At 39.8% G+C, this 204,097-nt stretch overlaps 19 protein-coding genes, 3 long non-coding RNA genes and 2 pseudogenes across 42 annotated transcripts; 9 read left to right on the plus strand and 15 right to left on the minus strand.

The window, feature by feature from the left end:
• The first annotated feature begins 3,065 nt into the window (after nt 1–3,065).
• On the plus strand, nt 3,066–5,915 carry LOC135613102 (histone-lysine N-methyltransferase, H3 lysine-9 specific SUVH1-like). Of its 3 annotated transcripts, none has more exons than XM_065110102.1 (2): nt 3,066–3,203; nt 3,615–5,915. In XM_065110102.1, exon 2 carries the CDS (start codon nt 3,690–3,692, stop codon nt 5,781–5,783), a length of 2,094 nt encoding a protein of 697 aa, XP_064966174.1. In that variant the 5' UTR covers nt 3,066–3,203; nt 3,615–3,689; the 3' UTR covers nt 5,784–5,915. The 3 variants fall into 3 exon arrangements, with proteins under 3 accessions (XP_064966174.1, XP_064966173.1, XP_064966175.1); XM_065110101.1 differs by having other exon boundaries at nt 3,068–3,203; nt 3,532–5,915; XM_065110103.1 differs by having other exon boundaries at nt 3,069–3,203; nt 3,680–5,915.
• Nucleotides 5,916–13,097: 7,182 nt separating this feature from the next.
• On the minus strand, nt 13,098–45,575 carry LOC103986231 (uncharacterized). 6 transcript variants are annotated; one of them, XM_065110100.1, is made up of 30 exons: nt 45,418–45,575; nt 42,700–42,918; nt 42,277–42,614; nt 41,665–41,825; nt 41,021–41,086; nt 37,382–37,511; nt 37,180–37,286; nt 36,985–37,080; nt 35,419–35,542; nt 28,672–28,739; nt 26,721–26,807; nt 26,470–26,622; nt 26,303–26,398; nt 25,639–25,698; nt 25,397–25,518; nt 25,223–25,310; nt 22,460–22,564; nt 22,284–22,388; nt 22,154–22,206; nt 22,007–22,070; nt 21,769–21,903; nt 21,565–21,677; nt 21,397–21,490; nt 20,218–20,437; nt 17,744–17,874; nt 17,182–17,328; nt 16,864–16,992; nt 15,691–15,789; nt 14,235–14,273; nt 13,098–13,775 (listed from the first exon to the last, which is right to left on the minus strand). In XM_065110100.1, the coding sequence occupies exons 3-30, from the start codon at nt 42,515–42,517 to the stop codon at nt 13,638–13,640; spliced, it is 3,171 nt and encodes a 1,056-aa protein (XP_064966172.1). In that variant the 5' UTR covers nt 42,518–42,614; nt 42,700–42,918; nt 45,418–45,575; the 3' UTR covers nt 13,098–13,637. The 6 variants fall into 6 exon arrangements, 4 of the variants coding, with proteins under 4 accessions (XP_064966172.1, XP_064966171.1, XP_009402446.2 ...); XM_065110099.1 differs by having other exon boundaries at nt 22,284–22,385; nt 37,180–37,289; XM_009404171.3 differs by having other exon boundaries at nt 37,180–37,289.
• Nucleotides 45,576–47,346: 1,771 nt separating this feature from the next.
• On the minus strand, nt 47,347–48,237 carry LOC103986230 (calmodulin-binding protein 25-like). The gene has a single exon (XM_009404170.3). The coding sequence runs from the start codon at nt 48,145–48,147 to the stop codon at nt 47,575–47,577; it is 573 nt and encodes a 190-aa protein (XP_009402445.3). The 5' UTR covers nt 48,148–48,237; the 3' UTR covers nt 47,347–47,574.
• A 2,460-nt stretch (nt 48,238–50,697) lies between these two features.
• On the minus strand, nt 50,698–53,208 carry LOC108952916 (uncharacterized). The gene is made up of 3 exons (XR_001978116.2): nt 52,546–53,208; nt 52,027–52,161; nt 50,698–51,189 (listed from the first exon to the last, which is right to left on the minus strand). It is a non-coding gene; the product is annotated as an uncharacterized LOC108952916 (long non-coding RNA).
• Nucleotides 53,209–59,893, plus strand: LOC135613104 (uncharacterized). The gene is made up of 10 exons (XM_065110106.1): nt 53,209–53,987; nt 54,693–54,826; nt 54,963–55,025; nt 55,151–55,240; nt 55,579–55,744; nt 56,065–56,254; nt 56,811–57,649; nt 58,451–59,014; nt 59,107–59,172; nt 59,613–59,893. Exons 1-10 carry the CDS (start codon nt 53,427–53,429, stop codon nt 59,721–59,723), a joined length of 2,784 nt encoding a protein of 927 aa, XP_064966178.1. The 5' UTR covers nt 53,209–53,426; the 3' UTR covers nt 59,724–59,893.
• A 126-nt stretch (nt 59,894–60,019) lies between these two features.
• Nucleotides 60,020–70,833, minus strand: LOC135580941 (la-related protein 1A-like). 2 transcript variants are annotated; one of them, XM_009404166.3, is made up of 14 exons: nt 70,236–70,833; nt 68,807–69,344; nt 68,570–68,681; nt 68,172–68,262; nt 67,894–67,965; nt 67,096–67,745; nt 65,379–65,448; nt 62,991–63,095; nt 62,420–62,745; nt 62,188–62,328; nt 62,020–62,083; nt 61,447–61,592; nt 61,222–61,326; nt 60,020–60,499 (listed from the first exon to the last, which is right to left on the minus strand). In XM_009404166.3, exons 1-14 carry the CDS (start codon nt 70,626–70,628, stop codon nt 60,352–60,354), a joined length of 2,961 nt encoding a protein of 986 aa, XP_009402441.2. In that variant the 5' UTR covers nt 70,629–70,833; the 3' UTR covers nt 60,020–60,351. The 2 variants fall into 2 exon arrangements, with proteins under 2 accessions (XP_009402441.2, XP_064966176.1); XM_065110104.1 differs by having other exon boundaries at nt 68,570–68,735; nt 70,236–70,832.
• Nucleotides 70,834–75,916: 5,083 nt separating this feature from the next.
• On the plus strand, nt 75,917–79,921 carry LOC135613105 (protein ETHYLENE-INSENSITIVE 3-like 1a). Its single transcript, XM_065110107.1, has 2 exons — nt 75,917–76,224; nt 77,626–79,921. Exon 2 carries the CDS (start codon nt 77,682–77,684, stop codon nt 79,563–79,565), a length of 1,884 nt encoding a protein of 627 aa, XP_064966179.1. The 5' UTR covers nt 75,917–76,224; nt 77,626–77,681; the 3' UTR covers nt 79,566–79,921.
• Nucleotides 79,922–82,702: 2,781 nt separating this feature from the next.
• LOC103986225 (pyruvate kinase, cytosolic isozyme) lies at nt 82,703–94,932 on the minus strand. The gene is made up of 5 exons (XM_065110111.1): nt 94,801–94,932; nt 93,606–94,689; nt 91,617–92,078; nt 91,354–91,540; nt 82,703–83,626 (listed from the first exon to the last, which is right to left on the minus strand). Exons 2-5 carry the CDS (start codon nt 93,834–93,836, stop codon nt 82,983–82,985), a joined length of 1,524 nt encoding a protein of 507 aa, XP_064966183.1. The 5' UTR covers nt 93,837–94,689; nt 94,801–94,932; the 3' UTR covers nt 82,703–82,982.
• LOC135613106 (glucosidase 2 subunit beta-like) lies at nt 94,813–105,605 on the minus strand. 5 transcript variants are annotated; one of them, XR_010487216.1, is made up of 17 exons: nt 105,335–105,602; nt 105,106–105,219; nt 104,787–104,882; nt 103,326–103,565; nt 102,149–102,324; nt 99,703–99,795; nt 99,516–99,611; nt 98,427–98,745; nt 98,199–98,288; nt 98,024–98,125; nt 97,666–97,723; nt 97,474–97,542; nt 96,641–96,728; nt 96,502–96,563; nt 95,721–95,772; nt 95,493–95,612; nt 94,813–94,945 (listed from the first exon to the last, which is right to left on the minus strand). XR_010487216.1 is itself a non-coding variant. In XM_065110109.1 (16 exons), the coding sequence occupies exons 1-16, from the start codon at nt 105,444–105,446 to the stop codon at nt 95,550–95,552; spliced, it is 1,824 nt and encodes a 607-aa protein (XP_064966181.1). In that variant the 5' UTR covers nt 105,447–105,605; the 3' UTR covers nt 95,240–95,549. The 5 variants fall into 5 exon arrangements, 2 of the variants coding, with proteins under 2 accessions (XP_064966181.1, XP_064966180.1); XR_010487217.1 differs by lacking the exon at nt 94,813–94,945 and adding an exon at nt 95,240–95,383; XR_010487215.1 differs by lacking the exon at nt 94,813–94,945 and adding an exon at nt 95,240–95,390.
• Nucleotides 105,606–106,124: 519 nt separating this feature from the next.
• LOC135613107 (uncharacterized) lies at nt 106,125–111,296 on the minus strand. The gene is made up of 6 exons (XM_065110110.1): nt 111,097–111,296; nt 110,921–110,971; nt 110,669–110,720; nt 109,596–109,654; nt 108,864–108,909; nt 106,125–106,440 (listed from the first exon to the last, which is right to left on the minus strand). Exons 1-6 carry the CDS (start codon nt 111,160–111,162, stop codon nt 106,310–106,312), a joined length of 405 nt encoding a protein of 134 aa, XP_064966182.1. The 5' UTR covers nt 111,163–111,296; the 3' UTR covers nt 106,125–106,309.
• Nucleotides 111,297–114,929: 3,633 nt separating this feature from the next.
• LOC135611625 (myb-related protein 2-like) lies at nt 114,930–116,966 on the plus strand (annotated as a pseudogene). Its single transcript, XR_010486617.1, has 6 exons — nt 114,930–115,140; nt 115,272–115,348; nt 115,435–115,492; nt 115,593–115,671; nt 115,750–115,816; nt 116,224–116,966. The product of XR_010486617.1 is annotated as a myb-related protein 2-like (transcript).
• Nucleotides 116,967–119,082: 2,116 nt separating this feature from the next.
• LOC103986222 (uncharacterized) lies at nt 119,083–119,945 on the minus strand. The gene is made up of 3 exons (XM_009404159.3): nt 119,677–119,945; nt 119,542–119,594; nt 119,083–119,407 (listed from the first exon to the last, which is right to left on the minus strand). The coding sequence occupies exons 1-3, from the start codon at nt 119,759–119,761 to the stop codon at nt 119,279–119,281; spliced, it is 267 nt and encodes an 88-aa protein (XP_009402434.2). The 5' UTR covers nt 119,762–119,945; the 3' UTR covers nt 119,083–119,278.
• A 2,861-nt stretch (nt 119,946–122,806) lies between these two features.
• On the minus strand, nt 122,807–124,863 carry LOC135611908 (WUSCHEL-related homeobox 11-like). The gene is made up of 3 exons (XM_065107554.1): nt 124,271–124,863; nt 123,318–123,493; nt 122,807–123,217 (listed from the first exon to the last, which is right to left on the minus strand). The coding sequence occupies exons 1-3, from the start codon at nt 124,800–124,802 to the stop codon at nt 123,200–123,202; spliced, it is 726 nt and encodes a 241-aa protein (XP_064963626.1). The 5' UTR covers nt 124,803–124,863; the 3' UTR covers nt 122,807–123,199.
• Nucleotides 124,864–129,677: 4,814 nt separating this feature from the next.
• On the minus strand, nt 129,678–136,734 carry LOC135613109 (phospholipid-transporting ATPase 1-like). Its single transcript, XM_065110112.1, has 7 exons — nt 135,032–136,734; nt 134,632–134,938; nt 132,970–133,678; nt 132,747–132,870; nt 132,403–132,622; nt 130,356–130,814; nt 129,678–130,096 (listed from the first exon to the last, which is right to left on the minus strand). The coding sequence occupies exons 1-7, from the start codon at nt 136,524–136,526 to the stop codon at nt 129,868–129,870; spliced, it is 3,543 nt and encodes a 1,180-aa protein (XP_064966184.1). The 5' UTR covers nt 136,527–136,734; the 3' UTR covers nt 129,678–129,867.
• Nucleotides 136,735–144,563: 7,829 nt separating this feature from the next.
• LOC103986219 (transcription factor CSA) lies at nt 144,564–146,532 on the plus strand. Of its 2 annotated transcripts, none has more exons than XM_009404154.3 (3): nt 144,564–145,466; nt 145,572–145,967; nt 146,048–146,532. In XM_009404154.3, the coding sequence occupies exons 1-3, from the start codon at nt 145,199–145,201 to the stop codon at nt 146,248–146,250; spliced, it is 867 nt and encodes a 288-aa protein (XP_009402429.2). In that variant the 5' UTR covers nt 144,564–145,198; the 3' UTR covers nt 146,251–146,532. The 2 variants fall into 2 exon arrangements, with proteins under 2 accessions (XP_009402429.2, XP_009402430.2); XM_009404155.3 differs by having other exon boundaries at nt 144,567–145,466; nt 146,057–146,532.
• On the minus strand, nt 145,975–147,445 carry LOC135613110 (uncharacterized). Its single transcript, XR_010487218.1, has 3 exons — nt 146,594–147,445; nt 146,219–146,316; nt 145,975–146,108 (listed from the first exon to the last, which is right to left on the minus strand). It is a non-coding gene; the product is annotated as an uncharacterized LOC135613110 (long non-coding RNA).
• A 3,379-nt stretch (nt 147,446–150,824) lies between these two features.
• On the minus strand, nt 150,825–155,624 carry LOC103986217 (uncharacterized). 5 transcript variants are annotated; one of them, XM_009404151.3, is made up of 6 exons: nt 155,468–155,624; nt 154,721–154,837; nt 154,503–154,615; nt 153,815–154,278; nt 152,200–152,240; nt 150,825–152,062 (listed from the first exon to the last, which is right to left on the minus strand). In XM_009404151.3, exons 4-6 carry the CDS (start codon nt 154,191–154,193, stop codon nt 151,127–151,129), a joined length of 1,356 nt encoding a protein of 451 aa, XP_009402426.1. In that variant the 5' UTR covers nt 154,194–154,278; nt 154,503–154,615; nt 154,721–154,837; nt 155,468–155,624; the 3' UTR covers nt 150,825–151,126. The 5 variants fall into 5 exon arrangements, with proteins under 5 accessions (XP_009402426.1, XP_009402425.1, XP_064966185.1 ...); XM_009404150.3 differs by having other exon boundaries at nt 153,815–154,428; XM_065110113.1 differs by lacking the exon at nt 155,468–155,624 and adding an exon at nt 154,958–155,441.
• Nucleotides 155,625–156,533: 909 nt separating this feature from the next.
• LOC103986216 (large ribosomal subunit protein eL24-like) lies at nt 156,534–160,899 on the plus strand (annotated as a pseudogene).
• A 381-nt stretch (nt 160,900–161,280) lies between these two features.
• On the plus strand, nt 161,281–165,625 carry LOC135613111 (uncharacterized). The gene is made up of 3 exons (XR_010487219.1): nt 161,281–164,301; nt 164,385–164,486; nt 164,803–165,625. It is a non-coding gene; the product is annotated as an uncharacterized LOC135613111 (long non-coding RNA).
• Nucleotides 165,626–166,414: 789 nt separating this feature from the next.
• Nucleotides 166,415–169,404, minus strand: LOC135613112 (ricin B-like lectin R40G3). The gene is made up of 4 exons (XM_065110117.1): nt 168,772–169,404; nt 168,289–168,411; nt 167,674–167,902; nt 166,415–166,823 (listed from the first exon to the last, which is right to left on the minus strand). Coding segments are annotated over exons 1-4 (921 nt in total). The 5' UTR covers nt 169,339–169,404; the 3' UTR covers nt 166,415–166,821.
• Nucleotides 169,405–169,898: 494 nt separating this feature from the next.
• LOC135613114 (rhamnogalacturonan I rhamnosyltransferase 4-like) lies at nt 169,899–175,398 on the minus strand. Its single transcript, XM_065110118.1, has 9 exons — nt 175,191–175,398; nt 174,654–175,081; nt 172,256–172,323; nt 172,050–172,138; nt 171,812–171,974; nt 171,438–171,727; nt 171,153–171,357; nt 170,923–171,080; nt 169,899–170,555 (listed from the first exon to the last, which is right to left on the minus strand). Exons 2-9 carry the CDS (start codon nt 175,003–175,005, stop codon nt 170,294–170,296), a joined length of 1,587 nt encoding a protein of 528 aa, XP_064966190.1. The 5' UTR covers nt 175,006–175,081; nt 175,191–175,398; the 3' UTR covers nt 169,899–170,293.
• A 13,591-nt stretch (nt 175,399–188,989) lies between these two features.
• Nucleotides 188,990–193,834, plus strand: LOC103986212 (zinc finger CCCH domain-containing protein 53). 3 transcript variants are annotated; one of them, XM_065110120.1, is made up of 10 exons: nt 188,990–189,804; nt 189,957–191,107; nt 191,196–191,375; nt 191,473–191,658; nt 191,777–191,880; nt 191,974–192,261; nt 192,357–192,489; nt 192,600–192,824; nt 192,911–192,990; nt 193,094–193,834. In XM_065110120.1, exons 2-9 carry the CDS (start codon nt 190,056–190,058, stop codon nt 192,942–192,944), a joined length of 2,202 nt encoding a protein of 733 aa, XP_064966192.1. In that variant the 5' UTR covers nt 188,990–189,804; nt 189,957–190,055; the 3' UTR covers nt 192,945–192,990; nt 193,094–193,834. The 3 variants fall into 3 exon arrangements, with proteins under 3 accessions (XP_064966192.1, XP_009402418.3, XP_064966191.1); XM_009404143.3 differs by having other exon boundaries at nt 188,991–189,804; nt 193,097–193,834; XM_065110119.1 differs by having other exon boundaries at nt 188,991–189,804; nt 189,960–191,107; nt 193,097–193,834.
• Nucleotides 193,835–197,638: 3,804 nt separating this feature from the next.
• LOC103986213 (L-ascorbate oxidase homolog) lies at nt 197,639–199,900 on the plus strand. The gene is made up of 3 exons (XM_009404147.3): nt 197,639–198,078; nt 198,154–199,266; nt 199,346–199,900. The coding sequence occupies exons 1-3, from the start codon at nt 197,837–197,839 to the stop codon at nt 199,641–199,643; spliced, it is 1,653 nt and encodes a 550-aa protein (XP_009402422.2). The 5' UTR covers nt 197,639–197,836; the 3' UTR covers nt 199,644–199,900.
• A 1,077-nt stretch (nt 199,901–200,977) lies between these two features.
• Nucleotides 200,978–203,873, minus strand: LOC135611909 (cation/H(+) antiporter 15-like). The gene is made up of 3 exons (XM_065107555.1): nt 203,508–203,873; nt 202,441–203,430; nt 200,978–202,362 (listed from the first exon to the last, which is right to left on the minus strand). Exons 1-3 carry the CDS (start codon nt 203,745–203,747, stop codon nt 201,115–201,117), a joined length of 2,478 nt encoding a protein of 825 aa, XP_064963627.1. The 5' UTR covers nt 203,748–203,873; the 3' UTR covers nt 200,978–201,114.
• Between the last annotated feature and the right edge of the window lie 224 nt (nt 203,874–204,097).

A 204,097-nucleotide genomic window follows, 5' to 3' on the forward strand; every position in this document is an offset into this window, starting at 1 on the left:
TTCATTATTGAGTTGATTGATTATTTCATGGTGATGTCACCTGTTGCCCGTAGCAACATCAGCATGAGATGCGTTGGAGCCCACGGGATGGGCGATTCATGGTACGATGACATCAGAAGCTTATCCGTTGTTGAGTTGGGAAAGAATAAAGTGCTGGGGGAGAAGACCCCGATGACAAAATAAAAATTTAGAAATAAAAATAAAAAAATATTTTTACTTGATACTCTTATCATTTTTATTAAGAAAATTATTATTATATAAAAGATAACAATAATAATTAATCATGCCAATATCATCATTAGATGGGCCCAATGACTATATATATATATATATATATATATATATATATATATATATATATATATATATATATATGTTCTAGAATGATTTAACTTATTTATCAAGTTTTAGGAGAAAATATCATTGACATCTTCGTCAGTCCAACGTGGTCCGGATCCATGTGCATAGGATTATTCGAAGTGTCTCCGAGATGGATCCAAGATAGCTTCGAGGTGGTTCGGAGATGCAGATGTCGAATTCTTGATGTGGAAGTATTATGCTCTCAATGTGAAAGAATTATGCTCCCAAAGTGGCACATGCATGAAGACTAGGGATGCAGATGTCGAACTCTTGATGTGGAAGTATTATGCTCTCAAGGTGAAAGAATTATGCTCCCAAAGTGGCACATGCATGAAGATTAGGGTCCGAGGAGATTTTTTGACATGGTCTCTTCGATGCTCAAGTTAATAATATGTTATCTCTAAACGTGGGTTTGAGTAGTTTGAGAAAAAAAAAAGAGTCATTCCTCTATTTTTTTTATTTTAGATATGTTTTTATACCTTGAAGGAGGGGAAGAAAGTTTGTGATATCCTTCTCCTTATCATTAAGGAAGAGAATGAAGCTTAGAAATGCCTTTCTTATCATAAAGGAAGAGAATGACGTTTGTGATTACTTTCTTTACCATTATTGAATGAGAAGAAAGCTTGTATTTCTCTATTTGGAATATTTGTACACTTAGGTGGATGGAAAATGACTTGATGAATGTGATCCGGCATTGGAGCATTTGAAATCTCATCTTGCAGGTTAAGTTCTCCTGAATTAGATGTCTCAAGTACATTAGATCTTGTATCCCCGTCGTGGCGAAATTATTTATAGCGCGGGTTGAGTTTTCGTGACTCATGCATCTTAGGCGCATTTGGCTTTGCACATTCGTCATAACGAATATATTTTAGCACGAGTCAAATTTTTCTGACTCAAGCATCTTGGGTGCATTTGACCTTATACCTCCATCATAACAGATTTATCTTGGCATGGGTCGAACTTTCTCGACTCATGCATCTTATGCACATTTGGCCTTATGCCTCCGTCGTATCTAATTTATCTTAATGTAAGTCAGGTTTCTGAACTCATACATTTTGGGCCCATTTGACCTTGCGCCTCCATCGTAGTAGATTTATCTTAGTATGGGTCGTATTCCCGACTCAATATCTTGGGCGCATTTGGTCTTGTTTATTTTAGCATAGGTTAGGTTTTCTCGACTTACGTGTTTTTAATATGCATTTAGCTTTGCGCCTCTATTATAATAGATTTATCTTAGTGTGTTAGATTTTCTCGACTCACACGTTTTAAGCGTAGTTGAGGGTGATGGGACCTTGTAAGCTCTCCCACATAATGTAGTTCGCGAGGGCGTCAATTAGGGTGGGCTTGCTAGAGCCATTTATCCCAACACCGTGAATATCTCCCCTTCTTCCGCCTCGCCAAAGATGGAATTCAACAGTATCTCGATCCTAGATATCACCTATGGCGGCCTAAGGCCGATGGCGGGGTTGAAGGCGAGGCCATTCTTTCATAAGAGTGATAGCTTCCGATGGTTCTTCACGTCGTACGAATGATTAATGGAGACGAGGACAAAGGGGACGGAGGTAGAAGACCAAGTAGTTGCCAACATCACCTATGGGGCTGAAGTCATTAATCTCGAGGACATGGTGCTCCGAGAAGGCATAGTTATCGCTATGAGCATCGTTGAGGTACTTGAAGAGCTAGCCAAGGGTAATGGACTTACTGTCGTTGTCACTTATAGAGTCCTAGTTTGGTGTTAGCTCGGGGGTTGTGTGATGAAGAGTTGCCCTCTTGGCATTCAATTGGGGGCTATGGTGGCCAAGTAGGTCATCACAATCGATGTCCTCGGCCAACCATCAGGGAGGATCATCGATCGAACAAGAATAACTTATCCATAAATCGAGGCATGGTATCGCTTCGATATCCCTTTTTATCTTGTTAGAGTCTCCTGTTGGGCTAATTGTAGCAAGAGCAAAATAACAGCTTACATCATGCCCATAAAAAATGATCAGGTAGCTCGAGTTTGTCCCTGGGGTTGAGGGCCTTGGGTCATTGAACAAACGTCGATGCTTTGTCAACATTTGTGCCGAGGTAGACATATCCACACATGGGAAGAATAACAATTACTCCTTAAGTAAAAGTACTATGGGTAGGAGGTGACGCCTTCTCACTAGTGTTCATTGAGAGGGTTGGTAGGCGAATGTTCTTGCAACATCAGGCCCTCATTCTAGTGCCAAACTGTTAGGAAAAAAATATCATTGATGTTTTGCTCAACCCGACGTGGTCCAGGCTCGTGTGAGTAGGATTGTCCGAAATATCTTCGAGGTTGTTCGGAGGTAGCTAGTGAAGGTGTCGAACTCCCGAGGTGGAAATATTGTGCTCCTGAGATAGTACATGCATGAAGACCAAGGTCGATGGAGGTTTCTTGACATAGTCTCACTGATGCTCAAGTTAGTAATCCGATATCCCTAATTGTGAGACCCAGTAGTTTGAGAAACGAGAGAGTCATTCTTCGATTTTTCTATTTAGGATGTATTTTTATACCTTGAAGAAGGGGAAAAAAGTTTATGATGTTCTTCCTTGTCATAAAGGAAGAAAATAAAGCTTAAAATTATTTCGTGTCTTTCTCAACACGATCGAATGATGGGTCTGATGCGGACGGCCTGCTTGCTTTACTCCACAGAACAAACCGACATATCGGCCGAAAGCCGAGACGCACGTTATGGCGGAGAAATGGGGGAAAAAGATCACGGCAGGCGGGCATCGAAAAGCGAGCGGGAGAAGAAAAGCGTGCCCAGTGCCTGAAATATTCGCTACCGACGGTTGCTTTCTCCAGGAATCGGAACCCTAAAACTTCGATTCAGGTATCCATCCTCATTTTTCATCCTCAAACTCGCCGTCTTTGTGTTTGTTCCTGAGAGTACTGAATCGTTCTTGGAATCGCCGAATCTGTGAAACCCTCTCCGGAAGCTTGATCTTTTTCTTGTCGCTTTTGTGGAAGTCTGAGTTTTGGCGATCTTTATGATGCATTTGTGCAGTGTTCCTCGTGTTTTTGACACGATAAAGCTTTTCTTTGCCCTCCGGTAGTCCGTTAGGGTTTGTTTTAGTCCAATCTAAACCTCATTCCATTGACACTGTTCGTTCTCCACTGTCAAAATCGTTGCTTTCCCCACATTCAAGTTTGAATTTTAGGTTTGTTCGCGAAGTTGCGCGCCAGCCGTCCATTTTCTTTGACTTTTTCGGTGAAGGGTTTGTTCTAATAACGCGGACATTAGGTTCTCTCGGCGTGGGAGATCAAGGGACTAGGGTTTTCTTATCTTCAGAACTGATACTTTCGTAGTGTTCTGCAAATGGAAGAGCGATCAAACTGTGCACCTCATTCTTGGAGCGAATCGGTCGTCTTGGATGTGAAGCCTTTGCGATCTTTGGCTCCCATGTATCCTGCCCCGCTTGGGCAGAAGAACACATTCTCCCCTCCCAATGCCCCTCCCTTTGTTTGTGTCACAACACCTTTTGGTTCCTTCACAACGGAGTCTGCGTTTCCTCCGGGCTTTTGTCCGCTTTTCCCATCTTTTGCTGCTTCTCATGACGTTAACCAGAAACCAGTGGATGTTAATTTTGTCAACGATGCAAATGGGTTTGCCCGTGCCTCGGAAGGTCCGGACATTAATGGTTCTCTGCACAACGCTTCACCATCTCCTTCCTTTCAGACGCCCCCTGCAGCCATCGTATCTTTTAACAAGGAGGAGCCGCTGGCTAGTGGTGCCTCCCCACCATCTGGCAGGACAATAAAGCGGTCCTCTTGCTCTAACAGCATTCACATTGGCAATTCAGAGACAGAGGGTAGTAACAAGAAAAAGATCAAAACTCGACGACCTAAAGCTACTGGCGGTGATTTATCACTGCTACCCTCTTCTTCACATGATCCCAGGGAGCTGGTGGAGGTTGTCCTTATGACATTTGATGCACTTCGCCGGAGGCTTATGCAATTAGATGAGTCGAAAAGGCTACGCCCAGACCTGAAAGCCGGGACCATAATGATGTCCAGTGATCTCCGAGCCAACATGGTAAAGCGGATAGGGCAGGTACCCGGTGTTGCGGTTGGAGATATTTTCTACTTTAGGATCGAGATGTGTTTGGTAGGATTGCATAGTCAGAGTGTTGCTGGAATTGATTACATGACAGCCAGGTTTGGCAATGAAGAAGACCCTGTGGCTCTTGGTGTTGTCTCCGCTGGTGTTTATGATAATGAGGAGGATAATGTGGATGTTCTGATTTACAGTGGTCAGGGAAGTTCTAGCAAGGATGACCAGAAGCTTGAAAGGGGTAATCTTGCTTTAGAAAAAAGCTTGCATAGGGCTAATGAGATTAGGGTCATTCGTAGTGCAAAGGATCCTTTTGTACTTAATGGTAAAATTTACGTCTATGATGGCCTGTATAAGATTCATGAGTCATGGGTGGAAAAAGGAAAGTCAGGCTTTAACACTTTCAAGTACAAGTTTCTGCGAGAGCCAGGGCAGCCTGATGGGATTGCAGTATGGAAAATGATTGAGAAATGGAAACAGAATCCATCGTCTAGAGCGCATGTAATTTTGCCCGACATATCTTCAGGTATTGAAAATATGCCTGTTTGTCTTGTCAATGACGTGGATGATGAGAAGGGACCTAGGTATTTTGCCTATTCCACTACTGTTAGTTATTCAAAACCTATTACTTCATCGAGACCTTTGCATTCTTGCATGTGCAATAGTGTCTGTATGCCAGGTGATTCTAATTGCTCTTGTCTCCACCAGAATGGTGGCTTTCTTCCTTACAGTTCAAATGGGATCCTTATCAGCTGTAAGCCTCTTATATATGAATGCTCTGTTTCCTGCCAGTGCCCTACAAACTGCCGAAACCGAGTTACGCAGAGAGGTGTTCAAGTCCACTTTGAGGTTTTTAGGACAAGGGACCGTGGATGGGGCCTCCGTTGTTGGGATGCTATTCGTGCTGGGACTTTCATCTGTGAATATGTAGGTGAAGTCACTGAGAGCATCCAAGGAGTTGAATATGAAGAAAATGACCATATCTTTCAGCCAAGACATGCTGACCAGGGTTTTAAGTGGAATTATGTGCCTGAGTTGTTGGGAGAACCTAGTAGTGTTGACCTGAGTGAGACTCCAAAACCCTTATCTTTCATCATTAACTCAAAAAACATGGGCAACATTTCTCGATTTATGAACCACAGTTGCTCACCTAATGTCTTTTGGCAGCCAGTTGTTCATGACCATGGTGATGATGGATTTCCACATATCATGTTTTTTGCAACAAAACATATTCCTCCTATGACAGAGTTAACATATGATTATGGTCCGAGTTCAGCTGAGATGGGGGATTATGTTCAATCCCGGAGAACAAAAGAATGCTTTTGTGGCTCAGTCAAGTGTAGAGGCTTTTTTGGCTGAAATTTTAGCCATATGAATGTACTATGTAAGGAGTAGAAAGTCAAAGATGATCAGAAATAGCTATCGTTTCAGTTGTTTGTTAATTAGCTATGTTTTTACCATCATATAATTTTCCTCAAATTCTATGTTTCATTTATCAGCTCCTTTGCTAGCAAATATCGTTTTGATTAATCATTTTCCTTTTTTTTCCATTTTGAGATTAGCATTATGAAATGCATCCTAGTCAAAAAGACTCCTTTGCTAGCAAATATCATTTTGATTAATCATTTTTCCTTTTTTTTTTCTCTTTCCATTTTGAGATTAGCATTATGAAATGCATCCTTAGTCAAAAAGACTCTTTTAAGATGTTTTTACTTTTGGTATGAGTGATTACCATGCCCCATTTATTGTTCATGTGATGCTTTTCGTTTCTGTGAGAGTGTGTACTGTATGATACTGTATTAAAAAAGAACCGCATTCCTTTTAGACATCATCTCGTTCAGTGGGATAGACAGGTATTCCTTTTCCGTTCAGGTTACCTTAATGATGATTTAGCAATGATTCGAAGTGTGTATGTTGAAATACTATTCTCTTTTCTTCCTGATAATTCATCTCATCATCATGCTTAGAATAAAATTATAAGCCTGCTGAATTGTGCTGTATGCTTTTTAGCCGCCTCTGTTGGGAAGGATCTCTATACTATTTTTTACCTTTGCGTAGTGCAAGTCATCTCCTGTGTTTATTTTTAATATTCATTCTATATAGATGACAGCATGATCTTTGTCATCTGTATAGATTTTTTTATCAAGACAACTTGAAAACCATGAAGATTTTCTTAAAGTTCTCTGAAGGAGGAGACATTTATAGATGATAGTTGTGATAATGAAAAGTAGCACTTTAATTATTGAAAGAATTTATAAAGATTTGATGAATGTACTTTTATTAAATTAAATGTTATTGATATTTTGGTTTCTTTCTTTTGACTCACAAGAACTTACGACCAATGATAAATGTTTTGCTTGAATTAACATATTTGTCTTAGGAATCTTATTATACCTTGGTAGCATAAGTTATTGCTGTGACTTCTAGTTGCGCGTCCTCGTTCTCTATCCAATTAGCTTATCGGATCAGGTGCAAATCCTAAATCTAGACCCGATGTATATATGTATATCTTTCACTCGTCAGTCGTCCAATAATTTCGGGTGACGATCCTCATTTGGATCCAGATGCTTAACGGACTTCAATGGGACCCGGAACCCGCCTGAACCATTCATTGCCGGTGTCTTCCTCCGTGCTGCTGCGAGTTGTGTGCTTGTTCGACTTGGTACGCTCGCCGCTCCACGACGCCAGCTGCCACATCACTGGTGAGGTGGTGTGGAGAAAGGCGTGACGCAACGGATCAGCACGTGCCGCTTCTCTATATTAAGCAGTCTCCTCGCACTCTCCACTCCCCGCGCGGCGTCTCGTCGTCGCGAAGCCCGGTAAAGAGTAGAACGAGTGAAGCGGGAACAAGAATAGAAAGCGCTCCGAATTCTTCCCTCCTCCCTTCGCTTCCTTGGGCGACTCTGATCAGATCGAGTCTTGCTCTCGATCTATCGGTTCCGAATCGGAGGCGCCGACCCGCGATTCTCGCTAGCTAGGTCTTGATCTTCCTTGGCCGGACCCGGTGAGTTGGATCTATCGCGATTCCCGATCCGCTTTTCTTCTATCGACCTAGAGATCCGTGTTTCGATCAGTTACATCTGTACCATAGTCTTGATCCTTTCGTTTCTCGATCTTGTAATTTTGTTCCATTCCGATACGATCTTGGGACGGGGTTCGGTTTGCGAGAAGAATTTTACGTGGTTTTAGTCGTTTTGATCTGAAATGGTGTCTAGACTTGTATTGACGAGCAATTGATGACGGCTCTGCGATTCAAGATTCAAGAAAGAGAGGGTTTCGTGGAGGGCTAAATGTAGAAGAGGGTGAAAGACAGGAAAGCGGTTCGAGATTTCAGACCATGCAACCCAGTGATATTTTAGCCTTCGAACTGGCCTCATCGGCATTTGTTACAATGTTCTTTTCATCGGTGGGTGTTAGGCTCCTTATTTCATCGACTTGTGTATATCAATTAGTTAGTTAGGTGACTTATCCTTATGATAAACACATTCTTGAAGATCTTTGAACGTGCTCGAACAGAATTCAATGTGGTCTTAGACAATTTGATCTGAAATGACTTTTAGACTTCTATTGACACGCAATTAATGACAAATCTGCGATTCAAGATTCAAGTGAAAGAGGGTTCCGTGGAGGGTGGGTTAAATGCAAGAGAGGGGGAAAGAGGGGAACGCGGTTCAAGATACGAATTTATGGTCTATATACCCTGCTTATCCGGACCATGCAACCCAGTGAATTGTGTCATTGAACCGTCGTGATTGGTGCATGTTATCATTTCTTTTGTGGGTGAGGCATTAGGTTTCTTATTTCATCATCGTGTGTATATCAATGCGTTTGTCTGGTGACCTTTCGTTCTAGTAAACACATTCTTGCATGATCTTTATCGGTATTTTATAATAATAGTTCCCTTAAGAGTTTTGCAAGGCATTTTAAGGCTTGCTTTTAAGTTGATTTTACATTAAGTTTATGTAAAACTTGTTGGTCAAGATTGAGTTGTCCGTTATGTCCGAGGGATGTGCACTAAAATCCATTCTGTGATAGTGTGTTGTATCTTGTTAATTTCTATTATTAAGTAAAATTACTTTGTCCACACATATAAACTAATTCTCTCTTGTCTGCTGGATATGATATGACACTCGAGTCTAACACAGAGGAAACTAAAGGCCTTTTGTCAATAGACTAGTGATGCCTGCATCAGTATTTAGATTACTTTCTGTACTTTAGCTCCTTTAAGGAACTTTCATGTGGGTATACGAGTAGAGAGTGTTCGGTGTACATACATCAAGAATAATGGATATTCAAGGAATCATAGATGATGACTCAGTAGCAGACAATAACAATTGATGGATTAAACTCTAATTGGTAATCTTAGAGATTCAAACTTTTTTGACAATTTAATAATGCTACTAGCGTGGTTGGATCATGCTATTCACTAAATTCAATGCTAAAATTTTTCTTTCTTATGCATTCACATGCATAATGCCTGCACTACTTTTTGCCATGTTCTTTTACATTTTATACACCTGACATTGTTTAAGCTGATGGTTTCTGATGTAGAGGCATGCATTTTGCAATGCACACTGTGGATCTTCTGAGAATAAATGCAATAAGGATTCCAAACAAGCAGAAAATATTGAACCTGCAAGCAATGCCAATAGGAAAGAAGCATTAGATGCAGCTGCTTGGATGTTTAATGCTGTGACATCTGTTGGAATTATTATGGTTAATAAGGCCCTAATGTCCACTCACAGATTCAACTTTGGTAAGCCCATAAGATATTTCTTTTTATATTTTTTTCACTTAATATTTAGGTCATCATATCTAACCATAATTTTGCAGCTTGCCAGACAGCAAGCAAATATCAATAGAATTCCAAGTACAACTTTTGCTGAGGGAATGCTCCTTGGTGAGAAGTATGTCAGATATTATGTTCTCTCTTTGATATTTCTGTTAATGGTTATAACCTTAGATATTAGCAGATTAATAGTTATTGACATTTTGTATCTTTTAATATGTATGCAAATTTGCATTAGGATACCTATTTTGACATGATGTCCTATCGCCTAATTTTCGATTGGCAGGTGATCTGTTCATTGTTAGTTTAAGAATTCTTCTCATTGTTTATTGTGTTTCTGAGGTTATGGTTTTTATAATGTTATTTTTTGCTCATTTCTGTGGGTGCCTTTTGTTCATACAAGGTTAATATATGTTTCAGCAAAGTGTTTCTTTCTCTAATATTTGTTTAATAATGTTAAATAATAAATTCCTTCAGCAATTTATCTTCACGGTAAGTTTTTAGTTTTTACGCAAATGATATTCCAGCATTTTTTTCAGTTAGTCCAATAAATGTGCACATTTTCAGTTTTTGTTTCATGTAGACCCACTGATTCAAGGTGCTTTTGTCTTCCAACTGCAACAAAATGGCTTTAACACCTTCCAAAAGGGTTATATCCGTCGATGAGTTGTGAAGAGTTTAACCATAGAGAATCTCTTAATGATCCCATCAAATAAGTGGGAGATTCGCTAAATCGTGAAAATTTACTCTGCCATAATGTGATGTGTTTCCAATGACAATAAAAAGTAACCCATCTAATAGTACTTAACGTCCAGAAAACTGCTAAATAAAATGTCCCAAGCAGAAATATCACAAGTATCACCATGTCCTGGGCTGTAGCAAGGAAAACTATAACTAAAATCCATTTATCTGGCATTAACTTGAAACCACGTGTATCTACAGCACCTTGTACATACACAATCATATGTACACACGGACATACATCACAGACATGGTAACTAGCTGTTTAAGTGTACTATTATTCTGAGCTATTGTTAACGATGGCCCTGATGAATGATATCTCAAATTTTTGCGTAAGCATGTTCTTGGAAGTGAGGGTGATGTCTAGAGAATGTCATCTAGGCCAAAGTCCACTTTCAGATTTAAAACTCTTCCTACTGTTTGGCCCCTGTTCCCTTATAGAAATTTGTTTCTTCAAGTAGAATAGTCTAAAGCCACTTCTAAGTTCTAACCAAATCAAGAATTGCCTCATCATAACCAATAATTGTAAATTCACAAACAAAATTGGTTCCATGTTGTAGGAATGATGTAATGATACATAAGGATCTGGCATCATAGGTGTTGCATGGACACAAACATGGAAATGGGATACGGATGTCTATTTGGATGTTTAACCTGGCAAGAGCAATAGGATTCATGGATACATATACTGTATTTGATTATAAAACTTAAAATATGTAATATTGAACAATATAATTTCATCTTTATCTAAGATTCAACAACTCAACATATAATTTGAAAATAACACAAAATTAAGATTATGTTAATGTTTCATTAGTTATGTCTTTCAGGTTTATCTATGACATTCAAAAATTAAAATTTATTTATCACCATGGGCATATCTAAAAAACTAAAATTCATTTGTGACTATCTTAGTATGTTTTGCTGATTTAGAGCAACAGCAAAATTGAGTGACTATCTTGATATGATGCTCAGGTCTCACTTACCTTTGATACTAGAAGAAACAGTTAGGGCAATTGTCGTGCTTGTTTTGAGTGGATATAAAAGAAAAGAGAACTGAAATCAAGAAAGGGAGAGGGAGAGCAATACCTTCTGCTATTTTGACTTCTAAATCTTTTTTTGATTGTGCTGTCTGTAACTGAAATCAAGAAAGGCAGAGGGAGAGCATTACCTTCTGCTGTATCGACTGCTAAATCTTTTTTTGATTGTGCTGTCTATTATAATTTTCTCTGTTAGTTGGCATCTTTTATGCTTCAACCCATTCTTGATAAGGGCCAAAAGTTACTTCTATTGTAGATGATTATCACAGTCATGCGAGTATTTGTGTCTTGAATATCAAGTATAAAACAGCTTTTAGCATTGGTGTGGTTGTTGCTCTAATTTAGGACGTGAAGAAATAACCTAAAAGGATCCAAACGTTTAATATGAATATGTGGACATGGTTCCAAATTAAAATATTTAAAGAATATTTTTAGAACATTTAAAGATATTCTTACAACAATCATATACACAAGGATCTTCAGTTTTTTAGATCAAAAGTTGCTCTATATTGTTTTAGGAAAATATTTTCCATTTTTAAATTATTAAAGCTAATTAATTTATTTTAAACTAACATCAATTATTTGAAATAATTAATTTATTTACATTTTTTGAATTTCGGCTTCGATATTCCTCGATCACAGACGAGTGGGGCATAGATCTCATGGTATGTCAGTGTGATCTATGCATGTTGAATTGGCATGAATTGATGCAAGCAAATGACAAGTTTTAGCATCACAGATATCATGTGCACTTTTGGTCTTTATCGTTGATTCATTGTGATTTTAAAAAGATTGTAATTGTTTTTCCCAAGTCATCAGGATCACCTTCTGCATTGCACGGTGTGTTTCGTGCCTAAATGATAACAAATATTGCCTCTTGTCATGGAATAAAAATTCTTGACATAATGGGGTATAAATTTTGTTGATACTTTCTCGTGTTACCATATATTCCTAAGATCCTATCTTTACTTTCAGGACAACTAATACTTAGCTTTGCATCAGAAGTTATAGGATGAGCTGTCTGCATTTGATTTTGATAGAGATTTCGTACTTGACACCATCCTTGAATGATATTTCGCTTTATTACTAGAAAAAATTTGTTTGTCCAAATGATTAGCATTGGATAAGTCATCTTGTATCTCTCAAGTCTGGCAGAACATCAGTTCAGATGACCACTCAAAATCTTCTGCTTGCTTAAATTTCCTGATGAAGCTTACTATGTGACCTGTTGTTGAAGCTTGCAGTCATTTATTTACTGCTGAAGACGTGGACCTTGTTCGATTGCATATAGTAAAAGACAATTTGAAGATAATGCAATGCATTTTGGTTTAAAATCCATTACTCTAGGGGCACAAACAAAGCTCAGCATAATGGTGGTGGTACTTGTAGGGATTGCTATCTGAACTGTTACTGATGTGAGTGTGAATGCCAGAGGACTGATAGCTGGAGTAATCAGATACGTATCTGAACTTTGTCATTCTTGTAATATAAAACTTGTAAAGCTTTCTCATTTACACTTGCAGTTATTGTTTTCTGATTATGTCTTGAATGGATTTTCAAGGATTCAGCAGTTTGTTGTATGAATGAATTTGACTTTCATTATGTCTCAATTATCCCTATGTCATTGTTGTTGCTGATGAATTAGATGCCTGCAACGAAGATGACAATATGGCCAGTCACTTCATTCCTTTACTTTATAAATCTTTGAAGTTTCTTTTGGTCTTTCGCTGTGACAGTTTTTCAAGTGCCATCGGAACCAACTTTTGTCAGTTCATCTGTATCGGAAGGTTTACGGCAGTGTCCTTTCAAGTGCTTGGGCACGTGAAGACTATCCTTCAAAGGCAGTTGTAGGCATGATGTGGTACGGTAGTGCCTCATCAAAACCATCGACAAACCTCAGAAGCATGGCCTGATCTCAGAACCAGCATTGACGACAAGGTATAAGCTTCACTTCTCCTTTCTCAATATTCCACATGTTGAATTGTGCTCGCATATTTCTCAATATTCCACATGTCAATAGCAAATTAGAGACGGGATATTAAAGACAAAATTACAGATTATTCAGTCGAATGACAACCTTTCTCTCATAATGACAAGAAAAAGTTGAAAACAGTTGAAACAGTTGAAAAATTCTAAGCGTAATAACAACATAGAAACAGTTGATGAAACCATTCACAGACAAAGAATCATCCACGTTGGCAAAAAAAAAAAAAGTATTATACATGGTAAATCCATCCAATATGAAACCATTCACCCCTTCACTATTCTATCTAAACAAAAGAATTATGATATTGGGACACAGATAATCACCTAAAACCACGATTACAACCTGCCATCCCATTCGTAGCAACATTGCTGTACAAACTTGTTACCCACTTCTCATCATCCCCATGTGGATCACAACGTAGAAGCTCAGTGAGTGCTATTTCACAGACAAGCTTTCAAAACCAGTAAAAAAGAGTTTTCCTCCCTGGTGACATATCCGTGTATCTGGGCCCTGCAAAGAATTCTATGACTGCTAGCCACATCAACGCTATATTCTCATGGGCTTTCTGTCCTGCGGCAGAGAAGGGACACTAAATTTAACCTTGGAGCACCATCACGGCTAGAATTTCTTGAAATAACACTTCCGTGCAAAACCATCTACTTGACTCGGAACTCATGCCTAAATAATGTCAGATTTTGGGTGAATTTATCTCTATTCTTCGACTCCAAACTTCTTGTGACATCAGCCATCAGCTTATCAAAACATAGTGAGAGGCGTTCTACTTGATCTGTAGGCTGCAAGTAAACAAGAAACGCTTTATCTAAATGCTGAATGATGAGACAACCACAGGTACTTAAACAATACATATAAATAAGAGACAAATTATCATCTGAACTGGCAGAAACTTCAGATGATGCAAATTATCTTAACATGACATATGCAAAATCCGAAAATCATATTTGAAAATCAAAAGAAGAGCCCCAAAATCATAGTTGAAAATCAAAAGAAGAGTCAAGTACCAAAAGACATCAAGACGATACTAGCGGTGATATCTTAAGGACCAATTAATGTCCGATTGATACATGAGGGCAATTGAGGGTGAAGCCTAGGAACAACAGTAAGAGGTTGCTCCTTTCGGACATAGGCAATAAAGGTTTAAGTTACAGACACCACTTTATCTTCAAGGGCAAAGCTGTGCACATCCGTAATACATAAGACCAACAAATATAGATGAAGGTCAAGCAAATTCTCACCTGAGAAGCCAAAATCTGGACTTTCAAATCATTGAACACCTGCAGAGAAACAGAGAATCAGACAATGGCAATATTGGCTAAAGAAAACAACAGCTGAAGAAACAAAAGACAATACTTGAATCATGTACTCCCGAATTACAAAAATAAAATACAAAAAACTAGCATGGAAAGGATGATGTCCTAAATGAGATATCTTTCAATATGAGAGAAAACGTGACATAGAGTGCATGTTCTGAATGAGTTGCACGTATTTTAGTTGCTTAAACAAAATTATTACATATTCCAACGAATATCTAAGTTGACCTATCCAGATGACCCAAAACCAGACCACTCCTGCGTTGAATAGTGCAAACTAAATGTCTCCTGTTTTTCCTTTTCATATTCTATCAGCACGTCAGTGTAGCAGCAGTCTGATGTGGGACCAGTACAAGGTCCAATACCATAATTATAAACAATGGTCATTACCATTCTTTCAATCTAAAACTCCAAAGGTCAATCCCTCTTCTGTTAATATCATTACTAGACTGAATGGGAATTTTGAAAAAGACAAATGGGCATTTTTGCATGCAAATACACATAAGTGTGAATATTTTACACACACACACATATATGGAACTACCATTAGAGGGACATGTATTAAACACAGACAATCATCAAATAGTAAAAATAATAAGGTGATTTGCCAAAATGATGGGAATATATTAAAGTTCCCTTACTAATCCTTGCGACTACTTAATCTGTATAAATAAAAGAGGATAAAGTGCTAGCAGGTGCACATAACATATTTGTCGCAGAGTTGTCCACAATGATCATATCATGGCAATGACATCATTATATAAAAGAGATTATCACCTTACCATGGATAATTGTCTTTGCCACGCAGAAATCATCATTATTATTACCCTAACCCATTGCACACCATCCACTTATCTTGCCTATCACCATCACCCTTTCCCATTATCTAAAATTGCTTTTCCCTATAACTACCAAAACCTTCCCAGACTGTCTACACACAGTCTAACATGCCTCCTAATGTGACTGGTTCAAACCCAGCGTGGGCCTAAGCAAACAATCCAAGGCCTAACAGGACCTATCATCTCGAGGCAAGGACAAGTCTAGGATTTCCCTAAGCATAGAAAGGTGAGGCCTTCACATTACAAAGGATGGCATATTTATAGCCCTAGATTTGTCGACACATCCATACAATAGGTACTTTGCCAAGTACTACACTATATAAGCACAATCCCGAGCCAGTATTGTATCATTGCATCGGTACCATACTGGTGAAGCACACAACAATCACAACCATGATTGACAATGACATTTATCATTTGTGCAATAGTTCACATGTCGATGGTTGACTTAAACATTTCTTCATTGTTGCTGCATGAACAAAATCTGTACAACGAAGTGTATTAAAAGAACATTAAGTACATTGGATAAATTAACAGGTTACCTGCTCACTTATCAAAATTAAGCTCAGCATTGGTCTGCTAAGACTCCATTGATTGCCACAGTCTTCAAAAAGGACTATCTCAAACAGGGTCTTAAGTATCTGCAAAAAAAATATATCATTGTACTAAAACATTTATGAAACTCGATAAAATGAACCAATAATATTTACTAAGAAAAATCAGAATTAGCTTGTTCATTATTCTATTTCTAACTACCAATAACAATGAGATTAACTGTACAAAATAGACACAATTGTTAGAAGAGTTTGAAAGGGAAAATTATTAACATGTGACAACAGGAAGATGATTAATGCGATATAAAGGACAATATGAAAAAAAAGAACAGGTGTAATGCGATGTGTGATTATTTAATATCATAAAAAACATGGTATTGATGTATTAGAATCTTATATCTTCCAAATTCAAGAAAACATGACTACTTAATTTATTTAAGCAAAAAAAAAATCACATGTTCATATTATTCAACTGTAGTCATGCAGAAAAAGTTTGACAACAGATCCACGTTGGTGGTATACTATTACAGAAATAATTTTATTCTCCAGAAAAGATAATGGATGCATATCCAGTTTGAAAGAGGAATAACTTAGTTGGTGGAGATTTCCTTGGGATAAGTTATTTGCATTCACCCATTAGGGAATTTGGAAGCAAACTAGGTAATCTGCACAAAAGCAGAGGAAGTTCTAATTCCTAATCCATCAGGATTAATGGAATTAAATCATATATCGAACAGAAAGATGATTAACATGTGACAACTGCACATGAATGAAACTGTGTTCTCTTATGTAACCAATTGTGTTCTTAGTACTTTCTAATTTGTTCTTCTCTCCCTAACATCTATTTATCCTTGCCTGTTTCTTTTTCTCTTATCCAATGTATTACATTTTCATGATCTTAATGAAATATGATATATTAACCTATCTTAACAGGTTCATCACCAAATTGCTTGATGTTCTAAAATCTTTGTCATCCTTCTTTAGGTGCTATTATAACTGCTTTATAGAACCTTTAGGCTACTGCTTGATTTAAATATTGAAAAAATAAATAAATTTCTCTTGTATTGATTACATAAGGTATTAAGATTGTCTGTCATATATCAAAAGCAAAACAGATTATAATAGCATATGGATAAGCATCAAGGAAGATAAATAACTCACCTCAGCAAATAGATTGGGACACTCAACTACATGCCGGGCAAGACTCATTGTAGCTGGCGATGGAGGCATTTCACCCACTGTTATATTGTTGAAATAAAAGGAGGCCAGATTATCAATAGCTGACGCACACTAGAAGAAAAGAATTAATTAAACAAATGTCAGCCAAAACCTTCAAAAGAGAAGAATTTTCTAACATAACATAATGCTGTAAGTAATTGCAAAAAGATGCACAAAATAAGCACAATTTGAAGGTTTCTTTTGCAATCTAAATAAGCAAAAATCAAATAAGAGAATGCAAAGCAGATTCACATAATTTACCTGAGATGAGATACCAGCATCCAAACCTTTCAATCCAGATTCAAGCGATGCAATAATATGCATAAACGTGTTTGTATCAAGAGTCAAAATAAAAGAAATATGGTTGCCAAACAAAACCTCCATATATGCAAAATAAGCCTTTGTAAGCTGAAAAGAGAAACACAATAGTTAGGAACTCATACCACCATGTCCTCGACCTCAAAGAAAGCATGCCAATCAAGCCTTACTGGTATAAGACCATGACAACTTTAGCTTGTGCCCACTGGCACAGGCCAAATAGCATGGCACTAATGTACTATGCCCAAAGGTTATCTGTGTCCTCTAAATTGAAAAGGTAACAGGAGAAGTAACAATTGTGTACGCTATGAAAGAATGCCTAGACGCAACTGCAGAGCAAAATATCATGGTGTTTTTTAACAGGATGTCATTTTTATATCAAAATCATGTAAATTTCAAGTATATAATATTTATTAATGAAAAAAATAATTTATAAACTAGAAAATACTCCAGGATAACTTCATAAAATCTGGTCCTAAAGTAAAGTCAAAATCATACACCTTACCTTCTGATATGCCAATATATCGGACAAAGAAATTGACAGAATCATCTTTAAAGAGATATCAAGAACATCTGCAAGTGCCCGATCACCATATAATTCAAACACCCCAAAATTGACATAATTGCCAGTCATTGCTGCCAAATAGCATTGGTGTAAGCAATACACATGCAACAAGCTCTCAAGAGAATATGCGACAACACAACTGAAATCTATGGTTATGTCAAAAAGAGACAACCCCATGCAGACAATAGCAGAATAACATATGCACAGTGTTTATTGGTTGATTCCTGAGTCAGCTCTAAGTACACTAGTGGCAAATGTAAAGGATCAGAAGAATACCTACTGCAAACCCACACCAACAACCAAATAAAACAAATGAGAAGAATGGTGTGCACTCACACACCAGTTCCCTGATTGCACGACATGAAAATTTAGATGAGGTGTACAAATTTTACACTAATGAATTATCCCATGCCTCCTAGATTATCCCATGATGGGACTACTAAAGCCACAATTGCATATCAAGGAGCAACCATAAGCCTCTCAGAGTATTTTATCAACTATATACTACTTGTGAACCTCGTCCGTCTTGCCCACTTCACTAAATAATAGTTCTTAATCTTTTAATTCTGGTAAAATCATGTGAGAAAATAAGTTGCAAAACATCCTGAGCTAAAAACCTTCTTTTACATTTTGAATACATCACCAAACTCGAATACCGTATCACAAAAGTCCAAGGAAAAACAGGTATGTAAAAAAGCAGATATGAGGTTAAAATGCCAAAATTCTTTTTTTATGCATTATGGCAATATCCAGAAATTCCAAGATTTTTTCCTAAAATGGGAACCCTAACAAGAGACTCGGTACTTTTCACAACATAATTGGGCCATATTTTATGTTGCTCTATATTGGTATTATATTTTATAAAGCCTGTCTATTAAAAAAAATGTAACATTAACATTGGACAATAAAAGTAAAAATTCTTTAGTCTGATTCTTGAATTTTTTATGTTGCTAAATGTAATATTTGCTCAATAAATAGTCAAACAATACGTTTACTTGTAACTTCTGCCAGCCTTACTCATATTTGCCTTTGTTATCTTCGGTCTTCCCAATAATTTTCATCCTACTGCAATTAGGCACCACACACTTGCATGAATAGAGTTCTGTGCCAATTTGATAGCCTCTAATCACAAAGGTCGTTGTGGCACTTGAAACTGATGGGCATTTAAAACCACAGGTTCAATTGATTTATAATTCTTGATTTGTTATAATAAAGGTAATCAACTACAAGATTTTGTATGCTTGAATACTAGTTCCAACGACCAGTCAGATTCGTATGGTATATCATTCGATATCCTGACTTGTACCCATGTCATTGGAATTAAGAAGCATTAAATATAAACTGGTATCGAGTATCAACCTATATACTGATCGTTGCTCTGACAATTAAATACCAGCAGGTATGTGAAGGTCTGTTCAATGTTTAAGACCTAGATCAACTACTATTCAAAAGTTCAGCTCAAGATACTGTTAGTGGCAGGCTCAACTTTGTGTGTTGAATACCATCCTTCTCAAATTCTTCAATGAAGAATATTAGGGTCTTATAAACTCTCAATAAAATTCCAAAAATCTTCATCAATGTAAACATATATTGTCCAGGATATTCCTCTGGAGTTTTAGGTAGAGCTGAATACACATGGTCTTCTACCTCCATTATATCCACATACTCGGTTCAACTACTACTTTCGCAGGATGGAAGGTAACCAAATTTTGAATGTCACCTCACAATGCATAAACCCTCATGCAAGACTGATTTAGTTTAATACCATTGTCACAATCTGGATATCCTCCAAGCCAAATAAATCGCATCGAGTAAACTCTGCTGACGTTGTACTAAGTGCCAGAGTCAAGTCATTAACAGTAGGTAGGCAATCAATCCATATATCCAAAGGCCATTCCAAATTTCCTAATATGAGATAATAAATCACATGACTAATAATGATTTAATAAGGAATATCAATAGTCATCATACTGCTCTTACATATTGTTAATTATTTTCTTATAAATATAATATTACCTGACAAGAAATCGATTTAATATTTACAGGAGGCAAAATGTGAATATGCAGCAATTATTTCCATGATCGGGATTTCAGTATGTCCATAAAATCTTGTTAGAGCATGTTGTTGCACTGAGGTGCCCCTTTTTGAATAGTATATTGCAAAAAAGAAGGTTTTATCATTAGTGTCCTAATTATAATCACAAACTTGACACCTGATTGCACAACCTTCCCAAGTAAATTTGTTGAGGTTAAAAAACTATTATGCATAATTATAAATGTAGATGATGTAGTCAAGATGAACATTAGTAAACAACATCAAAAAATTAATCAATGTGACACCGTGAAACATCTTGTAATGACGCATATAAAGTTGACACCATTTTTATCTATGAAGATATATATCATTGACTCACCCCTTGTGAGAATGGTTAGAGAGATCCAAATTCCTTTGTACTTGTTGGCATAGACGTCTGTGTTGATGGGATGGGATAAAATTCTTGACCCATAAGCAACAACTAACTTGCTGACTTCCCGGAACAAAAGAATCCCATTAGCTGATGATGAATCAAAAGTTAAACGTTGAGCTTTGTTTAAAACAAATTCCGCCATAAACTTTAGCAATGGTGTAGTGACCTGCAATAGTTTACTGTTATAATACGTACAATTATGAAGTGAAACATGTAAAAAACATTTCATAGCAATGTCTCATGATATTGCTATATTGGTCCAACTCATTACTTTGGTTTCTCAACTTTATTGCCTAAGTCAAATTTCAAATTTCATAAGTCAACTCTATGTATAAACAATTTCATAGTTCTTATGCAAAATGTCCTAGTTGCATGAGCTTGAACAATGTCTGTAAAAGTTCATCAGAATTTCACACAAAAGTACTTGCACAGAACCTTCTTTCATTTAGACTTCTGCTAAAGCAAATTCTACAAATAAGGCTTCAAAACATTATGATCACAAGTCAACATACCTATTTGTGTACATGTCTGCCAAAAGCAAACAGATATTTGCATGCAAATAATCAGTGAGTATTCTATAAACCCATAATACTCGAACAAAGATTGCAATTATCGGTATTTGATTGCATATGCCTATAAAGTATCCCACATCTCAAACTCAGTATATAAATTTTAGTTATTGGCCTGCAACATGGTTAAAAACCTAATTAAAATACTACTGAGAACCTATGCAAAGTTAACCAGAATTGAAGTCTCTCTTTTGACATCACTGACATTGTTACTTGTGTGTTTAGTAAGTCACAAGAAGACCTTAGAGCAAAAAGCAAACTGCTATGAAGACATAACAGTTCCACAGGAAAAGAACCTGATCATTATCTTCAAAAGATAATCCACAACAAAGTTAGCTACAGATGAATTAGTATAGTATTAGTAACTAAACAACCTATCTATATCTGAAATCAAGATTCAATTGATCTCATTCAGAAAGTAAACGCATCTGAGTGCATCAAGACACAGCATGACCAATTCTGAAGAGTCCAATAAAACTAGATCAATACCTACAGTTTGCATCACTTGAGATAAAAAGGATTAGTAATTGTTTATTATCTAGTAAAATAAACATACCTGTGGTACATCTGCCCAATGTGAGATGGCTTTTAAGAGAAGTGGCATGTGTGCTGGATATAACCAATCAAAAAGAAGCCCATATGTTCTACGACTGAAAAAATATAAAATAAAAAGATGAACAATTGTATCCATGCAAGCCACATCTCCGGAACAAAATATAAGTACCTATTTGTAGCCATGGCAATTCCTCTTAAATCCCTCATTAAACCAATAAATGCATATTTTACAGCATCAGAGCGGAATGCAGCATCAGGGGTTGTTTTCAATCCAATCATAACCTGCGATAACATATATATAGACTAACTTTAAGCACTAAAGACAACAGGCAGAACCAAATAACAGGAGTTTCTGCCAAGATGCCATTTACACCTGTAAAAGTGGCTCCATAGAAGACTTGAACTTCACAGGACTGTCTTCCATAAAGATCAAGTAACCAAGAGTATAATAGAAGGTTGTTCGACTGTGAGAACATCTATTATCCTCCAGAAACGGAAAGTTCTCTCTCTGCAACAAAAAAGTACAGTGATATCTTCAGTACAAACACCTCAGAGTCAAACAGACCCATATAATAGAACAGGAAAAGAGTATACTAAGGGATAGAGGTTACTGTGTGATGTGAAATGATGAACTTTATAGAATCCAATTTAAGCAGTAGCTTTCCAGTCATATAACTGACAAAAACTTCAGACAATAAGAAACTTGGAAGACCTATAATGAAGATAATTACGAAGCAAAACCAAGAAATACAACATACCCAGATGCAAGCTCCAAAAAAAGAGATAAGGTGTGTTCAATAACCTCCTCGCACTGCATACATAGGAAGATTGAGATTTAATAATGGGTTCCTAAGAAAAGATCAGTTAAAATTACAGTTCAAAGTTTACCTCTGTGTAGCATTTAAGATTGGTTGCGATTTTTCCAACAATAATATTGAGCAAAACTAGATGATCATGGATCCCAAGGAGCTCTGACAGCCTTGTGTATAACTGCTGCAGCAGAAAATAAGCATCAAAGGATGTAAGGAAATGTGAAGTAAGGATGGGTACAAAAGTCCACTTGCCTTAGATGAATGCATGGCTAAATCACCAACATATGATTTCCGGAAATTCTGGAAAAAGGTTAAAATCGCACGGTCAAGTCTTTGCTTGCTTATTTCCCCATATCTCTGCAAAGAAATTCAATTAACATTGTTAAATAATTATAAAAAACCTAGAAGATAGGCTGGAAAAGTGAACAGAAGTTACAGTGTTACAATTTGTGACGGTATGCAGATACTTGTCAAAGAGAGATGTTCCGAACAACAATTTTGATGCATGTGGAAGAGACAGTTAAGTGCTCAATATGCTTCATCTACTGATAGCACACAACGATTACAATTCAAGAATTCTCTGGTCAGATATGAGGATAATACAAGGAACTGAGTATGCAACTCCTCACTCTCTCCTAACATTGGCAATTAGTGTGGCCCAATTCCTTACAAAAGAAAAGACCATAAAAGTCCCTACTATTTAGGGTCGGCTACATGGATATTTTGTCACCACTATAAAGAATCATATCTTTAGTTAAGAATATTTAAATCTTTATGTATGGTAGAGGTCTCCTAAACACATATCCATACAATCTTACAAAAGAAACATGCACATGGTTGATTCCACTCTAGGCATTAAAAGAACTTCCTAAGGAGGTTAGGCACAACAATTTAATAGCAGCCAGTACCATTTCGGGAACATATTGAACTGATATTGTACCAATATACCTTGCAGCACATTGACTAATATCATTAAGTAAAATAATAAAAAAATAAAATGAATGGTTTTATACCAGTATCGAGTTATACAATTTAATACAAGTACTTGGTTGGGCTGATGGTTACAGTAGACACGTATCGATTCGATCAACATTTAAATCCTTGAGCCCCTTGGTAAGGATAGCTCCACGTTTTCCATGTTTGAGTAATATTTTTAATATTTTTATGGACATTTTATCAAGGTTTTTAATTTCGTACCGTACCAGTATACCGAGCTTTGCTCGATATGGTACGATACAATGTACCGAGCGATATACCCTAGCGTACTGCTCAATATATGTATTTTTATATACGTATGTATTTTTATATACATATGTTTATACATATATATATGTTTATATACATTTGTTTATAAAAATATCCCCTTTCCATTTCGAGAGACGGAATGTGGGGTGATGGCGGAGCAGGAGAGGATGCGATGCGTTGCCTCCGTCCCCAGCTTGAACTCATCCCCCACGAGGCACTGTGCAATGCTCCTACGGCAGCCGGATCCAACGGGGATCCAGCCCATGGCGAGCTCATCTCCCGCTCCCCCGTCGTTGCTGCTCTCAGCGACAGTGAGGAAGAAGACCAAGATGACGGCGAGAGCGAGAAGAGGAAGCAGCAGTCCTACCTGGGCCAAGATCCATTCCTTCACCATCGACCGCGACCTCCCTGACAACAATGGCCACGATCCCTCCGCACCTTATTGCGTTTCACCCGACGAAGCGAGGACCCGCCCCCTACCACGTTCTGCTCGACGGAGCACTTCTTCGTGTCCCGCCACATCCAACTCTCTTCTCCGTCATGCCTTCTCCGTCCAATGAGCGCCACAGCCTCATCTTCCTCACCATCATGCTCCTCGTTCTGTTCGCCAGCTGATACCACCCAGTAGCGGGCGGTCTGCATATTGGTTAATTGGCAGACTGGTACGTACTGCCCGATACGGGCGGTACAATACGAAATTTAAAACCTAGCATTTTATATTTCCACCATGTTTATGTGATCTTATGTCTTGGATTAACTCCATTAGCATATGTTTTCTTGAAATTTTCTAACAATGTTGGGCTTCCCCATATCACCAATAAGATGCTTTAGGTCAACTTTCCATTCTAGTGACAGGACTGGGAGGGCTCAAATTGACTCTGAAAGACAGAAACCGACTTTGAATCTATAAATAGATAGAAGACAGCACAAATTCCAGAAGATAGGTCTTCTCACCTGAGATCTACCTTGATGAGGTGTAACTTAAATTTTATAGTGATTTATCTTCTAGAATCCATACTGTTAACAGTGATGATCTTTGTCCTCCCATTCTTTTTCACAGCCTCAAACCACTAGTTGTTTTTCTGCTTGTGGAGCTCTGGGATTTGCAAACAATTCTTAATCTTGAAAAGATCTGGCAGGTCTCGAAGTTGCTCTTGACATTTGAACATCAATCCTGATTCCTTCTCTTGGGCTTATTGAAGATGATGATTTTTCTCCTTAACATTTCTAGATGTCCTTAAGACCAGTATTACTCCAGCTCTTCCTTGGGATATTATTACAGTTCGATCACCGTTCAAAATTCAAATCACCGAGTCAGCCACCTTGTTGCCAGAGCACCATTCTAGATAGTCGCAACTCTTTTTTTTGTGCAACAAGTTATGAAGACCAAAGGTTCAATCTTAAATGCTCAGAGCAACAGGTGCTTTGACCTCCACAAGATGGGAGGAAAAGAGTGTACATATTGATTTGTTTGGTCTTTGCTCTTCCTCCCTTTCTCTTTCTTTTAAGGTATGTACATACTAATTTGTTCAGTATTCTCCCTTTTTTTTTCTTCTTCTTATATTTCGCTTTCTGTAACCACCTATGTCTGCAGACTTAATTGTCTATTTGTGCCAACATACAATACCGGCCAGCCAGAACTTAGTTCAGCTAAAAATTGCAATCTTTGGTTTGACTCAACTGCAATCAAGGAACAAAATTTGATGGAAATAGTATTATTATAAGCGTAGATAATTCATAGATGAAAAGGTTGTCTTTCTTCCTCTTTACCTGAGAGTGCAATCCACTGTCTGTAATATTTATTAACTGCAAAACACGTGCAGCAAGTTCTGCATCAATTAACTCCTGAGACTCCGTGCTGTAGGAGAAAAAACAAGGAGCATATCATATTGATGAATTTACTTCTTATATAAACGCTAAAAAAGAGACAAGATCTTCACATACCTACAACAAGTAGTCTGTCTGACCTTCAGAATAGCAGCAATGATATGAACTATCCATGCAATTTGCCCTTCAATCACAGAGAGTTCATCCACATCTCCATGAGTAGGTAGTCTTGCTCGCTCCTACATTCATCACACATTATTGCATTATGTTATTCCTGATATGAAATGTGAACTTATATATAGGTTTAAACTTCAAAGACTGAAGATGCTATAGTTATTCAAGTACTGCAATTATTATACCGTATAAGCCTGCAGAATAGGTTCCATAATCTTGATAATGTACACGCTGCTACTTCCATACTGCAACACATAAAGGATGATATTATGCAGAAAATGCAAACTCAATCATAATTGAAAATTGAAGCACCATTAATGCAGATGAGAAACTCAAAAGTCAACTTTCCAACCACAAGGTTTTGATATAACCAAATAATGAATAAGCTTCAAGCCAGGTAGTGCATGGACTGTTGATGGCAGTCTATGCCATCGTTAAAAACTCCGGTATGGTGCCTATACCTGTAGGCAACAGCACAGGGATGATCTGGTACTGACTGATGTTCCGACAATCGGTATGGATCGGCCACCAGAACAAGAAAAAGGAGAAAAGAGAGGAAGAGGATGAGAAGGGAGAAGGAAGAAGGAAGAGGACTGGCAGAGGAGGAGGATAAGGCAAAGGAAGAGGAGGAATAGGATGTGGGGGACAAGCAAAAGAGGAGGAGAAGAGAAGGAAGATGTGAAGGAGGACCAGGGAAGAGAGACAGAGAGATAAAGAGAGAAAGAAAGGGAGAGAGAGAATGAGAGAGAATCACAGAAGGAAAGCTAAGAAAAACACAAAACAAGGCCAGCTGTCAAAACAAATGATAGAGGTACCAGGTGAACAGCAAGAGCATTGGAAAATGCCAACCTGGAATCTGCAGAGATATGGGAAGCACTCAAGCTGATCTTGAAGAAGTTCAATATTGTCCAATGGATTGTCTGAAAGGTCATCCGAAAAACCACCCTGAAATGAATAGCATTAGCAGAGCAGCAATGTAACTCTTCGAAAATAAAATTTCATTAAAAATAGCATACCTGAACAGAACTGAATCTAGAGGTGATAAAACCTTCAGTGATTTTCGGCACAGTTTCATCCAGCAAACTTGGTGTATCACCCTTCAAGTAAGGTACAGAAGTCACCAGCCTCGACCAAAGCCCTAGAAGATAGTATACACTGTTGCTTGCCCACTTGAAAATTGAAAAGAAAAACAATGTTAACCACTGCAATCTGAGAAATAAATTCTTCAATCTACCAAAACACAAACAGATTGCCAAATTAAACAAACCTGCCATGACTGCAGTGATTTTGTTGTGAATTCTGCTACCAAATGTATCCAGTCAGTATAAATTTCCACGCTTAAAAGCTCCGACAACTGGGAAAATGAATTCAACATGTTAACCATCAATGGCCAATATTACTATCAAATTAAGTCATTCATAATGACTTGTCCCAACAAAGTCATATCACATCAAGTTAAGGCTAATCTATATGTTCTAATAACCTAAGGTGTGCAAACAAGAAAACCTAAATAGCATACATAATAACATCCAAAAACCTACTTTGAACCACTTTACTGCACTTTCAGATAATGAAAATACTTAACACAGTAAATCATTCAGATGAATTCATTCAAGTCTGCCCTAAACTGCACAGTTTATAATATGGCAGATATTCATTCTTAATGTAAGTGTTCACTGCACAAGATTACCAACTAGTTCAAAAGAGCAGGCCAAATTTAAAAGCAATATAAGAAAACTCCTTAGAAAAATTCACGGGTTAATCCAATCCAGGGAAAAGTCCAGGTTACCATCTGATGGAAAGGGCATTGAACTGCTCAAATTTTCTTCTAAGAGAAATGTTATCTCATTCTACTCTAAAATAAATTTTATAATAATTAAACATAGTTCTCAGAACATTTTGGAAACAGTTTTCACATAGTTTGACGACAAGATGTAGTTGTAGTTGAAAGAAGTTGTAGTTCCTAAGCATATTTCTTGGAACTTTTCCTGGTCACCGTTGAAAGTGTAGTTGTTGCAAATCAAAGGGCATTACGCAGCTTAGTTCGAACCAGTGTGGGTTAACAGTTGTTTCCATGCCATGGTATATAGACTCGAGCCCAAGTTAGCTTGACGAATACCATTGTAGCCCATGCATGGTGCTCCCTCGAAGATTACTTTCTTGTTTTTTTCAAAGATTACTAATTAAAAATTGAATTGGACCAAGAATGACAATATAGCTTTTAGATATGCGAGCAGTGGAGAAAGCAACACATATGCACAATGGAAACTCTACTTGTAATCTTATAAAGGATCAGTTGTGACTGTTTCAATAATAAAAGTACACCTACACATGAGACATAAAAAGTTCATTACAACCAAAACTAAGCAAAAAGGAAAAAGGACAAGCTGATATAGCATACTCTAGAAAGAAGCCAATTCTAAATAGGACACTCCCTTTCCAATCACAAGCTCATTCCAAAACCCCAAGGTACTCCATCTTCAGAATACTAATAAAGATTATGACCCTTGATGGAATTGTCTAAACTTTTACAAGGAATAAACCAATGAGGAGACTGACCATCATTATGCTATCAGAATAAATTAGTTACATAACATAATTAGGTATTAGAGAGACATCATTGAACCAAACAAACTTAGCCATTAAATGAAATAAAGAATATGACAAACTCTTTGGGATTACATCTACAGAACAGAATAATAAAGCATGAAAAAGAGAAATAAAAGGATATAGTAACTTCTTCCATGAATTGATCTAGTAACCCCAGGTTCTCAATTCTTGTATCAAGGTATTATTACTTCAATATACTAAACTTGAATACTTTAAATAGCAACTGAGAGTGTTTTCCACCAAAGTGATGACAAAAAAGAAAGAAACTACATGTAAACTATGCAAGTGCAGGAGATGGAGGAACTTATATGAAACAAATTCAAGACAAAAGTTAAAAAACCAGTGACTAAAAGAACAAAACTATAGCCAGGTTAAGCTAAAGTTCTCATTCACTCACACATTTAGTACATAACTACATATGTCCTTCCCCTTCATCGGGTTTAATTAATAAGAAAATGGAAAAACACAAGGTTCTATTTGAAGGACAGCAAATATTAGATATTCTCCTATCAACCACAAATCACAATATTAAAGATGGAAAAATATACTACTAATGAACTGCAACTATATTAGGAGCTTCAATCAAGCCAAATGAATGAACAGGCTACCTGAAAGTTGACTTTGAAACGCCCTAGGAGACGGCAAAACTCATGATAGTTGTCATGATCAGCCAGGCCTTGGAAAATAGTAGGCATGAGGAAAGTTAGTAACGTAACCATCAGTAAATAACAAAAGTCTAACCAAAGGTATAACTTAAATTTGGTTGGATAAGAAATGAGAATAACATATATTGTAATAGTAGGTTGATTATAAGAAAAGCAAATTTCTCGTGTCAACTATTGTGATTAGGTATCTTCCGTTTGATCCTTCTTTTTCATTTTTCAGATGGTATGAATTGTGAACAAGTGAAAGAAAGAATGTTGTGAAAGAGAGTAACCATTAACCTTTCTTCCTTTCACAAGTAATACAAAACACCTACAAAAGAATTTTCACCCCCTACTATTAGAGAACCATCTGTTTTCTTTTTATCCTTTTCTCATGGCTCATGAATCCATCACATTTATTTTTCTTGATCTAGTGCATGCACATTAAACCTAAGAGACTCTCTAGTTGCTGTGCTGCTGATGAAATTTTGAACAAAATTTGAGTTCTAAGTTGAATATTTTTTTTTAACTAGGCAGAAATTTCTATTACATTAATGAGCATACAAGACGTTCAAATATGACTCAAACCAGAGACCCATTACTTGTGCAATAATATAGTTGAATGAATTTTAAAGCTGTATACTTTATACATGCTGGGAGAACTTTGGCACTGATCTTATGGAACCACGAATGAAATTTTTGATTGAAGCCCTTTATAAATCCAATTAAAATAAATTTAAAAATGGGTCCCAACAAATGATGCATTGTTGATGTGTATCTGATGGACTTAAAGAACATTTAATATAACTGGTGGCCAACAGGGCCCATGCAGCAAGGGCGCACTGGAAGGTCCACAACTCACTGTATCCTAGAGACTGATTTCCTCAGAACCATGCAATGTGGGGGAGTGAATTACATCTTTTAAAAAGTGCTGTTGGATGTTATGCCTCAAGCACGTGCAACATTTTATTGCATCTTTTTGCAGGAATTTATTATGCATCATAAAAGTTCTATTTTCACGTCCCTAATCCAGAGTAAAATGCATCTGCACAAGAAATTACCCCTAATTCAACTCAAGATAACCTCAAAAGAAAAGAAAAGGAAATACTACACAATCAATTTATATCATCTAGTTTATAGCTTTCAGGTTTGTAACATCATAGTCTATGGCATAGCCAACCTAATGTAATGACTAAAGTGGAACAATACATTGCATAATCCTAAATAACAAAACCTTTATGCAGTACGAACCAAGTTAACCCCATCAGCACCAATAGTATGATCCAGACTGTCAAAAGGCCTTGGTTAACAGACAAAGGATGAGACAATCCAAAGAGTTCATGTTTGTTGCAAAGTAAACATGGTTTGAATGAGAAATATAGAGGAAACATTGCCTAACTTCTGTTGTTTGCACAGAAACGGATCGTATCAGGACCTGAACTTCCATCTTGAAATCATGAGCAGTTAGAATGACTAGAACAATGGAGGTCACAGTGATATTGGCACAGCTATAATGAGCATTTATTTACAAAAGCTCTGCCTGTTTCCTAATATTACATGCAAATCATACAATCATTATCTCTAGACAGAAGACTCGCAGGATCACACTAGTTAACAAGTAGATGTGTTATTTGAATGTGTAGTGCTGATACATTTGTCAAAAAATTCTTATGGATACCTTTCTTAGTGACATTCTCGAAATCAATTGCAAAGACTATGAATTAGTGTCTTTACTGGCATGCAAAATGACTAGAGAGATTTTGGCAAAACTATTTGTAACCAAGGTTCGCAATACCATACCGTACCGGTATTTTGACCTGGGCTCAGTACCGGTACGGTACGGTATACCGAGCTGTCACGGACAAACTTTGAAACAGGATGTTTGATGTAATGCTTATAACTGTCCGTGTCTGTTGGCATGTTCATGCCTTGTAAAACATGTAGAGGGGCAGCCGAAGGCTTATAAGCCCCATCTTAGTTGGGTTGGTGGCCTCTTTAGGCTTGTAAATAAAGGTTGTGTCATGTGGACACGTGCGAGAGCTTTTCGGTCTGTAATGGACCATTTTACCCTTTGTTGTGCCACTGTTCAGAGCTTGTAAAGTCTGTTTGTAATTTGCATTGTCTATGAAGTGTTTTTCGGACATGTTTGCTTGTGGATCCCGATTGAGGCGTTCTCTTTTGCCTGTTCTCTCTTTTGTTGGTCCTAAGGGACAATGGGAGTCTTTGGGGAGGCTGACCTTTGCGGACGGACACGCAAGGGTGCCGCACGACTTAGGCAAAACCAGCTAAGTCCGTGTCATATGGTATCAGAGCCGGGCAAGCACACATAGAAACACTTGACATGCAAACGTGGGGGACCTAGCAGGGCTGCGTTGAGGGCAGTCAGCACACGCGCGACCGTTTGAGGGAAAACGGGCATGGAGATGTAGGGAAAAGAGTCGCTCAGAGGAGCGGGCATCTGAGATTGGCATTCAGAGGAATGGCCAACCCTTCGCGCAAGAGGCACCACGAGAACAGGCAAGCTTGGAAGAATTTGGAGCGCACAAAGGTTGGGATGACTGAGTTTGAGCTACGGCTCAACGTTGACAACTATACTTGATGGTGCTCTAGGCAAGCGAGGCGCTTGGCAAGAATGAGACCATGCAAGGTGGAATGAGTTGCTCAACGACCAAAAGAGTTATGCAAAGCTCACAGAGGTGAGGGGAATTGCTAACTCGAAGAATTTGGTACTCATGCATGGGCTTGTATGCGGACGATGGAATGTTCGTGGCCATCCCAAGGCGATCGAGACTTGGCACCATGGAGCATTGAAACTTTCTCTTCGGCATGCGAAGGATACGTCCGGAGGAGGCTGAAGCGTGCAACGAGTTCAGCATGTTACTAGGCCTTGAGGGGTGCAGCGGTGGCTGTATTGACGTGGAGGCGCAATCTAGCAAGTGCGTTTGCAAGAGGCATAACAATGCACAGTTTGTTCAGCAGATCGGAGTAGTCCAAGGGGATGGTGGTCTCCGAAACGAAGAGAGATGTTGCTCCAATGGGACAGTTATCCAGGAGGGATAAGTCTCGGTACTCCAGAGGGAGAATCATGTGAGACGGACTTCACATGTTGAGGAGGAGTACCTCAACAAACAACAACTCCACGAAGCTCGATGGACTGAGCAAGCGGCGAGGAGTCGTCGCATGATCTCGCTCGAGAGAATGCATTGGTGGATGCATTGCGAGATCAAGTGGGGGAGCGACCTGAAGCAACTTAAATGAAGGCACACTTGGAGTCGATGTGGAGATCGGACTCAAGGGAGGGCTGACCCGTGGAATGGTGGGCGCGAGGGCCACCATCGACTCAATGCAAAAACGAGGAGCGGAGCAACTTGGGTGTAACTTGGCGAAGTACCCAAGCCGCATGAAGGGAGCCAGTAGAGAAGTTGGAACATGGAGCAGAGGCACAGTGCTTTTCTTAGACAGAGGTCAAGGACATGAGCTCTTGCAGAGGCAAGAGCAGGATCATGTTGTTCCATGGGTCCTTCATTCTGACGGAGTGGACTCATCTTGCATGGTGCCAAAGACGAAGGGAGCTTCGGGGCACATGCACCTTATCTCGGAGAAGCATTTAAGGGAGGAACTAAGGCGACTCAATTTGCGGAGGCGAAGTTGGGTTCATAAGGCCTTAGCACGGGGCAAGAGGACGCAGAGGCGGGTACTCTTGAAGAATATGCCACAGTGTTGCCATTCAAGTTGCCGTGAAGGAAGCGGTGCGCAGCGGAGATTGTGCTGGTAGGGGCAGAGGCCCAGGATCCAGGCAATGGTGTACCAATTGCAGCGAAGTCGAGGGACTTCGGGAGCTACTAGGCGACGGACTGTCCTAGAGCGGTGCTTCATCTAGGTGTGACCCAAGAGTGGGTGGATGAAGGTCGATTGCCAAAGGAGCGAACAAACTCGAATGTGGAAGAGACCTGGCGATGTATTGGCAGAGGCCACACATGGAGGATTCACAATTCGAGTTTATTCCACAAGGATCAGAATGCAATGGAGATGTCACCAGGAGGCGACATGGTGCAGCGGATCGTGGTGGAACAGTTCGTGGCAAGGCGATACACACAATCTGGTCCCGTGAGGGATGAGATCATATGGAGGTATGATCGGGAGCTACTGGGAGCTCCGCTTCGGTGAACAACACGACGGCAAGAAGGGCTATGGATTCAAGGAGTGAAGGCCATGGTACCGCAAAGGCGGGTCTTCCGGGCGTGCACCGAATTTTGCATCGGATGAAAACCTTGGTCATCAGCATATGGGGGCTGGGTTCCACCAAGGGAAAAGTTCGAATGCAAGTACCAGTGAGTTCCATGGGAGGGACTTGATCATGCAGAGGTATGATCGAAGCAGCTGGAGAGTTGGACTGCTCCAGAGCTCATATTCGCTTAAGGGAGCCCGGCAAGTCAGAGGACAAGGCCGAGTAAGCGAACGTTGCTACCAAGGAAGCTATGGAGAACAGAATCGGTGCAAACCCTACAATGCGATGGCAGAGGCCATGCATGGGAGTGCAGTCTGTCTTTCCATCGACCAGAAGGAGCTGCTTGGAGAACACAGAGGTGTTGAAGCAGGGGGTCGAAAGGGGCGAGGAAGCGACGACGAGTCCAGAGGGACTTAGCTACCCAAAATCAAGCATCAGTTAGAATGGAGGTGGACTCAGAGGAGTGCCACGGAGACATGTCTACTGATCGTGAAGAAAAGGGATGCAGATGCGAGGCGACGGATAGTAGGGCCATGGGCATTGCAGCGCCATGGTACCGCAGAGGCGGGACTTCCGTGCAAGTCATTGATCCCTTGCTCTCATGGAAGGAGAGCGCTTGGTCGTGAAAGGGGCCGAGGAGGTGGAGCATGCAGAGGCAATCTCCAAGTACCGAGACAAGGCTGAAGGGCAGAGGCCGAGGAACTTCGTAAGACCGGTGTCAACAAGTTTCTCATCAAGATTGCCGTAAGTGAAGGACTTCGGGTCATGCAAGAGTGCACGACCAAGGAACGAAGCAGGCAGTACGCGGTGCTGTACCTTTGCTACTCAGGGGAGTAGGCGGCAGAGTTGATGGAGAAGACGGTACAATCCCAAAGGCGACCAAACTGATGAGAAAATTACTCCAAGTTGGGGTGAAAACTTCCCGCATTCCAGAAGTTCGATGGCATTGAGAAGGTGAATCACAGTAGCTAACTCAACGCAAGGAGTGTAAACACTTCAAGTGCTTCAGAAGTGTGAGCAAAGAGCAGACGAATACCAGTAACCAGCTCGATGCATGAAGTACAACCTCGAGGAGGCGGGCGAAGTCAAGTAACCTTTGCCTTCTCAACTCTTAAGAGAATGGGTGAAACCGAGTACCCCAATTCTCTTATCTATCCAGCAGAGGAGCTCTGCACAAGTTCAAAGACCCTTCGAAGATAATGGAAGACAATAGTTGTCAAATCCTCACCAACGGTGATCAGTGCTACTGAGAGTAGATTGTCCGCTTCATTTCCCAACGAAATGCCAATCGAAAGCGGAAGTGATGCGAACCTACTTGGATGTGACAACTAACTGAAAGAAGAGTCAATGAGCAGATTTTGTGGAGGAAGGACCCAAAACTTCAGAAGTTTGCGAGGCGATGCTCGTTAAAGCTCCAACAAGCATCCACCCAGTTCAAGCAGCATGTGGAAATTCTGAGAAACTGGCGCAGTAAGGATGGTCTTTTCCTTCATTTGGTGGATCCGCAGGAATCAACGAGGATCAACACAACTCAGCCAACCCCACACTAGAGTCAGAGTCATTGGCGAGTTGAAGCAGCATGGCGGATCAAAGGTTCGACTACTCAAAAACAGCAGCGGAGAGCAGCTGGGAGCCAGGAGGCGCATTGCAGCTGGAGCAGAAGATTGAAGACTCAGCAAAGGCGAAGAGTTGCAGTGTTCACAAAGGCTTCGACGAGGACGTCGAAGGGATAAGTGGGGGAGAATGTCACGGACAAACTTTGAAACAGGATGTTTGATGTAATGCTTATATCTGTCCGTGTCTGTTGGCATGTTCATGCCTTGTAAAACATGTAGAGGGGCAGCCGAAGGCTTATAAGCCCCATCTTAGTTGGGTTGGTGGCCTCTTTAGGCTTGTAAATAAAGGTTGTGTCATGTGGACACGTGCGAGAGCTTTTCGGTCTGTAATGGACTATTTTACCCTTTGTTGTGCCACTGTTCAGAGCTTGTAAAGTCTGTTTGTAATTTGCATTGTCTATGAAGTGTTTTTCGGACATGTTTGCTTGTGGATCCCGATTGAGGCGTTCTCTTTTGCCTGTTCTCTCTTTTGTTGGTCCTAAGAGACAATGGGAGTCTTTGGGGAGGCTGACCTTTGCGGACGGACACGCAAGGGTGCCGCACGACTTAGGCAAAACCAGCTAAGTCCGTGTCAGAGCGGTACACCCAGGTGTACCGAGTACTGTAGCACTGCTACAGTGCTACAGTACTCTCGGACCGGTACGTACCGCCCGTACCAGGTGGTACGGCAGACCCTGCTTGTAACGGCTCAAAGGCAAAACTACCTGTAACAAATCTTTTTTTTTTTTTTTGTGACATTCGATAAATAAATTGCACAGACTATGAATTAGTGGCATTTTAAGGCAAAGAAGAGATTAAACATTAAAAAAAAATATTGCAAGACATAATTAATACCATCTAGTTTTAAAAAACAATATGAACATGAACCTTGGCCTGTTTGCAGTATCTCTTTAGTCCCTCTCATTAGCTGAGCTAGAAACTGGGAGCGTGCAGGATCATCAGTAAATAAAGACCGCCTTACAGAAGCGAGCCTAACTAAACACTCCAGAGCCTGAAAATAAGATATAAGGTATAAATATAATAAGTAACTAAAATCAGAAATAAGCAAAAAAATGAAATAACAGTTATATAAAAATATTTGACATAATCGACTGTGTGACTATCACAAACTTTTATCCAACCAAACCACCTGAATTGAACTAACCTGAAAAGTGGGATTTAAATAATCCCATCTGTCAAAGATTTGAATCCAGATGAATCATTTGGTTTAGTTCAAACTTCAAGGTACAGTATATCTTTGTTTACAATTTTGACCAAAAAGGGTCTGGGTAACAGAGTGGAATTTATGCTAGAAGGAGAACTATGCATAACATTGAAGATAAATAGCATCATGTCAATAGTTTAACAATCAAAAAGGATAATAAAACTTTTGGAAGCATCAACAATCAAATAATTATGAATTGTCAATATGTTAGAAAAAGGTTTTCTCATACATTACATAAATACACTTCTACATCAAACTCACAATATTGATTTCAGGTTTGAGCTACAATAACTTTTAAAAATACCAAACATCTTGAGCAGAACTCAAGAAAAATTCTAGTTATATGAATCAAAGATGATCCAAATTGATAATAAAAACCACAATCTCATTTCGAGCAATAGAAATATAAAAAGCGAACTTTGCATATGAGGCTCCTGCCCCTACCAGATATGGACAGTCTCACCTCTATTTTAATTTTTAAATGGGTTGTTTCACCCTGGTATCCATGTCACAAGCACCCTTACCATTGTACCAAGCTGTAGATATATCTGAAAATCAAATTAAGTACCAAAAAGGCTTCACCTAATTGATGCAGACCCCAATCAGCGTTTAGAGTTTGACATCTTAAAACACCAGCAAAACAATCTAAACAGTTTTGATAATTCTACATCAGAAACCAGGTCACCAAAAGGCAACTTCCTGAGTAGCTTTCCACCTAATAATAGATACATAGGCAACATGATTATAGAACAATTGATTTTTGAGCTCTAAGAATTAATAGGTTCTCCTGAGAAAGACAATATTCACAGAGTGCATTGTAAAATTACAAAAGCATTTGATAGCATTGCTATGTGTAAATTACTTAAAAGATTTGACTGAACAGAATTGGGTATGGTGCAAGATAAATAAGATATGAAAAGGTCATAATTATAGCAGAAAGAATTATTTTGAACAATTAGAAGCTACCATATTGATAACACAGCAAGTGAGAAATATAAATTCAATGTAATTTACAAAGAAGGAAACAAGCATGCAAATGGAAAGCAGAAAACAACTCTAGGCTTACAAACAAAGAAAATGGAACTGTGAAACATGTTGTTGACCATAAAAACTGATTAGGTTGCATTTGATTGAAAAAACAACATTAAGTGGAAAGCAATAAAAAAATATATTAACTTCGATGTATAATAAACCTGCCAAAAAAACTTTATTTCCCTCATATACTATACCTCTTTTGACAGAGGAGGCTCAGTGATACTGTAGTAATCAAAGAAAATCTGCAGGGTGGAAGGATCTTGTATGACTGGTTTCCACGAAGATGGAATCTGCAGGAATTAAAGGATGTCAAAAAAACACGTATCAGGTAGCGAAATAATCAAAAAATTATTCAGATATATGAAATTTGTGCCTTATAAATGCAATACCTGCACAGTACCAAATTCTTCAGAGCTTTCATCTACTGAAGTTCCAACAAAGTCAAAAGACAAGCATTTCAAGGAAAGTGAAAGAGCAAGTTCCCGCAGCACAGAGACTGCTAAAAAAATAATAACAAAAACATCAGATATCACATTACGATAAAAAGTTAATATGGCATGACAATCTCAATCATTGACTCCAATTAAAAACCTTGCATATCTTCGTCACTTTTTAGCTGATGCAAAGAAGTCAGAGAAATTTGAAATATCTGGAAAAGTGATTGATCCCTGAAACTGCAGGCAACCTTTCGATGATTTGTTAGAGACATTCCCTGGTTTGGCTGGAAAAGTTAAAAGGCCAAGATGTTATTGAAAGACTAGGTACCATGAATGGCTGACCAAGAGGAATACTTATAATAGAAAGATATCTCATCTGAAAGCCACAGAAAGGGTAAACAAGTTGATGAGGTTGCAAGAATAGCTGATATAAGATTGTCAATATAACTTCCAGAAGAAGTTTATAACAATATCCATGAAAATTCCATAATTACCTTTGCTACTATTTTCTTTCAAGATCATAATTGGTACTTGCCAACCTCATACAACTCACGTATATTTGTCATCAAAAATAAATATGAACAATGGTTACACATGTTTGGACAACCTGAGACATAAAATTAAGAATCTTAAAATCTAATCTGATTAAAACATTACTGTCTAACTTCAGTTTGATTTTACTGTTGTTCAGCAGCAGTTTTGTTCTGACGAGAACCATTTGAGAGGTTGTTTACTGCTGAGCAGTAGGCACATATTGGGTTGGTTACAGTTCACCTAAAAATTTGTCCAGCAAGGGCAGACCAACACATGAGGCTCCCACCAATATGAAGTAAAGAGTAGAGAGGTTGTTTCCATGAATGCCTTGGTTATCCAGGTTGCAAAGAGCAACCTCACCATGGTGCCAAGGCTTGCTCTCTGAACTTCCAAACTTACCCAGAAACTGTAGTAATTTATGGAATAAATTTTGTAGACCCTTAATAATTGAAGCTATTTCATTAGTCAATCTTAAAATCTTTACAAGTGTCATGTAGGGTCTTAGAGTTTTGAACTCATTATCAGCATTTGTCAAATGAAGAATTGTCTTGCTCAAGAAAACATATAGGTTTGCAATACCATACCGTACATACAGAAAGAGGGTTTGCAATACCATACCGTACCACTCGGTATGGGTTGTACATACCAGTCCACCAACAGACCGGCACGCGGACCATCTGCTACTGGGCAGTATCAGGCATTTAGCCCTGTATCAAGCGATATAGAGTTATACCGGGTGATAACGGTCGAAACCGATCGTTACCAAATGGTAACAGTGCTCCAACGGTCAATTTGATCGTTGGAGGCCTCCTCAAGGGTTTTTAAACCATTTCTTCCCCCCTATTTCAATTCATTTCACTCTCACATTCCCTTAAACTCTCTCAAACTCATTTTTGCTCACATTCTCTCTCTTATTCTCATATTTTCACTCTCCTAAACTAAACAAAGCAAGGATTTGTGAATTGAATCAAATTTAGAAGGCTAATTTGGAATGATTAAGAGGAAGAACTTTTTAGTCAAGAGGTATATATTCTCTTTCTAGATTTTTATTGATTTATGAGATGATTAAGCCTATTATGATAGTTGGTCATAGTTTTCCGAGCAACAGTAGAATATGGAGCAACAAATCAGTAGCAAAAGTAGAAGTTTTGACATTCACTAATACATGCATTAGGAGCTGCCTTGGACACATGTGATTTATGACGATAAACCTACGACCATCACCACATTGATGCACCAATAGTATACGGTGGATCAATACACTATGTTGTAGGATCAATTTCAGGATTGGGTCCGACAAACATATCATATTGATATACAGATACATAGGATCGAGGACCCCGATCCACCACACGTGGATGTCCGTCATTCGTTTTGGTGATAGAATTAGGTATACCTATACATATGATTACTTAATTCATTTGAATCTTAAAGTTTAAGTTATAAATAAAATAATCTAACAATTCAAATATTTTTTCTGTAAATAATTCAATATTAACGGAAGGACGATCAGAAATGGATCGAAATTGCGAACCTTGTACAAGGCTACTCCTCAAATCCCGTAAAAGATATATGACACTATTCTTACCTAATTTACATTAGTTTTGCTAAAACTATACTAAATGTACATTTATTTCTAACTTAAAAACCCTATGCGAACTTTTTTATCTATTTTTTAAGTATTTTCGGAGGGTTTTATGCCTATTTTAGGCATATCGCTCGGTATGCCCTAGCATACCACTTGGTACGACGTACCTACCGTACCGAGCAAATCTCGATACACCGGTACGAAACAAGATTAAGAACCTGTACTCTTGTTAAAAGATACCGGCACATTATCTAATGGTATGCATTTTATCCTATATTCACATGAATGACATGCAATACATAGGTCATCTAATTTTTTTTTTATAATCAGCAAATTGCTGAACAATCATAAGTACTTTATTAACAGCTTCGGGTATTGGGCAAGTAGGCACTATTATTGAGAATTAGGCATCAGAAATCAAAGTAGCAAACCCACTGGTTTGATGCTTAAGTTCATAAGTTAGAAAAATGCTATATTACAGTCCTAACAAAGTACAAGACATTGTTCTCCAAAAGATATAGGTTTATCTCAAGGAGCTCAACCTCAGTGCCACTTTAGAACATGAATAGATGTAATCTAATAAGATTGCACTAGTCTGAACAATCCGGGCGTTAATTAATGCTAAAACAAAAGCCATGTATCACAAGTTCTGTATGACTACTCCAAAAATTACTAGCTTGCTCTGGATTATTTGAAACCCCTGTAATCACTTCATGCAATATCAATTAATGAACATAGGCCTCATTCAATTTCTTTTAAAGAGACGAAAAATCTCGTTAGATTTAAAAATGGCAGGGCTCACAAGCTACGATGACCGCATGCATGATAGCATTGCAGCATTCATGAAATTAATCATCAACACTAAACAGACAAGATCCTAACTCACCAAGCTGCCATGTCAAGAGATGAGAAAGGCATTACACAGGTTTATGTACAAAGAGTCTAGATCAAACAAGGGTCAGGGGCAATTAGAGTAGTTGAACATCTATCTTGATCATCCCATTGTCAGTATGCTAACATGGTGTTCAAACCAGCACACAGAGAAAACTTAAAAAAATATTGCTTCTTTGAGATAACATCATATGTCACATTGTGTTTCTTTAACCTTGGTAATACTATATGCTAGAAAAACCATTTTGCATGAAAAAAAAACTTGCAATTGTAATAACTAAAGCAATCGTCCATCACATACAGAACTAATGTAAGCTGAGGCTCAAACAATTATCAATTTATTTCTCAAGTGTCATCTTTTAATTCCCATGCACACAGAAATCCACTCATGTACTTTGTTTACAAGAACATTTATGAATATGGTAGAGTAACTTTGAGTCCAACAGAGGTAACAGAACATTTATAATCTTGTTTATAAAACAAGATAAATGCAGAGATCAGACATGGTAAAACAAATTATGTAGCAACCGAGAGCAAGAAACTAAAAAATATATACTTCCAGATATGTGAATTTAATTTTCAGCATCATGCACCCACAATGAACAGTGAAGAGATTCTAACGAAGGAGTAGTATCACCTAAATATCTATCTATCCAAACAAGAAATTAAAAGACGCCATGTCCATGCAACACATTTGAGAGTCATCAAGTTATGAAACATATTGCGCTGTCATCAAATCATGCTAAAACACAGAGTGGCTATGAACTGATAAGTACTAACCTGACTCATCTCAGATACAAGCTGGTTTAACATCTTCAAGCCAATTGAATAGTGGCCTGACGAAGCCTAACAAACAAAAACCAAGAATCAAACTGATAGTTAGCAGCAAATGATGTTCAGCCTACTAGATACAAACTAGCTTAAAGAAGTTGAATTATTATTTCTTCCTAACAACATTTACCAAGTTCTATTTATCTGTCCCCCAGTGAGAAAAAACTGATGTAGTCTAAAATTCTAAATTTAATCTAATGACTTCATATGAAGCAACGACCACAGTTTCACACGGACTGGTATAAAACAGGCACTGACCATTTTAATGTCGCATAACTTCCTGTCATAACATCCCAGTTCAGTCTTACATTGAAAACGGTCAAAGACTTGCATTGGCTTGTAAGGGCATGATGGGTCTACTCTCTTTAAGCATGTGTTTAGAATAATGAGATGGAAATTAGTCATGGAGTCAGAAATATAACTAAATAAATATAAGTGGAACCAATAGAGATAAGAAGATTATTATATCATAATGTGTCTACTAGGATACATCAAGTATATCAATCACCCCCCTATCATCCATGTGAGCTTAATCTAGCATAAACCAAGTTCTTATCAACAAAAGTAATAGATATCTAGAAGATAGAATTTACCTGACTCAAGAAGTTTGTTGCCTCGTTAACAACCTCTCTGAATCTGTCATCATCGAACCATCCAAATTTTGTAATCCGGCATAACAGTTGTATCAATGATCCAACTACAAAGTTCTGCAATTCAGGTCCTCTGCTAGCTAGATAGTTTATCACATAATTCCCTTCAAATACACAAACAATATGTCAATTTAGAATATTGCAGAGAAGTTGAAAAGATAACTTGAAAGACTAGTCAATATAAATATAATAAAACAAACAAACATGTAAAGTGGGTGAAAATACAAAATCGAACTTCTATTCTCCTTCATTAGCTAATTATTCAATCAAAACTGACAATGCAAGACATTTCATCTGTGTACATAGGTTAATCAATGCAAGTGATAAAGTGAATCTTCCATGTCTTTACAAAAACAGCTAAAGCAGCTAATGATATTGTCATCATAAGGATAAAACAAGATCCATTAGACTAGTAAATAGATGAAAAAAATTAATCATGAAGACAAACAAAGTGTAAACCCTAAACCTAAGCTTGAAATATTACTTGACCCCAAGCTTGATATACAACAAAGTATATTGTGGAAAAATTAACATATATGACTAAAGGAACATTACGGATATCAAGCCGCAACTTCAAAGAAAGACTGTGCTCCATTACTTGCTTCAACAAGCTTGAACTGGCCAACATCAAAGCATAAGGGGTCAAAGCATTGTCCAAAATGTATTGGCACTGAGAGATATAATCAGGGTTCACAGAAAAGCATTTCAAAGTGCTCTCTGCATGTGCTCGTTCAACTGAGTCCTGAGAAGTGTAAAGCCTCTCACACAAGGCTTCCAAGTGGGCCAAGCTCTCCATTGATATGAATAACCAGAATATCCAAATTTTCAGATGGTCAAGAATCCAAGATTAATGGCGTATGTTTGTCTCCATCCCACATAACATCGAAGCACATCTACAAATTCCCATATAATGCTGTTACAGATTTAGGGAGAACTATGCAGTTCTGAAACTATACGTGATTATATATGATCACATACAAGTATTATATCGCCAACAAAGTTGAGAAGCTGCAATAAATGATAGTACCACTGGAATGTCGCATCACATACAAATGTACAACATGGTATATTTCAAATCAAATTTGTCCATGATATACAATGGTCAACAGAAGTTCAAAATAAACAGGAAGCAGGAGAAAAGGCCCAAGAGGTAGATCCTCAGCAAATGCACCACAGATCAGAGCCCAAGGCAAGCATCTAACCTCGCAAATATAAAAGAGGATATAGTTAGAAAGAGGATAAAGACAAAGCAACAGACATCCCAAATCATAACTAAGCAAAAAATTTCTCATGATATTACTGGCATTACAGATTTAAGTACGAGAACCATTTACGACAGTTGATTAAGTTGTGTTACAATAAAACAACAAAAAACACACAGATAATTACCTACCAAAAAAAACTAACAATTCAATGGAATGCAAAATAAAAATGTAGGAAAAAAGCAGACCCCTAAAAGAACAAACAAGAACATGTTGCAGGTTACAGACATATTACAGAATTAAATATATATATATATATATGGCTTATTAAAGCTGGTATAACTTTACACACTTTTTTTTTTAATATCTCCAGCAAGACTGCAAGATTGTGCATGACCTACTAATTTACTAAACCAAAGATATAAAATAAGAGCCGCCACACATACACATGACAACGAATTGGGGCATAGGTGAGCTGGTAATGACTCATGCCACATGCCAAGAAACTGGGGCACAAAAGGCATGTGGAAAGGCAGAAACTAGGTCCCATGTGGATCACATCAAATCACTTGGTCGGCACCAACACATTCATTAACCAATACGCATTTTGTGCATAAACTACCAGCAAAAAATATCTAAGTTCATGATACAAGCATTTTAGCTTATCTCCATATATAACGAAGGTGCAGTTGACAGGTTTGGAGTCTACTATATGATCCAGAAATAAGTGATAGTTCTTTTCCAAATAACGTGAATCTATAACGGCCTATTTTGACACCCATCCTTCATTCATTGATGGAAGGAAGAGGAAAAGAATGAAGAGTTAAGAAACACTGTAGGAGTTCCTATAACCCCATTCCTGACTTCAGCAAGAGAACAAACTCATCCACAAAGTGATTCCATCTATCAGGATAAGGGAGTCCTTTATTTTTCCCTCTCTTTTTCACCCTCCTAAAAGTATTATAAAGGCTTCAACATTTTTGCTTACCAACGAGAAGCATAGAGACATAAGAGAATACAAGTTCTCTTACTAATAATTGGATCCTCATATTCACTGTTGCTTGTTGTATATATTTCTATCTCCTCTCAAAAATGTCTAAAACGATTAAAAGATCATGATACAAATTTTAATGCATCAACGTCCCAGCATAAGAGAATACAAGTTCTCTTACTAATAATTGGATCCTCATATTCACTGTTGCTTGTTGTATATATTTCTATCGCCTCTCAAAAAAAGTCTAAAACGATTTAAAGATCATGATACAAATTTTAATGCATCAACGTCCCAGCATACATTTATTGCAAATTTAGTCAGGTAGAGGTTTCACTGTAGTTGCACCATGCAAGATAACTCCACTATCATGCAGTGGCCAATACCACCAAAAGAGATCTACAAACTATCAGGTCAGCATCCCATTTCTGCATAAAACTGAACCAAAATTGCTGATTCTTTTCCACTTCAAAGTATTTCCATGAAGCTTAGGATACCCATGACACTTTTCCATGAGTTTTAAGCTACAGATTCACCTCTACGAAATAAAGCAAACATCCGTCGCCCGTCAACAATTCTAACATTGATCAGAACGTAAAAGTAACTAAGATCACACGCATTTCTAGTTTCATCTTCAAAGAACTGTCCACTCAAGTCACTCGATTCTTCCACATCCATGATCCTAGACAACCAATTATCTACCACAGTTTTGATACCTAAGATACCAAACATTTTCCATAGTCACAGCAGAGTTTCTTGAAGGCATAAGTCTACCATAAACTCTTGTCATGAAACCTATAGCCGGGGCTATCTTCGCTACAGATGTGGCATGAACTTTGAAACTGATGCAAGAACCGGTTCTCCATCATCCAAGTCCAAGAATGCCCATGAGGGTCTCTAGAATTATGGCGGTGAGAGGAAGCAATCGAGGATTCATATCTGGTTAAGAATTCGTGGAAACAATTACGCAACAATCCTCTCAAGGTACCAAGCCTACGAAAATCGCAACAAGGTCTCCAAAGGACCAAATCTACCACAATCTCTCGCCCCATAGACTAACATCAGGGCTATCTTTGCCAAGATTCCACTTGAATTTGCAACTTCCGATTCAAGAACCAGTTCTCGATCATCAAAAATCAAACAAGCGAGCGAGGGTTCAAGAATTACGGGGATCGGGGATCCGCATCCGGCGAAGAAATTTGTGGAAACGAAGGTACTAACAATCCTCTGAAGGAACAGTCTACCATAAACACAACAGATTCTCTCGAAGATCCGAGTCTACCACAACCCTTCGCCGGGAAATCTAACACCAGAGCTGCCGTCGTCACAGACGCGGCGAGAATTTGCAATCTCCGATTCAAGAACCGGTCTCCCGTCGTCCGAATCCAAGCACGAGGGTCGACGAAAGAGAGCGTCGTGAGGAAGCGATCGGGGCCCCAAATCTGGCCAAGAAATTTACGGAGATCGATCCACAAAAGATTAGAGCCGAGGAGGGGCGAATACCTTTGGATTCCGTGAGGCACTTTCTTTCCCGTTCTCTCCGCTTTCTCTGCTCAATGAGGTCTCTCGGGTCTCGGCTTCATCGAGATCGGGACCTTTATAAAGGGCGTGGTCGGGGTAGCTGGGCGAAGCCAGCGAAGAGGAACCGAGTGGGCTTCGCCCGGTTGCGTCGCGATTCCATCCGCTCCATTTAGGGTTTTCTTCGGGCCTGCACCTCTTCGTGGGCCGGTGTAGTGTCTCGACCAATCAGAAACCTCGAAGCGTGAAGGAGACCATGGGAAAAGCCTGACCCGTGTCTCGGTCGACACAAGGGAGCGTCACCGCTCGCGTGCGTGGTCTCACTTCCCGCGGCACAGAGACACCGTCGAAAACAAGGTCGGGTTGCCGTCTGCGTGCCGTCACGGAGTTGGCTTTGGATCGGTTGGTGTCAGCAAAGCGACGTGGCACGAATACAACCCTTGGGACATGAGGTCGAAGCGCCACAGAAAATAATTGCTCGGGCAAATTTTTTCTTATTTTTCTAAACATATTTTCTGGCCAAATTTGCTCAGATAGCGAATAAAGAAAATAATTGCTGGTTTTTCCAATAAGGTATCCCCTAATCGAACATTGATATATAGAGTGGGCCTATTGGATCGACTTTAATGGGCCGGCCTATTTCGGAAGGAAAATAAAATAAAATAAAATATAGAGGACAGGAAGGGGAGGATGGCCATGATTCTCGAATTATCAGTTTTTTTATTAAATTTGAAATCATCGATTAATTCAGACGATTCTGATTCAACTAAAACAGTCGGTTTAATTCCAATTTAGATTTGATCCACTAATTTTAATTAAAAATAAAATATTTCACTAAAATTCAAACCCAAATCAATTACCTTTTAAATTCAAAACCCGTTGCCAACACCTGACGAGGGGCATCGGGAATATCAGCATATCACTAACTTGATCTTTGGATGGGCCTAAGTCGGGACCCCCTCCCCATCTCGACCTAGGCATGTGCGTAGGAATCCGGTGGCGACAAAAGCAAAAATGCTCACTGAGAAGGCGCATCCATACCAAATCCGAGCCCGACCCGATCAGACGAAAACCTTATCCTCGAGACGGTCCTAGACATCGACAGTCGGACCAAGTCGTACCGACATCATGTCGTGACCAGGTCATAAGGTTTGCAAACACCTTCCATATAAATTTTACAAAATTAGAATGAAAAATTTTCCACTTAAGATCAGCTTGAAGAATAATCAAGTTGTATCCGATTCAGCATACGAGTCGGACCTGAATTTTCTTAACAGGAAGTCATCAGTGACGTTAAATGGGCATCAGAATCTAATCTGAAAAGAACTCAACCGACCAAACCTTTACAACTCACACGATAGCATCCGTTTATATCATCATTCCCCATTACAGGATAACATTCTTCCTTCCCATCTCACACACTCCACCGGACTGGTTGGGTTGCAGGACTAATAGGTGGTATTCCCCGGCATAAAGAAGAGCCTTAAGATCATACTAGAAGTGGTGGTTAGATAAAATAACCTCGAAGCTAAAGTTACACTTCATGCGATGCGATGGATGCTCGCGTACGCAGCCTCAATCTGAAGGCTCAAAAAGACGGACTGAGACTTCCATCAAGAAACCAGTGAAAGGCTAATCATATCTCTTCTCTTTTCTTAAAGTATGATGGATGATGATCTGATAACATGCAACTCCTATCATTCTTCTGTCATGGAGGACTTTGGGCCCTCACTTTATCATGCAACGTTCACACTCTCTTATAATACAATACATACGTTGGAATCATCCCATATTTATCCCTTCCTCTATAATTTATTTTTATTTTTATTTTTAAATTAAAAATTATTATTTATTAATCGAGGACGATTAAATAGGAAACATTTTATTTTGTGAATTGAGAATATTAATATACGATTTTTCACTAGAATTAAGTAAGATATATAATTATTTAAATTGTTCGAGAAAATCTCAACAATACTTTCTCTAAAGTGGCATAGCCTCGTAAATAAACACACTCCCAACTGCTACCATTACAGGTCGAAAGAAAAAGGGGGCGATTGTACAGCTATTGTATACTACAGCCCGACGCCGTCCGATGCCCATCGGACGCCTCGTAAAGAGGAGCGACTGCGGTGGGTCCCTTCAGATGACGCCCCACGAGTCGAGCGTTGGAAAACTCGGTGCCGCGAGCAACGAGTCGAACTCAGCAAGAACCGGGCCATCGCCACCCGGCCCGACGGTGCCGACTCGGTCGAGAAAGAACGCCGACGTGTCCAGCGTAGGAAGGAGGCAGCTCCCCTGCACGGCTGCGGCGGGCGGCAGCTCCACCGGGAGCCCCGCCCCGTCGACGGGCCGTGTGCCGGTGACCTGCTGGACCAGCTGGCGGAAGTTGGCGGGGTCGGCGTTGATGTAGGTGGTGAGCGAGCGCTTCGTCGCCCGGGACTTGCGCTTCTTGGTGATCCGCCCGGGGGGCGGGTCCCGGCTGCGGGGCAGATCGGGGGCGAAGGGGAGGAGGAAGGAGGAGGTGGCGAGGGAGATGGAGTCCGGGGAGGGGACGGCAGAGGAGGAGGAGGAGGAGGCGGCGGCGGCGTCCGAGAACAGGGAGATCTGGAGGGCTTTGGTGAGGGCGTCGTTCTCGCGGGCGAAGGCGGCCTCGGAGATGCAAGCGTGGGGTCGGCACGTCCACGGATCGAGGCCCCAGCAGTTCTCCGCCATGCTCCGTATCGATCGAGAGCGTTCCTCCTTCGGGGACGCAGTTCAAAGGGCGTGGGAGCGACTTTGGAATGAAGGGGTGGAGGAAGCGGCGGGGCATTTTAACGACCAAAATGGTGGGGGTGAGTGGCAAAACCGCGGCGCCCTCCGCCATCGGGCCACGTGTATCCACGCATTGCGCGCATTCACTCCGAAATGGTCACTGACAGATATTTATTTATATTTTTTCCTCTTAAATTCCTTTTTAATCTGCTCATAATAATAATCCTTCTCGTTTGGAGGAGTCGTTTTCACACTGCACTGCCGCATAACGGGTAACAGATTATTCCAACTAATAAATCCCATTTGTTCTGTGATATGATGTACTTCTGCCTATGTTATATTAATATTATTATGTTATGCTGTCTATATATATATATATCGGGGACTCACAACGTTATCCACGACTCCTTCGGACCCCGAAACAGCTCACGAAAGTAATAACGCGGAATCTCACTTTTTTTTTCTCTTTATTTCGAGCCTGCTGACGTACATTTAATCGACAATCCACGTCAGCAGAGACTCGTCGTACATAATTACGGCGATGCCATCGACACGCTTAAGATCACAGTCCGAGAAGAGGGGTACTTTGGGTAATTCAGTTCCCACTAACGTCGCTGTCGTTCATCGCCGAGGGGGTTACTCCGGCTGATGCGGTTCCCACTGACGGCGAACCTTGTCGCTGACGTCATCTGACGGGAAACGTGAACCAGGCCACCCTCCGACCATATGGCGGTTCGCTCGTTCATCAACCCTACTCGATAAAATCACCACCGTCGATCAGGAATATCCGATACACGATGCTCGCCCACGGACGGCAGAGATCATCGATGTATATATATACACGCACAAGTTGATGGATCAATGGCATCATCAACATCTAAAAGCTCGTCGGGTCAAAGTACGAACAACAGGCAGAGTCGCTAAGTTTGACTGTCTTCTTCGCCCGAAGCCATCCTGGTCTTAAATTTCCCCGCCGTGGCTTTCGACTCGCACGGCGTCGAGCAGACCATGATTCAGCTGCGTGTTTGCTGCGAGAGAATCGCTCGTCGCTTGTGTCATTGACCCGAGGATATGATTCCCTTTGTCCACATGACCCATGTCGTGAAAGTCAAAGAAGCTACAGTGTCTTTTCATGGTGTGTTCAGCTCGACGGCAAACCCTCGGTCGTCTCCGTCACAGACTCCCCGGCGACAATATCTGAGGGCAGCGGTTGTTGACTTTGGGGCAAGCAATGGGTGTCGGTCGTCCCATTCGATGGGTCATGTGAGGCATGTCCGTTTGCTCGACTCTCAGTTGGATTTCGATGTGGATGAATCATTTGATGTCTGCACACAACACTCGCAAGCAAAAGCAAAGTACTGTATGATCGTTATGTTCTTTCATCTCCAGGAGATGTATCATCGACCAAAGCCAACATTACAGAGAGTTTTATCGGACCAACTACGTCTGATAGTAAACATCGAAACCCACCCTCACCCTCTCTTGACTTGCTCGATAAACCTTATGATCCAATCTTCCTCTTCCGCTGTCAATATAAGAGGTTCGAATCTTCCTCCTTCGTTATATCTTTGGTCGTGCGCATCTCCCTCTACCGCTTGATCTTTTATGTGCAACTCAGGGTGGGTTTGTAGTTTTCTCCATCGCCATTGTCGTTGTCTACAGCTTCCTCTGCCACTGCTATCGTCGTCCGAAGCTTCCTCCGTCACCATTGCCCCCTCTTTCCGCACCTTCCATCATCGATAACATTTGAAGACTTGGCAGCAGCTGTCGAGAGTAGCATTGCCATATCGCGCATCATTTTCGTGGCAACATACTCCTTCACAGTGTGTAAGATCATCGAATCATAGATAGTGATAATTGTTGGCTTGTCAATTCAATCAAATATTTCTGTCGATAAAAGTTCTTCACGAATGATCTTATAGAAAATAAATAATTTTTTTTTCCAAGAACTGATATGATCTTAGTTGATTATCCAATCCAAGTTCACCATCTCAAAATAACTCGATTGCAAGTCGCTTGGTTGAATGATGACTAAATCTATTCTCGTTTATTCCAAACATCATCCAACACCATCAAATTTATCTATTATTTCAATCTTATGATGTGATCAGATCAAGAAATATACTATCCATTGAATGAATGCACATAGGTACCCTTATCTTAGCCTAGAAAGGTATAATTTTGTCATCATAAATAAGGTTAAAAAGAAAAGAAATTTCTTCCCCATACCTTCCATGGCAACAACATGATTACCATCCACTAATGGGTTTTCATGCTTAAGATCACATAACCGATTATAAGTATCTCCGATGACACATTCTAATCAATACGATGATTAAGGCGCCGATCAGGTCGAAGAGTTTGAGTTTCACTGATATTTTAGGTGAAAAATTTATCGGACGAGGTTTGAAACCCTTGATCATTAGTGAGTTATATGTGTTATCATAACCATAAAATTTACTGCATGAATAATTTTTAAGAAAACATATAATATTAGAAAGGGAGAAGTAAAATTATAGGAAATAATTGGTACACTGCCGTTTGATGTACAATTTAGGGGGGGTTGGGAGATCAGCAGTATGGTGGGCCACTGGCCCTGTTCAAGCTTCTCTTGGTAGGCCGGCAGGTAGGTGGCATCACAACTCTCAAGTTGAGCAGTTGAATCTCTCATGGCCTCACACAGTCAATGCTGAGCCATGACACAATAGATTAAGCACCAACCAAAGAAAAGGTTTTTGCCTACTCCATCAAAGAAGACCTTTCCAAGTTGCCGAGACTTCACATTCTACTGAGACAGACACACAGTGACAGAACCTCGAGAGACTTTAATCCTCTTCCACTCCTTTCTGGGCTGCAGTGACTGCCACTTGCAGTCTCAGGCATCACCTGTTCTAAGTGCATGTTGAGCAAGCTTTCCTTCCCTGCTTGCTGCTGAACACTTGCTTTCAGCACAAAAATCACATCTCTGTGAGACCATCAATGGCTAGATTCTGTCAACTTCTTCTGTGATCAAACACACATCAATCTAGTCAGTACTATTTTTTACTGTTCTCAATGCTCAAAGAAATATTAAAAATAATGCAATGCATTTATGATCTGGTTGACCTCAACTTCAGATGCATGTTGCCAGAGAATCTATTGGAGCTTCACACACACACATATATACATATATATATATATATATATATATATATATATATATATATATATATATATATATGTATATATATATATATGTATATATATATATATATATGTATATATATGTATGTATATATATATATATACATACATATATATACACATATATATATATATGTATATATATATATGTATATGTGTATATATATGTATGTATATTTATGTATATGTATATATATATATATATGTATATATATATATATACATACATACATATACATATATATATACATATATATCAAAGTGTTGATTCTAATTAAAAGAAACTTCTTAATTTATAAACTAAGCTTACATAAACAGAAGTGTAAACTTTGGATCGTGGACTTTCTTTGTTCATTTATGATCACTAGGTGATAAGCAAAAGGAATCCTAATGTGTAGAGTGAGAGTCACTTTCAATCAACTAGCTCAATATTTACCCATCCAGAACAAAAAGAAAGAAAAGAGAACATGCAGCTTTTTCTTTTTCACCTAAAACCTGATAAATTGATAGATAAATTTTGATTTATCATAAGTTATGAAATCTTCCATTAGATATGCCGAAAGCCAAGAGATGCATAATATTGGGTAAGATTGAACTTGAAGACCAAAGACGAGCATATTCTTATTGTTTAGACATAAGCCAAGCAGTGATGATCACCTGAGATTCGATCAGATTCAAACTTGGCATTCCTGAAGATTCCTCTGAGGACCCCACCAAAGGTTGAGATTCCAGTGGTGGGTCCCAAATCCATGGTTTTGTTGGGATGTGTCACAAATACGATACAGCCAAACCCTACAACACATGGAGGGACGTCAGTGGCTGCAAGTTGCACAAGAACCATAGGATAAGATGCTTGATTAAACTAAGGACTACAATCAAATTAAATAAATGACCAGGAACTGTAGGTATCAATTCCATGGTCCCTTGAGTTGATAATATGCTTAAATTTATCGTATTTTGCTACATGTATGCTGCCGAAAGATATTACATAAAATGCTATTTTATGTCAAAACAATTGCCATCAACAGTCGCTAACTTAAGCATTGGATCAAGGAACAAAAAAAAAAAAATCCAGCTAAATATTAAAGAAATGTTAACTCGTGATGACAACATGACGATCAGTTTGCATCAACAACACCCTATCAGACCATCATTCACCGCAACTATTCAGCTTACCTCAGATTGAGTGCTACATTCGACAACCCAGATCATGATTTTCCAAAGCAAATTTGGCAGCTTGTGAGCTCCCAATGGGGTTACTTTCATCCTGCAGTCAAGGTGGTGGTTAGAACTTAGAAGCATGTGGCAGGCAGCTAAATTAATCAACACGGCATCATGAACTTCACAAACAAAAATGTAATAGATTATGATTTCAGCGTTCTGATTATGACTGCTATTTAAGAAGGACAACTACCATATTCTGAAGAATAAATAACTGCAGCAAGTAATGCTTCTCAAAATATGTCATCAGTCAGCCAAACTATCACTGTTATCTTAAAAATACCACTGTCATGCAAAATAATGTAATTAAGCCACCAGAAGTTGCTGAAAATTTGGAACGAGTTGATAAGATATAGATCAAGATATCACCTGCCATGAGATCAAACATGTAAAATGGAGAAAAAGCAATCATGCAGCTGAGAAAAATATTGTTGATTATGCTTGTCCTAGTTGGGTGAGAAAGGAGTTGACAAGGAACCCATGAAAAAGAAAGCAAACCACCAAGGCCTCCATCTAGGTGTCTTTATTTCCTTCACCGGATGAAAGTTGATATAGGCTCATCTATTAATACATTAATGATAAGATCCTTTCTCCACTACTAAGACTTTTAACTTTCTGCTTCTGGTTGGGCAAGTACAAGGAGGCCCATCTGATGCTTCCAAGAAAACAGAAGTTCTTTCTCCCTCCAGAGATTTCTGCTCTGAGCTATCGAGCCTTGCCAACGGGGTACAAAAGGCTTATCAGTTGCTCCTCTGCATGACATGGTTGCAGGGATTCACTGTTTCATTCTCTTCTTGCTTCTAAGGCAGACTTTCTGATGCTGGAGTTGTTGCTGGATGATGTCTGGTCTGTCCCTCGGTCTCCTCTTCTCTGCAACATGTATCATGTCCCAGATGGTACTGTGCTTTGTGACTTCTGTTTCTTCATGGTGCCCCACCCCCCCCAGCAGACAATCAGAAACAAAGTTCACGCAGAAAACCAATAAATTTTGGGAGTTTGAGGAGCAAAGCAACACCTGGGTGGAAATCAATCTGCCATTTGATCTGATGTCCTGCATCAATGATAGCTGCAGCAAAGTGGGATCGATAGAGAACATGGATCAGAAAGATGATGAGACTCCGGCTTTAAAACAGCAACAGAATATAACCGATGGGGATGAAACTAAAGAGGATTATGGTCCTGTTCTGCCCCTAAGGAGGAGGATTTCTCTCACTAGAATGTCAGAGGCATCTGTTTGGGTCACAGGGCAAAGTGGATCGATATATGAGAGGTTCTGGAATGGGGTGAAGTGGGTAATTGCTCCTCATGAATTACCAAATCCAACTGGACAAGCTGTTTCAGTTCTTATCATCAATCAGACTATTCTCGCTCTATCGGAAGGAGGACTGCTCTATCAGGTATTCTTGTGACACACAGAACCTAACCTTGATATTCTCAGCATGTTTCTTTTTGTAATATGTAGAACACTGCTTTTGGTTGAACTATTTCACCTACTGTTTTCTGCATGTAATTGCTATGGATATTCTCCAAATTTGACAGAAGAAACATAAGAAAGATAATTGCTCTGCTTTTGTTTCTGCAGCTAATTCCTTTATGTTGTATATCTTATTTATCTAGGCCCCTAGGTCTTCCTGGGGATATTGTCTGACAAAAAAGTACTACTACAACCTAGAAGGAGAAGACTTTCGAGTAAAGAGGAAAACATAGTAACAAGAATTTCATTTTGCTAATAGATTCTTATAAATTTGGTGGGGATAAAACATTTTCTATCACTCTTTCTTAACTCCAAAAGCCACACTGTAGCAATTCAATGATTATATAAGAAAGCATGAAGTACTAAAACCCCTCCTTTTTATCATCAAACAGATAGCTTTTCTATTATAACTATGAACACATAACAACTATAACAGGGACTAATATTTCGTCAAAAAGAAAGAGCAATGATATGCACTGTTAACATGCCCTAAGCCATACATGTAAGTAAACCTTTCATGACAGAGTAGACTCAATTGCTGAACGATTATTTATTTTGTGGATTAGAAAGCTTAGAATGAGTTGCATATTTTGAGCCATCTAATCTACTCATGATCTAAATATTTCAGCTGCAACTGAATGAGGATTCTCAGCCCATTTGGACAGAATTTATGCTTACAACTGAACAGAGTACAAGAACTGAAGAAGCAGAACCAGGCATGCTTATACAGATCAAATCTGGTGTTGTATCTTATGATGGAGAGTGAGTAATCCGGTACAGATTTAAAAGAATAGTCAAACATTTTCTTTCGGAGAAATCATAAGATCCTTTTTCATTTTGAAACACCAACTTGGCAATAATGATAAAGTGACAGACATTTCTTTGCTTTATACTTCAGGAGGCTGTATTTATCCACAGTGACTGGGGAATTGATAGAGATCAGTGAGTTTCAGCCTTTGAGGTAAGGGAAGCCATTGCCTAACTTTTGCTGCTGCTGGTGTTACTACCAAATTACTTCAAGAACTAGATGTGCGGAACCTGTGACATGACTTTAACAAGTGCACATACAACTCTGAACTTGAATAGGTGGGAAAATCATGGTCGACCACCAGGAGGAGACAATTCTGCCATAGCCGACACAGGTGCTATTAGACCAGGCATTGTTTTCACAATAAGGTAAGATGATGTAATCTGATTGTAGATGTTCAGGATCAGGATTAAAACAGTCACAAAAGATGTACTTCAGCAATAGAAAACAACAAGAAGTTTCTACATTTACCACATCACATATGGTTGCCTACCTGAGCTATTTGCAGTACGAGTCATATTTATGATCAAAGAAAATATCAGAAGCACTATGATACATATGAATGTGGTTCTTTTTGTTATAAAACCATGTAATCATGCAATTTCATTCTTAAATTGATCTTTCTGAACGTAGGTACACAGCACTAGTATTCTAGATCCTTTTTATACCCTTCCATGCCATTCTGAAGATTAAGATTGTGCTGCAGCTCTAGTGGAGATCTGTATGAGTTTGACAAGAAGTCAAAGCCATCATGGAAGAAACATATTTGGAGTGATCCATCCATCAAACAATCTTCATTGAGACCATCAAGAGGATGCACTTTACATGGCTTGGCAGGAGCTCACTCATCATCTCTATTCCTCTTAACTAAGGTACAAATTGGCTTTCTTCAAACTTTTAGATTCAATATAAACTTCATGCTGGAAGTGTAACTGATTCCACCAAAGTTAACAAATAGTGACCAAAAGTTATAAAGCTTCAGTAGGCGGCAAAGCAAATATCTAGATATCCAGTTGATCTTACTCTTCTATTAACTAGATATTCATGAAAATCATTATTTATAAGCACACTCGGCGCCTACATCATGATGGTTCAAATTTATGACTGCTAATATACAGATCATTTAGGATATCAGTCCATGTACAGTGAACCTAGGAAGTTTAATTGGTCAAAGGAACTAATAGATCCACAGGATGGCTTTTTGGTAGAGCGGCGCTTGCACAAAAGAAAGTGGAAGTGGGCAGTCCATGGAGCTCCCAAAGGACACCAATTGAGTGCTACTACAGCTGTTCAACAGAGTGAACTAAATGAAAAGATATTTTCGTTGTTCTTTGCCACAACAAAAGGATATGTTTTTGAGTATCAGCTTCCCAAGAATCCAGGTAGTCTCTGATTTCTGCTCTAATTTTGATACTATTCATTTGCCAAGTTATTCTGTGCACTAGCAACAAGAAGTCATCAATGTTTTTCAGATTGAGAATAATCAAGTTTATTCCCTAAATTAGATAATACTTGAGTTAATTTAAAAATATACCCTTCAGAAATATTCTATTAAATTGACATTCTCTTAAAAGATTGAGATAACTATCGGAAACCACAACCGCGGTTAGCATGATGAACACTATATGTTCAAATGCAATACAGTATTTTTGTCATTGGCATCATAGTTCAGTTCAGATATTGATTTATGAAAACCGATGATGGCAACAAGCTAATAGTACCTCTAGTATTTATTTTTGAGGATCACTTAGAAATATACTGTTATTAGTCTAAATATCCTAGTATACTTTCACAACAATAATAGGGTTAAATTGATTAAATTTGCTGGTGTGCTACAGTACATCTTTGCCTAAAATGTTTCTGAGTACCAATCAATGACACAGTAGTTTAGGCTACATCCATCAGTAAGTTGATCGACTTTTTTTTTTCTGGTAAAAGGTGGCACTGATTGGGATAAAGTTCAAGGAATGTGGATAAATCATCTGCAGCCACAAAATGCAAAGGTTGCACGAGGAATACAAGGGATAGAAATTCAAAGTGGGAGACTAATTTTCCCATTAGATGATGGCAGACTAGGGGAGTTGCATTTGCCTGGATTTGGAGGTGAAGGATCTGGTCCAACTCAGCTGAGTAATTTAAGAAGGAAAACTTCAAATAGGTATGAATGGTCAGTCTTAGATGCCCCAGAAACTGAAGGATGGAATGCAGAATACTGCACTGAGGAACGTGGACCATCAAATTGCATGACAGGAACAAAGGATGTAATATCATACTATGAACCAAATGACTTGAGCACAACTGCACCTGCTAGAAGGCGAAAGGCTGAAGAACACCAACATTATATACCTATGAGTAATCATGAAACTGGCACATCAGAGTCCTACAATTTTCTAACAAGCAGCATTAGCAACAACTTCCGGATACGAGTGATGCATGCAGATAGATCATTTTTCCTCATAACAGACAATGGCTTGACTTATGAATATCTATACACTGATAATGTCTGGGTATGGCTACGGCATGAGCATTCAACAGCCATAAGAGGTGCACTAGGAAGCTACAATGGAAGTTTGTTTCTGGTTGATGTAAATGGGAATTTACTAATCAGGGAAAGGATTGGTAATGACCTATTGTGGATCAACTGCACTGCCATGAAAAAGGGAAGACAGGTAGTGACAGGACCCCCGTGGGACGGAGTAATGGGTAAAGCTCGCAGAGTTACAACAGAAGATGCTCTCTTCTTTGTTAACAAGAAAGGAAGGCTGCTACAGTTTACGGTAAAACTAGATATCTCTATAATTGAAAAATCATTGAAATTTTACCATACACTAGTAGATAGGAAATCAACACCAGTAGTCCCACTATAACATGATGCACTAGAGATGAATAATGGAACAGAAATTAGATTTCATTCCAATAGAAATATGATAAACATAATCAGGCAGCCAGTGGTTAACGCAAAAATATTTTTTTGACAAATCTATGAAGTTCATCATAAGATAAAACTACACAAAGCACACACCTATTGATTGATTGCTAGCCACTTTTGCATATGATAAATAGCAATCATATACAATTACCATATAACGGAGCTTTACAAAATTATTAGTTCCTGCTTCAAGAAGTAATATTAATTGTATTGAGAGCTCAATGATTGCGTCCGCCTTTGAGATATGCAGCTTGTTAGATACGCTCTGCTTTTTGAACATATTTGTTGCATTAATATTTGAAAATGATCATTTGCGAGAGAACTTACAGATAAATAATACATAGATTCTTGCCAAAATAGTAATGTTCCATTGTGTACAAATTTTAGCAGAAACCTAGACTTTTGCTTAAAGAAACTGATTTAATCAGGTACAAAGTACAAATCTGTGATAGCTATCATCAGTTGGTATTTGTTATTGTGAAGTAACGAGGATAACAGCTCTGCCACGCCCACAATATTCTTTCCAACGATAATGTCTATTCAATCAAGACATACTGTCATGTTACGACACAAGCCACATCTTGTCGTGTTAATTATTTAATTTTATAGTTTTTGTATGGATATAATCTATTTAAAACTATTTTTTCAGGTAGCACTACGAAAATTTCAGTGGAAAGACTGCCACAGTCCTCCAGATACAAAAATTGCATTTATCGTGGATCAGGAAGTCCACAGAAAGAACATCATCTTCGTTGTTGGGCAAAATGGCCGTTTGTATCAGTATAACAGAATCACTGAATTGTGGCACAAACACTACCAATCCCCTCATTTGGTCCTCTCGAGGTCCCCTGGAACTGCAATTAGACCCTCTGTACTCTCATTAGCTGGCTCAATATTCATGATCTCAGATAATGGAGGCTTGGTGGAGTACCACTGGGACTCACTAGATGGATGGGAATGGGTGGAGCATGGAACACCATACCGAGACGTGTTGCTTGTTGGTGCACCAGGTCCATGCTTCGACGACACTCAATTATTTGTGATCGGATCGGATGGCCAGGTTTACAGAAGGCATTGGGATCAAAGGACTTGGAAATGGACATGCCATGGGTTCCCACATTCTGAGCCTTCATCAATAGAAGATCAAAGCATAAAAGGGAACAAGAATGAGGCCCGTTACCCGGATGGTTACAGCAGAAACTGCAACGAAAAGGTTAAGAGGAAAACAACACCACCACAATCAATACTTACTACGGCATCATTCTCTCTCGCCACTAACCCGACACGGTATTTGACGATTTGCAGGTGGCGGCAGTAAGACCTACGCCGTTTTCAGAAGATTCGGTCATTTTCGAGTTGCAGGATGGGAGGGTAAGCAATTCTAAACCTGTTTCTTTCGATTGATGTCAATATAATCACTAGATTTAAGATACATGATATCCTGAATAGCGAATACAAGTGGGAAAATCAGAGTGAACAATGCATCAAATGCAAAAGGCAAGCAGATATAGGAATTGAAGAACAAAATGTAACGAGAATCGAGGAAAAGTTGGTGTTATCAATTCATATCAATAGTAGCATTCGATGAACATGACAAAAGAAATGCAGAGATGATAAAGGGCAAGCAATTGCAACCCTATTTCTCTTTAAAACTGATGTCAACATAAACACCAAACTCAAAAAGAGAAGCAGAGAGATATCAAGATTGCCAACCAAACTGAAAACAATGAACAATCAGAGTTACGATTACGTATCTGAACACATCAAAACATGGTGTTGCAACTCTGACGATGTCAGCGCTGGATGCGCAGCTAGCAGAACTGCGGAGGTCGGAAGGGGGAGCGGGATGGGAGTGGGCGCGGATCATCGGCACGCCCACCAGCCTTTGCTTCACGAGTTACTGGACTGCGGTGGCCACATGACAGCATCGAATGCACATCGGATAGGCAGGTAACAGTTTAGCACAACTACCAATGTAAATTAAAAGGTAGAATGTGCATATGATACGAGACAGGCCGAAAGAAAGAGAGAGAGAGAGAGAGAGAGAGTATTGAACAGACCATAAAGTATAATAATAATAATTTGTTCTGTATTTGTCCGGTGATTATTTGAATCATTTCTGTTCTTTCTTGATCTCGAATCGGTTGTGTGGTGGGAGTGAGAAACCCGTGTCAGAGTATTATTATAAGAGAGAGCACAACATCAACAAACAAAAAGGTGAAATCCAATAGGCATACATTACAGAACTATAGACCGACATAATGGGTGGGATGTCTTGTAAAGTGGTAGTATCTCTTATTCGTCGGTTTCTCGATACAGTTTTTATTGTATTCCTTATGTACAAATGAGGGATGGAGAGAGAATAATTTTCGACCCAGCCTACTTCTAAAACTGGCAAGGATCTAAAAAATCTCCGTATGTAAGAATGAACAAATCCCCTATCATCTAAACTAAAGACTAGACTCCCAAGGTGTTGTGCACGGTTAAGCAGCAGGCATAAACCACAGCAAGACCATCAATGGTGTGTGTGGCTTCAGAATGCTGCTGTTGCTAATCTTCTTTGGAAGCCTTCTCTGCCTTCTCCTCGGACCTGAAGTCGTCGAGGCTGTGATACTTCTCTCGAAGAAGCCTCTCCAACTCAGGGTGCTTCCTTATGGGCTCGGTCTCGCCCCGCTCTTCTCTAAAGTGGTGAAATGCCCTGGTATATGAACAAATTCAGCAATTAGTAATGTATCAAAAGAAAACTAATGAGCTTCGGATATATTAACTAGTTATTCTTCATAATCATTCTGTGCAAATAATAACCAAAATTCTAATGAATTTGCACCTAAGAAAACCAGGCAATGTACAGATCTCACATTGTGGCTAAACATATTTAGACAAAGTTAAAAGCCTGCAAATACCACATTCATCCGACTACATTTTTTTGCATTTGTACATGTATATTGCATAAACAAAATGGACTGCGCATGACAACCTACCATATTCAATGTAAATAAAAAGAGAGCGAGAGAGAGAGAGTATTTTTTTCTTATATCAGAGCAAGAAGAAAGCTTTTCATACAGCAGAAGAAATATAGAATATAAAATATATGGGGAATTAAGATCAAGCAAATGATCACAAAGTTCTCATGTTGAGATCTATGTTGGCATGGTAGGCTGCTAGTGTCCGAAAATTAGGAGCACATATTTCTCACTAGCTCCTCATTTACAGTCAGAAAACCAATCAAAAGTTTGTAATTTTTTTCGCAAATTTTCCATGCTGCTAGCTTGAAATATCATTAGTTCAAAAGACGAGACAGGGCAAGATACATGTTCACACATCAAATCCTTACACTAACACATCAATAGAAAGAATTAATAACCAAATATTAGCACCTACAAAAAACAAACTAAAGATTAGCAGTATCGGGTATATTACCAGTACTTTTCAAGTCCATAGATATTGCCTTTTTTGTAAAAGTCAATCGTAAGTTGTTCAAAATCAGCATAAAGATCTTCTCTAAAGTGTTTCTCCAATCCATAACTGCAAAAGAATAAAGAATATAATGGGACAAGCAGAACAATGGTTTCTATAAACTAATAGTTAAAATCCAGAGCTCTTCTTGATGTTCCAACATGCACTAAATATAATACTCTGCAATACCTGTAAAATCTGAAAAGGCATTCTAATCCATAATTATATTCAGCAGCCGCATCTTCCATTGCTAGCTTGCAAAATTCATCATACATAGCTTCGTTGAACATATTTCTAAGGAAATATGACCAAAATCGATAAAGAGTCATCATTTCCTGCATATAAATCAACAAATACTCGGAATAAAGAATGAAGACAAAATGTGTGCCTTGATAAAAGACCAAAACAATTTTAGGAAACAGAAGAAATGGTGAAACATAAGTTCGTTTTTCACCATAGATGATGAGAAAAGTCATCCAACAAAAATTTTCCAGAATTCAAACATGCACATGCATTGCACAAGTGACCAGGAACATTAAGATAATCACAGAAAAAAAATCAGGAACATAACAACTTGAATCTATTAATCACTCACATTAACTACCCCTATAAGCCACAATAAGGTCAGTATAGTAATAAAAATTGACATATGCCACCGGCGTATAACGTCACCACCAGTGTTTATCCATCAAAGGTCCATTTTGTGAAACCACTTGTTCATGATGAATGTCTAGGACAAAAATAATAACAATTGGAACCTACCTCACTGCAACCAATTCCTAATCTCCTTCGATTATAAAGGCAACGCTTGTGGAACTTCAGATACCTTCAACAACAAAAAAATATTAATGAGAAAATCACAAGATCGCTAAACTGACACAAATGTTGATCGTAATGATAAAGCATACAGTCCAACAAAAAGTCATATACTTTTGCTGCTTAAATTGATTTTCTTCTAAAAGCCGATGACTTGGATGCTGAAATGGTGGGAAAGATTTTGGCATCGACCCCACAGGCGGGCTCCCAGAAAGAATACCATGTGGAGAACAACTCAACTTTGGCGACATTAGACTGGAAAATGTGAAAATTAAAAGACAAATCAATAAGACAATAGAAAAGGCTAGCTTTATCATATAAAGAGAAACTACCTAGCAATACTAACCTGGTATTTTCTGGTGGCGTTGAACCAAAGAAAAAGCCAACAGAGTTGCTTGGTGGGCTTTCCGACACAATCCCATGATGATTTCGTCCACTGCCATAATTTCTAAAATTACTTGGGAAAAGACGCTGTTTACGCAGGGAATGCGATTTGCTTTGCCGCCTTCTAGAATTGGCTTCTCCAAGCTCTTCAGAGGCATTATTTCCAATATCTATGTTGGCTTTCAAATCCAAAGATGAGGTTGCATTAATTGTAGCTTTAGAATCCCCAGATTTGATCTCTGTCCTGACCCTATTCCTTCGGTTACTGGATTGCTGGGCACACAACTCCTGCTAGTTACACAGCACAAAGGTAATTATGCATTTGTGCCAGAGAACTTAGATGTGGAAACCGTATTCACACTTAAACCAAGAAAGGACAAATATCCATACCAAACTCAGATGGTTTAGGACTAGCACATAAACAAAATAATGAGAGAAGAGAGAGAGAGAGAGAGAGACAACCAACCATTGGCTAAAGCTAAATTACTGCTTCAAGTCTTCAACTATCACACAAAAGAGCAACAAGCCATTACCTGCTCATAGAAAAAAAGCCCATCGTTGATAGCAGATGCAAGTTCAATTGATATTGTCTCCTGTCGCCCTGAACCAGTTCTATCGTCTTTGTCATCCATAATATCCTGAATGGGTTTATCCAAAATGCAAAAGTCCATCAATAGCGAGGAACTTTTATTAGCAGTACAACCTTTTAAGTATGCAATCATTGACAACTGAACTGTGAAACTTCAATGCAAGAAAACCATGCCTATCCAAAGTAGTCATGATGCAATCATTGACAACTGAACTGTGAAACTTCAATGCAAGAAAACCACACTATCCAAAGTAGTCATGGATGCAATAGAAAATCTTCAGTAAGCTTACAAGACACTAAAATAGTGGATTGGTATGAAAACAATTGCCAAAAGAACATATGATATCATAAATCAAAAGGGTAAAAATTTCAAGGATGAAACGTAACATTTAAAAATGGACTTACATCATACTGCAAGTACCATCAAGAAAGTTTAAAAGATTTGGCTTTACCTGCATCATAATTACTTGGTTCCAGTAATATCAGTAAAACCCAAATGATTTAGTTTCAAAGATTCCATCATAATACTACCATTTGGAATTAAAAGAACAAAATATTAACTATAGTCATCACTAGAAGTTTCATAGTGCAATTTGGTTCTGGAAGACCTTAAGTCGGCCTAGAAGGAGAAGAAACAAAAGAAAAAAAAACTATGGAACAGATTAAACAGTCTAATGTACTAGTGGTCACAAACTTTTCTCACTGAGCCAATCACAAGGACATTCTCATACTAACAAAGTATGATTTAGTGCATTATATTATAAAATGATCAGTAGAAACAGAATTTTGAATTTCTTGCATGTTAAATATCATGATGTGTATCAGAAGAAGAAAAAGAATTTATTCTGATACAGTTATTGACAAAATGACACCAACATTTATAAGTAGGTTTCAGCCCCATATAGAAAGACCCAAACTTTCACCATCATGTAATTGATCTTGTTTGAATAGGATCCCATATGATCAGCAAGTAAATATTACCAGATTGGAAAAGTAAAATGATAATTTCCGTAAATGTTTGAGTACAAACCTGTTATCTGACATATATAAATCCAGACACAAATACTTGCCTATTTGGTATATGTCAATATGCCTTAGGTAAGCAAATTTCTTAAACACCAGGTTTCAAGCTAACCTGATCGGACATAATATCACAATACACTACTTGCAAATCTTTTCAAAAGAAAGATTGTAACAAAAAAAGATGTTAAATACAACTTTGTTTATTTTTATAAAATGCCAACATAAAAATGTGAAGGTGTGTCCTCCTTAGTGGGGTATTACTGGAATAAATTCTGCAACCAAAATATTCATCAAAAACAAGAAAATTCATGGACAGAAGGATGTAAGTGTGAGATATAGATAAAAAAGTAACAACACAGGCATCAAAAGAAGCTAAGGAAAAACTTATTTTTATTTTTAAAGAAGGAGAAAACTCCTTTTTCCATGCCTCTACCTGTATTGCTTGCTACAAATTAATTTTATATCTGACCAAATCCTAAATATAAAACAATTGATGCATTTATATGCACATACCAATAGAGAAGTATTATTTGACTGATAAGCGCTTTTAAATTTAAACTGATTGGATGCACAAGCAAACCAATAAAAGAATCAAGTACTACATCAATACAATCAAGCTTTTAAATACTACTAAATACAAACAACTATGCTCTGCCAATCTCACCACTGAGCATGTAAATACTGATCAGACAATTCATAGACTTACCTCCTACAAAGCGTGGATCCCGGTATCCAAGGATACGTACTGTATTTTATTGGTTTGACTGCCTGACTGGTATGTGATAAATATATTATCTTATAAAAGTATACTCATACTTCCAACTAATTTACATTTACTTTTTTAGTGCTACACTGCACTTTACTGTATGAAACCAACAAACCATGCCACTCCAACAGGAGATGTACAGAATTATTATCCAAAATTTATCCTACTTGATACACTGAATTAGCATCTGAAACTTCATGTGTTATGGTTTCCAGTCATCTGTAATTTCAGGAATCTGATCTGATAAAAAAGATTTTAAAGCATACATATCTTAGACATATTTTAAAAAAAATAACTATCAATTGAAGAAAAATAAATATACAGAAATCTCAGCAAGGAGAATATGCAGGTAATTTAAACAAACTGACATAGTCAATCTACTAAGTACTCATAAATATTCAAACATAAATATTTGGTTATTAACTATATGAACTTTTAGCCCACTTCAAGAAGATTTGATGTATCATTAAAAACATATAAGTGGATATGTTAAACAGCCTTGAAAATAGAGGAAATGTGACAAAAAAAAAATTGCGATCTTACTTGTGTGACAATTACGAGTCTGTGCACATCTTGGTCATTAACATTTACTTCATCCTCTTCATCGTCAACGCTGTTGAAGATTGCATAATTTGGAGAGAAAATAAAACATAAATCCAATGTAAAAGTGTTAATAATTGAAGAACAGCATTTACATAAACCATGGCTAACAAATAGATATCATAAATTTTTCATTGATCCTTTGCTGCTATTTAGAAGCTCCAAGATACTAAAGAAAAAAAATTAAAGAATTCTTAAACTCAAAGAATGCCTATAATTTACAAGCTAACAACTTATGGTGTTTCAGTTATAAATCACCCACAAAGATGGATTTGCTCATTTGGATTTCCCTAACAAATCAAGGACTCAGTGTAAGCATGCAACTAGGTATCTTTGCAGGTCAACATTGAAGCACAATCCAAAAAATGAGAGCTAGGATGGAAGATTATATATAATTTACAACCGATCACCATCAATGTTCTAAAGCCAGTGATAGCCTACTAAACTCTTAGTCCAGGCAAGTTTAGACAAAAAAAGGCTTTCACAAGTAAACACTACTATATTTGGTGAGGCTTGAACTAAGGATACTCATTATCCAGTATAACCAGCCAAACTTGAATCTAAGAGAACTATAATAGGCAATTATGGTTTAAATTCAGAAAGACAAGACTTCTTTTAACCAAACCAAAGCAGCAAATGTATATATAACACTAGCTACAATCACAAGTCAAGAACAGTTTTTAATGTTCATCAACTATACTATATTAAGTAGAATACAGTGAAACCCCAGTTTAATCCTATATAGGTTGTGAGAGGAAATTTGAGTTGGTTTATAAGGCTGGATGAATTTGCTAATACTAACTTGAGTTAAAATATCTTGGATCAGTAACCAATCATCCGATCATAACAGGTTGTGAAATTGAGACTAAATCCCAAAGTGAGGACCACTATGTAAGTTTGTGTAGTACCCAAAACGTATTATTTAATAAATAAATCCTTGAAACCCATCCTGTATTATTTCATTTGATGGGCCAAATCTCCTCCAGCACTCATTAGTGAAGCCCAAAAAGATAAAATATTTTCTATCTATAAACAGAGAAGCCGGGCTAGCAATGCCACAGACTGCACAACTCTGTAAAACCACGGGATTAAGTTTCTTTAAACATCCAAAAGTATTGTGCTCATGTTGGTGAGAGTGTGAAGCATGAGGAAGCTATTCATATACCTAGAATTTTTTTACCGTATAATACCACCTGGTACAGGTGGCACATATTGGTCTGAGCTTTTAGACCCTGTTCCAACTGGCATACAGCAAACAAAGTTTAAGAAACTTCCCTAAACTAGTTGTAGGCCAGCTAATCTGGCTTCCAGTTTTAACAGAAAATTGGTTAAACCCATTAATTTGATAAATTAGTCAAGGCAAACAGGTTACCAGTACAAATTTTCTTATTCTCCAACACAATTACCTGAATCTAAGTTTATTAGACATAATATAAGTCGTTGATTATAAAGGCAATTGATGAATTTGTATAATCATGAACACATTAGTTTTAAATGTGTCCCTGGACAAGTCCTCGCCATTTCCATAAAATGATGTGCATTCAGGCCAAATAGACATATAAGATAAAGCAAAAGCAATTTTTTACATACAGGCAAAATTGAAGCATAATTCAGGCACAAAATTAAAGGGAATGCTGACAGGAAAGAAAACCCTTATCACCTATTATTTAATGAAAGATGTTCTGTCTCATTTGTTGTCTGCTCTAGTTCCAGTTCTTCATCAAGCATAAAGGTACTTTGTCCATTTAAGCTTAGAGATTCATCAAGAAAACCATTACCAAAATCTGAAGCTTGTATGCCAGATCTCATGCTTGTTGGATTAGCTATCTTCTCAACTTTAGCATCACTAATGGATAGTTTGGCTTCCTCCACTGACATTTTAGAGATACCAGAATCACCAAAGTTAGTCCTGATATCAACATAGGTGCCAATGGAGTGACTAACAGGTGTACAGTTACAGCCACCACAGGAATCTCTTTGTCCATCCTCTGAGAACTTTCCAGATTCTACCTTCTTGCTGTTGCTCATGTCATCTCCATTGTGTATTATAGTTCCATCACTAATGAGCAAATTATCAAGACTGCATTCTGAACAATTATTAATTTCCGTCTCAGAACAATCATCTGTTGGATTTGAATTTGCTGAACTATTCTCATGAGAAATACAAATAACATTAGTTTCATTGTTGTCACTATTCTCCACCCTGACGGGAGGTTGGTTGCCAATAGACTGAGATTGTGCCGAAACTACAGGCTGACGTGAAGCAGGAACCCACTTAGACCAATCACTACGCGTCCTTATTTGGTTACCCTGCAAATTAAAATAAGAATGAGGACCTAAAAGATACACGAAGGCATAAACTTTTTTACCAACATGTCCCATTCAAATCACATGATAAAAAACAATTGTAAACAAAAAAAAAAAAGATTTCCAGAAAGTATAAAGGAATTAGTGTAACCTGGACTTCTATCAAATGTGAGCTTCGCAATGCATCCAAAATTAAGGATATATCACTTGTCATTTTTTTAACCTGTAGGATCATCTTTTAGTTAGTAGCAAGAAAATGCAGGAAAATGATATTTAGGTGGTATAACTACAAAATGTCAGGGGTGACATGGTCTCTTGTAGGCCTGATGTGGTGGAATGCACTTATATAAAATGCATGTCTATTTTGCCACACAAACTGCATTCCTATAATCTAGTACAGAAGATTTTAACAACAAGAAAAAAGCTTACCCTCCTAAATGTTGCAATTTCAGATATAGACACCCATCCCTGCTCATCCATTAATGATATTAAATATTGGTCAGTTTGCAGGTTTCCGTTACTGCAAAAGGAAATTATGATTAGGGCAATAACACAAGAGAAAAGGGAAATTAAAAAAGATACCTTGCTTAAAATAAACCTATTTGTACCACTTTGATGACTAAAAAAGATCAAACAAATACAAATTCATGAAATTGCCCAACATGAAGATAGAATTAGTTGCACAAATGCAAAGGGCTCATTATAAATATTCCAGACAGATAATCCTTCTAACTTGTAAATTTTGTTTAGAAACTCCGAGAACCATTCATGTGATAGAAGAATTATACTTGACCAAAGAACAACATGAAGTATGCATCCAGACTAACCTGAAATAGTATTCAATTTGCTTGACTAAATTAGCCCTCAAGACCTTCATATCTGCTGTCTGATTGGAATAGCGAGGAGCATGCGGATAAAAACAAGGAACCTGCAGCTTTTCTGGACAGGGAGCAGAAAGAGAATGCATGAGAGGAGGAGGAGGAGGAGGACCACCTGATTTTGAGCAGCATATATTAGTTAAGGAAAGATGATTACGGTAAAAAAAAAATTGCGTGAGTAATTACCGGGAATACTAGGTCCATAGACGAATCCAGAGGGAGGACCATAAAACTGTGGAACTGAACTAATAGTAGTTCTTGGCACAGGAGTTCTTGGTCCATTTTCACAGCCCCTCACAGCCCATTGGTTGCACCAAGTTGGATTAAAGTTGTTGGGAGGTGCAGGAATGTTGTATGCTGTACCACCGTATCCACAATTGGGAGGCCAATTATATGGAACTCCTTGTGGAGGTGGTTGGAAATTTCTGTTTCCATAATTTCCTCCAGCTTGACTGGATGGGACAACAGGCATATTGGATTCAGGCAGCTGGCAATTAGGAAATTGCGCACTGCATGTGTAATAGCCATAATCGTTCATCAGGTTTGAAGGTTGGAGAGAAGGATACAACACTGGTTGCTGATGGCATGCAAAGGGTACAGTAAAAGGTTGTCCACTATTGACTGGTGCATTATGTCTGGGCCCATGTTTTTGAGGATTCAACGAGTGATGCTTGGTAGAATTGTTAGTTCTAAATCCATCAGATTTGTGCATGTCTATTGATCCCTGAAAATATAAGTAGAATAAGCACAGACATAACATCATATACTGACAAAAGAATAATCACAAAATAAGATCACAGACAATAAACATAACAAATAATATAGCAAACTTCGTAAATCCATTGCATACTTCATATATTTTTCAAATATAAGCTAAAAATAAATATATCTTGCCAAAAAACTGAAGAAAACATACAATTGTACCAGCAGAAATGATGATTCTACCAACGGGCTGATGCCAGCCGTAACTTAGACCAAGACATATGTAAATGTAATTACAAGAATCATCACTTTTTAACAAACAAAATAGAACAGTCGTTGCAATCACTATAGTTTTTAATGAGCTAATTTTGTTGGGCAGAATAATAGGTTCTGATTTGACTAACAAAGATGTGTGTATGATTTAATTGGGATATAAGATATTGTAATTCACACGGTCAATTATAGAGTATTCTGATAAGATGACTGTTTTAGATAGATTAGCATCAAACAGGTCTTCATTCCCCCAATCACTTACATAACTTGCAGGGACCATTTAACATAGGGCAACATTTGGTGGTTAGGTGATTCCTTGTATCGTTTTTGTTTGGGTTTAGGACATATTGAAAACAAAGGACATCTATCTTTTGGATTGATATAAGATAGTTCTATTTTGATAGAATATCCTATTCTATTAGGTAAGCCATTGCACTAAACAAATTTATCCCTTTGACTAGTTAAAGATCGTAATTTTAACCCGTGATCTCCAACCAAGTGGATTCCATTCTAAGTAAATATATCGAACCAATAAATGAAGAACGAGAGTTCTCGAGGGGAGCAAAACTAAGACTCATGCACCCGCTGGAAATTCACAAGATCTACCACATTACATCGCGGAGAAGGACAAAAGACTGACCTGAACAAAAGGAGAGGGTGGTGGAGGCAGCACATTCCCTCTAACTTGACCGGCGTTCTGCACTGCCATCGGTGGCGATAGAGCAGGAGAAGAAACATTGGCCGCCGCACGATTGGGCGAACCTTTGGTCCAGACATCCCCGAGCGCGGGCCACGACTCCGCACCCATCACCAGATCACCCTTCTTTCCACCATCCTCCGCCGCCGCCGCTGTCGCCGTTTTACTCCACGGTGTCCGCCCCGTGTCTGGTGGGGGCTGCACCGTACCATGTGCAGTTTCCTTCACGACATCGACACCGGCCTCCGCGTCAGGCTTAGTAGCGTCGTTCGTGGTCGCTGTTTCCTTTCCGGCATCGACACCGGCCTCCTCCGCCGGCGCGGCTGTGCTGTCCATCGTCGTATAAATTCGAGGTAAATCGGACACTACAAGAACGCAGCCAGCGATCGAGGTGCGCCGTCAAAGTCCGATCGGCGTTGATGAGGGGAGAGGATCGTGTAGGGTTTTGATGGGGCGGGCGAGGGAAGGCGGGATTAGGGTTTTTGGAAGCGGAGAGAGATCGACGGTTTTGCGGGTTGAAAGACGAGGGGTAAAAGTGTTTTTATAACCGTTAGATAGACGATTCCTCATGTAATAGGGATTAATAATGCATTTAAATAATCCTATTGCGATTACCAGCAGCAATCCCATCAATGATCAGAGACGTGCATCCGCTTCCTCTTATCATGATATCATGTGAAGACAACATATGATGGGGTTTATCTACTATTAAATATTTGTTCATTATTCTGTTTTTATGAATTATCATGTTTGTATTTTGCATGTATTTGCATTTGCACCGTATTTTTGTACCTTAGAGAGTTCGTTACGCGCACGGGAACAGTAAAACCCACCCAAAACCCTCTCCTCTCTCGTCCCATCCAATTTGCTTCCTTGCCGATGGGATCCTCCGCAAGCCACGCTTCCATCCCGTCCCGCCGATCGGTCCCGAGGAGTCGCTCCCTCCGGAGTAGGACGAGAAGCCGAGGCCCAGAAAGTCGACCGACTGGTTGAATCTTCCCTGCCTCGTTCCCTTCGAGCGGATACAACGAGACGCACTCGTTTTGTGTACGTATCCTCTGCGGTTGCTATGCATCTGCAAGAACGCTGGTTAAATTCCTCGATTATTGGTTCTAAATGTCGAGTAGGACAGGGCAAAGATGCATCTTCCGGTGCCGATCGAAGCCTCTTTCTTGTGTTTGTCTCGCGTGCTCCTTGTAAGTTGCAAAAGGAGCTACAGTCCAATCTCATATAGAAACTTGCAGAAAAGACAATAGGAAGGTTTGTCGTTTCCAATGCGTACATCTCTTCTTGCAAGGGTAGTTCCTAGGCACATTAACCTTCACCAGACCCAAAACAGGTGGAGCCTCATTGGCCGGATCTCCCTTTTCCTAACTGCATTATAGACTTCAAGTGCATCAATTTTCTTTTAGGAAAATAGGAGTTTTTGATCCACCAGGTGCTCAATTGACTGATTTTAATGCCGTAAAGGAAACGCGAAAACTGAAGTGGTTGATTTCTGTTAATTCTAGCTCCATATGTATTCTCACAATGCTTCCTGCATTGTCCATGAATCCAGAGAGTTCAGTTCAGTCATTTTAACTCATCCACAGGTTGTCTAGTTCAAATTTGATGGCTTTGTTGGTTTGACCTTTATAATTGTTGACCTGAAACCCTTCTACAGTGTTTTCATGGAGGTTCCAATGACGTTATCAGTGCTTCTCCGGAGGAGCAATTGAATATGGGCTTTAATTTTATTCTTTTGATAGAGGTGAATAACACATGGATTCGATCATTTCTCACAGCCTTAAAGCTTAACCACTCTAATTATTCTGTTTTCTTATCCATATTCAATATCTAATCATGATAATATGGAAGGGTATGATGATCGGAATCTTCTGGGCCTTAAATCATAATAACTGATAAAATAATTGCTACATTCTGAACCCAGTGCTTAGCCTTTAATTCATCAATTCTGATTTTTTTTCTTATGATTGTGCATTGCAGGTTAATAATCGACTGATGGATTACAAACTTGGATTTGGTATGACCATACGAGAGTAAAGCTTCCTATATAATTTCTCCAGATGATGGAATGGAAATTTATCTGGCTGCTGGGTTTCGTGGTCGCCTCCGCATACCATGTCTGAGACCTCCTCATTTCATAGCTGCCAAGCTCATGCTGAAGGTTAGTTAACAAAGGAAATTACATTTATGTATTCTTATGAGTTGGATTCAAACAAATACTTGTTTCTCGATAGCCATTTGGTACTGTGGTATTTAATCACCAGATTCTTTGTTGAAACAAGATTTATAACAGCTTTCATTGTAGAAAATTTTCTAGGAAGTTTTTTGTGTCAATTTGGATTACTTCTCAAGCATTCCTTTGCTTCGTTAGTGCAGAAGCATGTGGAGGTAATGGGCCTCTAAAAGTTATAGAAATCTATAATTGCTTAATAATAATGAAAAGTTATACCATGATGGCATAATAAAGAATCACCAAGCAAGTCAGATGAAAAGATCATATAACTAATTGTCATCTTGTATTTTTGAACAGCATTGCATAGTGAATGATGCATTTGTCTTCAAAAAAAAAATTGTATCATTTAACTGATTTTTGTATGCTGAAACTTTGACAAGTGATAACCTTAACATACCACAGAATGAAAGACTCGGACAAAGACTTGATACAACTTTTTATTGGGTTCTTTTACCAACTTCACTTTTGATCCGAGGAGAAAAATGTCATCTGGGTAATGTTTCTTAGATATCACTCCAAAAGAATAGCACTAAGCAATGTTTAAAAGCTTTGACTTGGAATTCAACTTTTGAACTGCATTTTGCTTAATTAGGGGACAAAATTGACCTTAAAATAATCATCAACAATTAAGTTAATAACGGTCAACCAATAAAACGCGTGACATCTTTTCAAAGTATTGTTTAAGTAGGAGATTAAGTCAGAAGTCAGAACTTCTATTACCAAATGGGTTGGACATGGACACATTTGGATTTGCTACTCATGCATGTGAGACATGGCTTTGCTTGATTGATTGATCATAGGACAACGTAATGAACAAATTAGGCAGCAGAAACACTACCAGATCTTCAAGAATCGACTGAGAAATCCCTAGATACCCGGTGTTCATCAAATCCAATAAACATTCATCTATGTCCAGTGTAGTTTATTCCCCATCATGTGCATCATCTCTTAACATGCATTCACTTTTTTTCCTTGTTGAGAAACATTGTAGGTATTCACCTATAAGACTATACATATACCTCTTGATAAGAACATATAAATGAAGCATGCTACTTTTCGCTGCTTATAATATGTTTTTTTAGTTTGATGAAAAAGTGAACCTTCGACTATTGCATATTCATATTATAAGACTATAAGACTATACATATTCACCTGTAAGACTGTACATATATACCTCTTGCTAAGAAAGCATGCTACTTTTTCGCTGCTTATAATATATATATTTTTAGTTTGATGAAAAAGCGAACGGTTTGACTGTTGCATATCTCTAGAAATTGGAAGCATGGTTTGCATCGATTCACTATGATAATTATTCTTCCCAAAGCTTGTGTTGCAAAATCTAATGCTCCGATCTTTAAGTTTAGATGTCAATGTCTTGAAATTTCTGTTCCGATCAGAGTGCTGGCGTTTGTTGGCATGTGTTCTTAAGAATCATTACTATTCGGATATGGTTGAGCTAATATTTTAATGTCTGTTATTTTCTCTTCTTCTTGGGGATTTAAATTAGTAGTAGTTGATACGGATGCAACTAATATTATATTTCTTATGAATGCATCAGGATAGCTATCGAATGGGGGCCGTGACTGGATCGAGAAAATATTTTATTTGACTTGACGTATGGCTTTGAGAAAGTGTTGAATGAGTGGCCCAAAGGTACAATTGGGTGTCAACGTCTGTGAAGTGTAAGATCAAGCATCTGTATTTATTATGATAGCATTTTCTCTTATCATTGAGTAAATATAAGTAGGAAAGTTAGGCAAAAGTTTTTGACGTAGATTTAAATAAGGTTGCAAAACAAAAATCAAGACAGCTTGTTATCTGTTTTCCAAGATTAGGTTCTTTGTCAAACTCCGGACATCCAAACTGTAGGTAGAATCTAGGATTTTATGACAGAGCTATTGGTCCAAACATGTGTCCCCTTTTAATTGTATAACTATTTTAGTTAAAGATGCTCTAGTGTTTTTAATTTCACTAATTATGTTGAGCACAATAATATGAAAAGATCCATATACTCAGCCACAAATATATGGAACATTTTGACTACTTGTTATTGCTGTTGTTTCTTGTGCTTAACAATGTATTCAATATGATGCAGCTGAAATCAACAAAGAGGTACATGTTTTCACCAATTATTCTTTTTTTGCCATCTTGGAATTACAAGTATAAAATACACAAAATTAGAGAAAACAAAATCGTGGATTCTTCTAATCCTGTGTGCTTTATGCAGATATGGTGAGCTTTGCTGGTGATGTGGGTCACACAGCACAAGCATCTGGTACTTCCTGAGACCCAGTAAACCCCACGTTTTAAACTTGCATGGCTGGAATCAGCCGACAAAAGTGCCAACCTGTCATCACTTCGTGGGTTACATCAAACAGCAGTTGAATTTAATTATATATTTTTTATAATAAATTTATCATGTATATATTTTTATAAAAAGATAATTCATAAAGATAAAATTCAAACTTAGATTGTGTGATAATCTGTTAAAATCTTTCTGAGATTTAATTCTATGATAAATTATTATTCTTTGATACTTTAACAAAATTATTAGATTGGCTTAAATCGAGTTGAGTTTAATTTGGATTAGCGAAGTAATTAGTCGGATATGGATATTATCATTCTATTCTATCTCATCATTTAAATTAGATTATAATATTTTTAATTTTTGTTTTAAAAAAAATAAGAGCGTTATTTAGTTTTGATTATCTGTATAGCTACTGTCAGATTCAAACAGACTGAAAAATATGGGTGTTTTATTTATTGACATTTCTAAATATAATTGGGTCAATTTACATAAAAATAGGATGAAACTTTGCAGGTTTATGCCCATTATTATTGAGGTAGACCAATTTAAATAAACATATAAGTACAGTGATTATTTTTATTTTATATGCATCGTGTCAATATGAACTGTCTCGAGGGCCTATTTGCGAATTTTAAAGGCCCCCCAGGTCACGACAAACGCGATCGTCACCGTCCGAGGGCCAAAGTTGGACGGCCAAGATTGCTCCTTGAGGAGGCGCACGGCGGGGATCTCCGCGCTGCATATGCCGAACACAGGTCTCGTAGCCACAATAAACATTTTTCTTTTTCGCTTTTATTATTATTGTTTTTTTTATATTTCCGTGAGAAAAGGTTGGAATTTTTGCTTTTAAAAATCCAGGTTTTTTGTGTGGTGATGCGATTCCCAATGGAAGCGAGTGGGACTAATTATTGGGGGGTTTTATCTCTCAGCCAATGCTTAAATTACTTACATACCCTTCACCCCATTATAATTTCGTCGGATGAAATGATTTGGAAGCAGTAAATTTGTTATTTCAGATGTCCGAGCGGGGTATAAGCGTAAGTCAGTGCCCTCGTGACGCAACCGAGTACAGTGGGGAGGGAAAGCGAGAGCAATAATGACCGCGGGGGCGCAACTCGAGATAAGAACCAGAACGGAAGGAGGACCTCCATCTCTTCCCATCTCCTTTACTCCGCTTCGATCCTCGGTTTGATCTTCACTTTCTGTGGTCTTCCGTGTAGAGTCTGTGTCGTCGTCTCTCCCCTCTGCCTTTCTCCCTCTTTCTGGTCCCTGTTCTCGTGAAGGCTGGTCTTCTGAGGGGTAACCCCCGGGTGCCGTCTCAGAGCTGCGTAGAGGCGGCGCTAGTGGAGGTACCAAGTCTGTAGGAGTGGCCGGACAACAAAAAGGTGCGATTTTTCATCCTCCCTTCGCCTAAAGTTGCGTCCTTTACTACTCTGTTCTCTGTTCCCGTTTTGGTGGATCTTAGCGGCTCGTTTCTGCCCGGCTGCTTTCTTACGATCTCAGATTCAAGCAAATTGCAGTTCCTCGTCGAAGTATTCCTTGTTTTGTAGCTCTTGTTGTTTGATGCGAGAAAAGTACTCGATTTCTTGGCTGTTGCGCTCTTCGTTCTGCCATAGCTAGAGAAAGAAAGCGCGTTTCTGTGCTCCGAATCCGGGTTCTATCTTTACACGCCTTGGGACAGCGTACTGTTTACGTTTTGATTAGGCCTTCGGGTTTAGTAATGAGTTGAATTGGACCAACACGAAATTTAGTGCTGGATCTGCTCGTCCGCTTCTTATCTAAATTATTTTCAGTATTCCATCTCTTGATCGCATGATTTCTCATGATTCTGCTAAGATCTGGACGGTATGTCATATCTGAATAATTCTGTTTGTCGAATCGGTGTTGCTTACACTTTCCGTGTGTGTATGGAGAAAAAGGTTCAATTTTTCATCCTTCTAATCTCGTAAATTTCTTCTGTATGCGATCATAATCTCTTTTGGTATCACTATTGTGAAAGATATGATAAGGGTTTGCTTTTATTTCATTTGGCTGAAACTTCACGCAAAGTGGGCGTCTGTGGGTTCATATGGTAGTGTTAGATATTTTTGTTGTTGCTTTTAGCTTCCCCTTTTGCGCCGCATCCGTACAATTTTTTTTTCTTTTTATTCATTTTTATTACGTTGTCTACAGCTTTGCTGCAAATCTTTTATCATGTTTCATGACATAGTTTGAGTGTTGATGCTAATTTACTAGACTATTGTTGTACTGTTAACATTTAGAGCACAAATAAAATGTGAATTTATAGAATATGTAAAGTAATTCATCTGTTCTAGGATTTAATCTAATTTGAACTTTTTTATATCCAGCATGCGGATCAGCTCATAAATTGGTTCTGCTTCTGGAATGTCTTTATTTATGTTGACTCATGTTCTTCTCGAACGCCGTGCCGATTGTTTTTTCTTACACATATATGTACAACTTTACATCTTAGTATCATATACGTCCTTGTGGATCAGATATCTTTCTGTTTGTTGAAGACTTCATGGCATGCACCTCTCATTTATGTTATTTGTGGGATATACTTTTCTTGATTTTTTTACACTAAATTTTGTGCACACATGTTGAATGTAATAATTGAGGTAGAAAAAAAATCTTAATGTATTTCAGGAAACAACTTTGATTGTTCTTGTTGTATGTTTCTTCACACGCACATGCTGCAAATTAATTACTTTCGCAAGGTTTTGAAAATTTTCAGATGCAGCAGCAGCTCATGTTTTCTAATGCTTTTGTCCTCTGAATTGCAGGAGAATACTAAATCTGTTCTATACTCGGGGGAATATTGTGCTGCTTGTAGTTATTTATGGGGATGCTACTAGTTCAAGACATGATGTATCCTGGTGGCCCAAACTATGGTCAAATTTTCCCCTACAATGATGAGAGGAATGTCAGTTATGGTGGCTTCCATCAGCTTTCCACGGGTGAATGCATACTGGGAGAGGGAGATCTGGTTGATCCGCCACCGGATAGATTTGCTGAGGCTGCTGATGAAGACAGTGATGAGGACGTTGACATAGAGGAACTCGAACGACGCATGTGGAGAGACCGGATGCGGCATAAACGCTTGAAGGAGCAGCAACAGAGCAAAAACAAGGAGCAGGGTGATGCAGAAAAGCAATGTCAGTCACAAGAACAGGCTCGTCGGAAGAAGATGTCTCGGGCACAGGATGGAATTCTCAAGTACATGCTGAAAATGATGGAGGTCTGCAAGGCTCAGGGGTTTGTCTATGGCATAATTCCGGAGAAGGGCAAGCCCGTCAGTGGTGCTTCTGATAATCTCAGAGGTTGGTGGAAAGAGAAGGTTAGATTTGATCGGAATGGCCCTGCTGCTGTAGCCAAGTACCAGGCTGATAATGCCATCCCTGGATTTGACAGTGATTTTAACTCTGGATCTGTAAGTCCTCATTCGCTGCAGGAGCTTCAGGACACAACATTGGGTTCTCTCCTGTCAGCTCTTATGCAGCACTGTGATCCACCTCAGCGACGGTTTCCACTTGAGAAAGGAATCCCTCCACCATGGTGGCCTACTGGTAGAGAGGGATGGTGGGCTCAATTGGGCATCCCAAAAGAACAAGGTCCACCTCCATACAAGAAGCCACATGATCTGAAGAAGGCATGGAAGGTTGGCGTCTTGACGGCTGTAATCAAGCATATCTCTCCTGATATTGAGAAAATCCGTCGGCTTGTTAGGCAATCCAAATGCCTCCAAGACAAGATGACTGCCAAGGAGAGCGCGACATGGCTTGCTGTCATCAAGCAGGAGGAGGACATGTATATGAAGATGCACCCTTGTGCCCTCGCACCCCCATCTGCTGGGAGCGGTGTCACTGGAGCAATCTCCTTCAACAGCAGTGAGTATGACGTTGAAGGCATTGATGAAGCCAAGAATGAGGATGTGACAATCTATAATCTGGTTGCTGATGGTAATACTTTGAACTTAGGAGCTAGTTCAGGGAATCGGGTGTTTGGATCAGCTCTGATGAAGGAAGAGAATGATGTCGAATTCATTCAGAAAAGAGCTTCATCCGAGTGTGAATTGATGATGAACCAGCGGACCTATACCTGTGATAATGTGCTATGTCCACACAATGATTTCCATAATGGATTTCTTGATAGGAATGCCAGAAACAGTCACCAGTACGTCTGCAAGTATCAGAACACTTTTCCTCCAGGTTCTGGGATGACGAGTAGCAGTTTCCAGGTGCCTGAGAACAAGCCTTTAGCTTTTCCTCTGCAATTGAATACTGAGTCAAATCATCCTTCAATTGGATCAAGGCTTAATCCAGTGGATATTTCTGAATTGGGTATTCCTTCTGATGGGCAAAAATCAATCGATGAGTTAATGAACTTCTATGATAACAGTATCAGTGGTAGCAAGAACATGACCTTGGAAGGTGTGACCATGTTGGAAGGATCAAATTCTCATCAGCCTAGAATACAAATGGAAAACAACTTCTTGCGGCAGGGGTCAGGAATTGCTTGCAATCTATTTGAAGAAGTTGGTAGCTTGATGGAGCAATCACGCTATGTGCAGGAAAACACGGTACCATTTGAACAAGAACTTGCTAGTGGGGGCTTCATGACGGGGTCTGGCTTCAACATATCTGAAATGAACTACTCTGATACCTTGCATAGGGGTATCGGAGATTCCTCACAAAAGCAAGATGGATTCAACTGGTTCTGCTAAAGGAAATTTGGTGAAGGACCCATTCGGATGATTCATCACTGTGTAAGATCATGTGTTCAAAGTGATGGGAATCATGTCAGCAGCATTGGAATGGATTTTCGAATATAAATAATGCTTGGATTTGGGTTAAGGTGCTCTTCTTGTACCTCGGTATGTACATTTTCTTCCGTTTTCGTTGTGTCTTGGACAAATATTACCATGTGGAGTATGCTCCCAGGGAGTTATCATGAAAATGTTATAGTCTTGAATAGGAAGTGTAGGTGTGGGGGTTTTATTAGTCATGGGTACCGTGAAATGGATACTTTGATCTAATCCCTATATATATATATATATATATAGACTTGTTTTTGCTCCGATATCTGTGGCTTATTTGGCTTGCATTTTGTTACTTTTGGTGTTTGTTTATGTTAACTTGAAGAATATTTCTCCTTTTTTCTAGATGGTGAATGAATTCATGTGTGGTTTTGTTGAAATGAAATCACTGCTGCAAAGTAGTTTGGTATTTTCATTTGGCTTCTAAAACTTGCAACTTCTTGTGAGAATAGATTTCTTGGTCTCATATTTCTCTCCTTGGAGGATCTCTCTCTCTCTCTCTTTCTCTCTCTCTCACACATTATTCAGGCTTTTTGACAGATGAGGAAATAGTGTGTGAAAGTCTGGGATATGCCATGCACTGTAAGTTCCTGAACTGGTAATGCATATAGTCTTCAAGTTCTTCCAAGTTAATGCCATAACACCTTCGAGTCTTGCATCTACAAGTTAGGCAGATGAAGAAGAATGGACTTTTGATAACCTACCAAGTTTCTGTCAAACCTTTGTTCGTTGATTTGTCATTTTCAAGTGCTATCCATCTCATCCTACTTCTCCACCTGTGGCTCTTCACATGAAGGCCAAGAGTCCTGAATCAACAAGACAGACTGAATCCTTTCCTTCTTCACATGCCTACATCACCCTATGGTGTGTAGCTAGGAAAACTTCATGTTTGATGAACTGCAAAAGTCTATTACCCTTTCTTTACACGGGACTCAAAACATCACCATCCACTTATTGAACTTGATCAGCTATTTTTAAATGGTTACCGATCATACAATTTTGTCTGTCTCTTGGCTTTGTCCTTGAGAGCAGACAATTTTGTCTCTTGGCTTTGTCCTCGAGGAAAGAAGAGGAGGAGACAATTTTGTCTCTTGGCTTTGTCCTTGAGGAAAGAAGAGAAAGAAGAGAAGGAAGAGATAAGACTTTTGTAATACCTGGTTTAGTCTCAGTCTCTCTGTAAGAATTCGATGAGTATATTATTATTATTAATCAATTAACATAGTATTAAACATGATGAGGACAGGACCTGCAAGGAGAAAACAATTGAATTAACTTGGGATAATATCAAAACATTAGTGCACTCGAACTATGAGAAAATAAAACCAAATCCTTTTCTGCCACACTGGAACCTGATGATCTATGAAAAGATGTGGATCCAACACAATGTTAGGATTGTGCTTTCTTCTTGGTGCAGCAATTTCCACACACCACGAAACCTGTTCATGGTGCATGGGCAGTGGATTCTATTCCCGCAGCCTATTTTGACTACCGTTCACGCATGTACCTCCACAACTTGTGCGATTGATACCGATCGCCTACCGGCAAAGTTATGACAACAAGATTAAGTGTACTTCTTGTCGGGATTCTTCCTTGTTTTTTTCTCGGAATTCCTTTCCATGGTGACCTCAGTTTCATGGCTACACGAAAGAAATAAGGCGAGGAAGGAAGGGTTCCCCGTCCGTGCATGACCGCTCCTCCGACTCCGACACGAGTGGTAGCACCAGTTTCTCCGATGCAGGGAATCCCAACACTCGACGGCAGGAAGGTCGACAAGGGTGAGGGTCTTCAGACAGGGTGGCTGGCCAAACTGTGGAAGGCATTCGATGAAGGGAGAGCTTATCCAATGCTTGCAGCTTCTCACATCGAACGAAACGATCGAGTGTAAGCTCAACCAGATTTAGAACCGAGACATCATCCGTCATCCACCCGGGCGGCGTCCAGCCTACATAGCTTGGATCTGCAGAAGCTGCAGGTTTTGTGGCGGTAGAAGGCTTCCTCCAAAGACTATTATGTAAATCAGATCTAAAGACTATTATGCATATTTTGAGTAGTGTATCTAATAAATCAGTTCCAACAACTCCATTTGAGTTATAGACCGGTAGAAAACTTAACCTGAAACATTTACATATTTAGGATTATTCTATAAAGATAATAGTCTTCGATAAAAAAAATAAATTTAAAAATTATTTTTGAAATATTTTATTATTTATCTAGAAAAATTCAAAGGATATAGATTTTATTATTTTAATATAAGAATAGTTGAATCTGTAAGATTTCTAAAAATAGCGAATCAATGAAAGTAAAATTTTTAAATTTTAATCTTGATATTAATGAGAGACTGATTGATATTATTTTATCACTTTATATTCGAAAGATTATTACTCCTCAAATCACTAAAATCATTGATGATGATAAATAATAAAATAATATTAATAAACTCCCATATGATGTTGATGTCATTGCTAATAATCTTTTAGAACAACCATAGTTTTGAAAAAATCTAAAAGAAAAAAAAGATATATCATTCTTGATGATTATATAGTATATTTACGAGAATCATATTATGATATAATGATTAAAATGATCTCTCATTATTTTCATAAGTCAGAAAATAATGATTCTGAAAATAATATAATATAATAAAAAAATATGTCTAGAAACTCATTGAATTGTCCAATAATTATAAAAGAATATGTTATAAGTGACTCCTTAAAGACAAAATGTGACTCAAGAGATAATAGAATGATATAATGAGTTATTTTCTTTGATTTCTAAAAAAGTTTCATTGTAAATGGTCATGACATTATGTTTTGGAATGAGAATCTAAATGATAAGATCTAAAGAGCGCTTGTAGGGGCCAAAAGGAAGTGGAAGGATGCTTCCGGCTTTGTTGGATCAAGACTTGTGGCCTTCGTCTTGCATCCAGCTTTGCAGTCAAGTTTCTTAGCACTCGAGCAAGACCAAGCAACACGACTCCTGTTCGGGCAATTGCTCTAAATTCTTGATACGCATATGTAACAAAGCAGCGTTAACCAGTCTTAGGGTGCATTATAAAGATGAATAACAACATACTTATAACAAGACCAAAACAACAAAGTATTCAAGAAGTCCCTCCTGAAGAGAGGTGAGTTCAGAATCAAGACACAAAACTTCAATAAACACATTCCTCAAAAGTAAATAACCTACAGATTCAGTGACTAGGCATTGTTAAAGAGCAGACCTGGAAAGTTCAAATAGGAACTTATAACGACTAGTCGATAAATTTGTCATGGCAAGAAGTAAATTGAATTGTCCCCTGAAGATTTTTCAGCTATCGTCATTTAATCAGTTGACTGTTAAAATCTTGATTATGGAAGCAACTCCAATTCGATGCAGTGCCACGACTGATTCTCCAGACTTGCAGAGTCCTAATGACTTAGCGTGATCAATTGCAGATTCAATAGCTTCGTCTGTGGACTCCGTGTCTGAAGCCTTTGCAGTTGCAGAGCTGAGTACCGGAATCAACCCTCTAAATATAAGGCTGTGCCTCGCAGGAGCCTCATCACTGCAGAACCAGTCAAAAGAGTCTGTCCTCAGCTCAGGAACCACTACTGATAGTATTGGCATTGCTGGCCTGTACTTTGCTACGAGTTTCGCTGTGCTCCCTCCTCTGGTCAGGACCAAGATGAGAGATGCCTTAGCCGAGTTAGCAGTTCGGACAGCTGATGATGCAAGGCTCTCCAATGGGCTCATAGGAACTGGTGCTGCTGCCGTCATTCCCTTAAAAACAGATCCATAATCCAGATATGATTCTGCCTCCAAGCAAATTTTAGCCATTGTCTGAACTGCTAGCTCCGGGTAAGCACCTGCAGCTGTTTCACCGCTGAGCATCACACAGTCTGTGCCATCGAGAACTGCATTGGCAACATCAGTTGCTTCCGCTCGAGTGGGGCGAGGGGCCTTGATCATTGATTCCAACATCTGAGTTGCTGTTGTTAAAATATGTGGCCCTTTTTATAATTGAATAAGATAGAATAGCTAATTGGGTTCCGTTGCGATATTTTAGCCAATAAAGACTAAGTCCACTACGGAACGATTCCTCGGAGATATTCTTGATGGGAGGATATCTTCTGAGATCTCATCTCATCGTAGACCCTCTGCTCTCGCCTATTAAAGGACAGGATCTCTAGGGGTTGTTAAGGGTGGTTAGTGTGTTAGCGCGTCACACGTATAGACGCATCTCTCCGTTGAGGAATTCAGTTATTCTCCTCGACTCTCTCCCCCAAAACCCTCTCCCCAAATCCATCAATTTGTGTGATCCTGTGAAAGGATAGGAAGAGAGGAGAAAGGGTCTACGCTTCGCACTCCCTGCAGATTCCGCAGCGCGATCGGATTAAAGACGGAGCGCAGCAATCTTGGATCACGGTGCTGAGCAGATCAAACAAGATCTCTGAACGGATGGTATCAAAAGGTACGCATCATATATTAGATCTATGTATTGAATTTCAAATCCTGGCATATAGGTTAATTCCGCATTATTGATTTAGCATAATTACAGATTTTTATGCTTACAATTAATAAATGATTAGCATAATTACAGATTTTTATGCTTACAATTGGTATCAGAGCCAGGTTTCGATCCTGGGACCTGTGGGTTATGTCGCACGGACGGAGTTCTGTGATGCCGTCGCACGGACGGAGTTCTGTGATGCCGTCGCAGAACTCCGTCCGTGCGACGGCATCACAGAACTCCGTCCGTGCGACGGCATCACAGAACCCCGGTCGCACACGGCCACAATCCGTCCATGCGACGGTCGGCCGCACGCAGGCAGACAGCCCAGGAGGCGGCCATGCGTGAGTAGGCCGTGCACAGGCGGCGGCCGCGTCCTGGCATCAGCCACCCGCGGGCAGGAACCGCCGCAGCGGCAGTGGCCGCGCATGAGCAGTATGCCCCGCGGCGGCAGCGCCGTGGCGGCAGTGGCCGTGCGCAGACTAGATCTATCGCTGGCAGCCGCACACAGGCGGTCGCTGGCAGCCGCACACAGGCGGTCGCTGGCAGCCGCGCACAGGCGGTAGCCCGCAGCCGCGTACAGGCGGCAGCCGCGCACAGGCGGCAACCCGCAGCCGCGTACAGGCGGCAGCCGCGCACAGGCGGCAACCCGCAGCCGCGTACAGGCGGCAGCCGCGCACAGGCTGCAACCCGCAGTCGCGTACAGGCGGCCAGGCCGCAGGCAGCAGCGGCAGCGCCGCTCGCGCAGGCGGCGGCGGCGGCGATGGCAGATTAGGGTTTTGGCATATTTACGTTTCTGCCCTCGAGGCTAGGGTTTTTTTTTGAAAAATTACAGTTTTACCCTTTGCAAATATCGTAATTACAGTTTATGTTCTGTCAACATATTTACGGTTTTGCCCTCGGGTCTAATTTCTGCCAAATTACAGTTCTGCCATTCGCATATTTTCGATTTTATATCCTATCAAATATTTTCGGTTTTTTTATCATTATGAAATTGAGAAATTTAGGTTATATTCTCAATTATAAAATTGATAAATATCATTTATTATAATTATGATTAATTTTAATCATGATTATAATTTTTGATTATTTGATTGGATTTAATTTTGATTAAAAAAAAAAAAACTATAAATTATGGTTTATTTTATGGTTTTCTCATATGAATTATTCATTATATATGTGGTAAATAAAATTAAAATCCAATTATTGTTTTTGGAATTTTTATTTATTTATTCACATGTATATGCTTGAAATTATCATATGAGTTTTATTAAAGTTCAATAATTATTATTGTTATTTATTATTGAATTGCTTTTTATTAAAGTTCAATAATTGTTATTGTTATTTATTATTGAACTTCTTAGCATTAAATTTCAATAATTATTATTGTTATTTATTATTGAATTGCTTTTTATTAAAGTTCAATAATTATTATGGTTATTTTATTATTGAACTGTTTTACATTATTGTTCAATAATTATTATGGTTATTTATTATTGAATTGTTTTGCATTAGTATTCAATAATTATTATGGTCATTTTATTATTGAATTGCTTAGCAAAAATTAAATAAATTGATGAATATTATTTGTAATTCATTTCCCTAAGTTCTATCTGACTAGTAGCTGCCAAAGTGGCCTAGGATGATAAACTTTTGTGATATGAATTACAATAAAAGTTTTATCATTTATAGGACATTTTTATTTTATATCATGGCATTAGTCTTGTAGCCACCAAAGTGACCTGGACTAATGACTTATAAAATAATATTAAAGAATTAGTCCTAAATGATATTAAAGAAATATTATTCATAATGGCACATATAATTATGAGATTTAGATAATCCCAAAGGAGAATCTAATTCAAATAATTATGTGATGGGGTAGGATGATACTATTTAGATATCCTTGCAGTTTAGGGTTGTATACCCAAAGGTAACAATACCTATTCCTCAAGGATGGTATCAGTCCTCCAAAAATATTCTTGAGTGAACACTAGATATGTCAATATTTCACCCAAAGGTGTAATATAGATGATATCAATAGTTCATCAATTTTTGACAAACTCAAAGCATTAATGTCGTTATATATCTTTTTTTGCAGTGGTACTTCCGCATATACACTCATATGCTTCAAGTGTCCCTGTACTTTCTGGATCAAATTATTCAGAATGGTTAGAGCATGTGCAATTCACACTAGGCGTATTAGATCTTGATCTAGCATTACTTGTTGAAAAGCCTGCAGACTTGACTGATGAAAGTACTGCAGAACAAGTTAATGAAATGAAGGCTTGGGAAAGATCTGATAGACTTAGTTTAATGTTCATAAGAATGACAATTGCAAATAACATAAAGACTTCATTACCGATGGCAACTAGCGCAAAGGAATATTTAAAGGTTATTGAAGACAGATTTAAATCTGCTGATAAGTCATTGGCTGGCACGTTGATGAAAGAACTGACTACGGCTCAGTATGATGGTACTCGAGGAATTCAGGATCATATCCTCAATATGGCTGACAAAGCTGCAAAACTTAAAACATTAGGCATGAATGTTGATGAATCCTTCCTTGTGCAATTTATTCTCAATTCTCTTCCTTCTCAGTTTGGCCCATTCAAGATTCATTACAATACAAATAAGGATAAGTGGGACTTGAATGAGTTGACTAGCATGTGTGTTCAGGAAGAATTGAGATTAAGACAGGAAAATTCATATAATGTCATGACGACTACTCAAGGAGGTGGTAACAAGAAAAGAAAGTTGAAGCATCATCCATCAAAGAGATTTGCTAAGTCTGGAAATGTTAAACAGACTAATGAAAAGAAAGCCTTTACTGTAAAGTGCTTCTTTTGTGGCAAGAAAGGACATGTGAAGAAGGATTGCATTAAACGCAAGACTTGGTTCGAAAAGAAAGGTATTAACTCGACCTTTGTATGTTTCGAATCAAACATTACAGAAGTTCCTTCTAACACTTGGTGGATTGATTCCGGTGCTTCAACTCATGTTACAAATAATATGCAGGGATTCCTTTCAATTCGGAAACCAAAAGAACATGAAAGATTCATCATTATGGGAAATCGTCTTAAAGCGAAAGTGATATCAATGGGAACTTATCGTCTACGCTTAGAGACGGGTCACTTGATGGATCTTGTTGACACATGTTATGTCCCTACAATTTCTAGAAATTTGATTTCTCTTTCTAGAATTGATGAGTTGGGATATTGTATTTCTTTTGGTAGTGGCAAACTCAGCATATTTTACGATTCAATTAAAGTTGGTTCTGGAATTCTGTGTGATGGTTTGTACAGAATTAATTTGGATCTTGAGTTTGCAAAGACACTAATGACCCTGCAATCAAATGTTGGATTGAAACGTAGTTTCAATAATGAAAGATCTTCTATATTGTGGCATAGACGATTGGGGCATATCTCCAAGGAAAGAATTGAAAGATTAGTGAAGGATAATATTTTGGAACATTTAGACTTCACTGATTTTGATATTTGTATAGATTGCATTAAGGGAAAGCAAACTAAACATATAAAGAAAAATGCCACAAGAAGTAAAGAACTCCTTGAGATTATTCATACTGATATCTGCGGACCACTCCATATTCCTTGTTTTAGTGGAGAAAAATATTTCATCACATTTATAGATGATCTGTCCAGATATGGCAAAGTTTATCTAATACATGAAAAGTCTCAAGCCGTTGATACTCTTGAAGTATACATAAATGAGGTTGAGAGACAATTAGATAGAAAAGTTAAAATTGTCAGATCTGACAGAGGTGGTGAATTTTATGGCAGATATGATGGATCTAGTCAGAATATTGGTCCTTTTGCTAGATTCCTGGAACAACGGGGTATTTGTGCTCAATATGCATTACCAGGTGTGCCACAGCAGAACGGTGTTGCTGAAAGGCGAAATCGTACTCTGATGGATATGGTTAGGAGCATGATGAGTTATTCCTCTGTACCTGAGACGATGTGGGGTGAAGCTCTTAGGACAGCTATGTACATCTTGAACAGGGTTCCTAGCAAGTCAGTTTCATCGACTCCATTTGAGTTATGGACTGGTAGGAAGCCCAGTCTAAGACATCTACATATATGGGGGTGTCCTGCAGAGATAAGAGTATTCAATCCACATGAAAAGAAATTGGATCCAAGAACTATTTCAGGATATTTTATTGGTTATCCAGAAAAATCCAAGGGATACAGATTTTATTGCCCTAATCATAGTATGAGAATAGTAGAATCTGGTAATGCAAAATTCCTAGAAAATGGCGAAATCAGTGGGAGTGAAAAATCTCGAAGGATTAATTTTGATATTGAGGAGATTCAGGTTAATTCTCCCATATCATCTCCTGTCCGAGAGATTGTTGTTCCTCAAATCAATGAGAGTATTGATGAGGGTGAACAACAAAATAACATCCAAGAACTCTCACATGATGTTGATGTCGCCGCTGATGATCTTGTAGAACAATCACAATTGGCAGATTTGAGAAGATCTCAAAGGAAAAGGAAACATGCCATTTCTGATGATTATGTTGTATATCTACAAGAATCAGATTATGATATAGGAATAAAAAGAGACCCCTTATCGTTTTCACAAGCCATAGAAAGTAACGATTCTGAAAAATGGTATGATGCAATGAAAGAAGAGTTAAAATCAATGGTACAGAATGATGTCTGGGATCTCGTTGAATTGCCCAATGATTGTAAAAGAGTCGGTTGTAAATGGGTCTTTAAGACAAAACGCGACTCAACGGGCAATATCGAACGATATAAAGCCAGACTTGTGGCCAAAGGTTTTTCTCAGAAGGAAGGCATCGACTATAATGAGACTTTTTCTCCTGTTTCTAAAAAGGACTCATTGAGAATCGTTATGGCATTAGTAGCTCATTATGATCTTGAGTTGCATCAGATGGATGTGAAAACAGCATTTCTGAATGGGGATCTAGATGAGGAAATCTATATGGAACAACCCGAAGGATTCATAGAAAAGGGAAAAGAAAGTTGGGCTTGTAAACTTAAGAAATCCATTTATGGCCTTAAACAAGCTTCCAGACAATGGTATATAAAGTTTCATAATACCATTACTTCCTTCGGATTTAAGGAAAACACTGTTGATCAGTGTATATACCTGAAGGTAAGTGGGAGCAAGTTTATTATATTGGTCTTATATGTGGATGATATTTTACTTGCCAGTAGTGATCTTGGTTTATTGCACGAAACCAAGATGTTTCTCAACAAGAACTTTAAGATGGTTGATATGAATGAGGCATCCTATGTCATTGGCATTGAGATATTCAGGGATAGATCTCAAGGATTATTAGGATTGTCTCAGAAAGGATATATTGATCGTATCTTGGAGAGATTTAATATGCAGCTTTGCTCAACCAATGATGTGCCTATTACTAAAGGTGAAAAATTCAGTCAAAACCAGTGCCCAAGAAATGACTTAGAAAAGAATCAAATGAAGAATATTCCTTATGGATGCGCAGTTGGAAGTCTGTTATATGCTCAAACCTGTACAAGACCAGATATCAGTTTTGCAGTTGCAATGCTGGGAAGATATCAAAGCAACCCAGGAATGGAACATTGGAAAGCTGCAAAGAAAGTAATGAGATATCTACAAGGGACAAAAGATTATATGCTCACATACAGGAGATCTGATCAGCTTGAAGTAACTGGATATTCAGATGCTGATTTTGCAAATTGCCTCGACAGTAGGAAGTCCACTTCAGGATTTGTATTTATGTTAGCTGGTGGGGCAATTTCTTGGAAAAGTGCAAAGCAATCGCTTATTGCATCATCAACAATGGAAGCTGAATTTGTGGCATGCTTTGAGGCCACAAATCAAGCTTTATGGCTGCGAAATTTCATCTCAGGACTTGGTGTGGTCGACTCAATTGCCAAGCCGCTGAAGATATTTTGTGATAACACCGCAGCAGTTTTCTTCTCTAAGAATGGCAAGTACTCTAGTGGTTCCAAGCACATTGAGATAAAGTACTTGGTGGTTAGAGAAAGAGTCCAGAAACAGCAAGTGTCAATTGAGAACTTGAGCACCACTATGATGATTGCTGATCCATTGACAAAAGCCTTACAGTGCAAAATATTCAAAGAACATGTTCTTAGAATGGGGCTTGTGAGCAAGTCATAAAGGATATGGTGATGCATGTTTATGTGGATGCTATTATTGACATTTTACTTAATTAAAGTTATCTGTTTCTACTATCCTGTTTACATTTATGTTTATGCATATTATGGTTGAATGTAATAACAGGATTGTCTTGACAAGACAAATTACAGGGGTCATTATGGACTATGTTAGGAAAGACTAACAATGTTGTGGTACATAGAAGGGAGTATGACATTGATGAAATACAACCGCTATGACTCGCATTGATAGTTGGACTTAATATAGTATTATTGTGATTATTGGACTTATTGGCTTATTTTTAAAACATGGCCATGTATAAAATGCTTTTCAAAATTTTTTTTTTGGAATCCAATTAGGTAAAATTGTTTTCAAACAAATTTTGTTTTGTTTGTTTTGATTTTGTATCTCTTTTATATCTTATCAATTAATGGGCCAAGTGGGAGAATGTTAAAATATGTGGCCCTTTTTATAATTGAATAAGATAGAATAGCTAATTGGGTTCCGTTGCGATATTTTAGCCAATAAAGACTAAGTCCACTACGGAACGATTCCTCGGAGATATTCTTGATGGGAGGATATCTTCTGAGATCTCATCTCATCGTAGACCCTCTGCTCTCGCCTATTAAAGGACAGGATCTCTAGGGGTTGTTAAGGGTGGTTAGTGTGTTAGCGCGTCACACGTATAGACGCATCTCTCCGTTGAGGAATTCAGTTATTCTCCTCGACTCTCTCCCCCAAAACCCTCTCCCCAAATCCATCAATTTGTGTGATCCTGTGAAAGGATAGGAAGAGAGGAGAAAGGGTCTACGCTTCGCACTCCCTGCAGATTCCGCAGCGCGATCGGATTAAAGACGGAGCGCAGCAATCTTGGATCACGGTGCTGAGCAGATCAAACAAGATCTCTGAACGGATGGTATCAAAAGGTACGCATCATATATTAGATCTATGTATTGAATTTCAAATCCTGGCATATAGGTTAATTCCGCATTATTGATTTAGCATAATTACAGATTTTTATGCTTACAATTAATAAATGATTAGCATAATTACAGATTTTTATGCTTACAGCTGTCACAACGGGTTTTCCTTGTATATTGCACTTGAAAATCATCACCTTCTGGGCATAGAATATCTTCTGGATAGGAATTTCCATCCCCAAGTCTCCCCGTGCAACCATGAATGCATCTGAGTTGGCAAGAATATCGTCAAAGTTGGCCACCCCTTCTTGATTCTCCACCTGCAAGTAATTTGGATAACATAAGAACTCTGAACTGTGTACACAAACATAGATGAATTCAGGAAGAGGAACAGACCTTGGACATCAGCATGATTGACTTGGCATGTGCACCAAGAACCTTTCTGACCTCCACAAGGTCAGAACCCTTGCGTACAAAGGACAAAGCGATCATATCAATTTTGTTTGGGACGCCCCATCTTAGGATATCCTCCTTGTCCTTCTCAGTTAGTGTAGGAAGGTCCACGATAACACCAGGAAGATTTACATTTTTTCTCTCTCCGAGCAATGCAGAATTCTCACAGCGACAGCATACCAGCCCCGACTCCTTATTACAGGAAAGAACTGTGAGCGTGATAGTTCCATCGGCACATAGTATCACACTGTCTGGCTTCAAATCCTCAGCCAACTTCTTGTAGCTCATAGATATCATGTTCTCGTTGCCCTTTATTGTGTAATCCGTGGTGACTGTGATTTCTTGACCCTTTTTTAGTTGGATAGGCTTGCCATCTTCCAAAAATCCAGTCCGGATCTCTGGACCCTGTGAGTTACCATACAAATATCAATACAGGAATTCCATTTCACGTTTGCACAATGATTGACATGCACATTCTAAACCAAGCAGATTTCATGCTGTCTAATGTCAACATTCCTGGGTAAGTTTTTTCATGGAACCTGGCCGAATTAACTAACTTTTAACCTCATCACCAAAGAAAATTTATCAGCACAATGATTCTTGGCAAGTATAGATTTGCACTACAAACTGCACTTTCACCTTCTATGTCGGATTGACAAACTGCATGTTTCTAAGATTCCCAAGTTCTCAACTACTGTCACTATCAACTTCTTTATCTATTTCACATTGCGTCCTTCCAATGACTCTGACCTATGAAATTATAGCAGCTACACTCCTGACATGTTAGACTAAGATTAGCCAGACCCAAGACAAATGTAATCTGTAAGTTAATAATGCCTTAGAGTTGTTCAGATGTGTATTTCTCTTATTTAAAGTGATCTAATGAGAATGGTATTCATAAGAAACATGATATGATGTATGCATGATAATAACAATTTTTCTGAGTCAGAATCTTTGCATATGTACATACTACCTGCAGAAAGGTTGTATGAGCACAAACTGAAAATTAGTAGTATATGTACAAATAAATCTGCCCCTTGTATTTATTATCAGTTCCAATACCCATAAAAATCCGCAAAATCTATTGCGATGATATTATACACAACACCCGAGTTTACAATATGGTTGAGCATATCTCCTTTAAAGATAACAGATGGGTCACAGATATACATAGAACATATTTTAATCCTTCCCCTGTACAGAAGGCATACATGCCCTCAACACTTGTCACACACACAATCTGAAAATACCAGCATCCCCATAAAATTAATGCATATCATCTCACAGTGTCTAAAAGTCTTTCCCTATGGTTCATCAAAAGTGCATGCAAACATCCTCTAAAAACCACAACTTTCTGCGGCATTTAGTAACTACTACAAAGTGATGTATAAAATAGCAGTTGCGCTACAGCTAAGCCAACCTCACTAGCTTTATATTATAGCTTTAGACATCACAAAGAATGATCATATCTTCAATGCATATTCATCATCACCCAAAAATAGAAATTAATGATCGATTTTTTTTTTGTGTGCAAAGTATAAATAGCGGGAAGGTGAGATTCGATCCAGAACCTTATGATAAACTATAATAGTCTTTATCAACTAAGATATCTGACGCTTTCGATGATGAGTAGAACTTCGGAGGAGTAGCAAATAGTAGTAAGAGAAAGTATGCTGGAATAATAATGTAATTCAAAGTAAATAAACAAAAAGAATCGAGGGCCTAAATTTATCCAATAAGCGGGCATGGATTATAATGCCAATAAGATGAGATATTGGCATAAACATCTACGACAAAAATGATAAAAGATATCAATAATTTGTATCAGTCTCATAAAAATATGCAACTGACAAAGAGTATCCCAACAGAAGCAAATCTTGGGAGGGGGAAAAGGAAACCTCAGGGATTAAGAGAAGAGGGGAAAGGGGGGACCTTCGTGTCGAGCATGACGGCACAGAGGATCCCGGTGTTCTCCATCGCGGCGCGGAGGTTGTCTAAGGTTTCCTGATGGTAGGCGTGGGATCCGTGGGAGAAGTTGAACCTGGCCACGTTCATCCCCGCCTTCAGAAGCCTTTCGAGCATCTCCACGGACCTCGACGCGGGGCCCAAGGTGCACACTATCTTGGTCTTCGGCCTCATTCCCGTCGAAGCCTGCTGCACCATTCTAAGACGAAGCTCAACCGATCGAACCCTAGGATCGAAGACTAAAAGAAGAGGAGGAGAGGAGAGCAGCGATCGGGCGGGGAGGAATCGAGATCGATTGGGGAATGCGGAGAAGGCGGACGGAGCTCAAAGCAAGCCGGGGCAGTTGTGCCTGCCCGCTTTATATACGCCGGGTCCGCGGTGCACTTCCCCTGCGGAGAAGAATAACCTCGTCCGTGCTTCCCCCTGGTTAGTTGACGCGCCCGAACAAGCTGGGAGAAGGATCAAAGAGTATTCTCTTACCTCATGCTGCCAACCCACCCGGCTACCTGGCTATTGATTGGAGAAGATGCACAGCCGGCCCCACTATAAGATGAGGACACCGTGCTTCTTATTTTCTTGTTCCTAAAAAGCCCCAATTGTTTTCTTGCTTCTCATTTTCATTTTGTAGATGTTCTTATGATGATAAAAGTAGATGTTGTTGTGGAGATCTTAGTGTTGGAGTTACTTTGTGTGCTAGTTTGACTTTGTTGTTATTCAAAGAAATGTGTCTTGAATATGCAATACTGGAGTTGTTAATGCGTCATTTATTTTTATGTAGTTGGATATTTCTTTTTAAACAATATAATATTTAATCAATGGATGGTACCAGGTCGGATCCAAATCTAAATCCAATAAGTTTTCGGATCAATTGTACCCGATGTTGCAGGTCAGATTCAAGTTCTATAAGATCCACACCGGGTTCCAGTAAACATGAGTGGATAAAATATCGGATCGGGTTTCGGATCCTTGAACCCATTACCAGCACTTGAGGCATGTGACTTACCCATAGCAGTCTCTCCCTTCTCAGCCCTATCAATCAAAGTAAAAAAACCTGGTGGGGGGGGGGTGATAAAGTTAGATAAAAAGATGCAAGGAGTTCAACATTTGCAGCAATTGCAAGAAACATATGAACAAATTTGTAAACAAATACATAGCATCCAACCTGGTTGCTTTGCTTTGCGTCAACAATTTTAGAGAAGCTGTGGTCTTTGCAGGCTTGATGAAATGAGTCAAGAGGAGTCGGCCGATCTAAATTAAGATCAGTGCCTCCAGGTTTTGACCCCTTTCAGGCTCCAGTTTCCTGTGTACTTTATTTTTTGGGGGGGGGAGGACAATACAAAATTGTGTTTCATAAAATATTGACAAAAAAGAAAGATCATATACCAAATGACAGATTAATAAACCAAGAATTTGTGTATGCATAAACCAGAAACATGGGATTGTGTGAATGGTAACCTTCTTAAGTCAAAACTTACTAATAATCAAAGGTCCACAATCACAGGTCAAAAAAGTTTTGAAGTATGCTCACAACTCTCAATGAATCTGTTTCCTTCAATAACTAGCATATTCTGCATGTAAATATCTTGCATAAAACAAGACCATACCAAAAATACACCATGCAATAGAGAGATTAATGTCTGACCAATCAACAGTACAAGACTGTCGATAACTCCTAAGTTTTAAAAAGTTCCCTCATGATTGGGTGTGCTTCTAAATCAGAATTACAACAGCATCAGGAAGTGAGCCTGAAAACTTGAGAAAAGTGGGGAGGTTGATTCATGAGATTTACACTTCAGATAGAGCATTGGAAAAACTTCTCTATATTTTCAGAAGTTGGTTTAAGAGCCTCCATACCTAAATTGTGTGAATGGTGTAATCTTCCAATGTGTGTTCTTCTGAAATTTGAAGAGGCTATAGCTCATCGTGAGTTGAGGGTTGTCTTTTGTTCATATCCTCGAGCTTTTGTTGCAGTTCCTATCAGAATTACCAGAATTGTACTGTAAGCTTTACATTGATTTAAATACGTTTAATTTCCACAAAAATAATTATATAGGAAACTTGACCCAAAAAATAATAAGGTACCTTCAATTTCTCTTCTAGGCATATGATAGGAGTTGACAGAATTGCAACATACCTGACATGGAAAATCATCAATATAAGAAAAAAGTTAACGGAATAGTTCAGTCAGAAAAAATGAATAGAAGGAAAAGAAGGGCAATTACTCGAGAACATACCCTCTTTTTGGGTTTTTTCCGGATGGTACCCCTTTCCAAAATTTTCAAACCATCACCTCTTATTTCAAAAATCTCAAAAATACCCCCAAAAGTTGTTTACAGTGTTTTGGCGTTCAAATCCAAAAAGTTCTCACCAATTGTTTATGGTGTTTTGTGGGTTGTTTTTTATCCACAAAACACTATACAGTGTTTTTGTTTCAAAAACACTATGACATCAAAAGCACTGTATAGTGTTTTTTTAAAAAAACTATATAGTGTTTTTGTTTCAAAAAAATTGTAACATCAAAAACACTGTATAGTGTCTTTAAAACAAAGCACTATACAGTGTTTTAAAAATATTATGCAGTATTTTGTGGATAAAAACGAACCCACAAAACACTGTAAACAATTGGTGGGAAAATTTTGGATTTGGGTGGGAAAAAATGGCAACTTGTTTAAGGGGTATTTTTGGAATATTAAAAATAGGGGGTGATGATTTGAGAATTTTGAAAAGGGAGTGTCATCCGGAAAAAACCCAAAAAGAGGGTATTTTACTGGGCAATCGTCCAAAAGAGAACCTCAAAAAAATCAAAATAAGAACACAAGTAATTTGCAAAGAGAGGGTGGATTGAGGTTAGAAAATGTCATACTCGCATCGGCTTGGTTCATCTACATCAGCAAGGTCATCTTTCAAACCACACCTGAGCCTAACCTGTTTCAGGGACACCACTACTGAGAATCAACCTTATGAAAAATCACAAAAGCTTGACAAACCATTAAGCGCTCTACCTTTAAACTTCTATCTGGGCCATTCCAGCATCTGTCTCCATTTGAAAATTGCATGACTCTGTAAGATTCATCAAAATTTTCCCAGCGCCTGTTACAAGAAGCAGACAACCGAATCAACTAGAATTGTCATGTTGGTAATATAATGATGACAATTCTGTGACACAATGATACTCCTGAACTTCAAGTAACAAATTGTCTGCTATGTCTTCCACTCTGACAGGGTGCAACCCTCTCTTTTTTATTTCAGAAGTAAAGGTTCTGTTATTCTAATTTCTAAGAAAGAGATGATGTAGAACAATCATGAATCAACATGATCTTTGCCGCACAGGCAGTCCATAGGATAGGATCTGGCTAGTCAACCTGTAGGTTGACAATCACAAATAGTTTTCATGAAAGATCAATGACATCCATAAAAGAAAAGAAAATCTGTACTTGGATAGATCAGTTCTACTCAACAAATACTTGCAAGTTATTATGCTATTCTCAATTGCTCGATGTGCCCTTTGAGATCACATTAAGGCTTGTATGATATTGCAATAGTACAAATCCTTCTGATTATGGCACATTATTTATGTGTTCAATGATACCAAAATACTTGTATCAACAATTCAGTTTTCAATATTCATTAATCAACCCCTTTCATGATCCTAAATCCAAAATGAAATTTGGAATTTGGCTGTAGACCAAATCAGAATCCAAAACCTAGCTATGTAGCTTAGTTTTGTACTTCGGATATTATATTAAACTTTACAAAAATATGAGACGTCAGAGTCTGTTATTGATAAATGATACGAACTTCATCAGTGAAGGTGTATTAAACAATTTAAACTTACCCCAACTGTGTAGAGCTATGACCTTCAACTTGGGAAGCTTTTTTAAATGGGCAGACCTTATAAATGTACCTAGCAACAACAAAGCCAAAAGCGACAAACACATTACTAAATGAAGCAAGCAAAGTGCATTTGACATAAGCACACACACACACACACACACACACACACACAAAAGAAACTGATAATGCATACTTGTTCTGCTTGTTCTCGAAGCAACGATCATAAAATGAATAAAAATCTTTCTCCTTTCCTGGCAAGAGAAGTTAAATTTAGCCTGTTATTCATTTAACTCAAATGAACATATGCAATAACACATATATCATGAAACGGGACACGAGAGGAGAATGTCGAAGTCTCAAGAGAGGTATATTTTGGCCAAGTGATTAGGACATGTATGTTTAAACAGCTGATTAAGCTAGACTGAAGACAGCTAAACAGGCTAATCATAAATACATTTAATTTTATTTATTTGATAAGCATGTTAATAAGCACAGCTACTAGAAAATGATCTTCATCAGTATACCACCATTATCTCATATGACATGCTTACCAAAATCATGTTTGAGCTTTTCAGACAGACCAGAAATTCTTGATTGTATTTTCGACAATTTTGAGCTTGCATCATCGTATTCCTTTTTTACACGAGAAGCCACTGCAGATGTCAAAATCTGAGTTGCACAACCTCATGCTTTCTTTAAGAGTAGTTGAGGATAAGTATAATATACCAGATAAATCCACAGGACTCTTGAAAAAGCTAAACGCCTGAATGATATTTTGAACAGTCTGTTTTATCTTGTCCAGCCATGATGGACTACCTGAGGAAGTTAAATCCACAAAAAGAAAGTAAACGACTCAATATTCCTGACCATGACAAATTCACAAAGCATTAACAACATGATTTGGCTATAACAAGAAAGCCAAATCAGCATGTAGAAGAATAATGCAACCAAAACCTGGAAACTCAGATTTGTAATCTTTGTCGTGGTCATAGGAGCCATCAGGTTCAACATGATTTCCATATTCCTCAGCTGCAACGTCTTGGATATCATCATCATCAAACTTATGTCTATCTTCATCATTGTCAGAATTATAACTGTCATAATTTTCTTCTTCTGCACTGTCTGAAAAATCCTGATTTTGCTCCTCTTGTTCCCCATTTGCATCATTAGGTTCATTTGTCCTTTCTTCAGCATGTTCCCCTGTCCATCGAGAAGCTACAAGTCGACCCAATTCTTCTCTTGACAAACCCTCAGTGTTCCCAGAGATGTGCTCCTGTACATTCCACTATAAGCATACACTACAACTTTGATCCAAGAATCTTGCAAAATTATTATCAACTTAGTAAGCAAATATTCTCTTCCTCACGCCATGAGCTGGAAAATCATAATAATAGAACATGGACCATGCTACACATTCTTTAATCTTTTAAGTTTTGTCTATAGATAAACAAACTAGACTGTGGAGTCTTTTCTACAAAGGATTTCAGAAAAAACAAAAACAATAATGACTGCAGCAACAGCAGCCAAAGAAAAAACTTCATGTTTCAGATGAAATAGTGGAAATGCATCCTGTCCCTACATTAGTTAATACTATCATAACATTATACAATGGACTATGTTAAGCATAAAGATACAGTGAAAATCCATTTTCTACAGCAGAATGAGTCTCATCAATGCATCTCTGATAATAAAGTTTTTTATTTTAGTTGTCGCTTCCTGAAGAGATTCAGTTTGACTGGTTAGTCAGTCAATTCAACTGGAACCAGTGAGTTTCAGCAATCAGTAATGATTCCAGATCCTAAGAATGTCTTCCAGATGAACCAGATAACTTCAATTTATATTGACTAATATAACTCATGAAGCCATTACTGATTTCACCTCCTTGGCTCCAATTTTCACCGTTAGTACTAGCTTTAAGTGTGGTACTACCTTCACCTTTTAGTACATACGCTGGTTGAAGAGTCCAAGAGAGTAAGATACTGATAAACTTAAACATCAAATTTCCATACACCACTACCTTATGACATGAATTTGCTTTATTACCTGATCTGCAGCATGGCCTGAAGGTATCTCATTATTTACATCATCAGAACCATGACCAGATGTGATGGATTCACCAATATTGTCCGCAACCTGCTTCTATTGAAGAAAGAAAGTATCCGATACTAATCAAATAGAAAATACTGATGCAAAGCCCAAAATAACAGCAACGTGAAAAAGATTCAAGTACCTGACCCACATTGTGAACAGCAGGAATTTCAATCCTAGAATTGTATTCATTTTCTGGTGGAACCACAGGTTCATGACCAATTTCCACTGAGTCCTGCCATAAGCACTAAAGGTGAGAATGTCATGAGGATACTAATTGCCCTGACTTCTAGAAGAACAAGCATAACTATAATTTCTAGAATGATTGCTGGCAAGTGCTCTGGTTACCACATTTATGACAATAAGGAACAAAGTCCAAGAGGTTTCCCAGGAATGAACATGATGAAGACAGATGAAATAGAGGAAAACCATATGGGAACTTCCTTAACCAGACAAATGAAACGACTAATTCCAAGTATTTCACACGTGACATTACCATCCAATATTTTCTGCATATTTTCCTTGTTTTGATGTATCATTTCAAGCTTCCAGGGTTTTGAACAATATGGAAAATAAACTTTATGGCAGCTGAAGCCACTATCAAGCATACCATGTAGGACAATATGAAGAATAGAAAAACAAAACTTCTGATTTCAGCTAACATGGAAGTGATTGCCTCACATAAACACAGGAGCACAAAAACTTTAGTCTCAACAATTTGCGGATGGATTATATAAATCTTTGTTGCATCACTTATTGATCTGAGATTAAAATGTTATTTCTCACCATTCGAAAAATTTCCATCCAAGTCTTTCTGGTGTTTATCGTCCTGCACATGACACCTCTAATTCAAGCCAATGAGGCCTTTCATAATTCTCTATGAACACACCGAAACCACAAAACATGTATCTCAAGGTTCGCAATTTCGTACCGTACCGAAGTTTCGTCGTTCGCTCGGTACGGTACGATACTGTATACCGAGCGGTATACCGAATCGTGTATATATATATATATATATATATATATATATATAATTCAGCGACGTCGCCTCTCTTCTCCCAGGCGAGGCAACGTCGCCTCGTTTATATATATATATATATTTATATATATATATAATATTATATATATTATATATATATATATGTATACATATATTTTTTATAAAAGACGACGTCGCCTTTTCCTTCTCCCATGCGGGGTGACGTCGTCGAGGCAACACGACGTCGCCTCGTTTATATATATATATATATATATATATATATATATATATATATATATATATATATATATATATATATATCGTTCTGTCCGGTAATAGGCGGCCCGTGTACCGGTCAGCTGACGAACCGGTACGTATCGCCCGTACCGAACGGTATTATTCGAAATTGCATACCTTGATGTATCTAGATAGTTCTCCAACTACTTAAAACCTAATTAATATTGTTGCAATTTTCCTGAAACTAGAGAGCTATACTGAAAGTTTTGTATTATGATAAAATCTGAAAAATCCTGCAATTGTTTATGTGATTCACTTGCCAAGGCATGAAAATATTTGGTGTTTGTGGTTGCCCTTTTTGAGCTAATGAACCTTAGCTAGCCACCTCCCTATTGCATCCTCCTGAAAGATCATTAATTTTCAGCTCTAATATTTTTTTTTTCATCTATACAGCCTGGTGGATAGCGAGGGAAGTAACAAGGAACCTCAAAGCCTGTGTAAGAGCTCCAACGAATGGTTTTTATGCTACATTTTCAGGTGGTTGTAAAACCCAGAGAAACTCCAACTCTTCCCAAGCCTGGATTGATGATGACAACTGTGTAAATTGATAAGAAGTCCCATAAGCTCGGTAAGACTTGGTCCCACCACATCAGCACAAACCCACCTCTGCTGCAACAATTAACACCAACTGTACCACCCATACCGCACTACACTTTGATCCTGTCAGACTTCATGGAGATGATACTAGTCTTCATGGGGAACAAAATGGGAATTTTCTTTACAAACCAAGTCCTAGAGGGCCCTAACCGCCCGCGAGTTTCCCAACCTATGGTGGTTCAAAAATAGCATCAACATAGAGGAGGAGAATGAGGAGGAGGTTTGCTGACAATCAACAGCTCTTGAAAGCTATCAACAGTTGCCCAGATTAAAAAAAATTAAAAAATTTTAAAAAAGAAAAGAATCAGTTATCAAATATTCTTGCTAGGAACCATAAAATACTGGTCAGTACATACCAATCCAATGTGTCTTTTGAACATCTAACTTACTTGTCTATCACCATGCCACTTTTTAGGTCGTTATAATTCCATAATAACTGTTGACAGCCCTCAATAGCTGTTGCAAAGAAACAACTTTACTCAGATGTGCCTAGTGCATGAAAGTCCCTGAAAACTCATATTGTAAAGGAACACCTTTACTATTTTACCAAGGCTCATCCTCATTATAATAGAGTAACCTGTTTGATCTTTTTTCTCTTTTGAAAAATGGGTACAGCTGGTTGGAGTGTCAGAAAATCAGAAATAAACACCTGAGGCATGATTACAGCTGGTGCATAGTTGTATAACATAGTAAGAAATTTAAAGACTAAGTTAACCTGACTGTTCATTTCCATCGGTGTGTCCTGAGTGCCCTCGGATTGATATTGTGCTGATTCCTCTGATGGTCTGTTCTGCTCGGTTGATTTTCTTTCAGCTTCTCTCTGTTTCTTTTCTTCCTTTTCCTTTCTCAAACGTTCTTCCTCTTCTGCTTTCTCTATCCTTTCTTTGTGCTCTGCATAGCAAGTAGAGAAAAATCATGTCAAAAGAAATATTACGTCATATTACGGCATCTACATTACTTGATATGATACCAGTTAATCTAATGCAATCACAAATTGGATCATGTTGAGTTGCATGGTAGCTACCACATGAAATAAACTAAACATAATAGCTCAGTTAATTGGTCTTCAACTCAAAGCAACAACCCTCATAGGATGCTCAAGATGCAAATTTTATATATGTTATGGACCTAGCATGCATGAGTCACAATTGTCACTAAAAGCAACGTAAAGGGACTAGTTCTGTCTTTCAATAAATGTAGAACTGCATGCATGTCTACACCTTCAATTTAACTAATCAAGGTATATATGAAAAACTCCTCAATTCTTGTCTAATACAAGCATTAAAGTTGAAACAGACAGCTAGGTGTAGAAAGCAATAAAAAGGGCAAAAAAATGTGTATAAATGCCACAATCACCAGAATGCAGGAAAACCTGGAAATTAAACACTGTAGCGAGAAAAAAAATATTTTCTACATGATTTATGACTAAAAATTAAAGATCTAGAGCGGTGACAGAAAATAGTTAAGATGCCCCACACATAGCTGAAGAAGTGGCAATTCACTGTCATTAAAAAAACTTGATGATACATTGCAATTACTGTATAACTATTTCTTATGCCTTCAAGTTGGGTCATCAGAAACAATAATAGTGAAGTTCCAATAAATCTTCAAAGGATACAGTTGCAGTGACCTATCCAGCATTCAAGTTAAATCTGATAGCTGAGTTTGCAGCATTTAGTAGTCTATTGTTTTCTTGTCAGATGATGTGACAGGTGAGGCACTGAAATTTGAATCCAGCAGTTACAAAGAATCCAGAACTTTTGTAATTTATTAATTAGAACATAACATAACTTCTAAAAAATGTATAAATATTTATAAAAGTCATCTGGACACCAATAACAAAAAAATTGAATTTAAAACTCAATTGGAAATTTGTATGAACAATATTACACCTCTAAGTTTCTCAACAAGTCCTTTAAGTATCTTCTCTTCATTTTTCAGCTTCAAAAGCTCTGCTTCATCCTCGGCAAATGCCTGTTTTGCCTTTTCAAGTTCTTGTTTCCGGATGGCTAACCCATCCTGATGTGTTGCTATCTTCTTCTTCAATTTTTCACGTGCTGATTTCCCAGCCTCCCAACATGTATTTGGGCAGTTTGATTTGCCATTATATTCATCACTCCCATCACAGCAATCTATATGTAACAAAATAAGCAAATGCAGCATGAAGGTTAAAATCTCTGCAGATGAACCTAAAATCATATAGTTCTTGCCTGAAGAAGACAATACAATACAAAAACCCAGTAATAGTATTTGTGGCATTTAATGTACTTATAAGTAGCAGACAACAATTCATTTATTGACTGAACCTACTGGAAGATAATATTTAAGATTCTACTAGTGGGATTAGATGCACTAATAACAATCTCATGTAGCAGGCAACAATGAATTTATTGACAGAAGCTCCTGGTGTAAACAAAGATTAGGATCCATTTTTCATCTGATTCTCTCTCTTTCCTGATTCTAGATGAGTTAAAATTTTACATGAATAAACCAAAAACACATAAGCTCTAAACATAGGAGAACATATAAGCATCCATTTTTTATCTTATTCTCTCTCTTTTCTAATTCTGGGTTGGTCAAAATTTTACATGAGTAACCAAAAACAGAAAAGGTCTAAATATAGGAGAACATATTAGCATCCATTTTTCATCTTATTCTCTCTCTCTCTCTCTCTTTCTTTTCTACTTCTAGGTGACTTCAAAATTTTACATGAGTAAACCAAAAACAGAAAGGTCTAAATCTAGAAGAACATATTAGCATCCATTTTTCATCTTATTCTCTCTCTTTTCTGATTCTGGGTGAGATAATTTCCATGAGTAAACCAAAAACAGAAAAAATCCAAATATAGGAGAATATATAATGTGCTAATGCATGTTATCATTACGATGAAACTTACTCGGATAATATATATTGCATCATGAATTAATACTGTATGCCAAGCATTTTGTGAGTTGCAGGACTAAAATAACTCTGCTAGCAGCTAATATCTGTAATTAGATACTTGAACCTAGTTGTGAAACTGAAGAATTAATGTATAAAAGAAATAACAAAGGAATTTTGCATACTTCAGTATGCGATGTATAGCACGTGATCACAATTCGAATTCCATAATCAAGTGTTCAAAAGTGCCCCTGAATTACAGCAACTGATATCCTCCTAAAAGATGGTCCTTGAAGGACCAAAAAGCAACAACAAATTTACTATTTTTCTTCCTCTACTGATCCATTACAGCGTAGCACGAGTAAATTTTATATTTCCTGTTTGAAAACACATGCATAAGCAGAAAGCTTCAGGTGGAACCAAGCAGTTGTTCAAAGAGAACAAGAAAAAGAAAAAAATGGTGATTTTTATACCGCAAACGCCATCATTCACACGAGAAGAGAAGATGGTCCGCGGAATGTGCCCGGCGTTCCGGCAATAGAATTCCCCTTCTGGGCAGGCTGATGTCCCTGCAAACCCCAAGAAGAAGAACCGAACTCAGAAAATCCAATGAATCGAATAAAACAATAACAAATGGATCGCCAGAAAACCTAATCCTAAGACCTTCTTGGTAGAATCCTACCATTGTCCATGAAACCCACAACACGGGAACAAATTTGCAACATCAACCTCATCAAGAATAAGAGAAGCGGTAAAGAAACTGAAAAAGGTCCCCTCCACGGAGACACTGACCCGGTTCGTCCGTTCCATCGGGGCAGTCGCAGAATTCATCATTGAGCTGTTGCTTGGTGAACTTCTTGGATCCATCCTTGCATTTGATCACATCGGACTTATAGTAACCCTCATCTGCCAACCGGAGCAATCAAAACAGTAAGCCATTTTATTCCCCAAGAAAAAGGGAGATCGAGGGAAAGAAAAAAAGACGAATAGAACCAGGAACAAGCGCGATCGAAGAGAGCACCTTGAGGGGCGATTCCCAACAGCTCGCGGGGAGGAAGGGAGGTGAATCCGCCGACCCACAACAAGCAGAAACATGAGATCGCGATAGAAACTCGGATGCGATGGGTCCTCATCGGTCCCTCGTGAGCGGATACACTTCGTCTCTTCCGCGGTGTTGTTGGCAGAGCACAACAGCAGCAGCAGCAGCAGAGAGGGATCGCCTTGGTTTAATTAACACACCCGACCGAACAATGACTAGGAGAAGATCGAGCGCGCAACACCTGCTTGGCGAGATCCTAGCCGTCGATTTTTTGTATGATCCAACCTGGTGCAGCAACCGTTAGTGGTGTTTATTGTTAATGTCAAACGAGTAGCGTACCCACAAATTTCTTATTTATTTTATTACCGATTAATTTTAAAAAAAAATAAAAAAAATAAGATAGATATGAATTTAAATTTAAACCCTGAGACCTTTCAATAATACAACAACAGAAACTTTGTATTACCAGTATTAATCCCAATAAATCTCATCCTATTTGAACTAGCTAGTCAAGTATTCCAACTCATCACAGGTCCATTACCTTTGATTTGCACAGATTCCAAATCTAATTAATGAGTGTCCCAATTGAAGTTAGATGAATCCAGATCTAAAAAAAGCATCCCTACATTTGTGACACAGAAAGATTGGCATACTAATTTTGATTTAGGCCACAACATTGAGATGGAATACAGCACAATCTGCACTACGAGAGTAGTAGAGTCTGCCATATGACCTGCTAAACACTCAAGGTTGACGGGTTGAGAGATGGAAATGTGCCAAATGTTCAAAAGCAATAATAATTATTAACATACAGTCCATATGTAATTTCTTAATTTCAACTATTATAAAACAGAAGGGAAGAAATTTATGACAGCAAACTTAGTCGAGAAGCATATACGAGATGAACAAATGCACAGCAGCAAATGCTCGAGGGGGAAAAAGGAACGCCTTCAAGGCTTATAAAGGGGACGAACTTTTTCTCTTATGCATGTTATCCTCCTGAGAGGAGGAATGTGCCAGTGCGGATGATGACATAGCAGCATGGTATGATGAGGAGACCAGTTGAGCAAGTGCTGGCATTGCCCCTCCTGCGAACCATGACGAGTATCAGAACCACAGTTAATAGAGAAGACCAAGAAAATATGCTAAACTATCTTTCAAACAAATAAAAATGTCATGTATATACTAAGTTTTGTTCAGAACCATGTGAAAATAAAAGAAGTTAAGAACCATCTTCTCATAACATACTCCATGTAACCGTAATTATCTGAATATTAGCAGATAATGGAAAACATAACCAATATCGAAAATTAACAAAGCTCGGTCATCGCAAGATTTTAAAGGCAAACAAAGGATAACAGAAAAAAATGAAGTTTCTGATGCAGAAGGTGAACCCAATCAGACATTGTTCGATATCAAGGGATTGCCATTACAATGCTAGCGAGTAAGAGTCATCAGCAGTGTGTGTGCGCGCGCATATGCCAATATACTTTTTTTGTGCAGGGAAACCAGGCACGTGCCTGTGCACAAGATTGGAACAAACTAGAATAGTGTGGCATGGCAAGCACATGGGCCATACCAAGTCGATCTATGGCCAATAACATGCTCTGCAAATAACTTGGCACCCGTTGTTGGTAGCTGTAATTTACCGAGTTCGTCAAGAAAAAAAATAAAGCCATAAAATGTTGGATTAGTAAATAATTTATGGGGACCAAATTTCTCGCAAAAAAGGGGCAGATGTCTGACAATCTCTCCTAGGATCACGGAATGAACTTCATGAAGGTCTTCTAAATTTTATGCGAATGACACTGTTAACAATGAAACAGAGAATCCAACCAAGTGGAAATAACAAGACTTGAAGATATTTGGACTGTCAAGTGAACGGAGACCAAAATATCTGAACAATGTTATCGCAAAAGTGGATCAAGATTATCTATTTCCCTAATGCAACAGCAGGAACTAAATCATCAATCATAAACAACAACAAAATTGAAATCAATCGCTGTAACAAATGGGAAAATCTCTTGGAAGTGTGGAGTTGGCAACCAAACAAAAGTGATTACGCTAAGAAACAAAACATTAGAGAAAGCTCAAAAACTGAGAGAGAACTTGTCATATTATAGCAGCTACATTCATAGTAAACATAAACAAATTAACAAAAGAACACTAGATCAGAAAAAACCTTATCTTATGCATCCAGATGGATTTGAGAGAAATAAAAGTTTACAGGAAAGTGGAAGAACAAATGGAACCAAAAACATAGAAAATCCATCTTAAATGCCCAGGTGTTTGTGAAGAATTCTAGTTGAAACTAATTATATTAACAATGAAGGATACTGAAAAAGGTCACTTGACTATGTTGAACAAAACAAGATCTTGTGATTTTAACCTGACAATAGAATAGTATTTACTAGTAGTTTCCTCGAGAACCACATTCATCCATATCAAATCTTTAAAGATGTTATTTCCAACACTTATAAATAGCCACAATCATGAAGTGCGTGTATAATTAAAACAAGAGTGAAAACCAAGAATATTGCAAAATTCAAATATCAAATAAAAAGCTTCTGAACATCAAGGTATAAAAAAAATGTAGTTTAATGTAAACCTTAACAATAAATAATGGAACTTCAAAACACTTGCAATGTCTATTCAAACAGGGAAGGCCATATCATGGTATAGCACCTGTACCAGCTGATATGTTATGATATAATTGTGGAACTCGACATGGACTATCCAAAACAAATTTGAGTAGGACAGTGTTCCACCCTAGACTGTTCTGTTCGGAGCAGTTGGAACATATAATCTACCTGGTCATCTAAATCAATTGAGTCTTCCAAATCCCAATGCTGCAGAGAAGGGAGAAGGAAAAGGGGAAGAAGCCTTGAACTGAGGGCCAAGCACAAGGAGGCAAAGGTATATAACAGTTTGGATTTTCTGTTTTTGGTTTACTTCTTGGTCTCCTTCAATTTAATCTAATTGTTTTTTGTTTTCCTTTTCTGAAATCACAAGATATCAGTACCGGAAGGCAGACTACCCACTTGCATGCCACACAAGTTCATCCGACTAAGGAACAGTATGGGTACCATTAACAAAATGACAATACTTGGTGCCAGATACCAGTCCTTTTTGGATGCTTCTTGACACATGTTTGATAGTTTAAAACATTTGATGTCATAGCAATATCTACATTATTCGTTAAATATGGTGTACAGGAAGGTGATGGTTCATCTACATAAGGTTTCTAGGCATACTGATAGCAATATATACCATCTTTACTATGTGCGCAATCTATTTAATTCTTTGCTACATGAATATGGTTGTTATGCTTAAACATAAGATAGTAACTGAATTCTACAAAAGTCACCATATAAGAATATTAATTATATCCTAAAGTACATGCAATGAGGTTTTTTTTTGGATTATGGTACAATATACCCATGTTTCATAGCATATGACTCTTATACAATGATGACCCACTAGAAAATTCTAAAGAAAAGCACAATCTGACCTGCCAATCCAGCACAAGCTGATGAGAAAACAATTACAGGTGGCACCTGCAAAGATAAAATATTCACTCAGGGCCAGCCATGCAACATTAAGCTCTCACTAGAGCATCACATACATCAAAGAAATGGATAATCACATTAAAAATTAATCGCCCAACTAAATGTCAAATTTCACTCTCTATTATAGCTAGAAATATTGATATCTACAATTGATTAAGAAGCCTCTATTATAGGTACATTCCCTAGACACAAAGAGGATTAACACAAGGTAACTAAATTGGTCCAAAAGCTGACAAACTAAAAATTATGATGATAAAGATTTACAATAGGACTCACAAAAATTATGATGGTAACATAAGTAACTAGGATTGGGTGTAAAACAGTATAGGCTAGTATATATTTCTCTGCAGAATGTTCTTTTTCCTCAGAAGGGAGCAAAAACATGGTTTGTACTAGGTAGTTTTGGCTGGTCCAGATCAGGATCTACACAAGTCAATACTGTAATCCTGAAAATATCAGGGACACACGGGCATTCCCATAACTCAACCACCTGCAAACCTTGAGCAAGAAGACAAGGTTTTCACACTTCACAAGGATCCTGATGCATGAAATCAGAAAACAGAAGGATCTTAATTCATGCAATGTAACCATAAAATAATCATGTCAAAATCAACTGCGAAGCAAGAAAAGAGACTAACGCATCAATACACAAGATATAGAACTAATGTACTTACACCAATAAAAAAATGTAACCACATAGGCCCCTTGACCCACCTCCTCACGATAGGCATAACTGCGAAAATTGACAAAATATACATGGATTACAAGCATGAAGGTCAAAACGTATATGAAGTTATGGGCAATTTTTTTGCAGAATAAAAAAACAAAAAATTGATAAAATGATGCCTATAAAAGTGTTGTGCTGCAAGGAGTCCATGCTGGGCCTGCGTGGTCCACCATGGCATGCTAGCGGTTCATGATGTTGTAGTTAGAGGCAATAATTTACTTATAATCCATGGTCCTGACTTGTGCTAAAGCACTGCAACTATTATTAGACCTCAGCGAAGACTTTGAAGATGATACGTAATAGGCCGCGGCTATCCGCTCATGCAAGCCTGAGACTGAGGTGTGAAGGCTACTTCATTGATGTTATTTTTAAAACCAATAATACTGTCTACATAAAGAGAAAAAACAGTTTTGCCTATAAAATGATGCATCCTTTGCCCCAATTTTGTGGATTAGGATAACATGGATATCTATACTAGTTATGCAATTCATCCTCTGAATCTTCAGATGTCCAAGTCCTGTTCAAAAAATTTTTTGAACAGGACTTGGACGTATGCTGGATTTAAGTGTTGCAGAAAAAAAATCTCATCAAATTGTCAATATTCTTAGATAGACCACCAATCAGGTAGGCCTGTCTAATTATAATTCCACCATTGGTTTGTTGACTTCTCACTTGACAATGCACAGGTCGTTTACCTGCCATAGCTGAATCAAAGATTTGAGGGTATGGTTATTGGCATAACAAATTGCAAAGTCCTCTACGGTCCAACTAATCCAAATTGATGTCAAAAACATTGTAACAATGGCAAGTATTATTTTAGAAGTTTATAGCTCAACTAATTTTATCTCATGAGAGCTTTGATCAGAAAGAGCAAAGAACTATCTGAAGCACATAACCTAAGCTACATGAGGCGTAAAGAATAAGATATTCAAAATGAAGAGATAAATGAATATGATTGTATAATGTAGGGTCAACAATAAATCTAAAATTCAGGGAACTTGTGAAGATCAATAAACATACCATGGTTAAATCCATAAACTGCACTCGCAGTCCCACCAATAGCGGTACCGATCTAATCATAACATAACAACAGATAAGACAGCTGGGTCTTAAAAGAATCAGATAGCCAATTTGCGATTCCATGTGAACAACATACATCAATAGCTTCATCCTTAATTCAATACATACGTACAACACGTTTATTAACTTCAATCATATATTTAGAACAAAGACCAATCTCGGAATCAACAAGATAGGGGTTGGGGAATTCACCATCGAAAAGCCATCTCGAATCAACGGTGCGACGGTCCAGCTGCTCATTTCCTTCCATCAGATGCATGGTGGGATCAGCAAATCGAAGATAAGATGCAATCAAAGAAGAAATACGAAGCAACAGCCAATCACAGTCCGCGAGAAAGAAAGGAAGAAACGACATCGAACAGCGATACCAGGTCCTTGGAGAGAGGCCCCGAGCAGAGATGGCACCTCTCATGGGACGGCTTGGGATCTCCCATTCCCTGAATCACCAACTCCTCCAAATTCTTGGAGCTTTCGGAATTGCCTCTCGATCTCGATCGCGATCGGGATCGGGATCGGGATCGGCTGCCGCCTCTCGAAAGCCGCTACTAGAACCCTCGAGAGTGGGCAGGAAAATTCTGTACATTTGTAAATAAATCCCTCAACAAATTAAAAATACTTACATGCCATTGTCAAGGCAAGTTTTTTTGTTTTAAAGATTATTATTTTTCCCTTCTTTTTTATGATATTGTTTAAAGAACAAAAATTTATATTTATTTCATAAACAAACCAATATTTACCAGTCATATTTTTAAAAAAATATTTTTATTTAATAATATTGGATGAGATGTTATAATATTTAAATCTTTAATGATATTATTTTTAAGAGATGAAATAATTAATGCTAATGATACGAGAAGAGATTAAAAAAATATTATAAATTATAAATAAACATTTAAATAAATAACTTCCTATAAATTTTGAATAAATAACCCCAAATAGTTGAGACTTTATAATTTTATCATTGTTGATGGTGAGAATACTATTCATAAATATTTATTAAATAAGCATATATAATATTGAGTATCAACCAGTGTAGTAGTTCCTCGTGCTACTAATATTAGTTTAGTTTTAAGTCATGTCAACAATCTTTTGATTGTCTTAAAACAATATCGTTGTTTTATTTATTCTGAAAACAAAATAACTACAAAATATATACAATTTTATTTTGATCTATTTTCTCATGGGATTTGTTTTATTGTACAATTTTATTTCTCGTGGAATATTCCAAATTATTTTTTGCCTGGAATATGTTTAATATCAACTGTTAATGCATACATGTCATGTCATAGTTGTAGAATAACCTGTGAGCTTACCATATCAGTAACTTTTAATCGTACAATCTTTCATGTTTTCATTACTATGCTCTTGAACAATGTAAGCTTGATATATGCATGGACCTTTTTTTCTCTCTAAAATAGAAAGCTAAACTTCTTACATGCTACATCAAACATCAAGTACATCCCATAAATAAGGAGATTTTATAGCCCTATTAAAAGATGTTAAACCAAACGATTAGCTACAATATTTTCAATGATTAGCTACAATATTTTTCTTCACGCAATACACTGAGAGATTTTTCTATCTATAAATAGATAAGACATCGACAAGTACATATCATGTATTAAAGTTAAAATTCTCCGAGAAGAAGTTGTGTTTGTTGATGATGTCCACCGTCTACTTCGAATCAGTCTGGATGTGTAACCACCTCATCTCATCCCGAGTACTCTCATGGAAATTTATTGAGCATTGCAGCTGTAGCTCAATCCATGATGTCCGAGGTATTGAGAGATGCAGCCACCATGTCACATAGAAGATTATTGCAGGGGGTGAAGAACATGAAGCATCATAGACAGGTAGCACAGACATTAAGATCAACAAGTGAGAGGACCATGTAAGAACATGTCTCCTGTCAAAATCAACTGATGAAAAATGAGAAAAGACACAGACAGGAGATATATATTCTTGCCTCTTTTTTATTCTCAAGAAAAAAGAGTGATCTGAACTTTATTGATTCCTGCCATTCTTTTGACCAGGGAGGCGGTTGGAGATATTCCCTGTGGAGAATGTCAGAAGAATTAAACAATTTCATGTACCACTCAATGAAACATGCAATATATTCTGGTTATCTGATGGTGAGAACAATTTATGCCCAATCTCATCCTCATTCTAGGGGAATAATATTCGTTCCATGAATAATAAATTCTAGATATGATGAGGACCTTTTAATCTCACTTGAGTTAATGGAGAAGAATGACACTGTATGTAAGATTGCTATCTTGTTATTTGTAAATACTGTCTAGAAGCAGCAGGAGGTAGCTACAACTACAACAAGCAGTCTTTACATACAGACAAAAACAAGAGAAATCAAGAATCTTTGTTTCAATCCATGGAAATATGAACTTGGCCAGATTTTCCTGAAAAGACATGCTTCAGAATGCATTGAGACAGAGAAAAAGTTGAAGCTCTAGGGATGACAGCCACAAAAGAATACCTCACAGTTACGTACAATTCAAGACTCAAGGTTCTACAACTGGATAGAAATTTATATATCTAAATGCCTATGTATGACCTGAGCTGATTTCTCACATTGTACATGGTAGAAAAAGTTTCTACCCCCAATTCAAGTCATGAGCAAATCAAATGTTTCAGCAGACCTCAGGAACAACAAAAAGACCTGAGGTGTAAGTCTCTGATCAACTGCCTCTGCAAAAGATACTACAAAAAATATTTTCTGGTACAAGATAAAATGATGGTCAATTCTTCCCCATAAATGTATTCCAAATCAGGCATTCATAGAACAGTTCTATGTAATGGAGTTCGATACCTAATAGTAGGATATCTAGAGTGTTACACTTTGCATTGTGATCTTGACTTGGTCCTGTAGGCAGACATGAGTTGAGTAATTATGACCATATTTACACTTAACCATGCAACAAATGCCAAGTACGTACACATGAAAATTAACATGAATAGTCGTGCATGGTTATCTAGCTTCTGCTGATGGAAATGAAGCGGTCCAGCCATTCAGCAAGCTATGATGTATGAATGAAATAGAATATATATGTTTACCTTTATGCTCTGTTCTCCTTCCATTAATAAAATCTCAGATCAACAATTGGCTTAGAGTGACGACTTCCAGAATCTATCCCTTTTTTTTTTGTACCTCGGGACAGCCGAATAAGTATCATACTTAGTGGAGGAGACAACAGGGAATTAAATCCTTATTTCATTCCATCACTTGGTGTTCAGAATGTACATAAGAGCATCATGTACAGTAGAGTTTTCCCATCTTTACAGAAAATATGCGAGTAATTCTCCTTCCGGATGCATCCATTCAAACAATATTTTCAACTTTCTAATAAAACTCTTTTTCCAAAAAAAAAAACTTTTTAATATAACTGATAAAAATTCCTCAATCAACTCTATGAATGACAAATTTCTACCACCTGCAAATATATTATCCAACTCTAGACTTCCATGAGATCCCAAAGCATCATAGACCAAACACCTAAGTTGTTCATTCAGGTCCCAGAAAAATAAGGTTTCCAAATGTGAGGGATCTGCTTACTGAGCCACTACAAATAGTTAAGGAATATGGAAATTTCGCAAGCTCTGAAGACATCAGAATATATACCTTTCTGTAAGAAAACTATGCTCAAGAGCATAAGGTTCCTAATTTTTGTTCCACGGTCCATTGTACTATAATAATGAATGTTTATGGATTTATTCCATGGACATGAAGGAAGCTAAAGCTGTACCACTAGTTGAAGCTTTAACCTGTGAACATTAACAACGAAAGTTACAGGCCTGAATCCACAATTACTTAAAGCAGGAAGGACATACTTTTCGAGTTGTGAAGATTAGATCAATAGTTGAGTTTCTGTTCAACTGATTCCAAATTTTCTTTCCATTTGCCATATAAGGAGAGCTTTGGAGGCATCTCTCATCAATGTGGAGAGTTGAGGCAGCTCAAGCTCCTTCCTAAACAAGAAGAGAATACATATAGGACATAACTATGTACATGTCCTAGCTCTCTAGAAATATTACGTTGTCAGCATAGAAACAAACAGATTTGAAGTTCCAATTGGAAACAAGCAGCAGGAGCAAAGTGAGGACAAAAAGGTAAGAAGAACAACGAAATCAAATCTGGTGTGTGATGATCTCCTCTTATTTCACTTGTCTCTATTTTTAACCGAAGCAAATGTACCAGCATCAACCTCATCAAGGCCACAACAACCTCCTTTCCTCTAGGACATCATTCACTCCGGAGAGGGACTTGTTTCTGTTAAGAGGAAGTACCACAGGAGAGTTAGGAGTAGTTCTTTCAAGTGATGCCAAGCCTAGACTTAAATGGATTCCTGAACTCCATGAGAGATTTGTAGCTGCAGTGAATAAACTTGGTGGAGCAGACAGTGAGTATACGAAGTTACACCCATCTGTTATGTGCATTGATGTGCAAGGGTGTCTCCACACGCAAGATTCTGACAAATTGTGATTTAGAACCAAGTTCACTAGTTTAAAGACTAAGGCTATAATCTTGCAGGGGCTACCCCAAAAGCAATTATGAGACTGATGGGCATTCCAGGGCTAACTTTGTACCATCTGAAAAGCCATCTTCAGGTCCTAGCTAAATTCTTCATTCATTTTCTTTCGCCTTCTTGTTATCAATGTATCTTGAAAACTAACTTGCTCTTGTTGATGTATAGAAGTACAGGCTTGGCAAAAGATTCCAGGCTCAGACAAATACTGGAAGTATAAATAACTGTAAGGGTCTTTTTTTTTTCAAGGGCCTTGTGATAAAGTTAACATTTAGGCCCTCAAACTACAAAAAGGCAGTTCAAACAGTGTTTGGTTTTACCTGCAGTTATTGGCTGTACGCTAGCAGCAGAGAGAACACCAGAGGACAATAAATCATCAATAAGCACTGCAGTTCCGACAAACAAGTAGGATAATTGTGTTATGCACTATTGTCATATAAAACTATAAGGATCTTTGACTAATGGTACAAAAGAAAGTTCCAGAAACATGCAGATTAATGAAGCACTTAAATTTCAAACTGTACAGAGAAGCTTACACGAACAACTTGAGGTAACTCCTAAAGCCATAAATATCATACAATGTTTCTTAACTCTCTTCTTTGCCTTTTTGGTTCAGACCTGTGATATCTTACTTGAATTTATTTCTCTAGACAATTTTTAGGAGTCAAAACATCAATGAACTAGATGTCTCGCTTTGCATCAATATAGCATGCGTGGAAGCAAAATAACTCTTATCCAAGTTCCAAACATATTACAGGATGCATTCAAAAAAAAATTCAACAATGGTAAGAGCTAAAAGAAAAGGAAGATTCAGCCTACTAAGATCCTCATGGTATTGTAAAAACAAAGACAAGACTAAAGTTTATTTTTCAAGCAGTTCAAACTTTTTTGTTTTCAGGTCAATTTCCCTAATTTTGTTACATTATACTAACAAACAATACACAATGTGTTGTAAAGGTGCAAAGACACTTACAATTCCAAATGGAGGCACAGGGAAAATATTTGCAGTCAGTGCTGGAGAAGGCCCAAGTGACTCTTAGGAAGCAGTACTTGGGTTCTGCGGGACTGGAAGTTGCCAAAATCCAAATCTCTGAACTGGTCTCCAAAGTCTCAAGTGAATGTTTCATCAATTCATTTGCAAGTCTGGAAGAAATAATAACCAGCCTATGTTACAGGTAACTCCGGCCCAACTCACTGATTGTTCGGCGGATTGTTGTTTGATCTCATCTAAGGGACCGGAGAAGGAGCAAGTTATCAGCCAGGGGTTAACAACTCAACATGAAGAATTTCCCTTATGCATGAAAATACTTGGAGAACATACCAGGCTTGGACAGACTCAACAGGCATGGTGTAATAATCCGAATGAGCAGAAGGCTTCATCCATTTTAAGAGATTCAGAAAGGAATTCTTTCCCAATCCAGAGGGACAAAAACATTATACAAGCAAGCGTTAAGCCTCAAGGAGACAATAGAGACAGTAGAAATGTTCCTGATGTAGGAAGAAAGGAAAGAGATGGTGTAAACAATTTTCTTGAGCATCCAAGAAGCAAGAGCACGGCAGTTCAACAGGAGAATAGACAGCAACCAGATGGATTTGCACTCACATGTCTTACAACAGAACTAGAGCTAAAAATATATGTAGGTGATGAAGCTGCATCAAGTTGTAAACAATTTGACCTGAATGGCTTCAGTTGGAACTGATGTTTGGAGCAGAATGCTTGTCAGAGAGAGAGAGTGAGAGAGAGATGAAACAAGTGCCCGTTGGTAAAAGAAAAAAGCAAAATAAGTGACAAGTTGATTCCAGAGATAAATGATTGAGTATACGCATTGAGAATAATGAAAAGAATGAACAGTGCTAAAAGGTGAATGTGGAGTCATAATGGTATCAGCATGCTGCCAAGATAGCCACCTCGCATAATTTTTCATACATGTGATCCCAATTATACCCAATTTAATAAGCATTCGCATCCTAACAAACACTGTTAAAGATATCTTTTTTTTTTTCTTTTGAAGTAAATGTTGAAGCAGATATCTCTTATACAATATCTTATGCACCTCTTTTCTTCAATGTGAATTTATCATGATCTTACTAACCTCTAATTTCCCCCTATTTTTCTAATCATGTAACATGGTAGATTGATCTGAAAACTACATCAGTCAATATGACCCCTGTACCCACTTATTGTTTATTATTAATACAATAAAAGCAAGTAAATTTCTCGGCTCTACAAAAATGGTCTTTTGATTGCATAAAATAAACTACGATGTCATCATTGGAAAAGTAGGGCGAAAGATTTCCACGCTGGAACAAATTATAAGGGTTAGTCCACGAAAAATTGATTCAGCAGTGAATGAATCTCCAATCAAGAAAGACATGTCACAGAAAGATGTCAAGAAACCCCAAATCTCCAGGTCCCTTAATTCTTGCGGATCGCTTGACCATTTGGTGCCAGAAATTGATCAGGACAAAATAAGAAAGTGCCGAAAAGAACCAGAAAGGGTTCCTTTTGACCTCAAACTGGGTACGGTGATGAAGAGACTCGCAAATCAAGAAACACCGAGAAAAAGAATCCCTTTTTGGGGCGAACTATGATCCACGAAACGAAAAATTAATCTAAACAAGATAAACTAGCAGTTTCTGAAGGGAATATCCAATCGATAAATGCATCTATCGATTAAATCCCAAATCCCAAAGAAACCCAAGGGTTTCTTTTATGAAAACACGGGGGATGATCGACGAATCTAAACAAAATGAAAGGAATCAAACAGGTATCAAACAAGAAAGGGGAAGTGCATCGTAGACCTCGTAGTGATCGAAGAGAATCGCAAATCAAGAAGCACCGAGAAAAAGAATCCCAGCAAAGACGAAACACAGCGCACAATCCACGAATCTAAACAAAAAAGGAACCGTCTTTGAATCAAGAAACGTCGTATCAAGTAAATCCCAACAATCCCAAGAAACCGGAAGATCTGGCATGTCAAAGCGGAAGACAAAGGGAAAGAATTGGATCGAAACAAGAAAGGAGCAGTGCATCGTAGACCCTCTAAGCGATCGATAGCTAAACCGCTGAGCTACTGTCGTTGCATGAAACACCGGAAGGCGATTTATAGTGGCCTTTTTTCCCTCTTTTCTTACCACAATTTAGGAATTAATGTCTGCAATATTCAATAAATAATTTGACTGTTTGGTTAAAAACTTGAGGAGGAAAAAAATAGAGAAAACACAGTGTTTTATATTGAGATTACAGTATTTTTCTGATATTACTGAAAATATTATAACACAGTATATCACTCAAACACTATATTATAAATATAATAATTTTATATTATTTAAAACACAGTGTTTTATTTATATGTATCATAATATTTTTCTGATATTACTGAAAATATTATAACACAAATATTATATTATATTATATTATAAATATAATATTTAAAAAAATTATATTGCTATGTTTTTATATTATTGAAAATATTATAATATAATATCAAAAATTACTGTAATTTATAATATTATAGTAAAAGATTATTAGGGGGGAAAAAAGGTGTTAGAAATTCTAAAAATGAGAGACATTTTTCGAAAAACAATCAAAAAAAAGATTTTTGAGAATTTGCTCTAATATTAATTTTCTTTTATACACTGTTATAGTGCTGATATATCCTTTAATTAATGCTTATAAATGGTATGTAATGAACACCTCATACAACTTCAGCTTGTTTGATAAGATTAACCAGTAGATAGATATAAATGAGTTATGACTTCAGTGAAGATCCAAATCTAGGAACAACTTTAGACTTTGATGAAGAACCTTTTAAGTTGATTACACATCCTCTTTTAACTCACCAAGATAAAAAAGCTTACAACCTATGAGTTATTAGCAGTATCTGTGACATCTTTGCCTCACCACCGAGTGGACATTGATGCAAGATGTGTTGTTTCCAATAGAATCTAGCACTAGATGCTGCTTAATCATATTACATGCCAAAGCTAAGTTGCCATGATCACTTTCAATTCATGGTTTTCCAGGGTTCTTAGGATCATGGCGGCTGTTGGCTCCAGATCCAGGGTAGTCATCGAGTTCAAAGTCCATCCTCTCATTCAGAGAAACTCCTCCCTCTTCTGGCGTTTCTTTGTTGATCACCTGCACCAAGAAATTTGTAATCTTCCTAAAATGTTCCAAGGAAATAATCATTTGGAGTTTGCTTCGTCAGAAGGTTTGTCTAATGGCTCAAGCAAAGACAGATCTGACAACTACGTTGGGGATGAAGAAAGAACCTGATCTGCCACCTTCATTTCTGCTTCATCTTGGTTCTTTAGTGCAAACGTTCCTGCAGGAGAAACCAGAGAAGAGAGATCAACACTCGGATTCAGAGAGGAGAGAAACCTATGAGGGTCCTCTGAGAACCGTACCTGAAAGGGGAGCTGCATCCACGGAGAGAAGGCATGAAAGGAGCAGCAGTGCTAGGAGATGACTCAGAGGATTCTTCTGCTCCATAAGCACAATAAACTTCCTCTTCCTCCAGATTGACAGCCTAAAGACGACCTCTGCTGGTTCTGACAAGACCGATGGCTGGTGGTCATGAGCTTATGTACTGAGAAAAAGGCCAAGTTTCTCCTTTGTTTAGATCATTCCAAGTGTTTGTTGTCATCTTCCTAATAATTTTTGTAGTGCTTCAGTGACAGTAGTACTACATTGACTCTGCTACACACCATGAGACAGACATCCAAAGCATTTAGATCATTTGCTGAACACCATCACTTGTCAGCTTCTGTGTTCAGCTCCGTTGATGATGGCCAAACACTGCACCCACACAGCTAAAAAGCAAGGAAGAGAACATGAACCTTCCTCACATGTGGCCTGTGGAATATGGCATTGGTTCATCATCATTAAGATCATAAAAAAGCTTTTGACATATTTCAGTGCAAAGCATGAGATCAGTATTGTAAGGTAGTGGTTGGGAAGAATCCGATGGGCGATGGTGGTTGGTTCTGCAATTGGCTTCAGGAAGCCATTAAAAATTATGGATGCCAATGAAGAGTTCCAACTCAGATGCCAAGCTTCTGAACACTGCTTACCATTGATGACCTGAACACAGCACTTGTTTCTTCTCTTTCCTGGAGCATTGGGAGGTGGAGATCTTAAAAATTCTTCTTCTATTACAGGACTCTATGATGTGTATGTAACTTGTAATTTACAACACTTTACAAGATTAATTTCCTTATTCTCAATGTCATATTCTTAAAGAACTCCAAGATTAATGTACCTCCATTGCCAAGCACATTTCTCTACCCAATTAGCTTGCCTACCTTTTGGTTCCTTTTCTATGATCCAAGATTCCAAGAACACTGTGTTTTCTTTTGCTTTACAGACAAGGAGGAAGAAACCAAAGGAAAGAAGCCTTCTCCTTTCCTTCCTCCATAAACTGTGTCTCAAAGCCAAAGACTTCAAACCAAAGAACACCTGATGCCCAGAATAGCATACGATTGGGCCGTACCTTCACATTCACACATCCATGCCAACATGAATCTTGGATGGTGATGAACCTTCATGGCTCTCTAACAATGAAGCTTCAGAGCCACAAACGTCGGTTGGCTTCTTCGATCAACTCGAGGGCTCGTCCAAACCATGCAATCACGTAATAAAACTGTCTTGATCACTTCTTGGTTGGCTACTGAAATCAACCAGAGATAGAGAGAGTCTCTTGAGGGGATGTAACGCTGCTTTGAGGCTTGTGACATGAGTTAAGCAGACCAAGATCCACAAATCAGTTCATATCTTCTTCTTGCTCCTCCTTAAGAAGAATCGAATTGAGCTTGGTAGAGTTTATGGAGTAGCAAAGAACATTTGTTCTCGTTAATGTAGGACATGAGTTTCCAGTTGATGGGATCAATATTGGTTCTGCAACGTATGAACCATACGACCGGCTCAGCACATCAAGCAGTTCCAACACCCGATGGATTCGAAGGATTGAAGGGTGTCGGAAAGCCCACGTCGCCACTTGGCTCTCTCCATAGTGGTTCGAGTCCCCTACGTACCCCAAAAGGGAGCAAAGCTCTGTAGAGCCTTCGCAAAAGCAGCCATTGGGGGCATTTCCATGGTGTTGGGAGTGGCGACAAAGGCATTGATACCGGTGAGCGTCACAAGAAACTCCCCTGAGATGCTATCCATGCATGCTACTGAAAGGAGAGGCGTTCTTTAGCTCTAGTTCCTGTTTCCAAGGTACAAAAAGAAAAGACTGGAAGTCTGTGCATTCAAATGCCATTTTGCTGGGTCCAAGAAGAACGAATAAGATCTCAAAAAGACACACAGAAATTGCTCGAGCAAGGTAATAATTAAGATGTCAAAGTTCACTCGGGTAAAACTCGATGATCACGGCTGATGGCTTTCCTTGCTATTCGGATCGAAGAGAACACAGGATGAAAAGGGAAGAGAAGAAGTAGAAAGAGAAGGAACACTGTGCACTTTATCTATCATTGCAGTAAGAACCCATCACTAAAGAGAAACCTATTGTGACCAGAATTCGCTCTTTATGGTTCCTCGTAGGAAACAGATGCATTCATGTATCCTGTCTCTCTAAAACGTACGATCATGAACTGTGACTATATATCTTTTCGTGTAGTTCTTCTGGTGATTGACGATGCCATGAACGCTGGGAAACACACATCCTTTGGCTTAGGAGAGCCTCATGCATTGCACATGCAAACACCTGTTGAGGACAGTGTGGATTAACGCTCTCAGATCTTTGCATGAACAGCTGCAGAGGAGCGAAGCCATCTTAATCTTTTGGAGAAAGCTGCTCACACAAAGCAACCATCTTAATCTTCTCTTCTCTAGAATTGTTTTGTCTACAATTCTTCTTTATTATACATGTTTGTGGTTGACACAACAACATCATATATCTATTCACTATTAACTATCATCAAAACATATATATATATATGTCATAAAGAAAAGAAGCTCTGGAAATCTTGATATGGAGGAAGCTCGAGTTAAAGAAGACCAAACAATATGATTACTCTAAAGTATTTTTTGCGTTTCTTCTAAAAAAAAAAAGTCTTGATTTAGAAGGTTTAGAGTTTCTTTAGGATGATTATATCGAAGCATCGGCATAGTGAATTTGGGAAATTAAAAGCAATAGATGAAGCAAAGAAGAGATAGCCAATCATCAAGGATGAAAGGATTCCGGAAGAGGAGACTTCGAGTTTATTTCGATAAACAATTGCACCAATTAAGTCATTTCTTGATAGTATCTTTGACTTTGTTTCTTGGTCAGAATAATCACTAATCTGTCCATTTAAGTGGTTCCAAGAACTTTAAACTCAGGAAGTCTACAAGCTCATGCAAGAGTCTTTAGGCCTTTTGTCAACTTCCACACAGATTTCATGTGCCAAAACAATTTTGATGTTGTCCTAAGTTGACTTTAATTGTAAGTATGTGTTTCCAAGCCATTGCTCATCAACAAACTATCAATCAAAGATGATGATGATGATGATGATGATGAGGAGGAGGAGGAGGAGGAGGAGGAACTTGATGAATTACTGAATGAAGGTGACATAACAAAAGTCTATTGTATTGAAAGAAAAATGCATGAGATGGAAATGCAAAAACCTAATTGTTCATCATGTTGTTGCTGTGATTCTTGGAGATCTGGACACACAAAGGTTTTGATCATTGATAACAAGCGTAGAACCAGAATTCTACTCCGCGAAAATGATCGAGAAACATTAAGATGCACTCTATCAACTGCTACTTGGAAACAAATCCCTACTTCAAGTTCTTAACAACCATGATCATAACAAGTGCAAGGTTACACCTTCTCTAACCATAGAAGTTTGACATAGAATAACAAGGATGATTCAGTCTGCAGATACTACGGCAGCGAAATAAGCTTCGAGTCTGGACACTGTGCATCTTGTGTTCTCGATCAAACTGCTAAGTAGGCCTTGTAACCTGTCAAGATAATTGCGATATCGATACACGTTTGTTATGTGTGCATGATTGAATGAGAGAGAGAGAAAGAGAGAGAGATGAGTGGATCAGAATTACTCACTGAGAAGTAACTTTCACCCATCTGCAAGCTCTGCATGAGAATTCCATGGTCATTGATAGGTAGAAGCTGCCCGGAGGAATGGACAAGCATCACATTGTGACCAAAGGCAGCTCTCAAGTCTATAGGTCCTTTTGGAACCTCAGAAGCGACTCCATCGATGAACACAGTTATAGTCTCTGCATTTGATGCGTTTGGTGATTGAAACAAGTCGAGGGATTGCAAGAAAACATCACCGCAAAATAACAAAGAAAGTGAAGTTTCATGTGAATTCATGAGGATATATATATATATAGAGAGAGAGAGAGAGAGAGAGAGAGAGATGTCTTCAACCCTCAAAGGGAGAGCGAGTGTGTTCATGCAAAACCTTTGATGGTAGCTAATGAATCACATAAAATCAAATAACAGCTAATGCTTTTTAGATCATTAGAACATGTTCTTTCCTTGTTTCGGCAAAAGTATAACACCAACACTTTGATGCATATGTTCGGTTCACTGAAGCCAAGGCTAGATCTCGATTCCCTTTTTCTTTCCACCCACTGTTTCTAATTTGCTGATGAACGAGGAAAAGAAAATTAAGGTTAATTGATTTGGGGTTAGGCCATCAATGATCTCTCTTCATCCGATGGATCTATCGGAAACTTTGCTGCTAGCGAGATCGGGAACACAAATCGACATTTCGAAGCCGAAAAATTCAAGATTTAGATGGATCTGTGAGGTTGAATGTGCAGATCTAGACATTTAGTAGGGAAGCGAACAGAAGAAAGCAAACAAGTCTAATGACAGTCGATCAATCTATCAACTCTAAAAGGTGTTGAATAAAGAAAGGGTTGCAGCACATCATCTATTGCTGATGAAAAGAAGAGCTCCAAGCAATCTTTGTTTCATATCTTCATGGAGAATCTAAAGAAAAGGCCATATCGTGTCAGAGACACCGAAACCATGCACCGACTGACCTGGCTGGTTGTGCAAGTGCGAGACATCAGAAGAGCACATAAAAGGAGGAGCCTGAGTAGCCTCCATGAAGCCCATCTGGCGAGAGATCGAGAAGAGGTCGTCTGCGTTATCATCGATCACGAAGTTAGAGGAGGAGGCAGCAGCAGAAGTAGAAGAAGAGCAAGCAAAGAATCCTCCTGCGGGAGAATTGCTGGATGACGAGGTTGCTGCACCACTGGCATGCTGCACAACCCCTGCGGCTCTCGGATCAGCCATGAGGCTGGCCTGCAGCTGCCGCTGGCGGCGACGCGACCTCGACCGCCGGTTCTGGAACCAGTAGAAGACATTGGCGTCCCCGACGGAGCCGAACTGCTCCAGCAGCTTGCGGATCCTCACCGTCTCATCCTTGGGAGGGTTCACCATGCCGCTGTTGAAGATGGATTCCAGTATGAGGATCTGCTCGGGCTTCGGCGTCCACCGGGTGCGCAGCGGCTCCATGGCAGATCTCTGCAGGTTTGGGCCGCCATAGTTGTCCTGGTTCTGATCATCCATGGCTTCAGTGGGTGGTGATGGGGGAGAGGAGGAGGGTAAGGGGAAGGAAACAAAGGTGAGAGTAACACCACCAAACTGTTTCAGTACAAAGTGTGATGAGTTATTTATAGGCACTTTGTGGAAGAATGTCCCAACAGATTAATTATCTGATGTGATTAGGGGGAATGAAATGACCAAAATGGTCTCATCTGCAGTGATCTTGTCATGTAGATTATGACTTGTTTGTAGCTTTGCTCTAATACTACAACCAGTAGGTGATCACATATGATGCACGTAATTATGCATGCTTATGGCAATTAGTTGAAGGGTAATCTTCTTGTTTGCTGCTGTTAGATGCTGTGATGAGATAGCACTGTGGAGAAGATGGAATCTGATATCAGTTTCAGTGTGCAAGCAATCGGAAGCGCCATGTATGTACATGAACATGAACATGAACATGTCGCTAGGGTTCCAAAAATGAAACCCTAGCTCCAGTATCTCCAGTATCATAAGTATGTGCATGTCCTCTCTCCTAGGGTTAGGCTCACTTCCACCCACTTCATGTGCCCAAGGGAAGGGAAGGGAAGGGAAGGGGGGACATGTGGGGCCCCCTTCGGCAAGGTCATCCTCATGTGACAGGGTCGGAAGCTAGGGTTTGGCCTTTGTACGCTAGTGGGTGGGAGCGGTGGGGACGAGGTGCGTGGGGAGACGGCGGGCCCCACCAAGATGCGACACCACCCAAGGGGAGTGGTCAAAGAGTGGGACCCCTGATGTTACTAGGGCTGACGTAGCGTGGGCATGCCAGCCGGAGGTAGAAGAAGACATGCAGACGACAGAATATAATATGGTGGTGGGTGGGTGGAGGCGAAGGGTTGGCCGGGAGTTCGGTTGCCTTTGCCCTTTTGTCACAGCGGAAACCGACGCTGCGGAGACTGCGGAGGGAGGCTCGGCTGGGTTTTACCTGCACAGTATTACCTCTGCCTCCATCTTCAGCCACCACAGGGCCATGGTGCACACACTCACACGCACTCTCTCTCTCTCTCTCTTCCTCTTCATCATCAGCAAATGAACTGCTTGAGATGTCTTCTTCCAGACAGAAGAAATCTAAAGGTAAACGGTGAAATGTTTTGACTGCAACGGAGTTCAGATTTCTTTCTAGGGTTCACTAACCACACACGGCACCGTTGTGTACGTGAAAGCTCTACGTGCACACATACACTGGAAACGGATGTCTCTTGCCATGGCCTGTGGCGGAGCATACGTACATAAACAATGGCCATCTGACGCAGAGGATAACGAAAGCCCGGCAAGCTCTTCATATTATAATGGCGATCTCTGGATGTCTCAGAACCTGCTGGTTGAATCTAGCAATACAATTCCTTTCTCTCCTTCATGATAGAAGTCGAAGCTTAAAGTATTCAGGTAACATGGAGGCACAAACCCAGGTAAGATTTAGGTTGTCTTCTACCTCGAAAGGATATAGTTTGGATACATACATTAGGTAAAATTCTTCATCTTCTTCACCACGACTAGATTAATCCTTTATTCTGGGGTTACAGATCACATAGTCCAAATGAAACCTCGGGACTTGTGACAGTCGTGCTGCTACCATCAACTGGCAGAAAGAGTCACGAAGAATGAGATCCATAATCCTTCACCGGCAAGAACAATCGATGCAAAGCAGTACAACTTGCAGGACTGCTGTGTGGAATCCAATCCTTTTGTTCATGAACCAAACTCAACCAAGAAAGGAGGAATTTAAAGTGGCTTTTCTTTGCTCAAAAGAAAAAACATAAAAAAAGAATCTTGTCTTTTAGGCACTTCCTTTGATCAATCCACTAAAAGAATTGTAACATATGTTCTGGAAATATTAGATCATTGCCAAGAGAGTTTGATCATATATGCAACCTTAGAAAGAAAGAAAGAAAGAAAGACGAGTGGTGCAAAGTTGTATGATCCATTAGATTATTGCTATCTGATGGAATGATTCCTGGTTGCTTTTTGGCGTCTCCATGTGCCATACTCTGATTAGTCTAACCTCACTTGCGGTTCTGTATGATGATATAGAACATGGGTGTCCTAAGTTCGCCAACTTCTTTCTTTTCCTCGAGCTTAGATTAGATGCTCGGTTGCTTTCCATGTTCTCTGTCAGCATCAATTAAATAGCCATCTGAACTGCGACAAGACTTCTCTTTATTGCTGAGAAAGTTGGTGGTGAGCGTAAATGTAAAAGCTATCGGCAAACCATATAGAATTATCGGTAGTGATATGTATATGGATGAAGCATCTTCCAATCACCACTTCTTTCCTTTCCCCATGTCGTATAATAAATAGTTGATGAAGCACATCTGACCGAGATCGACGCAAACAAACAACCTTTTGGCTAATTGTCGGAAGCTGCTAAATGGATTGTAGTATCGAATTCTGTTGCTGCACAGCCATATCCAACTTATGATAGGAGGAGAGGATGCTTACATTAACTCGATCATTTCATGTGTTCTTCTTCTTTCCTCCATAGATACCATGTTTTGTGATGGAGATGGAGATGGAGATGGAGTGGGCTGACAAGAACAATTTAAATGAAAGGTTGTCATGTGAAATAGAATAATCTCCGCAATGATAAGGAGTCATGTTTCCTTTAGTCTTTCTTTTTCTCCGGGAATAAGGCAGTCTAAGTGCGAATGGGGCCAACGGAGGCTAAGCTCGGTTGCCATGTTCCACAGTGCACTCTTCTCTAAAACCCAAACCCTTCCTTTCTCAAAGCATGTTTCCCAAAAGCCAAACCGAGGGTTCTCGCTCGGTGTCTCTCGACCACTACTCGATCTCCTCCTTGCAAGATTTCCTGCACAGGGAAATGAATGCCACGCCACAAACATAATAGAGGTGTTGGGTGCAGGAAAGTCGCATCGTGTCAAAGCTACAGACCACATAGACATCATCTCGCAGTCATATCCTGTCAACGAAGAACATGGAATGAGTGTGTGGGTTACGTCTACCCCTCCTTTACAGATCGAATGGATGCATCCGAGAAAGGATGCTGTGTCGATCGAATGCCCGACTCCTTTGACTGGGAGACGATGGATTTGCCACTAGCTTTTGGCTCGTAGGGTTTGGGAAATGGGGGCAGGCGTGTTTCCACCATGCCGACTCAGGTAGCTGCTGAATCCTGGACATGTTTCCGAGGCCAGTGCTGTGTTGCCTCTTTTGCATGACAGACGTGACTCTCGTGGTCTCATGGCATGGCAGTGGGGAACTCACTCCAACACCACACCAACCTGCTACATTCTCTCTCTCTCTCTCTCTCTCTCTCTCTCTCTCTCTGCGTGTGCTTGAGATGCTGCATAGATAATTCTAGTGTTTGAGATGCTGCAAAGATAAACGAAAACCACTCTGTTTTGGCATTCGACCACAACATCCAGAGTTGGCAACACAAAGGAGAAGAAGCTGCAGGTCAAGTACTCCATTAGCAGAAGAAATAAGGGTTTAATGCGGCGTGATGGGGATGGAAGGAAGAACCAAGTCATCATTCGATTCACATGCGAGGCATGCAGTGGAAGGAAAAGACAGGAATTGAAGCTACGTTTACACGTACGTCAACAATCGACCAAACTCGGTGCTTTTAGTCCAACTTTGTTGTAGCGGCGCATAAAGTCTCTTCCATGCAGCTTTGAAGTCTCTTGCACGAGTCAGAAGAAACTTTCAAGTATGTTTGCAGTGTGCATGGTGAATCAGAAAGCACTACTAGCTTTTCATCATGGGAACCAAATGGAAGGTGTGCATCAGATCTCCACAAGAACATTAAATTCTGATTACTTTTCACTACATTCTTCTCTATCTGTCACGTGTTGTAATCAGATGAAGATTCCAATCACGAGAATAATCTCTATGTTCCTTCCAAGTGTAGATCCGACACTGGTAAAAGTCTAACGTAATGTGATATATCTTTATTATGATTATAGATTACTGATGGTGATAACAAATTGGAATGTTTTGGACTAGAAATATTGAAAACACAACAAATCTATCCACATTAAAACAGGATCTATATGCTGATGTTAGATCTTTTTGCTTTCACCAAGACAATGGCCTGATTGTTACATGGCTTTCTTCTCTCTCTCTCTCTTTCTCTCTTTCTCATGCTCATTGCCAGCTGTTGCACATTGATCAAAAGTATTGCACATGACAATCAAATCACAGATCTAGATATATTCTTGAGTTAGGATGTTTTAAGGATTCTAGGCTAGATTGAAGAAATGAACGAGAATGTGGCATGATTAATCACTCATACCACAAGATATGAACATGTTGTTCACTCATCACCATGATGCATAATTCCAACAGTAATCACCTCCTAGAAGTAAATGGAAACACAATGGACTAAAACTGCATGCATAACAAGCCATCAACCACATGTGATCAAACATGCTCAAATGCCCCTTTATTAGCACTAGAGGCCTATTCTCACATCTAACCCTGGAGACCAAATGTTTCTATCTATACAATCACAACTCCACTAGATGATTGCAAATATAATTTGCCAACTGAAGTTGGAGAGGATAGCTTCTTTTACCTTTTCTGAAGATTAACTGGAAGTAGGCTTTCACCCTTTTTCTACTTATGATCCGTAAACATGAGAACAGAAGAATCAGCATTAAGCCGGACAGAGTTACAGGATTCGACCGGCAATTACATGTTATACAGAGCCTCTCCACCCAAATCATCATGAAAAGAAACAGATAAAACAACGCTTGAGCACAAGACTCAGCTCGGTGCAACCGGATTACACAATCAACTCACTGCAGCTAGACAAGCTTGCGACGAGAAGCAACTTCATGAATCAGAATGCACCACAGGTAGTAGAGAAGCAATAGGAATGTTTATATCCAGTTTGTGATATGATCCTAATTCTCATTTCTTTAAAAAAAAAAAAGAAACTGTTAAACAAATACACACATGACAAAGATATATATCACTTTGGGTATGTGACCAGCTTGCAGCCAGCAAGAAACACTGACCAGCAGCAGAAAGAATACACTAATATACAAACAAAAATAAGAAGAAAAAGAAAATTTTGAAGAACAAAACATCACCGTATAAACCCTGGGTGGGTTTCTGAGAATGTGCTCATAGAAATTTCCGTACCAGTGAAATCATTAAAATTACCAAACTTTTCTAGTTCTCTAGAAATTTGAATATCATTAGGCATGAAGTACTCAGTCAAAGCCTTCATTGTGAACCGGGGAATCATTCCTGCTGCAAAGATGCCGAGCAAGCATAACCAAAACAATCCAGTCTTCATTATATGATAGATGGCCCTGACATAAAAAAAATTGTGTCAGCAAATTTGTTCAAGTAATCACAGAAGCAACTTAATCGTCATTAGGTGCACATGGTAGTGCTTGCTATGGATAATCTTCTGGTACGTTGAATCTAATGGTGACATTGAATTTGTTATTGTTAAATTCTGACCTATAACAGCTTAGAAGGCTAATACTGCCACAAAGTGGCAGCCGAACAGGACCCACAAATAAAAGGACAAAAATATGGTCTGGCATGCATGTAAAAGAGGATTACCAGTAACCAGGTAAGGACCATATGGAGTCAATCAAGATGACACACATCACAGCTACAGCTATGGAACCCCAGATAGATAAATGAGTGATCCAGTTCCAGCGGAACACATCCATGGCCAAGTGAATGTTTACTAGAGTGACCACTGCAAGAGTCCACAAATCTCCTAAGCTGGATCCATCAACAGTGGTGTCTCTGTATGCCAGGTAAGGGATGAAGAAAACAACAAGGCTTTGCCAAATTGCATCCATCATTGTAAGGATAAACAACTTCAGGTTGTATCTTTCCTCTCTCTGTCCAGTTCCATACAGCTTTGGGTACTTTAGCAGTGTTCTCCTGCTAAGATCCTTGTCAAGAATTCCAACTACTACTGTAGGTAGAGCAGTATAGAGGACAGAATACAATACACTGCTCCATTCAGTGATTGCAGTTGTCAAGGTATAAGCCGTATACAGTACATACCTGCATAAAGACACAAGATTTAGATTTTCTAAGAACAAGGGATAGAAATACTCATAAAGAAAGTACTTATGAGAAAATGAGAGGTGGACCACAATTTAACATATAGAATTTCAGATCACATTCTATCAGTCAATTTTACATTATTGGCCATCTCAATTGAGATCTTAGACCCCGAATACTTATATATCGTTAATAAGAAGACAAAATTCATGCAGACCTTATAGAGGAACCCTGCTGTGCAAAAGAATCTCAAGAGTATAATACAATCCCAGCTCATCACTGGGACTGAGTAAGGAGCATGCATGGTGAGAACAAATGAAAAGGGAATAAAAAATTTGTAGTAGAAGAGATGACACAAACAATGAAGATAAATACAGCAAAAAAGAATGAAAGTAAAACCTCTTTTTATTTTCATGTCCCAAAGCCATGATACTTTAATTGTCTGCTCTACACAATGACCTAAATATTTAATTAGGTGCATACCACAGACTCAACATTGTACCGACACATAAAACAATATATTTGTGGCAATAGAACATTCTTTAGAAAGGGTAATAATGGTTTACTTGACTAGAGCCAAAATAAGTTAGAGACTCTCTAGTCCAGTTCATCACAACAAGCAGCTGTTCCATATGATTTTCACTAGACAGATCAACTTTCATTTCTCTTGGATAATAAAAAACCTGGTTTCTCTTGGACCAGCGTAAAACCGGTTCTATATGACAAAACTTTCACCAATAATTATTTCCAGCAAACATTTGATGATCAAGCAACAAAGGATGATATCTCAGTACAAATCAAAGTCTCTTCAATTTACCTGGCCAGGTAATCACCAAAACCCAATACTTTATCTCCTGGAAGTTTGTCAATGGATGAACTTGTTTATCTCATTGGTCCTTAATAGTTGTTAAGTTATTTTGCAAACACCTTCCTGATTAAATGTCACATTGATCTAAAAGGTAACCACCAACCTCTTACTATCTCCAACTGCATGTAAATTAATTAGACTAAAAGACCAGAAAATTTAAAATACTTTCATGTTTCCCATAAGCCAAAATTCGAGATTTATCACAAGATTCACTTAAGGCTTCACCAACATGCGACAATTACACCAATTACTATTTAGTTTACATATCATTCATCATACAGATATACAATCAGCTCGCTTTAAGTGAAAAACATCACTTCAAAAAAGGCACTTGATGATACACAAAATTCAAATTATGTTTCCTGTGAATAGTAAGAAATTCTAAACTAGGTTGCATCAAGCAGTAGAAAACTGGTAACAGATACAGATGGACATCATAAAAGAAAATAAATCTTTTTTATTGTTTTTCATGACTTCCAGAGTCCAATCAATGATTTCTCAGTGACCTGCTAGAGGAAGCATGTACTAGGACGACAAAGAAATAATAAATTAAATGCTACATGAAATTCTAAAAGGGAAAATTAATTACCATAGAAACTTTAAGTTTGAGTAAAACCAATCTAAATGCAAGTGTTTCAGGGTCATATGTGGTAAAAAAAAGTGCAAATAAAAACTTCAAAGACACTTCTCTTTTTGTTTAGTGCCAAGGAGAATGCTCACCAGAACATTATGAAGACAAACACAGCATTCCTGTAGAAGTTGTATAAGATCATATAGGCTATTCTTTGGTAATTCCAATGGCCATGAACCAATAAAAGGGGCACTAAGAATCTGAACTGTCCCATGGAAAAATCTGAGGCCATAACTGCTTGCCTTCCCTCTTGACCACTTATGCCAATCCCAACATCAGCCATTTGGATCATTGATACATCATTTGCACCTGAATGCATATTTCTTATACAGTTCAGTTCATGATGAAAAAACTGATACTTATTATGGTCCAGCACATTATCAATAAAATACAGAAAAGGCAGAATCAACAAGTCAAATTTAGAAATGTTTACCATCTCCAATGGCTAAGGTCATATCCTCTGTTCTCTTTTTTATAAGAGCAACTACTCCAGCCTTTTGCAATGGAGCAACACGGCAGCACAATACGACATCACAAACCGTTGCTATTTTGAAAAGCTGCACAGCCAAGCAAGTAAGAGTAGGATAGCATGAGTACTTAAGCAAAAGGAACCAAATATTGCCAACTACACGTTAACCGCATCCATGAAAACATACCTTTTCTTCTAGTTCCGTCTCCAGAATGTGCACAAGGCTCGTACCATCAATGATCAAAGCCAGAGGAACCCTGGCAGATCCAGTAGCTATAATAGTATTTTGAGCCCTAGAAGATATTGCGACAAATTTGCTAGATATGGCAATTGCATCTTCTAAACTTTTTCTACATGATGCTTCAGAATTGCTGTTTATCACAATATGAGTCATTTCACTTGTTAGCAGCTTACAAGAATAGCCAATGGAAATTGCAGTTTCTTGCTTGTCCCCTGTCAAAACCCACACTCTGATGCCTGCTTGCCTCAGGGATTCTATGGCTTCTGGTACGCCTTGCTGTAGCTTATCTTCAATCCCAGAGGCTCCCAATATTTGGAGGTTGTTCTCAACCCTAGATGCAACTGCTCGTAGTAAGTTTCCCCTGCCATACAATGCTGTACTTGCATTCTCATAGTCAGAGTGCCATTCCTCAAAATCATTTCTACTCAACTCCCGCATTCCAACAACCAGTGTCCTCAAACCCACTGATGAATAGGCATGAAGATTAGTCTCCGTTGCACGAATGATATCCAAATCTACAGATTTTTCCAGAACTCCAAACATTGAACTGTCTGCACCTTTCACAAATAGTCTTACTGTCCTATCAGGGCAACCGATAATTACTGACATTCTCTTCCGGTCACTATCAAATTCATGAAGGCCCAAAACATTGAACCTGCAAATTCCATGAGTACAAATGAATATGTTTCTACCACATATATGAGTTACTGGTAATTAAAGGTTTAAAGATAATGAAGTAGCAAGCACTAGGACCAGCAAAGTTGACTATCCTGCTAAACCCAGCAGATTTTCAGCAAGCATGAAACCCACTCTACTAACTGGTATATTGTGATTAACTAAAATCAGCACAAATACCATTAGCAATTATGAGTAACAAAAGGAAACTAGTCATTCCATTGATAAACCAAATACTCAATTGGCATACAACATATGCATTAGGATAAAATCACCTAAAGGCAACTATCACAAACATTATTATTAGAACACCTGATAACAAGTGCTCATGCACCAAGTAATAAACCCTGATGCAGCTAATGGCAATGATAACAATTGCAAGCAATAACATAGACAATAAGAGTGTCATCAAAAAGGCCAAAAATCCTGTGTCTGAAAAGCAAAACCCCTATTAGAATTCAGCACTTGTTGGTGTGATGTCACTTTCTGGCACAAGCTATGTCATGTCTAAGGCCTATGTAAGGTAACATTTCACAATGCCATGTGAGGTGCTGCATTGGCGTGGTATAGCACACCCTAGCATGCATAACACGCAGTCACCTCTGCCAGTGATACGACAAATATATGGATATTTAGCTCTTCTAATCTTTATTTTTATCTGACAGAAGCATTAGCAATCATGATTGCAGTAACTATCTATGGTTGATGGATATGTCCACATCGTTTAGAGATTCTTAATGAATATAAGTGGAAGAAAGATCTGCGGATCATAAGAAAATAAAATAGCCTCTAACTTGACAACATCTACCACCCAAAATTCCCAATCCGATTAATGGGGAATGAATACTGCAACCATTTATATCATTGTGTCATGTACAAACTAAATAACAAGGACTATCATTTTAATCAGGCAAGCAAAGAAGAGAACTCCACCTTTGTCTATCCCCAAGAACGTCAATGACTATGTGCCCAGAGGTCCGTTCTATAAGCACAAACCCATAAGCTGCAGCGGCATAAACCAATGCCTGTTCATCGGGAGACTCACCCTGATAATCAATTAACTTCTGTTTAGGATCTGGAGTCCCAACAATAAGAGGCACAATAGTATTGCAAGCGGCCAGAGCAAGGAAGAAATCACGAGCATGCTTCCCTTCCTGTGTCTCACCTTCACTTCTCAAAAGCCTCACCAGCTTAGGGTCTGTCTTAACTAGCATCTTTGGCCTCCAAAACTGGTCGCCAACTATTATGTAGTTCAATACAAGAACAAATAAAATTCAGCATGTACGTCAACTACCAAACCATTAAAAGAGAAATGCAGTAAACTCAACTCTACCTACGACATAATACACATCGCTGCCATTTGGGGATGGATCTTTCCCTTCACTGTAATCAATTCCACGAATGCTTGCACATTGGAACACCATCTTGTTCTCCGTCAAAGTTCCCGTCTTGTCAGAGAACACATACCTTATTTGCCCAAGATCCTCGTTGATATTCAAAGCCCTACACTGGAACCTCGAGTTTGAGCTCTCATCGTACAAATTCTTGTCCCGAATCATGAAGTATGCCTGACCAAGCCTAACTAGCTCCATCGAGATGTAGAGGGAAATGGGAATCATTATCTGGAACACGATAACCGCCATGAGGAAAATGAAGAACACCTGCATGGCAATCCCATAGTAATTGTAGTACTTCTCGTCACCACCAGAGTAGTCCCGCTTCCTGAAGTACTGTGAGAGCTCCAGCTCGTCCCTGTGAATCGCCAGCCAGATCCCGTTACAGATGGACACCGCCGAGCAAAGGGTGATCAGGATTGCGGACAGCAGCAGCGTCTCCCTGTTCATGTGGGTCTCCAGTCGGCTCCTCTTGGAGGTCGCCCCTGAGCTGTTGAGCATGACCTTGGTCTCGGTCCCGGTGTAGACGGCAACACCAATTGCCCACGCTGTGTTCTTGAGCTCGCAGCCACGGAGGATGATGTTGGACGCCCCAAGGGAGACCCTCTTCCCGTCGACCTCCAGATTGGCGTGGAACCCGTAAATGTTGCGGTTTGGGGTCTCGCAGCGGATGAGTGTGGTGATGCTGCCGGCTGTAATGTTGGGGAGACGAGACATGGTCTCCTGCTTGGCGTAGCGGGTCTTGAGGTTGGACTCGCCGTCGAGGTTGATGGTCTGGACATAGGCAACGCCGGTGGGGTCGCTGGTGGCAAGGAGTACCATGTCGCAGGGGATGGACTCGTCAGCGAGCACCTTGATGACCTCGCCGACGCGGAGGTCCTTCCAGCGGCGTGACCGGAACTGGCCAGAGCCGGCGGGGTCGAGGACGGCGGCGGCGCGGCCGTTCTCGACGCGGTCGGAGCGGTGGCGGCGCCAGTCCTCGTAGGCGTCCTTGACGGCAGTGACAAGGAGGACGAACGCAAGAGGGAGGACGGAGGCGCCGCGGCCGAACACCGCGAGCTGAGGTAGCTGGTTGAGGACAGCGATGGCGAGAAAGTAGACGTAGGCGAGGCGGCGGAACTGCTCGAAGAGGTTACGGGGGATGAAAGTGAGAAAGGAGTACTTGGCGGTGCGGACGGCGTTACCGGGGAGGGCGAGGCGGGGGTCAGTGAGGCCGGTGTCGCCGACAAACACGATGCGGGCGTCGGCGTCGGCGAGCTCCTTCAGGGAGGCACCGAGCCGGTCGGCCTCCGCGCGGGATCCATGCGGAGGGTCTACGGCGGCGGATGCGGCGGCGGTTGCGGAGGCAGAGAGGAAGATCAGGTCGGGGCGGACGGGCGGGTCGGCGATGGGTCTGAGGAGATCGCCAAAGGCAGTCCGCTCCCCATCGGCCATTCCCTCTCTCTGCTCTCTGCTCTGTGTGCCTTGCGTTGTTCGAGAGGGGGGGATTTGGGTGTTAGAGAGGTTGGATTGGGATCATCGCTCAAGGATTTGGGGAAAGCGGCGAGGGAGAAGGGGGAGAGGAAGAAGGGCGAAGAGGTAACAGAGATGGGTTGCTTGTGTTGGTGATCCGATGGGGTCAACAGGTCGCGTATCCTTGGGAGTTGGAGTTTGGGTGGGATTAATCTACAGACGTGACGAGCATTAATTATTGGCTCGAGTTGGGAATAATAATTAATATTCGAAATATATTGTTCGAATTAATCCTCGTTAACAAAGAAAGCACGAATTTTCGGAAAAATATCTCTTTTCTTGGGCTTTTTATAGAGATTTTTTTTTTCATATTTCAAAAAAAATCTAACGTTTATCATAATTTCTAAACTATCATAATTAGTTATCTTTTAACCTCTCTAATTATAAAAGTATAATTTCTAAATCTATTTACTTTAACCATGTCAGTTTCATCTTTGACGGAAACACAATAACAAAAAGCAATAAGGAGCACGCGACATAACTCGTCGTTACTCGTCCTACGTCGCTTTGTATCTGCATCGACACATATGGTGATGATCACTTTACTACTGACCCATTGGGCATATCTCAACCTCGACACGAAGCTCCTGTTGCTTGCCCACGCCACGTTTCACATCAGTTCTGACACCACCTTTTGTCGAGCGACGTCGCTCGGCAACTACATCGATGCTGTCGCAAATGCATTAGATGTTATCTTGGTTAGGCCAAGGAAACCCAACGACCCAATTTGAGAGAGGCGAACCATGATGTCCACGACAAAGATGCAAAACATTATGTCATAGATGCCACGGCGGCCACCATTTTTACCATAGACATCATGACAACCATCATCTTCACTGTAGACGCCACGACAGCCAACACGAGGAGGATAGTGATGAGGTCGATAGCATGCTCCACGTGAGGGCAAGTAGCATCACGATGAGACCGAATCTTATCATCATTTGAAGTAGCTAGGTAACTACATCGACATCGACAACGACGCCAACGACATCGTCGTCCTCAACCAAATATTAAAATTATATTTTTATCCTTTATTTTTATGTTTCCATTGATAAAACTAACGTTGTTAAGATACATGAATATACATGTTTCACTTTCATAATTATAGGAATGTCAATACAACTTTTTAAAGTATAGAGACCAAGACACTAAAAGTATTATATGAGAGAATATATAATTAGTCAATACCTTATATATTGATTATAGAAATTTATAAGTTATAATATTTTGAATAGATGTACAATATTTTCTCCATTGCACTAACATATTGTAAGGCAAATAAAAAATATTAGAATTGATATAAATTGACTTAAACTTCAATTGAAACCAATTTATTAAAAAAATATTTTAAATAAATATTTTTTTTATTTTGTTTATTAAATAGTTAATCATTCTAAAAAACGATATATGTAAGTCATCGTACAAGAGATAACTTAATATAGGGGAAACAAATTTTAATAACGATTGGGTTATTTGTTTAGGAATAATAATAATTAAATAAGAATATATTTTTATTAAGTGGAATTCAGTGACAAATAATACAGTGGCTAAGGAACGTCGCAATATGACTGTTAAATAACTTTTTATCAAAATAACCAAAAGTGACATATTTTAAATCGATGTGATGATGCTTGATAATATACAATCCCTTATGGATGACTATATCTATAAGAGATTTGCTCTAATCTACTTCAAATTTTACTCTTTTTGAACAACATTTCTTGTATTCTAGAAGTTCAATAATAATAAGTGAAAGACCAATAACCAATTTCATATATAAAATATAATTCTCATGTAGACGAGTAAGTTAAGTAAGCTTGGGGTTCTCAACTCGAGAATGGGTGGGATCATAAACCTTATTTCTCTTAATTACCCTATCTATGAGCTTTACATATTTTTGAACACCCTTCAAAGATTACTTAGTGACGGATAATAATTACAAAATCCTCATGAACAATGATAAGTTGATAGTTTTCATTTTATTTTTTTAATAAAATAATAGTTGATAGCATAGATGATGCAAAACCTATTTAAAGAAAATGACTAAATAAAAGAGCAATCGATGAGTGAATTTTACTAAGATAAAGATCTAAAACTTTAAATTATACAATGCTATCATCGTTAAAGCTTCAACAGACATCCTATCGTACAACTTAGTATATCTTTATATTGTACATTACCTATAAGGTATTTATCAAAATGTCTATTTATAGGATATTAGATTAACATTATGGCAAAACAAGGAAGATAATTTATCTATTTATAGGATATTAGATTAACTTTTATAAATCTTTAAGAGACTATATAAGATTATAAGGAAGTTAATCCTTTGGACGGACACTTAAGGATAGTATACAGCTTACATAAAATAAATAAAATCCCTAATAGATAGTATAACATGGGAGAATGAGCCCCTCGATGTGTGAAGACATCAAAGTTTGGACGCCTCCCCTCCCTTTGGATGATGCATATATATGTGTTCCTTTCTTCCTCGTATGGATATACCTGTAGGCATTAGACAGCTAGCATTTCCAACTTCAACTTTTGGTCCAATTCAAGCTTTATATATACATATTACATCATAAATTAATTATATGTTCATATATGCTATGATGGAAAGCCTTATTATGCATGAAAAACTAATTCAAGTCCTTTCTTTTAGATAGTTCATTGATTCTTCTTCTTCTTCTTTTTTCTATTTTTTCCTTTTTGTAATTTTTTTTTTTGAATTTAGATTTCACTCATTCTACATCATCAACAATTTATCAAATTTTGATGTTATTATTTATACTAATTAATATGAATTTTAAGTTACATCTGTTTCACATTGTTATGACCAAATCTATATAGATAATGGCATATTTTAGATAAAAATTTATTGGACTATATAACTATGTTTGGGTTCTTCGTCTATTAAAAGCCCAATAAGGGCCCAAATTGGGGACAGTTGAGGTTTTGATTTCCCGCTGTTGCCCGTACGTGAATCCAAACTCAATCTTGATTTGGTGTCATTAGATCGATGGATGGATGATTTGATTGAATCTAATTTGATGTTGCCATAAATCTAACACGCCGATCACGGCTGTAATCCAACAAAGAAAGATCCATCGAACCTAACCCTACCTATGAGAAAGATTTCACGGTACGCGAATCATGGGATCGTCACTTCTGTCACGATTTTTGGCGCATCTGTTCATCGGCACGTTCTTTGAAGGTAGGGGAAAGGGTGTGGAGATCGGCTGTCTCGACCGCAGCAGGAAACTCGATCTCTCTTCTCATACGGGCTCCATTTGTCCCCGACCACGTCAGTTTCTAGGAGGGTATAGGAGAAAACCCTGGTCGCTGGGTTGACAAAGATACAGAATCGAACCCGATCGACAGGTCTCATCACTAGTATCCGAACGACTCGGTCAGTGCTACGACTAAGTCTTCGCTTTGGGTCCCATCGGTCAATTATTGTGGTCAGTTTTTACCTGCTATTATTATTTTTAATTATCTCTCAATTTTCGTTTATTAGTCTGATATGTTGATGTTGAGTTTGTGATCTCGAGTTTAGGGGAACGATGATTCATTTATATTTTTGTTTATATCTAATCAATTTTTTTTAAGTACGGTTTTATCTTTTCGGAAGATTTGAGCTTCAAAATATACGACTAAGAGCAAGGAAGATCCAACGAACTTATATACCCTTAGTTCCTATACTCTTCAACCACTAAATGATCTTATCAATACTCTCTCTCATATAGGAGCAAAGGACTCATAGTCAAGGTGCACAGACGAGTTTACTCGACCAAGGTGCAGGCCTTGGTCCCTTCTTCTAATACCAATCTAATAAAGGATTATTTGGTTGATCGACCATTGGTGCGGCTCGTAGGCTTACGAGGAATTATCTGCTTTTGACGATAAACGTATATACACGATTTTATTATTTCGGGACATGTGAACTCCAAAAGATGCCTCTGAAGGTAAAAGTGACCCAACGAGAAATTAATGACTCTCGGAGCTTCCTTAACCTATGAGCCACATCAGCCGACCAAATGATTTCTTATCCTATATAATTATATAAAGAGATAAATCACTAAAATATAAATGATAAGTTTGATATGATACGTGCACGATCATCGATATTATCATCATATCGAGTCCGATACACTTGATTCCATTCAACCGATGCATCATAAGGAGCTCGTCGACCCTATTCGGTTGACAATGTAATAATGTCAACAAAGACATCAATCCGACTCCCTTTATCACGACCTCAATCTAATTAGCATTCTTAACAGAGAGCAGTATCCGACCGAATTCTCCAAGTGATCATCCTACCGAGTAATCTAAATATATGGAAATATTTTATTAGAGAATGAGGAGGATGGGAAGATCCGACATGACAAGTCAGGATGAAGTAGGTAGATATGGGGATCCGTGTCTCCCGAACCAAAAAGACTATCGGCCACAGGCTGTTTGACGGGAAAAGAAGGGTTGTTGCTTGCCATGCAGATGATTATAGTCTCCAACAACTCCTACTTGTGGACAAAAGAAAGAGAGAGAGAGAGAGAGAAAAGGAGGATGCCTCACGAGACAAAGTGAAGCATGATTGATGAAAGGGAACGGAAGAAGAGTGCGTGTGTGGAAAATGATAAGGATGGGCTGTGCATTGTTTCCAGATACATTTAACGAAGCTAATAATCCAAAGGGAGTAGCTTGCATGCATGATCTCTTCTTCCTTGGCTCTCCAGTGATCTTTTTGTTTGAGTTGGAGGTTTGAAGGTCTGACATAAGAGTAAGAGAGAGAGAGAGAGAGAGAGGAGATGAATGCAGACGTGGCTCGACAACGACTGGGAAATCTCACCTTGTCTCATCACAAACATCTACATCTCATGGACTCTACACGATGAAGGATGCAGGGAAGATTTGAGTAGGAATGGAGGACCCCAACATTATACATCATGTTGCAGTAGGTAAACGCGAAGACGCGTTAGGCCGAAAGCTAAGTGAGGAAGAGCGGGATGCCGTGGGAGAATCGGAATTAAGTCCTGCTTTCTCTAGGCGTCTTCTTAGGATGTGGACTTTGCTCGGTTGAGTTCAAAGTTGGTGGCTTACTTTGTCTGTTGCAGTGGAGGATTTGGAAGTTCAGCTTCGAAGAAGCGTGTGTGAGAGAGAGAGAGAGAGAGCACTACATCATATAGGAGCTCATCTATCCTCTATGTGTCTCTCTCACTGCATGCACCGGTTCCTGCACATTTTATCTTCATGTTTTCAGGTTCTGGCATGCACTCACGACGTAGTTGTTGAGGGAGAGAGAGAGAGAGAGAGAGAGAGAGAGAGAGAGAGAGAGAGTTGAAGGACACCTTGGAAGGAAGAAATGTGTTGAAATGGGGTCATATGGTATCCTTGTTTCAAAGATACTGAAGCTAATAAATCAAAGAGAGTGGGTTTAATGGTCTGTTCTTCTTTGGGTTTGTCTTGAATGGAGGTGTGATGGGTTGAGAAGAGAGAGAGAGAGAGAGGAGATGAATGTAGAGTTGCACTGCTTCAACAATGGCTGCCATGCATGCATGTCACATTCCTCAACTAATTGCCATAGGGGAATCCTTGAGACTTCCCATGTTACATAAGCATAAGCTAAGCAATAGGGCATAACTTGCTACTTCAGCAAATTCTTGGCAATCGAAAAAAAAAGGATTTTTTTTTATGAGTTAATAAATGGTGAATCAAACTCGCAAAAGATCAAAGAGAGAGAGAGAGAGAGAGAGAAGGGAAGAAGGGGAACAAGGCAACTGTGCTGTCTTCCCTGCCACATGCAGCTATTGACCTGAGTCAAAAGAGGTGATCACATCCATTGCCATATATGCATCCTAAATTATTAGAATACAGAAAAATATATGGGGGATGAAATTTATTGAATGAAAGAAATATGATTACATATAGACTAATCTATCCCATATTCATGTTTGATTAAGAAAACAGGCATTCAAGTAAAGTAATCAGATGGTTAATGAGGCTGAAATTTGGATTTGAATGAAAATAATAATAATAATAATAATATTCTTAATTTGCTTACAGATCTATTCATAGAACTCAACAAAATAAGTTCATGAGACTTACCACATATAATTAGAACATTATTGTATGTGGTTGACTACACCCAAATGAGGCATTTTGATCCTTATTTTGAGTCTTAAAATTATACATACCTTAAATGAGTTAGGCCAAAAATTAATGGAAAAGAAAAAAAGATCACTACCAGTGAAAAAGAGAGACATTAACTTAATCTCACTAATTAGTATATATCTTCTTCTCTCTAATCACTTGATTAGCCGAATTATCTATACTAGTAACACACACACACACACAAGAAAAGATCAATTAGTAGACCAAACATACTATTTTTCTCTCACATCGATTTGAAGTTAGAGAATCATGACCTCATGAGAGCTAATAAAATCCTCTTAGACACATATGGAAACTTGTCAAAAGGACAAAACCATGTTAGACATAATTGAAATGCAAAATATGTCAAGTAGCCATAGGTTGGAGTCGATAATAGACGTCTGCTTCGTTTACCTAATCTTGTCTTATTACACACCTTACTAACATTCTTCACATTTAGAATGACAATATTTTGAATTAAGCTGGCAGTGGGACCAATTAAAGGTGAAGAAAATATAATTTCTTGGTGGTAATAGGAACAAGAGGAAGGAGGGAGGGAAGTTGACATGGAAGGACAGACATCGAGGTGGAAGTATCACAATTTGATAGTTGGAGACAAATTCATGGTGGTTTAGATGCACCATCAAACACTCAAACACCCATGTCCTACGCTACACGAACTAAATGAGCGAGAAGAAGACATGCAAGGAAAGTCAATGACTTGTTTCATGTGTGGCCGATGGTGACGGATGATTGTTGTGTTTTCTTGTATCGGTCAAGATGGAGTTGTGCGACAAGTAAAGGGATTGAAACAACAGCATCGGGAGAATGTATTTGCCATGCCGATCAAATTGAATTGGCATCACGAGTGGTGCGGTGGAGATGATTTGCTTTGTGGTACGTGAGTTGCAAGGTTTTCTTTCCCATAATCGTAGCCAAAAGATAGATATGTTCTTGACAACGTATGAAGTTTTGGTCAGCAGTCAATTTTGACTCTGGAAAGGCAAATGAGAGACAGAGAGAGAGAGACATAGAGGCATGAACTAGACAACATACTGATGTATTTTAAATATGTTTCTAGTGGCCCTCGGAAGATTTCTTATCCTCTGTATGATACTGGATTTTGACAGTCTCTTTTTGCATGCAATGAATGATTTGAAATTTGATTTGATTATTATTAACGATGGATGATGGCAAGGTTTTCGATAACAAATGAATATAGTTCTCTCTCTCTCTCTCTCCAAAAGACAACCATCAAATCAAGATCACTTGTTATTTTTTTAATCTCTCAATTTACCTATGAATTGGAATAATCCAAATAATTAAACATATTTTATGTTTAATGATACGTGTTAATGATATTAAACATATTTTATTTAGATGCATTTTTACTAGTCAGTTTTTTTCTCATTGTTGAGATGTGACATGGACAATTCATTTGAGTCATGTGATCATTGGCATATTATATTGGTGATTGATCGAGGGAAGGTTTTCATTTGGGCAAACAGGATGGTTTTTTTTCCATAGATTTTGATTAGAAATGATGCAGAATTCTGTACTGTTGCAGGTGGAGGTGTTTTGTTGGGGGAAGGATAAGGAGAGTGTGTCCAATGAAGAAGGCATGATGGTTGGCATACGATAAGGAATATGAGTCAACAGGTAGTACAATTATTGTCAACATATGTGGGACCCCCACTAACGCTTGATTCATTAAAATAAATATTTATTTTTTTGTCAGGTAACAGTAATGCCTGATAATAAACGAAAGGATAAACGTGAGGTTTGATTTGTCGAAGAAAAGAGAGTTGAATTGGGTTTTGTTTTGGAAAGAAACTGGTGGAGGTTTTTCGGGTGATTAGTTCAAAAAGAAAAAAAAAGAGAATAAAACGGGTTGAAATAAAGCTTTTTGAAAAGAACCCGGTAGTGTGTTTATCCTCGTAAGAAAGGATAAGAATGAGGGCGGTGCAGCAGAGGGCAGAGGCTTAAAGGCGGCGGAGTAGTACAGACAGCCACCAGTAAAAATCCAAGTCGTGAGTAGACGGTGGAGGTGGCCGATTGCTTACTGTGCCGTTCGCCCCTTGCCTTTTGTTTTTTGTCGCCTTTGGTGGTCTTCCGCGGCTGTGAAGCAGCGACAACAGTGGGGGACGCAAGGCGATGTCACTGCCGAGTGCGACAGGGGCTGCTCTCACGCATATAAAGCTGTGCGGGAGGGGGGTGCGGGGAGATAGAAGCTCCGACTCCCAAACCCACACTCACACGAGCGGTAGACGCAAACAAGGAAACAGAAAAAGAGAGAGAGAGAGACGTGGTTTGCTTCCATCCGAGGCTGCTCCTCTTTTTGTTGTCCTTCAAGAAGCGTGTCTGAAATCTCCATCATCTTCTAAAAGCTGGGTCGACTCCTCCTCTCATCTTTTTGTTTCCAGCCTTGGTGATTTCCTGGTGTCATGGGTTATCCCACCGGAGAGAGGGAATGCTGGGGACTCGATGATTTGGCAGGGGAGCATGAGAGACATGGGGGCAGAAGCAGTAGCCACCAAGTCATGATGGAGGAAGGTGGTGGCTATGGCAACACCTTCGAGAGCGAACGGCAGCAAAAGCTGTGTGTCAGGGGCCACTGGAGGCCGGCTGAGGACGCGAAGCTCAAGGAGCTCGTCTCTCTATATGGCCCTCAAAACTGGAACATGATCGCCGAGAAGCTAGTGGGAAGATCAGGTACTGATCCTCTCTTCCTTCCATTGAAATGTGGATGTGTGGAACTGATTTCCTCTTTTTGACTTGGTTCTTCTTGTCTCTGGAATCGGAATTGGAATTGGGCAGGGAAGAGCTGCCGGCTGAGATGGTTCAACCAGTTGGATCCAAGGATCAACAGGAAGGCATTCGGCGAGGAAGAAGAAGACAGGCTTCTGGCTGCGCACAGGCTTTACGGCAACAGATGGGCACTGATCGCCAGGCTCTTCCCTGGCCGGACAGACAATGCAGTCAAGAACCATTGGCATGTGATCATGGCCAGGAAACAGAGGGAGAAGCAGTCCAGTGCTTACAGGAGGCGGAAGCGTCCCTCCCTCCGCTCTCCCCCATCCCAGCCCCTCCCGAGGTGGGAGGAGGTCACCACCACCTGCAACAATGCATGCAGTGGTGAGTCGACCACCACCAGAGAGGAGACTGCTTCCACTTGCACCGACCTCTACCTCGGCTCCGTCACCGTGCCCAATGGTACCGCTATGATCTGTTCACGAACGGTGGCTTCCCGTGTCACTGTATCACCTTTGTTCTGAATGAATGATCTGGGTTAGCTTGTGCAGGGTTCCGTCTTGGAGCTCCCACGATGCAGGTTCGTGGGTTTGATCTCTCTGTCTGCACCGGTACAACTTTTGAGGTCACAGCAAACGAACCGGCGGCCTACCACATGACCAATGCTTCGCCTTCCGGTGAGACAACCTATGAGAAAGAGAAGATTAGCTTACCCTTCTTTGATTTCCTGGGTGTTGGAGCATAGGGGCTCTCCACTCGATATGCACAGGAAATCTGTGAAGGCTGGTGGTACAGGACCAAGAGAGGAGACCTGCAAAACGAAGAGAGGAGGGTGAAGGTGAAGTTGTATCCATAGTAGGCCAGACTTCTCAAGGTTGTCAGTCAACAAGTTCAACAAACATTTCAACATGCGAATTAAACCAGATGATATGATGCATCATCTGATCTGTACCAAGATTTCAAGGAAGGCAATCAAAATCAAAGAAAAGAAAATTCTTCCAAGATCTACTGGGCATGCTTGAACTTTTAATTTCTCTAAAATACTAGTGTATTTTATTAATGCTCGCAAGCAAGGAGGCACCACATACCACTAATGGCATCTCTCTCTCTCCCCCGTGAGAGAGATTTAGTAGCACCCAAGGGTTTTGGGAACCAAGCAGACCATTCCCCGTTGGAACTCCGAGTGCCCCAGTGGTAGCTAGCTAGCCAGGCCAAGCAATGGGTGCTGCTTGTGTTACCACACCACATCGTGCAAGGGTGAGGGTGCAGGTTTGGTAGCTGATCTGACACAGAATCCTAGGGTTGGTCACGGTTCCACTGCCTATATCTGGTACCGGATCTGTAGGAGCTGACAGGCAATGGCCTTTTGTGTCGGTCATCCTCCTCTTCCGATTTGCTCAGAGGTAGTGAAACTGACAGCCCTAATCATGGTGGTGAACAGTTGATCCCAGCGAGAAGTTCACAGAAACCTGGCTGAAATAACACATGTGCAGCAAACTAATTTAACCAATGCTGAGAGGAGAAAGGAGAGCAAAGAGAGAGAGTGATGCATATTCCTGCGTGAAGTAATTAAACCTAGAGTGTTTTGGGCCCTGACATCCCTAATAAATATAACTTAATGTAGAATGAATGCAACTGTTATCTTCTTCTCTGCTCGTCATGATGGTTACTTGTTTGACCCCACTGTGATAAAGGCATCAGAGGCACAGGGCCTGGCAGGGGATGATTCAAGAGACAAAAGGCCCCCGGCGTTCATAATTACAGCTAAATGTGTTGATGGTGCAAACATTTAATCTTCCTCTCAGGTAAGGAAGCTACTGACTGCTGCAGCACGGATCAGGCTGCAGGCAGTGGGAAGGAGAAGACATTTCTTCTCCTTTGCTTCTCTCAAAAGTGAGTAGGAAGCAATGAACTGATGCCTTGACTGCAACATGCACAAAGTTTAAATCTGACCTTCCTGCTGCTGGGAGGATCTTTTCCTTGCTGAGATCAACACTATATGTCGATACTGTTCGGCATCAGCAAAGCAAGGATGGTGCCTGACAGAAACCAAAAGGTAATATTATGTCCGACCACAGTAGATCATAAATACATCAACCACGAAGCAAAAACTCTTCTCGGAAATTAGCGGACAACAAAAAATCGTGAACCTTAAAAAAACAGTCGGGTCTCTCGGCAGTCCTGTTGTTTGAGGAAACGTGAGCATCCCTCCCTGCTTTAGCTCATGTAAAGGTCCACCACCTCCTTGGAAACCTAAAGTCCACAGTCAGTGCATTAGCTAAGAATGTTGGTGGCATAGGCCAAATAAGCAATGCTATGAAGTAATACGACAGGAGCAGATTAATATACAACACACACAAACTTAGCATGTCACCTTTGTTGCTTATTTTTTTGTTCCTCATCTATAAAGAATCAAGAGGATAACTGCTTTCCCATGCAAAAGCATACCCACTCGAGCAGTGTGTTGGATTAGATACAATGCCATCAACGGAGGTCTGATATTATACAAAGATGTTGGACTCGCTTTATCTGATAACAAAAAGAGCACCGAGTGAACTGAAAGCAGCAATTGTTGACTTAGAGAGAAGATTGATATAGTTTAAGGCTTCTTTAGGAGAGCACCCTAGTTAATCTACAAAACAAACAATATCTATGGACTAGCAAGTGATGCTATCAAATTAAAGACTATCCAAGTGTCAAAAACAGGCTTGGAATCTCTCCCTTCTGCAATGTATATGGACTGCTTTATATCATCACACAAGAAGCCTACCAGGCATTCACGACTCATCCGCTGTACCATCAGAATGATTTGGCCACTTTTGGTCGGTAAATGCCATGTTATCACAAACATTACGGTCTATTGAAGAGTCTGTTCTGAACATAAAAAAATGTATCATGATTAGGTGGCTCACAACTATTTCCTAATAATTAATTATCGACCTTCTATACTTACCAAACAAGTGGAGTGCTTTTAAGTCTCTTGTAGTTGCTGGAACCTCATCCTATCAGCGGCTAAAGAAACAGAACTTACAGTCCTAAAAGGTAGACGATGTAACCCATGCTTGAGAATAACTAATGATGCCGGTTCTAATTCTGGGGCACATAACTGTTATGAAGAAGTCTATCGGAATCACTTATAGTACCAAAACTTATATGGGTCGTCCATGAGGTTGAGCATCATTCAAATCCAACTAAAATAAACATGATGAGGATGAAAAATCGATCAAACGTAAGCATGAAGGAAGATCAAGCATCTGCATGAAGAAACTGATTTAAGCAGAAATGCTCATACCATGAAATAACCATTAAATTTACAAATAAAAGGAATAAATTAACCTAATTTAAATCTCGATGCTTTGATTCATCGGCATGCATCATATTCCTGTTTTCAGTAAAACCCGAGGGACTGTAAAAAGAGGAAAAACAAGACAAATGATGTTTTAGTGAGAAGATAGTACCAGCGAATATTGGATGAGACGAAAGTCATGATAAAATATTCCCATTCCCATATAGACAACAAGGAGCCAAAAATTTGAACTTTGTCAGCATGCTTGGAAGCCCTTGATCATTGGAATACATCAATGATAATGCCAACCTAATAACAGAGAAACAACAAACAAGCTCCCAGAAAGGTTTTTAATGGAAAGATAAGGACTGACAAGATCATAACAAAATTTTTAATGAATATCTTCTTGAAATCTATTAAGATACATAACATGCAATCTGACAGCGAAGATGGATGAACTGAATCAATGTAACAATTCATTCAAGGTCAAGCTTATATAAAAAAATATGACTAACTTTCGAATTTTTATATTACTCTCTCTCTCTCGTTTTCTTCCTGACCCATTTTTACTGGAAACAATCACCTCAGTTAAGATGCTGTGATTTAATTGTGTGTGCATTATGATACCCCAATAGGACATTTTAAACAAGAAGAGACACTAAAGCTGAAGAATTATTAATGTATTTGGACATGTATTGTATTTGAAACATGAAGAAAACAAAGGAGGGCTTAATGTCAACGAAGAAAAACCCACACAAATCGACTGGGTCCTTCATACAAGAACAAGTTTATATAACAAAAGTACCATCCTTGGTCTCCTCATGTAAAACATAGAGGAACAAAAATAAATCTATGCACTGGAATAGCTGCTTTACCTGCATTAAACATTATCATTCTCCTATAAAATGAGGAGCTGAACTACGCTCCTCGACCATGATATCTGAAGGAACCCATCTTAGTTCAGATGTCGGAAGTAAAGAATTAAGATCCAATTTCATGCATGTAGACCACCTAGATAGTGACCAACCTAGATTGAACAAGTAGGTGACAAGGAAAGATTTACCTGATACAACATAATCAACACAACCACAAATACATGTTCTATAAAAGTGATCTGTCACTAAGGTGGATAAATCAGACATCGGGTCGGATTTGGTTCCCTTCATAAGATTACAAGTATAAATTGCATGTTGCAACTTAATGTTTTACAATAGAAGAAAAGGAGAATAGCATGAAATCAAACTATTGCAATCTAGAAGATACACAACAACATCATGCGCTCTGCTTATGCCAGTGGCCACTGGGAAGATCCTACACCATTCCATAACTCTATCAAGCTGGAGCCCTTATCTAGAATAATTTCGACACGGGGACTCCAATTGCACAAACGATGTTCGTGATTCCGCTACTCTGGCAAACGGATTCGAACAGAGGAAGGAAGAGAAGTTACCGCGAGAGCATTGGAGCCTCCTCTTCAAGAATGGGTTTGCGTGGTCTTCTTGGATCGACGCCGTCGGAGAGCACCCACCGCCAAGAGGAGCGCATCGACAACGTGGTTCGCCCCCAAGCGGGAGATGAACGCGCCACCATCAGTGCCGCCTATTTTAGATCGAGTTTTCGGGAATCACCGACCTAGAAACGGGCCTACTGTTTATAAACGGCCCGATAACCCTGAATCGGGCCCGGGTCTTGGCATGAACCCGCACTTTCGGATCCGATAAGCCCTCGGGAGCGATGCGGATCTGGATCCAGATGCGTTTACTCGTATCGATATCAATCCGATATCAGGTTGACAATAGAACAACATCACATTCAAATAAGAAGCCCAGACGATGTAAGTATGTGAATCCTTTCATCACCATGGAAGCAAGGCGACTGTAATCACGATCGAGATCGAGAGAGAGAGAGAGAGAGAGAGAGAGAGAGAGGAGCTTACTTGAAGAATGCGCACATGAGAAAAGATGCAGCTCTCACGAGTTCTTTCACTTGGATATTATAACTATTCTATGGCATTCAAACCACGAATTGCCGAATGATAGATCGAGTCATCTAATTCTTCTTTGTTCATGCAGTTATTAAGTTCCTGATACAACAGAAAGCATACACAGCAGTGATGTTTCAGGTGGAAGCACATGAACAGTCCATAGCTGTGGCAGCAGAGCGAAAGGGTGACACTGGTCATTTAACTGTGTGTGGCATGCCCTCAAATTTGGACTCCCAAGATTTCTATGTTCGTAATAATGTACATGGACATCAACCACAAACCCACAAAATGGAGATAGGAACACTGACCTGCAACTCAATGATCTATGCAGTCTAGAATTGGTTGCTGTTGTCAATGACCAGTCCTGAACATTTTGGCCCCCAGGAGATCCATTCCTATCTTACCTTTGAAGGAAAATCGCTTCTTGCTGTGATTCCTCGACAATGAACCTCTCCTTTGTGAGGTCGCAAGAGAGCTGCTTCGTCTCAAGTCATTCTCGATCTGATGTGAGATAGAGTGGCCACTAGTACCTGCACCGGTGGACGCTCCTGCACCCTGACTGCTGCAAGCAGACCTCAAAGCCACATGAAGCGGTTCCGAGATGGATGTAGATTGTTCTTTTCCAACAGCTTTCAGACATACTGGGCATGGAGGGTCGTGAATTTGACTCTTTGGAGTGGTCTCCTCCAAACAATCTGCATGGAAAACATGGTGGCATGGTAGTATGCCAGCAACTGGCATATCGGTGCTTCTAACAATCCGGTTAGAACTCCACGGAGACTTCTGGTACAGTGACCTCTTGCACAGTTCACATTTTTGGTATCTTGAGGTACTAGGGCATCTGTGGTTCTCGACGTTGATGGTGTCTGCGATATCAACATTGTCTCCATCAAACCTAAAATCATAGCTGCTTGCATTACTCCATCTAAATCCTTCCCTCCTCGAACTCATGCTGAGGTCTGGTGAAGCCTCCATCTTTCGAAGGTCGGTTAGGGCCCTCTGGAACTTAAGCTCAGAACTCAAAATTCTCTCAGTCCACATGGGCGAAGCCCCACTATCTTCACGTGGCATTCTCGAACCACTGGTACTTGCTTCAGCCATCCCAGAAGCATCAGCCTCCGAAACAGGATTCTGAAACATGAGTGGATAAATGGGTTTTGACATGAATGAACGCCTGCTGGGAAGGTGTCGGGGAAAGAAGGCTGGCTGCTTGCTGGTGGATGCCCATCTACTAGATTCTAATGGTGAAAATGGAGAACCGATACTGTTCCCAGCAGAGAAACCTCCCTGCATCCGAGAAAAACAGAAAAAGGATGCCTTTACAATCATCTACAGCCAACCAATCACTTAAACATGGTGAAAAAAAAAGTGGTTTTGAGGAAAAGAAAAACAAACATCATGAAGCATATGAATAAAAATGTTACCTCACTGCCCCTGGAAAAGACAGAAGCTTCAGGCCTTGCACCTGATGATGCAGAAGGAGTTGAAGATTAGTTAAATGAGTTTCTTGAAAATAAGCAGTTACCTTGGCAATCAAACAATTTCTGGAGTTAATCAGAAAAGGAAGGTAAGCTTCTACACAAGTACATAGTTCCGTTAAAGTTAAGCCAATAACCAAGGCATGAATGAGGATCATGGCTTTTTGAACCACACGCTCCTCTTTGCAGTCTCGAAACCACCAAGCTTTAGATGCATTATGTGCCTCTAACCCTCCTGTATGATTGATTGGTCAAAATTTTCAGATTGAGTACGTTTTTGCCCAGACTCACGACAAGCGAGTCCAATTCATTTTCAGACATGCATCCTACTTGTGCATTTGCTCCAACCATTGGTCGGGTAAGTGAAGCTACTTTTTAAGTCAGTATACTTATTGTCCTTTATTCACCATGCAACACATTGTTTCACGTTTCTAATGTCCCGGGCACCTTTTACCCCATTGTCTTTCTATGAAACTATCTAGTAACGACACTTTTTGATCCATGCAGTAACTGAAATAAATCAATGTAAAAAGAGAAAATAGATTATTCTAAGCAACTTAAAGGATTACAGACGTCGTATTTTTCACTCTAAAGAGCGTTTGGCTTCCTTTCAGTGGCACAAAAAATTAGAATACCTATGTACATGAGATAATTTAAGCATACAGCCAACTTGAATTGCAGACGATTACAAGTATTTCCAGTTCTTTCAAGTCTACAATTAAAGTATTTGTAATTAATAACTAGGTTTGTTTTCAATTTCCGTATAATTCTCGATTGAACGTTGAAACTCATATCTAGGGCCTTGGTTGATATATCAATCAGGAGCAACATAAATTGCCAAGTAAAGTCCAACAGGCTTAAGCCGAGGCAAACCTAAATTACTCATTAAAATTAAGAAGCACATCAAAAATAGGCCCTTCCCATACCAAAACAGTAGCCACTTCTTAATTTTACAATCTACTCTTTTCTTTGCTTATCATAATATTTGTCATTTAAAATCAAACTTCAAACCTTAAAATAATTTTATGCAAAAAAAAAATTACTGTCAAGATTGCAAATTACAGTTTTTAACACACGCGTAAAATTATGGCAATTGAGATCATCTGTATATGTATTCATGTATTACATTTTGCATCTCTATCTATCATCCATCATCTCTCTCCTCCCTTCCTCCCCCCAGCCCTCCTCACTTTATTTTTTCCCCTCCCTTTCCTTCATCCCCACCCATGACACAATTTGTTTGATCTCAAGCAGGTTCAAACTTGTCCAGAAGTTTGTTAACATCTTCACTGGATGGTACATAAAAATTTTGGATAGCCATGTCAATTTTAAGAAGTACTGATACCCTGCAGGTTCTTTTGCCACCTAATTCTGTTCTTACAAATTACAACCACAACTGCCTTACAACATGCACTTCAAAAGAAATTAAAGCACCAAACAGTTAGGAATATTAAAAATTTAAAGCTTTAGATTCCTTATCTGAAAGGGGAAAAAAGGGAGTAAACAGAAAGAGTCTTATAAGATTGACTGACAGTGATCAGGTAATGCAAAATAATATTACCTCCTGCAGGTGTAGAGAACTCCCCAAGATCATATCTGTGCACACATGGTGTCCATCGACGTGCCTGGAGATAGTCAGATGGGCTCTCTGAATAAGATAGTGCCCCATCAGACACAGAATGGTGATGATTTAGGTCACTGCTCCCAATATGTCTGACATTACTATGCAAAGACATTGAAGATCCACTAATAGGAACTTCATGAACTCTATTAGATAATTCATCCGACTGAGAACTGCAGTCCCATCTCCTTGACAAATGGGGTGAGTAGCTTGAATTGGTCCGCCAGTGAGGTTCACTTGGATCAATGGAACAATCTCTTCCAGATGTATTAGATTTCGGTCCATGTGGCCCAACAGGTACACAACAAAGAGCACCCATCTCATGTATTTATGTGAAATCTGATGGAAGCAACACAGAGTAGCTGCTTGATTCTTGACAGGAACTAATTACAAATCATTGATGTCTGCACATGTTGATAAAAGCACCTGAGTAACATCCTAAATTGTTGACCTACAATACACTTGCAGGGCCATCCAAATCAAAAGTACAGCTACTGGCGTTTCTAACACAGGATGATTTCTCAGATCCTCAAACCATGAAGTTGTTCATTTGCCTAATTTCAGATTCTGATTCAGGTTAAAAACATTCAGAAAAAACAAGCTGTATAATAACATTCAACTTGTGTACCTGTGACCTTGTACATAAGGTGCAACACTTTGCTTTCCACGCTTAAAAGAATAGCTACTCCTCCTAACTTCACGTAACACCAAGTAAAATTTCACTTGCGCAGCAGGGAGAATCTGAAGCGAATATAAGTGGACTCTAATAAGTAAAAGATAGACCACTACTGACAAAAGCTAGTCAAGAGTATACTCTAAAGGCTAAATTTAAAGTTTATCATGGACCTGTCACCCAAATATTTGCAAAGCTATTTGAGCACCTCGAGCACCAGCACGATAAAAGAATTAACTTGACCATTCACAAGCAGCTTTTGGCATCTAGAAAACTGACCCAAGTGATTTCTGTGTGGGGATGAACAAAGTATCAGAGTTCAAACCAATCATTCTAATTGATCTTACAGTATAGTGAAGATATAGGATATCATCAACAAAACTTGTTTGCATCATCTATGACATCCTTACTCTACATGAAAAAAGCATCAAAGGCCACGCCTTTCGATCGCAGTAAACAGGACAAATCAGCTCTATACATCAAAGGAAAGCCAAAAGTATTCAGGATTACTCTCCAGCTCCATATATGGAAGAAAATCACTTGCTTTCAACGTGGTCATACATGTCTAGGGACTCCTCATGAACGAATAGGACTGGCATAACTTCTCCTTACTTAGCACACGAGAACAGTAAACGAAACAGCGATTCTACACAAGAATAACCTAAATCAATAAGCGATCCAGAATACGAGGAGACACCGAACTCCAAGATCAAATACTGGATAGATCAGAAACTCCAGCTACGAATCCATGGATTAGCAGGAGATATAGAGCCTTTAAGTGAAAGAAGCAAAGAAAATGGGGGAACGAGAACCGAGCGGGTGCCAAATCGCGACGACGCCCAAGAAAGTTCGTCGGATCACAAAAAAAATGGCCAAAAAACTGGGCGACCGTGAGAAGATCGGGAAGCAAATCTAATCACCTGGCGGAAATTAGGGCTCGGAAAAGGGCTGCTTGCGGTGGCGAGAGGGATTCGACAGGAGCGGAAAAGGCCCGAACTTTAATGATGACAAGCGTCGGTCTCCTCCCCTCGGGGGAATCAGAGGAAGAGAACAACAAAGCGAAGAAAAACTTTTCTCATACCTGTCCTACGATTACTCGACACGTACCTTCTTTTTCATTGGTAACCAAACCCGGGCCCACCCAAAATGTACAGTAGGAAAGAAGATAAGGTCGGGGTATCGATAACGATCAAGGTAAAATAATTCAACACATGGCACGCCGATGTCTCCTCCCATGGATTCTGGCTGTTATCGTGGGCAAGGCGGGCGTCACGTGATCTGCACCTGACATCGGGGGCGGTCGGCCCGTGGGAACGGATCACGAGGCGGATCATCCAGCGCCGATACTGATCCAACGGCTGAGGTTGGCAGTGGCACGATACGACTGATGTTGGAGTGGAGTCGCAACGTGTGATGCGTCGATCGATTCCGATCTCACCTCAGAAATGATTGATTCATGGGGATGGATGTGAGCCAATATGTATTAGTTAACGAGTCAGGGAGGGGCATATGCATCATCAATCACCAACTTTTGTGCTTATCGATTAGGAGATGATTGCAAGGGTTGAGTTAGGAGACAGGTATCATTCCAATAATATAAAAAGCAGAGAGCGCTGTCAGATTGAGCTGCTCACCTAATTTGTGATGATCTTAAGTTGTTGTTGTTGTTGTTGATGATCATGAAACCATTGCTTTTTTGGGTCTCACTATACACACCTAAATGTGTGTGAGATGACAAAGATTAAGTCGATGGCGGTCACATATAATAAATATATATATATATATATAATTATTTGAAAATATATATAACACATATAATTAAAAATACATCATTATCATATTAATATTTAAAATATAAAAAAAAAATATATCAATTGAGATTTTAAATCGGATATAATAGACCCGATTTAAAATATTTTGTCAACGTGGCATGAGATCCCAGTTGGGATCATATATCTTCACGAAATAATGCGCATATCGAACGGCTGCGATCGATTGCGGAAGAACTCAGCGAGATCCCTAATGGCTTCTAACTAAATTCCGACCCTCGGCGGCTAGGGTTTCTCGTGGGGTGCGTTCTCTCTCCCTTTATCTACCCGCTCTCGGCGGCGGAGCCTCGTCGGCTAGGATTCTTCTGGTGGTACGTTCTCTTCGTCTCTCTTCTTGCGCGCCTATTCTTGTTTTTACATCGCACGGATCTTTTTGTTTCTTGAACTGATTCGGTAAAGAATTAGTTTCTTGAAGTAGAATTACTGCTCGGAGCTTGCCTTTGAAGGGGTTCTTTTTCATGGCATTATTTTCCGAGGGTTCGTGCTAGGTTTTCTCGAGGGTACCTTCTCTCTCTCTCTCTTCTCGTCCGCCATTCTTGTTTCCATCGCACGATCTGTTTGTTTCTCGAATTGAAAGGGCGACATTTCTTTTGAACAGTATCCTTTCTGATTGTTCGTGTCGAGGGGTTTCTTTCATGGCATTATTCACCGAAAGATCCATTCTTGTGGGCTAAATGAACCTCGGAAACAAAGGAGAATCTTTGAGTGTGCTAGGGTTCTAGAGGGTTTATGCCATCATTTGAACTTGTTTTTATAGTGTGTCTGTGTTAACTGGTTCATGTTTTATGATTATTTGCAGACTTGGGCTTCACTTTGTGGCCTAGCAAAACTGTGAGGCTACGGCTTTATGGTGGCATGTATTGTTGGGTTGCCTTATGTAAAGTTGTCATTAAATTGCATCAACGTGTTGCCGAAGAGGTGCACATGTACTGAGGCCCCGTGCAAGTTCCATTGTCCGGTCGCCGAATCTGTCTGTGCAAGAATAAGAAGGGTTTACGCTTTGCAGCACAAATCAGCTGCGTTTGTGCTGCCTGTAACAACCCAATATCTTTATATTTTTAACACCATGATTTGTTGGTTAATTTTGAATTCAGATCGACAATTGTGGTTGTAGCACTTATGAATAATTGATTATTGATTCTTGGTTCCCTCCAAGGGTTCTTGTTTCTGCTTCTTTCTTTCCTATTTGCTCCTCTGAGTTTCTGGAAATGTGTGCAGGTGAGAGATCGAAGATCACTTGAACACAAGAAGATGGTTCTCAAGTATGTTGCCTATCGCATAACTGTTCCTGAAGTTTTTTTATATTTAAATTTACATAAGAATCATTTACCACAAATATTTTATGAAGCCCTTATTTATCTTGGACTTGCTTGTCACCAAATAACACGGCTAAAAACCTATAATTTGTAGTTTCTTGAGATAGGCATATACTAAAATCACCAAGTTTTTTTTTTAAAGCACATACACAAACAAGTGACACTGAGACTCTGCCATGAGTAATCTTTAGAGAGCAAGACACTACACAGCACAGCATGGACAAGGCTGTTAATAATTGTGTAGTTTGTATATTGCTGATAGTTCTATACGTGAAGATATGCTGTTCATGTTATTATCATATATATAACTCGTAATGATCAGAACAATTGAATTTAAATCAATGTTAACTGTCGTGAGGACCGTTGTGAAATATCACTGTTTAGGACTAGCAATATTGTGTTGGTTGATGTTTTCATGTCAGCTAATTATTATTTGGCTCGGCAGGACTGAGCTTTGCTGTTTTAGTGGTGCAAAGACATACCCAGGAAATGGTATTAGATTTGTCTGGTCTTATTCCCCTGTTGATTATTTGAAATCTTACAGATGGAGTTTGTTTCATGCAGTGTAGTCATGAGAGTTCTAACTTTCCCTGTTTGTGTGCAGGCTTTTCTTTTGGCCAACTCAAAATGCAAGGGGTACTTCCACAACCGTCTGAAGCCTTGTAAGCTTACCTGGACAGCAATGTACAGGAAACAGCACAAAAAGGTATAATTTTATTGGCTGACTATTAGAAGTCTATTAAACACAAATTGTTATATTGTTTACTCCTAAGGGATACTACATAATTGTTTATATAATGATCTATGTTTACATGGGTTCTAACATATCTTAAAATAAAGATAATCTTCCCAGTGATTTAAAAAGGTACTCGGGCGCTCGCCTAGGCTCTCGGGCGAGGCGAGGTGAGGCCAGAGCGCCTCGCTAAACTTCCAGGCGGCGTGCTTCAAAGAGGCATCGCCTAGGCGCTCGCTCGAAGCGCCCAGGCTGGGCGCTTCGGGTGAGCGCCTGGGTTAAACCAGGCGATCGAACCAGGATTTTAGGTTTGGTTCGGTCTCCGGTGGTTAGTTGGTTCAATCGAACCAACTAAAACCAATATCTGTTGTCGTTGCCCAACCCTAACCCGGCTCGTTGCCACTCCCGCTGCTTGCCGCTGCGCATCGCTCCCGCTGCTGCTGCCTCCTTACACTCCCGTTGCCACTGCCTCCTTACACTCCCGCTCCCGCTCTCGCTCTCGCTGCAACTCCCGCTCTCGCTGCCGTTGTCGCTTCCTCTTTTCTCAGTCAGCACCCCCTTACACTCTTCCTTCTTCTCCTTCTGTATATTGTTAACAGTATACAACAGTATACTGTATACTGCATACTGTTAATATTGTTAGGTTTAATAGCATATTTTTATTTAAAATTTTAAATAATTATATTTATTAATTATATTATATATTTTTATATTTTAGCGCATTGCTTCGCTCGGGCGAGCGCCTAGCGCCTTGGGCGTTTTTGGACCTTGGTGCCTTTTGGCGCCTAGCGCTTTTTAAATCACTGAATCTTCCATTGCTGAACTGTTTGAGTGTTCATGTTGTTTCCGTCTTAGGTTTGAACATCATGTGTGTTTTGTTTTCGCAAGTTCAACTCTCTTGTGATAAAGATAGTATTACCATACTTGTGAACATGCATATTGGACACCACACCATATTTGAATTATTTTGATGTGCTTGAGTGCCATTATTGTTCTCTTCTTGGGGTGGAATATCATAAGTGATTTTTGTTTGCACATTTTAGTTTGCATTTTGTGCATGGGAACTTGTTTTATATGATTGGTTTGAAGGTTTGGAAGATCTTGAAGAGAAAATTTGACTGCTGTGTATACACCTGTAGTCCTTGTTCAATAAGTGAAAACTGTGTGAAGGGTTTTGCAACCTTGTATTTTGTTCTGCTACTGTAGTTTAAACCAAATAAATAAGCTAATAAGGTTTTTTTATAATTTGTTTTGTTTGTTCTTTATGACTTCAGTAGTTTGTAATTGCATTAGTTTGTTTCTATTGATTTTTTGTGCATGATGTATGCATCTGTAGGAAATTTTATTGTTTTTAAATTTATGTTTTTTTTAGGATATTCATGCTGAAGCTGTCAAGAAAAGGCGTCATACCATTCAAGGTCCATTGTTGAAGCTACTTTGGAAGTCATTAAGAAGAGGAGAACTGAGAAGGCTGAAGTTCGTGATGCTGCTAGGGAAGCAGCACTCTGGTATAGTTTTACATGATTAGCTGTTTCTTTTGTTTTATTTAGACAGAAACAATTTGCTTAACAAAAAAAGTTTGTCTCTAAAACTTACATCTTAAGCATTTTATATATCATTTTTCTTTGCTTGTTAACTGTGTGGCTGTGTCAATGGAATTGATTTTCCATTTCCAATTCAAAGTGTTTTCATTTCAGTGTCACAATCAAGAGTTAACAATTATGCTATAAGTTCTTAACTATTTGGGATCAGGCTCATGGATCTTTTCTTGCCGCTGAGCTCTGTCGACAGAAAAATTCTCAGTTAGATTATGATCCATCAAATCACTATTTCTTGTTTTGAATATAATTTTCATGTGCCATCCTTGTACTACTGTCTTATTTAATTCACCTTATTGGATCGGTGGAACTTGGGCTCTTCTGGATGTGTCATCGGCATCTTTAGTGTTTGTTCAAGTATGAATATATGATATCCTATTCAAGCGTTGAATCTAAGATTGTTTTTTTATATAGAGAAATCAAGGAAAGAATAAAGAAGACCAAGGATGAAAAGAAAGGCTAAGCAGGCTGAGCTGATGGCTAGAACTCAGAAGACAGCCCAGACAAGTAGTGGACCAAAGGCTACAAGGGGCCCGAAACTTGGTGGTGGTGGTGGTGGGAAGCAATAAACTACATCCCTTTCAGAAGCTAAAAAGTTGAATGCTGGAGAATGTGGATTTTTTGGATGCGCCTCCACTGAAGGTTTTACAATATCCAGATGTATCCTGTTGTTTTTTCATGGATTGTTAGTATTTTTATTGGTTGCATCAGCTTACAAAACTAGCGACTATTACTCTTGAGGTTTAATTCTTGGGTCCTTGTTTTAAGTTATTTCTTTGTCATCGTGTGTGTGTGTGTGTTAACGACGACTCCTCTTCTTGAGCGAGTTTTTTTAATGGAAATAATCAAATCGTGTGAGATGATCTTTTTTGAAAATTTGTCGTGTAATTTTTATAAAGCATGCCAGATGAACTGTTTGGTCCTTCTAACGTAGGAGTGAGTGGGTAGTAGAAATATTTTTGGGGTGATTTGTTACCAGCACTTTGTGGATTGGTGTTCATGGAAATCCAAGGCAACGCCGTCAATCTTTGTGATTGCAACAAATCCATGGTAATGTTCTGCTGATGATTACAGGTTGCTGGAATGGTCAACGGTCAGAAATTAATTGTCGAGTGAAATGAGTAGTCTTGTAATCTGATAATGGTGAGGTTAGAAACTGTCCAACTTATCAAGAAAGGGAAGAAATTGGATAGGATGCATTATTTCCTGTGAAGCTCTGACATCATCCCCGTTTTTTTTCTTCTTGTCAATTCTTGACAAAAATAGTTGAGATGATGATGCCACCTATGAGGACTCGTGAAGAGGATGGGCAGCAACAGCACAGCAGAGAATCAAAGTCTGGCCACAAACTCTGATCTCTGCCACAGAGGGTAAAGAAAGAACAAAAAGCCTCCTCCAGTGGTAATGATATCCACATGCACTCACTTCTATGTGGTACAGAGAGAGGCCCTCCTTTGGCCTCAGGCTTTATGATCCCTGCCCTGCTTGCTTCCTCTCTGCTCAGATTCCCACCACCACCGCCAGCACAGCAGCTCGACACTGAGCTGCAGTGCAGTGTTCCTTCAGACTCCATGTTGTTTTTTTCTATTGAAGAGACTAGGATGGTTCATGAATTTGGATAAGGTGGTCAGTGCTATCATCAACCGTGTTGTGTTGTTTATAATACTATGCAATCATGGAGGGAGGATCAAGTTTTGCAACCTAATCTTTAGGCAAAATGATTCTTGTTTTTCCTCTTAAAGAAAAAAAGAGGAGACTCTGCAGCAACTCTCGATGGTTTCTTTCAACAACCAGCATTGTCATTAGAGGAAAGGGCAAATTGGATCGTCTCGAAAGGCTTCGGTGAACGAAGATGAGGAACTAGCTAGAATGTGGAGCAGCAGAATGGGTCCAATGGGAGCCCACAGGATGGTGGATTGGCTCAGAGGGGCAGTGCTGATGTTGCTGTCACCCAAAAGGACATGATTACCGGGGACCATGTCGGCAGGCTCGTAGAGAAAGAGCGATGGACGGCAACTTGTTGTCCAAGCCATCACCTTTTGATCCACACTGGATGTGTGTGTGCAGATGGCAAACAGGTTCGGAGGCTGTGAAATAAAAAGCTGCAGCTTTGCTGGTGTCACGCACTAGAGAGAGGAAATCAGGAACTTTGAGCATGTGCATCTCTTACATGCATGCTCTATCTTCTTTGAGAGAGAGAGAGAGAGAGAGAGAGAGAGAGAGAGTGCCAAGGAGAAGAAAAAAGAGGGGGTGGGGAGGAGATCAAGTTGCTTGATGTGGTCCTCACCCGCACAAATCAAGTAGCTTTCCAGAATTGGGTGGTTTGAGGTTTGGATTTGCCTCGGGAATTGCGAGAACATTGCCCTGTAAAGGGTGTCCACTCCATCTTTCTCTCTTCTGAGGGTAGATGGATCCACTGTTCTTTGTTGTTCCTTGTCCATGGAGACCGCAGCCATCCATCCATCTGGTTTGGTATTAGCCGCTTCTCGTCTGCCTCATGAACTAATCCAGCATCTTCTTGTCCGCGCTGCATTCAATACAAAGGATGCAGCAACCTTCTTCATCAGACTCCATGAACAATGAACGATGAACAGTAGTACATGGAGAATCATTCGAGGATGAGCTCTCCTGTTCACCTACTTGTTTTGGTACGCAAACACCATATGCTTCCTATCCATTGTGTCTTCTCGCAAGTGTCCAGTGAAGTCCCTATAAGGAACATTGCCTCTAGGGAGGGGCATCACCAGCGTCTTCTTCTTCCGGCCGGTAAGGAGAGACCAAAGAAGAGGTGGAGGAGGGTTTGGTTGCTGTAGCAATAGCTATCGAGATTGATGACCGCGTCAAGAAAGAAAAGGCTGCAAGTGACATGAACAAAAACCAAATCTCGATTGCTACTCCCTTTCTCCTTTCCTTGGATTTGAACTTTGCATCGTAGACATGCACAGAAAAGTAGATATCGACACGGATGAGTCCCTCCATCATCCATCCATGTGCTGCAGTGGAAAAGGATGAGGTAGAAAACACAAAAGATATGCTATCTTCTCGATGACAGCAGCTCCGTGAGTTGCTTGTGAAGAAGATGAGGTAAAACACACATAACTCCAATCACACGAGAATCCATGAGAGATATGGGTGACTCGTTGATGACAGCAGCTTCATGCGTTCCTGTGAAGATCTGGCGCAGAGTAGTTCTGACACAGATCAGGAAATCCTTGTTCTATCTGTTGACATATTGCTATTCCTCTTCCTTGTTTCTTTTTGCCTTGTTGGAAGTAATGTAATTTGTGAGCTCGTTAGATCTCTCCAGACTTGCGCCTCGCAATGGGCTTCTGCAATTCTCTATTTACGATTCACAGGTGGATCTGCCGCCTTCCGTTGAAAGAAGAAAAAGATCAGAATTTGTTTTACCTGCCGCTCTCGGCAATGGCCATTGATGATGCCCAAGGGTTGCAATGAGAAGCGCAGTGAGCTCAGCCACCACCTTTTCATATCATTTTGCAGTCTGGATTTACCACCACCATTGACGCCGAACAGCCCTGCTTGCACTACTGCTGTCTCCTCTCTTTCTTATTGTTCTGTTCTTGTGATTCATATGATGTGAGACTTGATTCCTGTGCGGGAATGTTAGATCTCCTCCTGGTTTGGTGGATTTAGTAACAGTGATCCAATGAGCTTATGGATGGGAATCTAGTACATGAGATTTGTTAGATCTCCTCGCTGTCCTTTTAAGCTTAATCTTGTTAAGCTGGATAAACTGTGGTACATTTTGTGTGGATGCATGCACCCATAATTACTATAACACAGAGAGAGAGAGAGAGAGAAAGAGAGAGAGAGAGAGCTTATCCTCCATTCCATATCATTTCAAACTGCAGCAGCATCTTTGGGTATTTAAATCCTCAAAATGTCTTGATGCTACTCTATATAAGAACCTGAAAGCTTTCTGCAACCTCCAAGCCTCTCTGTCTCCCTCCCTATTGTGCATGGATTTCCATTGCCATGTTCAGTCCTGCCTCTCGACATCTCTGCCGGAGCTCTGACGAGCGGTGATAGGTCTTGCAGAGACGATCCATCCAGGTTTCAGCATTGCTCTTCTCATCCGTGGCTTAGCATCAGCCTCAGAAAGTGAGGTGCAGCCAAGGATGACTTGCCGGCCTTCTCATTTGGATTTGCTCTCCCTCGAAGGGAGTTTAGAGAGAGAAGCTGGCAAGTTGTCTTTGGCTACATGTTGCTTCCTGAGCCCTCATGTTAGGCCTGAGATGATTGATTGTTCCTCCTGTGGTTAGTATTCGAATGCATGCAAAGTAGGTTTTCTTTCTTTCTTTCTTTCTTTTGACTTTATTGCCTTGCAAAACAATTATTAGAGAATTTTATGCACATTTCTTCTGCTCCATCGCAACAACAGTATGGATTCACCAAAGCAGATGTACTCCTTGTGGAGGTGATGCCAAAGTAATTTGACTCAGGTAATTCATTCTCCAAGTGAATGATTCATCCTCTTTTTCTTCCTACAGTTCTTGTGTTCTTAGATTTGGTGTTCCACCACCTCCTCTCCTCTCACTGAATCAAACATGGAATCATTTGTCCACAGCTATGTTCATATAATTCGTAGCATGATTTGGACAAAACTCTATGCCTTGAAAGAGCCATCATACCAAACACAATGGTTCAGGGAATTGATCTAACTGAAGTACCTAAAACATCTATAACTGTAGATCTGTTCTTACCATGCACCACCATTGCTTCATGTTCTCTAAATCTGATTCATGTTTGCAACTGTAGGAACTTCATGTGTTGAAATTTAGATACCAAATCGAAGAGGTGATTGATTCTTCTTTCTTCGACTTCCAGGTTGTACAGTATCTTGTCTACTTGCCAATAATCAAGTCAATTATTGGCTTGATTTATGTGTGTTATTGTCAGACATGACTGCATGGGTTGTGTTTATGAACTGTTTGAGATGATGCATGGGTAGGAGGAACCTTGAATCCTTCATTTAGATGTCTTTTTAGGGCAAAGAAGATGAGATGGTGGAGTCCTGACAGAGTAGCTTAGGGAGCATATCTGCAAATGGTTGTGATAAGAACAAGGACAGTGGCCACAATGTAGGTGGTGTGCTATGGAACATCACAGCTGATGAACTCACAGTAAGCTGAAAGCAACTTGATGAATCTTTGCGCCTGGTGGAGTCATGGATGAGGATGAACAAGTATGTGGCATCAGCTTTGAAACTTGGAAGGTTTCTTTGCACGAGATCAACGATGATCTACATGAAGCATGGAACTGTTCACTTGTATGAGATGATGACATGAACTGATGCTTAGTTGATAGCAGATGGGATGATCCAATGAAGCTCTCCATCTTCTTCAAACTTGGGACTCCAAAACTGTGTCACTGAACATGCAGCAAATGGAGAAGAAATCCAAGGGAGAGACATCACATCATGTGTATTCCAACACAGTAGTATGAGAAGATTACAACTCCATTGTTGACCCCCAACAACTCATGAGGAAGCACAGAATGGCATACTGAGACACATAGATTTGAGGCCTTTGATAATATGTTTTCTAAGGGGGGGTGAGGAAAAAAAGTGATCATTTTATAATGAGAGCATAATGTTTAAATTCTAATCAATATTAATATTTTTTTATTTAAGACTATTTTATATGGTCCCCAAATACAGAAACACTTCTCTCCAAGTGATGAGGGATACAAGCAATTCTTAGGTTGAAACTTCTGTAGATATAATATATATACCCAACCTATTACATTAGCAGTAGTGATGTTCTCTTGCTGGCTTCTGAGCTTAATGTGGATTAGATAGTTGATTTCCAATCAATGGGCAAATGGCTATGATAATTATCATTAAAAGATAATAATACAGGTAGGGTCAGTCTCTACCATCAACCTACAGGTGTATGAAAATTGTCATTAAAAAAAAAAACTTCTAAGCTACAGTTTAAGATCCTAAAAAACCTAAAAACGCATCGAGCACTCTTATCATGCAATAAGACGATACAGCAGTAAGACGGTGAGTACCATTTTCTTCCTCTCCTTCAATATACCGACACACAATACACCGATATGAATTAAACTCAATCATGAGTCAACATAGAACATAGATGCAGCATGATGTCATTGGCTACAAAGATTTTCTTAGTTTCCTTTCAGAGAGCTCTACTGCAATATAAAACAATTCAGGCACTCGATGATCTCGTAATCACAATATTGTTTCCTACACAAATCTTATGTGGAACACTTGGAAGTAGAATCTTTTGACATGGCTTAAACCATTTGCTAAGGACCTCACCTGATAATACAACCTTATGATAGACTTCATTTCTTACGATTTTGTCGGTATTTAAGGAATGATCCAAATAAAACCCAAGGACAATTGACGGACTAATCTCTTCTTATTTCTGAGTCCATAGCAAATAACCTCAAAGCAAAATAAAGGGCTTCAAATTACAATGCTAAGAAAAAACCAACACAATAAAAGAAAAGATGATGATGGAGATCACAGACATCCATCGTACACCACCAAGCAAGCATACAAATAAGACCGACAACTAGTTGTCTTACATAGTTTAATTAACACTTACGGTAGACAACTTACGAATACCACAAAGAGGCTTAGTGACATGGATGCACACCAAATACCTGATCAGCAGTCTTGCTCGGAGAGGGAAACACAAGTTCACCTCGGAGCTCTTATTCTCCAAAAGAAATTATTAGCAGAAACCCATAAGGTTCATATGATCTGATAAAAGACAGGTGAGGATGCAGACACCGTCACATTTCTCCTGCATTCAGAAGATGGTTAAGTGTAAGGTTACAATGCATATAATCGATGGATTTGAAGGAACAAGTGTTTCTATACAAAATCCATCTCAATTCCAGGCAATTAAGGGCACAATTTCATGAAACAATTAAAAAGATAATCATCATTCGACATAGTAAAAGGCTTAGTGTAAAGTGTGATGTGCAACTGTAGCTCTTCTCTACATCCCTTCTCTTCATTGAGTCTCACATATCAATCATCATTTCTGAAGAGAAGCCAGAAATGGGAACTTTTGTAAATGAAATGAATTGTATGGGGAATTACTTGGTTGCAACTCGAGATAAATTCATCGCATGCCTCGTATATGCACCTTCACCTTCAAATTATGTTATCAGTGATACTATGTATGCCCTGAGCTAGTGCAGCATTTTAGTCGGATCTTCCTCTAACGGCAAGAGGCTCATCAGAGAAATCGAAATGCGTAGCATTTGTGTGTCATCAAGAAAGGTCACCCGAAACAGCACCTCCCTCAAATTATTGAAACCCTATTGTTTCAAGATTCTTACCACTGCAGCTCAAGATACAGCCACAGAGACCTCTTATTCCCCACTCATCAACTTGCCTAAAGGTTCATCCCATAATCTCTACTAACTAAAGCATATAAATAGTTCTCCTTCAGTAAAAGTTTATCCCGATATCTCTACAACCAAAGTGAATGGTCAGATTGAGGACTGTTAAATGCCAAAAAGAAAGAATTGATTCAAGAATACGCTTTTGCACACTGTCCCACCCTTCCTTTTCATATGCTTTAGCATTAATATTTTTGGTATCTTCAAATCTATTATGAAAACAAATAATATCCAAGGACTTACAGTAAGGAACAATCTTCCACCTCTGGTTATCACCCTTCAGCCACTCCCAGAGCACGACAAAGGTTCCATCTCGGACTCCTCCATGGTCCTTGTCCCCATGTAAGGCATCAAAGTTCAACCGAATGTTGTTCACCATTCTTATGCATCGGAAGCCATCACCTGTGTCCCTGCTCTCGGTCCAGAGCACTGACTCATCAAGATAGTCTGGTTTGTATGGAACCAGCCGAACCTGCAAACAATTTTAAGAAAGAAACTCCAAATTCTCACAGAAGTTCTCAAGAAAGCAAAAAATGTTCAGACCTTCAATCTCCCAAAACACATTCTTTATGATATATTTCTGTCAGCTAAATGACTATGAAAAGTTCATAACTTCGATAACTAAAAGACTTGAAGGAGAAATCAGCCCATTTATGATGGCAATCTCTCAAAGGAGGATCATGTTACATCTCCCTGACAATTTTTTAGGCTGAAAACATTCTCAAAGGCATAGTTCTGTAATTTAAATGCTTACGATGCAAACAAACTCAATCCATAAAATTTAACACGTTACCATAGAAAAATGAGGGAAGATACGATGAATCAAAGCAATGGCTACGCAAATAAGGCTAAACTTACAGGGTGGGTTGCTCCAATGGAGTGCTTCACGGCTTCTCCAGTAGCCTTATTAATGAGAGAAAAACTTGGGAAGCCCTCTTCATCCTTTACCTTGGTGCTATACTTCATATCCTTGATCCAGTGCTGCCAAAACACATTGCCAGTGAGCAGACCTCAAGAAAAAGAGATTCTGATCCCAAATTCATGATTCATGCAAACTTGAAACTGAGCAATTATTATAGAGATATGACAGTTTCATTACAGATCTCAATGACTTTTTACATACCTTATCGGCAGCAAAAGATCCACGTAGCCGATTCCAAATAATTAGGACTTACCCACCTTGTTGTTGTTGTTATTGTACAGTTTCATTACGAAGAACAAATACAAATACAATGGAAACGATTTAAAATTTTCGATGTAAAAATCTGATTTTTACGAGGGAGAAGAAAGTCTAATTCCAAGAGAGGTCGCATAACGATTGCAATTTGCTTAGAATCTTGCCTGGGACGGGTCGCTGGGATCGTTGCGGGAGAGGATCACCTTCCCGTCCCTGATAGAAAGAGAGTAGTTCTCCTCTGCCCTGGTGAAGATCCTCACGGTGGGCTGACGAGGCCGCGATGGCTCCTCCTCGCAGCCGTCGCGGCCGCCAGAGGAGTACGGCGTGGGACGGCGGTGGTGGAGCTCGTCGCCGCCTCCACCCCCACCGTGGTAGCCGCCAGCGGGAAGGTGGGGGCGGGACTCGCCGTACCCCTGCGTCACGTGCTGGACGGGCGGGTAGGCGGGTCGGCCGTACGCCTCCTCGGCACCGCCGCCGTGGTAACCGGGAGCGGGAGGTTGGGGGAGGGTCTCTCCGTACCGGGCCCCGCCACCGTGCGAGACGTGTTGAACGGGAGGGTGGGCAGGGCGGCCGTACTCCTCCTCAGCGCCGGCGCCGCCGTAGTAGGAGGAGGGAGGAGGCGGCTGGCCGTGGTGGTGCTGGCCGGGCGGGGGGAAGCGACGCTCCTCCCTCTCATCCTCCTCGTCGCGGCGTTGCTGGTGGTGGCGGTGGTGGCCGAATGGGAACTCCATTGGGGATCAGATCAGCTGTTGGCACACGACGACGGCTCCGCTTCGTAGCGATGGGAATGGGGGAGCACAACAGAATTATGGGGAGCTCCAAGACGACACGTGTCGATAGATCCAGTGACTTCCGAAGAAGGCAATCCTCTCCGTGCCGCGTGCGAGAGGGTACGTGGCTCGCCTGTCCGCGTGGGTCGGGAAACACTAATCTCTTGGAGCCGCTGGAATGAGAAGGGGTGGGGCCCGTCGCAGTGATGGGAGGAATCTAAGTGTCCCCTGTCTCTACCGAGACAGGTCAGCACCACGCCCAGAGGGAGAGGACGACGACCGGTTGCCCCGTCGCTATCGTGCGCTGTAGTGGAGAACCATGCGCCGCGTCGCGACTCAAGTGACGACTAGGGCACCAGCACCGAACGTGCGGTACGACCCTACACGAGTCCCACGACTGTGTCGGTGCCTCGACTCGTGACTAGTACGATGTCTCACAGAAGGTGTTCGGAGAAAGCAGCTTCATGTAATCACATAACCTTTCAGATCCACATTGCATACCAGATAAATGATGCAAACAGTTCTAGCAACCAGTAGAGATGATACTTTGAGAATGCATCTGCCAACATCTTGCTAAAAAGAAGACAGTAAAGATATCTGATTTCAGTTGTGTATGGTGCTGTAGTCACAATCTACGATACTAAAAATATATATATCGAAAATCCAAGAATGGCGATACGCCTCAAGCAATCACAGCCAGAAGAATGGCAGGGGAGGCGCCCGCAAGCTTTCCGATCCTCGCATGATGCCGGTAGTCAAAGGTCCGTGGCAGCCTTGGCTTAGGCTTTGCTCATAAAATTAGGGTTAACCAAATTAACAATTTAGTTGGCTATACATGGAGCTGCAGATAGCTGGTACCCCAGGTAAAGGAATCATATATCTGGGGAGGCAACAGGAATTGACAGCAACAGCAACTTTAGATATCGGATTTTCTTGATTCAATGTTTGAACTCCTTGGAGGACCCGTGCATTCTTGAGGATTAGCATAGAAGTAGTCCTCGTCTTTGGGGCGCCCGGGAATAACCTTCCTTAGTGTAGGTTGACCCATTCTGTTTTTGTGCACTTCCTTAACTGCGATCGAGAACTGGTCCCACGATAGTTTTCCATCCCGGAGAAGATCCAAAAGCTCTACGAGTTCTCGTCGATCCAACACAATTGTCCTACGAAAGCCTGTATACCTACACACAAACAAGAGAAACCCATAAACAAATATTCGAGCTGGATTCACATGGAAGAATGAATCTTAGCGACAAATGTAGCACACAAGTTTTAGTTCACAAAGTGCATAAGATAGGTAGCAAGGATCCATCAGACCTAGGTAGCATGTTGGCCTCAGTGGAAAATTGAGGTGTAATTAATCAGAAAGTATCTGATGAGGCATCTCAAATGAAACTCCAGAAAGAAGTGTCACTATCATATAGATATATCCTAATTATTATGAGAGATACTTCACATCTATATTACTGAAAAGCAAGAATCTCAGGAAAAAAGAATTCTTGTCTTAGAAAGAAGATTAGAAGTGGCAAATCTGACGAAAGATCAAACCTGCGATGTCCTTCCACAACTTTAGCCATATTCCCATCATAAGTGGGGACAAAAACATCACTTGCAACAGAGACTAGATAGTCCAATGCTGCCATCTGAGTTGAATGGTTCTGGAAAGGCCTCAGTTCATCAGCGCTAAGAAGCATCTCCTTCCTAACCTGAAGGGTTAAACTACCGATAAGAAAATTGTATGCATATTTCATTCAACTGCCCAAGGACAGAACGCTTACAATTTTGGGATACGAAGCCCTCAACGCAGCCAGTCTCCTTTCACCACCATAGATTCCACCAGAGGCAATGTATATTAGAGTGTCCCTTTTGAAGCCTAGAGCTTGTAGTACCAATGCTGTTTCTTCAGGAGTAAGAGGGCACAAACCATCCAATCTTTTCTTTTCTGATACTATTTCCTTCTCTTTCCACCATGGATATGCATATCTTGAAGTGCAAAGGTCCCAACAAATCTTTTTAGTAATTGAAGGGAACCGTGAATAAAGATTAAATACTAAATAGCAAACCTCATCCTTGTGAGTTCTTCGGTTTCTTTGTCAGAACATCCATGTGTGCAGCCAGAAAAAGAGAGCATATCCATCTCATATCGCAGGTGTAGAACGACAAAAAATTCACTTCTCCGAAGAATTGAAATAAGCTTATCACCTAGGGCCTCAATTTCCGGTGTAAATCTTAATGCCTCATAGTTAACACGACAACGAAGCCTTTGGAGACGTAAAGGAAGTCCGTTATTTGCGAGACGAGCATCGGTTCTATTAAAATGAATTACCTTGTGCTTCCTTATAAGAGGTAAAATCTGTAATCAAATTATTTGTTCAAAGATTACATTCTTGGAATAAATAGCAACCACCATTGACAAAAAAAGACTTTCTTAGCTAACCTGCTTCAAGTAGTATTTCTCACTAGACCAGCTGACTGGAGGCATCGAGAATGGTTCAGTGTGGATTTTTCTGCTGAACTTTTTAGGGAGTGATTTTACAATCTTAACTTCATCTCTCAAAGAATTAATAAAGTGATTCACATTGAATATGTCACCAAAATCACTGCAATTAGTGCATGTATTAGTTTAAAGATACAACTCTTGAACAACAAGAGAAAGCTAACCAAGAAATACATACCTAGGATCAGCCCAGAAAGATGTTTTATCAAGTTCAGGAATTACTAGTGTTAGATTCAGATAACGTGCTATAGTAACCATGTCACAAATCTGCAAGAAACGATAATAGTTATAACATATTGACAAGCAACTTGAATGCAGCGATATGATATGTTGGCAAACAAAATTGAGGAGATGCATGAAATGGAAATAAAAAGATATACAAACCGCTGCTCGCATTTGATTTAGGCCCCCATTGCATGATACTTTGAGATAACCATTACTTTTGAAAACTCCTGATCAAGAGTTGAACATGTTCTCAATATGTCAAAATAAAATGTGAGAGAAACAAAAGGAAGAAAAAACAACTTTAGCCAGCAATATTTCAGTCAGTTGAACATCCAGAGGATATAAATCTGATGTAAGAACAAAAGAAAGTTCAATCACCAGAATTTGCTTTGATTATGCCACTCATTGCATTATCAACTTGGAATAGTGCATGAGTGGTAAGTAGTGCTTTCCACACCCGCCCTTTTGAAACACCAAACCAAAACGATGCCATATATTTTCTAATAATAATTGGTGGAGGTCATAATTTGATCACAGTAGAGAGGTTTATTGGTGTTACAAAGAACATTTAATTATATCATAAAAGTGGGTGTTTGAAGGTGTAATTCTTAAAGTGGATGGATAAAGAATCTCCTGTTATAATAGTGCTTTAAATGACCATATAAAATAAGAAACATATCACCACATTTGCTAGGATCGGTACATATGTTAGCATAATAACATTGGTCTTTAAATTATGGAAATGCTACTTTCATTAGAGTCCTTTCTATCTCCCTCTATGAAAATTCAATATTGATATCCTAACTTTCCACTTTATGTAACAAGTTAAAATGTTTAAGACTACAACTTAATCTACTTGACCTTAATAAGATATATCTTTTACTTTTCTAAGCACAAGAAATCTAGTAATAAATTGTTCTTCATGAGTATTAGTTACTTAACTTTGTAACCTAAGGGTTCTTACAAAATAATCAATAACCACGTAATTTTAGCTAAAGAAAAAGGAATAACTAGCAGCTCTTGGCACTTAAAAACCATTCAATAATGCTTCGATTCCTCAGTTTGCCTTTATTTTGTTTACGTTGAGCACTGAGGACAATCAACAATGCAAAGTTCTCTTTCTGGGAAGTTCCTATATCATTCACCTTATTATTACCATAGCATGTGACACCGAATCCAAGCTTACCAATTAAGCACAAGGAATAAAAAGATACGAATTGCAGTGTCAATGCCATTATATTCCAGAATAGGTCTCTAAAAGAATCAAAACGTAAAAGAGGGTTAATCAGAGTTTATATGCAAGAATCCAAGCGATACTGCAAATGATTCGTGCACACTGAACAACACAAATCCATCAAAAAAACAGTCAAATGTTTCTTTCAGGGTTGTGTCAAAATATAGGGGAATTTTGGAGGGATTTTCAACTCTTAGAGGATTAACTGGAAGATGGTATACAATCATAAAAATTTGGTCATCTCCAGCAGAGCATAGATAACTGAGAGAAAACAAGGATTAAAATCCTGCTAGCCAACCACAGCATGGATAGTTTAGTCAGGTGAATATCAACGTTTGATAGCAACACAGTGACGATACTTGGTTTATCCAGATGCCAAATTAGGATGAAGCCCTGATAAGTAAATAAATCAAACTTGCAAAGCATTCCAGTTCTAGACTAAAAGTTAAAGAAATGTTAGGATCCAAATTCAGTTTATTCAGATGATAAACAAACATATGATTCATTGCTTGACATCCTAATTTGGGGTTAAACCTTAAAATATCCAAATTTGGTGTTTCCTTTTGTAACAACCTAATTTAATCCCATATTGGAAGTGGATTAAAACTTATATTGACTTATAATAACCGATGGGCGTACTCTTATTAACTTGGGCTTAATTATTTTGGACCAATGATTTAAGCTCACCAAAGTTTACAGATCAATTATTCCATTAAAATTAAATTATGATATTTTTTTTCAAATTAATTGGTCAATTATTCTATTAAAATTATTCTATTCATAACCCAAGGATGTGAATATGATTTGTTCAGCTCATCTGTTCGCCTTTGGTTTTGGGTTGCTCTCTATAATTTCTAGGATTGGAGGTGAATTCCACAGGGCTTTTCTGTTCTGAAGTAAACAACTTGGAACTGCTAAAGATCCGGCAGAAGCCAAGTCTCCTACACAATCTTAAGGACTCGCAAGTGAAGACATTGCAAGCACATGGACCTGCTGGCGTGACTCTAATCGAAGCTTATCCACCCAGACGGCTAACACTAACGCCAAGTCCATGCTTGATTCTAATTCAGTCGTGAAGATGTCATAAATAACAATGTCTAAGACGAAAGAGAAAAAAGATCCAATTTGTGTTCCCATATCCCATTCCGATGATCCACATTCAACTAAATCAAGAGATCAAGCACGCTAGGAAGTCCGTAGACATATCGGAAAGAAATTAAGAAATCAAGAACCGAGAAAGAAGGCAACTTTCGGATCAAACCGTAATAAAGATGAAAATTCGGTGCAAGAGAGGAAGGAGGAGGAGGACAGATCGGGACTCACTCCGCGGGAGGAGAGCGGGCGGCGAGGAGAGGGACCCAGAGATCGCGTGGTCCTCGCGGCCGAGGACGGAGAGATTGGCGTTGGCGTTGGCGTTGGCGTTGGCGTTGGTGTTGGCGTCGTCGTTTCCCTGTCCGGCGACGGCACCACCGCGGCGGTCGAAGCAGGCGGGCGGCCACGACTTTGGGAGACGCGGCTGCCACACCGAAGTGAGCTGCATGACCGCCGTCCAGATGAGGATGCTGGACCCCACCCGCAGTACCCACGTCCGCATCGCTGCCCTCCGCCACGCTCCCCCGCCGAACGCCCTGCTCGCCGGCGGCGAGGGCTTCCGCGCCCTCGTGTCGTCCACCATCACCTCCGATCTCTCCCCCCACCCCCCTTCCCCCCCCCCAACGAACACAGGAGCAAACACCCAATCAAATCGGCGCCTGCATTGCCGTTTACCACGCCGATTCAGGACCACAAAGAAACGGAAAACCAAAGGAAAGAACTCGAAACCTAAATCAAGACGAGAAGCATGGGAGAACATTAATTTACCCTTTTTGAGAACGAAAGGGAGAGGAGGAAGGAAGGAATCGAAGAGGGGAACCGTAGGAGAGAGCGGAGTCGACGAGGAAATCCCGAATGCGACTGTTCGCCCGCCGATGATGGATTTGTGCTACTGAACTGGGAGGCGTGGGTGAGAGTGTTGGAGTTGGAAAGAGATGCCTCTTTCTTCCACGGAGCCTTTCACCTCCGCTTGCTTCATTTACCACTGTTCTTAGTGGCTTTGTTTGGGGGACAAACGACAAAGAAGGGTTTGTGACCGTTGCTTTGTGGTGTTGATGCAGTAATTTTTGGGTGATTTCGACGGTGATGGAGACAAAGCAGTGCTGCCTGCGACAAGTACTGATGCCATGTGATGCGGACATCACATCGCAAGTCCTTTTTTTTTCTTTTTTCTTTACCCTAAAATTAATAGGACGAATTTTCGAAAAAAATTAAAAATATTTTCTCGAAAGATATCCTCATTTTTTTTTTAATATTTTTTTATTTTTATTTTCTGATGGACCAGTCTAATTATAATGTTATAATATTTTTAGTAACATTAGAAAAACTATAACACAACATAAAAATATATTTATACTATTTTTACACTATATTATAATATTTTTATAATATTTAAAAACACTACGATATAATATTTTTATACTACATTCTAGTATTTTTCTAGTATTATTGAAAACATCATAACATAGTTTATAAATATCTTAACTGAAACCAATTTATCTTAAGAGAGAGAAAAAAATGAATGAGGTATTTTAGATATTAGGTAAAAAATGGACATGATTAAAAAATCTAAAAATAAAACAAAGTTAAAAATGGTTTTTAGGTATTAGGTAAAAAAATATATGATTAGAAAAATCTAAAAGTTCAAAAAAAATTTCAAAAATTCATCCAAATTAATATCACACTTAGTGTCAACATAATAATAATCAGTGGAAAAAATTGATATTTTATATGAATAATTAAGAGTTAAACCATGGAAATATGTATTTTCCCAATTAAAAAATTAGTATCTTATAAAATAAATAAATATTTTGTGTCCTAAAAAACCATGTAATAGTGTAGCAAGTGGAGCTCATGATGTCCCCCTTGTTTTTCCTTTTTTTTGGAATATATATATATATATATATATATATATATATATATATATGATTTTATATTCGATTAGTAAACTCAATAGATCAAAGAGGTAGAGAGAGAGAGAGAGAGAGTTGATTTGGTCCTTAAGAAAACTAGTTGTTAAACCAAACACTTTCTCTTTGCTGTAAAGCATCATTATGATGTAGTATACTACTCTCAAGCGATGTATACGGGTCAACAAAGGGGGGCATTGGACTTGCATCCTAAGATTTGGGATCACCACATTAAATATGAAGCCAATTGGGAAGATGCATCGATCATCCAAGAACAAGGAGGCTTCCATTGCTTTATCGACTCCATCTCCATCCAAATCATTGATCAATTTGGGATCACCACATTAAATATGAAGCCATTTCTCTCGTTCTTCAATCAAACATCTCATATCATTTATGGAATTATTTGATTTTATATCGAATTGTCATGTGGCGGATAATCGTTGACTTTTTTTTTAGTATTAAGAGTTACGTTATTAATAACCACATTGACTCTCTTCGATCTTGTGAGTTGACATTTATACACTAATATAAAATATAGATATAGTAAAGATTTCTATAGTATATCGTAAAATCATAAGTTCGAATAACGTCTTCATCATTTTTCTATAAAAAAATATATAATATTTTTTTAATTTTTAATTAATATTCAATTAACATCATGGAGTAGAGTGGATTAATCCATTTTTCAAGAAGAGTTACATGGTATCCTTAACTTAAAAGCTAGTAGAATCCCTCCAATTAAATCTATTTCATCCACACACTCATAAATATATGTTTGGTGTGATAATTTTCATATTTAAGTCGTTGATAAATTTAAAATGCCGACTTCCAATTATAAGATGAGTAAAGGTGTTCCAATCTTAGTGCGGATATTCTTTTTTGTCTATCTTAATTAATTGGTTAAGATCAAATCAAATCGACTTTATAATTTTTTTTTTAGTACTTGGGTTCTAATTTGATAAATCTTATTGCATCGATCTAATTGGGTCAAAATTTTTGTTCAATTAAATTAAGTCGAATCAATTCATTTGGAAATATATTTTTAAATTATTAAAAGTTAATTAGACTCATATTTATTAGTTTTAAATGAATTTATTATAATAGGTCTGAATTAATTCGATTGGATTTATACAATAATGTAAAGGTAAGCCTTCCTAATTTGCTTTTGGACCAATTGAGATACCAACAAATAAATATGATGAGAACCGCCATTATTTGTCTTTTAAAGATTATTAAGATGCAGTAAATATAGTTAGGAAAATAGAAGATGGCAATCATGATTCATTATAAAACTATGGTCATAGGCCATCATCAAGACTCCAAATATTTTGATGGTCTTGTCCTTTTATTGATAAAATAACAATTACCTAAAATGTTTAGTATTTAAATCATTGTCTAATCAAACCATATTTACGATTTATGAAGAAATATGTACTCAACCTGTCATCATGCATCAAAATCTTTATACAGCGGCGTGATTATTAAGGCCCACGTGGTGGTACGTGGCGGCATGATGATCCATCATCACCAACGAGTGACGACCATTGATCGAGTATAACCCGTCCATCATCCTTTGATTGATTTGGAACCGTGAGATCACCATTCATGATGTGATGACTGGTTTATTGGATCCATTAATAAGCTCGTCGATTTGGGTATGGATCCGAGAATATGCTGTTAGATGTCTGGACCCGATACGCACAGAAACGTCAGATCCGCTTTCCTATGTGGCTCGATCCGTCACCGTAATCGCCAGCCCGACCCACTTTATACCTTCGGTCTCCTATAAATAGAGCGCTGCCGTGGGCTGTCCTCCCCGCGATTCCCGCCCACCTTCACCTCAAGAAAACCACCGCCAGGAAGCCTCGTCGCCCTCGCCGGTGAACGATCATCCGGATCACCTGCCTCCGTTATGCTTGATGAGGAAGTCCCCGATCTCGAATCTGAGGACCGTGGGATCTCCGGGGGAGGGCCGATGATGTAGGTGGGTTCGAGGAATGTGGGTTAGGGTTGGATGCGAGGATGATGGGTATTACTCATGGTTTGTGTTATTGTGAGTAGTTGCCATCCCCAACTTTTCAGATGTATCTATTGTGATGGCTGGCATGAGATGCAGAGATTAGATCTATCGTTTGGGAATTTGTCATGACAAGGTGAGTATTACAGCATCCTCTAAATTCCTTTGATTCTAATCTATGCATAATGTTGTTGTAGTTTGCTATGAAAGGAATATTTTGTTATATGTGACTTATGTATGATCACAAATCAACGAGATTCGTTTCTTCGGAAGCTCCAACTTTGCTCTATTAATCACTGCTAAGGACATCTGCTACAAGTTCATTCTAGCCAATCCAAAGACTCAGTGTCCTAAATAGAGTTATAGCGAGGTCTATGAGAAACTCAGGATATCTGAAGTCAGACTTTGGAAGTAATGCAGTCTATGCTGGTAAGTTTATGCATTTCCTATTCTTTATATGCTCTTATTTCACATATATGTGTGCATAGCTGTGCAGATATGTATCACTTTGCACATTTTTAATTTGTTGGCCAAGGGGTTTAAAGTACTTCGTTTTAAGTTGTAGCAATTCCTATGAAAGACACACTCTTATGAGAGACCAAATTGTGCTGGGCTCAGATCGTTCACATTAACATCCGCTTCTTAATTTTTTAACTTCGTCACTAGGTTATATATATTTTAGTTTGTCTTGTATTTATTTGTGAGGTGCCATTGTCTCACATAACTTTTGTACAAGTGTAGGTTACTTGTGACACTTATTGAAGCTTTATCATTCTCTTCGCTTAAGGAGGTAGGTCTGTTGGCTGAATCATACGAAGGCTATGTGCTGACTGTGTGTAATCATTGCTGTTTATCTCTTTTCTCCTCCCTTTTTAACTTTGTTGTGAGCTTGATTTAGGTTCCCTGATATATACGAAAGGAGCATCATAAGCGACTGCTGTCTTTTAAAATGAGTATATAATTTTGGTTCCGCTTCATAGTTTTGCTTCAGTGTTGCCTTTGATATCTATTTGCTACCTCATTGGCCTTTATTTGTTTCACATCTTTATGCAACTTTCTAATTGGATCAATTCCATACTCACATGTCTTTTGATTTTGTTCCACTATGGCAATATAGTCCCAACTAGTTGGGGCCAACAAAATGGATCTTTTGCCTCTATTGATCTCTGTACAAAATAATATTCTTAGTCAAATTAAAAATAATTTAAATCCTTATATTTTCTGATAGTCTTCTTAGGTCTCCCTTTACCTATCCTCACACCACCAATGCTAATTGTCTCGCATTTCCTAACTATAGCATCTATATTTAAAGGAAGGATATTTTCTCTTGTTTTATTTGGTAAAACGTCTATGTTGGAAATACACATTTGTGCAGTCAATTTACATATCAGGGGTCACCGTCTGTCACTCAATCATGGTTTGTCTTGTATCATTCATACCTTGACCATCGGCTCTGAAGATACGAACACATCTTTTTGTATGCTAGAAATCACCAATTAACGTAGTATCTTTTCAGAGAGTGATCTTTGCCCATCTTAGCTTATGTGCCTGTTTGGACTTGGTCATGGATATCCTACAGAAAATATCTTGGTGTGGACATTACTCAGTAAGGGGAATAAAATGGTCGGTGATGTAAGGGGAATAAAATGCTGCTTTGGAGTTTAAAATGTTGTTAGGTGTTTTCCTTTGTCTATTGTCATCTTTAATGCCAACATCATGGCAAGAGTCATCAGAATCATTAATACCACTGGTCTGTCATTTCCTGTGTCATTCACTTTCTAATCTTCACCATTTTGGCTCCTCCCTTTTACAAATGAGTATACTCTTCCTGATATGCTGTAGCATCAGCTAGATCCTAGTAGAATGATGCCTCAAGCATGGGCATGACACTCGTCCCTTCATCATTTTAACTTACCAAATTGCCTTTGACATTTTTTGTATCTATAACAATTAGGACGCTAGCTATCATATGGTTCAATCCTTTTACTTGGATTAGCCATCTGGAAAGAACTTGATATCTTGTTTTTTCAAAATGTTGGTGCCACTTACCATGTTATGAAGTGTGTGATATATATTTTCAGTTCTAGTCAAAGCACCAAATTATGTCGGTTACCTTGCCATTAGAACCAGGAAGAAAGATCACAATGCAGATCTTTCTGTGTGAAATAACCTACAAATCGCTTTTTGTTCCAGTTGGGTTTGATGAGAGTGGGCCATGGAAATCTAATGGAAAGGAAAATGGGCCATCTCCTCTTCCCCCTCTGTTGTTGCTTCCACCGCTCCTCGGTTGGATCTTGTTGGCATTGGTGAAATCTAGTGGGCGATCCCTGATCTACTTGCCAGAGGTGGTCAGTTTGGTGACCGAGGGCTAGTGTGACTGAATTTCTTTCTTTGTTCTTTTTTTTCTGATTAATCTTTTGCGTCTGGATGGATTCAGTTGAGGGTAATTGCAATGGATTAACAGTGGGTATTCAAAGTCATGGCTGTATGACTATATTTTGAAGAACTCAGATCTCGGATTTGGTTAGAATTTAGCTTGATCAGTTGATCCATGCCAGATTTGATCAAAATTGGCTCTTTGGTAGTCAGTAGCTCCTAAAGTTGAAATTTTGTCATTTTTGGCATTAATTTGCATTGTATGTTTTTTTATCCTTATTCAAGTTTTGAAGCTCCTTTACCAGGAAAGAAATTTTTTCCAGCTTGCATGGCATCAAAATCAGCAAAAAATGGTTTTCACATCATTCATTATCAGTTAGATACACTTATTATTGCATTTTGTTTCTGACTCATTCTACTCAATGCCACTGATTATGCAGGATGGTGATTCCTATTTCCACTCCTTACAGAGATACTTGGAATAAGATGAGTAATGTCTGCCTTTTGTATTTCCCTTGATGATTTGTACAATGATACCAATATCTCTTTTTGATTTTCACAAGTATATAAAAGCTTTATTGTTCATATGAGATAGACAAATAATGAGGGAAAATTTACTGATGCTGTAATTTCTGCTGATAAATCAATAATAGCTGTTGGAATTTTCTTTTGCTACTTCTCTTATCAACATCTTTAATATAATACTGAACCTTCACATGATGTTCCTTTGATTCCTTTCTATGTGTCCTTTATTCCCTTAATTTTGATTATTCTGCATTTTTTTAACATTTTAGTCCACGAAATGCTCTTAGGTTGGAAGACCATGCAACTGACATGATTTTGCCTTCATACCATTTACCACCTGTTATAGCCCCTTTTATGCTTCAAGCAAGTAATGGATTTGTTACACTGAAAATGTTCTTGACTGTTTCTATTGGCAAAACTTGATTAGAATCCTGCCTCACATTTGCTCTTTTGGTCCTTTATTTAATGTTTGTTTTCTTTCATTTTTAGTGTCATAAATATTGCTTTGCTGTTTGTAAAAAGGTTTGTGCTGCTCTATCTATGCCTTTGTTTTGTTTTGAACTATTGTTCTTGATCTCCTCTCTTGTATATGTTATGCCTCAATTGAACATGTTGAAATTTTATCTTTTAGTGGAAAGCTACGACTAGTTAATTTTTGTTCCGCACCAAAATGATTGTCCTTTTGTTTTCCCCACATATGGAGATGGTTGTAAAAAATTAGTAAGCTGTGGTGGAGAAATAAACTGGGCTTTTAGAAATGTCTTTGAGGTAAGTTACATTCACAAGTCGAGATGTCTAGAAGTTCAGTGTATAGCATATCACTTGGTAAATTTTGCCTAGCATCCGGACTACCTGTTGCTTTCTGAGCACCCCCAAGGAGGCCTTTCCTGACGTCAGGAACTCAGGAAATAAGGTTGGTGTGAACTCAGGAAGTAAGGCCTCTCAGTTGCTTCTGGCAATGTCTAGGCAGGTTAAAGAGTCAGTCAGGCCCAAGCTTTAGTTTGCTATAATATTATCGATTGCTTCCTGATCCTGTTGATCAGCATTATAGTTGGTACCATTGGTGTAACACATTTTCCATTGCTAACCACATCAGTTATTGCTTGTTTAATTTCTTGAGGTTGATCCTGTCTTTGGTTGAGGAGTCATTTGATGCAGAATGTAACTTGCCTGGTCCTAGTGATACTGCTTTTCAAACTGATAGGTTGGCTTAATGATGCAACTACTTTTGCCCCCGTAAGAACCTTATCATGATTCCGTCTCAAGTTGAGGGGCCATTTGACAGAGAAGCTTGGGATGCAAAAATCAATCTTGCACTATTGTGTCACAGTTCATATGGGGTTCTGAGTTGAACAATCGAGAGGTACGTTCGTGAAGGGACATTGTAACCTTTCTTAGCTGGATTTTTGACAAAGGGTTCTTGTGCACGAAATGAGCAGTTATTAACATTAATTGTGATAGCTTATGTCAAACTGATCTTCTAGGTTGAGAAGTGTAAGTTTGAGTTGATGGTAAATGATGAGACCATTAAGGTTTGGCTATCATCAAATTATCTATATTCTTTTGTTATGTCGTCCTTCAATCATGGAGCTTGGTGGTCACACTGGTAAGGTTTGTTTGTTTAATATGGCCCAAGACCATGATGAGGTTATTAGGATTGCAAACGAGTGAAGTTTGGTAGGAGAATGTGAGATTTTAGCCAAGCTTGATGTCTGAAATCGGCTTTGATTTCAGGGAAATTCAAGTTAAGTTTAGGCCTAGCTCAACAAGAGTGTGTTTAAACTTTTTTGACTTATCAAATAAGTGGAGCTGGAGCTTATATATGAAATGACACAAGTTCGGACTGTGTAAAGATCTAGTTATTATTTAAACAAAAAAAATCAAAATTTAACTAATTTAATCTGGGTAAATTTATATTATTTAATGGGAAATAAACACAAATGTAAAAATAACTAATACATAGGATCCATAATCTACTGTAATATAAAAAGATGATCTGTCATGCACTCTCTTCAATTCTTCCTTTATAGTTTCAACATAATTTATATTGATTGATATCTCACTTTTAAAGATTCGCAAAAAATAAATATGAGCCTGATTCATAAATATTTATGAAGATGCTGGAGAGACTTAACTAGTCTAATATCAAGGTGTTCGTGAATGGTTTGACTAATAATGAATTATCCAATAATATGAACTTGGTCTTTTGGGCTTGTAAGTCGAGTGTTCTTAAAACTACATATGTGTGGTGGAACTAAAATTTCATCATGAGATTGAAACGAGACATGATAAAACAAGGGTTGAAATTGTGTTAGACAAAAGGTGTAACTTTAGGTAGCAGCAGGAGCTAAAACTTTTTCTTTCAAAGAGTCGGAAGAATATTAGGAGACAAAACGAGACTCGAATGAATGAATGCAATGCGGAAAGCCAGAAGGAAACTATAAATTTTATTGTACTTAGTTTTGCATATAGAAATCGGTGGGAAGGAAGTAGGATGCATGTAGAGCCCCTTGTGAAGTTGATTGGACCTACCTGCCTTTAGGTATACGATTGTATTCCCAGCGCTCCCCATTGCCTGTCATTTTTGGTGCCAAAAGAACCCAGGGAGTGCCTTCCATGCGTACTGAAAACGACCCTCCAACCACATCTACTTCTTGGATTCTTTGGTGGATTTGCAGCCCAATCCCTCAAATTAATTGGAGGAATGTTTTTTTTTTTTTTTTTAATGTCTATCCGTTAGTTGTTACTTCTTTCAGAGGACAGTGTGGTAGTCACTGCCTTTCTTTCCTTTCTTTTTCTCCTAATGGGAGAGCAAAGCCTTAGCTGGCCCTGCTTTCCTCCTTTTTCTCCTAATGGGTGAGCAAAGCCTTAGCTGGCCCTGCAACCTTAGGATGGCGAGTGGTACTATAAAGTAGTACTCCAATTATAAGTATGCGTGTGGTGGTGGTGGTGGTGGGTGTAGGGGGGTGTCATTAGATTGAATTTTTGTTTCTTTCAAGTATTATTTATTTTTTACCGTCCACAAATGGAGGAGATCAAGGCATCAGATAAAAGGGCGTTGCACCTCCTAGGAGATATGGTGACCCGGAAGAAAATGAAAAAAAGATGGAACCATAAGCCTAAATATATATATATACCTAAAAAGCAGAACACATGATTCTCTGCACCAGATGCTGGTCCTTGCGTTAGAGATATGTGTTTAAGGTATTAGTGCTGGGAATGTGAGATCAGTTTGATAGTTAATATAAATTTTGAACCTTAGGACAACACAGCCCCACTAATGAACGGACATCATTTATGCAGAGACCTTGGCCCATATGATCTGATGATTCTGTTCTGATCATCCTGTTGTTTAATACTCCAATTATCAAAAGATAAGGTAGCCAGAAAGGGAGAAATGCTGTATGTTCAAATATTTGGGAGCTTGTACATGGACGATAAACAATTGAAGAAATTTGGGGTGGGGGGACAGGAGCATCAGGGCAATGTCATATCTATCTGAAAGCCACCACAGTATGGAAATGAGTTGTCTGTACTCAAGCAGTGTTTTCACCCAGCAAAAAGCATGCAGCTTTTGCTCTTGCTCTTGCTCTTACTCACCCACCCACCCCCTCCCCTCCCCTCTAGGAGAAAAGATAATAAGAAAAGAGAGACAGAGATAGAAGAAAGAAAGGCTACAGCGTATTCTTGGCCGTAAAGTTCGGGTGTGACATAGAATCCAGCTGATACCCACATGGGAGGTTGGCTCGGCTTCCCTTCCTTCCCCCCTCCCTGATAGCACTTCCTCACCTTTTGTAGTTAATGTTGTGCCCTGGCGAAGGCCCTTCGATGGGATACCAACTGGAAGTGTTCCAGGGAATCAAGAGAATTGAACTATTCACAGTCAGACACATGAACTCCTCTCTTTCAACTTCAAAAATCCTTGTTTGGTTGACTTGACTGCCGAAGAGAGTGTGGCTTGTATAAGTGTTTCTTCGGCAGAGTAATTGTCCCAACAGGTGACGCTGCGGGGAGGAAGAGACCATAAGCCTGGATTTGTACGAGTAAAATGAGAGGGACCAGAAAGGTGGGGGATGGGATCACCTGGACAGAGTGTTCTAGGAACAAGCATACGATATTTTAAATCCTGAAATATAGTTGTTTTGCGTTTGATCATGAGTTTAAATTGGTCAGGTTGGTCTTTGTAATCTTCTGCACCAACTATCTTATATGTGCACAGGAAGTGGTCCTTCTTCAGGGTTTGGATGAATGAGCGACAGTGTATACTCTGTCCAGTATTTCTCGACGAGATCTAGCATAGTGCAGCTTCTCTTGGCATTTACTCTTGTGATCGCAAAGCTTACTGCAGCTCAGAGAGGTGTTGTCAAGGACAGTGACCGACATTGTCACATGGTGCTGAATCAGTGGAGAGGCTTTGGTGGGGTCTGGGAGAAGTAATTTAATCATAGCATCTTGGAACAGTATGTGATATATATATATCTCTCTCCACTACCTTCTTGATTAATTATGATATGATATGAAACTCTGACTGGAAAAAGAATCATGGAGCCACCAGTCCATGCGTTGCCGCAGGACTAGGAGGAGGGAGGAGTTTACTCGAAGGACATTGAAACATCTTATTCTTATCTCTCTCATTAAGGGGGAAAAAGAAAGAAGAAAAAAAAAAAAAAAAAAGGAAGGGGAAAGAAAGAAGAAGGGAACGAACAAAAGGGCAGTAACTATGTTGATGGTAAAAATTGATGCGAGAACAGTGAAGAGAGAGAGAGAGAGAGAGCCCAATCATGCAGGCAATTTGGTTGTGTCCTTGTGGTGGGCCTTGTTATCTAGCTTTTTTATTTTCTTAGTCCTGTCCCTGACATTGTCTGCGCAAGTGATAAATGAATGCTGTCATTAGTTGTGAGCCCACCATGACAGCTATCTCTCCCCATAAGGTAGATTGACAGAGAGGGACGGAAACGGCTTATGTGATCTGTGTGTGCTTATTTGATCTCATGGATAAATACTGGAAGCATGATCACTACTTCCTATGTCTCTGAAGAATACCCAGAGACGTCATTCCAGTAAGAAAAAGGTGCCTTGTGTTCATGCCCACGGGCATGAAGCTGCAGCTGCTCTTTTATTGCTTGCCTCATCTCAACCTAGGTAAAAAACCTCAGTAGCCTGCCCCTGAGCAAGACACAGATAAATGACACTCGAGGGACATTCTTGAACACAGTCTGCTTAGTAGATTGTCAATCCTGTAACACACTAATGTTTGGTAGCAACGCAATCATAGATATTTAACTGGGTCTATTTTGCCTGTAATTTTCCTTGTGTGTGTCATGCGCCTGCTCAAAGTCATCCTGTTGTTATTATTATGTTTTGAGACCCACCTAATAGGACTAACCAACCACCCCCAGAAGATCATGGTTCTTCATCATCCTCTTGCCTAATCACTTATTTATTTTCCCCTGACGTAGTGACATATGCATTGCTTGATGAAGTATTGTTCATAGTTGAGGACAAATTTATATAGCAACGTGGGATGTTGACATCAAGGCAATGTCTAGGAGAACATGATATTATACCATTGGAACCTTTTTCATTAATTAGAGTAGACCCGTTTGTATATGGCTTTTTTTTTCATCTTCGAATTGTATGATGAGACCGGTAGTATGAACTTTGTATCGAATTATTTTTTGGGGGAAAGCTGACTTTGAATGCAGCAATTGGTCAGCGAGTCCAGTTGGTATAATCACAAATCCAAGTTATGAAGTTGTATACCTGTGATTTATCCAGTTCAATAAGGTGAGAATTTGGCATGTAGCATCAAATGATTGAGCTCAAAAAAAAAATAATAAGTGCTCCTGAAGAAAAAATCTCCTCAGCGTACAATGATCAAGTCAATCTACAGAGCCGAGGGAGCTGACTGTTCTTAGCATAGTCTCTAACATAAAGACGCTTGAAACTAAATGGGCAGTAGATGGAATTTTCTGAGGGTTTGATAGCTAGATAGCTAGATTGATGTGATTCAGTGTGGAAGTTTGGCTATTCTTGGATTAGAGGAATGATTTCTTATAAATAAATATATTGTCGATGCAATTTTGAGAATACATCTTTCAGTTTGATGGGAAGCATAATATGATGGGCTGAAGGAACAATAAAACCCAGGGACTTGTTATTATGATATTTCTTAATAATGCATTTCTACTGATCCACTGGAAGCATATTTTTTAGCTTGGAAAAAAGAAGCTTGATGGTCGAACAAGTCTAGTAAAAGAAGAAAATGTTCAAATAGGAACTTTGATTTGCTCCTTTATGTTTTTCTTTTTATTATTATTCATGTAATTTCAGTAACTATATGACCTACTTTTGATTTCCATCTGATCATCTATTCTGTGGTAGACTAAATTTCTTTTGTCCAATAATTCTGCCTTTTGTCTCTTCTTTGTTTGTTTTTGCATGTTCGTTCAGCACTTCACACAATTGCTCCTCTGTTTCATGGTTTACAGGAGAGAGAGAGAGAGAGAGAGAGAGATGGTGGTAATTATCTCTGGCATGACAAGGACGCAAGGGCTTGATAAAAAGGAGTGTCTTAGGTACTTCCAGAAAGAGCACAGCCACCAAGTCATCAGTAATAGCAACATTTGGTCTTCTAAAGCGAGGCTGGGTTTTCTACTCGCTCTGCGTCTCTATCAACCACTTTAACCTCAGATGTGGTTGGTGCATGCCAACCATTTACACCCGTGCCTCACCTTTGCGAAAGCCTTCCAAATCAATGCCATCCATCCATCCACATATATATATATATATATATATATATATATATATATATATATATATATATATATATATATATATATATATATATAACCCTGGAGATGAGTGGAGTGGAGTCCCAGTCTTGTATAAGCTGGAGTTAGTGGCAGATAAGCTGATGTCTGTTGGTGGCATTTCCAAGCTTCTACCAAAAGAAATGAGGTGTCGCAGTCAAACAGGGGCAGGAGACGATCTCACGGCTTCAGCTTTTACAAACAAAGAACAAATTGTCTTTTCTCTGCCTCGTGCCACGCCGTCTTGGCTATCTCGGCGCCAGCCTTTCTCTTCCGAGGGCCGCAATCTGGTTGGTCGACATCGCCGTTCATGTGGAGCGGTAGAAATCCTACGCGCAACATATATGAGCCCTGGCGATTGGATCATTCCACTGTGTTCCGGCCACGGTAACTCCCTATTTACCACAGCATACGTCCGAGAGTTGCCATGCAGGGCATCACAGTACTAATTGCAGAGTCATGAGAAAACATATGCAGTTCTCATGCAGTAAGTTCTTTTTTCATCTCTAATATCATTCATTGCTGGTTTCCTCTGTCTGATTTCAATCATTTTCAGGTTGTGTTTCCGAAAACGCCTTTGATGGAGGTGGAAGCTGCTTACCCAGTAACGACAGCGGTCATTGCGGCCTTGACCTTTGGACATTCCGGTGGCCTGCTGCTCGATAGCAACAGCTCGGTAAGCTGACCTGCTTCCGTCTCGAGCGACGGCACTGTCGCAGGCGTAGCGCCGCACACGTGCCAAGGCACGGACACGCGTGTGGGTCGAGGGGGATCTTTGGGAGGGGAGGGCGCCCAAGTGGGCCCCACCCACCCCCACCATGTGAGCGTCTCTGACGCACACAGGCATCCTCGCCCCTCCGCTTTAAATCCAACTCGTCCCCTTCCCTTCCCCCGTAAGCCGATCCGGGAAAAGGGAAACGGGAAACGGGACAGTGTTAGGCTCGTACTGCCGTAAAAAGAACTGTAACCTCCGTGCGTGATGATGAAACCCCGTCGTCACGCCCAAAGCCCATCGGTAACATAAAAGCTGAAGCTGCTGCTGATGCGGATGATGATCCAGGAGAGGAAACAAGCCAAGCTCGTGACTGTGCTCAAAGCCAATTCAACCAGCTTCCTCCCACTCTTGTTCTTCCTAGGGCTTTTGTGACCGTGAAAACCACATCACGTCATCGTGGTGCGTGAGCTCCTGTCGCAGTATACGGTGGGAAATATATTGCTCACCATCTTAGTGAAAGTTGGTAACAAGGACAACAAAAGACCAGCCATAACGACGACAAGAGAGAGAGAGAGAGAGAGAGAGAAGAGGGGTTCGAGGGGTCTGACCAGTGGAACACCATATGATGGCCTAGGGAAAAGGAAGATGGACATATAGCAGTGGGGTGGATGTGGCCGAGAGAGAGAGAGAGAGGGAGAGAGAGAGAGAGAGAGAGAGAATAAAAAAGGACTGATCTATTTGAGCAGATCTAGGAGCTACCTATCCTCTCACGAATCTCTCCTCTGTGATAAAAAAGCAGGGAAGCACGGGAGAGAAGTCGAGAGAGCAAGCTATGCAGGGCGCAGTAGCAGCAGACGATGGCGTCCCAGCGGAATTGGGGTGGGTAGGATTAGGAAGGTTGTCGTCGTCGATGCAAATGGGGTCAACCAGTGGCTAGAAGCTGCGACCATTTGAACCACAAGCGAGAGGAGGAGGAGGAGGCGAGAGAAAGAAAGAAAGAAAGCGTCTTTATATTTAGTGAAGAGTAAGTGTGCGAGTACCACTAATTTTAAAGAGGGCAAGGGCTCTCCTTTTCTGCCTGCACTTTTCTTGTTTTTTGATGTCTTTTAATGGCAGCTCCACAGAGTTAGCATCAACTTTTAATGCACACTCTCTCTGGTTCTTGTTCCTTTGTAGTAGTATTGCTATAAGAGGCGAAGCGCAGGAGGAGCCGAGGAGGAGGAAGACGAGGAAGAGGAGGAGGAGGAGGAGTACTCCTTTCAATTTACTTCACTCATGGACGCCTACGAGGCGACGAGGATAGTGTTCTCCAGGATCCAGAACCTGGACCCCAACAACGCTGCCAAGATCATGGGCCTGCTCCTGCTGCAGGAACACGGCGAGAAGGAGATGATTCGCTTGGCCTTCGGCCCCGAGACCCAACTTCATTCCGTGGTCTTGAAGGCTAGGAAGGAGATCGGCCTCGTCTCCGTTCCGACCTCCTCTGCCCCCGGCACGCCTTCCGCCGCCGGCGCTCCTGCTTCCCCCTTCCTCCTCCGCCAAAACTCCGCCTCACGCCTGCTCTCTGGGGGCCTCCCGTCGCCGCTCGCCGTCTCCTCCCCGTCCTCATGGGCTCCGCCTTCCGTGTTCTCCCGCTCCAACAGCGGTACCGGCCTCAATGGGTCGTTGGACGAACTCCAGAACTCTGACGACCTCATTAGCCCCAGTAACGTGAGCGTCTCGCCCTTTTACGGCGGCGGCGGCGGCGACCTCGTCGATGAGTTCCACCTCCCCGACCAGCTCTCCTTTCTCGGGGACCCCGCCGCGGCCCTTGATTCCAGTCACTCCGTTTCTATCACCTCGAAACTCGGCGGCGACATGTTCCACCCGGACATCGAGTGCCGGAGCCCGAGCGGCAACGGCGATGGTGCCCTCTTCCCTTACGGTATGGGCTGGGGTGTCAACGGTTACCACCACCGGCGGAGCTGCTCCGCCGCTGACCTCTGCCTCGGCGACCCGGCCGCCGGGTTCGGATGGAAGCCGTGTCTCTACTTCGCGAGGGGCTACTGCAAGAACGGCACCGCGTGCAGGTTCCTCCACGGGCTCCCGGAGGAGGCTGCAGCGGCGGCCGCCGTGGTTGCTGGCACCAAGATGGATGGGGTGGTGGAGCAGCAGTTCCAGGAGCTGCTACTGAGGTCCAAGAGCCAAAGAATAGGTAGCGCTTCGCAGCTGATGGCTTCTGCGTTCCCCTACTCCCCGACGGGCTCTGTGCCTCCATCGCCGTCGTCATCCTCGAGCAAATGCCTCAGCTTCTTGCTCCAGCAGCAACAGCAGAATGAGAGCCAAAGGTACCATCTTTCTCCGGTCAAAATGCTTGCAACCTTGGCGCCTATCTCAGCGATGCGTGTTCGAATCAAGGATCTCAAATTACTGCAGGGCGGCAGCTGCGGCAGCCGCAGCAGCGCTGATGCTGGGCGGGGACGAGGCCCACAAGTTCATGGGTAGATCAAGATTAGAAAGAAGCGATTTGATGGCAAATCCCGGTTCGAGGCAGATCTACTTAACCTTCCCAGCTGACAGCACCTTCAGAGAAGAGGATGTCTCCAACTACTTCAGGTTGGTCGGTAATCCTTTCGTTAACGTATGACACAGTCGCCCTTCCTCTTCTTGGAAGTCTAATCTCTGGTTACTGATTCCTTGGTCGGTTTCGTAGCATCTACGGGCCGGTGCAAGACGTGAGGATCCCCTACCAGCAGAAGAGGATGTTCGGCTTCGTGACCTTCGTGTACCCGGAGACCGTGAAGATGATCTTGGCCAAAGGGAACCCCCACTTCGTCTGCGATTCCCGAGTTCTTGTCAAGCCTTACAAGGAGAAGGGCAAAGTCCCCGACAAGTACAGGCAATCCTCCTTCCTCAACCTTCATCACAAGTGATTTATTTTACTTGCTGTGTGGTATGGGTTTTGAGCAGTGCCAGTTAATCTTAACTATGTTCAATGGTGGACTCTCCGACCTCAGGAAGCAGCAGCAGCAGCAGCAGCACGCTGAGAGGGGTGATTTCTCTGCATGCACGACTCCCACGGCCCTGGACGCCAGGGATGCCTATGACCTTCAACTGCTCGGTTGGGTCCTGATAACCAGTCCTGCTTTCTCATCGCTTGTTCTTTGTTTCGGTTAAAGGTTAGTGAAGTATTGTTCTACGGATATCATAACAGGAGCAAGGATGTTGTACAGCGGCGGCGGCGGCGGACAGGAGCTTCTGTTGAGAAGGAAGCTAGAGGAGCAGCATCAGCAAGCAGCGGAGATGCAGCGGGCCATTGAGCTGCAAGGGAGGCGATTCATGGGCCTCCATCTTGACCTCAGCAACAGAGGCCTCTCCTCCTCAGCCCCGGCCTCCATCAACTCCCCCACCATCGCAGCCGCCCAATCTATCGGTAATGCAGATGGGAGCAGTAATGTCAGCAGCAGCAGCAGCAGCAGCCAGGAAGGATCACCAGCAGAGGGTGGGTTGCTTTGCTTGTGGTCTCTCCTGAATTGGTTGATGTTTCATGTTTCGATGATAGATGCGCTACAGTAGATTTTGTCGCTCGTTGTACAGATAAGAAGAGCCTCAGTGCTGCTGCACCAGAAGAGAAGGTGAACAGTGGCCATGGCCTACTCCAGCAGAAGGCAGGGCAGGAGGAATCTGCTCGTGAGGCGAACCCCAATGAAGATGGTGGCTTCCAAGAAAGGTAATTTAACGTCAAGTTCTACGATGTAACACGAACATGGGAGTAGATAAAATGTGTTCTCTTTTCCTCCAAATCAAGAAACGTAAACTTGTCTCACAATTTGGCTGCAGCGCCGAGCATAACTTGCCCGATAGCCCCTTTGCTTCACCACCGACGAAATCCCCGTTCATGCCCGACTCGTTCTCCGCCGGTGAAGACATGAGCACTTGTTGCATCACAAATAATAGCAGCAGCAGCAGCAACAACAGCCACCTAATTGCCTCCACACTGCTGCCCACCACTTCGTCACTGGACGTGCCCTCCTTCAGTAGTTCATGCTTCTTCCAAATGCCAAGGTATCACGGAAAAGATTGTCGTCGAACTAATTCACCAATTGCTGCCTAAAAAGGCTTATTTGATCCCGGTTTGTGGCTGTAAGCAGGTTCTCCTCGGGCCATGGAGCAGTCGGAATGTAAAGGTGAAGAAGCAGCCGAGGGGAGCGAGCGAGCCCTCACCATCAACGTAAGCCTCAGTCTCTGCCTCTCTGCCCTTTTTGTCCATCGAAAGACACCACCAGTTGCTCATGACAGCTTCTTTTCCTTTCCAACTTTTGCTTCAATGTTAGCAGGTAACACACCCAGTAAAGCAAAAGGATAGTGGAACACAGGAAAAGAGAAGTTGCAGAACGGTCCAAGGTTTATGGTTCTTTTCACTTTCTTTTTACCGAATAGTTTCCAACCTATATGACCAGCATAGGAAGAAGGCCTTCCATTGTCTCTCCCTCCCCACATCCCTTCATCCACAGTAGGCCTTCCATTGGCAAGGAACAGCTGCCAATCCATGAGTGAGCTATCAATCACCCAATAAACCCATCCATCCATCCATCCATTCATCAACTACTACTACTGCTGCAGCTGCTACTGCTGATGTTGCCATTGCCACCTACTAGTACTAGCTAGCTATAGCTCCCCCTCACCACCCACCAAGATACGTAACAAATCCCCCATACCAAGTACAGACAGCAAACAACATTCACAGAAAGCTGGACTGGTTACGGTGAATGTATTGGCCAGGAGAAAGCAAAAAGAAAAGAAGAGCTGCAGCAGAGGTGAAGGACCACTGGCTTATGAGGAGCAAAAGCAAAGACTTGGAGTTGTACATGCATGCATGCATGCATGCAAGTCCGCCCTGGTCTCCCTCCCTCCCTCCCTTCTCTCTCTCTCTCTCTATCTCAGATATCCTGTCCAATGGCTTTTACTTTTTTTTTTTTTTTGTTCTTTGATGATCCAGTGTAGGCGACATCAATATAGTAGACAGAGAAAGGATTCACAAAAAGTTGGAATAATTTCATCTTCTTTTCTCTTTCTTTTGTGGTTCTGCTTCCTTTGTATATTATCGTCAGTTAATCACCTTAATTTCTTGTACTAGTTCAATCTAGAAAACACAATCTTATAGGAAGAGATGTGTCACAATGATGTGCTAAAATCACACCTGCCAATTTTGCATTGGTGAAATGAGTATCTACTGGTAGCATGTCATGAAAGAGAGAGAGAAGAGAGAGAGAGAGATTAAAAAGAAAAGGGGGGACAGGGAAAGTAGTCTTTGTACCCATACTTTTCCTGATGGATTTGGGATTATTTCATCTCTTTTCACAGCCTATTCATTCTGCATAAGCTATCATGCCAATTGGATTATAACTCTTTAACAGAGAAGACTTGGTGGAGCTGCAAAGCCTCACACCTATCCATGACATGTATCACCAAGAATTAACAGGTGCTCTCGGTTTGACATCTAATCACATCATGACATTTTTTTCTCCCTCTTTGGATGCAACAATTTGGGGCTAATGAAATGATTTATTTTAATAAAAAATAGGTTAGGAAAATGTAACCTTGGGAGAGGGAGAGGGAGAGGGGGGCATGTTTTGTCCATTTCCACATCATTAATAGACCTGAGATTGGGATGTGCAAGCTATCAGCAGAGCATATTCCCCAAAAAAATCATTGAAGCTTTTGTGTCATGTACACTAACTATCAAAGACTGGGATGTCTTAAAAATATGCCTTTGAGCATCCAAGTTTGAAAGCTTGAAAGGGACCAGTCTAATATCTTGAGGTACTTCGGAGCACCCTCACCAATCAACTTTATATTTTGGTTGACTATGACGCGATGGATAATTATTATCGACGATCAACATCTTTTATTAGATAGATTAATAGATTATGCTCGATGAGCAGAGCACGGCCTTTGTATAATGATAAGATTCCTTTGTTTAGACTCTCTCTCTCTCTCTCTCTCTCTCTATTCATAGATGCCTCGTAAGTAAAATATGTTGTATCTTCTCCTCCCTCCAGCCGAGACAAACCAGCAGAGGGAAGTAAGCAAACAAAGAGGTGTTGTTGTTGCCACCATTAGTACTTACTTGTTGGTCTTCCCCAGCGGAGAAGAAGAGTGATTCCTATCCGCATGCATGTGCTCTCATGTGCTCCCTTCTTTAGACTCTTTCCTTCTCCCAACCTTCATGTAAGGGTAGAAGAAACAGTCAAACCACTGTGCTCCTACAGTCTCACATTAAGTATCCATCCGGTTACGTAATAATGTTGGTTTTTGTCTCTCTCTCTCTCTCTCTCTCTCTCTCTCTCGTTCTCTTCAGCATCTATCAATGACATCCAACCAACCTACCAAATCTGCCAACAGATATAACTATTATCAACTTGTCGGGAGAGTGAATCAGATGAGGCCGGTGAGACTCAGGCGATTCATCATTCTGGTTTCAGAACTTATCCTTAAGAATCACATGGTGGAGCCATCACACATGGAATGGCAGATCATGTTGGTACTGAATGAACCCTGCACCATGACACTGCTTCTTCGTTACGGATTTCCATTCAAAATGTTGATTCTTTCATAAATGTATTTCAACTGCATTATATATATATATATATATATATATATATATATATATAGAAAAAAATATTTATTTATATATGATAAGAAATCATTTGGTGGCTATTAACCATAAGATCGGAGTTTCAAACCCTTATTCTAGTATCAATTTGATAAGGGATTATTTGAACGATGGACCTACCCGTACGGTTTTATGCTCCAAAAGATGTTTTTGAGAGTAAAAGAGATGTGACGGATGTATGAGCCATTGGTTCACATACTCAACTAACGTGGAACCAAGTGACATTATCAATATTAGATAAACAGATATACATTAAAAAAGATAATATTATATAATCATGATTGAAAGAGTCACTATATACTGAGTTTTAACCCATGACCTAATATCTGGCTCAAACTTATCGGTACAATATTTTTGATATGATATCAAAGCCATATTAATAAAAAATTAATCTTGAGTCAAAAATAAAAAATTCAAAAGATTAATTCAAAATATGATTTTATTGAATAAAAATGAGAAGCATGCATGAGTGAATCACCCAGGTAGAAAATATACAAATTAAGTTTGAAGCCTCAGAAATAAGAAAAATATAATCAATCCATATGAATAAAAAAAGATAATAAAAATATTTATGTATATGAGATAAAAAAATATATTAACTAAAAGGATGGTTTCATATAGCTAAAGATCGAAAGAGTTAAGTTACACAAAATTACATTTGCTCACTAGCTGACACACTTTATAAATTAGCATTTACTATGCATTATTTGTTGAAAATCATAATGATATAATAGATAAAGAAGGATAAAAAAGCAAAAAGACACTTTCAGTTAACATTTTTGTTTCATTATTATATCTCTTGTTCTATTAACCCTTTTTTTATATACTTATGTAATACCCTACTCCTTATATAATAAAGAAGCAAAAAGATTAAAGTAGGATATTATTTTTTTTTAATTTTTTTTATTATTATCAATGTGAGTGCATAGAAAAATAGATAATTTTAAAAGTAAACATGCTAATTTACTAAACCAAATGATAGGATTTCGTTTGTATATAATGATCTTGACACATGAGCATAATTGTAATCTCTAACTAATATTAAAATATAATCATACAATATATTTAAAAGTTATACATATATAAATGCTAACCGGTCATTGTCCATATTTACAATAGTATAAACTTGTATGTTCTTATTTTTCGGCCCAATCGCTTGGGCAAGGTACTGGTATCTTTACTTATAAAATAGTATATAGTGAGTAATTATTCGGTAAGTGTAAACTCTTATAGTTTTATTTAGATGTTCATACATCATATTATATTATAATATTTTAAAATCATCGATAAAAGATATTTAACGGCAAATATGTTATCCTATACCTTCTTTAGCAAGTATAACTCTACAATATATCATATAAAATGTTATGATAAAAAATTCTTATATGCAAAACATAACAAATTCATAAACTTCTATATTTTATATATATATATATATATATATATATATATATATATATATATATATATATATATATATATATATATATATATATACTCTCTCACTTCGTATGTCATCATAATATTTACGTTTATTCTCATACCATACATCATAATACATATGTCCATTCCTACATTATTCATCAGATTAGTAAGTGAGAATAAATAATACATATTATTTATGCTTTTATTGATAATGATAGTTGTAATTTTGATTTATATGAGATTGGGGTATTATAATTTAATTTCAATTTTAATTTTAATTAAAAACACTTTTAATTCTACTATAATTTTTAAATTAATATGTATTTAATTATAAAGTTTAATTTAAAAAATCATTATTATTCTCAAATAAAAAAAAGAGGAAGGTGGGGTCCAACGTCCATTGGCCCCACCTGAGTCGACCCGGGGCACACGATGGAGGTTGTCCCCTGGAAATTGACCATCCGACGAGACGTCTCTCGAGCGCAATTGACCATCCAAGTTGTTATCGGATCCGGATTTACTCCAAATCGGATCCTCATTGGGACCCTTTTCCAACCAAGCCTCCGCGTTTGAGCGGCCTCCAACCCGCCACCCACGCGATCCTCTCTGCACTCCGCGCCCTTCTCGCTCGCCCTTCCATCGTCGACGCCCCTTATTCCTCTTCCTCCGGTAGAATGCTGCATCAGGGAGCAGACCGCGAAGATCGGACAAAGGCTTTGAAGGTGTCAAACGCGAAGCCTATTCATCCGTCGGTTTCCTCTATAAATTAGGGCTCCCCGCCGGAGACGAAGGTAAGAGCCAACAACCTCCTCCTCCTCCTCCTCCTCCCTTCGGCCTTCTCCTTCCTTCCTCTATCCACGTATGGATTAAACCTCTCCTCCTCCGTCTCCACCGCTTCATCACTACTCCAAAAGGAAGGCGAAGGTCGTAGCCGATACATATACAGATAGAGATAGACAGGGCAGCAAGCGAGAAGATGGCCGGCGTTGCGTTCCTCGTGTTCGTCTCTCTGCTCGGCCTCTCGGCGGTCCGCGCCGAGGACCCGTACCTCTTCTTTACATGGAACGTCACCTACGGCACCATCTCACCTCTCGGCGTCCCTCAGCAGGCCATCCTCATCAATGGTCAGTTCCCCGGCCCCAACATCAACTCCACCACCAACAACAACATCGTCATCAACGTCTTCAACAACCTGGATGAGCCGTTCCTCTTCACCTGGTTTGTCCTCCGTATCCCTGCGTGCTTACCGACGTAGCTGGAAACCTAATCCGTGTGTGTGTGTGTGGAGAGCAGGAATGGTATCCAGCAGAGGAAGAACTCATGGCAAGATGGCATGCTGGGCACCAACTGCCCCATTCCGCCAGGCACCAACTACACCTATCACTTCCAGGTGAAGGACCAGATCGGAAGCTTCTTCTACTTCCCATCCGTCGGCATGCACCGGGCGGCCGGGGGCTTCGGCGGCCTCCGTGTCAACAGCCGCCTTCTCATCCCCGTCCCCTTTGATGACCCCGCCGACGATTACACGGTCCTCATCGGTGACTGGTACACCAAGAGCCACAAGGCCCTGGCCGGGATCCTCGATGCGGGCCGCAGCATCGGCAACCCTACCGGCATCCTCATGAATGGAAGCCCCGGCAAGAACGCCGCCGGAAAAGACGACGCTCCGCTCTTCGCCATGGAGGCCGGGAAGACCTATCGTTACCGCATCTGCAACGTCGGCCTGAAGGTGTCGCTCAACTTCCGGATTCAGAACCATCTGATGAAGCTGGTCGAGATGGACGGATCGCACACCGTGCAGAACGACTACGAATCCCTCGACGTCCACGTCGGGCAGTGCCTCTCCGTGCTCGTCACCGCCAACCAGGAGCCCAAGGACTACTACATGGTCGCCTCCACGCGCTTCACCAAGTACATGCTCACAGCCGCCGGCATCGTCCGCTACGCCGGCTCCAACGTGCCTCCATCATCCGAACTGCCGGCGGGGCCCGTCGGCTGGGCCTGGTCGTTCAACCAATGGCGGTCCTTCCGATGGAACCTCACCGCCAGTGCCGCCCGACCCAACCCGCAGGGCTCCTACCACTACGGGAGCATCAACATCACCCGAACCATAAGGCTCGCCAGCTCCGTCGGCCTCGTCAACGGAAAGCGCCGCTTCGCCCTCAACGGCGTGTCGCATGTGGAAACCGAGACCCCGCTGAAGCTCGCCGAGTACTACGGCATCGCCGACAAGGTGTTCAAGTACGACTCCATCAGTGACGAACCACCGGCAGCCTCTGCCACCATCACGGCCGCGCCCAACGTCCTCAATGCCACCTTCAGGGACTACATCGAGATCATCCTCGAGAATCCCGAACGGAGCATTCAGTCGTTCCATTTGGACGGCTACTCCTTCTTCGCCGTCGGGTAATCCCAACGCCCACCGCACCGCTTCTACGCCATGGTCTATCGATGAACTTGACATATACCGTGTGTGGGATTGCAGGATGGGGCACGGAAAGTGGACGCCGGCGAGCCGGAAGACGTACAACCTCCTGGACGCGGTGAGCCGGCACACGATCCAGGTGTATCCGAGGTCATGGTCGGCGATCATGCTGACGTTCGACAACGCGGGGATGTGGAGCCTACGTTCGGAGCTGTGGGAGAGGCACTACCTGGGGCAGCAGCTCTACATCAGCGTGCTGTCGCCGGCGAGGTCCCTGAGGGACGAGTACAGCATTCCGGACAACACACTGCTCTGCGGTGATGTCACCACCCTCCCAAAGCCGCCACCCTACGTCTAACTTCAGGCTGGCGAGGAAGCGCCACCCGAGTTCAAGCCTTCAATCGCACTTCACCACCGGGGGAGGAGGGAGGAACAGAGATAATATATATATATGTATGTGTGATCGGGATTGGTATTAGTAGTAACGCAAGAGAGAGAGAGAGAGAGAGAGAGAGAAGGAGATGCTATATGATGAACGAAAAGGCTCGAGAGACTAACAAGTGAGTTTGGTTCTTCCACGTACTGCAATATCAATATTCCCGCCATCTTATTGCATGCTACGATCATCAACGTTACTATTACTATCCTCTATCATAAAGCATATATCTTCTTGAAACTGATAAATGCCATATCTGATTGATTTATAAATTCAAAAGCTTAAGCTTAATGTTGATCATAAATACCGGATGAAATAAAGAGAGATGAATGTATGTTTTAATAGCATAATGATTTTATTTATTCGTTAGGGAGAAGTCTCACTTTAGTTTTGGTCATTTTTATTTTATTTATATTTACAACTCTGATCTAATTAGATTTTTTTAATACTTATATAAGTTAAAGTTATTCTAGAAAATATCATAATTACGGGTATTATCTATGGATGGTCTGTCACTTGATTCTATATAGAAACTTTTGCATGTTTGTTATATTACTATTCAAAGTTTGCAAGTCTATCTTTGTATTTTACATTATATATATATTAAGTGTCTACTTAAATATTTATTTATATTATTCGATCGTTAGCTTGTTCACTAACTCATTTTCTCTTTTATAAATCCTTAAAAGATATTACAAGATTATAGCTTTCAAAGAGGTTGACTCATTACAAAAACATAAAAATAACATAATACTTAGTAAAGTTTACGACACAATTATTATTAACATAGACATTGAACAAAATTAAGAATGTCGATGCCATTTAAGTTCACCAATCGAGATATTGATATGGATAATTATTCATAATTAAAATCGATGGGAACCAAACTTAATTATAATATTATAATTATAATTAAAAAATAACATAATACTTAAATAAAATTAGCTAAGTTGATGACACAATTAGAAGACGATGAACAAAGTTAAGGTTGTCGATGTTGATCGTGAAGATTTAGTGGATAATTCTGCATCATCAATGCTCATTTAGGTTCGCCATTTGAGACATTGATATGGATAATTATTCATAATCAAAGTTGATGGTGTGATGGGTCGAACCGGGTGAACCGGGTTCATCTGAGAATTTCTGTTAATGTCATTGTCTCTTAGATCATTTGGTTTGGTTCGAGAATTGCCACGGTGAACCGGGTTCATCTGAGAATTTACACAAGAACGGTCGTCATTATTTATGGACCGGTGGAGGCAACCCCTCCCGTGTGTCTTCATGTCATATTTATGTACATCGAGTAAAAGAACGTCTCTGTTTTCATCTCATCTCATCACATCACCCCCATCCCCGCCGCTTGTTTCTCCTTCGGCTCACCCCCTGCTTGGCTTCATCTCGGCTTCCATGGGCTTTCTCCCACCATCCCCACCGCCACCTCATGCTCCTCCTGCATGCCCTGCTGCACCACCAGCACCGATGCGTTGGCGTTGAAGTCGTTCGACGCCAACATGTCCCCGATTGGCCCCAGCTCCGGGCACTCGCACCACTCCGTCAGTCCTTCCGTCAGAGGAGACGAAGAACCCCCGCCTTTGCCCACCACGTACAGGTCATGGATGCCCTCCATGGACCGAATCACCGCCACCGTCTCCTCGGCGTTGTTGGAGACCTTCTCGATGTACACCACCGTCTCGTCGCTCACGTGCTTCAGCCGGAACTCCGTGATGTATGCCTCGTCGAATTGCTCCTCCTTCTCCTCGTCTTCCTCCAATGTGAGTACCTCGTCGGAGTTGTTCGAGCCGTAACGTCGCATGGAAGGGCGCGTCGCTAAGTCATCACCCGGAATGAACCGGAACACCGTAAGGCTGACGGCCGGGTGCTCCGCCATCCGGGAGGCGAGTGCCAAAGCCTCTCTGTCGTCGGGGCCGCCGAAGAATAGCACGGCGACGTGGTGGACAGAGTGCTGGGCGACGGCCATCCTGCTGGGTCCGCTGAGGCCGTGGTCGACGAGGATGGCCACGGAGCAAGGTGCGTTGGCCAAGACGCTCTGGTTGAGAGAGTGGATGGCGGGGTTGATGACCTGCATGTCGCCGTCGACCGTCGGCTGCTTGTGGAAGGGCAGGACGATGAGGGCGACGCAGTTGTCCTCGGCGACCCCGCACACGTCCACGTGCATGGTGGAGTACGAGGAGACGGCGGTGAGGGGCTGAATTGTTACGCCGGCGGCACGCTGCGCGTAGGATTCCAAGGCCTGGATCATGTGTCGGGACCGACCCAGGGGGACCTTGTGGAGGTGCTGGGGATCGGAGGAGGAGGCCGAGCCGGTGGTGTCGTGGACGACCAGCATGGCGGAGGCACGGCCGGTGAGCTCCACGAGGTGCAGGGCGAAGACGAAGACGGGGGAGCGCTTCGTGGGGCAGCAGGCCTCAAGGAGGCCGAGCATGGAGGGGATGTTGCGGGTGTTGTGGACGCACACCTGCATCCGGAGCTCCGAGTTAGGGTCCGGCCACATGATCGTCCGGCGCTGGTACGAGGCTTGGCCGCGGTTGCTCGTCGTCGCTAGCTTCAGTAAGGGCCCTACTGCTATCGTTATCACCACCGACATGACCACCAAGATGGAATATGCCTGCTCACTCAGAACCTGAGAAAGCAGCTACAGCGTCAATCTCGAGGGTTACAATGATGTCCAGAACAAAACAGCAAGAGAAGCTCAGAATACCTCCATATCCCTCCCGATTTTGAGGATGACCATCTCGATGACCCCCTTGGTGCTCATCAACAGGCCCATGGCGAACCGATCGTTCAGCGGCATGTCGTACAAATATCCCACCGACAGGCAAGCTGCCACTTTGGCTGCAGCAGACAGCAGCGCCACCATCGCCAGCGCCACCGCCGCCCAGACGTTGCTCACCGAGTAGAGGTTCGACCGCAGGCCGCAGATGGCGAAGAACAGCGGCAGCAACAGGCCCTCCACGAAGTCATCGACCCGCTCGATGAGCGCCACCCCCAGAGGCCCGTACGGTATCATCAGCCCGTACACGAACGCCCCCGAGACGGCGTTTATGCCGATGGCGTCCGCCATCAGCGCCCACACCATCACCCCAACCAGTATCACGGACGCCGACAGCTCCCCGACCACCTCCCCCTTCGGCTTCCTCCGCGACACCCACAGCACCGCCGGCTTCACCACCTTCACGCTCCATAAAATGAACACCATACCGGAGGCCATCGTCCACATTATCGCAGGCAGATTGCCGCTGGACAAGGAGAAGGCCATCGAGAGGAGGATCCACGCCCAGCTATCGATGAACATGGCGGTCGACAGCGTGGTAAGGCCGAGGTTGGTGTTGATAAGCTTGTGCTCGGTGAGGGTTCGCGCCAGCACGGAGAAGGAGGTGATGGAGAAGGTGACGCCGAGGAAGGTGAGGAAGGAGGACTTGTTGGTCTCTATCGCGAGGTAGGTGTGGACGAGTTTGCCGGAGATGGCACCCACTGCGAAGGGGAACACCACGCACGCCGCGGCAAAGATGGCGTACTTTCCTGTCCGCTGCAGCGACGTCGGGTCGATCTCCAGGCCGATGATGAAGACGAAGTAGATGATGCCGACATGGGCTATGACCTCAAGGATCGGCAAGCTCCGGTAGGGGAAGAGCGTCCGAAGGAAACCGGGGATCCGACCCAACACCGTGGGACCCAGGACGAAACCACCCTATCATATTCACAAACCTTGTGGGCTTACGTCTAGAGAGAGAGAGAGAGAGAGAGAGAGAGAGAGAGAGCGCTTACCAAAATCTCAGAGACGTATCGCGGCTGACCGAAGGGGTGGAGGAGGATGGCGACGACACGGCTCGTCATGACGATGATGAGGAGCTGGAGGATGAAGAGGGGAATCGTGTAATCCAAGGGGTTTTCGCCTTTCCATATGCCGAAGTTAGTGGTCGAGCTGGTAGGGTAACACAGAACGGGCATGGTGGAGGCGTTCCTCCAGTGATAGTCCATGGTCTTCTCGTGCCACGCTTGCGGCATGACCACCGACTGCTAGAGGGACCTCCCGGCCGAAGATTGGATCGTCGAAGATGTAGATGCATTTAAGTTGGATCAGGGATGTTGGAGGAGAAGAACCAACGAAGCAGGAAGAGGAAACAGCGCAGGAAATGGATCCTGGGGAGGGGATGACACAGGGACGAGTGCTATTTTAGGGTTTGTCCCGGTCAAAGGTAGGAGGGAGGGACGGCATGCAAACAGGCTTGGGAGGGAGGGACGGCATGCAAACAGGCTTGGGAACAGACAGTGAGAGACAGGTCCCTCCGCCTGCATGGCGTTTGCGTCGTCTGGTCGTTGAGATGGAGAGGAGCCAAACTGCTGGCTGTGCTCAC

Source organism: Musa acuminata, chromosome BXJ2-5 (genome assembly GCF_036884655.1).
Source record: "Musa acuminata AAA Group cultivar baxijiao chromosome BXJ2-5, Cavendish_Baxijiao_AAA, whole genome shotgun sequence".
NCBI lineage: Eukaryota > Viridiplantae > Streptophyta > Magnoliopsida > Zingiberales > Musaceae > Musa > Musa acuminata.

Bases quoted from the DNA above. Each gene is read 5' to 3' on its own strand.
- LOC103986222 (XM_009404159.3), bottom strand. From the start codon at position 119,761: ATGGAGCAGAAGAATCCTCTGAGTCATCTCCTAGCACTGCTGCTCCTT. The intron at 119,595-119,676 runs GTACGGTTCTCA...TTTCTCCTGCAG, and splicing joins GGATGCAGCTCCCCTTTCAG to GAACGTTTGCACTAAAGAAC. The intron at 119,408-119,541 runs GTTCTTTCTTCA...TTCTTGGTGCAG, and splicing joins AAATGAAGGTGGCAGATCAG to GTGATCAACAAAGAAACGCC.
- LOC103986225 (XM_065110111.1), bottom strand. From the start codon at position 93,836: ATGGTGCAGCAGGCTTCGACGGGAATGAGGCCGAAGACCAAGATAGTG. The intron at 92,079-93,605 runs GTCCCCCCTTTC...GGTAACTCACAG, and splicing joins CCGTCATGCTCGACACGAAG to GGTCCAGAGATCCGGACTGG. The intron at 91,541-91,616 runs GTCTGTTCCTCT...AATTACTTGCAG, and splicing joins CAATCATGCTGATGTCCAAG to GTGGAGAATCAAGAAGGGGT.
- LOC135613106 (XM_065110108.1), bottom strand. From the start codon at position 105,446: ATGAGGACCCATCGCATCCGAGTTTCTATCGCGATCTCATGTTTCTGC. The intron at 99,612-99,702 runs GTACTTGAATCT...TTTCTTCAATAG, and splicing joins CTGTTCACAATGTGGGTCAG to AAGCAGGTTGCGGACAATAT. The intron at 97,724-98,023 runs GTAAGCATGTCA...TTCTCTTGCCAG, and splicing joins AAAGCTCAAACATGATTTTG to GAAAGGAGAAAGATTTTTAT.
- LOC103986212 (XM_065110120.1), top strand. From the start codon at position 190,056: ATGGACGCCTACGAGGCGACGAGGATAGTGTTCTCCAGGATCCAGAAC. The intron at 191,108-191,195 runs GTACCATCTTTC...AAATTACTGCAG, and splicing joins CAGCAGAATGAGAGCCAAAG to GGCGGCAGCTGCGGCAGCCG. The intron at 192,825-192,910 runs GTATCACGGAAA...GGCTGTAAGCAG, and splicing joins TGCTTCTTCCAAATGCCAAG to GTTCTCCTCGGGCCATGGAG.
- LOC135613104 (XM_065110106.1), top strand. From the start codon at position 53,427: ATGATGTCTGGTCTGTCCCTCGGTCTCCTCTTCTCTGCAACATGTATC. The intron at 53,988-54,692 runs GTATTCTTGTGA...TAAATATTTCAG, and splicing joins AAGGAGGACTGCTCTATCAG to CTGCAACTGAATGAGGATTC. The intron at 57,650-58,450 runs GTAAAACTAGAT...CTATTTTTTCAG, and splicing joins GAAGGCTGCTACAGTTTACG to GTAGCACTACGAAAATTTCA.
- LOC135613112 (XM_065110117.1), bottom strand. From the start codon at position 169,338: ATGGAGTTCCCATTCGGCCACCACCGCCACCACCAGCAACGCCGCGAC. The intron at 168,412-168,771 runs GCAAGATTCTAA...GTGTTTTGGCAG, and splicing joins ATCCCAGCGACCCGTCCCAG to CACTGGATCAAGGATATGAA. The intron at 167,903-168,288 runs GTAAGTTTAGCC...AATTGTTTGCAG, and splicing joins CCATTGGAGCAACCCACCCT to GTTCGGCTGGTTCCATACAA.
- LOC103986213 (XM_009404147.3), top strand. From the start codon at position 197,837: ATGGCCGGCGTTGCGTTCCTCGTGTTCGTCTCTCTGCTCGGCCTCTCG. The intron at 198,079-198,153 runs GTTTGTCCTCCG...TGTGGAGAGCAG, and splicing joins GAGCCGTTCCTCTTCACCTG to GAATGGTATCCAGCAGAGGA. The intron at 199,267-199,345 runs GTAATCCCAACG...GTGGGATTGCAG, and splicing joins TACTCCTTCTTCGCCGTCGG to GATGGGGCACGGAAAGTGGA.
- LOC135613114 (XM_065110118.1), bottom strand. From the start codon at position 175,005: ATGGTGGACGACACGAGGGCGCGGAAGCCCTCGCCGCCGGCGAGCAGG. The intron at 171,975-172,049 runs GTATGTATTTCT...CACTAATTGCAG, and splicing joins TCTTTCTGGGCTGATCCTAG to TGATTTTGGTGACATATTCA. The intron at 171,728-171,811 runs GTTAGCTAAGAA...ATTTGATTACAG, and splicing joins AGAAATACTACTTGAAGCAG to ATTTTACCTCTTATAAGGAA.
- LOC135613105 (XM_065110107.1), top strand. From the start codon at position 77,682: ATGGGGATGCTACTAGTTCAAGACATGATGTATCCTGGTGGCCCAAAC.
- LOC103986217 (XM_009404151.3), bottom strand. From the start codon at position 154,193: ATGGGTGCTCTTTGTTGTGTACCTGTTGGGCCACATGGACCGAAATCT. The intron at 152,241-153,814 runs GTAATATTATTT...CTGCATCATCAG, and splicing joins GTTCTCTACACCTGCAGGAG to GTGCAAGGCCTGAAGCTTCT. The intron at 152,063-152,199 runs GTAACATTTTTA...TCTCGGATGCAG, and splicing joins TCTTTTCCAGGGGCAGTGAG to GGAGGTTTCTCTGCTGGGAA.
- LOC135611909 (XM_065107555.1), bottom strand. From the start codon at position 203,747: ATGCCGCAAGCGTGGCACGAGAAGACCATGGACTATCACTGGAGGAAC. The intron at 203,431-203,507 runs GTAAGCGCTCTC...TGAATATGATAG, and splicing joins GATACGTCTCTGAGATTTTG to GGTGGTTTCGTCCTGGGTCC. The intron at 202,363-202,440 runs GTATTCTGAGCT...CTGCTTTCTCAG, and splicing joins AAATCGGGAGGGATATGGAG to GTTCTGAGTGAGCAGGCATA.
- LOC103986219 (XM_009404154.3), top strand. From the start codon at position 145,199: ATGGGTTATCCCACCGGAGAGAGGGAATGCTGGGGACTCGATGATTTG. The intron at 145,467-145,571 runs GTACTGATCCTC...GGAATTGGGCAG, and splicing joins GAAGCTAGTGGGAAGATCAG to GGAAGAGCTGCCGGCTGAGA. The intron at 145,968-146,047 runs GTACCGCTATGA...GATCTGGGTTAG, and splicing joins CTCCGTCACCGTGCCCAATG to CTTGTGCAGGGTTCCGTCTT.
- LOC135613102 (XM_065110102.1), top strand. From the start codon at position 3,690: ATGGAAGAGCGATCAAACTGTGCACCTCATTCTTGGAGCGAATCGGTC.
- LOC103986231 (XM_009404171.3), bottom strand. From the start codon at position 42,517: ATGGAGAGCTTGGCCCACTTGGAAGCCTTGTGTGAGAGGCTTTACACT. The intron at 17,329-17,743 runs GTAAGGTGTATG...TTCTCTTTTCAG, and splicing joins ATATATTGGCATATCAGAAG to CTTACAAAGGCTTATTTTGC. The intron at 15,790-16,863 runs GTGAGTTATTTA...TTTTTTTTGCAG, and splicing joins GTCCCAATCTATTTGCTGAG to ATACTTAAGACCCTGTTTGA.
- LOC103986230 (XM_009404170.3), bottom strand. From the start codon at position 48,147: ATGGCGGAGAACTGCTGGGGCCTCGATCCGTGGACGTGCCGACCCCAC.
- LOC135613107 (XM_065110110.1), bottom strand. From the start codon at position 111,162: ATGGGAGATCCCAAGCCGTCCCATGAGAGGTGCCATCTCTGCTCGGGG. The intron at 110,972-111,096 runs GTATCGCTGTTC...ATCTGATGGAAG, and splicing joins GGCCTCTCTCCAAGGACCTG to GAAATGAGCAGCTGGACCGT. The intron at 106,441-108,863 runs GTCAGATTGTGC...CATGGTTCGCAG, and splicing joins AGCTTGTGCTGGATTGGCAG to GAGGGGCAATGCCAGCACTT.
- LOC135613109 (XM_065110112.1), bottom strand. From the start codon at position 136,526: ATGGCCGATGGGGAGCGGACTGCCTTTGGCGATCTCCTCAGACCCATC. The intron at 134,939-135,031 runs GTAGAGTTGAGT...ACTACATAATAG, and splicing joins CGATGTGTATTATGTCGTAG to TTGGCGACCAGTTTTGGAGG. The intron at 130,097-130,355 runs GTAATCCTCTTT...TTTTTATGTCAG, and splicing joins TGGTCCTTACCTGGTTACTG to GGCCATCTATCATATAATGA.
- LOC135580941 (XM_065110104.1), bottom strand. From the start codon at position 70,628: ATGGACAGCACAGCCGCGCCGGCGGAGGAGGCCGGTGTCGATGCCGGA. The intron at 67,966-68,171 runs GTAAGCTTTTTT...ATGATCCTACAG, and splicing joins AAATTGCAACATTTAGGAGG to GTTAAAAAAATGACAAGTGA. The intron at 62,084-62,187 runs GTATATGACTTT...TTGTTGTTGAAG, and splicing joins AATCAATTTAAGCAGCAAAA to GTATCTGAAGTTCCACAAGC.
- LOC135611908 (XM_065107554.1), bottom strand. From the start codon at position 124,802: ATGGATGATCAGAACCAGGACAACTATGGCGGCCCAAACCTGCAGAGA. The intron at 123,494-124,270 runs GTCAGTCGGTGC...CATCAAATGCAG, and splicing joins GCACTTGCACAACCAGCCAG to AGACTATAACTGTGTTCATC.